Consider the following 288,358-nt stretch of genomic DNA (forward strand, 5'->3'; position numbering starts at 1 on the left):
TTGTAAGAGGTCTGCTTATGATTAAACAGTATTATAGTCTGTGGGTCATTTAGTGCAAACCTTAGTCTGTACTCATTGTAACAGCCATGGAAGAAATCATTATTATAGCACAAATGTAAATAGTTCTGTCTCCAGAATCATTCAGCCATAGCTAAATTATATTTAGCACACTCTGAGGGAGGGAACGTGATAACATATGAAAAAAAATACTTGAAAAGTTTCAGTGTTTAATAGGTCAAGGTGTATTTATGTGAACATTTCTTCTTTTGCATTTTGTGTGCATGTATGTTGTATTATTTAGAGTGGGCCATATATATTAGCACAAGCAATACCAAAAAGATAGAGTGATGAAGAGGACAGTAGATCATTTTAAATGCCTATTACAAATCTCAGCCCATAGTGACTTCACAGGGAATCACAAGTGTTAAAAAAAAGAGTTACTTTTGTACATCACTGACCACATTTTAGCAGGAGGCACATGTGAATACATGTAAAAGATCTTGATCTGCTTTCTCAAGTGAGACTCAGGCTGGGAACCAGCAGTAAACCTGAAGAAATCCAAGTTTGTGTGCCAACAGCTGCATCGCCGTGCAGAATCCTCACATGGGCAGAAGAGAGCTGCAAGTTCTTGACCACACTAAGTCTTTTTTTCTTTTTTTTAATCTTTATTGGAGTATAATTGCTTCACAATACTGTGTTAGTTTCTGTTGTACAACAAAGTGAATCAGCCATATGCATACATATATCCCCGTATCCCCTCCCTCTTGAGCCTCCCTCCCACCCCTCTAGGTCATGGCAAAGCACGGAGCCAATCTCCCTGTGCTATGTTGCTGCTTCCCACCAGCCAACTATTTTACATACTGTAGTGTATATATGTCCATGCTACCCTCACTTCGCCCCAGCTTCACCGTCCCACCCCATGTCATCAAGTCCATTCTCTATGTCTACCTCTTTATTCCTGCCCTGCAACTAGGTTCATCAGTACCATTTTCTTTGTTTTTTAGATTCCATATATATGCGTTAGCATACGGTATTTGTTTTTCTCTTTCTGACTTACTTCACTCTGTATGACAGACTCTAGGTCCATCCACCTCACTACAAATAACTCAATTTTGTTTCTTTTTATGGCTGAGTAATATTCCATTGTATATATGTGCCACATCTTCTTTATCCATTCATCTGTCAGTGGACATTTAGGTTGGTTCCATGTCCTGGCTATTGTAAAGAGTGCTGCAATGAACATTGTGGTACATATCTCTTTTTGAATTATGGTTTTCTCAGGGTATATGCCCAGTAGTGGGATTGCTGGGTCATATGGTAGTTCTATTTTTAGTTTTTTAAGGAACCTCCATACTGTTTTCCATAGTGGTTGTATCAATTTTCATTCCCACCAGCAGTGCAGGAGGGTTCCCTTTTCACCACACCCTTTCTAGCATTTATTGTTTCTAGATTTTTGATAATGGCCATTCTGACCAGCATGAGGTGATACCTCATTGTAGTTTTGATTTGCATTTCTCTAATAATTAGTGATGTTGAGCATCTTTTCATGTGCCTCTTGGCCATCTGTATGTCTTCCTTGGTGAAATGTCTATTTAGGTCTTCTGCCCATATTTTAACTGGATTATTTGTTTTCTTGATATTGAGCTCCCTGAGCTGTTTGTATATTTTGGAGATTAATCCTTTGTCTGTTGTTTCATTTGCAAATACTTTCTCCCATTCTGAGGGTTGTCTCTTTGTCATGTTTATGATTTCCTTTGCTGTGCAAAAGCTTTTAAGTTTAATTAAGTCCCATTTGTTTGTTTTTGTTTTTACTTCTGTTACTCTAGGAGGTGGGTCAAAAAAGATCTTGATGTGGTTTATGTCAAAGTGTGTTTTTCCTATGTTTTCCTCTAAGAGTTTTATAGTGTCCGGTCTTACATTTAAGTCTTTAATCCATTTGGAGGTTTTTTTGTTTTTGTTTTTTTTGTTTTTTTGCGGTACGCGGGCCTCTCACTGTTGTGGCCTCTCCCGTTGCAGAGCACAGGCTCTGGACGCACAGGCTCAGCGGCCATGGCTCACGGGCCCAGCTGCTCCGTGGCATGTGGGATCCTCCCGGACTGGGGCACGAACCCGCGTCCCCTGCACTGGCAGGCGGACTCTCAACCACTGCGCCACCAGGGAAGCCCTGGAGTTTATTTTTGTGTGTATGGTGTTAGGGAGTGTTCTAATTTCATTCTTTTACATATAGCTGTCCAGTTTTCCCAGCACCACTTATTGAAGAGGCTGTCTTTTCTCCATTGTATGTTCTTGCCTCCTTTGTCATAAATTAGGTGCCCATATGTGTGTGCATTTATCTCTGGGCTTTCTATCCTGTACTGTTGATCTATATTTCTGTTTTTGTGCCAGTACCATACTGTCTTGATTACTGTAGCTTTGTGGTATAGTTTGAAGTCAGGGAGCCTGATTCCTCCGGCTCTGTTTTTCTTTCTCAAGATTGCTTTGGCTATTCGGGGTCTTTTGTGTTTCCATATGAATTGTAAAATTTTTTGTTCTAATTCTGTGAAGAATGCCATTGGTAGTTTGATAGGGATTGCATTGAATCTGTAGATTGCTTTGGGTAGTATAGTCATTTTCACAATACTGATTCTTCCAATCCAAGAACATGGTATATTTCTCCATCTGTTTATGTCATCTTTGATTTCTTTCATCAGTGTTTTATAGTTTTCTGAGTACAAGTCTTTCGCCTCCGTAGGCAGGTTTATTCCTAGGTATTTTATTTTATTATTATTTTTTTTTGCTGTACGCGGGCCTCTCACTGTTGTGGCCTCTCCCGCTGCGGAGCACAGGCTCCGGACATGCAGGCTCAGCGGCCATGGCTCACGGGCCCAGCCGCTCTGCGGCACGTGGGATCTTCCCAGACCGGGGCACGAACCCGCGTCCCCTGCATCGGCAGGCGGACTCTCAACCACTGCGCCACCAGGGAAGCCCGGTATTTTATTCTTTTTGTTGCAGTGGTAAATGGGAGTGTTTCCTTAATTTCTCTTTCTGATTTTTCGTTGTTGGTATATAGGAATGCCAGAGATTTCTGTGCATTAATTTTGTATCCTGCAACCTTACCAAATTCATTGATTAGTTCTAGTAGTTTTCTGGTGGCATCTTTAGGATTTTCTATGTATAGTATCATTTCATCGGCAAACAGTGACCATTTTACTTCTTCTTTTTCAATTTGTGTTCCTTTTATTTCTTTTTCTTCTCTGATTGCTGTGGCTAGGACTCCAAAACTGTGTTGAATCAGAGTGGCGATAGTGGACATCCTTGTCTTGTTCCTGATCTTAGTGGAAATGCTTTCAGTTTTTCACCATTGAGTATGATGCTTGCAACCACACTAAGTCTTGTGCAGAAAAGATTTCCATTCTGTTTTTGTTTTGTTTAGAACTAACCATGTTTATAGTTGTCTGCAAGAGTGCTGATGACTCCCTTTGGAAGGGAGTGGGGATGTTACTAATTTTTTAGTAGCATCAAATAATTTATGTCCACCTCTACTGTAAGTCCCTGTGCTAGGTGTTGGGAATACAGATTGGTCAATTTTCTTGCTCTTAAGGGGCTTATATTCCACTGTGCAAGGAAAAGATGGGAAATACATGAAAGATTTATTTTTAAACAGTTTGTTAGTTACATTTTCAAATAATATGCTCAACGTATTTTCCTTCAACCTCCAAACATGATTTAGGTGAAGCACTTGTAAATTTAAAGCAACAACTTCAAGGTAATCTTTAAAAAGCAATAAACTATTTTGCCTGTATATCCAAACATGTTGGTATACTAACAGTTTATCCTGTATTTCCTGACCTTTTGTTCCCCACCAGTGAGCAGATAGTAGAGATCTCTGAAATTATTTATAACAGTACAAGGTAGCTTTTATTTAGTGGCAGCTGCCGATAGCAGGTGCTGCCATACCAGGAAGGTTGAGAATCAGAGAACAGCACTGCAGCCAGTACTGCCTGGGCCTCTACACACTGCTGGACTGTGGTCTTGTTATAGATACTTGCACACGGCCCCTAATGAGCCACATGTAATGTTTGACAACAAGAACACTAAAACGAATCCCAGCACACAACCCATGGACCATTTCGAACATTGTCCTATTGTGGATTACGCTTATCTCAGTAGGGCATGGGTGACAGGAGGATTCCAGGTGCAGGTTTCTGCACAGCGAGGTGGGAGGAAAGGACAGGGGAAAAAGCTAACTACAAAGGAGGTCCCGGGTTTGCATGGCTGTGCTATAGTCCGAGAACACCCAGCCTGAGAACTCTCAGGACCCTGACCACACCAGGAGAAGAGCCTGAGGAGTAGCCTGGGGGAGCAGGAAGAAGACTGATGGGCCCCCATGGCCTCTGTGCAGAACACTCCCCTTCCTAACAGATGATCATCAAGGTCGAGGGGGAAGGTGCTGGGTCTTTGGCCTCCCATTCTAGGTTTAGGACTCTAGGTGCAAAGGCTCCTACTTAAGGAGGTGCCTACTCTCTAGACAACTCCCAGGCCATCTCATTTTTGTTTTCCATCTACTATATTCATCCTTCCTCCATGAACACTGTAATGAAATAATCCCTGGCTGAAAAGAAACGTGTCCTGTTTTAAGAAGGGGTGTTCCTCAAAGATGTGACTGCGAACTTTACTCAGGAGGAATGGTGCACTCTGAACTCTGAACTCTCAGAGATCCTACACAGAGAGGTGATGCTGGAGATGCAGGGCCCGGACCCCTCGGGGGAAGACTGCATTCCCCTGTAAATGAGAAAGTAGCCTTTGAAACAACTTGAGGCCCCCATTGACTAAGAACTATGAAATGGGCACCTGAGCCAGATGGATTGTGTTTCTGCTCTTTACTTCCCAGGGAAAAACCTTTATTTTTAAATCAACTTTATTAAGATAATTTACATATAAAAATTGTCCCCATTTTAAGTGTACAGTTTGATGAGTTTTGAAAGATATGTACACATGTGTAACCATCACCACAATCAAGATATGGAACACTGCCTTTATCCCCCAAAGTTCCTTTGGGCCTGTTTCCAGTCACACCTCCTTGCCCACCCCGCACTCAGGCAACCTTTGATTTACTTTCTACGATTATAGATTGGATTTGCATTGCCTAGAATGTCATATAAATTGAACCATGCAATACCTTTTGAGTCTGGCTTCTTCCAGTGAGCATAATGCTTGTGAGATTCATCCATGTCATTGCATGTTTTAGAAGTTCGGTCCTTTTTATCGCTGAGTAGCATTCTGTTGTATGGGTGTACCACTATTGGATCCATTCACCAGCTGATGGGACATTTGTTTCCAGTTTTTGATTATTATGAATGAAGCTGCTGTGCACATTCACATCTAAACAAAAGTCTGGAATTCTAGTAAGTTCAACAGACAGAGCAGCTTGGCAGGTGACAAACTGGCTGCCCCTCTGGGGGGAGAAGGAGTCAAGCAGTTGATGAGGTCAAGTTACAAAGAACAACCGGTTCTGTAAAAAGCAGCTATAGCCAAAAATGGAAAACAAAACAAAACAAAAACCTGTACTGAGCAGAGAAGACGGCTGATTAGACGCCTTTCAACCGCATGGGAAAAATGGATTGCAACATCATTGGCAGGACGGGATAACATGTACACTAGTTTTCTTTGGACATGGTCTAGAATTGAGCCAATAAGACTCAAACCTATTCCTGGCTACTTCTTTAGGATATGTTTGAAGGCCTGTTGAGGCAGCAGAGACAAAGAGCTCCATTTCCGGAGTTAGAAAGACTACTGGCTGTGGGACCTTGAGCAAGGATAAGGAACCTTGGCAAATGAGCATAAAAACACTACCTATCTTCAGGGCTGTCTCTGATGAGAATCTATGTAAATCACTTAGGAAGTCTAGTGCCTAAGGAATTATTACGTTTCAAAACCATGTAATACCTTTGACTCGTAGTGAAAGAGTCCAAATATATTCCTTAGGAGACTGGAATATTTTAATGTATTTTTTCTTAAATTACACAGTGAATTCTTCCTATATTATTTATATAACCACTGAATAATTATTAATCAAAATCTGGTTAAATTTTAGAAGCGTATCAACTCAGTCACAAAAGCTCCCAGTGGCTGCAACGTTCGATTGTCCCTCTCCTCATGCAGCAGCTGTCTGGTTCCAAAGCTCCCACCAGGGGCTTCTCAAGTGCGAAGAATCACCTCTGGAGTTTGTCAGTAAATCTGATTCAGGAGCATTTCCTCAGGAGCCGATTCTGGGGGAAGTGTGGCCTGCAGTCTACTCCTCTGGGCTGACTCTGGCTCAGGGGTGCCCACTGCACTGCCATGTCCTCAGTGGGGAGTTGGGGGTGCTCGGACTGGAAGCTGAGGACCTGGGTTTGGATCCTGACTTTATTGTCCCCACCCCTAACACACCTTAAGTCTCTCTGCTCTGAGCTTTGCTTTCCTTATTTCTGCTGTTGGGTGACAAGCACCTCACGTGGCTGTTGCAGAATGACATGATGTTACAGTGCCAGGACTGTCTCAGTAAATGCTCGTGGACCCTGCTACTTCCATGCTTTATCTTACAGTCTTTCCTATTTCCCACCATCTCCCACGTCCACTGGCTGCATATAATTCAAATGAAATGAAGTCGCTTTAAAGAGTGATTCAGGAACCCCTCCCTCTGTAAGCAGTCAATATTGTAAAAACTGCCCTTCCGAGAAAGGTTGCTCTTGGGTTTTAGGTGGAAGAGGTAATTCTTAAGTTATTGTAGCCACACGTGTGGTCTGGGTTGCCGTGGGCTCCTTACCGGGAATAGGCTTCCCTCCGCTAGGAGCTTGGCTGGACTCGCCGCTCGCGCTCCCTCCTCCCGCAGGCGGGCCTCCTCCTCTTTCTGCCCGCCCGGGCACCTCGCGTACCGGCTCCCGGCGCGCCACGGCGCCCATTGGCCGATTTGCTTTAATTGATTTGTTCTGAGCGCCCTCCTGGCTTCCCGCGCGGGCGCCAGGTGCCGGCCGTTTTGCCGCAGGCTTTGTAACAGGCGCAGGTTTCTCCCCTTACCGGCACCCCAGCTGCTCGTCGCCGGCGGCCAGGGCCCCTCCCATGGGTGGGTCCGCCCCCTGGGGTTCCCCCCCGGCCCTGGGGCTTCCCCCCCGCCCCGGTGCGCAGCCGGAGCCCAGCGGGGTGGTGAGGGGCCGAACCCCGGCCGAGGTCGGCTTGGGAGAGCCCCGCGCCCTTCCGTCAGCCCCGGCCAGATTGGGGTGGGGTCGGGGGGTGGGGACCTGCGAAGGCGGTCGCCCAGCACCTTCGCCCTCCCTCCCGCACGTGCTCGACCTACTGACACTCTCCGGAACTACCCGCGGAGAAGACCCTCTCGGGTGAGCTCGGCAGGGTCAGCTGTGTTCCATGAGGACTAGCGGGCGTTTGATGCCCACGTGCTTCTCCCATTGGACGCGTGCTGCCTGGCGCGCCGAGAACCTCGGGCTTGGTCAAGGGCACGCCCGGGGCTCGAATTCTCGTTTTCTCAAGGTTTTTCGTTTGCAGTCACGTTGAACCCAAGTGGTTTCCTTCAGCTCTGGAGAAGGCTGTTCTTCCTCGTACTCTTTTCCGCCTACAAAAAGAAAAGGCGGCATTTCAGAAAAAATTCCGCCTTTAGTATGTTTACTGCTGCCCTGTAGTCACGCATGGATGTTTTGCAATTGCATCTTTACAGAGGAAGCAGGTAAAAAGCAAAACGTAGAAAGACCTAGGAGTTGTTTATTTTGCTTGAGTGATTATTTGGACCTTCCGAATTTTCTTTAATAATTTTCTTTCTGTAGTTAATGTTACTCTTCAGTAGCGCCAAGCATAGATGGTGTTTGAGAAAAATTCAAAAGATAAAATAAGAGTTTATTTTGTTGGAATGAATTCCCAAACACAAATCTCGTTTTCAGTTAGAAACTCTGGCCTATTATCATTTTGGCTTGTAGTTCCATAATATGCTTAACTACTAAAGGAAAAAACCGGATTCTCAGGTTCTCTCTTTCCCATCCCCTTTTATTTTTCAGTCCAGCGCACAACCACCAGAAGAGAACAAAAGGAAACCAGTTTTGGGAAAACTCGGCACTCTGTTCACGGCAGGAAGGAGAAGGAACACCAGAAACGGGTTAGAGAGTCCCACCAGCTCAAATGCCGTATCAGTCTCTCCCAAAGAAGTAACCTCTTCCAAACTCCCCGAAACAGAGACTGAGAAGGGTCAACTTCAGGGCAGCCAACGAAAGCAGACAGACACGTGCGAGGAGGGCTCCCCCCAGGAAAAGTGCCAGGAGCCGGAGGGCCAGCGCCCCGAGGGCTGCGTCCAGGCGGCCCCCCCGGACGCCGAGCGGTCACCTGGCTCGGGCAGCCGTGCAGCGGAGGCGGCTGTGCAGCAGGGCCATGAAAGTGATTCACCCCAATTAGAACCTCTGGAGGCAGAGGGAGAGACTTTCCCAGATGCCACCACCGCTGCCAAGCAGCTGCATTCCTCACTAGGGAATTCCTCCGGACAGGAGGACGCTTCGCCCGGCGCTGGCCGTGAGCAGGAGCCAGCTCGGGGAGCGAGGGGCGTGCCGGGCTCGCCCGCCGGGGAGCAGCCGGCCGACAGGGCCGCCCGCTTGTGTGCCCAAGGAGGCTCTCCGGAGCACCAAGACGCGCCGAGCCAGCCCCACGAGGACGCATCGGCTCCTGCGGGCCACCGTCCCGCTGAGGGCGCAGAGAACCAAACGGGTTCGGCGCCGGGAAACAGCAAAGCCGACCCCCCGGGGCGAGACTGTCGGCCCCGCGAGCGCGCCCACCCCGCCAAAGTGTTGACTCTGGACATCTACTTGAGTAAGACTGAGGTGGCGCGGGTGGACGAGCCGGTCGTGATCAGTCCCGGGGCTGAAGATTGCGGCGATTGCGAATATATGGAGAAGAGGTCGAGTGGCCGAAGGTCGGGGAGGCGGAGGAGGTCGCAGAAATCCACCGACTCCCCCGGTGCTGACCCGCTGCTGCCAGACTTTGAGCCCCGGAATGACGCGGTCTTCGACAACGAGGTGGCGCCAAACGCGGCCGCCGAAAACGGCTCTGCTGAAAAGAAAGTGAAATCTCCCCCGGCGGCCCCCGACGGGGGCGTTGCCTCTGTTTCCGGCCTGGAGTCCAAGCCCAGCCCCTACCCCAAAGGGCAGCCGCTAGGGGAGTCCGAGCGGAGCAAACAGCCGCCGCCCGCCTCGTCCCCCACCAAGAGGAGGGGCCGGAGCCACGTTCCGGAGGCCGTGCCCACCTCACCCGCCGGCGGCCCGCGGGCTCCGGCCAAGGACTCTCTTCCCAGGAGGGCGTCCGGCCCCGGCCCCGGCCCGGCCGCCAAGGAGAGCGGGGAGGAGGCGGCCTGGGTCATCCACCGCAAGCTTATGGTCAAGAGCAGCTCGCTGCCGCCCGAGATCAAGCCCGAGCCCAAGAGGGGGCCGCTCCCCAACCTCTTCGACGGCCGGGGAGAGGGAAGTCGAAGCAAAGAGCTGGGCAGATCGGTCGGAGGTTCTGACGCCGACAGCTTGAAGCCCAGGAACCATTTCGGTGTGGGCAGGTGGACAGTGACCACTACAGTGACCATGTAAGTAACTGTGGGGTTGGGCTGGCGAGCCGCGGTCGCCGCACACGGGCTGGGCGGCCGCTCCAAGGGGCGCAGGTTCTTTGCATTTGTGGAAGAACTGTGTGCACCGGGTTTTCTCCTCGGTGGTGAAATTAAGATCGTGAAGGGCTAGTTAGCACAGTTAAGGTTTAAGAAGATGACCCATTCGGGACCTTAGTTGGTTGTTAATTCCTGTTAATATAAGCCTTTTAAGTTCAATGAATGTGAAAGTGAGATATCTCTGGAGGTTCAGTGCTTACATAAATAATAGAAGACTGCATGGCTTGACGAACTAATTCTATTCTTTATTCAGAATAGGCACCAGCATTCCTGGGTGGGTCATTTTTAAAACACAAATGAATTTGAAAACGGAGCAAACACTAGTATGTACAGTATACCCAGTAGCTTTGACGTGTCTGAGTTTAAGAGAATTCACAGAACCTTTTATGGAACTTGGTGCGTTATTGGCCTAAAGCTTTACAAAAAAATCTCTAATACGAGTATCTTGGTTCCCCTTTATAATGTTAGGTAGTTTTGTGATATCTTTGCCACCAGGTCGAAAAGTAATTTTCAATTATTGAAATGAAGAAAGATCAGTGTTTTTACTGGAAGACTATTTGATAAATGAAAGGACATGTTAGAAGGATCAAGCTCAACAGCAGACTGTGACCACTTGCTGTTAAGTTTATTGATTTCTCAAATATTTATTGAGTACCTTCTTTCTGTGCATGGTAGTGTGCTAGGAACAATGGGAAAAATGCCACAACTGTGATTCAGTATATATTGCCTTTGAAAAGTTTATGGCACGTTCTGGCACCCAAGATGCTGACAAATCAGATAACTGTAAGAGGTGATAATCTGATTAAACTGCCAAATGGATGTTACCATCCCCAAGGCTGGGGATGTGCACAGGAGGAAGAAATCACTGTTGGTGTTTTGGAGGAAATGGGATTGTGCCTTGATGGTGAGTGTGATCTGTATAGGTAGACAGGATGGGGAGGGCACCCTGGTAAACTCTTAAGACCATCCCGCTTCCCACACTCATCCTCCTCCGTCTCTCAGCACATGTGAAAAGTGAGTATCTAAACTTTTTCCAGCATTCACACATTTATTAAAAGAGCTGAGATTTTCACAGTGTTATCATTCTTTATATATATATATATATATATATAAATTTATTTTATTTCTGGCTGCATTGGGTCTTCGTTGCTGTGTGTGGGCTCTCTCCAGCTGTGGAGAGCGGGGGCCTCCCACTGCAGTGGCCTCATCCGTTGTAGAGCAACGGGCTCCAGGCACGCGGGCTTCAGTAGCTGTGCACGTGGGCTCAGCAGTTGTGGCGCATGGGCCCAGTTGCTCCGCAGCATGTGGGATCCTCCCGGACCAGGGCTCGAACCCCTGTCCCCTGCATTGGCAGGCGGATTCTCAACCACTGCGCCACCAGGGAAGTCCACAGCATTACCATTTTTAAACTGAATGGATTCATTCTATTTGAATTCTTGGATAAGTAAGCTTAAGAGTAGGCAGTCCGCTTGGTAAACACCGGGGAGGAAATCCTGCTTAATGAATAATTTGAGCTACCTCACCGGCTGCCAACCTGGAGAACTTTGATAGAGTCAGCAATTTATTCTGTAACAGCAGCATCGGGGAAATAACCTGAGTGAATGATGCCCATTATTTGTAGAAGGCCAGTGTGACTGAACATTCAGACCTCCTAAGTGTGAGCCTTAGAGAAACTATGCTGTGGACCTGATTAAGGGTGCTTCCCCGGTCTTCCAGTCAGAATACACCAATGGAAAACCAGAAATGTTACACCGTTAAGGGATAGGGTAAACAAACCAAGCAGTCTTGCAATGAGACTTCTTCATGTGCTGTTTCCTGTGACAGAGCTAAACCAAATGTCTTTTTCTAAGGAGTGATTATTTCCTACCTAAAATTTTCCTTTGCCAGAGGCTCAGTTTAATTCTGTTTTGCACACGGCCTTGCACTTGGTGAATCGGCAAATTATTGGAATGGAGAATTAATAATTGTTTCTCATCCTTTGACCCATTTATGTTTGACTGATGGATTTTTTTTCAGACCCTTTAGTTTTTCCTCATTGTTTTCAACTGGAGATGTTACGTGGATTATTTCTAAAAACAACTTGAATCTAAAATTTTATAGTTAAAACCATTTTATATTCCCCGAAAAATAATCACTGTGAAGCAGCATGTTTCTTGATGCTGTTAGAGAAATTATGTCTTCAGTTCTACCAAGTATTGAATGTTGAGATTCTTAAAATGGTATGTTTAGAATAAGGAGAATTTTCTTCTCATATTATAGCCGTGGCTTCTTAGACTCCAGGATATTTTCCCTTCTCACATCTTAATGAAGGCATTACAACGTGAATTATAGGAGTCTTCCTTTTAATCAGTTTGAACCAGGTTAATTGTAGTGACTCTCTGTAGCAGAAGTTAATAGTACAGAAAGTTTGGTTGTAAAATGTATTTTGATCTTGGTGTAAATCTTTAACATGCAGATGTGTGTGTCCTGTCCTTAACGTAGCTTATTGGCTAACCTGGAGCATTTTCCATTTACATCATAAGATCTACTTTGATATTTGACTCTTCCTTGAGCTGATTAGTGAGAATTTTTTAAATGTATATTCCCTGCTTATGTGAACATCCCTCATTAACTGATAGCATTTGTAAGTTCTCTTATTTCTAATCTCACTGGTTTTAGAATTTAATCTTTAAGGAAGTGCTTGTAAGTTAATTTTGCTTTTAAATTTCAGGTAAGGGCCCACCGTGAGGGAGCTTAGATATCTTAAGGAGATATTGGGGAAAGCAATGCCAAGGAGAAATTCATGAGAATATATCAAATATAGTATTTAAATAAAAAATTTTAAAATGAACATCGAATTCTTAATGCTGTATTTAGGAAGGACATCTCAAGTCTTCTCAGTCTAATCATTTTCTCCAGAAGAATAAAGTGTCTTCTTCCAAGGTCCTACTGCCTGTTCCTTCAAAAGGCTCCTCAGGCCCAGCCTTCTTGAAGGCCAGTGAGTCCATGCAGGAGACGGTGTGAGATGTTAATGCTTCCCCACTTTGTGTTCTCATTATCGAGGTGGCCTCTAAGGTATGATTATCTTATAGCTCTCTTGATAATTTATTGACTCCTTGGATCATAAAGCTGGACAGAACCAGAGGAGGTCATTGAGGCGAAGCTAGTCTGATCCTATCTGGGGAAGCAGAATAGTAGAGCTGTTGGGAGCATGGCATCTGAAACCAGAACACCTGGCTTCTGTCACTTACTAGCTGTGTGACTTCAGGCAAAGTACTTACCTTCTCTAGATGCCAACTTCCTCATCTTCAAAGAGAATGTGGGGCTTCCCTGGTGGCGCAGTGGTTGAGAGTCCGCCTGCCGATGCAGGAGACATGGGTTCGTGCCTCGGTCTGGGAAGATCCCACATGCCGCGGAGCAGCTGGGCCCGTGAGCCATGGCCACTGAGCCTGCGCATCCGGAGCCTGTGCTCCGCAACGGGAGAGGCCACAACAGTGAGAGAGGCCCGCGTACCGCAAAAAAAAAAAAAAAAAAAAAAAGAGAATGTGTAAAATTGAACATGAGGCAAGCCATAGAAAGTGCTTGACGATCAGTGAATATCAGTGGGTGTTATCTCTTACATTTTATAAACCACTAGACTAATGATTTAGACATTTTTGTTTTTAGCTTTAGAGTCTGTTTTTCTTGGAAAGCTTATATAAAAGTGATATATAAAACATAAGTAGGAGTGATTCTGGTTGAAAGGAGGGTGGTTGGCCAACAGTTCCATCCCCCAGTTTCTACTGTCCCCTGTTGCAGCCCTTGAAGGAACCACAGGATATCTTCAATGATAACATGTATGTGTGTGAACCAGTACACACACACGTTCTAAACCATCTAGTTTTTTGTTTATTTTTACAGGTAGAGAAGGTAGAGTTTAGAGAGTTAAGGTGGCTTGACCAAGTTCACACAGATAATTGGTATAAGAGCCAGGACCAGAGCCAGAGGACATTTTTTTCCTCAGAAAGAAAACAGTGTGTACATTCAAAGACTTAAAATTTCCATTAGGGGGCAGTTACGCCCAAGAAATGTGAGAAAGAAGGGAGACTCTCTTTGCCCCCAGAATGGTGGCAAAACCAACAACTGAGTAATTGATAAGTAAATTGTGGTACATCTATATGATGGATTTTTATGCAGACATTATGAAGACTTTTCATATTTTTTCAGTAACTTGAAAAATGTTAAAAATGTTAAATCTCTTCTTTTTTTTAAGGCAAGATACCAGACTCTATGAACAGACTAATCTCAATTCTATTGAAAATATTTCCCTATGCTTACAAAAAAGACGGGAAGTATACAGAATGTTGACAGGGATAGTGTTTGAGTGGTAAGATTATGAGTGGTTTTTTGTCTTTATATTTTCTAAATGTTCTATAGTGAACACACTTGTATAGTCAGAGAAAATTTTTATGGGGGAAGGATGAAGGGAATAAACTATCCAAAGAGGTAAATAATAGATAAATATTTTTTATAATCTCACTTTTGAGATAATGTAAAAAAAAGTTATAATAAAATACACAATTGATTTTTGGGGAAATCATTTACATATTTAAAGTATGGGAGTGCAGGAAGTATTTAAATTGGTTCTAATGTTCTTCAGTCCCAACTCTAGTGCCAAGCACTGTACTTATCTACTAGGTACATGATAAACTTATTAGAAAACTTGTTACCCTGTCACCTCTAGCCTTTCTTAGCTATATAATTTTTCATCCCTCATACGGAAGCGCAACATCCATTAAAGGTAATTGATAGTATATTTAGAATTGTTTAAAAATTGTTTCATCAAAAATGTTACCTATCAGAAAGATACTGGCTTTTCACAGTTTTGTAATAAATTGGTATGTTCACTTTAAAACCCAGGTTAATAACTTTATCTTGCTGCTTTATTCTTGCAGCCCTGCCAAGCCCAAACATGTGGAACTAAATCTTAAAACCCCTAAGAATCTTGGCGGTTTGGGAAATGGCCATAATCCATTTAGCCAGCCAGTTCACAAAGGAAACACTGCCACCAAAATCTCCTTATTTGAAAACAAGCAGGCAAATAGCCCAAGACGCACTGACCTTCGAGGTGTGAGGAACACTCCTGCCTCTAATAAAACATTTGTCGAGAGGGCACAGCTGAATTTAGCCAAAAAATCCAAGGAAATGGAGCAGCCTGAAAAGAAGTTGATGCCAAATAGTCACCAGAATGGTGTGCTGGGGAAGGAAACCTTGGCAGAAGCCAAAGTTACTGTTCCTGAAGAGGAGACTCCTGGTTCTTGGCTTAACCAAGGTGATAAGGTAGATGGGCAAACAGATGCTGGCTGCCCTTCTGAACCAGTGGTTGCTGCTCTGATTCCTGTTAAGGACCACGAGCTCTTAGGAGAGGACGACTCAAAGGCTGCTGATAGCAAAAGACTTGAACGTGAAAATATGACTGATACAGCACAAGAGAGCCCTGCCGTTCTTGAGGCCAAAGATTCACCTCCAACAACCATACCAAAGCCACAGGATGGATTTTCTGACTCACAGCACCCAGCTGGGTCATCTAATGGGCCTTCTCTTTCACTGGCTGCCCCCATTCCTGTGGATGATCCCAAAGACACATGTGCTCAAGCTCCTGTAAGCAGTTTTCTGTGCACTGATCTAAAAGTGTCAGAAAACCATAATGGATGTACTCTGCCCGTGTCTCATCAGAATAATGAGAAGATGTCCCCCTCCAGACTTGCAGGAGGAGGAGGGGGAGAAAGAAGCCCTCCTTTGTCCCCAGAGCACAGCCTGGCAGCTATGGGAAATGAGTGTCCATCCAAGGTCCTTGTCCAGGTCAGGTCCTTCATGCTCCCTGTGGAGAACACCAAGGATGTCCCCTCTGGGATCATCTCAGATAGCTCTGAAGTTAGAGAAGCACAGTTGCCAAGCTGTCACAATAATGAACTTGAAGTGGTTTCCGTTGCAAGTCGTACTCCCCAGAAAGAGGAAGTACAGGGCAATAAGAGCACATCACCCAAACACATTCATTGCACAGAGGAACATGTAGCAAAATCTGGCCCACAAGTCATGCTGCCCGAATCAGAAAAAACTCTGCCTATTCAGGGCAACAGAAAACCCCTGAAGACTGAATCCAGCACCACCAACTACCCTGGCAACAGAAATCATTTAGAAACCCCTCAAAGACCCAATCAAAATGTTGTAAATGGCCAGGACAGTCCTGCAAGCCTTTTGAACATTTCTGCTGGTAGTGATGATAGTGTATTCGATTCTTCTTCTGATATGGAAAAATTCACTGAGATTATAAAAAAGATGGACAGCGCAGTTTGTGTGCCCCAGAAGAAAAAGAAGGTCAGGATGCCAAACTCCCCTGCCCCTCACTTCGCCATGCCTCCTATTCATGAGGACAATTTAGAAAAGGTGTTTGATCCCAACGTGTTTACTTTTGGTTTGGGTAAGAAAAAGGAAGGCCAGCCAGAAATGTCACTGGCTTTACACTGGATGCAGAATCTTGACACCAAATCCAAACTGAGACCCAAATGTTCATCCACTGAACAGAGTGTCCTTTTCAAGTCCTCGCAAAGTCGCACTAATGGGAAAGGCGAGCCTCTGGCGGCTCCAGGAGTAAATGACAAGGAGAACAGGGATGTCACAAACGGTGGAGTCAAGAGATCGAGGCTAGAAAAAAGTGCACTTTTCTCAAGCATCTTATCTTCTTTACCACAAGACAGAATCTTTTCTCCCTCTGTAACATCAGTCAATACCATGACCACATCTTTCGACACCACTCACAACAGTTCTCTTTCTCGGCCTTCCGTGTTACAGCCCGTGGCTGAGGGTGCCCCACCCTGTGGTTCAGAAAAAGAACAGCCAAGTCTGCCACCCAGCAACGTAAAGGTCTTCAATTTCAACTCGTCAGATACGTCTCATTCGGGATTGGAAAGTCTGAGCTCCGTGGAAAAGTACTTGCAAAAAGAGGAAACCGGAAAAGATCTGGATTCACGAAGCAACCTACCCGTGCCAAAAACTACATTTTCTGAATTTTCAAAACTGAAGAACAGTGGTGATATGGAAAAGGCTAATCATATTGAAAGTGTTCTTAAATCGAACTTGCCGAGCTATGGAAGCAGTGACACAGACTTCCCCGGTCTTTTCAAATCCACCCTGTTTGACCCAAGCATTTCTTTTTCTGAAATGTCATTATCAGATACAACAGTAAGTAGAAACATAGTATTATTTATGTGGGGTATTTTTAAGTCAGAGGAGAAGGGGACGATGAACAATTCATGTTATTTGTTTAAAAATGGTTATGCTTGTGTCTGATAGTTTTTTATTCATTCATCACATATTTGAAAACCTACTATGTACAAGCGTTTTTAGAGTCCAAGAGAAAAGGTACTTGGATTCTGTTCTCAAGGCATTTGTAGTCCAGCAAGGAAAATAAGCTACAAATATTTTAGGGCACTTGTGAATTTATGTGTTGTATTGTGAAAGGTGTAGTTAAGGTACCTTGAGAGCTCAGAGACAGGGTGTTTTTTCTTCCCTAGTTCTGTGTAAAAATGCTCAATACTATACCTAGAATTTTGAGCATTTATGAAGCAAGCTTCCTTTATCTGGAAAAGCCTCCACCGAGGAATCTTGTTCCTAACCGTTTCTCTTGTACTTTGAGATTCACTCTTTCTTCCCCTTAGTAGCAATAAATGTTTATCCCACATGGTTGCTAAAGTATTTTCTCTTTATCTGGAATTAGTTTTCATTAGGGAAATATTATTTTCCTGCAAAGCTGTTGGGGAGTAAAGAATTTGGTCTACATTGGCACTTTCCTGTAACAGAGTAGAAAGGATGGCAAAATACCATTTTGAGAAACAGTTAAGATTTCTCCATCTTCTTTTATCTGACTGCTGGAAGTTGTTTTTACTCGGTTTTTGATGTGAATTTGTGGCTTTCCGTTACCAAGCTTGATACTCAAGTTGAAAGAGGGAGGCAGATAAAATTTAGAGCTCAGCTCTGCTAAGCCCAGAAACAGGAGTGGGCCTCTGTATTCCTGTGGCCCACCCTGTGAACCAGGCTACCTGGCAAGTGTAGATCAACATCCAACACAGTTTATCCAGGCAGAAAATATCTTGCCCACTTCCTCATTTGTACAGGGCACTGCCCCATGTTTGAATTTGTTGTATTAGCTTTTGCTACAAGCCTATCATGGAATACAATTCTGGAAGCTCTTTCAAAATGTATAGTTGGATTTCCAGCAGAGGCTCAGATCCCTCTGCTCAAAAGTTTTCATATTTTTTACTCTTAGGATGCCATACACACACACACACACATATATATAGATGTAGATATAAAGTAAAAATTATTGAGGACCCCAAAGAGTTTTTGTTGATATGGGTTATGCCTATTGGCATCTATTATATTAGAAATTAATACTGAGAAAAAATTAGAACATACAAATGTACATTCCTGTAGCCATCAGAGCAATGATGTCATCACATGTCATGGACCCTCTGGAAAATTCCGCACTACACCTGTGAGAGAAAGAAAGTGAAAAAGACAAATAACCTTCTTATTATGAAAATGGTTTTGACCTAATGGACTCCCTGCAGAATTATTGGGGACCCTCCAGGGACCCCTGGATTTCACTTTGAGAACCACTACTGTAAACAGATAAAACTGAATCAGCCTATAGCACTTAGAAATCCTAAGATTTTTGAGTATTTCTCTGAAGCACAAAATTGACACTGGTCCACTTCCCGTTCATTACAGCATTATTCTGTCTTTTTAATCATTCTTAGATTACCTCTCTTTGACAACGAGTCTGACAACAGAATATACAGTTTCCCTATGGAGTCCCTTGAAAAACCCAATCAAATGGAGTAAAAAGGAGAAACAAAGTACTTTATTTTTTTTTTGTTTTTTTTACACCTTGGGCTTTGTTGGCTATATAACTATTCTCCCTTTAATGTCTTAACTGAATTTTATTTAAATATCAGGCTTTTTCTTTAGCTTATCTTCTTGAAATGTGCATATATAAATAAGCATATGGCATTTTAATCTGTAATAATGCTCTACTGAGGCCCTTCCTATGGTCTTTCAGGCATATTCCACCCTGGTGTGGTGCAAGAGCGATCAGATCAAAGGCTGTCCTTAGAATAGGCATCCTGTTCAGTGAAAGTAGTCCATGTTTTATAATATTTTTACATGTGTAATTACTATTTTTATTATCTTAGGCATTTCTGGTTTTACTGGTCAGATGGTCTTGAAAATGATTAGTTTTGGAGCCATATAAAAATATATTTTGTTCATCAAAAAGGAGGGATTAAAGTAACCATGTACAATGTACATTGTGAAATATACCATAAACACTTTATTTAGACTAGTTATGTGATGAAAAAACAGTAATTATAGATTCAGATAAGGTATGTATATGAACACATAAAATGGATTCAGCTCATTCTAGATATGTGATTAATCCATTAGAATTTTTCTGTTTATTTGAAATTATACTGAGATTGTTTGAATTATAATCTCTTAGCTGAGTTCTTGTTCTGTGAACTGATGTAAAACATAGGTCTGACTCTTACGCCCTGAACTTTCCAGATTGGTGGAAGTATCCTAGGCATTTAAATGAAAAGAAATTGAAATGTCAAATACAGTTAGAGGGGGGGAAAAGCCCTTATTTTAATAGAGTCAAAGAGAGTTTGTTTTGTTTTTAAAATTTTTATTTATTTTTATTTTTGGCTGCCTTGGGTCTTTGTTGCTGTGCGCAGGCTATTCTTCGTTGAGGTTCCCAGGCTTCTCACTGCGGTGGCTTCTCTTGTTGCAGAGCATGGGCTCTAGGCGCGCAGGCTTCAGTAGTTGTGGCACTCGGGCTCAGTAGTTGTGGCTCGCGGGCTCTAGAGTGCAGGCTCAGTAGTTGTGGCACACGGGCTTAGTTGCTCCGTGGCACGTGGGATCTTCCCGGACCAGGGCTCGAACCCATGTCCCCTGCACTGGCAGGCGGATTCTTAACCACTGTGCCACCAGCGAAGTCCTGTCAAAGCGAGTTTTAAGACAACTTTGGCATAGATCAAGGTAGACATGTTTCCAAATTGACAAATATGAGGCAAATACGATCTTAAAGGATCATGAGAGGAGAAAAGAGGACTTTACATAAAGTTTAATTATTTGTTGTGTTTTTGTTCATCTGATTACAGACACTTAAAGGAAGTGTCCAGAATAAAATCAATCCCCGACCTGGAAAGGTAAGATTATTTTCTATTCCGAGTCTAGATTTCATTTTGATCTGTTAAAGTGCAGTAAAACGTGCTACCACTCTCACTTTCTTTAGGTGGTGATATATGGTGAACCTGACGTCTCAGAGGAGTGCATTGAAGTGTTCAGTGACATTGAGGATTGCAGCTCTTGGAGCCTCTCTCCCGTGATACTCATAAAAGTTGTTAGAGGATGGTAAGAGTGACACTTTGTGTTTCTGACTTGGAGGGTGTGTGTTTCACATTTTTAATTACCCTTTTGGTCATTAGTACTTATTTTAAATTATGCCCTTAGCAATGTAAAGGGCAGACAATACTAGTCATAGTGAATACTAAAAGAAATTCATGTCTAAGAAATATGGTTTATAATGTTATTTCTGATGATAGGAATGATGCATGTTGTTGTTAGAAAAATCAGAAAAGTGCAGCAGTATAAGTTTCTTTTTCCCACATAATGTTGGTTTGGACTAATGAGCACCAGAGTCCATAATATACTTTTGGTTATTGAATTTTCAATGAGGTTGATAAGAATTGCACTACTCATGTCGATAGGTCATAGCCATGTTGATAGAATTTTTTAAATTCTATAAGAAAAAACATCTTTGCTAACTTTTTTTAATGACAGTTCAGTGAAGGACTAATCTAAATTTTATTTTCTAACTTTTTGACAGCAGATCGTTTTTATTAAGTAAAGAAACCGTGAAACAATTATATTACCAGCTTAAATGCTTCGAGGAAATACACAGGAAATTGAATAAAGAAAAGCAGTTTTTAAAAAAAAAATCACTTACCTGGCATGAATACTTATCTTTAGTGCCTATTTATAAGCTTGTTTAAAAGAAAGAGTGTAGGGCTCTTTATGGTTTACAAAATTATTAAGCTTTTCTTTAGGTCTCCATTTGATTAAATATGCAGCATCTTTCCTCTTAGGTTTTAGATATTTTAATATATTTTTCTGTATATTCACCATATTCGTTAGAAAAATACAATTAGCTTTTGTTCTTAAATTTGAAAACTGAAAGTTATAATTTTGTTTTTAATGAATAGTGATTCTTCAACTTTTGTTGACTTCTCTTAAGACCAGCACTGTCATATGTTGTCATGAGGTTTTTCTTTAGTGTTCAGATGTTGTTGGGAAGAATACTGTAAAAATGCTTTCTGGGTCACTGAAGTTAAAGTATTACATAGTATATCTGAAAGTTGCTAAGACAGTAGATCTCAAAAGCTCTCATCACTAGGAAAAAAATTGTAACTGTGAGGTGGTGGATGTTAACTAAACTTATTATGGTGATCATTTCGTAATATACACAGATATCAAATCATCATGTTGTACAACTTAAACTAATACAATGTTATATGTCAATTAGATCTCAATAAAACTGCAAAAAATGCTTTCCATTATCACGCATGTAGTAGTCCTTTGTATCAATATTTCCATTGATATGGTTCTAATATATAAGTTAAAATCCCGCAAGAGAAGTGTTTTTTACATACATAAAGAGAAAAAATTGCAATAAACGTCCATTTATCTGACATATTACTAAGTCTCCACCAACTGGCAATTCTATAAAACTTTAGTAGCTCTATAATGTTCATATTGATAGTCAAAAGTCCTCTAAAATCCTGATAAAATTCTTCAGTTATCAGAGCTTAATTATGCCCACTGAAGTTTTAGTTTTAGGGAGAGTTTATGCTGTTTTAATTGCTAGAGAATTGGCCACTAATATATGGTATATATATAGTGGCTATTGGCCAGAATATTTGCGTATTCAAAATCTCTCTCACCAAGACTGGCTAATAGTTTTGCTATGTTTTATTCTTAGCTGGATTTTTTATGAGAAACCAAATTTTGAAGGACACTCCATCCCCTTAGAAGAGGGAGAATTGGAACTGTCTGGTCTCTGGGGTATAGAAGATATTTTGGAAAGAAACGATGACGAGGCAGAGTCGGCTAAGCCTGTGGTGATTGGTTCAATCAGACTTGTGGTCCAGGTAGGTAAAATTCGTAAGGTTTTAATAAAGGCAAACTGAATTTCATCCATTCTTTCAGCAAATATTTATTGAATGCTGGGTACAATTCTTTTGAGAGAGAGTTTCATTTTATGATAAAAGTGGGACAAATATTTGGTGTTTTATGGATGTATTTTCTGTATTTTAAACATTTGTACATGTTAAATGAATTAGAACTAAGAAACATTCTAATTGGTTAGTCATCTTTTTCACAATAAATCCTGGAGGTAAATTTCTCATTCCGGCCCCCCATTCCCATCTGCAACTGTATTTTACTTAATAACCTAGTTTTGATGAGTTCTGTATGTACAGATTTTTGTTTTTTTAAAAATTTATGTATTTATTTTTGGCTACGTTGGGTCTTCGTTGCTGCGTGCAGACTTTCTCTAGTTGCAGAGAGCGGGGGCTACTCTTTGTTGCGGTGAACGGGCTTCTCATTGCGGTGGCTTCTCATGTTGCACGTGTTGCGGAGCACGGGCTCTAGGTGCGCGGGCTTCAGTAGTTGTGGCACGTGCGTACAGTAGTTGTGGCTTGCGGGCTCTAGAGCACAGGCTCAGTAGTTGTGGTGCACGGGCTTAGTTGTTCCGTGCATGTGGGATCTTCCCGGGTTCCCTGCATTGGCAGGTGGATTCTTAACCACTGTGCCACCAGGGAAGTCCTGAACAGATTTTTCTTTTTTTTTAAATTAATTTATTATTTATTTATTTTTGGCTGCGTTCAGTCTTCGTTGCTGTGTGCGGGCTTTCTTTTTTAGTTGAGGCGAGCGGGGGTTACTCTTCATTGTGGTACACAGGCCTCTCATTGCGGTGGCTTCTCTTGTTGCGGAGCATGGGCCAGATTTTTCTTTTACTTAGTTTGTTTTTTGGTTGCTGTGCGAGTTCTTATTACCTTGAGTGGCTTACAGGAGTTATGTTTTGGAAAAATAAATAATCCAAAGATAATTCAGTTGATCAACTCTGGCATTTCATGTGCGTTTTTAGAAAAATAGGTATTTAAGGCCACTTTATGGATTGGGTAAAAATTTCTTGGTCCCTCATTCGTTGTTGAGGAACTTGTATCAGTTCTTCACGGTTCTTGGCATTTGATGATTCTTTACCTTTAAAAATGTAAAAGGTTATCTTCCAAGTGAAAAAACTCCATTTGTGTACTAGACATGGGTGTTGGGGTACAATAGGGAAAAAAGCCATGTTCCAAAGTGAGAATGAGTAAGAGTGACTAACAGCTTTTGGCGGAGGAAAATGTCACCTGTTTCCTGGGTCAACATTTCTGAGTGACTTAGGTGGTAATATTGGTATTCTAAACGATTTATCTCTTACTAGTTTTAAGTACATAATGTGATGAACCTTATGTAAGACACGAGAAACACCATTTTAAAATGTCATAGTGGGATAATTTACCTGCAGTTTTTATTTATTACTCAAATAGTATTGGTAGTGAAACAATATTTAAAACTGTCATCCAAAATTCCATCTCTCATGAAGTGTCCTCCCTTCATTTTTCTGAATTCTCTACTCTGTCTTGGCCATATTATAATCTGCTTTTTCTATAGTTGTAATCATAATACAGGTACAGTGTTGTTTTCCTTTAAAACTGTGATTCTCAATCCTTTTTTTCTCTCTCCATACCACTTTCCTGAAGGTTACACTCCCGTTTGTAACATCTCTCAATGATTTGCCACTGGGGGAGGTATTAGGATCTGGTGGGATGGGGATTTAGGGATCCCGGAAGGTGGGCTAAGGGAAATGAAGCACATTGGTAAAGAGGCCTCCTATTTCCCCTGATAATAGCAGACCTAAGGTGAATTAATGCTTTTCATGTTATTACATGGTTTGGGGTTTAACTGAGCATCATATTCCATTGATATGATGCGCTATCATTTATTTTACCTTTCTTCTTACTGTGGGACTTAGGGAAAAACTTACCTTAAATAATACTGCATGAACATTTTTGTGCATTTACTAATGTATACATTTTCTGATTTATTTCCTTGGGGTAAGTTTTTCTGAATGGTGTCATGTTAAAGAGAAGGAATACTTTTATGGCTCCTAATATGTGACGAATTGTAACTTTTTACAGATTTGTGTTTATGGTTTCTTGACACATAAACATAAGTCACAACGTATATTCAAGGGGGTCACCTTTTCAGTTCACTAGATTTGTTCCTTTTGTTAATGTTTGAAAGAGCTGCCCCTAAACTGACCCAAGTGTTAACCATTTTTGCTGTACCTCAGTTCACCTCGCTCTGCAACACAGAAGAGGTTCAAAAAACATTCGATCAGGGCTCAGGCACTCAGCCAAGAGAGGCCTTTTGTAGAGTGTTTGATGGACATGCAGTGCATGGAATAGTGACTAAAGTGTAGAGATTTAAATCACCATAAACGTGTGCCTTTGCCTTTTATGACTTAGACCAAGCCGACATCATAGTCAAGGAGAGTTACCACAGGGGGCTTATGGGCACAAAACAGCTGAGGAAGATTCCAAGTGCAACCACTCTATAAACCAGTATCCCTGGACATGGACGGTCACAGGAGAGCAAAGGAACTAAAACTCATGTTACCAAGGAAAGCGAAGCAGTTTTTTGTTTGTTTGTTTGTTTGTTTGTGAGGATGAGAGAAATAACTATGTTCCCAAACTCTAAAATACATTTCTGGTGCTCTTTGCTTGAATGTAACACTGAGATATATGACTAAACCAATGTGTCTGCCCCGAAAGATCATATATTATTAGGTCATGGGTGAAAACAGGAAAGGGATAAAGTGGTAGGTGATCTGTGCAACGTATTGTATATTTAAAGCTTCTTTTAATTATTTGAAAAGAAGAATAACGAGCTTACTGTAGAGTTTAATACATGGTGTACTATTTGTATTCGTGTATTCGTGTATTCATTTTTCTTTTCTTTTTTTTTTTTAGGATTACAGAGTTAGTCACATTGACTTATTTACTGAACCAGAAGGGTTAGGACTTCTAAATTCCTACTTTGATGATATTGAAGAAATGCAGGGGTTTGGTATGATGCAGAAGACTTGTTCCATTAAAGTACATTGGGGCATGTGAGTATTTTATTTCCAATACAATTTTAATGAAGCCCTTTTTTGAGTGTAAAAGGAGGACTTAAGATACTCTGTCTCTGATTTGTTGTCCTGTCAAGTAATTATTGACTACAAGGTTTTATTGTTTTTTCGATAAGGCACGAAAAATCTGATATTTTTGGTTACTGTGTTACTTATGTTCTTATGATTCAGCTCTCTTATAAACAATGATGATTTCTTGGAGGAAGTGCAGGGAGAAAACTGCATTTTTTTAAAAAATTAATTTATTTATTTTTGGCTGTGTTGGGTCTTCGTTGCTGCACACAGGCTTTCTCTAGCTGCCGCGAGTAGGGGCTACTCTTTGTTGTGGTGTGCAGGCTTCTCCTTGTGGTGGCTTCTCTTGTTACGGAGCACAGGCTCTAGGCACGCAGGCTTCAGTAGTTGTGGCTCATGGGCTCTAGAGCGCAGGCTCAGTAGTTGTGGCACACGGGCTTTGTTGCTCTGCGGCATGTGGGATCTTCCTGGACCAGGGATCAAACCCGTGTCCCCTGCATTGGCAGGTGGATTCTTAACCACTGCACCACCAGGGAAGTCCAAAAACTGCACTTTTAATGTGGGAATTTCCTTTTTGCAAAGGAACCTGATTCATTCAAAGTTGAGTTGCAGATTATACCTTCAGGGTAATTCAAAGGAGGTAATTAAAACATGTGTGCCCCTGACATTTCAGGTGGGATGGAGGCCAACATGCATGCTACTTCCTTTAACATTTTCACACAATGCTTTCCAAAGCCCCTAGAATGTTGGTTTCAAAAATCACAGGAAATTGCAAGGGTATTTTGAAGGAAATGGGAATATCTCAGAGGAGAAATAAGGCTAGAAAGTTCAGGCTGCAGAACTGAAGCTTGTGGCTTCTGCAGTGGAGCGCACAGCCCAGGGCATGTGACAGACATCCACTGAGATGCAGGAAAAAACACTAAAGCTTCTTTATATATTATTTAAAATCTTCTTTTCAAATTTTGTCTTTGTGTATATTTTCTAATCAATTCATAATATATTCAGTGGTTATATATATATGTTATATATTCAGAGACTGCTCAAGAGATTTTATTAATGGAATATGCATAAGATAATACATAAGTAATGAGTCCGAAGGTAAATACTACAAGAAACATAAATTATGGAGAGGGACAAGTGGAAGTGCTACTTTAGAGTGTGGTCGGGAAGGTCCCTGGTGACCTTTAAGCAGAGACCTGAGGAAGTGAGGGAGTCAGCTGAGGGACATCTGAGGGAGGTGGAGCAGGGGAGTGTCCTAGGCAGGAAGCCCAGCATTTGCAAAGCCCTCCAGGGGATGTTTGGGCAACAGGTGGGAGGTCTGGCTGCAGTAGAGTGAGCTAGGAGGACCAGTGATGGGAGAGGGGCCTCCTGTCGTGTCAGACCTTGAAGGACTTGGGAGGGATTTTAGATGGCTCCAAGTGACGTGAGAACTCATTGGAGGATTTTGATCTAACTTGTGTTTTAGGAGGATCACTCTAGCTGCTGTGTAAAAGCAGATTGTAAAGAGGTAAGAATGGAAGCAAAGAAACCAGTTAGGAGGTCACTGCAGTTACATAGGCAAGAGGTTTTGGTGACTTGGCATCATAGTAGTGGTGAAAAATGGTCAGATTCTGGATACATTTTGAAGACAGAACCAACATGTGCTGACAGATTTTATGTGGGGTGTGAGGGGCTGAGAAATGTCCAGGGTTTGGGACCCCAGCATTTACCAGAATGGAGAAAACTAGGAGGGGGAATGAAATCCAGGAGTTGAGTTTGTGAGGTTAAGTTGGAGATGTCAACTGCACATAAGAGGTCAGGAAGGTGACTGGATGCATGACACTGGAATTCGGGCTTGGGGTGAGGCTGGAGATCAAATCAGGAGTCATCAGCATGGAGAATGTATCTAAACCCCGGTGCTAGATAAGATCTCATCGGGGAGTGAGTGTAAAGAGCAGAAAAGGCATCTGAGCTTCGGGCACTTTCGTGTTTAGTGATTGGTAAGAAAAGGAGGAATCTAAACAAAAAAAGTGTCTTCATCTCTTGCTGCCTTTTATTTTTTTCACATCAAAGAGATCTCTACATCTTTTTTCTCAAAGCATTTAACGTTGAGAAATATCACTTTCCTTAGAAGAATGAAATAGGTGTCTGCCATAATATTTTAATCTCCATGTCTGGAAGGTTTCATGACTCAGGCTTGGGCTATGTGGAAGCATAATGAGCTACACTTAAATAAAGTTTCTTACCTTGACAGTAAGTTTAACCTAGTTTTATAGGTGGTAGTTACAAACCAGTAATGTTTTACAAGTTTTGATGGGCTTGCATGGCAGTAGACTTTTTTGTTTTTTTTCCTGGTTCTTCATTTCCATTAGGATAATAGGAAGCTGCCTTGGATGTCAGCTCAAAGTTTGGGGTCATTGAACTTGGTCATCTTGGGACCAGGTCAGTAGTACTTTTACAGATCTCCAAGGAGAATCTCAATGGGTTGGGAGCATTCAGCAGATAACAGGTACCCGAACTCATGTTGCTTCTGTTGGTGCAGCAGTCCCCTGAACTGGTGTAAGAGAAGATTTTGCTGGGGGTGGTGTAGGGGGCGTGGTACTTGTTTAGATTCCATTAGGAGATTTATTTCAGGGCCTATTCATTCTGGATTAGGTTTTGCTACACATACACAAATTAAGAGTATTACTTGTCAGTTTCTTATTTGGGAAAGTGAGACATTTCTAACTCACATTTCCTTTCAGATTCTGTTGACTGTGATTTGTTTTTAAACCTTTGTTTAAAGCAGCTGGCTAATCCTAGTACCCATCCTTGTAGAGGTGAGGGCGCATCTTTTTTTGAGTATATTTCTAATAAACAAAGCTAAAGGATTTTAGAACTTCAAAGGGAGCATTATGAGCATCTGTTCCAACACCATCATTTAACCAAGGAAGACAGGTTTTGGTCACTTTCTCAAGTTGGATTAGTTGTTAGGATTAGTCGTCAGCAGAACAGGTACTGGAATGCAGGTGTTCTGAAGTCAAGGGACTTTTGTTTTGTTTTGTTTTGTTTTGTTTTTGCGGTACGCGGGCCTCTCACTGTTGTGGCCTCTCCCGTTGCGGAGCACAGGCTCCGGACGCGCAGGCTCAGCGGCCATGGCTCACGAGCCCAGCCGCTCCGCAACCGGGGCACGAACCCGTGTCCCCTGCATTGGCAGGCGGACTCTCAACCACTGCGCCACCAGGGAAGCCCAAGGGACATTTTTTAATAGCCACATATTCTTTTGATCAGTGCTGTTATGAAATATCTGATATATAAGAATATATGTATATGTGAATTACGAAGTCTAGTAGTCAAGCCCCCACGTGCCCATCACCCGACAGAGAACCTCACTGTTACCAATGCTGCCGCAGGACCTGGCATAGCCCGCCTGCTCCCATCCCCCTGACTCCTCTACGTGTGTGACCCCTCTCTGAAACTTTGCGGTTTTCTCATTCCCTTATTTTATAGTTTCATCCTATGGTATCTGTCCCTGCACTGTTTTAGTTGTGCTTGCTTTTGAACTTCATAAAAATGTTATCAAACGTCCGTGTGGCTTGTTCCTTTTTCTTTACGTTGTTTCTAAGATTACCCATATTGATGAGTATATCTGTACTTACTCTTTTTGTTTGTTTTAAATTTATTTTTTGGCTACATTGGGTCTTTTTTTTTTTTTAAATAGGACTCTATTCACAGGAGTCTTAGCCTCTAGAAATGTTTTGCATTGAAAGAAAGCTATAAAGAATTGATCTTTTCTTTAGATCAATTCTTTAGAATTGTTTAAAAGTTTTCTATGTTATATAACCACATGTAAAAATTATGACTAATGAATTCAATCAAACTCCAAATTTTAATCCTCTGAAAGTAGCTTTTAGGTTAAGATATTAAGTGTGGCTCAATGTTGTACCTTCAGTTGACTTGTCATCTATTGAAAGAAGGCCCACTTGGGTGGGAGCCCCATCTTCCTCTCTGCCTTGACTCAGGTGGGCCTGTGCTCATACATATCCCTACTTGGAGGCATGACCTATTCTTAGATTTCAGCTCTCTGATGGGTTCAAGAAATTTTGTAATCTTCTACTTTATCCAGCTTTTTCTTCTTGTTAGAATAACACTCTTCACAGCTTTCTCCATCTTAAGTGGAAACTAGCAGTCCCATTGTGATGATTTTTTAAAATTAATTATTTTATACAGCAGGTTCTTATTAGTCATCCATTTTACACATATCGGTGTATATATGTCAATCCCAATCTCCCAATTCATCCCACCACCACCCCCCGCCACTTCCCCCTCTTGGTGTCCATACGTTTGTTCTCTACATCTGTGTCTCTATTTCTGCCCTGCAAACCAGTTCATCTGTACCATTTTTCTAGGTTCCACGTATATGTGTTAATATACGATATTTGTTTTTCTCTTTCTGCCTTACTTCACTCTGTATGACAGTCTCATCCATCCACATATCCACAAATGACCCAATTTTGTTCCGTTTTATGGCTGAGTAATACTCCATTGTATATATGTACCACATCTTTATCCATTCGTCTGTCGATGGGCATTTAGGCTGCTTCCATGACCTGGCTATTGTAAATAGTGCTGCAGTGAACATTGGGGTGCATGTGTCTTTTTGAATTATGGCTTTCTCTGGGTATATGCCCAGTAGTGGGATTGCTGGGTCATATGGTAATTCTATTTTTAGTTTTTCAAGGAACCTCCATACTCTTCTCCATAGTGGCTGTATCAATTTACATTCCCACCAGCAGTGCAAGAGGGTTCCCTTTCCTCCACACCCTCTCCAGCATTTGTTGTTTGTAGACTTTCTGATGAAGCCCATTCTAACTGGTGTGAGGTGATACCTCATTGTAGTTTTGATTTGCATTTCTCTAATGATTAGTGATGTTGAGCAGCTTTTCATGTGCTTCTTGGCCATCTGTATGTCTTCTTTGGAGAAATGTCTATTTAGTCTTCTGCCCATTTTTGGATTGGGTTTTTTTTTTAATATTGAGCTGCATGAGCTGTTTATATATTTTGGAGATTAATCCTTTGTCCATTGATTCGTTTGCAAATATTTTCTCCCATTCTGAGGGTTGTCTTTTCGTCTTGTTTATGGTTTCCTTTGCTGTGCAAAAGCTTTTAAGTTTCATTAGGTCTCATTTGTTTATTTTTGTTTTTATTTCCATTACTTTAGGAGGTGGATCAAAAAAAGATCTTGCTTTGATTTATGTCAAAGAGTGTTCTTCCTATGTTTTCCTCTAATAGTTTTATAGTGTCCGATCTTACATTTAGGTCTCTAATCCATTTTGAATTTATTTTTGTGTATGGTGTTAGGGAGTGTTCTAATTTTACTCTTTTACATGTAGCTGTCCAGTTTTCCAGCACCACTTATTGAAGCGACTGTCCTTTCTCCATTGTATATACTTGCCTCCTTTGTCATAGATTAGTTGACCATACCTGCGCGGGTTTATCTCAGGGCTTCCTGTCTTGTTCCATTGATCTGTATTTCTGTTTCTGTGCCAGTACCATATTGTCTTGATTACTGTAGCTTTGTAGTGTAGTCTGAAGTCAGGGAGTCTGATTCCTCCAGCTCCGTTTTTTTCCCTGAAGACCGCTTTGGCTATTCGGGGTCTTTGGTGTCGCCATACAAATTTTAAGATGTTTTGTTCTCGTTCTGTAAAAAATGCCATTGATAATGGCATCGAATCTGTACGTTACTTTGGGTAGTATAGTCATTTTCGCAGTATTGATTCTTTCAATCCAAGAACATGGTATATCTCTCCATCTGTTGGTATCATCTTTAATTCCTTTCATCAGTGTCTTATAGTTTTCTGCATACAGGTCTTTTGTCTCCCTAGGTAGGTTTATTCCTAGGTATTTTATTCTTTTTGTTGCAGTGGTAAATGGGAGTGTTTCCTTAATTTCTCATTCAGATTTTCCATTATTACTGTATAGGAATGCAAGAGGTTTCTGTGCATTAATTTTGTATCCTGCAACTTTACCAAATTCATTGATCAGCTCTAGTAGTTTTCTGGTGGCATCTTTAGGATTCTCTATGTATAGTATCATGTCATCTGCAAACAGTGACAGTTTTACTACTTCTTTTCCAATTTGTATTCCTTTTATTTCTTTTTCTTCTCTGATTGCCGTGGCTAGGACTTCCAAAACTATGTTGAATAATAGTGGTGAGAGTGGACATCCTTGTCTTGTTCGTGATCTTAGAGGAAATGCTTTCAGTTTTTCACCATTGAGAATGATGTTTGCTGTGGGTTTGTCGTATATGGCCTTTATTACGTTGAGGTAGTTTCCCTCTCTGACCACTTTCTGAAGAGTTTTTATCATAAATTGGTGTTGAATTTTGTAAGAAGCTTCTTCTGCATCTATTGAGATGATCATATGGTTTTTATTCTTCAATCCGTTAATATGGTGCATCACATTGATTGATTTGCGTATATTGAAGAATCCTTGCATCCCTGGGATAAATCCCACTTGATCATGGTGTATGATCCTTTTAATGTGTTGTTGGATTCTGTTTGCTAGTATTTTGTTGAGGATTTTTGCATCTATATTCATCAGTGATATTGGTCTGTAATTTCCTTTTTTTGTAGTATATTTGTCTGGTTTTGGTATCAGGGTGATGGTGGCCTCATAGAATGAGTTTGGGAGTGTTCCTTCCTCTGCAGTTTTTTGGAAGAGTTTGCAAAGGATGGGTGTTAGCTATTCTCTAAATGTTTGATAGAATTCACCTGTGAAGCCATCTGGTCCTGGACTTTTGTTTGTTGGAAGATTTTTAATCACTGTTTCAAGTTCATTACTTGTGATTGGTCTGTTCATATTTTCTATTTCTTCCTGGTTCAGTCTTGGAAGGTTATACCTCTCTAAGAATTTGTCCATTTCTTCCAGGTTGTCCATTTTATTGGCATAGAGTTGCTTGTAGTAGTCTCTTTTGATGCTTTGTATTTCTGTAGTGTCTGTTGTAACTTCTCCTTTTTCATTTCTAATTTTATTGATTTGAGTCCTCTCCCTCTTTTTGTTGATGAGTCTGGCTAATGGTTTATCAATTTTGTTTATCTTCTCAAAGAACCAGCTTTTAGATTTATTGATCTTTGCTGTTGTTTTCTTTGTTTCTATTTCATTTATTTCTGCTCTGATCTTTATGATTTCTTTCCTTCTGCTAACTTTGGGTTTTGTTTGTTCTTCTTTCTCTAATTCCTTTAGGTGTAAGGTTAGGTTGTTTATTTGAGATTTTTCTTGTTTCTTGAGGTAGGCTTGTATAGCTATAAACTTCCCTCTTAGAACTGCTTTTGCTGCATCCCATAGGTTTTGGATTGTTGTGTTTTCATTGTCATTTGTCTCTAGGTATTTTTTATTTCCTCTTTAATTTCTTCAGTGATCTCTTGGTTATTTAGTAATGTATTGTTTATCCTCCATGTGTTTGTGTTTTTTACATTTTTTTCCCCTGTAATTGATTTCTTATCTCATAGCATTGTGGTCAGAAAAGATGCTTGATATGATTTCAGTTTTCTTAAATTTACTGAGGCTTGATTTGTGACCCAAGATGTGATCTATCCTGAAGAATGTTCCTTGTGCACTTGAGATGAAAGTGTAATCTGCCGTTTTTGGATGGAATGTCCTATAAATATCAATTAAATATATCTGGTTTATTGTGTCTTTTAAAGCTTCTGTTTTCTTATTTATTTTCATTTTGGATGATCTGTCCATTGGTGTAAGTGAGGCGTTAAAGTCCCCCAGTATTATTGTGTTACTGTCGATTTTCTCTTTTACAGCTGTTAGCAGTTGCCTTTTGTGTTGAGGTGCTTCTATGTTGGGTGCATATATATTTATAATCGTTATATCTTCTTCTTGGATTGATCCCTTGATCATTATGTAGTGTCCTTCCTTATCTCTTGTAACATTCTTTATTTTAAAGTCTAATTTATCTGATATGAGTATTGCTACTCCAGCTTCCTTTTGATATCCATTTGCATGGAATATCTTTTTCTATCCCCTCACTTTCAGTCTGTATGTGTCCCTAGGTCTGAAGTGGGTCTCTTGTAGACAGCATATGTATGGGTCTTGTTTTTGTATCCATTCAGCAAGCCTTTGTCTTTTGGTTGGAACATTTAATCCATTCACGTTTAAGGTAATTATCGATATGTATGTTCCTGTGACCATTTTCTGAATTGTTTTGGGTTTGTTTTTGTAGGTCCTTTTCTTCTCTTGTGTTTCCCACTTAGAGAAGTTCCTTTAGCATTTGTTGTAGAGCTGGTTTGGTGGTGCTGAATTCTCTCAGCTTTTGCTTGTCTGTAAAGCTTTTGATTTCTCCATTGAATCTGAATGAGATCCTTGCTGGTAGAGTAATCTTGGTTATAGGTTCTTCCCTTTTATCACTTTAAGTATATAATGCCACTCCCTTCTGTCTTGTAGAGTTTCTGCTGAGAAATCAGCTGTTAACCTTATGGGAGTTCCCTTGTATGTTATTTGTCGTTTTTCCCTTGCTGCTTTCAATAATTTTTCTTGGTCTTTAATTTTTGCCAATTTGATTACTATGTGTCTTGGTGTGTTTCTCCTTGGGTTTATCCTGTATGGGACTTGCTGCGCTTCCTGGACCTGGGTGGCTATTTCCTTTCCCATGTTATGGAAGTTTTCGACTATAATCTCTGCAAATATTTTCTCTGGTCTTTCCTCTCTCTCTCCTCCTTCTGGGACCCCTATAATGCAAATGTTGTTGCGTGTAATGTTGTCCCAGAGGTCTCTTAGGTTGTCTTCATTTCTTTTCATTCTTTTTTCTTTATTCTGTTCCGCAGCAGAATTCCACCGTTCTATCTTCCAGGTCATTTCATTTAGTTGCTTTTCTGGGGTTTTATCTTGTTCTTTCATCTGGTACATAGCCCTCTGCCTTTTCATCTTGTCTTTCTGTGAATGTGTTTTTTGTTCTACAGGCTGCAGTATTGTAGTTCTTCTTGCTTCTGCTGTCTGCCCTCTGGTGGATGGGGCTATCTAAGAGGCTTGTGCAAGTTTCCTGATGGGAGGGACCAGTGGTGGGTAGAGCTGGCTGTTGCTCTGGTGGGCAGAGCTCAGTAAAACTTTAATCCACTTATTTGCTGATAGGTGGGGCTTAGTTCCCTCCCTGTTGGTTGTTTGCCCTGAGGTGACCCAACACTGGAGCCTACCCAGCCAGGCTCTTTGGTGGGGCTAATGGTGGACTCTGGGAGGGCTCTCGCCAAGGGGTACTTCCCAAAACTTCTGCTGCTGGTGTCCTTGTCCCTTGTTGAGCCACAGCTGCCCCCCACCTCTGCAGGAGACCCTCCAACACTACCAGGTAGGTCTGGTTTAGTCTCCTATGGGGTCACTGCTCCTTCCCCTGGGTCCCAATGTGCACACTACTTTGTGTGTGCCCTCCAAGAGTGGAGTCTCTGTTTCCCCCAGTCCTGCCAAAGTCCTGCAATCAAATCCTGCTAGCCTCCAAAGTCTGATTTTCTAGGAATTCCTCCTCCCTTTTCCGGACCCCCTGGTTTGGAAGTCTGACATGGGGCCCAGAACCTTTACTCCAGTGGGTGGACTTTTGTGGTATAAGTGTTCTCCAGCCAGTTTGTGAGTCACCCACCCAGCAGTTACGGGATTTGATTTTATTGTGATTGCGTCCCTCCTACCGTCTCATTGTGGCTTCTCCTTTGTCTTTGGATGTGGGGTATCTTTTTTGGTGAGTTCCCTTGTCTTTCTGTCGATGATTGTTCAGCAGTTAGTTGTGATTCTGGTGGTTTTGCAAGAGGGAGTGCGAGCACGTCCTTCTACTCCGCCATCTTGAACGAATCTCCCGCGTTGGGTCGAACCAATCTCCTGCATTGGGTCTTTGTTGCTACATGCAGGCTTTCTCTGGTTGCGGTGAGTGGGGGCTACTCTTCCTTGCGGTGTGCGGGCTTCTCATTGCGATGGTTTGTCTTGTTGCGGAGCATGGGCTCTAGGTGCGCAGGCTTCAGTAGTTGCAGCACATGGGCTCAGTAGTTGTGGTGTGTGGGCTTCAGTAATTGTGGCTTGTGGGCTCAGTAGTTGTGGCTCACGGGCTGTAGAGCGCAGGCTCAGTAGTTGTGGTGTATGGGCCTAGCTGGTCCGCCACGTGTGGGATCTTCCCGGACCAAGGATCAAACCCGTGTCCCCTGAATTGGCAGGAGGATTCTTAACCACTGAGCCACCAGGGAAGTCCCAGCCACTGACTTTTTGAAGAATTTAGATTAGCTGCTTAGAGAATGTGCTACATTCTGGATTTTCTGAGTGTTTCCTTCATGATATCATTTAACTCGTTCTTCTGTCACCTGAATTTTCTGTATACAGGTGGTTGAGTCTGCAGGTATGATCAGATGCAGACTGAGGAGTTTTGACAAGGTTGCTACTTCCTGTAGATAGTGGTGTATATTCATGCTGTATCACAACTTGTGGTACATGCCAGCCTGCTTCTCATTAATGATCCCAAGTTTGATTGCTTGGTTAAATTGGTGCTTCCCACATCTCCCCATTGTAAAGGCACATTTCCCCGCTTGAGATTCAGAGCTCACCCTCCTCTGAATAACCTCAAAGTTGGCACGTTCATACTTAATCTTTTGAGTACCCCGCTGGTTTCTGTACGTAGCCAACATTCATGTGCAGCCATGTCTGGAGAATAAGACTGAGGATCCAGCCGGAAATACTGTTCCTTTGTTTGTTTAAGAACAGTGTTTGTTTAAGATAAGACCAGTTTTTCTTGTCTGACTCAAAGGGTATTTCTGAAAGAGTAATTATGCAAATGTTTTTAATGAATGGATGGCCATTGTTATTAGTTCAACAATATTCATTTGTATGTATACTTCTGTTATTTTTTTAAAAGTTCTTTATAGTCATACTGTTTTTTCATAATGTAGGCAAAAGATCATTACCTGAGTACATGGGAAAATAAAAGACTACCTTTAGAAAATGAAATAACACTGCCTGAAGGTAGTTTTCTCCTCTCTTGAGCGCCTCGTGAATAATGTATCTTGTTGGAATAGAATTTAGGGGAAAAGGATCACACTCTGTATATGAGTTTTCAAATTCCAGAGTCCACCGAACATTCATAAATGTCTGAGTTACCCAGGAGGCCCTTAGCACTCACTCACTGAGGAGGGACCCTCAGAACAGCAGTCTTTTCAAGTGTGGCAGTTTATGTGTTCAGTTTTTTGAGAAATTACCCTTTACCCCAAATTACCTTCCTTCTATGAATGTTATTGTGACTAAACCATGTGCCTCAAGGAAAGTGAGATATTTAGTATCAGATGAATACATACCCTCGGAACTCAAACTATAGAAGGAAAGACTGAATGAAAGGGTACTTCAGTTAGCATCATGTCAGAATCTCAGAATCACTGGTTTATGAGATGTCCGTTGTGTTTATGAAAAATTCACCCTGTTTACTTGTGAAGAGTCAGACTTCAAGGCCCTTGGCTAGTTAGCCAGATACCACAGTGTATGACAAGCTGCCATTATTTAGCTAGGGCATCAGTGTGCGGTGTGCCTGTGAGAGCTTTGAGCTCCAAAAAAGACGTAATGCATCCTTAACTGTCATGCTTTAAACAAAAGGAGGTTTAGAGGGCCCCACTCCTAGCCTCTGCTTTCTCGTGGTTTAGGGATATTGCAGTGATATTTAAAAGATGTCTCCTTTTTCCCTTAATTTTTTACTGAAGTCTATATAACATTTGTATTAAAAGGTACACAACAAATCATACATGTGTAAACTGAGTGAATTTTCAAAATGTAGCCATCATTCAGATCAAGAAATAGTGCACAACCAGTGTCTTAGAAGCTCCCCCTCATTCCTGCCTTCTCCTGGTTGTCCTTGTAGCTATTATCCTGACTTCTAACCCTGTGGATTAGTTTTGATCCCGCACCCATACACCACACACAGCCTCTCAGCATTCGTGTGTGTGTGTGTGTGTGTGTTGACAGGTCTTCAGTGGGATTTTGATTATAAAACTCTGTATAACTAGTCGAACGAAGTTGCTGATTCATCCAGGGGAATCTTTAACAAAAACCATCACCAAAAATATGCCCTTGGGCCAAAATTGTGAACAAGAGAAAAACAAAGAGGGGAGAATCAGAACCATTTTGCTGGTAAAAGATTGCCTTTACAGCCATCCTCTTCTTGGTTCGGTATTCCGGGAAACATGGTCACGTTACCCCATCTAGGATGCTTTAGCAAGACTAATAAAGAATTGTCGGGTATGAGTGATCACCAAGAATTCCTTATTAGTTTACGAAGAGGAGGGTGAGGCTTCTGATTTCCTGACTGCAGCAGACGTGACAGCTGACAAGTCTGATAGAAGGGTGTGCTACTGAAAAGCCATAAAAATCACGCCCAAGAACTCAACAAGCTTTGGGCCTGGGAACATGCAGCCTTAGACTTTCAAAAGCCCCACAGACATCACTGTGCATTGAGTCATGCTCACAGCGATGATCTTGAGTCATTGTGAAATTACATTCAGTGCACTCTCTGGAAAGAGAAGCATTGCTGTCAAAGAATGATTGGGAGCTTGGCTTTGAGGTCAGCTAGGATCAGCCCTGCATTTGGTACTTGTAGCTGTGTGACCCTGGGCAATTTACTTAGCCTCATCTGTAAAATGGGGGCAATAGTACTTTTTCCCAATAGCATTGTTGTGAGGATTACGTAGAATTCTGAGTGGCATTCCTTGTAAGCTCTTTTGCTAGATGTTATTAATTTTTGATTTTGAAAAATTATTAGGTGGAACATCCTATTCTTTGGTTACAAATGGGATGTAACCTTTTAAAACATTTGAGATCTCCTGGGTAGAGCCTCTCTAAACACATATAGTGCAAAAGATAACTACTTTTATTGCTTGGAAGTAATAGAGACATTTACACTTTGAAGCAATTCATAGTAGAAAGTAAAATAAGTGGACAAAGACAGCCAAGCCAAGGAGATCAGTAAAAGCTCAAGAAGAGGCGCATATAATGGCTTGTTCCTCCTTGAGTTTAATGTTGCTCTATTACCTAAGTGTAACCGTACATCGTCCAGATCCACATCCTCTCCTGCCCTGTTCCTCTCTCATTAGTGGGGTGCTGTGTCCCACTGACAGAAATGATTAATTGTCTCTATTTCTTCCTTCCTTGGTACTTATTTAGATGGCTGATTTACGAAGAGCCTGGATTTCAGGGTGTCCCTTTTATCCTGGAACCTGGTGAATACCCTGACTTATCCTTCTGGGATACAGAGGAGGCGTACATTGGATCCATGCGGCCTCTGAAAATGGTAAAGATGGAATCCAACGATGTGTTCTTAGAATCAGTAATTCTTTGCTTAACTTTGATAATTCATGGGATGTGACTTTAAAGCAATAAAGCAGACTTTTTAAAAAACAAATATGTAGAAGATGGGACCTATTGCTAGATAGAAATAATAGAAAGGTTAACTTGCTAGATGCTACAGATGGAAAAATGTGGATAAGCCTATGGCCTTGGCCTTCAAGGTGTTCTCGGCCTTGCAGAGCCACTGATGTGTGTGCAGAGCTCAGCCCAGAGCAGAAATGAGAAAGTGAAGAATTAAACCTTTGGGGAAGAACAGGAGGACGGGCAGATAAAGTCCAACTTGTAGGTGTTAGAAAAGAGAAGGGGGATAATTAGGAGAGCTTCACGATAATTCAAGAGGGTCTTACAAACCAAGCAGGATTAATTTAGGTGAAGGTTTCAGAGTACACTGCATGACCCAGGGTGGAGCTGGGCAAGGACGGGGCTTGCTGCGGACCAGCCAGTTTTAGTGACAGGAGGCCAGGCAGGTGGCAGCTTTGGGGGCCCTGGAGCTGGATGTCGGAATGAGTGTTCTCCAAAGCTTTTGCCTTAGAAAGGGCCTGTGCTTCCTTCCCCTGTATTTTGCCTTGTTCTTTGTCTGTTTCATCTGCAAGACTCTAAGCCTTGGGAGGATCCAGTCTGCAGCTCAACCCATGTTGAGCTGCATTGTAGTAGGTGCTCACTAAAAACCTACCGCATGAGTGAGGCTCCTGTTACAAATGTGTTCTTGAAATTCCACTTCGTGATTGTCTTCTGAGCCAGTTTGAGACAAATTAGAAAGGCAGGAAGATAATTTTTTTATCTTAATTTTACCCCTCCTGCCAAAGCTTGTAGTTTAATTACCTAGATGTCTGCTGGTCTTCATGCAAATAATGTTGGGCTTTTTTCTAAAGTTAAATCCATTTTCAAAGAACAAAGTTTTGTTAGTTTTATGAATGTATGAAAGAATCAGCTCAGGTTTTGAAGCCAGGTTTTTTTATACATCTTATTGGAGTATAATTGCTTCCCAATGTTGTTAGTTTCTGCCGTACAACAAAATGAATCAGCCGTATGCACATGCATATCCCCATATCCCCTCCCTCTTGAGCCTCCCTCCCCCCCTCCCTATCCCTCCCCTCTAGGTGGTCACAAAGCACAGAGCTGACCTCCCCGTGCTATGCAGCATCTTCCCACCAGCCGTCCATTTTACATTTGGTAGTGTATATATATGTCAGTGCTACTCTCTAAGTTGGTCCCAGCTTACCCTTCCCCCCTGTGTCCTCAAGTCCATTCTCAACGTCTGCATCTTTATTCCTGCCCTACCACTAGGTTCATCAGTACCATTTTTTTAGATTCCATATATATGTGTTAGCATACGGTATTTGTTTTTCTCTTTCTGACTTACTTCACTCTGTATGACAGACTCTAGGTCCATCCACCTCACTACAAATAACTGTTTCGTTCCTTTTTATGGCTGAGTAACACTCCATTGTACATATGTGCCACGTCCTCTTTATCCATTTGTCTGTTGATGGACATTTAGGTTGTTTTCTTGTCCTGGCTATTGTAAATAGTGCTGCAATGAACATTTGTGGTACGTGTATCTTTTTTTTTTTTTTTACGTAAGTAAATTTTATTGTACAGCAGGTTCTTATTAGTTATCTATTTTATACAAATTAGTGTATATATGTCAATCCCAATCTCCCAGTTCATCCCACCACCACCACCCCATACTACATGTATCTTTCTGAGTTATGGTTTTCTCAGGGTACATGCCCAGTAGTGGGTTGGTGGCAGTTTTTAATGATAAGCAGCAGAACTGTGAAGTTCACAGCATTCCAAAAGGATTACTTTTGAAAAGCGTACTTACTTGGCTGTATGAGCCCTGGTTTGTTGATAAAATCAGCCACATTCCTTTATAATTACAGTTCATTTGCTGTATTTGAGTATCTTTGGCTGTACTTTTTTTTAAGGCTTTTAAACATAGAGGTGAAAAATACCCTTCTTACTTTCCCACTGCTGACTTTTACCCTATTTAATATTTGTATGAGATACCTCTTCTGTGGTTGATTTTTAGTGAGATTTTTGGATTAAAAAAACATTTTTATTATAAAAATAGAGGAACCCCCATAGACCCATCCTTCGGGATGTTTTAAATTTATCTAACAGTTTACCTGGTTATTTCAAAAGTCCTTCAGATCATATTGTGAACTTGAGGGAACTTCAACAGTTTTGTAAGCCAGCGGTTGCAAAATCAAATGCCTCCGGGGCCAGGCAGCAAATGGGCGTGAGTAGGCTGGCAGGGAGTTGAACTGCGGAAGAGGTGGAGACAGGCAAACCGCAGCCTGTATCCTGGCTGGAGGGTGAGCCCAATTAATAAGCGCAGATGGTGGAGGTTGCTGCCTGTGAGAATTTGGGTCCAGAGATGTCTGATTTTAGGACTCCTTTTTAAGGTAAGTGAGAAATACGCATTTTTTTTTTGAGAAGTTTACTGAGTTAAAAAAAAAACCCCAAAAACCCTAACACTCATTTGGTTAAAAAGCACAGCTACTGTACAGATTCAGCTTATAGACCGCCTCTGTGAGACTCTGCTTTAAGTCTTCCTATATCTTCCCTGCATTTTTGGTAATTTTAGAACTGTCTCAGCATTGATTAAACAAACAGGAATGTGGTTGCTCTGCAGTTCCATGGCTTACCGCAGACTGCTGTGGGTAATAGAAAATGGTAACGTATCAGTGACAAACCACTTTTCTTATTATGTTATTTTTCTTTTCAGGGTGGCCGTAAAGTTGAATTCCCTATAGATCCAAAGGTAATCTATATATTTTTAAAATTTTATTCCCGTTCCATCTCCACGAAGGTAATACTTGTGTGATTTTACGTATCAGCTTCCATAAAACATAATTGCAGCCGAAGGAAGTTGTCCAACTTACACGGCATCCTTCAGGCTGGAAGGTGATGCTGACGGCACCAGTTGTCACTAACAGTATGCATAGCCGTGGCTCAAAGCGTTCGCTGCTGTATTAAGTTTGTAGTTTGTGGTTGTATTTACTAACGGCAGGACCTGTTGCTACTTGCCAGTTAGCAAGGAAAAACCTCACTTTTCAGGACAAGTTCTCCCTACTCCCAAATGCTCTTTCTGTTAGTTCTACTTCACACATCTATGACACATAGTTTGATCTATAGTTTGTTTCATTTTTAAAGCAACTTAGAATACTTTGGCTCCTTTAGTTTGGCCTGAGCAAAATTCTAAATATCAGTTCTAGACATTGAACAAAAACCAATTATGCATAAACTGTCTTCTGAACCTTGACTTCAGGCTACACCACAGCAGAAAAAAAATTCTGATTTTTAAAATTACATTTCATGGGGCTTCCCTGGTTGCACAGTGGTTAAGAATCCACCTGCCAAGGCAGGGGACACGGGTTCGAGCCCTGGTCCGGGAAGATCCCACGTGCCGCGGAGCAACTAAGCCCGTGCGCCACAACTACTGAGCCCGTGCGCCACAACTACTGCGCCCGCATGCCACAACTACTGAAGCCTGTGCACCTAGAGCCCATGCTTCACAACAAGAGAAGCCACCGCAATGAGAAGCCTGCACACCACAACAAAGAGTAGCCCCTGCTTGCTGCAACTAAAGAAAGCCTGCGCACAGCCAACAAAGACCTAATGCAGCCAAAAATGAATAAATTTATTAAAAAATTACAAGATACTGTTATTTAATTTAAAAAATATTAGAACATTTTTTTTTCTTTTTCTTTTTTTCTTTTTTATTTTTTTTTGCGCAGTATGTGGGCCTCTCACTGTTGTGGCCTCTCCCGTTGCGGAGCACAGGCTCCGGACGTGCAGGCTCAGCAGCCATGGCTCATGGGCCCAGCCGCTCTGCGGCATGTGGGATCCTCCCGGACCGGGGCACGAACCCGTGTCCCCTGCATCAGCAGGCGGACTCTCAACCACTGCGCCACCAGGGAAGCCCTAAGAAATATTAGAACATTTTAATTTGTGTTCCAGGACTTAGTGATGTCAAGTGACTAATTTAATGCTTGGCTATTGAGATATTTAACTTTCAACAAATTACTAACATATCTCATTTATGTTATAGGTAGTTATTTATGAAAAGCCTTTCTTTGAAGGAAAATGTATGGAACTAGAAAAAGAGGTGTGTAATTTTATCATGGAAGGAGGTGAAACAACTGGAAATGAACATTTGCCCCTTACATCAGTGGGATCTATGAAAGTTCTAAGAGGCATGTAAGTAGACAGGAGTGACCTGTAAGGATTTCTTTTTATTCCCTTTAATAAAGTAAAAATACATGTTCTCTCTCTCCCAAAGATAGCATTCCAGATTGTATGGTAGAGTGAATTTCAAACATGTTTTCTTCAGCTGGTTGTGACCTGGATCTGACACTGCAGTTTGATGGGCTGTTTTGGGGTCAGTCAGCTGAGCAAGGCTGATAAAGTGGCCCATCCAGATTGATCAAATCTACAGTCTTGTTTATTAATATTATGCTCCAAACTATTGAACTGTTAGTTTGCTTTCTATTTTTTAGGATCATATTTTGCACTTTATAGATCTTAACATATTTCCTTTAGAATTGTACACTGAAAATGGCTTGTAAATAGCCCAAAATATACGATATTTTAATTACTATTGGAAGAAAGTTCATTCAGGTTTATTTGCTGAAGTTCTTTTGAGTCAGTTCTTAGACATACACGTTCAGACACACATGTGCGCATGCACACTTACCACACCATACCCCTTTTCGGAACGCTGGTGGGTGCATTTTAGGTTGATTTCTTGGGGCCATTCTGTTAGTCTCTTAAATGCTAGGGAAGCATTCCAGTAGTCGCAATGCATGAGTCCATGTCTAGCTTTATAGCTATTTATATTTGTCAATGAAACGGATACTTTAACACTACTGAAAATTTCTCCTCCTTCATGTTCTTTTGTTGTAGTTGGGTTGCTTATGAGAAGCCTGGCTTTACTGGTCATCAGTATTTGCTTGAAGAAGGCGAATATAAGGACTGGAATGACTGGGGAGGCTACAGTGGAGAACTTCAGTCTTTACGACCTGTATTAGGTGTAAGTCAAAGAAAAGCTAATGGCTAATACTAGGGCGTTTTGGGATAATAAACGGCTAGCCTTTGAATTTTGAATTTTTTTTTCTCAATAGGATTTTTCAAATGCTCACATGATAATGTACAATGAAAAAAACTTCGGATCCAAAGGTTCCAGTATTGATGTATTAGGAATTGTTGCTAATTTAAAGGAGACTGGATATGGAGTGAAGACACAGTCTGTTAATGTACTGAGTGGAGTGTAAGTGCAATAACCCAATTGGGATTTTAAATATGGGTTTCACTTTGGTTTGTGTTAAGGTAATGGAGTCTCTGACCCAGAGTAGCACTCAATAAGTACATATCTCAAAAACTAAAACATTAAGTCAGCCATTTAATACTTACTGCCACTATATTTTAATAGCTGCTTTTTAAAATCTTTCTCATATAGTATTTTTTTTATGTGTAATATAACATTGGAGCAGGCTTTTGAGTTTCATGATAGAAATCTGCAGATCCACTTCCCTTGTCATTCTTCATGGAAAGAACTCATGAATTTCTTATGATGGGAAACAAATAATAATACTATAACTAATCTAACATTTCTAATCTAACATTAGAAACCTGAGGTTGGGACAAAGTCCCATTTCATTTTCCTATGGTCCTACACCTGCTCCATTATATTTCCTCACTTTCATGTATAATGTACAGCAGAGTTAATTATATTAATCATATTCTAGATTATATCCCCAGTATTTATCTTATAACTGGAAGTTTGTACCTTTTGACCCCCTTCCTCCAACTCCCCCTCCCCCCCGACTCCCACCTCTGGTAACCACAAATTTGATCTCTTTTTCTATGAGTTTGTTTGTTTTTTAAGTATAATTGGACTTTCAACAGCATGTTAGTTTGTGGTATACAGCATAGTGATTCAGTATTTCTATGCATTTCAAAATGATCACCATGATAAGTCTAGTTACCTTCTGTCACCACACAAAGATATAACATAATTACTGATAATATTCCTCATGCTGTACATTTCACTCCCGTGACTCATTTATTTTGTAACTGAAGTTTGTACCTCTTAATTTCCCTCACCTATTTTACTAAGCCTCCCACACCCCTCCACTCTGGCAACCACCTGTTCTCTGTATCTGTGACTGTTTCCTGTTTTGTTATGTTTGTTCATTTGTTTTGTTTTTTAGATTCCACATATAAATGAAATCGTATGGTGTTTGTCTTCGTCTGACTTATTTCACTTAGCATAATACTCTCTAGGTCCACCCATGTTGTCACAAATGGCAAAATTTCATTCTTTTTCATGGCTAATATAATTTTTATATATATATATATATATATATATATATATATAGACACAGACCACATCTAGCTATCCATATAGATAAATAGGTTGCTTCCATATCTTGGTTATTGTCAATAATGCTGCAGTGAACATAGAGGTGCACATATCCTTTCGAATTAGTATATTTGGTTTTTGGTGGGTTTTTTTGTTTTTTTGTTTTTTTAATGGTACGTGGGCCTCTCACTGCTGTGGCCTCTCCCGTTGCGGAGCACAGGCTCCGGACGCGCAGGCCCAGTGGCCATGGCTCACGGGCCCAGCCGCTCCGCGGCATGTGGGATCTTCCCAGACCGGGGCACGAACCCGTGTCCCCTGCATCGGCAGGCGGACTCTCAACCACTGCGCCACCAGGGAAGCCCTTGGTGGTTTTTTTTTTTTGGAAAAATACCCAGAAGTGAAATTGCTGGATTGTATAGTAGTTCTATTTTTAACGTTTTGAGGAACCTCCATACTGTTTTCCACAGTGTCTGCACCAGTTTACATTCCCACCCAGTTCACAAGGATTACCTTTTCTCTACATCCTCACCAACAATTGTTGTTTGTTGCCTTTTTGATAATAGCCGTTCTCACAGGTGTGAGGCAATATCTCATTGTAGTTTTGATTTGCATTTTCCCGATGATTAGTTATATTGAGCATCTTTTCATGTGCCTCTGGGCCATGCGTAGGTCTTTTTTGGAAAAATGTCTCTTTAGGTCCTCTGCCCATTTTGTAATTGGGTTGCTTGCTTTTTTGATGTTGGGTTGTATGAGTCCTTTGTATATGTGGGATATTAAGCCCTTACCAGATACATTGTTTGCAAATATCTTTTCCCATTCAGTAGGCAGCCTTTTCGTTTGGTTGATAGTTCTCTTTGTTGTGCAGTAGCTTTGTAGTTTGATGTGGTCCCTTTTGTTTATTTTTGTTCTTATTTCCCTTGCCTGCGGAGACACATCCAAAAAAATATTGCTAAGACTGATGTCAAAGAGCCTACTGCCTGTGTTTTCTTCTAGGAGTTTTATGGTTTCAGGTCTTCCGTGTAAGTCTTTAATGCATTTTGGGTTTATTTTTTTATATGGTGTGAGAAAGTAGTCCAATTTGATTCTTTTGCATGTAGCTGTTGAGTTTTCCCAAAATGATTTATTGAAGAATTTGTCTTCCCCTTTGTATATTCTTGCCTCCTCTATGGTAGATTAATTGACCATGTAGGTGGATTCATTTCTGGGCTCTATGTTATTTTAATATAAAAATAATTGTTTCAGTGTACCTGGAATCAGCAGTTGAATGTTTTACTAATGCTAAAGTAAGTTTTTATTGAAAGATGGTTAGTCAAGACTCTTTGGGACGCAAGTGACTGCAGGTCAGTCTAAACTGGCGTAAATGATAAAAATGCAATATATTGATGTGCATAACTGAAAAGTCCTGGGAGAGATTTTGTTTGCGTCATGGCAAACGCAGGGATTCAGACACTGTCGTTAGGACTTGGTCTCTCTCTGTCTCTTGACCGCGCTTTTGCTATGCTGGCTGCACTTTAGGCGGGTACTTTTGTTGCCGAGGTGAAGCTCCTACTGCTCGCCACACAACAGGCCAATAAATCGAGAGATGAGGTTTTGAGACAAGGAATAGCAACTTTATTTGAAAAGCCAGGAGACTGAGAAGGTGGCAGACTAGTGTCCAAAAGAGCCATCTTGCTGGGGTTTGGATGCTAGTTTCTTTTTTTTTTTTTTTTTTTTGCAGTATGTGGGCCTCTCACTGTTGTGGCTTCTCCCGCTGCGGAGCACAGGCTCCGGACGCGCAGGCTCAGCGGCCATGGCTCACGGGCCCAGCCGCTCCACGTCGTGTGGGATCTTCCCAGACCGGGGCACAAACCCGGGTCCCCCGTCTCAACCACTGTGCCACCAGGGAAGCCCTGGATGCTAGTTTCTTTTATAGAACAAACAGGGGGAGGTGAGGAGGTAAAGTTAAAAAGGTGATACATTGTTGCAAATACTTCTTGGTTCTGACCAGCCTCCCCAGAGGATGTGCTAATTTCTTCTTTCCTGCAGCCAGGTTTGTGGAGATGTTTCCTGTGAACTCAAACAAAAGTATTTTAGCTTAACACTTGGGCATGGGAGGCAGGGTTCCCAGAGGTGGGCTATTTTGTTGACTTTAAGCTATGGCAACATCCCTTTAGGGATTAACTTGTAGCAAAAGCAATAAGGTTAAAGTAAAGAAAAGGATCCAGTATGGAGTCAGATTTGTTCTTCCCTCTTCCGCTTTCTATCTGGGACCTGTGGCAGGAACATCTTGCTTTTGTTCTCAAATCTCACTGCTTCTAGGGGAAAGCTTCTCTTTCCCACAGAAGTTCCAGGTTTGACTTTGATTCTGTATGCTTAAGTCATGCGCACCTGTCTGAACCAATTACTGTAGCCAGGGAGATGGCTGTGCCTGTGTTACATGCCCAGCCCTGCAGCTGAGATATAGGGTCAGTCCCATGGGGAGTTCTAGTGTATATAGGGCTGAGGAGTTCCCCACGCACATCAGAAAGAGTGGGTACAGATACTGGATTGGCAAAAGCAGATGTCTGTTAAAGTGAGTTATACAATTATTTTGATGGTCCAGGCTGATGTCAGTTATAATTTGTTATAAGTGAGAGTATTCTTAAATGGTCATATGAAATCATTTGACACTGATTCTGTTAAAAATGTTTGGTGTTAGGCTCTTATGTTATGAGTAACATAGACTATGCGTCATTCTAACCTCAACTCTACTGTATTTCAAGGGGCGTCCCACAATAGCCCTGGATATTTGAGATGTGTCTACAATGTAATATGCTTTTAGTGTTAGTCACGTTCACTAAATTCTTGTGTTGGTTTAGAGGGAAAATACAGTGACCAACTCAATGTGGGGAAACAGTTGCACATTTTCATACTCACCAGGTGTGTTGGTTTCATGAGTCAGAGCCCAGTCATGTACCCTAGCAGAGGAAGCAAAAGGATGCTGGGTGGAATTCCCTTAGGGCATTTATGTAGATTATGCTGTTAGCACCTGTAGAATTATTGTGCCTGGAGCCAGTCTCTCTTTTTAATACAACCCTTATTTACTTAAAATCCCTTTCCTTTATAAAATGTTGCTTTTATATGTTTCTATTTTTAGTTATTTCTAGTTAAATTTCCTGGCTTAGGCTTTTTTTTTTTTTGGGGGGGGGTGTTGTAGCAGTTGAGTTCTGTTGTTGGGAGGAAGTTGAAAGGAGGCATGCATGTGTGCGCGCACACACACACACAACTTCCTTTTAAATTCTGTGGTTGTAGAAGCGCTTCTGTACTTACCAGGGCCAGCTGCTTCCTCATATTTCATTCAGTCCATCGTTTGCTAAATATTTATTGAAGTCTGTTATGTGCAAAGCATTGTATTACAGCCTCAAAGAAGTTACAGTATTTATATGAAACCTAATTATTGCTACAAAATACGCAAAGATTAAGTGCTTTGGGGATCCACGGCAGGGAGAGATTAATTTCCAGTTTGGACACAGGGAAGACTTTGGAGGAGGTAGCATTGGAGTTCAGCCCTGCAGGATAGGAAGGTTGAGATGTGCCACTATCACATGTGTAATAAATTCCCTGGGTGGTAAACTCATTATTAGCTCTGAAACTGAGAACAGCCTTCAGGAAGCATCCTTACAAATCTAGCAAATGAGGTTTTAGGAACCGCATTTTGTTTCTTGTTGAAACATCAAAAGAGATGCCTTTAGACATCCCTCCTAATCATTTTCTAGTTCTGTGCTGTCCTCTTGTTCAAATAGTGGAAACTGGGCTAATTTTTTTAAAACTCAGAGCAAAATGAAATATTTCTAGAGTCCAGATTTTTTTTTAAAGTGTTGGTTTTGAGTTTTTTCCTTTTCCCTCCACAGAAGGGCAGGGTTGCCCTGCTGCCCTTAAACTCTGAGCAGTGACCCCAGGAGGCTAAGACCTGTTTGTACTTATACTTGGCAATCTTATAGACAGAGAAGCGTTGATTCACATGTACGGAATATGCTTAAACAAGGACAGGAAGGAGTTTTTTTCTTAAGAGTTTCAGGTATAAGTTATAAGTAGACTCTAGATCATAGATATACCAGAGAATCTCAGAAATGAATTTTGGATTGGGGGCTGCATCTTGGAAGGAAAACAACACTATTGTCAATTCAAGTGACATTTTAATAAATGGTTTTCCTTTTTCAACTTCAATGGGTTAGATAGGCATACTTGGGTGTTGGGTATTTTCTTACAGGTAATTTATTTTAGTTTTATAGGGAAATAGAGTACTCACAGTTGTTTGTTTTTTTTTTTTAAAAAGCACTGGCTAAAGTGTCATCCAAGGTTTGCTCAGTTGTCACCTTCTCTCCTGCATATTCAGTCTTTCCCTCCTCACTGGCTGTTTTCTCTCCAAACCTTAAAATCAAACAATCAAGCAAAAAGGACTTTACCCCCTCTGTTTCCCTCTAACTTGCTATAGACCCAGAGCCTTGCCAGGAATACTTTTCTGTGACATGTCTTATCCTCTTTAATTTTTTTTTTTTAGGTCTTGGCTTTTGCAAAGTAGATTTACTTGCTCTGCAGAAATTCCTCCCCACATAGCAGTGTTCTGGGCTCCCGCCTTGTTTTCTCTTCATGACTCGTGATAAGCCAAAGGCTGTGTGAACAGAGGCCACACACAGAGGCACCTGTGAGCTGTACAGCCTCCCACCCTGTCAACACTGGGATCTTGGTCAATGCCCTTACTTAAAAATGAAAATGCGGACTTTGACAAAGGTTAAATGACCTCGTTAAAGTTATCTGAAAGTTAATGTCATGACCACACCTAGAACCAGGCCTCCTAATTCCTCACTTCACAATGTTGAAGAATAGGATTTTAAAGTTGCTAATGAGGTTCTGAAGTGGGAAAGCGGCATTTTCTGAAATAGACTGTGATTGGTGCTTATAGCAGTTTCTCCATTCAGCTGGCCAGAAATGAGTCCACAGATATTAGCTGTCCTAGCTAATTATCACTTGAGATTTTTACAGTGTTCTTGATGGCTGCTCATTTCCAAGTAATAACTGCACTTGAGTTTTTAAGTCAAACCCTTTAGATAGTAAAATTGTAATCTGTTTTAATTGTGAAGCATGTGGGCTGTTTTAGGTATGGCTTAATGGAATGGTAAATGAAAAAACTACAAGGGTAGGTAGCAGTTCGGGTCACGAGCTGAAGAGACCTGGTGAGCCTCAGGAGACTTGGTCAAGGGTTCATTCATCCCTGGCCACTAACTGACAGGTCACTTCCCATTCAGAACAAACACCAACAAATAATACCATGTGATGCTTCGTACCCATCTCTGAACTTTCGAGGGCAAGGATTTTGTCTGATTTTTCATCTTGCATTCCTAGTGCCAGTCTAGTTCCCAGCACATGGTAAATGGCCAATCAGTTTGTTGAATGAATAAATGAATTACTTTTTCTGTCTTCAGGTTTTCTTTTCAGTAAAATGTGAAAACCAGTACCTCCCTGTTACCGAGTCCAAGCGCGTACTGCTCGCTGCACAACAGGCTAGTAAATCGAGAGACAAGGTGTTAGGGCGAGGAATAGTGACTTTATTTAGAAAGCCAGCAGACGGAGAAGATAGTGGGCTAGTGGCCCAAAGAACCATCCTCCCGGGCTTAGAATTCAGGCTTCGTTTATACTAAAAGGCGAGGGGCTGTGGTAGGTTGTTGCCAACTTCTTGGTGCTGGAATCCTTTGCTCTTGCAGCTGTCCACGTAGGTTTGGTCACAGTGTTCCTAGAAACCTCCACAAGACAGTTGTTATTTTCTGTTCTGCAACTTGATTTATCTCTATGGGAATGGAAAAGTTTTACACTAAAGCTTTCAAGGTCAGAGCCTTGAGAATGGACCATCATGTATATTTCAGGCAATTGGCAGCATTCCTTTACAAAGGTGCAGAGCCAGCATGACTAAGCACAGGCAACAGAGCACAAAGGTTGGAGCTAAAGCACTAGATCTGATACGAAGTCAGGTTTGTTATTCTGTGTTACATCCCTAAAAGATTAAATGTGATAATAGATGTGAATGCATTTTGGAAAGTTCTGAGCATATATATGGGCATAAAGGTATTATTCCTTTAAGCTGTGAGAGGATCAATATAGGGCTATGAATTAACTGAGGAGAAAACAGTATCTCCTGAATATAACAGAATTGAAAAACTCTTTTCCCTTCAAAGACTTTATCTTTGTATAAGAAATAGCATCAGTAATTTGTTGATTTTCCTCTCTGAGTGTGGATCATTTAAAAGATAAATATGAAAACATTCCAAAAGAGATTCATTCTTAGTATTCTCAAGAGTTTGTTCAATTTTGCTTATTACATAGTTGTGTCATGTTGGAAATCCTGATTGAAACAAAATTTTCATTATTTAGCTCTTTTATTATCTTTTTTTTTAAGCATTTTTTTATGTCAGCTTTTTTTTTTTCCAGTGTGGTTTGTTGTGTAATAGAGACATAGCTTCCTGTAGTATCTTTCTGGAAAAATACTTTAATATTGATAAAAAAAAGAATTCTTACTTGTTGATTAAAAGAACTTTTACAGCTACTTCTTTAAAGTCCAAATTGTTTCCTTAGAATAGAATTAGAAAGAAATATAGAGAAATGGGCTTATTGGAGTTTTCTCAGGGAATAAGATTTGATAAGCGAGAACACCAAAAGGTTCACATAAAGATACTCTTTCACTTGCCACTTTGATTTGACCTACAGACAAATCTATCTGCTCCTAAAAGATTAATGGAGAACCAGAAAAATTATTCAGATTACTTATTAGTAAAACAAATGAAAGTTGCTATACAATGTATATTTATCCAAATGGGTGTGATAGTTTTTCTTTTTTTTTCTTTTTAATTTTTTAAAATTAATTTATTTATTTATGGCTGTGTTGGGTCTTCATTTCTGTGCAAGGGCTTTCTCTAGTTGTGGCAGGCGGGGGCCTCTCACTATCGCGGCCTCTCTTGTTCTCTGTGGGGCACAGGCTCCAGAGGCGCAGGCTCAGTAATTGTGGCTCACGGGCCCAGTTGCTCCACGGCATGTGGGATCTTCCCAGACCAGGGCTCGAACCCGTGTCCCCTGCATCGGCAGGCAGATTCTCAACCACTGCGCCACCAGGGAAGCCCTGGGTGTGATAGTTTTATTGTGAATGTAAACTGTGAACTGTAACAAGTCAGCGTTTTCTGTTTCTTTAGATGGGCAGCCTATGAAAATCCCGACTTCACAGGGGAACAGTATATACTGGAGAAAGGCTTTTATACCAGCTTTGAGGACTGGGGAGGCAAAAATTGTAAGATCTCTTCTGTTCAACCCATATGTTTGGTAAGGAGTTGCATTTTTCTCTGAGAATATTTAACTGAATTTTGGATTCCCTTAATGTGTGCTTCTGGTTCATGTAATACTTAACTATAGAAACTATCCTGAGATTATTTTTAATGGTAATTGTTAATGATCCACAGAAAAAATTTTCAAGATGTCTGCTCTACTCATTTCCTTTTCTCTTCTCTCTAAAAATTCTTAGGATTCTTTCACCAGACCAGGGAGACAAAATCAGGTAACTTAACAAACATTCTATCATTCATAATTAGAAACCTTCTGTTAAAAAGCTGAATTTATGTGTAAAGCATCATACATTTGGGAACATATTGTTAGTTTTACGCATTTTTGTGCCTGAAAGCATAACTATATTTTAAAATTAATTTAAGTTTACAGTAAGGCTTAATTGATAGCACTGACCCATATCTAAATATTTCTTATAAAATGTTCTTATGTAAAGTTAAATTTTTATATCATTACAGTGGATCAGAGTTTTACATTAATACACTAGGATTAGTATTTCAAATAGCGTATAGTTATTGTGGAAAACAGTAAAATGAATTTTCGTATTTGCTGTGTCTGCATTAGGCTTTTTATATAGTGTCTTTTATATGGTGTGTCACTTAAGCCTTTTGAATGCTGACTCTCTCTATCAACTGAAGTGTTAAATTTGTTAAAGACTTTTTAATGGAAGTGTTCAGAGAGCCATAATTACAGAGGCACAAACACCACTGTAGCCTCCTTTATTGGCATACAAAAGAGTCTAATAAGTCAGCAGGTAGCTTCCATTGAGAGGGAGGAAAACTGCACTACATGTTTCCAAAATATAGTTTCTTGTAAATGTTAGAACTGTGAACAATTACTTTTGGCCACAGTAAAGCTTTAAAATGCCTGGCAGCTTGTTACAAGAGGGTGTTCTGTAGAAAGCTGCCTCTATTGTTGGACTATCCTTTGATGTCTCTGAATGAAATTAAACAATCATAAATGGTGCAGCCAAAGTATTTCTAATTGATCATTAATGTAGAAGTAAAAAATTAAAGGTTTTATAAAATTCATACCAGTTTACGGTAGCAAAAGTTAGCAGGTCATGTTTGGTTATCATTTCAGAGGCTGAATGAGTTAATGTGTGCAGGAAAAGAATTTGATGTTATTTCCGTTTACTTTTTCAAAGATTCACTTCTTTTCGGAACCACAGTTTCAAGGTCGCAGTCAGTGTTTTGAAGAAACAACAAGTCAAATTGATGAGTCATTTTCTGCCAAGTCTTGCAGAGTTTTAGGAGGCAGGTAAGCAAAACAGTGGACTGGCAGAGCCCAACCCGTGGGGGAAAACAGGATTCACATATCAGCAAGTAAATACACTTGTAGGAGCTTGGTACCTTGTGAGACCACCACATAGTACAAGACCATGTGAGTACTGAAGTGGACTTTAGAGCACTGAGTGCTGGGCGTCAGAGGACATGGACATCAGTGTGGGTGGGAGAAGTTGAAGATCACCACCTCGCTGTGCAATGGGACTCAGACCAGGTTCTCTGCTCTCTAGGCCTCTCCCGTCATCTGTAAAGGGACTTTAGATCATCTCTAAGGACCTCCCAAGATAGATTTTTTTTTTACAGGTGGGTAGGAGTAGGGCAGGCATTCTGCACGATAGGCAAGTGCATGGTGGGGGTGGAGATGCTGATGAGGGGCACACCACCCTCTCTAGCTGGGAGGGCTTTGTACAGGGGGGAGGGGAAGTGAGTTTGGACAGGGAGGCTGGGCTCAGGTGATGACTCTTGGATGGATGCCAAAGGAAAACACAAGATGGGCAAAGCAAGGAGCTCAAAGTCAGGGAAACGGATCAGGAAACCCTTGGAGCAATCTGTGCAAAAGGTGATGAATTAAGTTGAATAATAGTAAGTAGTAGTAGTAGCAGTAGTAGTAGTAGTAATGCCTTCAATCATATAGTTCTTCATGGTCTAAACAGCACCATCATGTCATTTGGCAATGCAAAGTGGAAAGAGCACCGGCTTTGCATTCAAATGCATAGATTTATATAAAGCTTCACTGTTCATTAGCACATACCTGCACCTCTGTCGTAGTTTCTCTTTGTCCCATATGCTGCTTCATTTATTACTACCAGGCATGGACTTTTTTGTTATTCATTTATTGTCCGTCTCAGCTCACTAGGGTATAAACTTCAAGATACCAGGGACTTTGTCTTGTTATATCCCCAGCAATGGAAAAATACCTGACACACAGTTATTCCTCAATAAGTATGTGTTGGGTTAAACAAAAACAAAAAACAAAAAGACCCCCAACTCCTCTAGGGAAGCATGATAAATCACCATTTTGTCAATAATGCTGAATGCTAGAGAGACTAAGTGACTTGTCTAAGTCACTGTGGTATCTTGACTCCTGGCCCAGTGCAGAGGTGTTGGAAATGAGGATAAAGGGGTGAGGGAGAAATCTGGGGAGGAAACAGTAGACCCAGGTGACTGACTAGCTATGAGTTGAAGGAGTATTCAGAAAAGACTCGAAGACTCAAGGGCTTGACAGAACCACCTTGGCTGGGAGAATGGTGGCACCATGAGAGGTGCAAGGAATGCTGGTAGGTGGAGAGGTGAAAGCATTAATCATTTCACGGAGAAAAAAGTTGTATTTCCCAAATGACTTATGAATATTAACTTGCCACAAGATGAAATGCAGTAAATATATCCAGACGTTTTTGCAGAGAGAACACTGTTAGCCATAGGCATTGTGTTTATTGTATGGCAGCTACCTCTAAAAATCAGACTTCTTGACTAGGAAGACTCAAATTACATTTTATACATGTGTGTGTGGTTTTTCCTCTATAGCTGGGTTGCATATGACGGAGAAAATTTCTCAGGTAATCAGTACGTGTTGGAGGAAGGCCACTATCCTTCGCTGTCTGCAATGGGATGCCTGCCTGAAGCAACTTTCAAGTCTCTTCGTTTTATAGATGTCGTAAGTATCTCAGGGTGAATATAGCATTACAGAGATGTATGGTCACACAGCTGACAGACAGAGCAAGGGAACCAGTAGGCAGGCTTACTCGGGACAAAGTTGGAGGCAGAAAAAATAGTTTCGTGGACAACTTTCTACCCTGGTCTCTTTCCAGATCTTTAAAATGTAAACTGTTTGCTGTTTTCTCAGACTTCAGGGGCAGTGTTGGGTCAGTCATGGTGCACAGTGCACAATCATGGGCTAGTTCAAGGCCCTTCCGTCTTGTTTTTTCCGTTTCACACCTGAGCCCTATATCCTTTTTTTAAGATTTATTTATTATTAATTTATTTATTTATTATTAATTAATTAATTTATTTATGGCTGCACCGGGTCTTAGTTGCAGGATCTTTGTTGAGGCATGCGGGATCTTTTGTTGTGGCGTGCAGGCTCCAGGGCGCATGGGCTCTGTAGTTTGCGGCACTTGGGCTGTCTCATCGAGGCGCCCGAGCTCAGTAGTTGCAGGGCGCTGGCTTAGCTGCCCCGTGCCATGTGGGATCTTAGTTCCCCGACCAGGGATTGAACCCGTGTCCTCTGCATTGTAAGGCAGATTCTTTACCACTGGACCACCAGGGAAGTCCCCCTGAGCCCTATTTCTATACCTCTACCTTTAGAGGTACCCATTCTAATGTGTTTGGAGTACAGCTTGGATATTCCTATAAAATATGTTTTTAAAAATATGTATACAGCCTTTTAATTTATATACAGTATTATGCTATAGTTCTCATCATGTTATAAAAACTCTCCTTACATTTTTTGGGAGCCATCCATTATGCTGTATGTACATCTAGTTATTGATTCTAATGGGTGCACATGATGTAATATGTATATACAATATGGAATCATTAACTAGATGTACATACAGCATAATGGATTACCCTGGGATCTTTTGGGGATACGTATTAAAAAGTGGATTGGGACTTCCCTGGTGGCGCAGTGGTTAAGAATCTGCCTGCCAGTGCAGGGGACACGGGTTCGAGCCCTGGTCCGGGAAGATCCCACATGCCGCAGAGCAACTAAGCCCGTGCGCCACAACTACTAAGCCTGCGCTCTAGAGCCCGCGCGCCTAGAGCCTGTGCTCTGCAACAAGAGAAGACACCGCGATGAGAAACCCGCCCACCACAATGAAGAGTGGCCCCCGCTTGCCGCAACTAGAGAAAGCCTGTGGGCAGCAACGAAGACCCAGTGCAGCCAAAAACAAAGAGCGGATTTACCGGATCTCACATGCATGAATATGCAACCTTCAGTAAGTACTGCCGAATTCCACCACTTTACACTGTTGCTGGCAGTGCATGTGGATTCCAGTTTTCAGCACCATGGCCATTATTGAGTATCCTCTGACATTCTAACTTTTGTCAGTTTGAAAGAATGGGGTAGAAGTTGTGTTAGTTTGCATTTCACTGTTGGTGAGATCTCATATACGTACTAGTCATTTAGGTTTTCTGTTCAGTGAATTGCCTATTTATATCCTTTGCCCAGCTCTTTAGTTTCCCGTCATTGTTGTTACTGATTTGCAGAAATTCCTTATAGTTTTTAAATCTATTCCTCTGTTGTTTTAGAGATTTGCAATGAAATGACTTTTCTCAGTTTCTCATGTATGTGCCAATCCAGATTATAGTGCTCCTTTTTGACCAGAAATCTTTAATTTTAATGCAGACAAAGCAATATTCGATAGAACAGTACTGCAAGATAATGTTCAGATGTTAAAGTCTGGGTGTATCTGACAGTTTGGGAAGTATTTGTTAGTTTTTGGTAGCTGATATCTCATAAAAAGCTTTAAACATATGTAGTTGGTGATTTTAGCTTTGAAGGTAGAAGGAACATATGTGAGTTGGCTTTTTCTCATCCCCTCCTGCCCGTTCAAATAACGAAAATGTTGACCTTCCTTGAGATGTGAAAATAGTAGCAGTGAAACATAAAATGATGTGGTAAGATTCATTAGCTTACAAATAATAAAATATCTAAAAATTTGATATTTAACCTGCTTAGAATTCTAAAAGCAACCTACAAGTATTTAAAAAAAAACAAACCCACTTTAGCTTTAAAGCTTTCCAGTGCCTTCCTTCAAGCAGAACTTAGCATATATGCTCACATCACTTTTGACATTTACAGATGATGTTCTTTTAAGTTTTGATTATGATGAAATGAATATTTTACCCATATTAAGAATGTATATTTTAATTGTGACTTAGTACTTCAAAATCGGTTGGTTGTTGTCGCTAGATTAGAGTGCTTGGAACGTTTTAGCATGCCATCTCAGAAAAGTGCAGTGAACGTGCAAAGTAGTGATACTACTACAGTTTCTGTCTTTCCTTCTTGTATGGTTTATATAACCTAATTTCTAGACCATACAGAACACGTCTCCACACTGATCTGCTCTGTTTATTGGTCAAGATCTTTCTACACATCAGAGCACATCCACATAAATGAAGCAGTAAGGTGTCACACCGTTGCCACAAAACTTTAAGCAAGTTAGGGAATTTTTCATGTATCATTTATGATTTTAGGACTATTATCATCAGAGCTCAGTCTAGGGTCATAAGGGTCTGTAATCTGAAAAACAAGCATAAGCTGCCAACTTTTCATTTTTCTGAAAATCAGTGGACTTGAACTTGGGGCTTCCATGCTACTTTTTCTCTCCTAACAATTATTCCTACAGGAAAGTTTGGGAATACACAGAATCATTGTCTTATTGACAGTTAAAAACAACAACAAAAAGACATCTGAAAATGCATACAAGGGGAAGCTTCCTTTATTAGGCAGATTACCACTAGACCCCCCAAAGATCACCACAGCCCCCGACCCTCGCCATTTATGTCTTTGACTTTCCAGCCCCTTCTTATCTCAAGAGAAAACAGAAAAGTTGAAAATAAATTCCATTAGAATTGATATTCCAGGCATATATACCTGTTCCTTTATGCCTGGGATATTTTCCCCGTTTTATAATACTTTACATTTACCTGCCTTTCTACGTAAGGGAAAAACTTTCTGCCCTCCATCCTTCCTTGCTTTAGCTTTGGAGTATATAACCACCCAGACGTTCTGGAAAAGGGAGTTTATGAGCAGGCCAAGTCCGGCCAGATCTTCTGCTTTGTCCTTGTAACAAGATGATTTTCACGTTAAGTTTGAATTACTATCAAGGATGAGTAACAGAACATTATTTTTGTTCCTAAACAGGAATTGTCTGAACCAACAATTATTCTTTTTGAAAGAGAAGACTTCAAAGGAAAAAAGATTGAATTTAGTACAGAAATCGTTAATCTCCAGTCCCTAGGATTCAACACGCACATACGCTCGGTTCAGGTGACTGGTGGCATGTAAGTGAGTTACCTACTTGTTTATTCAATAAAATAGATTTTAAAATTTGTTTGATCATATTTCTCTTCTCTGTTACCTTAACCAAATTGACGTATAACCCCTTTTCTTCTGTAAGGGTTAATATTTATGTTCCCTCACAGTATACTTTTCCTATTGGGAAAAGCCATGTGTGGGACATCATCTCTTCATCCAGAATTTTAGTTTACTTAAGATAAGGACTCTCAAAGTTCCTAGGCGAACGCTTTGCAATAAATTGAGCACTTCCTTAGCAAGTAGGAAAGAGAACTGATTTTGCTTATCCTTTTGAAAGACCAAGTCCTTTGATTTTGGAGTAAGGGTTGGGATTTTCCTTCAGCTAGGAGTGACTAGCAGATGTTATAGGCAAAATGACTTAATGTCAACATGGGAAGATTTTTCTCAACTTCGAATGATTTTGAAATTAAGATGTAAAAATGAATAAGGACTATCAATGTAATGTGTTTTTACAAAAGTATTTTTCTTTCACTCACCAAAACAACAGGTATAGTTTGAAGGCATCAAATGGTGGAGAGGACTACAGCTATTTAAAAAACAAATTCGGATTATTAGGGTGATAGAATTTTATGCATGACTTTTTTTTTCCAACAGGTTTAAACTAATATTTTGTTTTTATGATAAAATGACTATGATGATAACATTTTAGAGTTCCAGGGTTAAAAACAGAGAACCTTCTTCCTTGATCTAATACATCAACCAGAGAGAAAGATTGTTGTGTTGGTTGCATGCTGGTCTGCACTGGAACCCAGACTTCAGGTGTGGGTACCAGCATCTCTGTGTGGAAGAGACCTGAGTATCTTTAGTAGTTTTCTGGATTGAGGAAGATTACTCTCATTTTAAATAAAACTTTATTATTTATTTTTATCTAACCCTTATATAGCACTTACCCTGTGTAAGAACTTTACAAGTATTAACCATTTAAATAAAGGTCCATTATTACAACTGAAGATGTTTTGTGTAAAGTTCACAGGAAGTACTGGGCTGTCCTGCTAAAAGACTATCTCTAGTTCATTTGCCTTATTGAAGAAAAAAACTTACCTATTTCTCTTCAAGAGTGGAACTTTTGGGCATAAATACTCATGTACCATGAATTTGCTACTTGTCAAGACATGGGTGCTGTAGCTGTTTTTAATAATAAGGTAGTTTCCTTTTTTTATCCTCCAACATATATTTAAAGTATAAAAAGCTCAGTCTAGGTACTCCCCTGGTGGTGCAGTGGTTAAGAATCTGCCTGCCAATGCAGGGGATACGGGTTCGATCCCTGGTCCAGGAAGATCCCACGTGCCATGGAGCAACTAAGCCCGTGTGCCACAACTACTGAGCCTGCGCTCTAGAGCCCATGAGCCACAACTGCTGAAGCCCATGTGCCACAACTACTGAGCCCGCATGCTGCAACAAGAGAAGCCACCACAATGAGAAGCCCGTGCACCACAATGAAGAGTAGCCCCCGCTCACCGCAACTAGAGAAAGCCCAAGTACAGCAGTGAAGACCCAACGCAGCCAAAAATAAATTAAAAATAAATAAATAAAAAGCTCAGTGTAAAAATCAAAGTGTTCTGAAAATATAATTGGTGCCCACTGTGAAATGGATATTGCTACTTACTGTGGTTATCTCCTTTTTGTTTTCCAGATGGGTTACTTATGAATATGGCAATTACAGGGGTCAACAGTTCCTACTGTCACCAGCAGAAGTATCTAATTGGTATGAATTCAGTGGCTGTCGCCAAATAGGTTCTCTACGACCTTTTGTTCAGGTACTTTCTTTTTCTACATGCTTTGAATAGACTCTTCTCTGAAATCTTTTTTGTAAATGTAATTAACTTTTTAGTTTCAATTTTAAGTGTGAAATTGGCCTCTCCCCCACCCCACCCCCGAGAATTTCTGAATTTTGGCTGTGTTTCTGGTGCCAGAAGGTTGTGACTGCTTTCAGAAATGTTATTACACCTGACATCAAAACCTGGTATGGGGCTTCCCTGGTGGCGCAGTGGTTGAGAGTCCGCCTGCCGATGCAGGGGACACGGGTTCGTGCCCCGGTCCGGGAAGATCCCACATGCCGCGGAGCGGCTGGGCCCGTGAGCCATGGCCGCTGAGCCTGCGTGTCCGGAGCCTGTGCTCCACAATGGGAGAGGCCACAACGGGGAGAGGCCCGCGTACTGTAAAAAAAAAACAAAACAAAACAAACAAACAAAAAACCTGGTATGTCCCAAGCCCTGGGTTGTCCATAGGCAGGCTCCCAGCCCCAGGCACTTTGAAATTCTGTCAACCTCTCCTCATTGAGAAAATCCTAAAGCCTCTGAAACTCTCAGATATAGCAGTTTTCCCTTATCCAGCCTCATTTGGGATTCTGCCCCTGCTACTGATGCTTGTTCAGTGCTTCTAAAGTACAGCTTGTATATGACTATTGCTGGGGTTTTGTCTTCTAGAAACGAATTTGTTTCAGACTTCGAAACAAAGCAACAGGGTTATTCATGTCAACCAATGGAAACTTAGAGGATCTGAAGCTTCTCAGAATACAGGTCATGGAGGATGTCGGTGCTGATGATCAGATTTGGATTTATCAAGAAGGATGCTTCAAATGCAGGGTGAGCTTTTTGGATTAGACAAGGGTCTATAATAGCATCTCTCTTCAAGTAGATGCTACTTCATGATTCCTGGAGCATTTTCAGAAATAAGTTAGAAGGTTTTTCATGAAACTATTTCTTAGTTCTGATAGAACCTGTCTAGGAACCAAATGGGAGGTAAATCTAGCACTGATCCAAGATAGAATCTTTATATCTATACTTGATTTTTATACAGTAATAGAAAAAGCAAGTGTCTGTGTTACCCTCCCCTTTTTCCTTAACCTACTTGTTATAGAAATAAACTTATAAGCCCCATCATTATCAACACAGATCACTTGGTTTGTTTCCATTTTGGAGGACCCCACAGATTAGGTTGAAGCGTGAAGAGATAACTACCCTGTGTACAACACAGTCCCTTTCCTAATTGTCACACGTTGTAAAATGGAAAATTGCCCATCTCCCTCCTATCACTCCCGCCACAATGCACATTTAAAAGCTGAGTGCTGTAAGGTTTTATGAGAGATGCTCACACTTCTATTGTACATACTCATTTTAACTCCTTGATTTTATGGTCTTGACTGTTTGCTCCTGATTTTTTTAATCCTGGTGCCCTGTGAGTCAGCAGAAGGCATTACGGCCTGCTGAAAGGAAGTACAACTTGTTAATTGGGTCTCTTGTGCTTGAGGGAGAATCATCCTTTCAGTAAACAGAAGTACTATTTAGACATGCATAGAAGAAATAGCATGAGAAACAGAAGTAACTAATATAGAGGCATAGAAAAAGCAAACTTCTGCCTTTGAATTATCTTAATTCAAGAAAATGGCATCTTTCAACAATTAGTTCTAATGAACATTACAGTGATATTATTTTAACAGCTTTGAATTTGGTAGGTCAGTGAGAAAAAGGAAAGTGTCCTAGATTATCACAATCCTTTTATCTCAATATATTGTAGAACAGCACACTTTTCATAAGCATTTTCTATAGCAATATGTGTGAATGCCATGTGAACATGACTACCATACCTTATTTATATTATATTAAGGGTAGATTCCCTTCATAGAAGGACCCATAAGATCTTTGCATTAGAACACACTCTACTGCATTTATGTTTTCTCTTTTTATACTTGGATAGCATGCCTTTTTAGAAAATTTTAGACATTTCTCATGAAGGAAGACAAATCAGTAAATGGAATTCCAAGTTTTAAAATGATAAAATGCCCTTTTAGCAACTTCAGTGCTACAGCAGGCTTCAAAATTAGAGATGCAGTCATATTCCGGAAGGGTCAGGCTGAGTGGAGTGGATACATCGGGGAGATTAGCTACAGACCCAGCCTCAGATCATGATTTCTGGGGGGAAATATCATGATGGGCATTTTTAGTGTTCTAAGGAGGCTTCCCTTACTTATAAGACAGAGGGCCTCACAAAGGGCATAAATCTCTTAACAATGGACAAGAATTGAGAACTTTCTATCACATGTTATCTGAAATGAAGGGCATAAATATTTGTTTGATCCCAGTTACCATGGCTAAAAGCTGAAATTCCTCATGTGGGGTATAAATGAAGCTAGGAACTAAGATAACTTTAAAAACCAGCTCACACAGGAAATTGCTTACAATGGTAGCTGAATGTATATCCACCCATGTCTACGATACCTTGTCTTTTCCACTGAGCAGATAGCAGAAGACTGCTGCCTGACCATCGTGGGGAACCTAGTAACCTCTGGCTCTAAACTGGGCCTGGCACTCGAACAGAACATCGACAGTCAGTTCTGGAGCATGAAGTCTGACGGCAGGATCTATAGCAAGCTGAAGCCAAATTTAGTTTTAGATATCAAAGGTAAGGATCGTTTCCTTTATTTTCTTTGTTGTGTCTTCTTTAGTTAACTAAAAAGCTCTTCTTTACTTTTGAAAATGATGCATGTACTATTATTAATAGTAAGTGATCCCTTACTACGTGCCAGCCTCAATGCTATACACTGTACATACGTTATCTCACGTGATCTTCACAGCAGCCCCAAGAGGCCTGTGTTATCCCTCCTCCCCCCACTTTACAGCCTCCAAACTGAAGCTCAGAGGAGTTAGTCAGTTTGGCCACAATCTCACACCCATTAAGTGCTGAGGTGGAATCCGGACATGGGCCGACTTTAAACCATTTATTATAACAATGTTAGACTAAAATTCACAAGTTAAAAAGGCCATGACCTCAGTCTGTAGAGTTGATGATTCTCATGTACACGCATGTAAACTTTCATCGTAAAGATCTAAGACTGAAAAGGAATTAAAACAAACAACATAGCCAAAAAGATTTCAACTGAACATTTGTTCAGTGAAGTGAATCCAGAGCAAACCGATTGATGGTGCTTGGGGAAGAACAAATACATTTAGGCCAGGGGTTTCCAAACTTTATCTGCAGGAGAATCCCCTGGAGGGCTTGTTAAAAACCACAGATTGCTGGGTTCCACCCTCAGAGGTTCTGATTCAGGAGGTCTGGGGTAGGGCCCAAGAATCTGCATGTCTAACAAGTTCCCAGGTGATGCCCATGCTGCCTGTCTACGAGAACTACTGATGATAATTTTACAACAACATAAAGCAAAAAAAAACTGACCTCAAGTAGACATGGGAATTCAGCGAAGCCTCGTTGCTGCAGACAAGCAAATGATGATGGTGTGTTTTATTCATGTCATAGGGGGTAACTTTGCTTCAAATTATTAATGGAGACTTTCTGTCCCCTATCGGGAAACCAGTGTGGTTATGTTCGTCAATTTTGTGGAACCATACTATACCACACACCACTTTGAATCATGGCTAGAAAGTTGGCTCAATTTTACCCGACTCAGGGTTCTAGGCCAAAGCTGTCATTAAGATAGAGTGGTAAAGAAACAGCTGCAACCTGGTTTTAAAATAAATTTTGTGGAAGATGGAGAATAAGCCTGAACATTTCCATCAGGGGCTTTGGGGACTGCCCCTGGAGAAAAGTGGCTGTCACTTCTGATCTGCAGGTGGGGAGAGTGGCCAAGCCACCTAACAATGGGATTCGAATTTACAAAGAATCTGAGGAACAGAAAGGTGCTCAGAGGCAAACTAAGTTTAATGAGGCAAAGGCAGGGCACTACATTTAGGGAGCACCACTAAGCAATATCTAACTCCAGGCTGGATGGGGCCCAAAGTCGTACAGTGTATAAAGTACAAGCAGGAGACAAATGCATTGTAGGCTGGCACGACAGATCTGTCAATATGTACACAAGTAAGATACCCATTTTATAGATGATCAACCGGAGGTTCAAACTGTTAAGAGTCACTATCATTTTATTCTTATTTTGAACAACTTGTTAAACTGGAGCTCCTCAGTCTATACAAGATAGAGTTTCAGAACCTCCAGAGAAGCCAAAGGAATGTGACTAGACTGAATTGGAAACATGGATTTTGGGGAAAATACGGACTCATGTTTCTTACAGATGTGATCAGCTTCCTATGTCCAGGGTTAAGGTCACTGTAATCTTTACGAGCTAGTCTCTTAGAGCATTCCTTTTATTCTTTCAACATGTATTTATTGGGTACCCAATATGTGACAGGCTCTGTGCCACACACTGGGGGTATCAAAGTGAAAGGAAAAAAAAAAAGGACAGTACCTTGGCTTCAGAGCGCTTACATTCTGGAAGCTCCAAGGATATGGGATTTTCCCCCACTTGCTACCCTGGCAGTTGACCAGGAGTAAGGATTAGTCTTCGACTCTGAAAAGGACTGTGGGACTTCAGGAGCCTCCTCCTTAGGGCTTCGCTTGAAAGCTCCAAGATCACTTCCTAAAATGCAATATAAATTAGTCCAGTGCCTTTGGAATAAGGCTACTGTTCTGTATGTTTGTGAACTCTTCAGTATATCGAGTATGGTAGCTACAGTAATCGATTGTTAAACTAGTTTAAATGTCTCAGAATGTGGGACAATGATGCCATCTTGTGGACAAGAGGGAGTAGGGCCACACATCCCACATACTGTGCAAGGGGGATAGAAATACATCTCTCAATAGGAGACTGACTTTCACTGGCTACAACTGTTGACCATTTGTTACCTACTGCTATTACCGTAAGATTTATTTCTTTTAACCTATCTCCTGGTGTTTTGGTAGACATCCGTGTATTATTCCAGACCAAAGACATTATAACAACAGTGTAAGCTGATTCACACTCACTTTAAAAAAGTCTGTGAGGATTTTAATCCTCCCCAAAGGCAAAGAATGAATCAGATTATTTCTCAGGAACTTTCTAGTCGTCATGACTCTAATTAGAATTATAATGTAATATACACAGAAAGTATGTTTAAGATACTATAATCTTGAAGAATGAAAAAAGACATTGTGACCTTAAGATAATATTTGCTGAAATCTCAGTGGAGTGGAGTGTGTTGTGTCTCAGTGGAGATGGTGGGGTTTGTGGTGGTGGTGACTTTTTTTTCCAAACTTAAGCATAAAATGCCCAGGGCACCTTGCCTTTGTATTCTATACCTAGCTGTGCAGAGGCTCTCAGTTATCATGATGATTAACCAATTTCTTAGAAGAGGGGCATGCATAAGAGATGATTTCATCCCTATCAAAATCTACTGTGTAAGTTTTCAGACCTTTTGGATGTTTTGTAAATGGTTTCAAAGAGAATAAGAACGTTTAATTCCTCTTGGCCTGAGGCTGCAGTATGATTTCAATACCAGTCGCACTTACCCTGCAGCGAGATGAACAGATTTTAATTTTGATGGAGTCCTTGGTGCTATGACGTTGGTACAGAGGCTTATGCTGAAAAGGATAAGGTATCTGTTTACTCCACACTGGAAAAAAATATCACATGACCCTTTCTTTTGTTAATGATACTTCTCCATTGAAAGAAGAGGCCATGAGGCTAAAGAATCTGAAATATCTAGTAGGCACCCTTGGAAAAAAATATTCTGGTGAAAGGCAAACCATACTAGTTTTTACAGTCTGATGGAACTCAGCATGTTAAATGCTATGAATTTTTATACACCACAGCCTGTGGGTTCCCAGAAGTGGGAGTGCTGCCCTGCCTAGACTTCTGGGTGTCACTCAGACCTCCCCTTTGACCTAATACAACTATTCTTCATTGTTCATGCAAGATTTGTTCCGATGACTATTCTACTCAGGCCTGCCTGCTTATTTTGCTGGTATCTCAAATCCACAATCCCACCACTGAATATTTGTCACAATCTCTTTACTCCTTTTCCCATTTCTAGATTCTGCCCCCGCCCCCCGCCGGTGCCATATGATGGGGCTTTAACACATCACCCCCCGCCCCCCCAGAGGCTGGAACCTCTCAGCCCTCAGTGCGTTTCTGGGCTTTCCTCCCTGCTTTGTCTCCTCGAGGCACATAGTTCTACACTTTGCTTACTCTTGTTACATTGGTGTTGTGATAAACTGTGTCTGCTACAGCCTCTTCATGTGGGCATGTTTCCTTCTATCATTTTCCTCTTCTGTCTTTCAGGGGGTACACAGTATGATCAAAATCACCTTATCCTCAACAGTGTCAGCAAAGAGAAGTTAACACAAGTGTGGGAAGCCATGGTCCTATAGACCTGAATTAAAGAATGCAGGAGGAATATTTCTGGAGGTCTTTCAGCTACCTTATTTAAACAAACAAAAAAAAGAAAAAACAAGGGCTGCAGACAGAAGCGCCAAGAAGAAAGTGGACCTGCTCCTTCAACAGCTCTAAATTCTCTCTTGAATCACACCACCGTGACCAGGACAACCACTCATCTTCTCAAAAGACTGTAATCGTTTTAAACCAGTCATTTATCCTCCTCTTGTTTTATCCCTTTCATTTCTTTTCAGTAGCTGCTTAAACAGGTTGCCTCATTAGCAGCAAGACTATGTACATTTTAAATTATAGCCAAAGATAGAGAACAAGAACAAACTTACCGACCTTGCAGACCTACAAGTCCTGTACACTTTAAAGGGAAGGACAGAAGCTCAAGTTTGTAAGGTAGGAGACTGTTCAGCATCTGAGAAGAAATAATTTATTAGGCCTGTAATTTTGGTCCTTGATCTTCTGATTTCTGGACTTACTAATCAAAGTGGGGAAAGCCTTATCTAGTCAGACCTACCTTAAGCAACTAAGTATAAACAAAATGTTTCTGTTAATATTAAAAATTAGGGGACTTCCCTGGGGGCACAGTGGTTAAGAACCTGCCTGCCAATGCAGGGGACACGGGTTCGAGCCCTGGTCCAGGAAGATCCCACGTGATGCAGACTGGCTGGGCCCATGAGCCACAACTACTGAGCCCGCGTGACACAACTCCTGAAGCCCGTGTGCCTAGAGCCCGTGCTCCGCAACTAGAGAAGCCACTGCAATGAGAAGCCCACGCACCGCAACGAAGAGTAGCCCCTGCTCGCCGCAGCTAGAGCAAGCCTATGCACAGCAGCAAAGACCCAATGCAGCCAAAAATATATTTTTTTAAAAAAATTAGTAAATTTACAAAGATAGATAGCATGTCCATGTCTGCTAACATTTATTAGCAGGATCTGGATTATTTTAACCCACTCTAGAATGTCACATGTGAGTGTTGTTTAGTGCTTTTCTTGCAGATGCTACTGAAACAGTATTACCATGACCTAATTTATGAGCCCATCCTCATCTACAGGTAGTTCTGAAGCAGCGTTACGCAGGCCTTTGCTAAACTCAGGTCTTTTAGCCCAATTTCCGGCCCTCCTGTCCAGCTGCACTGGCACGAGGGCTGCACGGGGCTGCCTTCCCTGTGAGGCTCCATGGCCCCGCACCTGCTATGACTGCTGGGGGACAGCCTCAGGTCATGTACTTCTGGGAGCAGAAACGAGAGGTGTGGAAGGCTCAAGAGGATGACCAGCAATTCTCTCCAGAAAGCGAAAGAAAGGAGACTAAAGCAATCCTAGTTGGCCAGATCTCAGATCTGAGAACCCTAAGACACAGCAAGTATTTCAGTGGAAACTGAAAATATTTAGCTGCTGATTGTACACTCCCTGGCCTCAGTGCTGTTCACAGTTTGAACAAAACTGCGAAACATTCCTTGAATACACGTTTCCTCTTTTTGTCCTCATGCCGTTGTCCTCGTCAAACAGCAGCTGCCATGCGTCTTGTTCTTAGGTGCACAGCTCTGGCCTTAGGCCTTTGTGTGTCTCACTACACAGTAAGGTGGGGTAAGACTGTCTAGTCTGTGTTGGATTTATCTCTTGAATAAACTTGTTTCTGGTTAACCGTATTGATGCAATCTGAGAGAGTCCATTCTAGCCCTCGTAACACTTCAAAGAGGGTCAGCAGGCAGATTAGAAACAAATGTCTGATCTGGACAAGGTGGGTTTCAGAGCTGCTAGAATAACAGCAGGGGGAGATTTTTGACTACCCTCTTTCCAGACTCAGTGGTGAAGGGGCACACTCCACTTTTCTGAGTGGACATGAGGGTAAGTGAGGTCGTCCCTCGAGAGATGCCCCTCACTACCACTGGGAGGCCTCAAAGAGAAAGAGCTGAGGTTGAATTCAGAGAAGTCAAAAGTGGCTTATTCACACCTGGAAAAACATCTTGCTTTTGAGGTAAATTTGTACCGGTGAGAACAGCAATTCTAGAGAAAAACCCTCATGCAACACTACAAATGAGTGTCTATCAGGAAGAAACCAAGTAGAAGGCTACTCAGACAGGTCTACGTCAGAAGCCAAATGATAGCAGCTGAGCTGCAGTAATGAGGGGATCGTGGCGGGAACTGGACACTTACCGTCAATGATCAGAGGGCACAGACTAGAGACTCAAAAGCCGCAACGGGTTTATTGGCGAGATACCTAAATGCAAGCATTTCAGGTCAAACTGGAGAACTCTGGCCCCCAATGGAATGGTGGTAATTTCCACGGAAAAGTCCCCAGAGAAGCACATTTCAGTTGCCGAAAGAGGACTAGCCTTATGCAAAAAAGTGTTTTCAAAAGTTACAAACGTTACATCACATTTCATTTTCTAAAAGCGTAAACAACCAAATCGCTGGCGAGATTTTTACATATGACCCTAAGAGATTCAGAACTCTGAGGGCTGTTATGACCGCACACTGGAGCAGATGGAATAAAAATCAAAGGAAACTTTGGCCAGTGGGAAAAGTGCTCACTATGACCCTAAGAAGGAATTAGCTTTAAGGAAGCTCTTCATGCTGCCATCCCTCCACATGCTGAAAGTTCTAATCTCTCACAATTATTAAGATGATAAAACAAACAGAGTTTGAGCTACTAGAACAGAAGATGCCGCCACAATTTGCAAATCTGCTGTGAAAGAACAGCTTGAAAAAAACAATAGGCAATTTTCAGCAACTTTATAGACAAGTCCAAGTGCAGAAATGTTCATATCTTGTCCCTGCTTACGTGTGTATCCCCTGCGCTTGGCATGGAGGAGCTCGGCAGACAGGAGTGCGCGGCCGCGTCGGGGCAGGTGACATGAGAACGCTCTGGGCAGAGCAAGGTGATGACAGAGGGTGGGGCTGTGGCTGTAAAATCAGTCTCTGCTCAGCTCAGCAGACAGGAAATGACTGGCAGAAACGTGTGTGTGCTAAATTTATTTCATGGAACTTCTAGTCTAAGCTGGAAAGGGACGGCTGGAAAAGAGTCCGGGCCTACAGGCACTCACCAAATAAGAGCCCACAGGCACCGAACTGAGTGTTTATTTAAACGACACTGACGACGGTCTTTCCTCGTGCGTGTCCTCTTTCTACCTTCAGGAAGGCTTCTGGAACTTTAGAAAACGGAAAGGTTTTCTCAATAACTGGCTGAATCTGTAAAACAAGAAAGGTTGACGAGCAGGTGAGAAGAGCCACGTGGGTCAAGTCGGGTGATGTCGGTAGTTGGTTGTGTCGCGTGCCCAGCCCGGGCGGGCCTCTCTCCGGTCTGCGTGGTGCCCCCGGGTCAGGAACCCAAGGCGGGTCGGCAAGACGGCTGCCCCCCAGCTTCTCCTGCCTCTTCGCGTCTCCGGTGTAAGGGAGCCCAGCCGGACCAGTAACCCTCCTCCGGCTCCATGCCAGGCGCCTCGCTCCCCTGCTCAGGGCCCTTCCATGGCGCCCGAGGCCAGCATCCCAAGGCCACTACCGTTCCAACCTCCACCCTCCGTGGACCCCGCGTTACCAAAATGGGCTAGCTGCCATTGTCTGAGCGTGGGGTGTGTGCCCCTCTGCGACGTCTGCTGGGCGCCCGGCCCCAACCCGAGCCTGCGGCACGTCCTCTCCTTGAACCATCGCAGAGCCCGTGTGGCCCTCCTCACAGACGGCCTGCTACAGCCCAGTGCCCGTCTCAGGCACGCTGTCCTGCGTGGTAAACGCCAAAGAAGGCGTCCCAGGGTTCTCGCTGCGTGTGTCCCCGTGGCCCCTCACAGGCAGTGCACAGAAGAGGGACAGATTGTTTCCATTTGTTGAATGTCTGGCCCGTCTACTCAAAGCTTAGCGCACCTGTGGGCTAGTCACCTCTTGTATCCGCCCCCCAACACCCAGCACAATGCTAGGCACACAGCAGGAGCTTAATAAGTGTCACTTAGGTGAAAACCAGTAAGATAACTGGGAAGCGAGAGTCTTGCGTGGGCTCTGTGGCCCTTCCCTGGCTGCAGCTGCCCTAGGGGCTTTGCTAAGCCACGCAGCAGCTGGGTGGAACTTACAGGAACGCCAGCTCAGCCAAGCGCATAAAGGCTTGAGTGCTGCCGGTTCTTTTTACTGTAGCGTTAGTACTGCCAGCAACCTCCTTTGAAACTAGGACCAGTTAGCGCCCTCTCCCTATGCACGAATCCAACTGAACTCATCCTTTTCAAAACTTCAAGCAAAAATCAATAACTATCCACCGGCTCTTTCAGTGAACTACCTGCCGCTGCCCCACAGGCAGGTGTAAGTTGTCAGAAGGCATAAGCCTACGTCTTGCAACCCTTTCCCTTTTACAAGAGGAAGAAGTACGTGCTTTTGTGTTCGCATGCACCCGAGAGACCTTGCTCTTGTGTGAATTTCACAGCCCTGCCACCAGAGAGCATCTCGGACTCCAAAAGTTCCCTTCTCCAGAGCTGAAAATTCTTTTGTGCCCACAAACCACGATAAGCTCATAAAGTCACAGCACATACTGTCCTCCCTGTGTGCCAGGCACTCTTCTAAGTGCTCTGTATCTTTTACTTCCTTTAATCCCTACAACCACCTTATGAGGTAGGTACTATTATTCCCCTTGTACAGATGAATAAATTAAGGCGCAGAGTTAAATAAGTTGCCCAAGGGCCCATAACTGCTAAGTGGTAGAGCAGGATTCAAGCTGGTGCCGGAGTCTGCGCGCTCCGCTCTCCTCTACGCACTAAGCCTGTCATTAGCAGCAGCCACTTTCTACATCTACTCCTGAAATCTTAAGGGGAGGGGAAGGTAGCCAAGGGTTATGGTGATTCATCACAGCCTGCATCTTGGCTGGCCTGCCTCATGCTAACAGGCTGCGCCACCTGAGGATCCAGTCTCCAGGCCACCAGGAGAGCAGCTGCATGGCCCACAGGCCACCACTCCCATCTGCACCTGTGGAGGACATCACTGATGAATAATCGTGGCACTCTCCAGCAAGCTGAGGGCGACCTCAACCTCCCCCAGCACGGTGGCCGCTGTGAACAGAACAGATCTGAGCTGGCTTGTTAGAGGAAACCTGCTCGCCTTGTCTGGTAAAAGAGTGGAATGCATCCAAGTTGTTCCCTGCATGTCCCACCCAGAACCTCCCGAACCCATCCCTCTCCTTCAGGCTGCTGGGACACTGCTTTCTGGATGCTGATTACTTGAAAAGGAATCCCCTGAATGCATGCTTAAAATGCAGAGTCCTCGGTCTGCAGTTAGAACAACTAAATCAGAATCTCTAGGGGTGGAGGTGAGTTTTCTGCACATCAGGGAGGGAATCACTGCAGCCTTCTGCCTTATGCTTAGGGTTCCTGACTTGTGTCATGCACATTCACCCACTCCACAGAGACTGTCTGCCCTCTAAGTGCCAGGCACTGACGCAGAGCAGGCACACAAAGCAGGCACCAGAGAGAGACATCGAGAAAAGAAAGGAGGCAGGAACACCCATTCGTTGTCACTGAGCACCGGACACCGGCAGCGGCATTACGAGAGGTCACAAGGGAACGGGAATCCACCTGCTCCACTCCAGGATGAGCGGCCGCCCACCTAGCTCTGCCCACTCTAGAACCTGACCGGAGAGACAGACCCTGAACTGATGACCCAGGCAGCCCACAGCGACGGGCACACTTTAATCTGGTTGGTCAGGCCTATTGTGGCGGATAATCCCACAGGGCTGACTGTAGCATAACGGGCATTCAGTTCTTCCCGTAAGTGACAATGAAAAAAGAGGCTTTCAATTAACAGGCAGGCAAAAGCCACTGTTGGCTGAATATATGACAGCAAACAGAGATTAACGGGATAATGAGGCAGTGTCTACACACAGCCTCACGTCAGACCTGGAATGCTTGTTTGCTATGGACAAAGGGATCAGAGCAAAAATCCAGAGAGGGGAAAGAAAGGTTACTCACGGTGAGGTGGGGACATTTATGTGATGACACTGCTGTAGTCTGGCCGGCTCAGGGAGCCCTGGTATAAAGCGGCGGGCTTGATACCACACTCGAGGGCAATGCAGACGCGCGGGGCGCACAGCTGACAGGGAGTCCACGGCTGCAGCATTCATCCCAGTCTCAGACCCAAATTCAGGCTCTCTGATTGTCCTTTCCCTTCCTAAACAAAGGCTGCACAAAACCAGGCCCCGGGGTTTGGCACCTGCTGCCTGACATCCCTTCCATGAGAACAGGGACCATGGGAACCTCAACCTCCCTGGTGTGGCCTCAGAACACTGTTGCTCATCAGCCACTGGGCAAGCCTCCCTGCTTCTCAGGCAGAAACCCTCGCAGCACAGGAGCTTCGGAGAGCTGGTGGAGAGAGGATGGCACCCAGGCAGGCACGGTGGCCTGCAGAGAGGCTCTCCCTCCATCCCCACTTCCCTGCACAAATCACAGAACGGTAGAGCTTAAAGCAGGGGAGCCTCTGAGCCAGCCTGTTGGATAGATTAGGAAACTGAAGCGCAGGTGTTTACGTGCTAAGTGCAGGGTCAGAGCTCTTAGCAGAGGAGCAGACTTAGGGTCCCAGACACCCGATGTCATCACTGCATGGCATGGGGGTGTTTTGGGGAGGGAAGCCCAAGTCTGTCACCTCTTCCTCAGACCCTCGGCCGCAGCCTCCACGGGGCACAGAAACTGATCTCAGAGCGGGGGAGTGCGAGGAGACAGAGGCCGATGACAGAGATCCAGGGAGACCTAAAGGCCCCTGGCAATCCCTGTCCTCACGCCTGTGGACGGGCCCCGGCGCAGGGCGGCAGGACACAGCGCCAGCACCCCCTCTCGGATAGGCGTGGCCCTGAGCTCTGCCACAGGATCAGTATTTCCTGGGGCGGGATAAAGGGAAAGAAGGGGGCTTAAACTAAGCAGATATGAAGAAGGAAAAGGTGGGCTTTGCTCAGACTTGCCATTTCTGAACTTCCTGGCCCCAGATGGAAAACTCAAGGCTGGAAGATAGGAGGTGAGACTGGGCGGGGGGAGGATACTCTCCAAGGCAGTAAATGTGCATCCCAGGACTTGTCCCTAGGCCCCCCTAAAAACAGGCACTCCTTCTAGCCAGAAGGTGAGGGGAGAAACTCGGCCTATGTTTCCCCATAGAAACAATTTTCAGTGGCATCTGAAAACTTCAGTAGCATCACGGCTGTGAGGTACCTACCACATCTGGCAAGATAACACTCTCGTAGTGGTCCCAGGGATTCAGTCCCTAGCCGTTACATTCTTTCTATGGGAGAAAAAATCCAGCTGCAAATAAGGAGTTCAAAGTTTTGGAATACAGTTCATTGCAAAACTAGGGCCTGGCCACCCCAAAGCGGGTCTGGGAAATCATTTGCCTCAGAACTTATTACACTGTGTCTAAAGCTGCACTGTCCAAAATTGTTAACCTCAAGCCACATGGGGCTACTTAAATTTAAATTAATCAAAAGTAAATAAAATGAAAAATTTAGTCCCTCAGTTGCACTAGCCACATTTCAAGTGGTCAACAGCCACATACGGCTAGTGGCTACCACACTAGACAATACAGACAGAGAACATTTCCATCACTGCAGAAAGTTCTAGTGGACAGCACTGCTCAGGATGTAATTCAGCGTGACCAACGCATCTCTCCACACACTACTGGGTGAGGCCCTCAGTAACTTCTGAATTAGATTCAAATAACTTCCACAGGAACTATTCTGATGCTGGCTAAAATAAATAAACCGAGATACATCATCGTTCAACCAAGAAGCTTGGCTGGTCACCTAGGATCTTGAATGGGCCTGTGGACTCCAATGGCCTTAATAAGTACACGAACCACAGGTGCGTACACATGCTCAACAAGATGAAAGGGTATGAAGGAACATCTCCCTCCCATACTTGATCCTCAGCCAACTAGTTCCCCTCTTCAGGTGCAGCAACCAGTATTTCAAGTTTCTTTCATGTCTTTTTTTTTCTAAGTGTTTTTTTTAATAAAACTTTATTAGAGTATAATTGCTTCACAGTACCGTGTTAGTTTCTGTTGCACAACAAAGCGAATCAGCCATATGCATACACGTGTCCCCTTATCCCCTCCCTCTTGAGCCTCCCTCCCACCCTCCCTATCCCACCCCTCCCACCCACCCCTCTAGGTCATCACGAAGCACCGAGCTGATCTCCCTGTGCTGTGTTGCTGCTTCCCACCAGCCAGCTATTTTACATTCAGTAGTGTATATATGTCCATGCTACTCTCACTTCACCCCAGCTTTGCCCTCCCACCCCATGTCCTCAAGTCCACTCTCTATGTCTACCTCTTTATTCCTGCCCTGCAGCTAAGTTCATCAGCACCTTTTTTTTTTTTAGATTCCACATATATGCGTTAGCATATGGTATTTGTTTCTCTCTCTTACTTCACTCTGTATGACAGACTCTAGGTCCATCCACCTCACTACAAATAACTCAATTTCATTTCTTTTTATGGCTGAGTAATATTCCATTGTATATGTGTGCCCCATGCATTGTGGTAGGCACCCCACCAAAAACAGTTTGCTGAATAGTATAAAAACAGGAAATGTTTATTGTGCTTAGGAGAAGATGCCAATAAACTTCAGGCATAAGGCACAGTTTCAGTAGCAGCCCATTAACCTCACTGTGCTAATTATAAATCATTCTTTTGTTACACCCTACTGAATCACAAAACATCTTTGGAATGCCCAAAAAACTGATAATGTTGGGGCCCTGACAAGGAGAATCTCCATGACTGAGGGACAGGAGTCAAAGGAAGAGTCTATGAAATAACTTTTCCTACCTTTTGGATTTTGAATATTACAAATGTATTATTCATTCCAAAGCTTAAAGTATTTTAAGAGTAGCCTCATTCTGGTTCATGGCCTCACACTGTCAAAAAACAACTCCAGCCCCTCTATCGGATACCTGCTAATTAGATTCATTAAGCAGTCAGCCAAAGGTTGGAAGGATTTCAGTGTCCTCGTCCAACTTTACAGTCTTTACTAACCACACAATGGGTAAGCAGATCTGTTCTGTTATCCTTTCCAACTTCCCAGTGTAGACAGGCAACAACCTCTCACACCCACAAAGCAGCAGGATGGCCTCTTCGTGGATCCGGTGTCACATATCAACCGCCATAGTCCCAGAGCCCTTCACTGTCAGAAATGACTCCTGAGCCCAAATAACCCTGGTGAGAAGAGAATCAAAGGCCAGAGGAACATCTCCTCACTCACCCTTCGAGGAGGACACTTGAAGGGCATCATTATTTCTACCATGTCCTCTTTTAGCCATTCCACCAGTTATCTACCAAATTCAATAGGGACATGTACACAAACACCTCTCTTTGTTGCATAAATAGTAATTTCTAGGTAGAGAGAGCGTCACAATATTTTGAACACAAAAGAGCAATGATAAGCATGTGGACAGTCTGGAGCCGACGTCAGGACAAGTGTGGTGACTTCTGGAGGACAGGGACCTCTCTAATGATGAGGCTCCATCCCCATTCAGCACTATGCAGAACTATGGGCAGTATTATCTGATGATGGCTCATTTCCTTCTTCCTAGAAATAAAATAAGCACCCCTGTGGGATATGGGGAGATCCCTACAGAGAGGCACATTGCAGCCACAACAAGGCTGAGCTCCTGTCTACCCAGTACACATCAAGACTTAGAAGTCTGAGAAGAGGCAAGCAAACTTGGAACCAAAATATTTGGGAAACAGTAGTGGGCCATTTTCTATCATAAGTTCCTTGGCTGAAATAGAATAAAAAAACTAAATGCACAAAAAGCAGCCAGTAGTTCCTAGAAACATTTCTTTCCCAAACCAAAATGGAAAGATGAGATGGGCCAGCAAGGGGCAGGTGCCAACACAAGAAAATCCATTTCAAGGGGCTCTTTCCATATGGCTTAGCAAGGATCACGTGGTGTGATGCTAGACTTTCTCCAGACCCTTTCCCTGCCCAGTGTAAAATGACAAGTCAATTTAAGCTGAAGTCCTAGATCAGCTTCAAGCACGAAGAACGCAGCTTAATGGTGAGGAGGGAAAAGCACAGGACTGGGGTCAGAGGTATGAGTCCTGGTCCCACGTCTACAAATTTGAGCATGTCCCTTTATCCCTTTGAGCCAGTCTTCTCATCTATAAAATGAGAATCATTTTACCTATGACTTCATGCAACCCTCTAGGGTACATAAGCCTCTCCAATCATTTGTTTATTATTTATTTAATTTTTTAATTTTTTTTTACTTTTGGCTGAGTTGGGTCTTCGTTGCTGCCCGCGGGCTTTCTCTAGTTGCGGTGAGCGGGGGCTACTCTTTGTTGCGGTGCGCGGGCTTCTCATTGTGGTGACTTCTGTTGTTGCGGAGCACAGGCTCTAGGCGCGTGGGCTCAGTAGTTGTGGCTCGCGGGCTCTAGAGCGCTGGCTCAGTAGTTGTGGCGCATGGACTTAGTTGCTCCGCGGCATGTGGGATCTTCCCGGACCAGGGCTCGAACCCATGTCCCCCGCACTGACTGGCAGGCAGATTCTTAACCACTGCGCCACCAGGGAAGCGCTCCCTTCATTTATAATTCCATATGATTTCTCAATAAAATCACGAATATCAGTACCAGAATATGAGTTTGCCTTCTGGGTTATTCTTCCAGAGGTGGCATGTCTGAGCCGTTAAAACCACGTAAGAAGTTAAATAGGCAGGTGGTAGCTAAGGAGTCTTTCAACTGCCATCAGCCCTAAGAGCCCTTTCGACACCCAAAAAGGGCTGACCAGGCTCCAAGCAGTAGTCCCTCCCCACCAAGTCCGCTGCAGGACAGACTCGAATAGACAGAAACACCAACCAGCTGTCTCTACCAAAATCGCCATCAATCCTGAATCACATCCTGACCACTGACCCTCTCAGACATACCATTTATTTGCCGACTTTATTACACTGACCTGGGAACAGGAGACCCAGGGACCTAACTTCTAGTCCAGTTCTGTTTAGATTCCACAGTGTTTGATCTCCTTGCTCATCTGGAAATCTGCTTGCCTCCAAAGCAGCCTCACCCTCGGACTAAAGAAGCTCAAGAAGCAATTCAGCTGTAAACTCACAAGTGTGTCCCCACCTTTGTGCAACAATTGCCTTCACGGTGCCTTCTTATCAGGACCATTATCAAAATAGCAGCAGCCCAGCTGTAGATCCCAGCTCTGCTACCATGTAACCAAGCGTCTTTGGGAAAATCACATAAGCTCTCTGGGCCTGCCTCTCATCTGCAAACCAAGGGGGCTGCACTAGACGGTGTACGCTCTGTCTCAAATGCAGCAGTCTATGGCTATGATGCCCACGGAGACAGAACCCAAAACACAGCACTTAAACTCGGCGTGTAAGGCAGCGTGGACATTGGCCGAGCCTACCTCTGCGGAGTTCCCATTGACTAGGCTTGCTGGGCAGGTCACCAAGGTGACAAGGGACGCCCTGGCAATACACTTACCTTTCCCGCATCCACCAGTTCTGCAATGTCATCTAGATATGGACCACTGGCCATGAAAAAAGCCCAGCGATAATGGACTCCTTGCCAGAAATGCTAAAAAGAAAACAAAACGTGTCAAATATAGGAAAGGATGAAATCTGACAAAATGCAAATTTTGGGAAAAGTATTGCCTGCATGACTAAGACAGACAAACTGCTTTCCCATTTCATGCTGCCACAATGAGCTGTACACCCGGCACCTCAGCACAGTGACTGACAGACAGTGGATGCTCCATAAATGTTTCATAAATAAGTGAATGAACAGAGATATACCCATGTGAACTCGGGCTTCTCCCCCAGGTTGTGACTGACAAGCAAGTAAGCACAGGAAAGCCCTTCTTAAAATGACAGTCTAATCTTACACACTCAGTTTCTTCCCTAGAACATATGAGGGGCTGAGACCTCTAGACTTTCCCTACCAAGGTTTGAATAAAGCCCTGAGGCACCAGAAAAGAGCTTTCACCTAATCCAAGAATGCTTTAAGGGCAATAAGGCACCAACATATGATCTTAAACAAGAAATCTAATCAAAACATTTTTTTCTGGCTCTGAGAGGAATTAAGACAGCTTTAAGGACAAAACAAAGCATAAAGTTCCTCATGCATCATGGCTGGATCTTCCCCTATAGTTATAGCAAGTCCCAAGCCACCTAATCTACTGTGGGGCAAAATGCCCCCTGGTGAAGACAGGCAAAAATCTTACACCAAGAGGGTTCATGACCACTCTACTGCCATAGCCACTTTGATTATTATTCTTTATGTCGGAGGTCGGGTAGGCCATTATCAAAACAGCAAGTGAGCTGAGGTTCTCAGTGATACCTCAACGACCTGCCCAACTAAACTTCATCAGACGGGAGTGACCCAGAAGCAGGAGGGGGGCCAGCCAGTATCTCCCCGCCGCCACCCTCCCTGCACCTGCCCCAACTGCTGGGCGAGCTCAGACTTTGTCCACTGAGCTCACCGCACAATCTCAGCGTGATGATCAGCTACCATCACGGCATGAAGCCGGCAGGTGCAGTGGAACTCCCCTGCTACTCTACCTCAGGCCTTGAGAGTTGTGTTATTTGGGGCAAGCTACCACTTTCAGCCTGTTTCCCGGCCTGCAGAATGGAGGTACCACCACCTAGCTGACAGGGGGGCTGGAGGAACTAAATGAGAATGTATGTAAGGTGCCTGACACATCGAAAATATTTGATAAATATTTACCTAGTGCTGAAAGTAAAGCTTACTGAGGAAAGACTGGGGCAATGCAAATAGAGTTTAAGATTGCGGAGAGACAGACAAACCCAAGCTGTGGTCTAGGCAGAGCTTCGCAATGAGTGCGCCAGGAACAGCTTACTGGTTTGGCTGAGTGACCCTTATTGTCTAACCTGGAACAACTTGTAAGAGTTAAAGGGGTCACCACTGATCATTATCTCAGGACCACAGATGTAAATAGAGCCAAGCTCACCCTAGAATAGGTATGACAAGCCCTCGGAGTAGCAGGGCAGAGCCTGGGCTAACGCAAGCCTCCAGGTAGTTTGCTCTTGGCCCAGAGTGGTCTCGATATGCTATTCAAATACGATCATTTTCTCTGCATGTCAGAGCATGAAAGAGGTCAGGAAGCATTGGTCTAGACAACTAACTTAAAAACAAACAAAAAAAACATTTCAAGGCTTAGGTGGCTAGACACCAGAGGCACTGGGACTGTCCCAAGCTTAGAGCAGGTCCAGTTAATTACAATCACAGAAGACCTGTTCATGTACTTCTCCATAGGACCGGTTTTACAGACTATAATTAAAACCTTCTGATCACTGTTCAGAGTTTTAAAGAGGAACAGCGGTGGTCATAACTGCCATATCTGTAATTCCTTTACAGCAGGCTGCCCTGTAAAGTGAAACGTTTGGTCTGCAACAGCAGAATTTTTATATTCTGCTCTAAGAGGTCTGTGTAGGTTTTCCAGGCCATTACAGGAGAGAGTAAACCAAAGCAGGCAGGCATTACAATGAGGCTTTAACTGTGCACATTCTCAGAAAGACATCAGAAACTACTTAAAAGGTTTTCACGTGAGATTACCACTATCATCTTTCAAGACGGGGGAAAGGGAAACGAAGAGAGCTATGCCTGTCTTACTCTCGGAGGATAGCTCTGAAGCTTAACTTGTAAGAGGTCTCACTGCAATTCAAACTGTGAAATTTTATGGAAAACTTAAACTTATATCTTAAAGCAGTTGGGAAGCCCGAGTTTCATGAAAAGAGAAAGAAGAGACAAAGGACAGCTAAGATTCCTCCCTCCACCACAAAGCGCCCCGTGGACACTGCTGCTGGCTGCCGTCTGAACCAAGTGAAACTAAAGAACCCGGAGCACAGCGCCCGGTTTGTTCACTCCTATCACCCAGACCCAGCTCCTAAGGACTGAGCAGCAGTCTCCTCCATCACAGCTCTTCTTCACCACCTCTAAGGACTTAGTACACAGCATTCAAGAGACCAAAGTCCTAAACTTCAGCCCCCAAAAGGTTCCAAATTAATTTCGAGAATCAAGAAGAAGCTGAAGAGAATTATCAAGCCAGTCATCTTGCAAATACATGGCAGCGCTGGCTAGGTCGACGTGACTCACAACCTTTTCACCCTTGAGGAACCTTCTACTGCCTTTTTCCTGAGCCTGAAGTATTTTGTCTAATTAAAAAAAAACAAAACAGAATGTATATTTTCTTGTCACTTATTTCATTTCAACACTAATTCACATTTTAAACCAATAAGCTATAATTACCAACAGTGCATAACATGAAATTATAAGCCTCTGTCACCACTGTCATGTCGGGTAGAGAGCAGACTCTGGAGCTCTCCTATCAGTCCTGTACTAGGGCTGATCTGCACTAGTCTTGAAGGCCCACCATGCACGGGATGTGTTCAGTTGGGTGACATAGCTCCTTACGGCCCTGTTAACAAAATCAGGCTGACTAATCAAATCTTTGAAACCCCCAGAATGCCATCAATAGTTAGAGTTTCTGATTCACATGGGACATGTACTGTCAAGACAAGTTGATACAATTCCAGAAGAAGCATGATGGTTCCATTAGTCTTTGTAGGCTCACTGATGGAAGAATACAATTTCCTTCAGCTTTTTTTTAAAATTGATTAATTAATTTTTGGGGGGGGCTGAGTCAGGTCTTTGTTGTTGCACGTGGGCTTTCTCTAGTTGCGGTGAGCGGGGGCTACTCTTCATTGCAGTGCACGGGCTTCTCATTGCTGTGGCTTCTCTTGTTGCGGAGCACAGGCTCTAGAGCACAGGCTCAGTAGTTGTGGCGCACAGGCTTAGTTGCTTCACGGCATGTGGAATCTTCCCGGACCAGGGCTCGAACCCGTGTCCCCTGCATTGGCAGGTGGATTCTTAACCACTGTGCTACCAGGGAAGCCCCTTCCTTCAGGCTTTTGAAATTCAAAAAAATTCCCATGGACCTCTAAAGGTCCAAAATCCCAGTCTGGGAGTCACTGGCATATCCCAGTGTTACTACCATGAAAACAGCCAGCTCTACGCTGTCTTAATGAAGCTTCTGCCATCATATACAAGAAACTGTATGCATTAAGACAGTGAAACAGAGAGCCATCAGGTGCAGAAAAGAAAAAAGCGGAAGGTGTATCAGATGGAATCAGGAGCGGTAATAATAGCTAGTAATAAAGGCTAACATTTAACGGGACTTCCCTGGTGGCACAGTGGTTAAGAATCCGCCTGCCAATGCAGGGGACACGGGTTCGAGCCCTGGTCCGGGAAGATCCCACGTGCCGCGAGCAACTAAGCCCATGCGCCACAATACTGAGCCTGCGCTCTAGAGCCCACGAGCCACAACTACTGAGCCCGTGTGCCACAAGTACTGAAGCCCGCGCACCTAGAGCCCGTGCTCCACAACAAGAGAAGCCACCGCAATGAGAAGCCCACACGCCGCAACGAAGAGTAGCCCCCGCTCACCGCAACTAGAGAAAGCCCTCACGCAGCAAAGACCCAACGCACCAAAAATAAATAAATAAATTTTAAAAATAAACAAATAAAGGCTAACATTTAATAAGAGTGTCTTGGGTACCAGGCATTGTGCCAAGTTCTTCACATGGGTAGATTATCTAATTTAATCCTTACAACATACAGTAAGGGAGATACACCATTAGCCTCATTTCTCAGGTGAAGGTGTTGAGGCTTAGTGACGCTAAGTAACTTGCACGGGGCTACACAGCTACCAAGTGGAGGCTAGAATTTGTACCCCGTCAGTACGTGACTCCAGAGCCCTGCTTGCAGCCACTGTGCTGTGCTGGCTCCATGAGCGAAGAAACTGGCTAGGAGGAAACCAAATTCCAGAAGCCCCAGGTGCCTGCTTGCTCTCACCAACCAAGACTCTCCCCCTACCTTCAATGTCTTAGAGCCCACGGTGACGCCTGTCTGCAACATGCCATCCGCTATGCCCAACCGGTCCATGTTCAGGAGGAAAGGAGTCACCAAAGTCACATACGTGGCTCCTGACCACTTCTTGAGAAAATTTAGAGCCCATGTTTCGGTGGATCCACCAACACTGTCGAGAATAAAATCAAACCTGGAGAGAAAGAATCAAATCAAAACATCCTGGTCAGCCTTTATCCAGGGCTCCAAGCCGCCTTCACTCCCAGCGCCAGTTAGCTACAGGGTTTGTTTCCGTGACAGCTCGCAGACAGCAGGGGGTGGATGCCCGGACAAAGGAGAAAAGGGCACACCCACTTACTGGATCTCTGGGTTTTCTCCACCGTAAGTCAATGTCATTTTTTTAAATCATAAAATCATATTATTTTCAAATACTTTAAGAATGACTTAAACAAGTGGTTTTCAACCGAGGGTGATTTTGGCCCCCAGGAGACATATAAGGCAATGTCTAGAGACATTTTTAGTTGTGACCATTGGGGGAGGCGGTGGGAAGGGGGTACTGGCATCTAGAGGCCAGGGATGATGATAAACATCCTACAACGCACAGAACAGCCCCTCACAACAAAAAATTATCCAGCCCAAAATGTCAGTAGTTGAGAAACTAAGGTTGCCAAGGCTGAGAAACCCTGACTCAAGCTTTATAGAAAACTGCAAAGCTATTCATCCAATGTGAAGTCAAAGTACTCTTTCGTTCACTTGAGAGAAAAGTGTATTAGGTTTTGACCCGCACAAGTCATTTGCTTGTATCCCCTCCGCAATCAGAACTGCTTGTAGAAGCATCCTCTTCACCTTATGGAATTTTCTTCTTTTGGTTTCATGCACATCAGCACAAAGCAAAAGAGAAATCAACAGCCTGCTCTCAGTCTTCAGCTCTGCTCTAACATGCCAAAAAAATGCAGTCATAATGGAATGCACAGGAACTGACAGATATTCAGCTCCTGAAATCTAACCTAAAATTGCTATAATCGCTACATTCTACTTAAAGGGGATAGAACCCAATGAAGCTTTAAAATACTTTAAAAAATAAAGATCTGTTTAGAGAATGCATGCTTATATATTAAGCAAATTAACAGGAATTCCTTTTTGGTAAGTCCTTTTTCCCTCCTAAATTCATCTGGATGAACGTCAAAGCTTCTAAAACCAGCTTTGGCCAACTTTGTGGCTCTTGAGTTCTTTCATGGGACTAAAGAAGGGCAAATAGAAATTAAAAGATATGAAGTGCAGGAGAATGACCTTACTAGATGACTATTCTCATTAGACAAGAACAGAAAAATTCTTCTTTATGAGTTTACGTTTCTGCTTAAGTTTCTACTTTTAAGTTCCTATTTCATTCCCAAATTTTGGATAAACAAACACGATGGCACTTAATTTAGATAAAACTTAAGGGCAGCCTGGTATTACAGAACTGGCACTGCCTGCAAAAAGAAGTCCAGAGACCAGGCTCTAGACCCAGCTCTCCCACTAATGATTAAGTGGCATGACCCTGAGCATGAAAAAAACTCCTAAATCCTCTGCCCCTTATTTTCTCGACTATAATGCCATAGAGAAGGACTGAAGGATTTCAAAGCCCTTTCCTGCTGTAAAATCCTAGGATTCAAATCCAAAAGGCTGCTATTTGGAAGGAGGAACACATTAATTCTAGGTGGATTAAGAGGCCAACCTCCAGGCAGAAGTTACAAAGATCAATTTTAACTAAAGCGATCATTAAAAAAACAACAGCCTGCATTTGCGAGCTGGTGAGGTCCCCGACTGGACAAGAGCAAGCAGAAGGGGCAAGGCCGCCGGGCGGAGACTCGGAGGAAGAGAGTGAGGTGCAGGGTGGGAGGCTAGCCTGGGTGCGCTCTCGCCTTCACCCGTCAGGGTCTCTATTCTCTGGCAAAAGGTTCCAGACATGCAAAAAACTCAAGGTGGATGGGGGTAAAGGGTGGGCCTTGGCCTCTCTCTGCTGCTATTCCTAGAAGCAGCGGAAGAGAGGTGATTGACCGAAACTACCACTATCTGGAAGCCTCGGTCCTGCCACGCAGGCAGGGATCTCCTCAAGGGACAGCGTTAGTCCTCAAATGTGCCATAGAGCGTGTTCCTGCCACAGGGGTTTACATTGGGTGTTATCCCACCTGGAACAAGTGTTCCTCTCCTAGATTCCCTCAACAAGTCATTAAACAAATATTGACTGTAGGTCACTACACCATCCCGGGGTGGAGGGGGACACAGCAGGGAACAAGACCCCTGCCCCCAACAAAAAGAAGTCCTATCCTCCTGGCTTGCTCCTGAAGCCTCTGCCCAAATGCCTCACTCAGAGGCATTCTTCAACCACACCATGGCAACCAGCCTCCTCCTTCTAAAACAGCCTTTCTTTCCCCCTTTCGCTGCATCAGTGTTCTTGAGAGCACTAACCACTAGAATACAAGCCCACGAAAGGGGGCAATGTGTCTTGTTCGCCACTGTGTCTTAGCCTGTGCTTAGAACACTGCCGAGCAGGAAGGGACATTCCATAAAGAGCTCCAGGACGATGAGTGGCCAGCTGCTCCCGGCTGTACAGCCAAACATCTACTGTTGGGAGTTGGGGTGCTGGCTGAGAGTCTGGGCTGTGTCAGATAGGGGCTCCCTTGGTCTCCTTTTTTTTTTAACCCATGAAAATATACTTCTACTTAAAGTGGGCAAGAATAATTAGCTTCTGAAAACTAATTTAAAAAAGGAAAAATCTTTGAAATAGAAGCAGTAAACAGCTTTCCAAATACTCCTCAGGCACGCTGTCCGCTGCAGCTTTGCCTGGGCTGGGTGAAGACCAGATTCCTAAGCACCCCCGTCCCTGCCCGAGCCACAGTCAGGATGGACAGGGCCTGAGAGAATTCCTGAATCCGCTCTCACTTGGTACACTCCGTCAGACCACAGCCTGGCATTCACCAGGACGCACCGAGAACATCCACGGAGTCCCATTACTGATATCTATACTGCCTTTGCTTCTCTGAAACCCTCATTATGAAGCCAAAACACTAATCATGTATTTCACGTACTGCTCTATGTTCTTCTTGTGGTGTCAAATGCCCCGGAGGGAATACACTTCCAATTTTGCCTTCGGACCTATTACACACGAGCAATAAAAGGAAGTTAACTTAAAAATTAGCAAAAGGGGGCTTCCCTAGTGGCGCAGTGGTTGGGAGTCCGCCTGCCGATGCAGGGGACGCGGGTTCGTGCCCCGGTCTGGGGGGAATCCCGCATGCCGCGAAGCGGCTGGGCCAGTGGGCCGTGGCCGCTGGGCCTGCGCGTCCAGAGCCTGTGCTCCACGGCAGGGGAGGCCACAGCAGTGGGAGGCCCGCGTGCCGCAAAAAAAAAAAATTAGCAAAAGGCTAGGTAGGCAAAATGTCTTCCTCGGTACAAATTACATTCCACGATCGTGCTGTATTAACATCTGGAGTTAAAACAGAAACCAACCCAAATAACCTCTGGAGACATGGAGTGTTTTCATAGATTCTTGTCTAAGACTCACCCAACCATCTCAGGCTTGCATTATCAGCTGTCTTTGTTCCCACCTTCCCAGTATGAACATTGCTTGAATACATACGGCTTTAAATGTTTCAACTGCTCTTCCATATTTCCGGATTTGTAATCAATTACATCATCTGCCCCGAGCTTCCTTACAAGTCCACTGGCGTCCTGAGAGCAGACTGCTGTCACGTGAGCATCCCACGCTTTCATTACCTGCCCAAAAAAGGAAAGAAAAGGGGGGAGGGGAGTAGAAAAACTGAATTAAATAAAAAATAGTTGGCACCATGTATACATATATCAGGTTAATCTCTAGACAATTCTAAGTGCTCTGTCTTAACAAGAGCTACAGGAAGCTATCTGCCAGAGACTAGTAAAATGATTAAACTTTTGTTCACTAAGAAAAATCCAAGAGATAGATCTCATTTTCCCTGGACGAGACAGTTAGTCGCCTTGCTGTCATGAAGTTATAACCAATCCAATTACAGAAGGGCTCAGTGCCTCACCAGCATCAGAAAAGACAGGAGTTGATGGCCTTAAGCTCAGCATTTTCAATGATGACAAAGGAAAATGGGAAAAAAAAAAATCATGTCCTCAGAAGATGAATATTTAAAATGCGCCCAAAACATAAAAACGCAACATCTCTTCATTTGCATCTCCGGTAAGTGTTAGTATAATCTTGAGTCAGACAACTGGGTAATCAGGTACTGGGTAATAAATGAAAGGTGCTCTTAAAAAGAGGGGAAGAAGGGACTTCCCTGGTAGTCCAGTGGTAAAGAATCCATCTTGCAGTGCAGGGGACACGGGTTTGATCCCTGGTCGGAGAACTAGCAATCCATGTGCTGCGGGGTAACTAGGCCCGTGCACAACTGCTGAGTTCGCACACCTCAACAAGAGAGCCTGTGAGCCGCAAACTGCGGAACACACGCGCCACGACTAGAGAGAGAAAACCCACAAGCCACAACTAGAGAGAGGCCCACACGCCACAACTAGAGAGAAGCCCACGCTCTGCAAGTAAGACCCACCACAGCCAAAAAAAAAAAAAAAAAAAAAAGGGGGGGAAAAAAAACAGGGCCTTTTTACTTTTTTTTTTTTTTTTTTTTTTTGCGGTACACGGGCCTCTCACTGTTGTGGCCTCTCCCGTTGTGGAGCACAGGCTCCGGACGCGCAGGCTCAGCGGCCATGGCTCACGGGCCCAGCCGCTCCGCGGCATGTGGGATCTTCCCGGACCGGGGCACGAACTCGTGTCCCCTGCATCAGCAGGCAGACTCTCAACCACTGCGCCACCAGGGAAGCCCCATTTTACTTTTAAAACATGCATCAGGTCCTCTCCTTTGGAGTAAAAAGACCTAAATAAATGGTTTGGAGGATTTAAAATGCAGATACCTTATATTTTAAAAATAATATATTTTAAAATAACTAGACTTAAAAAAAAAGGATTCAGGATTAAGTATCCAGAAAGCATCATGCTCCAAAATTACTACAGTTGCTTTCTATAATGACAATTTGATAGAATTAAAAGGGAGCCATCATCAGCAAAATTTGAGAACAGTTACTTGAAGTCCACTGAGAAATTTTCAAATGGGCAGTTATAGGTCATAACAAATCAGCTGTTTTCTCACTCCTGTCCTCAATACCAATTTCCTGAACTTCCCTAATATAAGTTGCAGAGGTTCACTAGAATATACGAGGTCTGTGTTTGTTCTGTTCACTACTGAATCCCCATTCTGTGGTACACACAGATGCTGGAGATCTGCTAAAAACAAAAAACAATAAAGGATTTAAAAACTACTCACAATCTTATCTCTCACTTTTAAAAAGTAATACTGACCAAGGAATATGCCCTGGAAATCTGAGGGGAATTAAAACATTTAGGGACTGACATGATATATGATAGTTTAAGTTTATGGGCCACAAACAGAGACACTTGAGTATAATGACATGTTGCTTTCAACAGCAAGTCCCAAACTAAATTCAAATATGTGAAGAATACAATCCAAGATAACCATCCAGTATCTGTATAAAAAAAGAAACTGTCAAGGAAAAAGGAAATTGTGTTCTAAGCACCTACATTTGTGTTTTCCTTAAACAGTATTAAATCCTCAGGAAGAATCTGTCATATCTTGAAACAGTTCAATGAATTTTTTCCCAAATTTCTAGAGTTTCCTCTCCCACTTAGAACTATCTAATATCTTTGCACACTACTAAAAGGTTTTAAAACAGCTTTAGTTGTTTTACTATTTTATGTAAACTAAAACACAAGTATAAGAGACGTCTGTAAGGCAGAGACACTCAGACAGAGACAGCAAGCTGGCTGCCACTCCAAAAGCTCTTCCCTGTGCCCGGTCCCCACACAAGTCACCATTACCCTGATATTTATAGTAATCACCTCCTTGCATTAAAAAAAAAAAGGTTTTATCACCCATATATGCATTCCCTAGATACCACAGTTTAGTCTTACCTACCTACCTATCGATTTATTTGACTGTGCTGGGTCTTAGTTGCAGCACTCAGGATCTTCATTGCAACATGTGGGATCTAGTTCCCTGACCAGGGATCAAACCAGGCCCCCTGCATTGGGAGTGTGGAGTCTTAGCCACGGGACCACCAGGGAAGTCCCTATCCCCTTCACTTTCTTAAAATTTATCTGTGAAAGAATCTAGGCCATGTGACCTGCAGAGTTTTTCCCACTGGAAACTCTGGAGTTTCTGATTGCACACCTGGGACAGTTCTACCTGTTACTCTGTCCTCTGTATCTTCTGTTTCAATCCATTTAGCAAGACTATGAATAGTGTCTGGCAAAATTATAGGATGCATAGCATATCTGGTTGTTGCCCTTTTTATTATCTCAGTGGCTGTCTACTGGTGGTTGCAAAATGGTGATATTCTCTCTCCCTTTTTCATTTAGTAGTTGGAATACTTTTATAAAGAAACACCTCTCCTCATATATTAGTTTACTCAGGTGTACAGTTCATATAGAAAAGGCCAATAATTTTTTCCTTTTTTCAGTTTATAAAATAATAAATTCGTTTCCTATCATCTTCCAAAAGTGACCACTTTTTTAAAAATATCATCATGAACTCATGGATTTAAACATAGTTGAAGGATTTCAATTCACTGTAATTATCATTATGATTACTGAATCTCAAATTGTCTTCTTTGACGATCTTTGGGAGTTTCTTCAAGTTGGCTCCCAAGTCTTTTTGACATGGCTCAACTAGTCTTTACTAACTTCCTTGCTATTAATATATTTTAGGCTCATTCTCGTACATTTTGCGCCCTAGATCTGGAATCTGCCATTTCTCCAAGGCGCTGCATTTTTTTCTGCGTGTAAGCAATGATATTTCAAGAGACAGCTTTACATACATACATATACAAAATATCTCTTGAGTTCAGATTGATACTTCCAATTCAAATTCCAGACTGTCAAGCTTTTACTTAACCTCTTTTCTGTTACATCTGTATCTCCTTTCCTCCACTCCTAAAACCCTGGTTGTCAAAGACAAAGGGGATGACAGAATTAAAATATGCCATAAATACCCAACTGTTCCACTGTATATTACAACATAACAGTCTCTGAATAATAGTACTAATATCACTACCAATATGATTAATGAAAGGATTAAAATAATTTTAATATATGCTCTCTGTTCCTCCACTTTTTAAAAACAGTTGTACTGTTTACCTTGTCAGAGCATATGGCTGTTACACACTATACTCTCTTTTTCTAAGCCCTCATTTAGTTTTAGTTCTACAGATAACTTTATATTTAACATTTACCACCAGTCCTTGGTTCGATGTCTCTCTAGCTATTTTAGTTTTCAGAAGCTCATTTTCTAGTAGATTTCTCAGAAAGGGATCAGAAGAACATATTCCCCAAGTTGTTGCATGTTATTAACAGTTCGTATGTGCCCTTTAGTGTTTGGAGCCCAGTTTTGCTGTATATAAAATTCTTAGCATATTCCTTCTCAAGTGTCTTAAATATGTTACTTCATCCCTGCTGCCTCCACTAGCATTAAGAGCACTGTTGTCAAAAAGTCTGCTGATAATTGAATTTTACTTACATGTCACATGCTCTTTTTTTTAAAAAATAACACCTTTTTTTTCTTAAAAAAAAAAACTGGTGTATAAAGCAGAAACTAACACACTATTGTAAAGCAATTATACTCCAATAAAGATGTTTAAAAAAAAAAAAAAGAAGAAAAAGAATCAGTCCCAAAAGGGAAACGTGAAGGCAGTACTATGGAGAAACTTCCTCTACTTAACCACTTGACTCAATTCTAGATCATAAAGACCAAGTTTGACTTTAATTATCTTTCTTTCCAAGTTCCTTTCATTATATCCTCTGTCAGCCTTGGTTTTCTCATTTGTGAAATAAGAATAGTAATGCCCACCTTATAGTTTTGTCAGAGGATTAGACATTAAAATAATTAAATGCAACCAGGATATTGTATCTAGCATCTAGTGTGTACTCAATAAAACTACTTTCCTCCCCTTGTAAAACAAAAAAAACAAGCAAAAAACCTGGTGGCGCAGCAGTTAAGAATCCGCCTGCCAATGCAGGGGACACGGGTTCGAGCCCTGGTCTGGGAAGATCCCACATGCCGCTGAGCAACTAAGCCCGCGAGCCACAACTACTGAGCCCACACACCACAACTACTGAAGCCCACGCACCCTAGAGCCCGTGCTCTGCAACAAGAGAAGCCACCGCAATGAGAAGCCCGTGCAACAAAGAGTAGCCCCGGCTCGCCGCAACTAGAGAGAGCCCGCACGCAGCAATGAAGACCCAACACAGCCAAAAACAAAAACAAAAACAAAAAATGTCCCAAGGTTTTTTTTGTTTCTGCTTTTTCTTTAAGTGCCAGTAATTTTACTAGAGTTCCCCTGGATATTGCTCATTCTGGGTCCATGTTCTTAGATAAGTGCTTTGGTTATTTAATACGTAGTTTCAAATCATTTAACTTCAGGAAAGCAGGGAAGTTTCTTGAATTACTGATTTTAGTATTTGTTCTATCCCCTTGTTTAGGTTTTCTTCTTCAGAAACTCCTATTATCCATATAGCAATCTTTGTTCCTGTCTTCAATATGTGACACTTTCTCTGAATCTGTCTTTATCGCTTCCTTTCTTTCGTAATTTACAATTTTTCCTGTTTACACATTCTATCAGGCCAGCATTATGTGTTGTGTTTGTTATTGAGTTCCTTCTAGTTTAGTCTTCATTGCTAATTTTTTTTTACTTTTTTCCTGAGTTTTCCAATTACGATTTATTTCGTTCTTTCATGCTCTCTATCGTATTTTTTTAGATATATTAATTTATTTTTAATTAATTAATTTATTTATTTTTGGCTGCATTGGGTCTTTGTTGCTGTGCAGGCTTTCTCTAGTTGCAACGAGCGGGGGCTACTCTTCATTGCCATGCGCAGGCCTCTCATTGCGGTGGCTTCTCTTGTTGTGGAGCACAGGCACTAGGCGCACAGGCTTCGGTAGTTGTGGCGCACGGACTCGGTAGTTGTGGCACACGGGCTTAGTTGCTCCGTGGCATATGGGATCTTCCTGGACCAGGGCTCGAACCTTCTTAACCACTGCAATACCAGGGAAGCCCTCTATCGTATTTTTAATTGTTTTTTTAGCTTGTTTTTGAAACTGCAGGTTTCATTTTGATGTTTTCCAATGTGTTTTAATTGTCTGTAGGTATGTTATTCTACCTTGATATTTATCTACTACTCAACTGTTTAATCTTATTAAAATATGTTCATTGTGAAACATAACACACAAAGTGCATGGAATATAAATGTACAGCTTAACAAATTATTGTAAAGCAAATACTATTTTAAGCATCACTCAAGATTAAGAACTAGAACATCTCCTCACTTCCCCCTCCCAGTCAAAACCCCCCCTCACTCCCTTAGAAGTAATAACAACTATCAGGAGTTCTACATGAGCCTCCCCTCGCCTTTTTGTAAAGAGATTTACTATCTAGATAAGCAGCCTTAAACACTATTGTATAGTTTCACCAGTTCCTGAGTGTCATTAAATGGAACCATATAAGGTGTACTCTTGTTTCTGACTTCTTCCTACTTGTAAGATTCATCTACTTCATTGCACACAACTATAGTTTGTTTCCATGGCTGTGTAACGTTCCAGTGTAAGAATATACTGCAATTTACTTCCCCATTTTACTGTTGATGGCCATCTGAGTTGTTTCCAGTTGGGGGATAATACATGTAACTCTGGTACACATCTTTTGGTGAACATGCATGTACAGTTGACCTTCTGTATCCAAGAACTCCACATTGTTGAATTCAACCAACCAACCAGGGATTGAAAATATTTGGGAAAAAAATTTGAAAGTTCCGAAAAGCAAAACCTGAATTAACAGTATACTTGCAACTATTTACAGAGCATTTACATTGTGTTTAGGTATTACAAGTAATCTAAAGAATATTTAAATTATACAGGAGGATGTGTGTAGGTTATATACAGATACTATGCCATTTTATATAAGGGATTTGAGCACCCGTGGATTTTGGTATCCAAGGGGATCCTGGAACCAATCTGAGGTTGGTTCTGAGGTTGGTATACTGAGGGATGACCATATGCCTATCTACAGAGTACATTGGTAAAACTGTTAGGTCGTCATAGAGCAATGTATATTCAGAGTTACCAGATGGTGCCAAATTATTTTCCAAACTGGTTGTACCAATTACATTCTAATCAGCAGGGCATGATATTTCTCTTTTTCTCCCTCCCTTCCTCCCTCTTTTCCTTTCTTCCATTTACTTATTCATTAACCCACATTTACTGACAATCTGTGGACTAGGCCCTGGGTATCTGTCTTAGTCCATTTGGGCTGCTATAACAACATACCACGGACTGGGTACTTTATAAACAACAGAAACGTATTTCTCACAGTTCTGGAGGCTGGAAGTCCGAGATCAAGGTGTCAACACCTTGATGTGTTCAGAGCCCTCTTCCTGGTTTATAGCCAGTGCCCTCTCTGTGTCCTCACATGGTAGAAGGGCTAAGGAGCTCTGCTGGGCCTCTTTCATAAGGGCATTAATCTCATTCACGAATGCTCTGCCCTCATGACCTAATCACTTCCCAAAGACCCCCATACCATCACTTTGGGCATCAGGACTTCAACATATGAAGTTTGGAGGGACATAAACATTCAGACCATAGCAGTATCTAATGGTGAATTAGAAAGAAGGCAAGGTGTGAATCTCCTGGGAGTGCTTTCCCCTCTCTCCCAATTCAGTGAGCAGGTGGATGAGAAACTCCAGCACTATCCTGGTCCTCAAAAGGTCTGAGGCGGGGTCTGGGGAGGAGGATAGCACCCAAATTCTCCCTCCCCTAAAGCCATGTGGCAGAGCCTCTGAGTGCGCTCACTAGCCCCTATTGGGGAAAGGGCCTCTCCCCTCATCCTGAGCGAGGCTCAATCACGCCTGCTCTCCCAGCAGCCGGCCAGTTAAACATGTGACCACAATGGGAACAGCCACTAGATGCCATCCCGTTCCTAGAGGCTTGGGGCACTTTGCTTTGTTTGTTTTGTCTGAGGTAAAATTTACACAAAATTTATAATTTTAACAATTTTAGAGTGTATAATTCAGTGGCTTTTAGTACAATGTTGTGCAACTATCACCACTATCTAATTCCAGAACATTTTCCTTACCCCAAACATAAACCCACACCCATCAAGCAGTCATTCCCCATTCCCTCTTCCCCCAGCCCCTGGCAACCACTAATCCGCTTTCTGTCTCTATGGATTTGCCTCTTCTGGACATGACATAAATGGAATCATACAAAAATGTGACCTTCTGTGTCTGAATTCTTTCACTGAGCATAATGTTTTGAAGGTTTATCCATGTTGTATCATGTGTCAGGATTTCACTCCTTTTGATGGCTAAATAACACTCCATTGTGTATATATACCACATTTTGTTTTTCTATTCATCAGTTGGTACATTAGGGTTGCTGCCATTTCTTTGTCCATTATGAATATTGATGCTGCTATGAACATTTGTATGTAAGTTCTTGTTTGAACATAGGTTTTCATTTCTCTCGGGTATATACCTAGAAATGGAATCGCTGGGTCATAGGGTAATTCTATGTTCAACGTAGAATTAAGAATTTTAAGAAACTGCCCAATTGTTTCCCACTGTAGCTGCACCATTTTACATTCCCACTAGCAATATATGAGGGTTTCAATTTCTCTACATCCTTGCCAACACTGTTATTTTCCATTTTTTTAATAGCCATCCTAGTAGGTGTGAAGTGATATCTCACTGGGTTTTCTTTTAACTGAAGTGTAGTTGATTTACAATATTGTGTTAATTTCAGGTATTCAGGGGTTTTTTGCATATTATATTCCATTATAAGTTATTAGAAGATATTGGGTATAATTCCCTGTGCTACACAGTAAATCCTTGTTGCTTATCTATTTTATGGATAGTAGTTTGTATCTATTGATCCCATACTCCTAATTTGTCCCTTCCCCCCTCCCCTTTGGTAACCATATGTTTGTTTTCTATGTCTGTGAGTCTGTTTCTGTTTTGTATATAGATTCATTTGTATTACTTTTTTTTAGATTCCACATATATGTGATATCATATAGTATTTATCTTTCTCTGACTTATTTCACTAAGCATAATATTCTCTAGGTCCATCCGTGTTGCTACAGATGGCAATATTTCATATTTTATGGCTGAATAATATTACTTTGTGTATACATACATACACATACATACACACACACACACACACACACACACACACACACATCTCCTTAAGCCAATCATTCAATTGTGGCTTTGATTTGCATTTCCCTAATGACTAATGATGTTGAACATCTTTCCATCGACTTACTACCCATTTTTATATCTTCTTTGAAGAAATGTCTATTCAAGTCCTTTGTTGATTTTTTAACTGGATTGTCTTTTTGTTGTTGAGTTGTGAGAGTTCTTTACATATTCCGGATACCATACCTTTATTAGATAAGTGATTTGTAAATATCTGCTCCTATTCTGTGTGTTGTCTTTTTACTTTCTTGATAGTATCCTTTGATGCACAAAAGTTTTGAATTTAATCAAGTCCAATTCATCTAATTTTTTCTTCTTTTGCTTGTGCTTTTGCTGTCATCTCTAAGAATCTATTGCCAAACCCAATGTATGAAGATTTACTCCTATGTTTCCTTCTAAGAGTTTTATGGTTTTAGCTCTTACATTTAGGTCTTTAACCCAGTTTGAATTAGTTTTCACATATGACGTGAGGTAGAGGTCCAACTTCATCCTTTTGCGTGTGCATCTAGTTGCCCCAGTACCATTCACTGAAAAGACTATTCTTTCCCCTGTTTAATGGTCTTGCCACCCAGGTAAAAAATCAATTGGCCACTGGGACTTCCCTGGTGGTCCAGTGGTTAAGAATCTGTGCTTCCACTGCAGGGGGGCACGTGTTGGATCCCTGGTTGGGGAACTAAGATCCTACATGCCGCATGGTGTGGCTAAAAGTAAAATAAAATAAACCTTTAAAAAGTAAATCAACTGACCATAGGTTTATTTCTGGATGCTCTATTCTGTTCCATTGATCTATATATCTATCTTTATGCCAGTACCACTGTTTTGATTACTGTAGTTTTGTAAGTAAGTTTTAAATTAGAGAAGTGTGAGTCCTCCGATTTTGTTCTTTTTCAAGATGGTTTGGAAATTTGGGGTCCCTTGCAATTCCATATGCATTTTAGGTTCAGCTTGCTCATTTATGCAAAAAAAAAGGCAGCTGCCATTTTGATAAGACTGCACTGAATCTGTAGATCACTTTGGGGGAGTATTGTCATTTTTATACAGCATTTTGGCTATTGCATTTCTATATATATTTTAGAACCAGCTTATCAATTTCTACAGAATTGCAAACTTCCATCCACTTTCACTGCCCATGGTCTTCCTCCTTAAAAGCTTTCCTACATTTGTTATATAGGTCAGCCACAAACTCACTCATATATTAAACCACTGGAAAGGTTAACACTTCCTTCTACATTAGAAAATTTCCTTCTTAGAAGAGCAAGCTGAAATCACAATGAATGTAATTTCTCTCACCTTTCAAGGAAAAATAGTTCACAATATATAAATTTATAAATTCATGAAAATAATAATCTTCCTATTCACAAGATAAAGAAATTGTCTTACCTGTATAGCAAAAGTACCAACTCCGCCTGAAGCACCCAAGATTAAAACACTGCAATGCAAAAATACTATAACTAGTGAAAATATTAAGCCAACATAACTGGATAAACAAACAAGACGTTTTCAACATGTAACTGGCTCAAAGATAATCCCCAAAGCAAACAAAATCATTCAGCTTCCCAAGATTCTACTACACAAGGATTTTTTAGGTTCACCAAGAACCTATAAGTGCTTAAAGTTAGACATACTATGAACTCTTTGCCAAGAATACAATATACCAAAAATACCAATGATTTGTATTTTTTAAAGTAGCTCAGATGCTGCTTGGTAACATCTGTCTTACAATTTTTCTAGGCTTAAATTACCATAGCTTTCTCTATAAGAGGGAGCTTTGGGATCCTTTTTAGTGTGTTACAGTATATTCAGTTGCTCTCTAAGAAAAATCACATTCCTGACCACATTCTTGCCAAAGTGGAATAAACGTCTTTTGTTCAGACATGTCCCATCACATTCACCAGCTTTCATAAATGGAAACCAATCTTATCTTCAATTTGGCTTCTTGTTAAGCAGATGAATCTGTTCTGTCAGCACAAACATGCTTGTGCTCCAGGTTTTTACCATGTTTCCTTACTGTATGTAGTCTTCCTGCCACTCTAGACCAAGGATGTGCAGCCTGGAGTTTGTGGATGAGTGCTGGTGAGAGCTGTGACGGTGTGAACCCTGTGAAATTGTGAACTGACTGAAATAACATGCAAAACTTGGTGAGATCATGCATATGTGCATCGGGGAGAAGAAGGATCCAGACTTATCATCAATTTCCCAAAGGAGGCATGATTCAAAAGAAAATCACTAGTCAAGAATCACTGCTTTACATATTCTCACATTTTATTCTGAATTAAGCTAGAGCTCCAGTGAACTGCCTTCCCCAGACTGCATAGATTCAGGTCCTCAGAAAATTGTTTGTACTGAACTGCACTTTGGTGTTCTGTTACCAGTCTAGGCTGAGAGACATTATAAAAAGTGTCCGTTTGATATTTGACACTACATTAGCTAAGGAGATACTGTTGAGAGAATTCTTCCTGAGAATTCTCTTTATGAGTGCCCACAGGAAAAAAACATTTTTCTGAAGACTAAGTTGGTGGCAGTAGCTATGCTTCTATTTATCTGTCACTGCAAATTGTGTAACTGCAGGCTGTGGGCCTCTCTTTGACTTGGCTGCTGGAAAGCGCAAGGAATTTTGTCACCTATCTCAATCAGGTACACCTGGAACATACATTCTGCCTACAATCTTACCCCTAGTTTCATTTTATTTTTTTTTTCTCTCTTACCCAAATCACAGAAGGCTGGTTGTCACCCTTTAGATCTTAGAAGTTATTAGTAATATCTGTAAGCCAGCTATTCCCTTTGAAATTACCACCAAATTACCATCAAATGTAATTAAGACAGGTCTTTTTGAAAATGATGTTCCTTTTAGAAGTTACTTTTAATTTCATGGAATTATAAATTGTGAAGAATAAAAGAAACTTTAAAGATCAACTCCTCCAAAATCCTTCAATTCACACATTTAATAGCTTTAATGCTTCCTAAATGGGGGCCTGGTGGGGGAGGGGAGAAGCACTAAGACTGCTTCACAGATACATCCCAAAATTAGTTCATCCATGGGATACTGTACCCTCTTATTTTGGTACCTTCTTACAGAAATGTAACTAGTCAAACTCTCAGTTAAGTTCTTCACAATCTAATCTTTTTTGCAACTCCAACTTCCTCTATTTCTGGAACAGAACTCTCCACCTGAGCCTCCCTAGTCCCCTCACTCGGAACCCCAAGTCCCATGCACGCTGGCCCACGCCTCAGGCTCTCAAATGCCTTTCACTGCCTGCTGAGGTCTCCCTTCCCTCAAAGGCTCAAATCCCAGTTTGCCTGTGCAATACCCTAGAGATAGCCCTGAGCCTGATATCCATGTCCGCATTTGGCATTGGACACATTGTTAACTTTCATTCACATGCTTGCTGCCCAGGCCATTCTTCAAGACTCTGAGGACAGAGACCTCATATTACACCCAGCACCAGCCATACTACCCTGGGTGCAGCAGATGCCTGATCAATGTTGCTTGACTTTAAAAATCATCTAGGGACTTCCGTGGTGGCACAGCGGTTGAGAATCCCCCTGCCAATGCAGGGGACACGGGTTTGATCCCTGGTCCGGGAAGATCCCCCATGCCACAGAGCAACTAAGCCCATGCGCCACAACTACTGAGCCCGAGTGCTGCAACTACTGAAGCCCATGTGCCTAGAGCCCGTGCTCCGCGACAAAGAGAAGCCACCGCAATGAGAAGCCTGCGCACCGCAACAAAGAGTAGCCCCCGCTCGCCGCAACTGGAGAAAGCCCGCACACAGCAACAAAGACCCAACGCAGCAAAAAAAAAAATAATTAAATAAATAAAAATAATCGAAATCAGCATTATATCCCACAATTAACAACAATTGCTACTACCCCAAATGAGGGAATCACCTGGCTATTTGAAAGACTGCATTAAAATTTCTTCCAATAAAGAAAAGCTTGCAATGAATTTCTAATTCTCACCCTGAGAATTAAGAGGATACCAAACACAATGGCTGCTTAAGGATCCAATGGCCAGACACATCTCCAACTCATTATTGTCAATTCATAGCTTCCCCATAACTCTTGATTCAAAGCAGTCTCACTCCTCCATATGAAAAAGCAAAAATGTGTTTCTTAGCAGTTCTTGGTGGAAGAGGGAGTGGTTCTGCATTAGCAGCTTCAGTTCCTGATGGTGCCCACTTGATGGCGCCCGCGAGTGCAAAACAGGCAAGGAGCAAGCCCAAAGAAGTACTACAAACAGGTCAGTTTGTGAAGCAGCCCTGGGGGCACACCATTCATTCTCTGGTCATGCAAACTCCATGTTTTGTGCAGGTTCAACCAGGGCCTGTACTTTTCTTTAAACAAAGAAAGTCCCCAAAACGGACAGCAGGCAAATATATTTTTCAAGCCAGCAATAAGTCAGCTGGTCCTCCATGGTTTGAAGCCCTATGGCTGAAGGAACTATTCTTATACTCTTCAAAGCACTTTCAATACAACGGGAAAATGCTGCTCTTGCTTACCCCCTGTGGCCCTTCATTTCATAGTGGGAATACTTTCTACCCAGCTTGCTATAATGGTCGTGAAATAATTCAAACTTCACCGAAGTAGTAGCCTATTTGTAGAGTGAAGAAAGGTGTACTGCTGTATCTTCTACGTATTGCTTATCGGTTTATAAAGAGTAAGGGCCCAGGAAATACTCTCTTTACAGAAAGCACTATAATTCAAAATTGCCAAGAATTTTAGTCACATTCTTCTCTTACTTCCTAAGTCCACACGCACAGCTTCTTTGGCAGTCAGTGGGAACTGCACTGTGGCAGATGTAAAAATATGAGAGAGGGCTTTCCTGGTGGTGCAGTGGTTAAGAATCCACCTGCCAATGCAGGGGACGTGGGTTCGAGCCCTGGTCTGGGAAGATCCCACGTGCTGCGGAGCAACTAGTTTCCTTTCCATGACTGAGTCACTTTGTGTTTAGTATCTGGGCACCTAAGTCCTCTACAATCACATTTTTCAGTATCACAATCTTACGAGACAAGGCATCAACACCCTAATTGCCTTACGCATAAAAAATATATGAAACATACTACAAAACAGCAGGCGATCCAGAAGTAGGGAATTGCCTTTCAAATTTCTACATTCTGGCTAAGGCCCCGAAATCTCTGAATGCCAGGGCCAGATATCTAGAGACCTGGGATCTAGTCACAACTCTCTCATTAACTGAATCTCTAGGCCTCAGATTCATCAGCTATGAAATGATAATCACAGAGGTGTACTCTAGGTGTTAGTGAATGAGAATTGGCATTTTCAATCTAATTTAAGCTTATATTTAGTTTCTCCACCTTTCTAACGTAGACGTACACGACCTTCACGATTCCCCCCAGGCCACATACTTGTAATGGGGAAAAAAAAGTCACAAGAGTAGAGTGCCCTTCATTAAGTCCTAATGGCTCCGAAACAAAGCTGATTTAAATGTGGCTAAATCTTCCATCAGTCGAAATAAATGGTCTTTAAAAGATAAGGATGATGCTGAAAATGTATAAACTCATCTTTTAGTTTCACACACTACTTTTAAATCTGGAGGAAAAATGGGTGAAAGATAGCAAAGCATATCATAATATGCTAAATTTATTCCCTTAAGTGAGAAACTTAATCTGAATAAGGGGAATAGAATTACAAAATAAATCAACCAAACATGACTAAGACAGCCTGGGTTTGTGTGTCCCCTTCTTCTACTCCTCCGTAATTCATGCAGACATTCCCCAATTTACAGAAGAGTTCATGTGTAAATTAGTTGTTCAGAACTTTAAACACATTTTCCCATGAAAACAAAGCTATTTATACATCTTGGCAAGATGCCCAGGGTAGCCCTTTAAAAAGGTTTAGTTAACCCATAATGGACCAAGAACCTTATACACAGTATAACGATGGTTCTGGGGGACATGTACTCAGAATTTCAACCTGGGGTACTGGGAACACATATCCCCAAATGGGACAGGCAGTGGGAACCATTCCAAGACACTGGTTCCTTCCATCTGGTGCAAAACAGAGGAAGGAAGACAGAGGGAAGGCTCATTTATGATGGCAACACGAGAATGGATGAGAGAAGTAGCATGGTCAGAGGAGGTTTACCATGGAAGTGACAGGATTCAGGAAGTGCCACCTGAACATGAGGCACATTAGCAGACTGAATATTTTAAGCTGAAGGAATTCGAGAAACAGCATGTGAGGGAAGGACTCTCTGATCTTCTCCCATGAAGCTGGTCATAAGACCCTCGTGTGAGAGGTGTATGCCCTATACCTGGAGGAAAAGAGCACCTTATCTCCAAGATGGGACACAGTGAGGACTCGGAACTAACAGGCCTTGCTAAGTTTTCTCAATGTACTACACTTGGCGCATATGTTTGTCCTATCACGTTTTTTTTCACGACTCTCCACTCTTCATCAAAGCTGGCATAAAAATGTTCAGGTTTAAATATGGAAACAGGGACTTCCTTGGCGGTCCAGTGGTTAAGACTCTGTGTTTCCAGTGCAGGGGGCACGGGTTCCATCCCTGGTTGGAGAAGTAGGATCCCACATGCGGCGCGGCCAAAATATTAAAAAAAAAAAAAGGAAACAGACTTACAGATACAGAGAGCAAATAGGTGGTTGCCAGAAGGGAAGGAGACTTGGGCAAAATAGGTGAAGGGGATTAAGAGATAAAAACTTACAGTGAGGGCTTCCCTGGTGGCGCAGTGGTTGAGAGTCTGCCTGCCAATGCAGGGGACACATGCCGTGGAGCGGCTGGGCCCGTGAGCCATGGCCGCTGAGCCTGCGCGTCCGGAGCCTGTGCTCCGCAACAGGAGAGGCCACAACAGTGAGAGGCCCGCGTACCAAAAAAAAAAAAATTTACAGTGATAAAATAAGTCATGGGGATGTAATATACAGCATAAGGAATACAGTCGATAATACTGTAATAAGTTTGTATGGTGAAAGATGGTTACTGGACTTGTGGTGACCGTTTTGTAATACATTTGACTGTCGGATCATGTGTCGTACACTTGAAACTAACATAATACTATATGCCAACTGTACTTCAATTAAAAAAAAAATGCTCAGGTTTAACCACTTCTTTGGGTCTTCATTTCCTTATAAAGGCTCCCATGTTGCATAAAACTTACAAACAAATAAATGTGTATGCTTTTCTCTTGTTAATTTATCTGCCTTTTGTTACCGGGGCCCCAGCCAAGACTTAAAAGAGCAGAGGAAAGATATTTTTCCTCCCCTACAGAGCCAGTGAAGCTTAAGCTTCAGTCCCTCCCACTTACACAAGGCCTGGAGAAGAGCCCCACCAATGTATCTGAATGGACATGTAAGCAGATAGGGTAGGGGATCCCCAGAGAAAGAGAACCAGGCCGGGCTTTCTTGACAGAAGAGAAGCCATTTTTTGGCCTAAACCATTTTGTGATATAAGCCTGGCCACAAGGCTTGCCCTTGAACAGGTCTCAGTAATTAACGATCTTAAGGGAACAAAAGAATGCAGAAATAACTCTTATCAGGCAAGAAAGTAACAATAGCAAGGATAGTATGTCAGTTGTAATGACTCCCAGTTCTGTCAATGATAAAGATTAGCCTGAAGCGCTCAACCACCAGACGAACTGGAACCTAAGGGATGATGATGTTGCCCTTTTCTGACCCTTGTGACTTCAATCAACTAAAGGCCAAGCCCCTTCATGAATATTCATGTTCTCTTAGCTTAAAACTTACCCAATTTTGCTGTTTGGAGAGAGACTGCTTTGGGAAAGAGCCCCACCGTTCTCCTTACTTGCTGCAAGTGATAATATTACAAGTCCTTCCTTCTCCTTATCTTTGGCGTGGTTGTGTCTTTTGGCTTGACACCCACCAAGAGGCGAACCGAGTTTTAGGGTAACAGACGTACGCTTTTGTAAAACTTGCAAAAGTAAGATATGCTAATGAAGGCTAGAAGAATACGGCACGCCAAAATATGCCACTTACGCATAAGAATTATTCAGAGCTGAAGGCAACTGAGAAGAAGTTGGCGTAAGAAATCTCTGTACTCCCCCTATTTGCCTAAAAGCAGGACAGAAGTTTACAAAGGTGCTTGCTTTACTCTTTACCAAGGACAAAGGTTAATCCCTGGAGATAACTGTAGACCCTTATCAATGGAGGAGGCACCAATTTAAATCTGCATAACTAACTTTATTCTTGCTTTTCCTGGTAAACTTTCCACAACTGGCCTTCCCTACGCTCCTCTATCTTTTGTCTTGAACTAAAAGGTGGCATTTTGGCCTGAATTCTAAGCTAACTCTTTGAGTTACTCATTTTTCCTGGGTATCTCTCGTGTATACGTGAGGTGCACATGTTAAGAAACTTCTGTTTGTTTTTCTCTTGTTTCCCTGTCTTCTGTTACAGAGGTCTCGGCAGAGAACTCAGAAGGGTAGACGGAAAATTATCTTTCCTCCCTACTTAACCACAATCAGTAAAACTGCTGCCTCTTTCCACTCCTACTTTCCTCTCCACTATAGTTCCTCTCTTGTCAGGTGACACTAGATTTGATTCGGAAATACATCTGCTTTGGGCTTAGTGGGAAATACTGCTGTGGTTCATAGTAATTTCTGAGTACAGTTAAGTTATTACAGGCTGTCCTGGTTTAAGAATGCCTTCCAGGAATATTCCTATTTCCCACTAAGTCAACACAAGGTATCATAACATTTTATTACGATAAGACTGAATATCATGGTAACTAGCATTGGATTATATGAGCAGGGAAAGAGAAGTGAAGCCTGAAATGTACAGAACCAGAAGGTGGTCTGTAGAAAATTCTTCCAATTAAAAGACATGTAAAAACGTACAACACATCACTGATAAAGGTAATTTGTGATGCAGGACCCACAAAATGGAGGCCGCCCCAGTGGCCCAGCCCATGTCCCAGCCTGCCTCACTGCCAAGGAAACCTAGCACTAATCACCATCCTTCAACTCAGCTTTAGCTCACCTCACCCTAGAAACCAGCACCTGCTAGCCTTATAGGGAAATCAGACCTCCTAGCCAATCACGCCTTGTTTCTGTGTTGCCACTTCTAACAGTCTTGCCCAAAATCCCTTGGGAAGAGAGCTCCGCCACTTGTGGACGGTTTTCCATTGAATAAAGGATATTAAACTGGTTATTAAATTGTATTATTTTTGTCATTTGATACCACTATAGGGAAGATATCAATAACAAGCTAGTAAATGAAGGCTGTCAATTAAAATGCAAAAGTATTTTGGGCTTATTCACTGCACAAGGAAACATGAGATGCCCTGGAATCTTGCAACTCATAAAGAAACTTGGAAGACATTTTTCCAAATCTGACAAGAATCCTAAATTTCACATGACATGGACAATAACGAGTTGCACAGAAGGGGAGGGAGCAGGGTTTGGGAACAATACCATATGTTGGCTTATGGAAAATCACAGTTAACTGACAGTAGGAATATAGAGAAAGCATCAGGGTGGTCATCAGTAAGTCTTGTTTTGCACAAGTTGAGTTTCAGCTGCAAAGGGGACACCTAACTGGATGGAACTGAGTAGAGAGGATGGGGTCAGAAATAGGATCTGCAAGTTACCAAAATATAAAAAGAGGGCTTCCCTGGTGGCATGGTGGTTGAGAGTCCGCTTGCTGATGCAGGGAACACGGGTTCGTGCCCCGGTCTGGGAAGATCCCACATGCCGCGGAGCGGCTGGGCCCGTGAGCCATGGCCACTGAGCCTGCGCGTCCGGAGCCTGTGCTCCGCAAGGGGAGAGGCCACAACAGTGAGAGAGGCCCGCATACCACAAAAAAAAAAAATTATATATGTATATATATATATATATAAAGAAACTGGGAGCAGATGAGATAACCCTGGGAGACAGGAAAGACGGAGGGAGACAACGGGAAAGCAGGTACAGTGCAAGGGCTGGGGGAGGAAAGGGAACCTTTAAAAATGATAAGAATTGGTTCAAAAGGCAAGAAGAAAACTAAAGGAGTTTAGTGTCCCTGAAACCATGGAAAAAGTGAGCATAACAAAAGTGGGCAACAGTGCCAGAGACTTCAGAGGTCAAATTGTAAGAACTGAAAAGTATCGTTGGGTTGGCAACTCGGTCAGCTATGACCCCGGTGAGAACACCTGCACCTGACTGGCAAAGCCGGAAGTGAGGTTACGGTGCACTGAAGAGTGAACGACTCCTAAACGTCACAAGATAGTTTTCTAGGTGACAGGGGCAACTATCTGTAAAACACAAAGGGCCAGGAAAGAGTTTGCTACTAATTCCTTTAACAGATCCCTCCCGGAGCTCCCTGGAAAACAGGCCTGGGGTGGAGACGATTCATAGGCAGCACACCAGCCAGGCCAGAGCCAGCACCCTTCCTCCCAACCCCAGGATTTCTCCAAGCAAGTAGACCACAGGGGTTTCTTTCTCTTTCCCCTTTCCCGTCTCCCCGTACAACCTAGTTAAAGTGCAAATGAAAACCCAAAGTCCCCAGGGGTGGTGGGCGTGGAGAGGGCGGAGGAACAGGTGGGTCGAGTGGGGGAAAGACAGGCAGGCGAAGGCAGCTGAAAGAAGGAAGCTGTTGTAATTACCGGTGTAAGCATATGGGGTGGCGGGCGATACAATGTTTTATGTTTGAGCCTGTCTAATTCTATAAACAGAATTAATCAGACACCTAATTTACAATTACATGACTAAGTGTTACTGTCGTAAAGCCTAATCTCAAAAAAGAAAAAGGGAAAAGCGTTCCTAAATCCACTTCATTGAGTTTCAAGTATACACAATTTAAAAGTGAAATTTATTTTGCGGGGGAGGAATGGTTCAATTTCTAACACTTTCTAATACCTCTGTCAAACAGTGAAGTACAACCTCGCAGCAAGAGATGAATTTCAGGCAGAGCATGACACTACCAATAAATATAACCATCAAATAGAACCCCTTTCCAAAAATATCTGGTGTAACCACTTTTTTAAAAAGTTCTATTCATCTTGAGAACCCTAAGTTATCTATGTGTTCCTACGGAATAAATCACGAAGAAACTATGGATGGGCTGATAACAGGGAAATCATTTCGTCTGACTTTTCTAGTGATACCAAAGCATGGGCAAAAAAGACACATGACGTCAATATTAAATTATCCCCTTGGTTAACTGATGCTCAGTTGTTACAGAAATATAATTATAGAACAAAGAAGGAAAAGCAAAACACCATCGAGGCCTTAGAAAGCTTTGTCTTACTTTCAAAAAGCTGTTTGTTACAAAGAAATCCTGTAAAATCTTTCAAGGTGGGTGTTTTTGTCATTGTTAGTTTTAGGGTTTTTTAATTAACTGGCTAGAAAAACACTGTTGGTCCTTGATGACAAACACTGATTTGCTTTGTGCAGACTAAAGACTACCTTAATGCCGACACCTAACAGTAAAAGAATAATTAATGCTTAGAGAAGCCAAAATATGCTCCACCAATCACAAAGGATAGTCAAACTGAAAAAAGCCACTTTGGACACTGGAACCTCTGCATTTAAGTTAGTAAAGTCCCCCTATAATAGTAATTTCTTCATGTAAAATTATTTTTACAGTATTTTAAGGTGCTCACATCTCTCATGTGATTCTCACAAATAAGGAGTTGGAGGGACTTCCCTGGTGGTACAGTGGTTAGGAATCCGCCTGCCAATGCAGGGGACACAGGTTCGAGCCCTGGTCCGGGAAGATCCCACATGCCACGGAGCAACTAAGCCCATGTGCCACAACTACCGAGCCTGCGCTCTAAAGCCCGCGAGCCACAACTACTGAGCCCACGCGCCTAGAGCCTGTGCTCCACAAGAGAAGCCACCAAAACAAGAAGCCCGTGCACCACAACGAAGAGTAGCCCCTGCTCACTGCAACTAGAGAAAGCCTGCGCGCAGCAACGAAGACCCAACGCAGCCCCAAAAAATTAATTATTAAAATTTCTAAAAAAAAATAAAAATAAGGAGTTGGAGAGGAAGGCCATTATTACTACCCATGTGTAATAATTTCAGTAAACAAATTTCCTAGAGCAGCAAGGGACAAGCTCTCACTGCCACTCGGAACAAAGGCATCCTGAGTCACCACACATGTGGGAATGTGACACAAGTCCATGATATGAGCCAGTGAGGCTCTTTACAGTGGATTTCATTCCAGTGTGGTTAACATGTGGCTAAATCAATGAACTGACGCAACTCAATATAATATATAAATCACTTCTATAAGTATAAAACTTTCCACTTCTCAAAGCTCGCCTAACAACCTACATTGTCCTACACTCAGTAACTTGGTGGAAACAGCAAAGAGACCATAAAAAGCATGCATGTGGTCAGCTGATTAGTTAGTAGCAGTGTAGAGAGAGGAACCCAGGTCTCTACTTCCCCAGCTCCCAGCCATTACTGCTTAAACAGAAGATAACATAGTACCTACAAAGCCAACGATAAACTGGGAAGACAAGAGATAGATCAGTTTCTAACTCATTTTCTACAGAATACTAAAAAATGTATGCCTGGAGGGCCTGAACCAGCAAAAGGAATGAGAGCTCTCTATCTGGAGTGGTCATGGGGGCACAGAAAGCTGAATGCTTTTAAGGAAAAGCAAAACAAAGCATCAATGTCACTGCAGAGCCTACAATAATAATAAACGTCTAAAAATCCTGAACACGAGTTTTGCAAGGTTATTATTAACTAAGACAAACCATTAGAAAAATCTACATGATCAAACTGATTTAATTTAAACAAAGTGTTGGACCAAAATGGCAACTTCACGAATGATAAGGCCCAAAAGCTTAAAAATTAAACTGCGCTGACCTTTAGAATACTTACCTTGAATTCTATGATGAAGGGTAGCACCTCATTAGATGAATAGCCTTTATACTGCTTTCAGAAATACAGCTATTAAGCATTCACTAAATTCAATGTCTATAATCCAACACATTAAAGGTAAAGTGCAATGTTTCATAACAACAGGAGTATAGACTGACACAGACTTGTTATTTTTCCGGCACAGTCTTTAGCAATCAGAAAACAAAATTTGACCTACAGCTCTCTCCTTCATCACAATCACTGAATGGTTCTGAAGACCTAGTTTTCTCACCAAATAATAAAATCATCCGTTTTCTCTATGATGCCAACTTTCTAAAACACAAAGAACACAGTAGTTGCATTGCTAAGAACAGTAGCCAGCATGTACTGAGTGCCTTCTGTGTGCCACAGCCTGTGCCACCGATTTTATATGTGTTATCTCATTTCACCCCTAAAACAAAACTCACAAAAGAGAAGTGTCCAAGTGGGCCACCCAGCTAGAAAGCAGCAGAATCTGAATATGAACTCAAGAACATCTAACACTCACTGTGTTTTTGCAAACTCAGCAAGCACACCCGCAAGTCCTGGAAGCACCAGAACTGCCTAAAGGAGCCTGAGAGAGCACAGAGCCTAAGAGAACTCAACAATATTCAAACCCTTTATATCTGTTTTTCATAGAAACCTTCAAGTGTGAGAGCAACTCCATCATTCTTTAAAATCTGTAAGGAAGTCATTCTTAACCTTTTTAGGAATCTGATGAAAGCTATGGATCTTCTTCCCAGAGACTGACATATAAAAATTTTGCATCATTTTAGAAGGTTCAGACTCCTAACATCCATCTATATATTTTTAAAATTCTCAATTGATTTAGCTAAGAATCAACAGAATGAGGTTAAAAAAGTACAAACTGGCACAAGAGTTCTTTGGAAATTGTTTTAACTGTTAGCACAACTCTGCTCATGTAAGTGAGCCTAGTTTTCATGCTTCTGACAAATGTACTGCAAAGACGTCACCAAATGAAAGAAGGGAGTTTTAGATGCCACCACTGATACTCACCGTTTTCCTGTGCAATTCTTATCATTCAGGCCACCAATCTTGTTTATGGCAGACCAGGCTGTGAGGGCCACATATGGCAGAGAGGCAGCTTGAGCATGAGTGAGTGATTTGGGCTTGTGAGAGACCTAGATTTGAAGATAACAGTCAAAAATAAGCAATGACTTGCAAACCTATGAACACAATTAAGTACATCTATCTTCACAGGAATCCGACTATTTTCAGAGGTATAACATTCGGCCAGGTTCAGTGGTTATTGCAAACCCTACTCCAAGATTATCCCTAAGGAATTTCTCCAAATGACTCAACCTGCCTCGCAGAGGTTCAGAAAGGTTTTATAGGTTACATTATCAGATACCGCTGCATAATGCTTCATAAAAAGACCACATTCAACAATACCATTAGTCCTAACTATACCCAGAAATAAACCCAAATAAACCTTGAACCCTCGTAAATACATTCTAATTTGTTTTTGTGATCAGCTGTTTCCTTCACCCCCATTTACTGGAAGGTAATCTTTCCAGACTTTTTCTAATCTTATCTTTTTTCTAATCCTTTTTCCCTTCCTGCCCTCCCTTCTGTAGGCAATTTCCTTAATATTAACCCCCTTCTTTCTAATTAAATTGTTAGGCCTCCTGACTGGATTTGATTAGACTCCTGTTTTGAAAGTTATCTGAAACAGCTTGATACTTCCATGCTTCTGTTTATGATGAATCGGAATGCTCCACTTGGTATATTTGGTTTCAACTATTTATACTAGATAAAACCAAGAAACACAGCAGGGTTTCTAGATCTTGCTCCAAATCCCTGTTCCACAAGACAAAGATAAAAACGCTTTGGCAGGCAGTGTTATTTAAACGACATCCAATACTTTTTTAGATCTTTTAAAAATTCCTATTCTCTATCTCGGTTCTTTCAAAACTACCCATAAAACTTGAACCTGATCTCAAAAAAAAAAAAACAAAAAACTCCAATTATTTCAGAGATATTTGTCAGTCTTTGTTTCTACTTTCCAGTGGCATTTCAGCACAGAACTGGTGAGTTACCTCATTCCCACTGACTACAACAAACTCTGAGAGAGTGCCTTGCTTCCAGGGAGGAACTGCAGCCCAGACCTGAAACACACACAACTTCGTTAGAAACAGATCTTTTTAAGCCAAAGCTAAGCATGAGAGTGTTCCCCAATACATACGCCACCCTGTGATAAAAAGCACAAGTCAGCAATCCAGCAAATAATAGAGTTATTTTCACATGATATCAATGTATTATTTAGTATGATTCTAGATTTACCAAGTCAAACCACTTTGGAGGTAGATAACCAGTAAATCCTGCTGTATTTACTGGCTACTTAGAGTACCAGTAAGAACACAGTCTCTGGGGCCTGAATCCTGGCTCTACCACTTATTAGCTGTGGGACCTCTTTATAGCTTGACTTTCCTCACCTGTAAACTGGGCCTAGCTGTACTTACTTCATAGGGATTAAATGAGTTATTTTATGAAAAACAACTAGAACAGTGCTAGCTATTATTATAAGCTGACTTTAATTTCTTGGTATAAAAGTTCAAAGTGACAAGGGACAGGTGATTATATCAACCTTTAGCTATTTTAAAACCATCTAACCAGTAAGGTAGAAACTGTCATTTAAAGACTTAAAAAGTCCCAATCATATACATCTTAAAGTCTTGCAATTCTTGAGCACTAGATTTAGAAAAGTTCAAGCACCGCAAGCTATTGTGACAGAACTAGAAAAAACAGAAAGAAGAACTGAACCAAGAAAATGAGGGCTCCAGCCAAAGCTCACTGTATTTGTTGAAAAGAAGAAAAAAGGTCAATGATATGGAATATATTTCCAAAAGCGGCAGAATTAAATCTGCAAATTTTGAGAAGGAATAGTGGAATGTGATAACTCACCTCATCGCCAGGCTTGAAGTACCTCACATCAAGTCCACACTCCATCACCACACCAGACACATCCCGGCCCAGAGTCAGGGGAAATTCTTCTCCTTTGATTTTAATATGTAAAGGATCACGTTTCATATTTAAAGCTGTAGCTCCGTAGCCACCTATGAAATACAATTTATTTGTTTCTTCCAAAAGAATGGGATGATTTCAAAACTACTGCAGGGTTACAGGCCAGGTACAATTCTAGATCTTCAAGATGCAGATTATAAGGTAATCAACCTTATAAATTTTTTACCATCACACAAGAAAGCATAAAAACAATGAATGTTGTTCCTTTCAAAGAAAATTATTTGGAAAGTCATAATCAAATCAAATGTTTTTAATTTTTATTTTATACTGGAGTATAGTTGAGTCATAATCACTGTTTTTTGAAATTCCAATTTTGAAACTGTCTTCAGAGCTTTAAGTATTTCCTTTTATAGGTTTTACTTTGTTCTTTGAAGATGGTTTCTTTGTTAATTTATTCATTCATGGACTTTTTAAATAACAAAGTCATCTGAAGCCAAGTCTGGTGAAGAAGATAATGTTGAAGTTGTCTGGTTAATAAACAAATAAATAAGGCATGGATATAGTATTTGACACTGACACTGGTCTATGAGTAATCGTCCCTGCCTCACAAAAAATGTTTCTAGAACATCTCTGGGTTAAGTGCAAGGTTCCCAAATGGAAAAGAACCACTTGGCTGCATCAGTTCTGATATGTTAAATCAGGTTGACTGCTTTATTACACATCATTTTATTCTTAAGAACGTTTACATAAACATCAGCTAAACAGAGCTGAAAACATTCCTCTGATCAGTATTTTTTTGGTTCAAATAAATTGGCTATAATATCTATAATAATCCAAAGTAGTTTATTTTTTATTTTTATTTTTGCAGTACGCGGGCCTCTCACTGTTGTGGCCTCTCCCATTGCGGAGCACAGGCTCCGGACGCGCAGGCTCAGCGGCCATGGCTCACGGGCCCAGCCTCTCTGCGGCATGTGGGATCTTCCCGGACCGGGGCATGAACCCGCGTCCCCTGCATCGGCAGGCGGACTCTCAACCACTGCGCCACCAGGGAAGCCCCCAAAGTAGTTTATTACACAGCTTCAACATCTAAAATGGCTTTTCTAAGACACAAAAGTACTGTTGTCATCTCTTCTGCTCGACATCCTTCTAAGAACATTTCTGCTATGTAAGGCTCTCCAAGATAAGCACCCTGCTTACCTTTCTAGTGTCATGTACCACAATTTATGCTCCAGAATCACTAAACCACTCAGTAAGTCTCCCCTTTTCTCCCACTCATCCTCATTAAATCCTAAGGATGGGGAGAAACCAGCAAAGGAGCCCGAGAAGGCTTGGCCAGTGAAAAGGTGTTCAGAAAGCCAAGAGAAGAGGGTCATTTAAAGAAGTCAAATGCTGCTGATGGGGAAGATAGCTTTTCAAATAAGGTCAAAAGCTGCCAATAGGCTTTTAAAAAACAAAACCCCCCAAACAAAACAAAATACTGGATCCAACAACACAGCAGTCTTTCGTGACCTTCATAGGAGCGGTTGCCGTGGCATGGGATGACAGAGAGAATGGGAGTGAGGAATTGGAGACCATGAGAACATTCAACTCTTTCAAATAGTTTTGCTTACAGAAGAGAGGAGAGAAATGGGGCAGTGGCTGGAGGGGGACTAGTGCGATAGAGGAAGGATGTTTAAGTCTCTTTTTTTTCCTCTTTAAGAATGGAGAAATTAACAGCAAGTTTGTATGCCAAAGGGAATGATCCAGTGGAAAGGAAAAGACTGAAGATGCAGGAGAGAACTGCTGAAACAATGCTCCTGTGTGGGTGAGAGGGCATGGGGCCTAGAGCCCAGGTGGAGAGCTGGGCTTAGACGAGAGCAATGACAGTTAATCCGCGCAGCAGGAGGTAGAGGATACAGGGAGAGAGGCTGACAGGAGGGTAGCTTGCAGAAGTTGTTTTTAATAAAAATCAAGACACATGGAAGAAAGTGTTTGAAAGTTGGGAAAGTCCCAGAAAATCTAAGCTGATGGCCACCATGCCAATATTACATACTTGCCAGCTGGCTGGTTACGAGTGCATTCTATCAGGGGAAAGAAAAACTTCACATGTAATACTCACAAAAGTCACATTTTACTTTCCTGTCTTACATTCCTTTTCCACTCTCAAACACAATTAAACAATTATTCACTGAAATTCCTATGTGGTTTGATGAACAGAAGCGGGCATTTAGCTATGTCAAATTTTAGCTGCTGTTTCAGAGCTGCAAAAAAAAAAAATCCTCAGTCCTCTCTAAGCTACACAGCCTGCAGGGCAAGGTTGCTTTCTTGGTCACCTCGATATCACCTGCGTTAACTCTGGCTCATTGGTACCAGCTAAACTAGCCCCAAATCCAGAAACAGCTGGTAGTGAGGAACTGAGAACCTGCTTGGTGACACAATGAATGGGAACCCTTAGGAGTTCTGTCCCATTCTTAGAGGTGACCAGTTTGGTTCAGAGTTGGAGTGGTTTGGAAAATCCTAAATCTGCCCTCCGTTTCAAAAGCTTTAATTCCATCTAAAGAAACCAAACTTTGTTGGTATGATGCTGTTGGCTGTATTTTTTTTCTATTTTAAGATTATTCATTAGCCATTTACATGATTTATGATTTTATGTCCAACAATAGTGGACATCTCCAGAAAAACAGCTGGCTTTCATCTTTCAAAACAGACACGTCCTTGCTTTCTCGTCAAGGGAAATAACTGCTCCCTACACTTTACGATCTTATACTCATTATTTTATTTCCCCATATTTCAGGTATCTTCCGCAACGATAATCACACATTCTCCAAAAAGAATTCATGAGCAGGAAATAAAGAGGGTAACTTGCAAATAATATTACCCACTCAAGTCATAAAAAACTAAGATGTCTCAAGAATACTATATAAAAGTAAAATGTGTTATAATATTACATTAAATAGCAGCCAAGAAAGTCCAGATCCAGCCATTCTACTGAAGTTAAAATGTACACAATACAAATTGTGCACGTGCATTCAAAGAAATGGGCTTCCCTGGTGGCGCAGTGGTTGAGAGTCCGCCTGCCGATGCAGGGGACGCGGGTTAGTGCCCTGGTCTGGGAGGATCCCACATGCCGCGGAGCGGCTGGGCCCATGAGCCATGGCCGCTGAGCCTGCGCGTCCGGAGCCTGTGCTCCACAACGGGAGAGGTCACAACGTACCACAAAAAAAAAAAAAAAAAAAGACTGAATGACAACTACACATGTGAAGCATAGAAACAGGCTACAGTTGACAGGGCATGGGATCTACCTTCAAAGAGCTTATAATCAAGGAAATGAAAAAAACATAATGGTCACTGGGTATAAATCTACCACTTAAAGATAATTCTGATAAAAACTACATTATCTTCATGCACAATGTAAATGGAATACACTGAAACAATATGCCCAACTAGTAATAGCAATTATTACTTTAAAGCGAACAAAAAGAATACAAACGTGTATTTCATGAGGCAATCATCATAAAGTCATTTCAATTAATTCTTAATAGAGCTCTCCAGCTACATTTTGAGTCCAAGTCTTTCCCCAAACTCCCTCCCCACAAAGAAATACGTAACAGTTATTCCTCACATGTCTGGATCAGCACTGTCCAATAGAGATATAATGCAAGCCACATATCTAACTTAAAATTTTCTAGTAGCCACTATAAAAAGAAAGAAGTGAAATTAATGTTAATATTTTACTTAATATATCCAAAATATTATCAGGTTAATATGTAATGAACATAAAATTATTAACAAGATATTTTACATTCATTTTTTTCTTACTAAGCCTTTGAAATCTAGTGTATATTTTACACTAACTGTACATCCCACACTAGCCACATTTCGATTGCTCATTTTTTTGTCATTATTTTCCAAAGTAATTCACAAATGGTAATCAATCTTTTCAGCACTATAATAATTGCATAAGGAATACAGTACTCTCCAAGCTTTGTCAATATCCACCAGCAGAAATTAAGATAACATTATTCCCAGTGAGGATGGCGCAAAACAGAAAAGTGTATTTTAACTTTGCAGAATGCAACAGCAAAAATGAGGAAAGTACTGTGTCCATATCCTGGCATCCTGTTCTGCTGCTTTGTCCACTGGACCATTAAACAAAGCTGTGATTAGTGGGAGGGAAATAAAAATTACTATGGAAATGCAAATTCTGAACTGATATGAAAACATAAGCATACCTCGAAAACCTGTGATGGACCTCAGAATATCACAAAGTTCCCAGGAGAATGTACCACAAAGTTAGCTGTGGATACAATTCTCAAGTCCCAATTTACATTTTTAGGTAGTATTGGAAGCAATTCAAACTTATATTTTGTGAAAGATTAAAGCATACCGTGGACATTGCAATTTCAAAAATTTTGGAAATAATATCTACTGAGATACTGTCAAAACCCTAAACAATTCCTTTGTGTTAACCAAAAAAGTGTAGTCAATAACAACTGACCTTTTAAAACTAATCCCTGATGAGACTGTCTAAAGAAAAAAAAAAGGTAATTGAGGAATGTCTTTTGAAACTTACTTCTCATATTAACATCTATAGGATTTATACTCGCAGCGTGAACTTTGATAATGACTTCATTTGGATAGTGTATCATTGGTATCATCATGTCCTGAGTAAATCGAAGCACTTCATTACTCCCATATTTATCTATCACCCAAGCGGGCATGACAGTGCTCCTTGGAGAGGTAGTACTAATCTTTCTAACCGAAGGCTTTTGTACAACTTGTCTTCTCCAGAAGCAAACCGCAGTGCATGCATTTCTTCTAAGTACACAGGTCTTCAGAAATCCCATCGTAAACAGTGGTTGAATTGCGTGCCCTAATTAAAAGGCACTTATACTGGCTCAAACCCTCACACCTGAATTCGGTCAAATTCTGCCAAACACTCTGGCCGGTTTCAAAGTTGAGAATTCAAAACTGAAGTTAGACTGATGGAGCAACTGAAGAAAGAAGAGTACGGAACTACTCTACTCTTCACATCTGAAATGCTCCAATTAACGTTCCAGTCAGTATTCTGTCCATTCTCCTCCTCCCTTACACCCCCTCCCCTTAAAAACAAAAACAAAACCGCTAGAATCCTGCCCTGTCCCGGGAGCTCTCTGCGGGACAAGTCGAGTCCGCTCGCGATCCGGATGTCAGAGAAATTCACACACTTCCAGGCTCCCGCCGCGACCCCCGGAGTCTCCTTGCCACCAGCTCTACTTCCCGCAGGACTTCCTTAGAGGCGCCAGCCAATCGCGTGCAAAGATCATTTTCCTCGGGCTGCAATTCGACCAATCTGAGTACTCGGTGCTGACAGGTTCGCTGGCAAATGGCTGCGCCCATGTAATACCGGCAGCGGCAGCTGACCTTTCTTCTTCCTCCTTGACACCAAGCCCCTGTGGTGGCGGGTGGGACACGAGGACCATGTTGGGCCGGACCCTCCGAGAAGTGAGTGGAATTGTCTGCTGAGGGCCCAGGGAGGTCGGGAAGATTCGCGGAGTCCTTGTTCACGTGGACGTGGCGTCCCCCGGCCGGCGCGCATCGTGGTCAGCCTCGCCGCTTCCTTCCCTGGAACTTGGTGGGGGATTCGGACCGCCGGGTCCTTAGGCTGTGCTCCTTATATCCGTTCAGGAGTTAGGATCTCCGCGGGGGAGGCTTCTGCACCGCCGCGCTGTGGGGTGGAAGGGAACAGTGGCTTCTCTCGATTATTCGTTCGCCCTGGCTGCGTGGGGCCCTGGCCGGTCTCAGCCAGATAAGGGGGATTTGGCTGGTCCACGTCAGTCTCTCTTGTCCGCTACACACATCTGATGCAGTCCTCACTAAGAAGCCCGCAAATCTGTCCCTTGCAAAAGCCAAACTAGTGATTCTTAGCTTTTTTCCCTCCTGGACATATTCATTCTTCAAGCTTCAACTACCACCAAGATACTAGTGATTCTCTTACCCGTGTCTCCATTAATTGGACATCGTTTTTGAGCTCTAGGCTATATTTGTGAATGTCTAATGGACATCGCTTCCAAAACTCCCACAGGAGTTTGATGAATCTAACCAAAGCTGACTTCATCCTTGTAACAGAATCACCTCTTGCGTCTCAATCTCCATCATAAAAAACAAACAAAAACCTAATTATGGAATTCTTAATATTCTGTTTTTAGCGGCACAACTGTTATCCCAGGTGCCCTTAGATTCTTCTTCATAGGTCATATCCAGGAAGTCACTAAACCGTGTTAGTTCTCTTTTGAACTTATGTCTGGGATCTGTTCTCTCACTTTATCCCTGCTGTTAGGGCTTTAGTTCCGATCTCCTTGCTTTCTGATCTCTCAACCTGCAGAGCTGTCTGCGGGCCCACTGCTATCAGAATCACCTCGGCCCGCCTTAAAGCTACAGCTGTGTCCCACTCAGGAAGGTTAGTATGGTAAGGCCCAGAGTGTATGGTTTAACTTGGGTTCCAGGTGATTCTGCTGATAAGTAGCAATTGAGGACCTACCCCGTCTTCCATCTTCATTTGTATCTTCACCTGGGAAGTCTTTTTTTTTCTTTTTCCAGCTGGCAGCCTTTTAGAAAGCTGTAAATTATGAGAACTTTAAATCCACAGGTTTTAAATAATAGTTATTCCCCTAAATACATTTTTGCTTTACTATCCTAAATTGTACCTTGCCTATACTGTCAGTGAAGAATCCAATTTGTTTTTAAAAATTAAAAACTTTTTAACTCCAAACTTGTTTTAAAATGAAATATAACCTAAAAAATGCGGTACTTTCTTTCTCTGCCCTTTCCCCCAGCACTACCTTTTTTGTGCCACCCCTTCCTAATGTCCAGTGAGCCACTGTCAGAAACAACTTTTACCTCAAGGGGGAAAAGGGAAGCTGACCCAAGAGTAGTCAGGAAATTGCCTTGGCATGATTACTTTCACTTAATCACTCTTTTAACAAATACTTATTGATGCCTATTGTGTGGAAAACATTATTTACTTATTTTCCCAGCCCATAATATATCTTCTGTCCACTCTGTTCTTTCCATATCATTGTACCAATGCCCTAAATTCTACCAATTAGAGATTAATTAATTTAGTACACATTCTATTTTAAATATGTAAAGATGCTTGGGAAGGTTGAATGATTTATTTATCCACTGTTGTGAATTATTAGAGTTCAATCAGATTTCTCTCCATCACACCCTGGCTGAGATAATCAGTTAAGGAAAGGGAAAATTTTGCGGGGGAGGGGACTGAGGGAGGGGCTGGAAACTATGGCATTTTGAGACAATTTGGGGGGCCTAAGTGGAGGCTTAGGGCAGTAGAGGAGCCCTAGGAGGAAGCACTAAAATGAGGTAAAATGCCAAATAGGAGGTATAACTGCTACTTGTAAATTTTACCCAGGTACACTCAGTAAGGGGAAGAGTCTTACTTTCACCTTCCTTTCTTGTGGCATGATCCCAGTATTTCTAGGAACCAGATGCCAGGCTAATATTATTAACCCTAAAGTTATGTTAAATGATTACTGTTATGTTAAAGAAAGTTAATTATATATCCAGTAGGCTTCTTGGGGGTCTAGCCCAAGAATATTTAATTACTGTTCTATGGGAAAATAGACTCCAAATTTTAAACAACTCAGTTATTCATTCAATTAACATTTATTGAGCACCTCTGTGTTCCAGACACTGGGGATTAGCAGTGAAGACAGAAATTCCTGCCCTCATGAAGCCTACATTTTTGTGGGGAAGCAGGCATTAAATAAGTTTCTTTGTTTAAGTAAATAATAGAATTTCAGGTAGTGTAGGTGCTATGAAAAAAGGTTAAGCAGGCTATAGTGTGCGAATTAGTTGGAGAGATGGATGTTTTAGATAGAGTGGTTAGGGAAGGTTTCGCTGACTGAGTGGGTGATATTTAGTAGAGACCTGAAGGGTGAGAAGGGTGAGCCCTGGGAAGATCTGGGAGAAGGGTGTTCCAGGCAGAGGAAAGAATAAAAGTGCAATGTCTCTGAAGCAAGAGCAAACTTGATGTGGTCAAGGAATAGCAGGAAGGCCAGCAGACCCAAGAGAACTGAACGAGAAGAGTAGTGGGAGATGAGGTTATAGATAAGCAGGAACTGGATTACCTTTCCGGCCATGTTAAGGAGTGTGGATTTTATTCTAAATGTAATGCAAATCCTCTGGGAAGTTGTGAGTCTTTGGACATGATCTGACTTAAAAATTAAAAAGCTCCTTCAGGTTATTCAGGATTATGGTCTATAGGAAAGCAAGTAGGGAAGCAGGAAGACCAGTTAGAAGGTCGTTGCATTGTCAAGAGCTGATGGCAGCATGGATAAGGTGATGGGAGGAGAGGTAATGCAAAGTGGGTGTTCGTTTTTTGTTGTTGTTGTTTTGGGGTTTTAAAATTTTATTTAGTTATTTATTTTTGGCTGTGCTGGGTCTTCGTTGCTGCGCGCGGGTTTTCTCTAGTTGCGAGCAGGGGCTACTCTTCGTTGTGGTGCACGGGCTTCTCATTGCGGTGGCTTTTCTTGTTGCAGAGCACAGGCTCTAGGCATGCGGGCTTCAGTAGTTGTGGCACGTGGGCTCAGTAGTTGTGGCTCACAGGCTTAGTTGCTCCGTGGCATGTGGGATCTTCCTGGACCAGGGCTCGAACCTGTGTCATCTGCATTGGCAGGCGGATTCTTAACCACTGCACCACCAGGGAAACCCGGGTGTTAGTTTTTTAAGGTATGGCTTTCTGATGGATTGGATATGGAATTTGAGGGAAAAGAGATGAATCAAGGAGGATGCTTAGGTTTGGGGCCTGGGCAATTGAAGAAATGGTAACATTTATCAAGATGGGAAAGACTCTACAGGGAGCATGTTGTGAGGAGAAAGTTATCAAGACATGTTAATTTTGAGATGCTTCTAAAGATATGCAAGTGAAGATGTCAGTTAAGCAGGTAGATATAGGAACGTGGAGATCAAGAAAGAAGCTAGGTATGAGGATATAAATTGTCCAGAGTAGAGGACATAATTGAAGTTATATGGTCAGATGAGATCTCAGTGTAAATATAGAACAAGGCCTAAAACTTTCCAACATTTAGGGGTCAGCAGTAGGAAGCAGAGCCCACAAAGGAGACTTGAAGGAGTGGCCAGTAAGGCAAGAGGAAAACCAGGATGGCTTGGTGTCCCGAAGTACAAGTGAAAAAGAAGTGCTTCAAGGAGGGAGTGATGTCTTGTGTTGAATGCTGAGTGCTGCTGGACTGGGCCATGACTGCTGGATTTAGGAATGTGGAGGTTACTGGTGATCTTGATGTGCTATTTCTTGGAACAATGGAGACAAAAAGCATGAATGTTAAATGAGTGTGTTAAAGAGAGTACCAGTCAACCAGACACTCAGCTTTCAAGCGCTCTTCTATACCTTCAGCATTTATCAAGACAGTTTTTCTTTTGAAAGACAGTTCTTTTCCTAAGTGAAGCTTTGATGTTATCTGTAAAGTTAACAAAATGTTCTCTATTTGCTACAGAGGAGTAAATGCTGTAACAGCCTGCATAGAGAAGTAGTAGAATATAGTGGTCCAGAGCATGGGCTTTGGAAACAAGATCAGGCCTTGGTTGAATCCCAGCTCTGCTACTTTCTAGCTATGTGATTTTAAGCAGGAACTTCAGTAATTTATCTGTAAAATGGAAATAATATCAGCCTCTTAGTGTGGATATGAAGATTAAATGAAATATAAAACATCTAGGATAATGCCTAGAACCAAGTGCCATTATTAACACTAATTTTGTTACAGTGACAAAATTACTAGATTATATGTATTTACAGTTTTCTCTTCCCCTGTTTTCTAAGAAGAATGGTTCCTGAGGGAGATTTCTTAATTTTTCTAAGAAGGTATATTACTTTTCTACTGCTGTGTAACAAATTAGTATAAACTTTTCAGCTTAAAATAACACATTCTTAAAACACACACACAATCTTATCATCTCACTGTTTTGTGGGTCAGGAATCCAGGAATGGAGTAGCTGGGTTCTCTACTCAGAGTCTCGCAAGGCTGAAATCAAGGTGACAGCCAGAGCCGCAGTCTCTTTGGATGCCTTGGGATCCTCTTTCCACCTCACTGCTTGGCAGAATCCATTTCTTTGTGGTTGTAGGACTGAGGTCCCCGTATTCTTTCTTTCTTTTTTTAAAAAATATTTATTTCTTTCTTTTTGGCTGTGTTGGGTCTTCATTGCCGCACGTGGGCTTTTCCCTAGTTGCGGTGAGCAGGGGCTACTCTCTGTTGCAGCACGAGGGCTTCTCATCGTGGTGGCCTCTCTTGTTGCAGAGCACGGGCTCTAGGCACACGGGCTTCAGTAGTTGTGGCACATGGGCTCAGTAGTTGTGGCTCGCAGGCTCTAGAGCGCGGGCTCAGTAGTTGTGGCGCACGGGCTTAGTTGCTCCATGGCATGTGGGATCTTCCTGGACCAGGGATCAAACCCATGTCCTCTGCATTGGCAGGCGGATTCTTAACCACTGCGCCACCAGGGAAGTCCCTGTTCCCCGTTTTCTTGCTGACCATGTGGGTAGTAGAGTAAATGAGCTCAGGGGACAAGAGATGTGGGTTAATTAGAACTGAGGTTTGGGAGATGATACAGATGTTGGTAATGATATAGTCTGGGCTAATGACCATGTGAGCTGGTAACTGGGGTGAGGTGAAGGAAGAGTTTGTGTGAAGTGAGGTCAGGAACGGAGAGGCCAGGTGTCCGTGTACCTGACTTGAAGTTTGAAGTAACAAAAAGAGCAACAGGAGCCATAGAAAAGAAGATTACAGCAAACCAGCTGCTAAAAACTTCAGTGAATGAAAAGGAGTATCAGGGAGACTGTAGATTAACACACCAGGGAGAGTAATATAATCTCCTTCAAGGCCTGTGCTTCAGATGAGCTGGGGGTTTTGAGAAAAGAGGGAAGAGAAAACTTTTCTAGTTGATTTCATCTTATATTCAGATATGATACCTTTAGTTTTGCTCCAGGAGAGCTGTACTATTTTTATGTCATAATCCTTACATCTAATCCATTCTAGCTAATTAGCATCTTTGTTTTCATTTCTCTTCTCCAATACCCTTATTGAGTTTGTCAAATCTAAATTTCCTAAAAATGATCCTAACAAAGATTACCATTTAAAATGAGTACTCCCAAGGACTTCCCTGGTGGTCCAGGGTAAAGAATCTGCCTTCCAATGCAGGGGATGCAGGTTCCATCCCTGGTCGGGAAACTAAGATCCCACATGCCACGGGGCAACTAAGCCCACGCGCCACAACTACTGAGCTCACGTGCCCCAACGAGAGAATCTGCATGCCACAAACTATAGAGCCCATGTGCTCTGGACCCTGTGCATGTCACAACTAGAGAGAAGCCCGCACACCACAACTAGAGAGAAACATGTGCACCACAAGGAAGAGCCCACGCTGCAACGAAAGATCCTGCACGCCTCGACAAAGACCCAGCATGCTGCAACTAAGACCCAACACAGCCCAAAAAAATAAATAAATAAAATTTTTTAAAAATAAATAAAAAATAAAATGAGTACTCCCAGAACAGTATGGTGCAGCCTTAAAAAACTAAAAATAGAGCTACCATATGATCTGCAGTCCCACTCCTGGGCATATATCTGGAGAAAACCATAATTCGAAAAAATACACACCCCTCAATGTTCATTGCAGGACTATTTACAATAGCCAAGACATGGAAACAACCTAAATGTCCATCAACAGATGAAAGGATAAAGAAGATGTGGTACATATATACAATGGAATATTACTCAGCCATTAAAAAATGAAATAATGCCATTTGCAGCAACATGGATGGACCTAGATATTATCATACTAAGTGAAGTAAGCCAGACAGAGAAAGACAAATATATGATATTGCTTATATGTAGAAACTACAAAAAAAGAAAATTATACAAATGAACTTATATACAAAACTGAAATAGACCCACAGACAAAACAAATTTATGGTTACCAAAGGGGAGGGGCGTGGGGGAGATGGATAAATTAGGAGCTTGAGATTAACATATACACACTACTATATATAAGATAGGTAACTATATACTTTATAGCACAGGGAACTATATTCAATACTACGTCATAACCTATAAGGGAAAAGAATCTGGAAAAAATAGATATATTTGTATGTATCACTGAATCACTGTGCTTTGCACCTGAAACCAACACAACATTATAAATCAACTATACATCAATAAATAAATAAAAAGAATGCTCCCAGACAGTCTCATTTCTTGCCCTTGTAACCATAACTGCAGTTCCTTACCTCTTATTCTCATATCACTTGGCAAGTCAGAAGGCAACTTGAGGATAATGGGCATTAGGGGACTTGAAGGGAGGCAAAGAAGAAGAGAAAATGGCAGGCATAATTTTCCTCATTTTTATAATTTTGCTCCGGGGTAGGCCTGTCTATATACCTCTCTGTGTCTCCAGCTTTCCGTTTTTGCTAGTTCTGACGCTTGCACTCAGCCTATTTACATAAGCCCACTCCATGTTTACAACATTACAATACACTGCTGTCGTTTCTTTTTCTCCAGTTTCTCTCTTCTAAAGAGTTTACATCTCATACAAACCGTTCAACAGAAACGTCTCTTCTTGTTGCTAGGTTACCTCCTTTAAGTTGAGCCCAGCTGCCCCTCCCCATCCTGAACCCCTCCCGCAGCATCCCCATGGCAGCCCTTTCCTCCTCTTGTGCATCAGCATTAGGGGTCCTCTCAGTGGCCTATTTGCACTGCTTTTCTGGCTTAAAACCCTCAGACCTAAGAATACCACCACTTTGATGATTTATTCAACAGCCTAGAGCAGATCATTTGCAGATTTTCCCCTAAATGCAAATTCCTATTGCTTGATGTATATAGGACATGTGGAAATACAGTCAGCATACAGGACAAGCTAAGCTTCCACTGGTGCAGAGAGAAATGAAGGAGCAGTTAGTTACCTGTTAACTTTTACTATTACTACCTGTTAAGTTACCCTTTACTATTTCTGTGACTTTGGACACATCACTTAACCTCTCTTAGCTTCAGTTTCTTTATCTATAAAATGAGGTTAATAATACCTAACTTAAGTGGTTGGGGTTTTTTTGTTTTTTTAATAAATTTATTTATTTGTTTATTTTTTGGCTGCATTGAGTCTTCGTTGCTATGCACGGTCTTTCTCTAGTTGCAGCGAGCGGGGGCTACTGTTCGTTGCAGTGCGCGGGCTTCTCATTGTGGTGGCTTCTGTTGCTCTAGGTGCACGGGCTTCACTAGTTGTGGCTCAAGTGCTCAGTAGTTGTGGCTCGCTGGCTCTAGAGCGCAGGCTCAGTAGTTGTGGCGCACGGGCTTAGTTGCTCCATGGCATGTGGGATCTTCCCGGACCAGGGCTCGAACCCGTGTCCCCTGCATTGGCAGGCGGATTCTTAACCACTGTGCCACCAGGGAAGCCCTAAGTGGTTGTTTTAAGGGCTAAATAAAGTAATAATGAATCTAAAGCCACAACAGTGCCTGGCTCTTGGTAAATATTCAGAAAATGTTACTTTTCCCCCCATTCCCCTTGTCTGAGCTACCATCTTATCCAACTCTTTTCAGATGGTCTCTAAAGACTTGGTATCATCTTTGACTTCTTGTTATTCATTCCTTTTATTCAATTAGTAAGTATTTCTTATTACTTCCTACAGGAAGTATTACAAGTCATCACTTCACCTTAGGCTTTACTTACCGTCAATATGCAAGTTCTGGTCACTTGAAGTGCAGTTTATTTTAACGCGTTCTTTACTAGCCTTCCTAATGCATCAAAGACAGAGTTTTAGAAAAGCTTGTTTTTAGTTGGCTTTTGAACCCATATTTTACAAGGATTTCTCTCAATTTGTAGTGGCTCTTGCTTGAATTCTCCAATAGATAAAAAGGTCTGTTTAATAAAGATCACTTATTTGGGGCCATAAGGTCCTGTAATGCCTTGTCTAGTTCATTCTGTTTTTTGCACTGTGGATGGCCTGTGTTGCAGCTAAGCTTCTCTCTGTACACTACCTACCCTAACCCATGATTCACCCACACTGGGCCTCTACTTCTCATAGACAGGGCGGCTTACCTAAACCAGTGATCTTGTTTGTTCAAGCCTGATGTTGAGTTCCTCAGCTAGGAACTCCAACATGGGTTGGAGGACAACTGTGGTGTCCTCCAACCCATCTTTTAGCTGACCAATATGTTACCCTTATTCACCACCCTAAGTAAATGTAGACTTGATAGGTTCTCTTGGTTTTGAATCCAAGCCTCACTTTAAATTTTTATACTTAACCACTCTATCTGCATGCCTCAGTGTAACATTTGAAACTTCTGCGGACTTGGCAAAGGGTTTTTGAATTGTGTATACTCTAGGTTTCTGAGGCACTGAAACAAGGCCTAGTTACTCCAACTGAGCTCTGTCAAAGATGTCTCTCCCTTATCAAGAAGACCAAGATTCTAAATGCTTACATTACTGTATCAGAAGAGGTGGCCTTAAAGCAAGCTGAAGAATCAGAGAAAAGATATAAGAAAGGTAAATTACTTTGAATTATACTTAATTGTGACATCCCAAGAGAAAGAGTTTAATTGGATGTAGCAGTCTCCATTTGGCAAGTGGAGCTTTAAACATAAAAAATTCCCTTATTTAAAGAACTGGGGAATTCCCTGGCGATCCAGTGGTTAGAACTCCAAGCTTCCACTGCTGGGGGCCCACGTTCAGTCCCTGGTCGGGGAGCTAAGATCCTGCAAGCCAGCCGGCATGGCCAAAAAATTTTAAAATATAAATAAATATATACATACATACTTTTTTTTTTTCAAAAAAAGAACTGGCCATGAGGTATAATAAAAATGAGGCTAACGGGTATAATGTCCAACTGTAATAATTTCTAACACAAATTTGATTTCTGAAGACGTATCTTTAGCAAAAACTAGTAGTTATTTTAATAACTGTTATTAATGTCTGTATTTTGAATTAGATACTGGGTTGGCCAAAAAGTTCATTTGGCTTTTCCCATAAGATGCTATGAAAAAACCCAAACAAACCTTTTGGCCAATCCAGTATTTCTTCTATTCTTTTGGCTTTTTAATGCAGGTCACTCACTTGGGGATTTAGATGGAATTCCTGTTGCGGTAAAAGACAACTTTAGCACGGCCGGCATTGAGACAACATGTGCCTCAAACATGCTGAAAGGTAAAGTTTAACTGACCAGAGCATTGTTTTATAAAACTAGGTATTTTTCAGTTTAAATTAAAGATAAGACACTAAAGCACAAAGATATTCTCAGACTGATTATATTTGCAAAGGAAATAACTTAGGGTAGAATATTACCTTTTTACTATTTGCTCTTTCAGAATGCAAAATTATTCTTCAGGGGTAGGCCTGCTTAATGGATGCATCCTACTTAGGAAGACTTGATAACTGATCACAAACATGCTAAGTGACCTCTAACACCCACTCGTTGGTAACACAGAAATAAGTATAAAGTGGCTGTCATTCCCCCTCTTTTGCAAATGGTATGAGGATTTATTAGCATCTACTGTCTGGTTTTTTTTTTTGCGGTACGCGGGCCTCTCACTGTTGTGGCCTCTCCCGTTGCGGAGCACAGGCTCCAGACGCGCAGGCTCAGCGACCATGGCTCACAGGCCCAGCCGCTCCGCGGCATGTGGGATCTTCCCGGACCCGGGCACGAATCCATGTCCCCTGCATCAGCAGGCGGACTCTCAACCACTGCGCCACCAGGGAAGCCCTGTCTGGTTATTTTTATCTCCTGACTCCTCCATCTATCACTATACTTAGTATAGTGAAGCTTAGTTTTATTTTTTAAAGTTTAGTAGGTCAAAAAGGAATCATATTTATCAAGATATTTGGATCCAAGGAGGAAAAAGAAATGGAAAAAGCATATTTAGGGTACTATGCACTAAAACTAACATTCTATGAGGTGTATACCCCAAGTTCCTCTGATAGGTAAACTTGTTAATTGTCTGGGAATATACACTAGATACAGGAAATTTTAATTGACAATGAAGATCTATTCCTGCTGGAAATAGATAAAAATTACCATGGTATTTGCACATCTGAGAGGAGAAAGTCAAGTACAATGAGCAAAATAATGATTTGTGATTAGTTTCAAATGAATTGGGTACATCTCATTCAATACTTTGTGGTACTAACTGTTAAAAGTCAATAGTTTTAGGATGTAAAGACAGAATATATAGACTTTCTTTGGAAAACATATAGCAATTAGCAGTAGAAAAAATTAACTTTCAGAAGAAAGTACAACCTACTACTTAAATTAGGAATAATTAACATGTCAATATGAATTGCTTAATTGCAGTTTAAAATTTTGTTTCTTGTATATGATTTACATGTTCCCTGTTTTCTTTCCTATGATAAAAATTACTGAATTTTTAAGAGGACAGGGGCAAGGTAGGGGAGGGGATTAAGAGGTACAAACTACTGTGTATAAAATAAGCTACAAGAATATATTATACAGCACAGGGAATTTTATAATAAAATTCCAACATTTTATAATAACTTTAAATGGAGTATAATCTATAAAATTTTTGAATCACTATGTTGTACACCTGTAATATAACATTGTAAATCAATTATACCTCAATTTTTTAAAAAAAAGAAGAAAATAACTGAATTTTTTTCAGGTTATGTACCACCTTACAATGCTACAGTAGTTCAGAAGTTGTTGGATCAGGGAGCTCTACTAATGGGAAAAACAAACTTAGATGAGTTTGCTATGGGGTAAGTAAAATTGAAATTTTCTCTTCTTGTATTTCTTTCATCTGTATCTTTAATTTCATTAAGTGTAGGTACCTAAAAGTAGTGAGGTGATTTCTTGAGGACTCTAATGCCAGTTTCTCTGACCCTCCATGAAATTATGTTCTGCTAATAGGTCATATCTCATTTTAGTTTTAATTTGCATTTCCCTGATGACTAACGATGTTAAACACCATGTGTTTATTTTGCTCCCATATATCTTCAGTGAAGTTTCTATTCAAATCTTTTGCCCTTTTTTAAAAGTTGGGTTGTCTTCTTACTGAGTTATAATAGTTTTTTCCATATATTCTGGATTCAGGTCTATTATCAGATAGGTGATTTGAAAATATGTTCTCTGAATCTCTGGCTTGTCTTTGCATTCTCTGAACATGCCTTTCAAAGAGTGAAAGTTTCTAATTTTGATGAAGTCCAGTTCATCATTTAATGACTTGTGTTTTTGTCTTTTCAAAGAAATTGTTACCTTTCCCAAGGTCATAAAGGTTTTTATCCTATGTTTTCTCCTAGAAGTTTTATAGTTTCAGTTCTTACATTTAAACTTGTGATCCAGTTGAGTTAATTATTTTGTACATGATATGAAGAAAGCCAGAGTTCAGTTTTTTTTTACATATGTCTGTCCTATAGATCTGGGACTATTTGTATAAGAATTCAAATTAAATTACTTTGATTCCTTTGTCAAAAATCAGTTGAACAGGGGCTTCCCTGGTGGCGCAGTGGTTAAGAATCCGCCTGCCAATGCAGCGGTCCCGGGTTTGAGCCCTGGTCCCGGAAGATCCCATGTGCCCCAGAGCAACTAAGCCTGTGCGCCACAACTACTGAGCCTGCGAGCCACAACTACTAAAGCCCGTGTGCCTAGAGCCTGTGCTCCCCAACAAGAGAAGCCACCGGAATGAGAAGCCTGTGCACTGCAATGAAGAGTAGCTCCCGCTCGCTGCAACTAGAGAAAGCCCGCGCACAGCAACAAAGACCCAATGCAGCCAAAAATAAATAAATTAATTTTTAAAAAATCAGTTGAACACATATATAGGTTCATTTCTGGATTCTGTTTTGATCTGTGTATCCAGTATCATGCTATCTTGATTATTGTAGCTTTATAGTAAGCCTTGAAATTAGGTAATAAGAGTTCTTCAACTTTGTTGTTCCTCTTCAAAATTATTTTACGTATGCTAGATCCTTTGCGTTTCCATATAAGGTTTAGAATTGGCTTACTAATTTCTACAGAGAAGCTTGATAGGATTTTGATTGTGGTGGTATTGAATTTATAGATCAAGTTGTAGAAAATTGACATCTTAATATGTGCCTTCTGACCTATGAATTCTGTATATCTTTCCATTTATTTAGAGTTTAATTTTTCTCAGCAATGTTTTTATGATTTCTGTATATAAATCTTGCACATTTGATATATCTCCAAGTATTTCATGTTTTTTTTGTTTGTTTTTTGCGGTACGCGGGCCTCTCACTGTTGTGGCCTCTCCCGTTGCGGAGCACAGGCTCCGGATGCGCAGGCTCAGTGGCCATGGCTCACGGGCCTAGCCGCTCTGCGGCATGTGGGATCCTCCCAGACTGGGGCACGAACCCATGTCCCCTGCATCGGCAGGTGGACTCTCAATCACTGCGCCACCAGGGAAGCCCTATTTCATGTTTTTTTAATGTTATAGAAAATGGTGCTTTCTTTTCAATTTCTAATTGTTTAACATTGTTCGTTTATAGAAATGTAATTGACTTTTTAAATTTATTTTTATTAAAAAAAAAATTTTTTTGGCTTCCCCACGCGGCATGTGGGATCCTAGTTCCCCGACCAGGGGTGGATCCTAGTTGCCCCTTGCAGTGGAAGTGCAGAGTCCTAACCACTGGACCACCGGAGAATTTGCCTCTTAAAACTTCTGATTAACAGAGAAATTCCTTCAAAAGACTACTTGTTAACTGTTTGGATGTTTTGTGACACTCTTCAACTGGAAGACCTTAATTTACGAAGGAAATCATCCTAAGCTGAATTAGATGATCAATTGGGATAAAAATTTTCTTTTCTTAGCAGACTAGTTTTTTCCTACTTTCCACCACAAATGCTTTTACTTCCCTTCCTTCACCTCCTCAACTGTCTAATTAAAGAAAGGTACATCTAAGCAGGCTTCCTACCTTTTCTAATTCAAGTTATAGTGGATTATACAGTGTCAGAAGCAAATAATACAATCAGGAGATGAAAATTTTACATAAAATGAATTGTATTAAGATATCTTGCTTCACTTCTTCATCTCAGATCTGGAAGCACAGATGGCATATTTGGACCAGTTAAAAACCCCTGGAGTTATTCAAAACAATATAGAGAAAAGAGGAAGCAGAAGTCTCATGGTGAGAATGAGGATTCACATTGGCTCATAACTGGAGGAAGCTCAGGAGGGAGCGCGGCGGCTGTGTCAGCGTTCACGTGCTTTGCGTAAGATGTTTTTTACTATCTGTACTTTAAAAACCCAACCTAATACAAATAGTCATAAACCATACACAAAATTCAACAATAGAGTCGTTCATACCTTGGTATTTTTATTTCCCTTTACTGAGCTATTTGTGCTCAATGGTGTATCAAAATTATATCTTAAATACACTCAACTTTATGGTACACTTATGTGTATTCTATACATTTAACTTCAATTTAAGACAGCATTTAAACTCTTCCTCTACAGTATATGGTCCTCTTAAAAACATGATTTTACAGAATAAACCAGTTAGCTTAAATAGACTTCATTGAATTTCATTTTTAAATAATTTATTTGGGTATCTGCTCACTGATTGTACAGATATTTAGAGACTAACATACCTTGGCTTTAGTCGAGTGCTGCTGAACTAAATTGTTAGCTATGGTTTTTCCTTCAGCTAAATCTGACTTAAGAAAAAAAAAAGGAAGGAAAGAAAGAAGGGAGGGAGGGAGGGAGGAAGAAAATATTCCTAATATGTATCAATAGAATATATTAAATAGTGTTTTTCTAAACCTACAACTAAAAATGTATATAAGTACATAAAATTTTTTCAAATTTGTAGGGAGGTTATTTGTTCAACTGTCATAGCTTGTATTTGGAAAGAATCCATCAATCACTGCTTTTGTCTTAAGTCCCATTTGTAAAGCATTTATTAACCATCTAAAGAGTAAATAAATATTGCTGTTATTATATTTATTTTATTGGTCTCAATTTAACCAAATAGAATGTTTTCTTTAGCAGTACTATGTGTATTTTATCTCTCCTTAATTATCCACTGAAACTAAGCTCTTTCTGAGGCATTGCAATCAATAAATGATTTATATTTTTTAGAGCTATGGAGATTTAGATTCTACAGGTTTTTAAGTTTCCCTGAAATCTTGTTAACAAGTAAAAGCATTTCATTTTATCTCTGTGGAATTTTATAGCACCACATTAATATTAATGAGAGTTCTGACAAGCAAGGGTTGCAAGATTAGGGGCTTTTTTCTATCCTCCTCACCCCACTTAGTGTTCATCTTTCTGAATGTGCTTTGAGAAGATGGCATTTTGACACATAATTCCTATGGAAATGTAGGTTTTACTTTTACCCAGACATCAGGGAATCCTAATAAGAAAATGTGTCCTTTTAGAAATTGTGAAAGCAGCAGTCTGATTTTGTGGCTCAAGTGGACTTGGTAAGAAAGACAATCTAATTTGCATTTTCTGTAGAGCACAAGGGCCATGTGACACGTAGGAGCCTTGTTCAGTCCAAAGCTTCACTCTGGGTGTACTCAAGAGAGGCACAGACCCAAAGTAACTCCAGGTTGAATGGGTCCCAAACCATCAGGTGTTCTGATTTGTTTTCCCCCCTATTGATTTGTTTCTTTTATAATAGTTTTTAAAACAGGAAGATTCTAGGAGTGTTGATACTATGCAACCACTAAAAAGAATGATTTAGAGTGCTATGTGGTGACATGGGAAGAAATCCAAAATACACTGTTAAGTGGAGAACAAGTTGCAGAACAGTATGTACAGTATGACCTTATTTCTGTTAAAAGTAATAATTATACATAACAAGTTGCAGAACAGTATGTATAGTATGCCTTATTTCTGTTAAAAATAATAATTACATATGTATATATGTTAGTTGCATGGAAGTGTCTGGATAAATATATATAAAAAGTGATAACAGATTATGGGGGCAGTGATTATAAGAGAAATTTCACTTTATAGATCATATAGTTATAAAATATTTTAATTTTTACAGTAGACATTACACTTTTCTAATCAGAAAAACCTTTTTTCCTGAAATAGTTAAAATTTTTAAATTTTTAATTGTGGTAAAATATACATAACAAAATTTCTCATCTTAACTATTTTTAAGTGTACAATTCTGTAGTGTTAAGTACATCCACATTATCACACAGCCAGTCTCCAGAACTTGTTTCATTTGCAAAACTTAAACTCTATACCACTTAAACAATAGCCTCCCATTTGCCCTCCCCCCACCTCTCCAGCCCCTGGCCACCACTCTTTTACTTTCTGTCACTGTGAATCTGACCACTCTAGGTACCTCATACACGTGAAATTGTACAGTATTTGTGCTTTTGTGACTCACTTATTTCACTTAGCATAATGTCCTCAAGGTTTTTTTTTTTTTAATAAGAAAAACATAGCCTATATAGATAACTAAGCAAAGAAATGAACAGACACTTCATAGTTGGGTAATGCAAATACAAATAGATGTGAAAAATTATTCAAAAATGCACATTAGCAAAGCTTTTGGTTATCAAATTAACCAAATTTTAAGAGCTGCTAGTATTCAGTGATAATGAAACATAAAAAAATCCAATTCACTAAAATTGGGAATATAAATTGGCATAACCTTTCTGACAAGTAATTTGACAAAATATATTAAGAACTCATAATGACAGGTAGACCTTTTGATCCATTAACTCTACTTCTTGGAAGCTAGCCTAAAATTTAATCAGATATATGGACAAAGATTTATGTTTAAAGGTGTTTATTACAAAGTACTTTATTGATTGATTGATTGCTGCACTGCATGGCTTGTGGGATCCCCAACCACGGATCAAACCCAGGCCCTCGGCAGTGAAAGCACAAAGTCCTAACTACTGGACCACCAGGGAATTCCCTACAAGTACTTTATTATGCAGTTATTCTAGCTGGCAACAACATAAATGTTTAAATAGCTTAAAATACATTTCTAGCCGTGATTCTAAATAAGGTAGTAGAATGGCTGTATCTGAATTTCTGGGAGGGGTGTGTTTAGTTTGTAAAAGCATATTATAAAATTGCCATTAAAAGAAGATATAAGATTTGTATGTGTATAAATTGTACCAGTGTTTTCTTAGGTCAGTCTCCCAAGGCAATAGAAATAAAAACAAAAATAAACAAGTGGGACCTAATCAAACTTACAAGCTTTTGCACAGCAAAGGAAACCATAAGACAAAAAGAAAACCTTTGGAATAAGAGAAAATATTTGCAAACGATGCAACCAAAAGGGGCTTAATATCCAAAATGTACAAACAGCTCATACAGCTCTATATCAAAAAAACAAACAACCCAATCAAAAAACTGGCAGGAGACCTAAATAGACATTTCTCTAAAGAAGACATACAGATGGCCAATAGGCACATGAAAAGATACTCAACATCACTAATTATTAGAGAAACACAAATCAAAACTACAGTGAGGTACCACACCACCTCACACTGGTCAGAATGGCCATCATTAAAAAGTCTACAAATAACAAATGCTGGAGAGGGTGTGGAGAAAAGGGAACCCTCCTACACTGTTAGTAGGAATGTAAGGTGGTGCAGCCACTGTGGAAAACAGTATGGAAGTTTCTCCGAAAACTAAAAATAGAATTACTATATGATCCAGCAATCCCACTCTTGGGCATATATTCAGACAAAACTATAATTCAAAAGGTTACATGCACCCCTGTGTTCACTGCAACACTATTCACAATAGCCAAGACATGGAAACAACCTAAATGTCCATCAACAGATGAATGGATAAAGAAAATTCATGTATATAATGGAATACTACTCAGCTATAAAAAAGAATGAAGTAATACCATTTGTAGCAACATGGATACAACTAGAGATTATCATACTAAGTGAAGTAAGTCAGAAAGACAAATACCATATGATATCACTTATATGTGGAATCTAAAATATGGCACAAATGAACCTAACTACGAAACAGAAAGACTCACACACAAAGAGAGCAGACTTGTGGTTGCCAGGGGGGAGGTGGGGAGGGGAAGGGATCGATTGGGAGTTTGGGGTTAGTAGATGCAAACTATTACATATAGAATGGATAAACAATAAGGTCCTACTGTATAGCACAGGGAACTATATCCAATATCCTGGAATAAACCATAATGGAAAAGAATAAAAAACAGAATGTATATATGTGTATAATCGAGGCACTTTGCTGTACAGCAGAAATTAACACAACACTGTAAATCAACTATACTTCAATTTAGAAAATAAAGAACTTAAAAGAAAGATTTGTATGTATATGGATAAGAGAATGGACTTTAAAAATGGGAATCAGTTGGGAATTGCCAATTGATATGATAGAGTATTATACATATTTTAAATTTTCAGTAATTTTAATGACATAGTAAAAGTCTCATGATAAGCAAAAAAGAGATGGAAACTTATGATTATAGAATGACCTGAACGGTGAAAGAAAAATTCATTAAAAAAAAGACTTGAAGATCAGATCAGAAATAAATGAAAAAGAAATGAAGGAAATGATAGCAAAGATCAATAAAACTAAAAGCTGGTTCTTTGAGAAGATAAACAAAATTGATAAACCATTAGCCAGACTCATCAAGACAAAAAGGGAGAAGACTCAAATCAATAGAATTAGAAATGAAAAAGGAGAAGTAACAACTGACACTGCACAAATACAAAGGATCATGAGATTACTACAAGCAACTCTATGCCAATAAAATGGACAACCTGGAAGAAATGGACAAATTCTTACAAATGCACAACATGCCGAGACTGAACCAGGAAGAAATAGAAAATATGAACAGACCAATCACAAGCACTGAAATTGAAACTGTGATTAAAAATCTTGCAACAAACAAAAGCCCAGGACCTGATGGCTTCACAGGCGAATTCTATCAAACATTTAGAGAATAGCTAACACCTATCCTTCTCAAACTCTTCCAAAATATAGCAGAGGGAGGAACACTCCCAAACTCATTCTACAAGGCCACCATCACCCTGATACCAAAACCAGACAAAGATGTCACAAAGAAAGAAAACTACAGGCCAATATCACTGATGAACATAGATGCAAAAATCCTGAACAAAATACTAGCAAACAGAATCCAACAGCACATTAAAAGGATCATACACCATGATCAAGTGGGGTTTATTCCAGGAATGGAAGGATTCTTTAATATACGCAAATCAATCAACGTGATACACCATATTAACAAATTGAAGGAGAAAAACCATATGATCATCTCAATAGATGCAGAGAAAGCTTTCGACAAAATTCAACACCCATTTATGATAAAAACCCTGCAGAAAGTAGGCATAGAGGGAACTTTCCTCAACATAATAAAGGCCATATATGACAAACCCACAGCCAACATCATCCTCAATGGTGAAAAACTGAAAGCATTTCCACTAAGATCAGGAAGAAGACAAGGTTGCCCACTCTCACCACTATTATTCAACATAGTTTGGAAGTTTTAGCCACAGCAATTAGAGAAGAAAAAGAAATAAAAGGAATCCAAATTGGAAAAGAAGAAGTAAAGCTGTCACTGTTTGCAGATGACATGATACTATACATAGAGAATCCTAAAGATGCTACCAGAAAACTACTAGAGCTAATCAATGAATTTGGTAAAGTAGCAGGATACAAAATTAATGCACAGAAATCTCTGGCATTCCTATACACTAGTGATGAAAAATCTGAAAGTGAAATTAAGAAAACACTCCCATTTACCACTGCAACAAAAAGAATAAAATATCTAGGAATGAACCTACCTAAGGAGGGCTTCCCTGATGGCGCAGTGGTTGAGAATCTGCCTGCCAATGCAGGGGACACAGGTTCGAGCCCTGGTCGGGAAAATCCCACATGCCGCGGAGCAACTAGGCCCGTGAGCCACAACTACTGAGCCTGCGCGTCTGGAGCCTGTGCTCCGCAACAAGGCCGCAATAGTGAGAGGCCCACACACCGCGATGAAGAGTGGCCCCCGCCTGCCACAACTGGAGAAAGCCCTCGCACAGAAACAAAAACCCAACACAGCCATAAATAAATAAATAAATAAATAAGAAAAAATAAAAATAAAAACCTACCTAAGGAGACAAAAGACCTGTATGCAGAAAATTATAAGACACTGATGAAAGAAATTAAAGATGATACAAACAGATGGAGAGATATACCATGTTCTTGGATTGGAAGAATCAACATTGTGAAAATGACTCTACTACCCAAAGCAATCTACAGATTCAATGCAATCCCTATCAAACTACCACTGGCATTTTTCACAGAACTAGAACAAAAATTTTCACAATTTTTATGGAAACACAAAAGACCCCGAATAGCCAAAGCAATCTTGAGAACGAAAAATGGAGCTGGAGGAATCAGGCTCCCTGACTTCAGACTATACTACAAAGCTACAGTAATCAAGACAGTATGGTACTGGCTCAAAAACAGAAATATAGATCAATGGAACAGGATAGAAAGCCCAGAGGTAAACACACGCACATATGGTCACCTTATCTTTGATAAAGGAGGCAAGAATATACAGGGGAGAAAAGACAGCCTCTTCAATAAGTGGTGCTGGGAAAACTGGACAGGTACATGTAAAAGTATGAAATTAGAACACTCCCTAACACCATACACAAAAATAAGCTCTAAATGGATTAAAGACCTAAATGTAAGGCCAGACACTATCAAACTCTTAGAGGAAAACATAGGCAGAACACTCTATGACATAAATCACAGCAAGATCCATTTTGACCCACCTCCTAGAGAAATGGAAATAAAAATAAACAAATGGGACCTAATGAAACTTAAAAGCTTTTGCACAGCAAAGGAAACCATAAACAAGACGAAAAGACAACTGTCAGAATGGGAGAGAATATTTGCAAATGAAGCAACTAACAAAGGATTAATCTCCAAAATTTACAAGCAGCTCATGCAGCTCAATATCAAAAAAACAAACAACCCAATCCAAAAATGGGCAGAAGACCTACATAGACATTTCTCCAAAGAAGGTATACAGATTGCCAACAAACACATGAAAGAATGCTCAACATCATTAATCATTAGAAAAATGCAAATCAAAACTACAAGGAGATACCATCTCACACCCGTCAGAATGGCCATCATCAAAAAATCTAGAAAGAGTAAATGCTGGAGAGGGTGTGGAGAAAAGGGAACCCTCTTGCACTGTTGGTGGGAATGTAAATTGATACACCCACTATGGAGAACAGTATGGAGGTTCCTTAAAAACTAGAAATAGAACTACCAAACGACCCAGCAATCCCACTACTGGGCATATACCCTGAGAAAACCACAATTCAAAGAGTCATATACCAAAATGTTCATTGCAGCTCTATTTACAATAGCCAGGACAGGGAAGCAACCTAAGTGTCCATCAACAGATGAATGGATAAAGAAGATGTGGCACATATATACAATGGAATATTACTCAGCCATAAGAAGAAACGAAATTGAGTTATTTGTAGTGAGGTAGATGGACCTAGAGCCTGTCATACAGAGTGAAGTAAGTCAGAAAGAGAAAAACAAATACCGTATGCTAACACATATATATGGAATCTAAAAAAAAAATGGTTCTGAAGAACCTAGGGTCAGGAGAGGAATAAAGACGCAGACATAGAGAATGGACTTGAGGACACGGGGAGGGAAAGGGGTAAGCTGGGATGAAGTGAGAGAGTGGCATGGACTTATATATACTACCAAATGTAAAATAGATAGCTAGTGGGAAGCAGCTGCATAGCACAGGGAGATCAGCTCGGTGGTTTGTGACCACCTAGAGGGGTGGGATAGGGAGGGTGGGAGGGAGACGCAAGAGGGAAGAGGTATGGGAACATATGTATATGTATAACTGATTCACTTTGTTATGAAGCAGAAATTAACACACCAGTGTAAAGCAATTATACTCCAATAAAGATGTTAAAAAAAAAAAAAAAGACGAAGTTACTATGCCAAAATGTTAACAGTGTTTGCCTCAGGGTGGTGGAATATTTTGTTACATCTTTACAGTTCTCTGTATTTTAAGAATTCTCTGGGGCTTCCCTGGTGGCACAGTGGTAGAGAGTCCGCCTGCCAATGCAGGGGACACGGGTTCGTGCCCCAGTCCGGGAAGATCCCACATGCCATGGAGCGGCTGGGCCCGTGAGCCATGGCCGCTGAGCCTGCGCGTCCGGAGCCTGTGCTCCACAACGGGAGAGGCCACAACAGTGAGAGGCCCGCGTATCACAAAAAAAAAAAAAAAAAAAATTCTCTGAGATGAGCACGTTTTATTTTTTGTAAAATCAGGAGGAAATACATTTTTTCAATATACATTTTAAAAGATAGATTTCAAATATAATTAGAGATATATTATCCTGCTAAAGAGAATTTCATTTAAATTTCAGGGCTTTAGGATCAGATACAGGAGGATCAACCAGAAATCCAGCTGCCCACTGTGGGGTTGTTGGTTTGAAACCTAGCTACGGCTTAGTTTCTCGTCATGGCCTCATTCCCCTGGTGAATTCAATGGATGTGCCAGGAATCTTAACCAGATGTGTGGATGATGCAGCCATTGTGTTGGGTATTTAAACGATTCCATATAGTTTCAAAACATTATTTCACTTCAGTACTGTGTCTGTCACTCATAAATATTCCTACTTACAGGTATACTAGCTGGGCATGATCCCAAAGATTCTACCACAATTCAAGATCCTGTTAAACCATTTACGCTTCCCAGTTTGACAGATATGAGCAAACTATGTATAGGAATTCCGAAGGTAAGTCTCTCTTTACAAAAGTACTGTCAAGTCAAATACAGAGCACAGACTTGGGAAACAGACTGGTTGGGTTTGAAGCCCTGCTCTGCCACTTTTATTAGATATGTGACCTGAGCACATGAAAATAGATATGTTAAATTACTAACCTTTTAAAATTTTAACTTTGAGCTTAGCAATAATTTTTTGTTCTGGGAGACTGTGCTGTGCATTGTAAGATGTTGAGCAGCATCGCTGGCCTCTAACCCTAGAGGTAGCATCCCCACCACCACCACTGCCCCACTAGCAAAACTGTCTACAGATGTTACCGGATATGCCCTGGTTGAGAGGAAGAGGAGAGGAAACTGCCCCCATTTGAGACCACTGCTGTAGAGAAATACTGTAAAATCTTTAAATCTTTAACATCTTCAATTAAGGTAATAGGTGTGCCTACTTTTAAGGATTTAGAGAGAAACAGACTTAGTTGAGAATCCTGGATCCTCTACTTACCTGCTATGTAACGTTAGGAAAGTTAGTTAACTTCTCTAGTCTCAATATTTTTCATTAATAAAAAGAAGGATGATAATACCTACATCGTAAGACTGTTAAAAGCATTAAATGAGAGAACCTTTGGATAGTATCTAGCAGAGTGCCTGATATATAATGAACATTTAACAAATATAAGTTCTCCAACCAGATCTCCAATCTTTAATATTATTATATCGAGCTCACAGTATCTTGTCATGCCATAAGCACTGTTAAATTAGTTCAGTCTTTCTAGCTACCTGCTAGCAATTTAATCAGATGTTCTAATGTAGTGCCAAAGTTTCTAGAGTACAAATTTTTATAACACCATCTATACAGATATTCTAATTTCTGTATTTTGACTTTTTCCAATAAGGAATATCTTACACCAGAATTGTCGAGTGAAGTACAATCTCTTTGGTCCAAAGCTGCTAATCTCTTTGAGTCTGAGGGGGCCAAAGTAATTGAAGTGTCCCTGCCCCACACCAGTTACTCAATTGTCTGCTACCACGTATTGTGTACATCGGAAGTGGCGTCGAATATGGCAAGATTTGATGGGCTAGAATATGGTAAGTTGCCTGTGTTTTGGATTTTTAAGGAAGTTGTCTCAAACATTTGAAAGGTTCGTTTATTAGTAGCAAAATATATTATTGCCAGGGATAATGTTAAGATTTAGAGAAGTAAATCAGTGAATCCTTTTACCTTTGTCATTTTAGCATTATAGTCACACTATTCATCATATCTCTGTATCTTCAGCTCACCCTCTGGACTGTGAGTATCTTGAAGGTAGAGTATTTTAGCTTTGTATTATCAGTCCATACAGTGTGGTACCTGGCACAGAGTAGGAGCTCAGTAAACATCTGAATAAAATGAATGAATGAATGAGGGAGTGAACAACTGAAGTTTCCCTCTTCATTATCGTTTTCTCCTTGCTTCCTGACAAGTCAGTCAGTCCAAAGGCAGATAAAAAAGAGAAACCATTAAGGTCAATCGTATGAAATTTTAGTATTGGTCACAAATGTGAATCTAGACCTGCTTTTCAGCCAAAACTTTACTTCCTTTTCAATTAATGTTTTGTGGGTTTTTGTCTGTTTTTTGTTATCAGGTCACAGATGTGACACTGATGTGTCTACTGAAGCCATGTATGCTGCCACCAGACGAGAAGGCTTCAATGATGTGGTGAGAGGAAGAATCCTCTCAGGAAACTTTTTCTTATTAAAAGAGTAAGATAATCAGCTTAGGAATTTTCCCCATTCTTGAAAACTCCATAGTAAAGTAGTAGCATGTCTGTCAAGTCTTATAAGTTGAGATATTTGCTAAGGAAGCAAAATCCTTATGATTTAAATTAGAAATCATAATTAAAGGCCCATTTATGGTACTTTTGGCTCCTGGTTATTCAAAAACAAACCAAATCATTGATGCTCTAGCTGAATGATTAGTACAGGCTAAGTAGGAAGCCCTGAAGGATTTTAGCCTCATTAAATGTCCCTTATTATTGCCACATTGTCTTACTGCTCTGAGAGCCTTAAGCAGGAAGTTACACTGGTGTCTCTTAAAAAACATAGTGAATCAACTTAGTTTTCCCTTGCATCATGTATCTGTTTGCTCCAAAAAAGAATTTTAAATTACTATGACTTTGGTATAAGTTTGTTCACCATCTTGTGAATAGGATTCATCTTCCATACTACCAGGTCTGTCTAAGAGGACGTGAGAAGTGTGAAAAAGCAAGAGTGGTTGTACCGATAGCTTCCTGGGGTTTTGCTCTATATCCCATAGATAGATAGATACATACATACATACATAGCATTTTATTCATCTGTGCATCTCCTCAGGGCCAATAGTTAGGATTACTTTTTCCAAAGATACTATTTGAACAGCTACTATGAAAAACAGTATGGAGATTCCCCCCAAAATTAAAAATAGAATTACCATGTGATCCAGAAATCCCACTTCTGGGTATATATCTGAAGGAAAGAAATCACTGCCTCAAAGCATTATTCACAGTAGCCAAGACATGGAAACAACCTAAGTGTCCGTCAACAGATGAATGGACAAAGAAAATATGGTGTGTGTGTGTGTATATATATATGTAATAGTGAATAATATTCCATTGTATGTGTGTGTGCATGTGTGTATATATATATATATATATATATATATATGTATTTACACACAGCAATTTTATAGTCAATTATTTCAATAAAGCTGGAAAACAAAAACTAAAATTATTATTTGATTAATGGGGAAATCAAAGGGCTTTATTTGCTTCCCTTCTAATGTTTTCTAATGTCTGAAAATGGTGGTTTCATTTTGTCTAGTTTTCGGTTGTTTAAAATGGCAGAGTAAATCCATCCCTAATATTCCCATCATTGATGGAAGTAGAAGTTGGGCTTTCGAACCATATTTAAAGTAGGAAGAAGTTTAATAGAAGTATTTGTTCTTTTATAAAAAGGTATTGTTAGTACATTATTTAAGCCATCAGCTGTTGGGTAAATTATACGTGATGCCTGCATTCATCTCCCTATAGATCCTGTGGTCAAATGATAATGAGGACATCTGATATTTCTATAGCATTTTTCAGGATAAAAAAATTTCACATTTTTATCTCATTGTATTTGGTCCTCAGAAAGATTGGAGTTGTTATATCCATTTTTCAGGTGAGGAAACTGAAGTTAGAATGATTAATACTTTTGCCACCTTCATTAACAGCTTCAGGAGGATCTAAGAAGTATTTTCTTTTTCCCTTTTTTTGCATCATTGACTTATAGTCACGCCTATGTCTGGCTAATTCCTTAATCTTTTCAGTAAAGTAAGCATTTTTTCTTTTGGGGGCGGGTGGGGAGTAACCATATCCTTTATTATTATTTTTTATTACCACAGTTAGTTTAGTGAACATCTGTCATCTCATATAGACACACCGTTAAAGAAATAGGAAGAAAAAATTTTTTTCTTATGATGAGAACTCTTAGGATTTACTCTCTTATCAACGTTCATGTATAACATACAACAGTGTTAATTATATTTATCATGTTGTGCATTACATCCCTAGTACTTATTTATTTTATAACTGGAAGTTTGTACCTTTTGACCACCTTCATCCAATTCCCCCTCCCTCCACACCCCGCCTCTGGTAACAACAAATCTGATCTCTCTTTCTGCGAGTTTGTTTTTGAAGTACAATTGACCTACAACACTATTTTAGTTCCTGGTGCATAACATAAGTGATTTGATATTTCTCTGCATTTCAAAATGATCACCATTATACATCTAGTTGTCATCTGTCACCATACAAAGCTATTACATAATTACTGACTGTAGTCCCCAAACTGTACATTTCATACCTGAAAGTTTATAACTCTTAATCTCCTTCACCTATGTCTCTCCTTGCCCCTCACCCCCCTCTTCTCTGGCAACCACCTGTTTGTTTATCTATGACTCTCTTTCTGTTAGTTATGTTTGTTCATTTGTTTTTTGGATTCCACAGATAAGTGAAATCATACAGTATCTTTCTCTGACTTATTTCACTTAGCATAATACCCTCTAGGTCTATCCATGTTGTCACAGATGGCAAGATTTCATTCTTTTTTATGGCTAATTTTCCATTTTTTATATGTATTGATACTACATCTTTATCCATTCATCTACTGATGGACACTTTAGGTGGTTTCCAAATCTTAACTACTGTAAATAATGCTGCAATGAACATAAGGGTGCATATATCTTTTCAAATTAGTGTTTCTGTTTTCTTTGGATAAATACCCAGGAGTGGAATCACTGCACTGTGTGGTAATTCTATTTTTAATTTTTTGAGGAATCGCCATACCATTTTCCATAGTGGCTGCACCACTTTACATTCCCACCAACAGTGCACGAAGGTTCCCTTTTTCCTGCATCCTTGCCAGTATTTGTTATCTTTTTTTTTTTTTTTTTTTTTGCGGTATGTGGGCCTCTCACTGTTGTGGCCTCTCCCGTTGCGGAGCACAGGCTCCGGACGCGCAGGCTCAGCGGCCATGGCTCACAGGCCCAGCCGCTCCGCGGCATGTGGGATCTTCCCAGACCGGGGCACGAATCCGTGTCCCCTGCATCGGCAGGTGGACTCTCAACCACTGCGCCACCAGGGAAGCCCTGTTGTCTTTGATAATATCCATTCTGAAAGGTGTGAGGTGATACTTCACTGTACTTTTGAATTGCATTTCTCTGATGATTAGAGAGGTTGAGCATCTTTTCATGTGCCTGTTGGCACATCTGTATGTCTTCTTCGGAAAAATGTCTGTTCTGGGCCTCTGCCCATTTTTTAATTGGTTTATTTTTTTGATGTTGAATTGTATGAGTTCTTTGCATGTTTTGGATATTAACCCCTTATCAGATATAGCATTTGCAAATATCTTCTCCCATTCAGCAGGCAGGCCTGAAACATCTTTTCATGAATTTCACATTTCCATTCCTGGGCTATACCTGTCTGTAAAGTACAAAATTGCAAACACTGCATACTTTCCCCAGTTACTGTGTCCAGAGCTTGCTAGTTTCTAGTGTCTAATTCTGATGGCATGTTAGAATTTTCCAAAACTTCAGAGTCCTTATAATAATTATAACTATAGATGAAATAGGACATTACAATAATAGAAAGGATTGGAATGAGCCTCCAGAGACCTAAGTTCTAGTCCTTCCTCTACCCCTGTCAATCTTTGCAGCCTTTAGAAAGTCATTTAGTTGCTATGCACTTGATTTTCCTCACCTGAAAATGAATGTTCTGGTTTAATGATGTCCCTGGAAGTGTTAATATTTTGTGATTATATGTACAGAATTGCATCTACTGGTGATTTTTAATTAATTCCAGATATACAAACTTTTAGAGTAACAGTGCGGTTGAGCAAAATTCATTTTTATGTGTTGTTAGGAATCTTACTGGTGCCTGCTCCAACAGGCCAAGAATCCAGTGATTCTTTAACAAGCCTTATGCATAAGAATTGATTCAAAGAAATAACAAAAAGCCCTTAAAGTGTCATCTATTTTTTTTTAACAAGCCTTATGCATGAGAATTGATTCAAAGAAATAACAAAAAGCCCTTAAAGTGTCATCTACTTTTTTCCACAGAAACTATGAGAATTATTTTGTCAAAGCACAGAAGGTGAGACGACTCATTGCTCGTGATTTTGTGAATGTTTTTAACTCTGGAGTGGATGTCTTGCTAACTCCTACCACCTTGAGTGAGGCAGTGCCACACACAGAGTTCATCAGAGAAGACAACAGAACACGAAGTGCCCAGGATGATCTTTTTACACAGGCTGTAAATATGGCAGGTGAGGATCCCTCAAGAACATTCTGGTTTTCTTCAATTTTTAGGTAGACACCCTGGTCTTCGACTTAGGTTCTAGCTAGATTGCTCCCTAAACGCAATAGCTTGTCCTTCTGGAATGCTTGGTAATGTGTGTTTGTGTGTGCGTGCGTCTGTCTATAGGCTTGCACTTACCACACACACATACATTAATTTTCAAACCTACAGAAAAGTTGAAGTCGTATAATGAATACCCATATGTCCTTTGCTTGGATTCATCCTTGTTAACATTTTGCCTCACTTGCTTTCTCCTTCCTCTCTCTCTGTCTCTTTCACACACACACACACACACACACACACACACTTTTAGCTTTTATTTGAATTAGTTTGAAAGTTTCAACATCGTGTTACTTCACCCCTAAATACTTTAGCATGAATCGTCTAAGAATAAAGACATTCTCCTACATAACCACAATTCCATCATCACACCTAAGAAAACTAACACAAATACAATAATATTCCAAATACAGTTCATATTTAACTTTCCTCAGTTGTACCAAAAATGCCTTTTATAGGGTGTTTTCCCCGATATATCTGTTTATGATATCTCTTAAAGTCTAGAACAGTTCCCCAGCTCTGTATGTTATATAACAGTCTGAACCACATCAGACTGTTACAATTTTTGTTTTAATCATCAAACATAATGAAGGAAACTCAAGGGCAGAGGGAAAAGTCTGTTGTATTTATCTATCTATACTTTTATTTACTGTGTTCATTTCTCCCTGATGTATCAGATCCTTTGTTTTACCATATCCTTTCTGTTTGGAGAACAGTTAGCCATTCTTTTAGAATAGGTCTGCTGGCAACCAGTTCTCTTAGCTTTCTTCTGAGAATGTCTTGATTTTCCTTTCATTTTTAAAGGTTATTTTTGCTGGATATATGATTCTGATTTGACAGTTCTTTTCTTTAGCACTTAAAAAATGCCCTGCCACTTTCTTCTGGCCTGCATAGTTACTGATAAGAAATACCCAACCTTTTAAAATTTTTGTTTTAAGTGACATTGACTCTTTTGAGGAGTCTAGTCCACTTGACCTGTAGGATATCCCATCTGTAATCTGAATTTGTCAGACTGCTTCCTCATGATTAGGTTGAGTTAAACATTTTTGGTACAAATACTACATATGCTTCATGTCAAGGAACAGTTAAATATCAGTTTGTCCCACTTTTGGAAGCTACGTTAATCCCTTGGTTAAGGAAGTAACTACCAGATATTTTCCTTATAAAGGCACATTTTCCTTTTGTCAGTTGTAAGCAGTTGGTGATGTGATACTTTGAGACAGTGTTTCCCAATAAACTTGAACCCACTTTTAGCATCTATTGATGATCCTTGCCTGAATTAAGTATTACTTAGAGAATTACAAAATGCTGACTTTTCTAATTCTACCATTCCTTCTACATATGTTAGCTAGCAGCCTTCTCTAAAGAACAGCTTTCCTGGGACTTCCCTGGTGGCGCAGTGGTTAAGAATCCGCCCGCCAGTGCAGGGGACATGGGTTCGAGCCCTGGTCTGGGAAGATCCCACATACCACAGAGCAACTAAGCCCGTGCATCACAATAACCGAGCCTGCGCTCTAGAGCCCGCAAGCCACAACTACTGAGCCCACGTGCCACAACTACTGAGCCCGCGTGCCACAACTGCCCATGTGCCACTACTGAAGTCCACACGGCTAGAGCCCGTGCTCTGCAACAAGAGAAGCCACCGCAATGAGAAGCCTGTGTACCACAACAAAGAGTAGTCCCTGCTCGCCGCAACTAGAGAAAGCCCGCAAGCAGCAACGAAGACCCAACGCAGCCAAAAAATACATAATTTTAAAAAAGAAAACATGATTTTTAAAAAAGCTTTCTTTTTTTTAAAAGAATTCAATGTATTATAAGTAATTAACTGTCATTATTTTTGATGCTCAAATTTAACCAACAGTTGCGTATCCTTTAGACCAGCCCCCATTAATTTTTGAAAACTTCCTTATTTTATGGCATAACAAGATGTCCCAGGCTGTCCTACTTTCTCTTCCCAAAACTAAAATTAAAACTACCCTGAATTACTATTTTTCATCTAACAAATTGGCAAAAATTCAAAACCTGAACAACACACTCTATAGGTGAGGCTGTAGGAAAACACTCATTTTGCTGATAGGAGTTGAAAAGGTACAACTTTTTTGGAGGGAAAGTTGGCAAAATATCTAATTACATATGCATTTATCTTTTGATGAAACAGTTCCTCTTCAGCTGAGAAACGTTCTGGAATACCAGAAAAATACACAAGGTAATTCACTGGGACTTGGCATGAAATAGCTAAATACCGAAAACAACCAAAATCTCCAACCACAGAAGAACGGTTGAATAAATTATGGTAAAAGCACATGATGGAATACTATGCAGCTATAAAAAAGGAATGAAGAAGGTCTCTGTGAACAGATATACAGTGATTTCTAAGATATTAAATGAACAAAGGAAGATACAGAAGCATACATATAATTTTTGTGATTCTTTTTCATTAACCTTGTCTTGTACCTACTGGCACTGGAAAGTGGAAGAGGTCTCTGCATCTTAGGGTGGAGAATTAATCAACATTTAATGGGTCTCTTTCTTTTCCTCAGGGTTGCCAGCAGTGAGTGTCCCTATGGCCCTCTCAAGCCAAGGGTTGCCAATCGGACTACAGTTTATTGGACGTGCATTTTGTGACCAGCAGCTTCTTACAGTTGCCAAATGGTTTGAAAAACAAGTACAGTTTCCTGTTATTCAGCTTCAGGAGCTAATGGATGATTGTTCATCAATCTTTGAAAATGAAAAGTTAGCTTCTGCTTCTCTAAAATAGTAGTGATAACTATATCATGCAAATTATGACTTTTAAAGATTTTATATTCTAGAAAAGTCAAGTGATCTTGCAATTTGGTTCACTGTCAACACAGTCATTCCTTGGAATCGCTTTTTAAAATTCTTGTGATATAGTTAATTACTTATGAATAATCTGTCAGCATTTCTTAAGCATCCACTAAGTATAAACGAAGTACAGGATTTCTATTATAATACAAGACCCATGTTCCTGAAAAATGATGCATTCTGTAAAAATGTTCATTAAAAAGAACATTGCTTACAGTACTAGTACTGTACTGTACGCAGTGTAAGTACTAGTAAACCTCTCAAAACTTGTACATCTTTGTAGCCAAAGCACTAACACAAACAGGAAGTGGTACCTCCAGAGATAACCTGGACAGCCCAGCTGACAGGCAACTCATCATGCGGTGGAGGCCGCATCAGCGGATGTTAAAAATGCACAAAAACAGTAAAATGGGAATATCCACTCCTAAGTCTGAGCAGAGCAGGTAGAGGAGGAGCTCTGAGCACAGGAGGAAGTGCAACCTGCTGGGGCCCAGAGTCCTGCAAGACAAGGGTGTGCCTCTCTCTCTGGGGAGAGCCCCAGGTGCAGACACTTCTCTAAGAATAGAGCTGCAGTGACTGAGAACTTTTTTCCTTTCCTGCTAACAGTTAAAATCTTACTTCTGCCATTCCAGAGCCCCATGCCAAGGAGCCAGAGTAACTCCATGTTACACTGAATTCATTCTAGTTCGATCACAAACAAGCTCAGTGATGCCATAGAGACATTTGTTGTGACCTAACCACACTGGACTCGAAACTTGGTAGCTAGTGGAGCATGGTTTTAGTGAGAAAGTTTCAAGATACACAAGTAAGATCCCATATGAAAAACTTGTATATAATTTGGTGAGGATGCCAAAGAGAAGAAGCCCGTGGACCTCCTCCCTTACCCCAGATTCTCTATTCCTTATGGTTTTCTTACCCTCTTGACTTTCTTTACAAGTGCTCTCTCTTTGGGCTCCTTGAGCACAAAGAAGCATTAACGGGAATATGTATTCAGAATCTGACAAAAAAATCTGATGAAAATCATACGTTTACCCGCTATAAAGTTTCATCGTTGGATTTGTCTTTGCCAGAACACCATTGTCATCTCATATTTATCATGTGTTCTAATTTGACACTTGTTTATTGTTGATAAGTATAAGTGGGGAGCTGAATTATTATTTAACAGATTCACTTTGTTTAGTAAGAAAAAAGTACTTTCTAAATATGAAAGACCTGAAGGAAAAACATAGGCAGAACCTTCCCAGAACCACTAGGATGTTGAGTGGTGGTAGTTTAACCTGCCTGGTACTTTTCATTAATAATTTTCTCTCCCCCTGGGATCCTCCCGCTCCCAAATACTCTATCTGATAAACTTTACATAAAAGTTTTCTGTGCCAGGCCCGTAGGCCCACTAGCATTCTTAAATATTTTGACGTGAGTCCCTGAAAAAGGAAGAAATTCATGACAGAGAATTGCTTTACTTTATAACACGAGAAAACTCTTAGTTGGGGGAGCTAGTATAATGCAAATGGCAAGCAGATGAATCTTTGCCCCAGTCTTTCTGTGTGTGTATAATTCAAAATAAAAAATTTTCAAAGAATATTTATGTAATTTCTCTTATTCCTGTATCTCTGCTTGAGTTGCACTAACGATTTGAACTGGAAATAACGAAGTGAAACATTTACTGTTCTCACGTAATAACACCCAACTAGCATGAAATGATACCTAATCTGTTCTCTCTTTTCCATCTTTACCCTAAATCTAGTAGATCTCATTTTGCCAAATCACTGTCTGGGAATTTAAGGGGAAAATGGTTTCTATGTCTCAGCTAATTAAACCCTGAAATTGTTAGCAACAGGGCTGCCACAGCAGAGCACGTCAGAAAGGCGAAGGTGGCTGCAAGTGTAAGATGAGTTCCTTGATAAGACAGCGAAACAAAGCACTGCTAGAGTGAAAAAATGTGATGCGTTCACAAATCTTTGCACCCTGACACCACACAGCCAAATCCAAGCCAGATCCGTGTTGACCAACACTTAGCGTTACCAAGAAAATCGCTTGAAACCAGGGAGGCAGAATGTTCTATTCGAATGGCTATTTGACACCAGGTTGTTGGGAACACAGGACTGTGGGCCATCTAGAAAAGACAGCATGGTACAGAAGAGGAGCTTCTAAAAATGACAAAGGATGGTGATTCCTATGAGGAAATCACCTGCACCTTCTACAGTGGACAAGAAATTTCTTTAGGATTTTAGAACAGGATCTAAAGAACAGTGAAAAGAGATCTGGTTACAGGGCACCAAAAAGTAGACCTCGGGGATTCTGTAAACTGTGTCATACCCTGTTCCAGTTTAAGTAAGGGAACAAACTAATGGGATTTTCACAATAGTTTCTGTTACGAACTTTCATTTATTAACTACTTTTACTCTCCCTCCCTTTCCTCAAATATCTGATTATGCTGAGGCTAAATATGTGTTGCCTGTGCGAGCCTAGGGTAAAATTTACTCATTGCGTTTAGAAGCACCAGAGGACAGTTTAAAGTAGAAGGCTTTCCTCAGTTATTTCATAACTTAAGCAGTGTGTACACTAGAACAAAAACCTGAAAATTTAATGAAAGCAAATAACACGAGAAAACCCCAGCCAACATTAAATAAAAGTAATTACGGGATTTCAGAGGGGCTTTCATTTCTTTTTCTTTGTACCTCAATGGAATATAAATCCAAAAGGATTTTAGGCACTTTATTAAAAATATATTATTACAATGGTATAAAAGTAAATAGTTGAGGAAATCACTGAATTGATAAAAATAGGGGAAAAGGTTAAAACCAAGAATAAGATTAAAAGTTAACAATGCTTGTCAAGGTATTTATTATACAGATGCTAAGGCTGTGTAGTGTGATATGGTGGGAAATTTCCCAATTGCTTCCCTAGTGGGTAAGGCCACCAGATTTAAAAATCAGATATACCTGGGTTTGAATCCTATTACTGCCATTTACAAGCTGTGTAACCTGTCTGAGCTTCAGTATCCTGACCTGTAAAACGGAGGTAATATTTACTCCAAGGGAGGGTTGGGAGGATTAAATTTAAATGATGCACTTAAAGCACCCAGCATAACAACACAGAATAAGTATTCAAAAGTTTGGAGCTATAAATATATGCATACAATCATGAAATTATCATTTTCCTGTGGATGCTATAGATACACATTAAACTAATATGACCAAATTGCAATTTACTGAAAACTTACGCTAGAGACCAGCTATATAGCTCTCTGATGATCTGGCTTCCTCTGAAGATAAAGTTTAAAATATCTGGAAGAACTGATGGACTGCGCATTTTTAAAGCAATTTCCGTGAGCCTATAATAAAGAATTGGCTAACACAGGGTTCAAAGACCTGGAGGTCTTTTTTTGTTTTTTTAACATCTTTATTGGAGTATAATTGCTTTACAATGGTGTGTTAGTTTCTGATGTATCACAAAGTGAATCAGCTATATGTATACATATATCCCCATATCTCCTCCCTCTTGTGTCTCCCTCCCACCCTCCCTATCCCACCCCTCTAGGTGGTCACAAAGCACCGAGCTGATCTCCCTGTGCTATGTGGCTGCTTCCCACTAACTATTTTACATTTGGTAGTGTATATATGTCCATGCCACTCTCTCACTTCGTCCCAGCTTACCCTTCCCCCTCCCCATATCCTCAACTGTGTTTAACTTTTCGAGGAACAGCCAAACTTTTCCAAAGTGGCTGCACCGTTTTACATTCCCACCAGCAATATATGACGGTTCCAGTTTCTCCATATTCTTGCTAACCCTTGTTATTGTCTGTCTTTGTTATTTTAGCAATCCCAGTGAGAGTGAAGTGATATCTCACTGTGGGTTTGATTTGCATTTTTCTAATAAGTAATGATATTGAGTATCTTTTCACGTGCTGAGTGGACAATTATATATATATATTTTTTTTTTTGGTGGGGGGAAGAAATGTGTATTTAAATCCTCTGCTTATTTTAAAATTGGGTTGTCTTTTTATCGTTGAGTTTAAGAGGTTTTTTAAAAGATATATTTGGGACACAAGTCCCTTATCAGATATATGATTTGCAAATATTTTCTCCCATTCTGTGAATTGTCTTTTCATGTTCTTGATAGTTTTCTTAAAAGCAGTAAAGTTTTTTATTTTATCGAAGGCTAATGTACATAATTTTGATTTTGTGTCTTTTGCCTTTGGTGTCACATATCAAATGTACCTGTAATGAGGCAGAGTCAAGATGGCAGGTGGGAAGATGCCGAGTTAGCGTCTCCCCACAACTAGGGAGCCTAACGGCTGCTGGTGGGGGACTCTGACGCCCAAGGAGATGGGAGGAACCCCAAAGTGAACCGGTAGGACATAGCGGGACTGAGGGGGAGGAGAAATGGAGGCCAGACAGGATTGGCGCCTCTGAGGCTGGGGAGATCAGGAGAGGCAGGCGGGAGGGACTCTCTGGGAAGACTAGGAGAGGAGCAGAGGGCAATCGCCAGCGCCACTCAGGCCGGGGAGCCTGCTGAGCTCCCAGGCTGATCCGCTGCCCTCAGAGCCCCCTCCAGGCCGCGTAGGTCCTTGGGGGCATAGGAGGGAGGCCAGGGAGACCAGGAGAGGCAGGCGGGAGAGGCCCTCCAAGACTGGAGAAGGAGGAGAGGAGAGGAGAGGAGAGAAGGGCCTTTGCCCCGCCCACTCGAGCCCAGGAAGCCTGCTGGGCTCCCAGGTGAGGTCCTCCACCGTCCGAGACCAGGGGTGTGGGGCATGCCTGGGCCCTTCTGTTCCTTGAGCCTAAGCCCCACCCACAACAGCCCCCAGGGCGTTTTCCAGCCCTGTGGGTCTGAGCATAGGCCCTGCCCACTGCCCAAACTCCACCCTTGCTTAGGCCCCGCCCTCCACAGCCAAGGCCTCCCCCCTCCTTTTTTTTCTTTTCCCTCCTCTTTTTTACTGTTGTGGTACTGATGTACCTTCATTCATCTATATTTTAATTAAAAATTCTTCCTAACATATGTGTTAGTTTCCTAGTCTGATTTTATTTTTTACTTCGTTATTGTTTTGTTTGGGTTTTTCCCGCCCCAGGCAGATTGCGGGATCTTGGTTCATGAACTCAGGGTCGGGTCAAAGCTCCTATGGTGGGAGCTCTGAGTCTGAAGCACTGGACCAACAGAGAACCTCAGACCCCAGGGAATATTCAATGGAGTGAGGTCTCACAGAGTTCCTTATCTCAGCACCAAGACACAGCTCTACCCAAGAGCTGTTGGGTAGCCTCCACTGTTGGAAGCCTCAGGCCGAACAACCAGTAAGAAAGGAACACCAACCATTTAAAAAAAAAAAATGAGATGGGAAAAAAATGTCACAGATGAAGGAGCAAGGTAAAAACCTACAAGACCACATAAATGAAGAGAAAATAGACAATCTACCTGAAAAAGAATTCAGAATAATGTTAGTAATGATGATCCAGAATCTCGGAAATAGAATGAAGGTATGGATTGAGAAAACAAAAGAAATGCTTAACAAAGATCTAGAAGAACTAAAGAACAAACAAACAAAGATGAACAGCACAATAACTGAAATGAAAAATACACTAGAAGGAATCAATAGCAGAATAACTGAGGCAGAAGAACGAATAAGTGAGCTGAAAGACGAAATGGTGGAAATAACTACCGAGGAGCAGAATAAAGAAGAGAGAACAAAAAGAACTGAAGACGGGCTTCCCTGGTGGTGCAGTGGTCGAGAGTCCACCTGCTGATGCAGAGGACATGGGTTCATGCCCCGGTCCGGGAAGATCCCACATGCCGCGGAGCAGCTAGGCCCATGAGCCATGGCCACTGAGCCTGCGTGTCTGGAGCCTGTGCTCTGCAACGGGAGAGGCCACAACAGTGAGAGGCCCGTGTACCACAAAAAAAAAAAAAGAAAAAAAGAATTGAAGACAATCTCAGAGACCTCTGGGACAACACTAAATGCACCAACATTAGAATTACAGGGGTCCCAGAAGAAGAAGAGAAAAAGAAAGGGTCTGAAAAATATTTGAAGAGATTATACAGTCAAAAACTTCCCTAACATGGGAAAGGAAATAGTCACCCAAGTCCAGGAAGCACAGAGTCCCATACAAGATAAACCCTAGGAAAAACACAGCAAGACACATATTAATCAAAGTAACAAAAATTAAATTCAAAGAAAAAATATTAAAAGCAGCAAGGGAAAAACAAAAAATAACATACATAAGGAATCCCCATAAAGTGATCAGCTGATTTTTCAGCAGACACGCTGCAGGCTAGAAGGGAGTGGCAGAATATACTTAAAGTGATGAAAGAGAAAAACCTACAACCAAGATTACTCTACCCAGCAAGGATCTCATTCAGATTCGATGGAGAAGTCAAAAGCTTTTCAGACAAGCAAAAGATAAGAGAATTCAGCACCAACAAACCAACTTTAAAACAAATGCTAAAGAAACTTCTCTAAGCAGGAAACACAAGAGAAGAAAAAGACCTACAAAAACAAACCCAAAACAATTCAGAAAATGGTAACAGGAACATACATATTGATAATAACCTTGAATGTAAATGGATTAAATGCCCCAGCCAAAAGACACAGACTGGCTGAATAGATACAAAAACAAGACCCATACATATGCTGTCTACAAGAGACCCACTTCAGAACTAGGGACACATACAGACTGAAAGTGAAGGGATGGAGAAAGATATTCCATGCAAATGGAAATCAAAAGAAATCTGGAATAACAATACTTGTATCAAATAAAATAGACTTTAAAATAAAGACTGTTACAAGAGATAGGAGGGACACTACATAATGATCAAAGGATCAACCCAAGAAGAAGATATAACACTTATAAATGTATATGCACCCAACACAGGAACACCTCAATACATAAGGCAAATGCTAACAACCATGAAAGGAGAAACTGACAGTAACACAATAATAGTAGGGGACTTTAACACCCCACTTACACCAATGGACAGATCATCCAAACAGAAAATAAATAAGGAAACACAAGTTTAAATTATACATTAAACAAGATGGACTTAATTGATATTTATAGGACATTCCATCCAAAAGTGGCAGAATACACTTTCTTCTCAAGTGCACACGGAACATTCTCCAGGATAGATCACATCTTGGGTCACAAATCAACCTCGGAAAATTTAAGAAAATTGAAATCATATCAAGAATCTTTTCTGACCACAACGCTATGAGATTGGAAATCAATTATAGGAAAAAACTAAAAAACACAAATACATGGAGACTAAACAGTGCGCTACTAAATAACCAAGAGATGACTGAAGAAATCAAAGAAGAAATTTAAAAATACATAGACACAAATGACAATGAAAACACGATGACCCAAAACCTATGGGATGCGGCGAAAGCAGTTCTAAGAGGGAAGTTTATAGCAATACAATCTCACCTCAAGAAACAAGAAAAATCTCAAGTAAACAATCTAACCCTACACTTAAAGCAACTAGAGAAAGATGAAAAAAGAAAACCCAAAGTTAGTAGAAGGAAAGAAATCATAAAGATCAGAGCAGAAATAAATGAAATAGAAACAAAGAAAACAATAGCAAAGATCAATACAACTAAAAGCTGGTTCTTTGAGAAGATAAACAAAATTGATAAACCATTAGCCAGACTCATCAAGAAAAAGAGGGAGAGGACTCAAATCAATAAAATTAGAAATGAAAAAGGAGAAGTTACAACAGACACCACAGAAATACAAAGCATCCTAAGAGACTACTACAAACAAGTCTATGCCAATAAAATGGACAACCTGGAAGAAATGGACAAATTCTTGTAAAGCTACAGTTTTCCAAGACTGAACCAGGAAGAATTAGAAAATATAAACAGACATATCACAAGTAATGAAATTGAAACCGTGATTAAAAATATTCCAACGAACAGGGCTTCCCTGGTGGCACAGTGGTTAAGAATCCGCCTGCCAATGCAGGGGACACAGGTTCAAGCCCTGGTCCAGGAAGATCCCACATGCTGCGCGGCAACTAAGCCCGTGCACCACAACTACTGAGCCTGAACTCTGGAGCCCGCGAGCCACAACTACTGAAACCGGCATGCCTAGAGCCCAGGCTCTGCAACAAGAGAAGCCACTGCAGTGAGAAGCCCGTGCACCACAATGAAGCGTAGCCCCCACTCTCTGCAACTAGAGAAAGCCTGCATGCATCAACAAAGACCCAATGCAGCAAAAAAAAAAAAATATATATATATATATATATATATATATATATATATTCCAACAAACAAAAGTCCAGGACCAGATGGCTTCACAGGCAAATTCTATCAAACATTTAGAGAAGAGATAACACCCATCCTTCTCAAACTCTTCCAAAAAACCCCAGATGGAGAAACACTCCCAAATTCATTCTACAAAGCCACCATCACCCTGATACCAAAACCAGAAAAAGATATCACAAAAAAAGAAAATTATAGACCAATATCACTGATGAACAGAAATGCAAAAATCCTGAACAAAATACTAGCAAACAGAATCCAACAGCACTTTAAAAGGCTCATACACCATGATCAAGTGGGATTTATCCCAGGGATGCAAGAATTCTTCAATATATGCAAATCGATCAATGTGATACACCACATTAACAAATTAAGGAATAAAAGCCATATGATCATCTCAATAGATGAAGAAAAACCTTTTGACAAAATTCAACACCCATTTATGATAAAAACTCTCCAGAAAATAGGCACAGAGGGAACTTACCTCAACATAATAAAGGCCATATATGACAAACCCACAGCAAGCATCATACTCAATTGTGAAAAACTGAAAGCATTTCCAGTAAGATCAGGAACAAGACAAGGATGTCCACTCTCGCCACTCTTATTCAACATCGTTTTGGAAGTCCTAGTCACAGCAATCAGAGAAGAAAAAGAAATAAAAGGAATACAAATTGGAAAATAAGTAGTAAAACGGTCACTGTTTGCAGATGACATGATACTACACACAGAAAATCCTAAAGACTCTACCAGAAAACTACTAGAGGTAATCAATGAATTTGGTAAGGTTGCAGGATACAAAATTAATGCGCAGAAATCTCTGGCATCGCTATACACTAATGATGAAACATCTGAAAAAGAAATTAAGGAAACACTCCCATTTACCATTGCAACAAAAAGAATAAAATACCTAGGAATAAATCTACCTAAGGCGACAAAAGACCTGTATGCAGAAAACTATAAGACACTGATGAAAGAAATTAAAGATGATACAAACAGATGGAGAGATATACCATGTTCTTGGATTGGAAGAATCAACATTGTGAAAATGACTATACTACCCAAAGCAATCTACAGAGTCAGTGCAATCCCTATCAAGCTACCAATGGCATTCTTCACAGAATTAGAACAAAAAATTTTACAATTCGTATGGAAACATAAAACACCCCAAAGAGCCAAAGCAATCTTGAGAAAGAAAAACGGAGTTGGAGGAATCAGGCTCCCCAACTTCAAACTATACCACAAAGCTACAGTAATCAAGACAGTATGGTACTGGCACAAAAACAGAAATATAGATCAATGGTACAGGATAGAATGCCCAGAGATAAACCCACACACATATGGGCACCTAATTTACAACAAAGGGGGCAAGAACATACAATGGAGAAAAGACAGCCTCTTCAATAAGTACTGCTGGTTAAACTGGACAGCTATATGTAAAAGAATGAAATTAGAATACTCCCTAACACCATACACAAAAATAAACTTGAAATGGATTAAAGACTTAAATGTAAGACCAGACACTATAAAACTCTTAGAGGAAAACATAGGAAAAACACTCTTTGACATAAATAACAGAAAGTTGTTTTTTGACCCACCTCCTAGAGTAACAGAAATAAAAACAAAAATAAACAGATGGGACCTAATGAAACTTAAAAGCTTTTGCACAGCAAAGGAAACCATAAACAAGACAAAAAGACAACCCTCAGAATGGGAGAAAATATTTGCAAATGAAACAACAGACAAAGGATTAATCTCCAAAATATACAAACAGCTCATGGAGCTCAATATCAAAAAAAAACAATCCAGTTAAAAAATGGACGGAAGACCTAAACAGACATTTCACCAAGGAAGACATACAGATGGCCAAGAGGCACATGAAAAGATGCTCAATATCACTAATTACTAGAGAAATGCAAATCAAAGCTACAGTGAGGTATCACCTCACACCAGTCAGAATGGCCATTATCAAAAAATCTAGAAAGAATAAATGCTGGAGAGGGTGTGGAGAAAAGGGAACCCTCCTGCACTGTTGGTGGGAATGGAAATTGATACAACCACTATGGAAAACAGTATGGAGGTTCCCTAAAAATTCTAAAAATAAAACTACCATATGACCTAGCAATCCCACTACTGGGCACATACCCTGAGAAAACCAAAATTCAAAAAGAGACATGTACCACAATGTTCATTGCAGCACTATTTACAATAGCCAGGACATGGAAGCAACTTAAATGTCCATCGACAGATGAATGGATAAAGAAGATGTGGCACATATATACAATGGAATATTACTCAGCCATAAAAAGAAACGAAATTGAGTTATTTGTAGTGAGGTGGATGGACCTAGAGTCTGTCACACAGAGTGAAGTTAAGTCAGAAAGAGAAAAACAAATACCATATGCTAACACAGATATGGAATCTAAAAAAAAAAGGTTACGAAGAACCTAGGGGCAGGACAGGAATAAAGACGCAGACGTAGATAATGGACTTGAGGACACGGGGAGGGGGAAGGGTAAGCTGGGACGAAGTGAGAGAGTGGCATGGACATATATACACTACCAGATGTAAAATAGATAGCTAGTGGGAAGCAGCCACATAGCACAGGGAGATCAGCTCGGTGCTTTGTGACCACCTAGAGGGGTGGGATAGGGAGGGTGGGAGGGAAACGCAAGAGGGAGGAGATCTGGGGATATATGTATATGTATAGCTGACTCACTTTGTTATATAGCAGAAACTAATACACCACTGTAAAGCAATTATACTCCAAAAAAGATGTTAAAATAATAAAATAAAATAAACAGAAGTTATATTCATTGGAAGTAAAGAGATAAAATGATCACTTTTAGATTATACTAATTGCATACTTAGAAAATTCAAGAGAATCAAATGAAAAAATATTCTAAATAATGTAAAAATTGAATAAAGTGGCTGAACACAAAATTAATGTTCAGAAATAACCTTTCTATATACAAATAAGAATCTGTTAGAACAACTTTGTCCAACACAGCAGCCACTAGCCACATGTAACTATTTAAATTTTAATAACAAAGAAAATTTTAAATTCGGTTGATTAGTAACATTAGTCATAGCCCAAGTCCTCAATAGTCACTTGAAATTTGGAGGGAAAGAGCCAATTTGGAATTATTTTCCATAGGCCCTATGAAAAAATAAACAAGCAATAAAGGCCAGAAAAATTCTGAAGAATAGTAATAACGGGAACAGTCCTATAAGATATTAAAACACATTACAAGGCTATAATAATTAAAGTGTTTGAATAGACTGCTCTATAATAAATAAAACAATAGGAATTCTAGAAACTTACTCCAACACCTATAAAAATTTTGCATGTGATAAAGGAGGCATTTCAAATCAGTGGTAAAGAGGAATTATTCAATAAATCATGTTAGGACTAGACTTCTAGAAAAAAAACTGTATCCCTACTTCACTTCTTACTCCAAAATAAATTCCAAATGTAGCAAAGATATAAACATAAAAGAAAGCCCTATTACGGGTTTGCTTATAGTAGCAAAGGATTGGAAACAACCTGAAGGCCCTTTAATGATTAAATAATCATGGTATATACATTCAATTTAATACTATTTAGTTAATGGGAAAGAATATTTGTATTATGTTCAGATAATATAAGTGGGCCACATAAGTGGCCCATTATCATTCCTTGTTAACAAAGAGGCAACCAATCCCTTCTAAATATATCAGATTTGTTTAATTCTTTTTGTCTTCATCTGCACTAAGGTTGCCAAGTGTCCAGCACTGAATTGTGGTTTAGCTTTCTGTCCAGCAAAAGGAAAATTTTAAAACTAGATACAAGATGCCTTTATCATTAAAAAATTACTGGAAAATTTTTTTAGAAATAACAGTATCCTGGTGGGTAGACAAAGCAGTGTTTTTAATAAGGGGAAAAGAGGAATACCTGAATAAATGACACCATTTGTGGAGTCTCTGTCGTAACAGATACTTCTGTTTTAATTTTTTGAACAAAATTTGAGATCTAAACTATTGGCTTCCTACCATGTAAAGGGAGGTTTTTAAATTTACAGTCTTCCACCTCATACACACACACAAAACACATGTTTCTTCTCTCAATTACAGCATAATTTTTGGTTAGATAAAAATTTAGCATTTATATTATTACAAGTAAGCTGCAGTGGATGCTGTGATGAGCCACCCAGCTCCCTCCTTAGTACAGAATATAACCCCCAGCTGCTGGAGGCACTGCTGGCAGACGCCTCTCCACCGGCAGCCTTGGAATTAGCTTCTGAGAGTCGGCTCACGGATGTCAAGACCCCTTCCCAGACATGGTGAGTGGCTATCATTCAACGACTGCTCAGCATGGAGGTAAAAGGCCCTCACTGCAACTTGGGACAATCCTCAAGGGCCAGCCCAGCTTTAGAGCTCCCTATGGGTTCAGCTAAGGCCTTTATCAAGGCCAAATTTTTCATCTGCCCAATCCTGCTTCCTTGCTTTTCTTCCTTCCCACAGGTATTGATCTCAAGAGCTCTCCCTAATAAACCTCCTGCCTGCCAATCTCTGTCTCCGAGGCTCCTTTCAAGGAACGCAACCTGTGACAGTGGGTACCAGAAATGGTCTGAGAAAGCAGTTGCTAGGATGGGATTTTGGAGCTGGATCTGCCGTCTGGTTGGCAGAGCCCCAGTGTTGGTGGAAGGGGAAGCAGACAGCACAAGGCAACAGTGCAATTGTTAAACATTCACTGGTGGTAGCAAAAGCACTAGCTGATGCATTGTATCAGGCACCTGAACAATAGGGGGAGAATGATAATATTGGTAAAAGGACAGTGAAAGTGGCTATTGCTAAACTCAATTCATGCTTTGGAAAAAGATAACAGACTAAGAGTGATTAATTGACTTTATCAAGTGTGCAAATGTGAAAGCCAGAAGGCCTCCTTGGTAGCATGTAAAAAATCTTTTTTCTCCTGCAGCAAAGATGTAGAGAAAGCTGAGGACCAGGCTCAGGACTTAATCATAAGGGTAGCAGAGCTCCAAAAAAGTTAATCTGTCAGACAAGGCAGGCTTGCTCTGCCAAGGTCAGGGCCCTGGTTAAACACACAATAGGAGCCTGAGGATAGGATGGAGACCTCTGGATTGAGGCACCTGCAGAACTGCTCCATCCCCCACCTATTACGGGCTAGCGCTCCCCTCTTCTAGAAGACAATTTGAAGGCCACACCCCTATGAAACAGCACGACCCCCTCAGATCTGCCCCAACCTCCCAGCCTGGCCACCAGACCAATCACTAGATTTAAGTCACAACACAACTCAGCCGAGGAGTGCGGGACTCAGCAAACAGGTCCTGGTAGGGCCGGGAGAGAATCCATGGGACAAGATTCAAAGGGTCTTGGATCAAAGCAGGCAAACTTTACTTTGGATTCAACACCCTGGCAGGAACCCCAGGAGACGGTGCAAGCATGCTGTCAGGATGACCCCAGGAAGTAAGGAAAAAGCAATGATCCACATTAAGTGAGGTTTAAATGCCAGCATTGCCCTGTCAGATGGTGGAAGAAGGGGTAAAAGGCTCAGAGAAGTGGGCGTGTCAGAGTGGATGTACTCTATAAGGCCTAGATGACTGTGCTGGGGGGCGGCACCAGAGTATACACGACTTACCAAAGCAGTAAGCGATGTGCTGGCGAGAGGGGTGCCAATGTCTCTAAGACTTCAGTGGTAGCTCTCCTCCACAGACCAGGGATGAAGTGCTGTCTTTACAGAACTCGGCTCACTGACAGCAGTGAGAGGGATAGGACAACTCCCACCTTTGCCCCAACCCCGTCCTCAGAGAGGCCAGTGGTGGTACTTAGCCGTCAGAAGCCAGGTGGATGCAATTATTGTAATGAGCGGTAGGGTTGAAGTGGCAGCCAAGTGGCCTGACCTACATAGAGTTATGGAGATGGTAAATAAGCATAGTGTTCCCAGAAGCAAACGCACGAGTAGCCAAAGAAGGTACTACTTAACCTGTACAAACAAAAGAAATCAAGGATGGAGGATGAAGGCAGTCATCCCAATGAAAAGTCAGGATGCCTTTTGCCCATTTTACAGAACGGAGCCAGCTTTGGGGCCCGGAACCCATCAATTAAAAGAGGCCAGGGCTTCCCTGGTGGCGCAGTGGTTGAGAGTCCGCCTGCCGATGCAGGGGACACGGGTTCCTGCCCCGGTCCGGGAAGATCCCACATGCCGCGGGGCGGCTGGGCCCGTGAGCCATGGCTGCTGAGCCTGCGTGTCTGGAGCCTGTGCTCCACAACGGGAGAGGCCACAGCAGTGAGAGGCCCGCGTACTGCAAAAAAAAAAAAAAAAAGAAGAGGCCATGTGCCCAGGAAGGCACAACAAGTGTTCATAGTAATGATTTCCTAGTCCTTCTCCAATGGGATCCATGGCCATTTACTTGGGTAACTCTACACTGGGGGAAGTGTAAGACCGAAATACTATAAGGACAGTTGGACACAGGGTCCAGGTTGACATTAATGCCCAGAGCCCTGAAACAGCAGTATGGAACCCTGTTAGAGTGGGGGCCAGTGTCATGGATGTGTGTGTGACCTGTGAGGTTCTAAGTGTGGTTTAGTTCTTGGGTTAATGCTCCGATATTGCCCTTTTGAAATTCTTAATAGCTTTCGAACAAGGGACCCTGCATGTTCAGCTTGTGCTGGGCCCTGCAAAGTATGTAGTTGGCCCTAGTGGGAATATATGAGTGGCCTGGAAATGAATGGAGCTCTAGCCCAGGTGTGGCTTGCTGTGCATCTGTTGGGTCTGCAGACCCATCTGTAATACTTTCCTGGTCTCTGACTGTATACTTGGGGTAGACATTCCCAGTAACTGACAGCAAGCACCATTCTGCCTCCTTGGCCTGTGGGATAAGAGCTATCACAGTGAAGACGGCCAAGTGGAGAGCGCTGAAACCGCCAATCTCTTACACTTACACACACACACACACACACACACAGCCAAGACAGTAAATAAAAAACAATATTGCATCACAGAGGATCTGGCAGAAATTAATGCCACTCTTTAAAACTTAAAGAATGCAGGGGTGGTGTGTGGACCCCATAATACCTCCATTTAAATTGACCAATCTTTCCTCTGCAAAAAACAATAAAACAAAACCAGAATTTGAAGGGTAACAGTGGACTATTTAAATGTAAACAAGAACTAGCCCTGATTACAGAGGCTGTATCAGATGTGGTATATTTCCTAGACCCCATTTAAATTCCACCAACTGTCCAAACCACCCCTCTTTTTCTTTTAAGGTCTAGAATCTCATATGGAATCATATTTATGTGTCAGTTTAAGACAGTTCCACAGTCTTTCCCTGTCTCTCAAGTCATCAACCGTCTTAAGAGGCTTCCCTGGTGGCGCAGTGGTTAAGAATCTGCCTGCCAATGCAGGGGACAAGGGTTCGAGCCCTGGACCAGAAAAGAAGCTTCACTTATAATGTTTTTGAAATCGTCAACTGCTCCCTATAATATTTCTGTTTTCTCCAAGTCCCTTCTTTCTTCTTGTTTCTTCTCTTTCATACTGGAGGCTTTCTTAAAATACCTGGCCTCCCTCGGCTGTCTGTTTCATGAGAATGGGGCACTGAAAACCTATGTTTAGAAGCTATGGGGAAGGAGAGGAGGGAGAGATTATTGACTGATAGATTCTGCTGTAGGGCTTAGGGTGATCTGGACAGGCTTGGTCAGTTTCTCATAATAATCCTCCAGTCACATGCCTGGATAATGCAGTTGTGGATGTCTATGTTCTCAGAGCTGAGTTGAGCAAGAGGCTAGAATCCCACTGGCTTTATTAGATTCTTACATAATACCCACATTCAGTATGAAACCTTTACTTCACCTTCTCAGAATCAGCCTCTCTAAAGAATGAATTGCTGGCAGCCAGAGGATAGGGTTTTCTGCCTGGTGCCTCTTGCTCCTAGCCTTTGGGGAATTCTCTGGCGAGAATAAACCTGCTTCTGGACTCTCCCTTAGAGATACTTTTGGTTTTTTTCTGATTCCCTAAATCAATGGTTATGAACCAGGGACAGCTTTGCACTCAGGAGACATTTGACAATACTGGAGATATTTTTGGTTGTCACAGTTGGGAAGGAGATGCTACCAGCATCTAGTGGGTTGAAGCTAGGGATGCCGCCAAACATCCTACAAGGCCCAGAACAGCTTTTTACAATAAACAATTAGCTGGCCCCAAATGTCAACAGTACCCTGTTGAGAAACTCTTACCTAATTCATTCAGCGTAAATATTTCTTCTAGCTTCTAGTTTTTGGATGCCACCTCATTTTTTCTTCCACTCTCAGGTTTTGTACCTTTATGCCTTTTAAAAATCCTTTACTGACATTTAAGAGTTGTTCCTAGTAAACATAATTGTTTAACTAGCACATTTGACCTAAACTCATATGGTGGAATTTGAATTTGGATTTGTTGAAAATATTTCAATTCCTGTCTCAAATGCTGGCTTAGATGAATGGTTAGTGTCAGGAAGAATGTGTGAACCAAAGAGTGAAACAGGATGCATGTGGAATCAGTAAGAAATGGACTTTGGGTCTTATGGAACATTCCATACAGTTGTTCTGAAGGTAAGCTGTCCTTTTTTTTTTTAATAAATTTATTTATTTATTTTTGGCTGTGTTGGGTCTTCGTTGCTACATGTGGGCTTTCTCTATTTGCAGCGAGCGGGGGATACTCTTCATTGTGGTGTGTGGGCTTCTCATTGCGGTAACTTCTCTTTGTTGCGGAGCACAGGCTCTAGGTGCACGGGCTTCAGTAGTTGTGGCTTGTAGGCTCTAGAGCACAGGCTCAGTAGTTGTGGCTCACAGGCTCTAGAGGACAGGCTCAGTAGTTGTGGCGCACAGGCTTGGTTACTCTGCAGCATGTGGGATCTTCCCAGACCAGGGCTCGAACCCATGTCTCCTGCATTGGCAGGCAGATTCTTAACCACTGCGCCACCAGGGAAGTCCCAAGCTGCCATTTTTTTTAAAAATAAGAAATGAATAAATGAAAGCTACAGAGAGCAAAAACTACATTATCACTTGAAATGTATAAAATACTTTTTAATCTTCACAGGGGCTGACCAGAATGTTTTTGTTTTTGTTTTTTGTTTTTTTTCCAGTACGCGGGCCTCTCACTGCTGTGGCCTCTCCTGTTGCGGAGCACAGGCTCTGGATGCGCAGGCTCAGCGGCCATGGCTCACAGGCCCAGCTGCTCCTGTGGCATGTGGGATCTTCCCGGACCGGGGCACGAACCCATGTCCCCTGCATTGGCAGGCGGACTCTCAACCACTGCGCCACCAGGGAAGCCCAAGAGTTAAGTCTTTGGTTGAAAATCATACACATACTCCTCCAACATTTCTGGTTGTGTCTTTTTCCATGAAAAACCTCCATGGTTCTCAAAAACACAAGAGAAATAGCTCAATAAGTAAATCTTGATTAAATTTGTATATTCATTACTAAATAATTGCTTCAATTGTGTAATTCCATTTACTATAATTTGAAGAGAAAGGTATTTGTGTGGCCTAGAAAGAACATGTAAGACTCAGTCATCATAGTTTTTTTTATAGATAAAATGATTCTGAAGCTAAATTATTTTAGCAATTCTTGACATAAAGGCAAAAACATACACATTTTTCTCTGATGCCCTTTTCCATTCTTATAAGAAAAAAATAAACAACTGCATTTCAAAGAAAGTATATTAGTTGCCTAAGATTTGATCGGTTTTTAAACTATCAGGGGATTTCTTCCTTTTGAGAAATGAGAAAGCCTAGCTATGACCTGGAAGTGAAATATAGAGCTCTCATAACCACAGCAAGACCAAAAATCAATCTCCCAGATCTATGCCAAAGTCAACCCTTCCAGTCCCTCCCACCTGAGACACAGATAGTTCATTGAATTCTACTCCATGGCATTGAGGAATGAAGCCTGTCAGGCGGTTTCTGCATGTCAGTAAGGGCAGCCTTTCTGCTGGAGGTCAGCCTGGGCGGGAACTCCTAGGCATCAGGGTCAAGGCCGCAAGTTGTGACACAGCAAGTTGGTAGCATCGCGTGACAGCTCGCTCTAGACTCTCCTTCGTGCGTGGCTTCAGTTTCTAACGCCACACAAAGCACTTCAAGACAAAAGGCTAGAAATGCTACCCCTCCTGAGACTTGCAGAGAAACTGTAGCTATAAGCCAATTCCCTGCCCTACACTCAGTGAAAATACTGTCACGCAACCTCCCACAGGGTTTCCACAGAGGTAAACCTACAGAACTTCTGAAAATATTATTAATAATCCAGTAATTGTTTCCTGCACCTCCTCCACTCCCATCAAATGACTCTGAAGTCTAATTTCTTTTGCTCTGACAAACAGAGCAAGGGAAGAATCCATGATCTCAAGGGAGATAAAGGCAAAGCAGAGATAAGGCCAGGGACCCTGGAATGGTGTCCATATTCACACATCCCCTCTTGGATGTCCCCTGTACCATCCTCCCCCCCCACCCCGGTTTACAACCCATTTCTGTTTCAGTAATCCTAGGAATCGTCAGAAAGGGGGTGGGGCGGGGTGGGGGGGAAGGGTGTTGTTTTTCATCCAACACAAAGTATTCAGCTGGGACTTCCCTGGTGGCACAGTGGTTAAGAATCCATCTGCCAATGCAGGGGACACGGGTTCGAGCCCTAGTCCGGGAAGATCCCACATGCCACGGAGCAACTAAGCCCGTGCGCCACAACTACTGAGCCTGCGCTCTAGAGCCAGCGAGCCGCAACTACTGAGCCCGTGAGCCACAACTACTGAGCCCATGTGCCACAACTACTGAAGCCCGTGTGCCTAGAGCCCACGCTTGGCAACAAGAGAAGCCACCGCAATGAGAAGCCCACACACCGCAACAAAGAGTAGACCCTGAGAAAGCCCATGCACAGCAATGAAGACCCAATGCAGCCATAAACAAACAAACAAACAAAGTATTCAGCAAGCCTCCCCAGAGAGGCAAAACTTTTTCTCTACCCTCTTACAGCCTCTGGCTGGGCCTGAGGATTAAGTTGATAGAAGACAGATTAACAGGAGGAAAGCACGCAAATTCTACTTAGTATTTTTACATGCACATAGGAGCCTTCCCAGAAAAATGAAGACCCAAAATGCAGTTAGGCCTGAGTGCTTAGATACTAGGTTGAACAAAAAGTAGTGACTGTGGAAAAGTAACTAAAATGTCTGTGGAGGCTAAAGGAAGATGAAGGTTATCCTAACAAGGCCTGTTTGTACAGATCTCTCTTAGCCTCAACTTTCCATCTCTGCGTTTCTTTCCTCCTGGTACGGGGAGGGCATCGTTCACATGGGAGTTTTATCTCCTGCTTTTAGGAAGAAAGGTGAGGTCAGCACACCTTTCTTGCATGTGCTGTTTTTCAAGTGCCTTTATCTCAAGATCATCCTTATGACAAAGTGGTATGTTTGGGGGTGGCCATGCGGCTTATAGGATCTTAGTTCCCTGACCAGGGATTGAACCTAGGCCCCAGCAGTGAAAGTGCCAAGTCCTAACCACTGGACCACCAGGGAATTCCAAACAAGGTGTTATAGACTGAATTGTGTCCCCCTCAAAATTCATACGTTAAAAAAAAAAATTTATAGGTTGAAGTCTTAACCCCTAGTACCTTAGAATGTGACTGTATTTGGAGATAGGACCATTTAATTAAGGTTAAATGAGGTCATATGGGTGGGCCCTAATCCAACATAACCCATGTCCTTATAAAAAGAGATACTGGGGCACAAGTACAGAGGATCCACCATGTGAGGACACAGCAAGAGGGCAACCATCTGCAAGCCAAGGAGAGACACCACAGAAGGAGCCAACCCTGCAGAAACCTTGACCTCAGATTTCTGGCCTCCAGAACTGTGAGAAAATGCATTTCTGTTGTTTGAGCCACCCGGTCGTGATATTTTGTTATGGCGGCCTGAGCAGGTTAATATACAAGGTAAAAGAGTATCACATAAAATGTTTTCCTGAGGAACTATGTAGACTTTCCCCTTGATAAATTCCAGCAGTCTTAAAGCACAAGAAGATATATCTAAAGGAGTTCTGTAGCTAGTGAATGATTAAACGTAGAACCTGACTATTTACAATCAGCGCTGTCTTCCGAAAGGTTACATCTTACAGGCTCTCGTCCGATGTGTGTGTTCTCCCTCCTGGCTCTGTGATGACACTTTGCTGCATCATTTGGCAGTTCCCTAATTGGTTTTCTATTTTCCAAGGGCCAGTTTTCTGATGAAAGCTCTTTACAGCCTCACCACTTTGGACAGCGGAGGGGGTGGGAGGGAGACTGCCTGTTGACAGAAGCTGTTTCTAAGAAACTCATCTCTTGTTTTCTCTTGATACAGTCTGTGATGGGAGAAGAGACTGAAGGGACAAACTTAGGAAACAAAGTACCAAATCTCAAGCAGGGATGCGATTCCCTGCAGGGTGCTAGCCGTGAGCCATTCAGCCACTACGGCTTGCGCTCCAATCCTGAGCCAGGCACTGAGGACATACACAGCCAAGAATGAGTTAACGTTCTAGTTAAGTGTGATGTCTTTTTTTTTATGATGCTTTTAATTTTTTTTAATATTTATTATTCATTTTGGCTGTGCCGGGTCTTAGTTGCAGCACATGGGATCTTCGCTGCGGCATGCAGGATCTTTTGGTTGCGGCATGCATGTGGGATCTAGCTCCCCAACGCAGGGATAGAACCTGGGCTCCCTGCATTGGGAGCTCGGACTCTTACCCACTGGACCACCAGTGAAGTCCCAAGTGTAATGTCTTAATTAATGAACCCTGAGACTAGTGCTCCTCTAAAATGAAGTTGTGTGCATTAAAAAAAAAAAAAAAAAAAAAGAACTCCCATTCTGAAGGCACCACAGAGACGTTTGGAGCTCAGAATGAAGAAAGTGGGGGAGAGGGTCTCACTTCCAGAGAGCTAAGTGGCAGAATCAGAATGAAGAGGCAGAGACATGGCAGATGGGGGGTCGGGGCTAAGGAAGAGGCAGCCTCGGTGAATGGAATAGGCCTTGACCTTCTCCCACCTGTAACCTCAGGGCACCTCCCACCCCCCAGCACAAATGCTGACACCTTCTCTGTGGTGGGAACCTGTTCGCAGGGCTCCGCCAGCCCTCTAGGCAAGAGGCGGACGTTTAGAAGGAAGGTGGGACCTTGCCACTTTTGGAGCAGGAGAGCAAGCCTCAGTCAGCTAAGCAACCAGACTGAGAACCGTCACAGTCTCCCTCAACCAACCTGAGACTCTCCCTCTATCAATCGCACCCCACCCCAGCCATGGGGTCAGAAAGCAGATCCCCAAACAACACCCAGGATCAACCAAACCAAAAGCTGGTTCGTTGGGAAAATTTCCAGATCTACCCACATGGAAAATAAGCAGCCCACAGAAAATTATGGGTTTTACTGCTTCAGGAAATAGAGGAAAAAATTGAGAGGAAAAAATGCTAACAGTGTGGGCTTCCCCGGTGGCGCAGTGGTTGAGGGTCCACCTGCCGATGCAGGGGACCCGGGTTCGTGCCCCGGTCCAGGAAGATCCCACATGCCGCGGAGCGGCTGGGCCCGTGAGCCGTGGCCGCTGAGCCTGCGCGTCCGGAGCCTGTGCTCCGCAACGGGAGAGGCCACAACAGTGAGAGGCCTGCGTACCGCAAAAAAAAAAAAATGCTAACAGTGAGTGATAAAAAGAGTGACCAAGGGAATGAACTTAGAGGCCCAACCCCCAGCCCTCGTCAATGCTGAGCTCCACCTGCATGCAAGCCAGTTTAAAAGATGAGTTCAGTGCATTTGACCTGGAGTTGGAAATTATTGAAATTCCCAAAAGATGACAGCCTCCGGGGACACCTGGAGGGGGTGGGAGGTGGTGTTGCTACCTCCTAGTTTGAACCTTTGAATCAGCATAGGTGATGGAACTACCTTACATCTAAACAAACCCTTAGATTCTATTCCTACCCTTCAAACAACAGGTCATGTAGACTTGAGGGTATTGGCTGGGCCACATTTGTAGTGTGTGGGTTTGTGATATATAGAATAGAAAAACGAGCCATGAAGCCGTCTAGAAACAGAAAAGCACCACTTTGATTTTGGAGGTTTCCCAAACCCAGTTGCATGAGGAATAGGTCAACTTTGACCGGAATGCATGTGAGATGGTCCGCTGTTGTTCTACTTTCGTTTTTGTAACAAGCTCTCTCTTTTTTGAACTGACTTGGATGTGTTTCTGTCTCCTGTAATAAAAAGCTCTCTAAGACCCTCTCCAGAAGACCACATCTAGATGACCGTAAAATAAGACATTTTAAAATATATCTACTGGCTATGCAATTTTCTATTCAGTGAAACAGAGGTTTCCTGACAAATTTTATATTAGGAGAGGAATGAAAGACCATGCCAGGAAACATGAAGTTCTTAGGAAATAATTTGGTAATAAACATATTTCCTTAATAGGATACAATTGGATTCTCTCATTACCTTTTGATAAGAACATAAGACATGCGTTGTTTAGTCAACGATTCATGACGCTTTCTCAAATGTTTGCAGCCCAGTAGAGTACACAGCAGATGCCAGCATCCATCTTCATTTTACTGATGGGGCTGAACTCTATGGCTGGAGAATATGTGAGATCGCAAGAGCAGTACATAAGAAGCTGGCCCGTCTTTGGGTTCTTGGTCCAGTGCTCTTTTTACTACCATGCATTATTCCATGGTGCCTTTTTCACCCTTGTAAGCATCAAGGAAACTTTTTTCTGACCAAACAGACCTCCAGGTTCCATTAGAGCCTTTCCAGAGCTTACTGTTCCATAGAGGTCGTTATCATATCATGGTCAGTTAGGGAGCTCTTCAAAATATAATGCTTGTCATAAAGTCATCTGCTTGCAGATGTGTCCTTCTATGACCAGAAATTTCAGTGCTCTGAGGACATCCTAGCTTTGAAATATTTTATTGAACCCACTTCTATCAATGTTATGAAAATCACTCAAAGTCCCATTCTTGTAACAAAGGTGACCATATAATCAAACTTTTGGGCACTGTTCACAGTGGCACAGCATTCAAATGGGACAACAGAGTAATCTTTATTCACTTCCTGTGGAGATTCTGAAACATTATTTTGAAAGCTCACACCTGCCTTCTGCTCATAAAGTAGCAAGGTCAGTGTGCCCCTGATGCTGCCATGACCCCCTCCCAAACCAAGAAGCTTATTCAGTTTTTGCATCCTTTTGAAATGTTCTCAACCTTAAGTTGCCATTGGAGATTTTGGTTAAGCTCCAACAGAAGTTTAAATGCAAGAAACATTTCAGGGGCTTCCCTGGTGGCGCAGTGGTTGAGAGTCCGCCTGCCGATGCAGGGGACACGGGTTCGTGCCCCGGTCCGCGAGGATCCCACATGCCGCGGAGCGGCTGGGCCCGTGAGCCATGGCCGCTGGGCCTGCGCATCTGGAGCCTGTGCTCCGCAACGAGAGAGGCCACAACAGTGAGGCCCGCGTACCGAAAAAAATAAAAAATAAATAAATAAAAAGCAACATTTCAGGAGGATTTCGGAAAAAGGAATAAGCTATAACGGTAGTTGAAGTGGTGCACTGACATTCCAAGTTTAACATGGGAAGGTCATGTACCATTTGGTAGGTTTTGTTTGACTCTCCTTTCCCTGTCAGGCATGCCATCCTTGACCCTCCTTTCTGCTAGTCCTGAGATTGGCCTTTATGCAACTCAGGCAAAGGCCAAAGGGGCTATGGCCTGAAGGGCTGCTAGGCCTGTCAACCTGCACCCTAGAATGTTTCTGCCTGGTCATCTCTCTGCTAGGCAAGAGCAAGGATGAACTCTGACGTGCACAGGTTTGCATCTCCCCAAGACAGAACAGTCCACTGTCCATTAACCTGCTTCTCGCAAGATGACTAGGGGTAAGGCTCACACCCTGACAGTCAGTGACAACACACAGCGTCAGATCATTTCTCAGCCGTTTCTCTGCTTCGTCTTATGTTTTGATCTCAAGTTGAAGAGGGTAGGAGGTTGTCTAGACATAAAGATACAGCTCCCTTTTTGGGGCTATTGTCAACAGCAGTCTAGAAAGTCTTTGGATCTGATCTGTGCAAATCTGAGAGAATCACACACAACTTAGTGCAGTTGTCCCTTGGTATCCGTGGACTCCTGCAGATACCAAAATCCTGTTGATGCTCAAGTCCCTTATATAATGTTGTAGTATTTGCATATAACCTATGTACATCTTCTCATATACTTTAATTCATCTTTAGGTTACTTACAATACCTACTACAATGTAAATGTTATGTAAATACAATGTAAATGTTGTGTGAATAGTTGCTGGAGCACGACAAATTCAAGTACTTTTTGGAACGTTCTGGAATTTTTTCCTCGAATATTTTTTCAATTGAAGTAAGTTGATTTACAATATTGTCTTAGTATCAGGTGTACGGCAGAGTGGTTCAGTTATATATATAATTATTTTCTAGATTATTTTCCATTATAGGTTATTATAAGATATTAAATATATTTCCCAGTGCTATACAGTAAACCCTTGTTGCTTATCTATTTTATGTATAGTAGTTTATATTTGTTAATCCCTTACTCCTAATTTATCCCTCCTCCACCTCCCTTTCCCCTTTAGTGACCATAACTTTGTTTTCTGTGTCTGTTTGTTTCCATTTTGTATATAATTAGATTCATGTGCATTATTTTTTAGATTCCACATAAGTGATATTATAGGATATTTGTCTTTGTCTGACTTACTTCACTTAGTGTGATAATCTATAGGTCCATCCATGTTGCAGCAATATTTCATTCTTTTTTATGGCTGAGTAATATTCCATTGTATACATGGACCACATCTTCTTAAACTAATCATCTACTGATAGGCACTTGGGTTTTTCATGTCTTGGCTACTGTAAACAGTGCTACTATGAACATTGGGGTGCATGTATCTTTTCAAATTAGAATTTATCTTTTCCAGATATATGCCCAGGATATGGTAGCTCTATTTTTAGTTTCTTAAGGAACCTCCAGACTGTTTTCCATAGTGGCTGTATCAATTTACATTCCCAACAACAGTGTACAAGGGTTCCCTTTCCTCCACACCCTCTCCAACATTTATTATTTGTAGACTTTTTGATTATACCCATTCTGACCAGTATGAAGTAACCTCATTGTGGTTTTGATTTGCATTTCTCTAAAAATTAGCAATGTCAAGCATCTTTTCATGTTGGGCATCTGTATGTCTTCTTTGGAGAAATGTCTATTTAGGTCTTCTGCCCATTTTTTGATTGGGTTGTTTGCTTTTTTATTTTTTTGGCTGCACTGGGTCTTCGTTGCTGTGCACGGGCTCTCTCTAATTGTGGCAAGTGGGGGCTACACCTCATTGTGGTGCACGTGCTTCTCATTGCAGTGGCTTCTGTTGTTGTAGAGTACAGGCTCTAGGCATGCGGGCTTCAGTAGTTGTGGCACATGGGCTCAGTAGTTGTTGTTCGTGGGCTCTAGAGCACAGGCTCTGCAGTTGTGGTGCACGGGCTTAGTTGCTCCACGGCATGTGGGATCTTTCCGGACCAGGGATCAAACCCATGTCCTCTGCATTGGCAGGCAGATTCTTAACTACTGCACCACTAGGGAAGTCCCCTGTTTGCTTTTTTTGATTATGAGTTGTATGAGCAGCAAATTGAACAATGTAGAAGAAATGGACAAGTTTCTAGAAATATACAGCCTGCCAAAATTGAGTCAAGAAGAAACAGATAATTTGAATGGACTGATCGCTGGAAGTGAAAAAGAATCTAAATAAATAAATAAAAACCACCTCCCTGCAAATAAAAGTCCAGGACCAGAAGGCTTCACTGGGGAATCCTACTAAACATACAGAGAAGATTTTGTACCAACCCTTCTCAAACTATTCCAAAAGATTGAAGAGGAGGGAACACTCCCAAGTTCATTCTATGAGGCCACCATCACCCGGGTGCCAAAACCAAAGACACTACAAAAAAAGAAAATTACAGGCCAATATATCTGATGAATATAGGTGCAAAATCCTCAACAAAATATTAGCAAACTGAATCCAGCAATACATAAAACGGATCATACACTATGATTAAGTTAGATTCATTCCAGGGTCACAAGGATGGTTCAACATATGCAAATCAATCAACGTGATACACCACGTTAACACAAGAAAAGACAAAAAACACACAATCATCTTAATAGACACAGAAAAAGCATTTGATAAAATTCAACATCCAGTCATAATAAAAACTGTCACCAAAGTGGGTATAGAGGGAACATATCTCAACATAATAAAAGCCATTTACGACAACCCACAACAAACATAATACTCAACAGTGAAAAGTTGAATGCCTTCCTGCTTAAATTCAGGAAAAAAACAGGGATGCCCACTCTCACCACTTCTATTCAACATATTTTTACCGAATATTTGCAATCCCCAATTGGTTGAATTCTCGAATGCAGAACCCACAAACATGAAGGGCCAGCTGTAAATTTGTTTGAATCAAAACAAGTCTTCCTGAAAGGAGCTACCCTGATTTATATTAATTTTTAAGTAGGCCTGAGGAATTATCAACCAAGATACTCCCCTTAGATTGAACCTATCTGTGCTTTAATCTCAGGCCCCAAGTTAACATCACAAATTTCTCTTCCCACTAAATTCTTCAAAGTGAGCCCATGCTTTCATTGGTCTAACCTACCTCCACAGGCCTCTGTGATTCCATCAATTCACCTCAACATTGAAAGCCTGGAACAGCTGTGGATAAATACCAGGGTTGTATCTCGGGTGATACGAAAATCTGCATTTCCTAATTTTGCCACATCTCTTCTTTGCCAGTGGGGTTTGGCCCTTAGGGAATTGAGAATTTTAGTCTCTTGAGACTTCATTTACAACTTTTTTTTTGGGCTGAGTCATAAAGGAAAGTATAACCCCTAGACCTGAGATGTTAACGGGACAGTTCTAGGTCAATTTTTTTTTTAACCTCACATGATTGACATTTGGGGCCAGATAATTCTTTGTCATGGGGGCTGTCCTGTGCAATGTAGGATGTTGAGCAGCATCCCCAGTCTCTACCCACTAGACGCCAGTAGCTCTCCCCACCCCCACCAGTATGACAAACCAAAAGTATCTCAGACAGAAAATGTCTCTTGAAGGGCAAATGGCTCCTGGTTGAAACCTGCTGTGCTTATACGAAGCAAAAGGCCTACAAGGACTTTTCCCCTTGCCGGCCTTCTCTCACATAGCTCTCAATGAAACTCTGCCAAAAACTAAATCTTGGTTTACTTGCAGTAGCTCTATTCATTTAGCATTTCATAACAAAATTTATTCAGCATTCACCATATGACAGCCTTTGTAGTAAGTGCTTTCCATACATTACTTCATTAAATCCTGACAACAATCCTAAATGGTAGGTACAATTGTGAGTAACGCCCACTTAAAAAGGAAGAAACGGAGGCTTGACAAGGTCAAGTGACTTGCCCAAGGTCACACAGTGAGTCAGTGCAGAGACACCTCCCCCGCCCCTTGACCACCAGGCTTTACTGTCTCATTTCTACAGGACAACAGAATTGATGAGATTCACAACAATGGGCAAAACTACGGCAGACCTTGTGGGTATACTCATGGTTTCCGAAAACTCTTCAAGTTTGTGTGAATCTGTCTCCATTCATTTCACATGTTTTTATAAACACCAGGGGAACAATAATCATTTGAACAGTTAACTGATTTAGCACGGTAAAATCCACTTTTTTTCAGTCTTGAAATTACAGTGGATTTTGCCATTCTAACTGGGCTACTGCTTCTCCTTAGCCCCCAACACCACCCCATTTCTCTCCCGCTGCTCCTCAGGCCCCAGTACCTACACTTTTATTTTTCTTTTTATTTTTCCAAACAAGAAGATTGTATTTTATAGTCCAGATATCGCTCCAAGGGACAATCATGGGGAACGCTGCAGCCAAAATGCTCAGAAGGAAATCAAACGAATCGAGAACGGAAGAGAGTGGAAAAGGAAAACTGAGAACACAAATATTTTCTAGACCCCTCGAAGTTAAAGCTTGAAAAACCCCAGTGCTTTGCAAAATATCACATTCAATTGGTAGTTAAAAAAAACTTTTGTTGAACGCGCCCTTTGTGCACCAAATGGTTGGGAGAAGGCGCTGTCTGACCTGGGGAACCGCACCCTGGGGGTCCAGGCCTTTCTGATATGCTAGAAAGGTATGAACAGAATCTTTTAAAATCACGAATCTTTCTTACCTTTCTCGAGGCACCAGGAGGCCTTTGGGGGTCCAGAGTTAGGTCAGGTTGGTTAGGTCCTCTCTCCCTCAGACTGAGCCTGGCTCGGGGTCCAGGAAGTGGCATTCAGACACGAATTACAAGGTGAAGGGAGGAGTGTCTTTAGGTAAGACTGCCCGGGAAACTCCTGACGCCATAGTCCGAACTGGCATCATCCCCTTATATGGGTTCTCAGCTGTGATCTCAATTAGAACAAATCTCGAGAACAGCTGTGAATCGTTTATAGCTTAAGACGACAGAATCACACTTAAAATTTGAAAGCCTCATCTTAATAACAGTTTTAACCACAGTTTTCCCTGTTCTTTTCCAAAAGCAGGGCCTAGTCAAGATCTTTTATTGCACGAAGAAGGTATTTGGTACTACTTTTCCTGAAGGAAAAACCCAGCCCTAAGGCCTCTCCTGCCTATTCTACCCCAGGAGGTAATTAGCATGGAATTCTTTGGAGGAAGAGGTCTAAGACTTTTAACATGCTTAAGTTTAGATTGAATTTGGTATTTTTCAAATTGCAACCCTTTAGAGATTGATAAAATCAATTTGGTAAGTTGCAAACAGCACTTTAAAAGAAAGAAAAAGATTCGACTCCCATGGCATGGTTTGAAGCTTTGCCTGGTGAGAGCGTATCCAGGAAAGGCCTAGCTTGAGTTCTCCCACCTGCAGGGAGGCATCCTCTCCAGGTCACTGTTTATCACAGTCAGGTTTAGAGGCTTGAGGAAGTTTAATAGCCCTTTCAAGAACTCACTAACGCAGTGGTAACAAGTCCTTCCCTACCAATCTAGTAGAATCTGCTTATAAACTGCACACTTAGTCCACAGCCTTCTTCCCAAGCCCAGGTGCAGAGGTATACCTAGGCTTTGAGCAGTTTTATTTTCTAATGTAGGTTTTTTGAAAAAAGGTTTCTAGGGTCAAATATTTGAGAAACACTCTATACTGGGATCTTCTCGTAGATTCCCAGGGCACCTTAGCCTATGGAAGAATACAGTAAAGAGACCCATTTACCTGTTTCACCTGATGTGTTCCCTGCATGTTTGACCTGGGCGCCCTTTAGTAAACAACCTCTATCAACAGTTCCGCTCCCCCAGACCAAGCCCTTAGCCTCGTAGCTCCTCCCTCAGCTTACCACATCGCAGCATTGCCCTTTATCACGCTGGGACCCGTGCAGTCTCTACTCTGCAGTCTCCAGTAGGTCGTCTGTGTTCTCTTGATGGACTCAGGAAGTAAGATTTGCCAAATTACCTCCTCGACAATTCAAGAACCTTTAACACTGGGGACCCGAGCATCACTATCACACTTTGGATTTTATTTAGAAAAGGACTTTCCACCCTGAGTTGATTTCTACCGTGACTGTGGAATTAAATCGAATTGAATCTAGCTGTTGGTCAGTTGATCACTGTGGGTGAAGTCTGTTTTTCTTGGCTTTCACATTATTTTATATATTTTTTCCCTGGGGTGCTGTGCTGTGCAGCGTGACCTGAGCACCTGCCGGTGCGCACAGCGCCAGGAACTCAACTGTTCAGCCACTTTCTTTCTTTTTGTATCATGTTCACACAGGAGAAAAGGCTCGCTGGCCTGGAGTTCATTAAGGAACTGAATATATATATTGTTACAAAGCAGTCAACACTGCAGCCTGTCCTTTAGAAACAGGTGCCAAGCAAGGAAATGTTTCATTTTTTCCGAGTGGCACGGACGCCATCAGAGAGTGTTTCCAATCAGAGTCTGTTTGCGCAGTTAAATCATAGGTCTCGATTCTTCCTTTTGCCTCAGGGGTACGGTTGCTGGCTCACGGCCGGCCTCTCTCTGACCCTGCGTCTTTCCTGCCATCATGCTGCTGTACTAGCTGCCACTTCTGGGTGAAAACCTAGCTCCGGTCCCCTCCAGTGTCAGCTGGCTGGGATATGTGAAAGCTACTCTTTTCAACTAACCCTTCTTTGTCATTTCAGAAACCAATCCTGCTTTCCAGCAACTAGGCTGACCAGGGTGTTCCATGCTTGCCGACTGCAGCAGCTGTTTTCTGCCCCCAGTAGGAGCCCGGGGGATGTACCCACCCACTGAGAGCCACCCTTGGCAGGCGCGACTTGAGGGGCAACTCCCCTCAGGGCCGAAGTGAGCTGTGCCACTGCCCGGGCTTCTACTCAGCCCAGCCTGCTCCCACCCCGAACCCCCAGTTTCCATCCTCTCTTTGTTCTAATTTCTACTTATTTTCCTCCCTCGCATTTAAACAGCACCAGTGAAATAATGCCAGATGTGAAGGCTTTTTAGTTGACGGGCTCTAATCATCATGTTACCAAATTCTGCATGTCCCTGCAAAGTAGGGCTTAGCGGTCTGAAGGTTTCATTTGTTCATTTTACCAGCAAGTATGGACTGTGAACTGTGTACCAGACAGTTCTAGGCCGTAGAGAAACAACAATGACACAATGCCTGCCCTGGTGCCTACGTACTAATGAGGGAAGCAGAAAATAAACAAAGCAAGCCAGATATGTAGAACACTAGTGATAAGTGCTCAGAAGAGAAAATAAGGCTGTGAAGGTGGGGAATGGAAGTTTGGGGGCAGGGGTGGGGGGGTGAGATTCTAGCAGGGGTGACCAGGGAAGCCCTCTCTGACAAGACGGTGTTTGTACAAAGACCCGAAAGGACAGTGGGAGAGAGCTGTGTGAGGGAAGCACATTTCAGACCAAGGGGCCCACCGGTGCCAAGGCCCTGGGGTGGGATATGCCTTGGTAGGGTCAGTGTGCACCGAGCCACAGGGCTGCTGTGAAGATTAAATGTCTGTGGAGTGCCTGGCATACAGACAGTGCTCAATAAATGGGAGCTATAGTTATGATAGTCACTGATCAGATATTTGTGGTTTGATTGTTGTAAAAAGGTACATAGGTCCAAGTAGGTCCAAGTCTGTCCCTTGGCCTCGAGAGGAGTGTTTTATTACAACCCTGCAGACCTCTGAGTGTGACCCCAACATGCCTCCCATTGGCATCCCTAGTTTTCCCTTTCAGTAGGGGCATAAAGCCATTGCCCAGCAGGAAAATGTTGCTGAGCAGATTGCTTTTGCCTACTACGGGGCAGTCATTCCTGAAGTCTCGGTAACACGTGGGAACTTGTTAGAAATGCCAAATCTCAAGCTGCACCCAGATCTACTGAATCAGAAGCTCTGGGACGGTGCTCAGCGAGCAGTGTTTATCAAGCCCTCCAGGTCATTCTGACATAGGCTAAGTTTCAGAACCACTGCCTAGAGTTTCTGTTCAAAAAGTCTCCCAGGGCTGGAAAAGTCTTCACTAAGTCCCCTTGGTTGAACCAACTGATCAGAAAGAAGGTTTGTTTTCATTGTTGCTATTTAAGTTTCCTGAGATGCCCTGTGGCTTCTAGGATGGTTGCTCCCCAGATCTCTAGAGATGGCACATCTGCTTTTCCTATGTCACCGAATTCTGAATGAAAACAGCTGCAGCTGGGCTCTGAGACCCACTTGGAGGATTCCCTCTGCCCTGATTACCTCCTCCAGCACTTGCAAAAATGACACTGACCACCTCTGAGAGCTATTTTAAGTTTTGTTATTATGGAATTTAAAAAAAAACAAAACTTTCAATACCAAGATAGACCAGCTCAGATCTTCAGACAGGACTCAGCATTTATTTCTCTCCCTGTCCCAGGAAGATGTTATCTTGCTGTTTACTGTGAATGAGATGAAACCTGATGCTCCAGGAACCAAGGCCACTTCCAGTAACTTTTCTGGCATTGAATGGCAACATGACCCAACTTTTCCATAGGAAATGGTGTAGTTAGAGTAACAGCCCTACTGGTCCTCCACGTGGGGATGGGTGCGCTGGGGGGAGAAAAGGAAGGAGGAGGTCTTTGAAAATCCGATTTTGTTGCTCCTCAGTTTGAACCCTCTGGTAACTTCTGTTGTAATAAGTAGCGGTTCTCAAAGTTAATCCAAAACCTCAGAAGTGTGCTCAGTGAAAGAAGCCAGACACAAAATAACACCTATTGTATGATTCTACTTAGGTGAAATATCCTAAAAGGAAAATATATAGAGAAGGAAAGAAAGAAGATTAGTAGCTGCCTAGGGCTAGAGGTGGGAATAGGGAGTGACTAGATGGGCACAAACTTCTTTTTAGAGTAATGGAGTTGTTCTAAAATTAGATTCTGGTAGATGATTGTATAACTTTGTAAATATACTAAAATTCATTGTATTGTACACTTAAAATGGGTAAATTCTATGCTACGTAAAATATCTCAATAAAACTTTTTTTAAAAGCAAAAAAAAAAAGTAGTATTAAAAAAAAAGTTAATCCAAAACAGACTTACCTGGGTCTCTTGTTTGAAATGTAGACTCCTGGGGCCCTAAAACAAGTGCTTCTCATACAGGTGGTCCTTCACATTTTGGGGACTCTAGGAAAGAAATAGCTTAACATTCTTAATTTCACAGGCACAAAAAAGTTCTTTATGATGTAGGAGTTGCTACCTCTCAAGACCAAATCTCCTGCCATTCTCCTTTTGCCATTTAGGATAATATTTGTTCTTATTGTTTGTAGTCTTTAGTATGTTTTATCATTTTTATAAATTTTATCATTTTTCTTCTGTTTCTAATTCACCTTATTAGGAATGTCTGCTAAATTTTATTTTAAAATATTTTTAGGACCAGAATGTCCATCAACAGATGAATATATAACAAAGATGTGGTGTATATATTTACAATGGAATAGTATTCAGCCATAAAAAAGAATGACATAATGCCATTTGCAGCAACATGGACAGACCTAGAGATTATTATACTAAGTGAAGTAAGTCAGACAGAGAAAGACAAATATAATATGATATCACTTATATGTGGAATCTAAAAAAAAATGATACAAATGAACTTATTTACAAAACAAAAATAGACTCGCAGACATAGAAAAAATTTATGGTTACCAAAGGGAGAAAGGGGAGGGGGAGGGATAAATTAGGAGTTTGGGATTAGCAGGTACAGACTATTATATATAAAATAGATACACAACAAGGACCTACTCTGTAGCACAGGGAACTATATTCAATATCTTGTAATAACCTATAATGGAAAAGAATCTGAAAAAGAATATATATATATATATATATATATTCAGTTAGTTTCCTAAAATCTCCATCTTTTATCATTTTAGGGATTGCCTGACTCTCTCTCCTGCAGTCCTTATCTTCTTTCTTGGTTAACTCTCACATTGTGAGGGAGCACATCCTCCAATAGCTTTCTGAGAAAGGGTACATATAAGTTAAGTTTTTTGAAAGATTCCTGAAAAAATTTTTTATTCTGCTTTCAGATCTGATGGTCTGTTTAGCTGGGGTATAGAATTCTAGACCAGAAATAAATTTTCTCTGAGAATTCAGAAGGCATTGCTCCCTTGTTTTCTGTAGAAAATTTTTGCCGTTCTCATTCCTAATCCTCTGTATGTGGCTTGATCTTTCACTGTTTTGTCCTTAGTGCTATGCAACTTCATAATGATTTTTTTTAATTAAATTAAATTTATTTATTTATTTTATTTTTGGCTGCATTGGGTCTTCGTTGCTGAGAGCAGGCTTTCTCTAGTTGCGGCAAGCAGGGGCTACTCTTCCTTGCAGTGCATGGGCTTCTCATTGCGGTGGCTTCTCTTTGTTGTGGAGCATGGGCTCTAGGCACATGGGCTCCATAGTTGTGGCTTGTGGGCTCTAGAGCACAGGCTCAGCAGTTGTGGCGCATGGGTTTAGTTGCTCTGAGGCATGTGGGATCCTCCCGGACCAGGGCTCGAACCTGTGTCCCCTGCATTGGTAGGTGGATTCTTAACCACTGTGCTAATAGGGAAGTCCCATAATGATGTGTTTTGTCAGAGATTTTTTTATCCTTGTGCTTGGCTCTGGGTAGACTCTCTCAATCAGTTCTGGGAAACTTCCTTGATAAATTTTTGTGTCTGTTTTCTCTGTTCTCTTTTTCTAGAACTCCTTATCATTCAAATACTGGACTTCCTCAAATGATCTTTGAATTTTATTATGCCTCTCTCTCTGGTTATATTTTCTTGGAGATTTCATCAAATTTGTCTTGGAACTAGGGTTACTAGATAAAATATAGGATACTTAGGTAAATATTAATTTCAGACAAACGAAGTATTGCCTGGGACATATTTATACTAAAAAAATTTGTTGTTTTCTGAAATTCAGATTAAACTGAGAGTCCTGTATTTCTGTTTGCTAAAATTGACAATACTTCATCTAATTATTCTCTTGAATTTTTCCTTTCTGCTATCCTATTTTTAATCTCCAATTAAAAATATATCTCTAAAAAAAGTATATATATATATATATATATATATTAGAACAGACTTCTGGTTGCCAAGCACGAGGGGTTTGGGGGAAGGATGGAGTGGGAGATTGGGGTTAGTAGATGTAAACTATTATATATGGAATGGATAAACAACAAGGTCCTACTGTATAGCTCAGAGAGGTATATTCCGTATCCTATGATAAACCATAAGGGAAAAGAATATTTAAAAAAAGAATGTATAGGGGCTTCCCTGGTGGCGCAGTGGTTGAGAGTCCGCCTGCCGATGCAGGGGACACGGGTTCGTGCCCCGGTTCGGGAAGATCCCACATGCCGCGGAGCAGCTGGGCCCGTGAGCCGTGGCCGCTGAGCCTGCACGTCCAGAGCCTGTGCTCCGCAACGGGAGAGGCCACAACAGTGAGAGGCCCGCGTACTGCAAAAAAAAAAAAAAAAAATGTATATATATGTATAACTGAACCACTTTGCAGTACAGCAGAAATTAGCACAACATTGTAAATCAACTTGACTTATATATATATATAAATTGTTCTCTAAATGTTACTTTTTAATTGCTTCTTTTGTTTCTTGAATACAATACCTTTTCTCTCCAGGAGATACTGAGGACTTTTTAAGTTTTCTTCTGTTGCCTATACTTTTTCCTTTTTTCCAAATTTTTTTATCTTTCTTTCTGGTCTCTGCCTTTCATGTTAGATTTTTCTCACGTATCTGGTGATCCTTGATCATTTGCTCATATTTAAGAGTGATGTACTACAGACATAAAAAACAAACTCATGGTTACCAAAGGGGAAAGCGGAGGAGGGAAAAATTAAAAATTGGGGATTAACAGATATACTCTACTGTATATAAAATAAATAAACAACAAGTACTTACAGTACAGCACTAGGAACTGTATTCAATATCTTGAATATTAATAACCTATAATGGGAAAGAATCTGAAAAAGAATATATAATATGTATATGTGTGTGTGTGTGTGTGTATAACTGAATCACTTTGCTGTACACCTGAAACTTTATAAATCAATTATACTTCAATTTTTAAAAAAAAAGAATGCTGTACTAGATGGCAGTTTAGGAGTTCAGTGTGTGGGTGGAATCTGTTGACCGGTGGGCTTCCCTGCAGCACTGTTTCATTGAGTGTTTCTAACTATCAATGTCTTTAGGTCTTCTCCCCGGAGCTGGTCAGGTCCTCCAAGGGGAAACCTCCAGTTCCCTTCTGAGAGGGATAAGCATGGCTACTAGTGACTGAGAGGTGCGGCACAGAAGAAGACCAGGGCCCAGGGATCCCACCTTTCTGTAACTTATCTTCCACCTCGTCCCCATTTTCACTGTGGTTTCCTTGCCTCAGTGTGCCTGGTGGCCTTTAGTCCAGAATCCCTCTGGTTCAGCCTCTAGGAGAGTCTTTGGCCAGGAGGCATTGGAGGGCCACTCATCCTGGGTGAGGCAAGAGAGGTGACCTGGGAGCCTAACTCCTTCTTATACAGATTTTTTAAAATTTTATATATTTCTTTTTCTGAGAACAAGATATTATTTTCCTCACCAATTTGCATCATTTCCCCACAGAGATGCTTCAGCTCTCTTCTGATTCCCCCTCATTCCAATAAGATGAGAGGTTTAGAATCATTTTACTTTCCCTTTTCCTCCCTTAGACTTTTGGAATTTTATCTTTTTCTCCCTCTCTTTCCACCCACCAGCAGTTGCTATTTTGTCATGGAAGCTCATATCCCTGTCCCTCCCCCCTCAGACACGCCTCTCACAGCTTCATCTTGCTGGGAATGTATTTTGCTTTTTCTCTCTGGCTGCTGGCCGCTTTTAGATGGCATGGTATTTTTCTGTGTGAGCTCTTCACGTCTTAGGACATGGTGGTTTATGAGTCCCAAGTGATGAGAATCCCACAGATGGCAGAAGCAATCTCTGTCCCCACGGGCTGACTTACAGAAGCTGCAGGAAACCCTTCCCTCCAGACTTCTCACACTGGCTCAGCTACAGGGTAGAGGACCCAGTCCCCATTCAGTTCCTCCTTCGCCTCTTGGGGTGGGAAGCCCAGCACAGACACACTGAGCCTGTGTTGACTTTATCCCCAACAGCCCAACTCTTTCCAGGGTTTGCTGCTCCCACTCCTGGCCTTTGACATTATTCTCTAGGCACCTGCCCAACCCACTGGGAGAAGCAGGAAGCTCACAATTCTCTCTACTTGGAACCCACGAAAGCCCAAGGCCTCACTCGTACCCAGCCACCCACAGGAGTTAGCAGCTTATCTGGTTCCAGAGAGGAAGAAATTGGGGGTTTGGGAGTAGGAAAGATGAAAGTTCCATCTCGGTTGTTATATTCCCAGACTCCCCTTCAGCCACCATAATTTAATTTCATAGCCATTCATCACACAAGGGGAGCCCTGATTAAAAGAGCAGAGTTGGAATGAATAGCTATAGTCCTGGTTTGAAACCTGAATACAAGCTCACCCTACTCTTGAACTTCAGATTGGTCCAACTGGGAGACAAATGCCAACTCCTGTGTCCTACACCATGATTTTAGCACCAATGCATTCAGAGATGAGAGAGAGTTACTGCACTTTCACCATGAAAGAAAAAAAAAAAATCAAAATGACTCAGAGTAAAAATGTAAGCCTTTCCTAGCCCTGCTTTATCTGATGAGTTATCTACCTGCAATGAGGAATCACTGCCAGTCTCCCCTCAGAAAGTTTAAAGATCAGGCTAGTTCTGGAAAGGAAGATTGAGTGGGCACGTTATTAACCTAAATGGAATTAGGTTTCTGTTTCAATACAGATTCCCATGAAAGCTGAAAGCAATACAGCTACAGCAGTGCAGCCATAACACCCCACTGCCTGTAGGAAGATGTGCTTAAATTACACCTGGCTGTGCACCCCATTATCACTTTGCAAAAGGCAGTAACTTGAGGTGGACCTCCGTGGTCACAGTGTCCTTCAGGTGACAGCCTCAAAGGAATTCTAGCTTGGATGCAATCAATACTCCGAACATACGTTACTCATGTATCAGCATACGACAAGAGGCTGACAATGATTAATCAACTAATTATGACAGGCTCTCCTCATCCCATTGTATGTGACTTATTGAATGTTTTGTATTTTTGGTTTAGTTGCAGTGAGAAGGGTGTGACAGCCATATTTCATTCAAATTGTGTCCATCTGGAAAGGTAAATCAACATCTTCACCCTCATCAGGTAGGCATCGCCAGGGCCTACCACACTGGGGCAAACAGCGATGCAAGAGAATTTGTCTCGTTTGCCTATTTCCACTCTGGTGAAAATTTCAATTCTCCTCTCTTACGAGACTCAGGAAGGATGTCACACACTGGCAGCTTGTGGCTGCGTCCAGCCCTCAAATGTGTTTTGTATGAGCAACAGGGTTTTAAAAATGAATTCACTGTCAGCCTTTAAAATCAGAAAATTTAACATGAAAGTCTGAACTTCTAGCTTTTCTTGGAAGAAAGATCATCCGGGGGACTTCCCTGGTGGCGCAGTGGTTGGGAATCCGCCTGCCAATGCAGGGGACACAGGTCCGAGCCCTGGTCCGGGAGGATCCCATGTGCTGCGGAGCAACTGGGCATGTGCACCACAGCTACTGAGCCTGCACTCTAGAGCCCGCGAGCTGCGGCTGCTGAGCCCGTGTGCCACAACTACTGAGCCCACGTGCCACAGCTACTGAGGCCTGCACGTCTAGAGCCCATGCTCCGCAACAAGAGAAACCACCACAATGAGAAGTCCGTGCACCGCAACAAAGAGCAGCCTCTGCTCGCCGCAACTAGAGAAAGCCCGTGCGCAGCAGCAAAGACCCAACACAGCCATAAATTAATTTAAAAAACAAGGTTTAAAAAAAAAAAGATCATCTGACCACTCTGGCCCTGACAGCTGGCAGGTCTGAGTGGAGGCCAGCACTGTTTTGACACGTCAAATGCTCTCCTGTTGACCCCAGACCCAACATTTTCTTTTTTTTTTATATCCAGCAACTCCTCTCATTTTCACCACATGCCTGACTGCTGACTTAGGGGTACAATCCAGTAGAACAGTCTCCAGAGGCCACAGTTCCAGTCCCCACTGCACTGGGAAACCCTGGGCATCTCACATCACAATATTAAGGTTTTATTATATGTCAGGGAACAGGGAACAGGGAACAGGGAAGTGGTTGCCCGAGGGCATGAGTCTAGTATTCTTTCCCATGCACCTGTGATGAAGACCCTCCATGCAGGGCACAGACAAAAACGCTTCCATTGTTCAGGGGCAAGAAAGGGCAGCAGGAGCTGAAGGGACATGTGGCAGCATGCATGTCAGGCAGGGTGCCTCCCTGGGTGACCAGACATGTCTAAAGGACAGTCCTAACTCTCCATAGAGAAAGAATGTTAACCACGCCTTAGTTCCTCCACGCCTGTTACTTTGGATCCAGATGAGAAGTTCTAAGAATCCCTCAGAGCCTCCAGCCTGACTCTGGCTTGGGGCACCTCTGTCCAGGTCAGAGTGCCAAGGGGAGTGACACATCCTGGATCTTGGACCCCACCTGTTTAATTGGGACAACTTCCTGGTAAATTCAGAGATCACACAAAGCCCCAGGGGCCTTCCTGTTGATTTGAATCTGTTTAACCCCCAGCAGAGGAAAACAACATCAACAGATTAGTGGACACAGGAATCACCTGAGATCTTGTTAAAACGTGAACTCTGATTCAGAAGGTCTGGGGAGGGGCCCGAAACTCTGCATTTCTAACAAATTCCTGGGTGAGGTCAATGCTGCCAGTCCAAGGACACTTTCAGTAGAAAGGGGCTATGAAAACACCTTCTGTACCTGCTCATGGACATTTTTTGCCCTTCCTTCTGGGGCTCTTGTCTGTTTTCTCCACCCTATCCTTCTTTTTTCCTATCCTGCTTTTCCTTTCTTCATCCATCCTTCTTCTTGCCAACTCATTATTCCTACCAGGCATCCCTACCATCTCCCAACCTTCCCCCTTTCAAAGGATAAAGAAATTCCTGCCCCTTTCCCCCCCGGACATTCATCTCCCTCCCTCCTCTCCTCAGTAGTGCCAGAAAAACAAAAGTCACCATTTATCAACAATTGTGTGCCAAGCACTGTCTCAGTGTGTTACTGTTAGGTTGCACCCCGCAGGCCTGCAAGCCATGTAATTGCCCAGCTGCAAGACCCGAGAAAGAGCCCAGAGATAGAGATATCAACCATTTATTGGATAGGGAATCTTATAAGTCTGAAGCAAAGTCCTGGAGCAATACTCTACCATGTATGGCTGCAGTCAGGAACCTTCACCACTCAGGGGAAAAGGAGGCTACCATTTATAGGGGAAACTGTTGTCAGGTTGGCTTATCGTGTACCAGGAAAACCAGTGGCTGGGGCAGGGGGCAAGCGCATAGGTAGTTCATGATTAAGCCCTATGATTAAGAGGATTGGATAGTCATGTGAGTAGGGTATAGGTGAAGCAGGGACTGGTCCAGCAGGGGATGTGTAAAGAGCAAGAGAACGGCCATCCTGAGTGGCCTGACCATACAGTTACCCATATTATTTAATTCTCACAACAACCCTACAGAGTATATATCAATACTGTCATTTTGGAAATGAAAAAATTGGGATTTGGGTAGTTAAAGAAACTTTGTCCTCAACTAGGAATTAATAAGTAGAGATTAGAATTTGGATCTGTCCAATGCCAAAAGCTACAACCTTTATACTACATTATGCTCATATAAGGTGAAATGGCCTAGAATTCAGCAGGTAAGGGTGGATTGAGAAAAAAAAAAAAAAGAAGTGCCCCAAGCATCACTCTAGTTATGCATCCTGTATAGTCCTCTGCACCCTCCTTAAGCAAGTGCCCTATGGGACAGCTTGACATAGCAATAATAAGAGCTATTTTAGGAAAGCCCAGATTAGCTGCAGTGGTACAGGGTTCTAAATAGCAGAGTAGAAGTATTAAAACCCAAACTTACCAATATGCCTAAATTTTCAAGGTAACTCTTAAATTGGGCTCATAACTGTACACATAGAGCCTACTACCAAAAAAAGAGTCCCACCATTAGCCAATCACCCAATCATATGGAGTCTAAAGGATGGTTCCAAATCTCTCCTATCAATCCACACAGGGTCCTCCATGGATGGGAAGTCAATTCCCTTCTCTCTTTCTAGCTGCTCTTCCATAACCGCACCTCTAGCATCCCCTTGGTCTGTTATTATTCTCTGCCTGTTCTCAAGATTCTACCTAAGCGTCCTGGTTTCCAACCAGGGAGCCTTAGCTGATCTTAAAAACCTTTGTTTCTTTCAACAGAAACAGAATCACAGACATAGAGAACAGACTGGTGGTTGCCAAGGGAGAGGGGGTTGGAGGAGGGATGGAGTGGGAGATTGGGGTGAGCAGCTGTAAGCTTTTATATATAGAATGGATAAACAACAAGGTCCTAGCACAGAGAACTATATTCAATATAGTTGAATATAGCACAGAGAAATATATTCAATATCCTATGATAAACCATAATGGAAAAGAACATTAAAAAAAAGAATGTATATATATGTATTGCTGAATCACTTTGCTGTATAGCAGAAATTAACACAGCATTGTAAATCAAGAGTACTTCAATTTAAATAAATAAATAAATACCTTTGTGTCTTTCAGATTCTTCAAACTGCAGCATTTACAAGACAAGCAAGTCTTGCTTATGTTGGCTATCTCCCTCCCCTGACTTTTTTTAGGTGTAGCAAAATTTTTTAAAATCTCCTTTTAATTTCTCCCAAAGATCCCACAAGGTATGAAAAGAGAAAAGGCAAGAGGTACAGATGAGGAAAATTCCATCTTGACACAAAAATTTTTTAAAGGTCTAAATTCACTCAAAGGAGAAGAGTCAGAATTTTAAAATATGGAATGGACAGGGAAATTGGGAGCAGTATCATTTGGGGGAAGGAGCCCTGGCCCAGTAGTCATGAGATTTAGGTTCTAAATCCATCTTTGCCACAAACCAGCTGTGCAACCTTGGATAAGCTGTGTCAGTTTTTTTGACACTGGTTTCTTCACCTTTGGAGTGAGGGGATTGAATTGAATGATTACCAAGATTCCTTTGATCTCTACTTTTCAGTGTCTTCCCTAGCACCTAAAATAAAATGAACCAGAAAGCTGTTGTGAAATAATGCGGCATTTCACCAGAAATTTAGACATAAACTAGGTTGAGTCAATGCATGAAAACAAGAGGGTAAAAAAAACAGTGATTAATAATGATAAGTGAATAAAAATGATAAAAATGAAAGACCAAGAAATTAAAGACAAAAAATGGCTGATTCTATAGTTTTTCTTTTTAAAAAGATTTTTAAATTCTCTACCAAGTGGCCACCCACTGTCCATAATTATCAGTTACTTATAAAATATGTAATTGGGGCAAGGCATGTTCCATTCTGTAATATAGTGTCATTGAAAAAATGTTTTCTGATAGAAGTATTGAATTATAAGGTCAACCACCAACATTTTTATCTAAACAATGGTAGGTAGATCAGAAATAAAATTAGGTCAATGTGAATAATTTCCTTCCTGGCAGGTTATGTAATTTTGCATACATGGTATTTTCCATCTTTGAAGTCAACATGTAATTATGTTTGTTTTATACCAACTCATCTGCCCCCAAATGTTTCAAACTGAAAAAGAGAAAAAGCGGCCTGTAGCTACCATTCCCTCCATGCACATACCAGGCCGGAAAAGAGAATTGCTGGGACACACCAGCACTGGACTCTTTTGGGGAGTGTGCTTGGGGGAAGGCCCACCCCCCAATACTATAATGGCAAAGATAATATCTCTCTGTGTTTTCTAATCATCTGGATCAGTAAAAATGTATCACTCAGTCTGTATGGACACCACCTTCCTCAGTCTGTAATTAAGGATGCCCTCCCACATCTGGCCCTTGAAGACCTGATCTCTCCTGAAGGGTCATCACTTGTCTTCTGTGAATCACACTTCATCAGCCCAAACCATGTGTGTAGGAGGATGCCTCAGCCACTCTACTCGGGGGGGGGGGGTGCCTTGGTGGAACATTTTCTGTGATGATGCTACAGTTGAAGATTCATCTCATTATCTTCCTTCTGTAGCTCCATCCTGGTCTCAGGTACCAATGCCCTCTATGCCAAAAATCACATTTGAAAATAATATTTTGATCCTTTGTCCTGAACTCCCCAGGCTGACTTAACATTTACCATTGAGAGAATTCTTCTTTATGAAATAGCAGTTATTAGCTTGGAGAACCCAAGTCCCATCATTTTGTGTCCACCACATTCCCAGATGAGGGAAATGAAAGGCACCAAGAAGCCTGGAGTGTCGGAATCCTTACCTAGATCGAAAGACAAATTTCGAACAACCTCCTGCTCTTCTCCACTAGTCACTAGGACCTACTTACTTCTTACCTTCATCAAGAACAATTGGAAAACATGGCTGAAGATGTGGATTGCAAATTGACCCAAGCCGTTTGACAATTTGGTAATTATGGCACCCCTGTGGTAAATAGTGCTAGTACCTGGGGTTAGAAGAGGGTGGAGCCTCTGTATCCCTTTCCCCCACCATCTCACCCCCAAGCAGGTCATCATGGTGAAAGTCATTCTTAGGCCAGTTTCTGCCACACATACAAACCTTCATTAAGATACGAATACCGAATCACTATGTTGCACACCTGAAACTAATATAATGTCAATTCTCTCTCAATTTTTTTTTAACTTACTTTACAGCACTTCCCAGGTGGCGCAGTGGTTGAGCGTCCGCCTGCAGATGCAGGGGACACGGGTTCGTGTCCCGGTCCGGGAAGATCCTATATGCCGCAGAGTGGCTGGGCCCGTAAGCCATAGCCGCTGAGCCTGCACGTCCAGAGTCTGTGCTCCACAGCGGGAGAGGCCACAGCAGTGAGAGGCCCGCGTACCGCAAAAAAATAAAAATAAAAAAATAAAATAAATAAAAATTACTTTACACATGAAGGGATAAATATTTAAATGTACTTAAAAAAATCTTCGTTAGCAAGCAGGCACAAAACCCATCATCGTATCCTTCCTTTAATCTTGGTCAAGGCCACACACTCAGATACTAACACTCACCTTAATGAGAAGGAGCAGACATCCCAATATTCTGACAGCTGCTCAGCTGGGCTTCTGGAGAAATCAGGCAGTGGAAGGAGGCAGGGTCAGATGGATTTCTGGACCTGGAGCACTGCCCCAACGTGTAAGGCTCGTGGGCTTGCTGGAAAGGTATACTCTTTCCATGTAAGGTGGGCGGGACCTATCAGTTTTCTATCAAACCTCAGAGCTTGAACACTCTTCATTTAGCCAATGAAAAAGTCTTTTTTACACCACCTAGGCTAGTTGACATACCCTCTGGAATAGAATTTTATAACAATATTTAGAATGCTTACATAACCACTTCTGGATGGTGATTTTCTTATTAGTTTCCTTCACGTGCTATCCGTAACTCCTAGAGTGAAAATTAGAGTTAATTTACACATATGTGCATCACAGTGTTTATAATGAATTATTTTCAATTACCAAAGAGACAACTTTCTGACACGTCCTATCTGCAGATTTGACGTCTGAAACCCTTCCACTACTCTCATCCATTATATTGCTGGAGAAATTATGGAAACTTGCAAATAAAAATAGTAGCATTCTTTTTTGAGTTTACATCCCAGTTCCATGTTTAGCCATTACAGAAAATGTATTTGAATAGAGTACAGAGGAAGAAAGGCATGTGAAGACAAGGTGGAGAAAGAAATGACCTGGGGACCTAGGAAGTTGTTTTAGCTTAATTAAATTGTCTTAGCAAAGCAGACTTTGCTAGAAAGGATGGTGAGAATGGGACAGTGGAAGGGACTGGAGAGAGATGGGTGGGGGGCATCCCCACAGGCATCCTCCCTGCAAAAGGAGCCCAAGCCACTTCGTAGAGGAGGGATTCCCTTTCTGGGCTTTGCGTGGTGTACACTGAGCTTATTAATAGCAGCTCGTGGAGTCACTGGTCAGATAAAAACACAGTGAAAAGGGCCATTGATCAGATCCTTCCGTCACCTGTTCATTGAAGGAACAAACCAAGGTCTTTACCAGAGTCATTTACCTTTGCAGACAACTCAGACCATTGTTCCCTGGGGTAGGACAATGACTCACTTGATCAGTAACCTGCTGCTTTATCAGTTATAATAACTCATGCCTCGCCCCTTTCCACTCACTGTTGACATTTGCTTTGGACAATAAGTTAGTAGATTAAAAGAATAGCATAGTTTTATTTGGCAAAATGTTCAGGAACACGTTCGGTACTATCCCCTATTATTTTTCTTAATTATCAGTTATCAGTATTGAACTTCCATGGATGACTAAAAAGTCATAGAATAAGAAGAGCAATGAAAAAGAGACCTGGGTTCTTGTCCCAGCTCTACCACTCACTAAACATGTAGCAGCCTGGTCCCTTCTCTGAATTGAGACCAGACCAGATGACCTACCTCTAAGGTCCCAACATTCATTCCTTTAACCATTATTATTATTTTTTTAAAAAATATATTTATTTATTTTTGACTGCATTGGATCTTCTTTGCTGCACGTGGGCTTTCTCTAGTTGTGGCGAGCGGGGGCTACTCTTTGTTGCAGTGCGCGGACTTGTCATTGTGGTGGCTTCTTTTGTTGTCTAGCATGGGTTCTAGGCACGCGGGCTTCAGTAGCTGCAGCACACAGGCTCAGTAGTTATGGCTCGCAGGCTTAGTTGCTCCATGGTATGTGGGATCTTCCTGGACCAGGGCTCAAACCCATGTCCCCTGCCTTGGCAGGCAGATTCTTAACCACTGCACCACTAGGGAAGTCCTCCTTTAACCATTATTTATTGAGCATCTCCTACATGTGAAACATTGTTCTAGGCTGTGTCTAGAGGATACGATAATGAATTAGAAAGACAGTCCTAACCTAATGGAACTGACATTTTAATGGGGGGTGAAAAATAATAAATAAAATAAGAAAATAAACACACAATATGTCACATTATGTGATAACTGCTATGGAGGAAAATGAAGTGGAGTAAGGGGGATAGGGTGTTGTTTTATGTCGCGTGGTAAGAGAAGGCCTCACTAGCATTTAAGCAGAGACCCCCTGTCTCTGTGTTTATCGGGGTGAGGAGTGTTCTAGCAGAAGGAACAGTAAATACAAAGCCTCTGAGGTAGGAATGTGCTCAGAGTGAACAAGGAACAGCAAGGCAGCCAGTGTGACTGGAGCAGAGTTAAGAGAAGACGACAGTGGGGAAGAGGCAAGGGGGCAGTAGGGTGTGTAGGCATATGAGGTCTTTGGCTTGTACTCTGGGAAATTTGGGTGACCACTAAGGGATTTTTGACCTGAGAACTGCAAAGTTCTGACTTACACTGGAACGGGATCCCTCTAGCCGCTGACTACAGGGGTTAAAGCGTAGAAACAGGCCAGAGACCATGGTGGCTTGGACCATGATGAAAGCTGTAGAGGTGGTAAAAAAGTGGTCAGGTTCTGGATATATCTTGAGGACAGAACCAACAGTTTATAAGAAAAAGAGAAAAATCAAAGACACCTCTAGGATTTTTTTTTTTTTTTTTAATTTTTTGGCCGCACCACGCAGCATGCGGGATCTTAGTTCCCCGCCCAGGGATCAAACCCACGCCCCCTGCAGTGGAAGCACAGAGTCTTAACCACTGGGCCACCAGGGAAGTCCCCTAGGATTTTTGCAAATGGAAGAATGCAAGGGTTTTTTTCTATTTGTTAACTGGTGGTGTGAAAAAGTAGAATTAAGTTTGGCTTGGGACGTGTTAAGGACGAGTTGCCTATTAGATGTCCAAGAGGAGATATTAAGTAGCCTGTTGTATATACTTCTGAAATTCAGGAAGGTTTAGGATATAGATATAGAGTAGGTCCTGAAATTGTCTTGCCAATATCTATTTGGCACACGCTGGAGGTCACCTTCAGCTTGGTAGATAGTTTCCATACCTTCTGTGGCAGATAGACTCCTAAGGTGGCCCTATGATTCCTGCCTCTTGGTGTTCTTCCTCTTGTGGGATGTCCCTCCCTGTAAGTGTGGGTGGGACCTGTGACTTGAATGGAGCAAAGGTGGCAGGATATATGTGATTATGTGTACATGATTATGTGATTATGTTCCACAGAACTGCGGTGCCCATCGTACTGGAGTTTTCCTTTCCCTGTGAAGAAGTAAGTGGCCAAGTTGGGCAATCCCAAGTAATGAAGAACCATGAGCATCCTCTAAAAGCCAAGGGTGGCCTCTGGCCAACAGCCAACCCAAGACTAAAGCTCTCAGTTCTATAACCACAAGGAGATATATGTTGCTACCACCACCATGTGAGTGGGGAAGTGAACCCTAAGGGCTTTCCTTGGAGCAGGGTAGCAGTATTAGAGAGTCAATGTCCCCAGGGGCAACCTTTAAGCAATGAGTAAGAGGAGTGGGGGAATAAATACTCCAGATTCCTCAGCCCTTGGTGAGATAAATCTGGAATGTGAAGTCAAGCCCCAAGGACAAATAGACCAAAGGAAAGGAAGGAGAGAATCCAGAAACAGATGCTCACTTGGATGAACACTTGATTGTGACAAAGGTGGCACTGAAGAGTAGGAAAAGAACGGCCATTTCAATACATAGTGCTAGATCAATAAGATGGGAAGAATTGAAACTCGACCCCTGTCTCACACCATACTAAAAATCAATTCCAGGGGGACTTCCCTGGTGGCACAGTGGTTGAGAGTCTGCCTGCCGATGCAGGGGACACGGGTTTGTGCCCCGGTCCGGGAAGATCCCACATGCCGCGGAGCGGCTGGGCCCGTGAGCCATGGCCGCTGAGCCTGCGCGTCCGGAGCCTGTGCTCCACAATGGGAGAGGCCACAACAGTGAGAGGCCCACGTACTGCAAAAAAAAAAAAAATCAATTCCAAGTAGACTGTCGATATAAATTTGAAAAGTAAAACAATCAAGATTCTAGACAATAACATAAGAGAATAATTTTATATCCTCTGAGGTAGGCAAAGATTTCTTAATCAGGAATTGTAAAGCACTAACTATAAAGGAAAAGACTGACAAATTGAACACCCAAAATTAGGAATGTCTGTTCATCCAAGGACACCATTAAGAGAACCACAAAGAGGGTGAAATTATTTGTGACACGTATAACAAAGAGCTTGTATCCAAGCTCTCTAAAGACCTACAAATTAGCAAGTAGAAACTGACAACATGATAGAAAAATGGGCAAAACACTTGAACAGTCACTTCACAAGAGAGGAAATTCAAATGACTGAAAATATGTGAAAAGGAGCTTAACCTCATTAGTCATCACAGTGGTACAAATGAGATATTACTATATACCCACTAAAAGGCTAAAACTTAGTAAAGTAAAATACTGAGTATTGGTGACAATGTACCTACTTAGTTTAGAAAACTGGCAACATCTACGAAAGTTGAATAGATGTGTACACCATGAGGCTGCATTTTCACTCCAATGTATATACCCAAGAGAACCGAGTGCATTTGGGCATCAAAAGATGTATACAAGAATGTTCACAGCAGGATTATTTGCAATAGCCAATAAATGGAAACAACTTACATGGCCATCAATAGCAGAATGAATAAAGGTGTTCTAGTCACACAATGGACAATTACTCAGCACTGAAAATCAACAGAAGCCCCATTGATGAACCCCACAGGTGCAATGCTGGGGAGTGCAACAAGGAATGCCAACTTTAAGAAATGTTCTTCGTTTCATATAAAACAGTGTCTGAAACAAAAGTGAAAATTTGCCAACATTTGTTAATTCTGGGTAACGGGAACACAGGTGTTTATTACACTATTCTTTGTACTTTCTAGAATTAAAAAAAAATGTGCCCTCCTCAAAAGGCAAAAGCAAGGCAACGTGTGGTGTGTGAGCAGAGGTAGTGAGGATGCCCATGCTAAGGCCTATTTTCCTCTCTGCTAACTTTTCTTTTTTTTAATACCACACAGTTTAACACCTAATTACTGATTATTTTGCCTCACTGGCTAATTGCTTCATGTATATTATTTTTGCAACCTGAACTAGATTGTAAATTCAGGCCACAGACTGAGTAACATTTCTCCAATATTCCTCACTGGTTCTTTGTATCATGAAAGGCACATCTTGAAATAATCAATAAACACTTGAGTGATTTATGAATTGATTGGCAGAAGTAAATTTGGTAATCTCAGGCAAGACATTTACTTAACTTTCCAGGCCCCATTTTCCCCATTTGTGTGAATTCTTTCCTGTGTACTTTTATATCCATCCCCATATTTCACTAAGGCTTTGCTGTAATAGACTTCAATAACTATGTATTAAATAAATACATTAATTTTAGGGGGATTCACACACAAGCGCACATATTTTCCCCATCTGGAAGACGCAAGAAATTTTAAGCTGCATCTCTTCCACTGGCTGTTGAGCCTGGCAAAATGCCAGTATCTCCATAGAAATAACATTTTCAATTGTTATTAGTCATTTACACTTTAGCATAAACCGAGCCCACCATTTTAATGTTTTTAAAAGTTCAAAACCTATTTTAATTTGATTCCTCTTTCCAGCAAGCCTGGAGCACAGAACCCGGAGATGAAGCAGTTTCTCTTTAAACGTGTTATTGCCAAGTGAGGCTGGCCTGCCGCGGAATGCGACTTGCAATATAGAAGAAGCTAGTAAATTCATTCTAGATTGTTCTGGTGGAATGTGGAGCCTACTTGAAATTTGCTAAAGCAATGCCAAGGTTTTTTCCCTTTCACTGAGTTTGAGTTTCTTATGGGCTAAAAAAAAAGAAAAAAAAAATTAGTTTTTCGACTCCTATGTATAATACGGAACTGGTAGGAAATAGGCCTCATCTCTCCCATTCCTCTCACTTTTCTGCTTTTCCACAATTTGCCCCAGCAGGACCCTTTGAATTCTGAGCAGCTCAGAGAGAGCCTAGACCCAAGTTGGAGCAGCACGGCCCCAAACCTCTTCCCAGAGCCCTTCGTCAAGGCAGGAGCCACCTCCCTGCTCAGCCTCGGCCTGTGGCTCAGTAGCCCACCCGGGCCTTAGTTCACGGTCAAATTCAGCAGATCCTGAGACCCTCTGGGGGTGGGGCTGCCAGGATAGAAACGAAGTTTGAAGGTTGTTCTATGCAAGCAATTTCCTCCACAGAACAGGTTAATTTCAAACTGGCAAAAATTATACACTTAGTAATTATCTAGACTGGGGGCAAAGTACCAGTAAGTTGATTGCCGCATAAAAGAGAATTTAAAGAAAAGAGCACAGAGAGAAGAAATCTGGGAGTTTGCCTCTAGCTATTCTAAGCAGATATGTGCTTACAATGACCCTCCTCTCGGTATCTTCTGCCATAACCTGACTTGTCAGCTCCACACCCAAATTTCAACCCTGTGACCTTCAGTGACTCCTACTTGCCCTCAGTGAGCCATGTGAGGTGCGTGCAATCCCTTTCTGAACCAGCCCCACTGACATTCCCGGCTCACACCCATACGCCAGCCACACACAGCAGCTCCCTTGCAGTTCCCCCGGAGGCCCCGTGCTCTAGGGGACTTCCTGTGCTGTACCTCCTGCCCGGAACGCTTTCTGCTCAGCCTTCCTGCCTGGCTCACTCCCGATCATCCTCCAGAATGCAGCTTATGCCCCATCTCTTTACAATATTCCGGAGCTCCCTGCTCAGGGAGGTGCTTGTCTGTGCTTCACCATAGTCCCCATGGCTCTGTCTGATGACTGATTATATTGATCTGTTTTCTCATCTTTTCCACACCAGGTTTAGTGGGGATCTGGGCCTTCCATCCTTGTGCCCCCAGCTCAGGTCCTGGGTACCTCTCCCAGGGACTTCTGTAGACACCTTCATAACAGGCCTTGCTGCTTTCAATCAGCTTCTCCCCTCCCCCATTCTCCCTCTTCCCCACTCCAGACTTATAGCTCTAAAACATTTAATTCCCCCCCTTCTTTTCTTTCAAAATCTTCTGTTGCTTCTCATTGCCCAAATTCTGGGGCCCGCAAGTATTCAAGGACCTTGCCAACCTGACCCCAAATTCCTCTTCCGTGTTCTTGCACCATTTGGGCCCTACAGCCCATCACCCACCCATCCAGGATTCCCCAATGGGATCACAAAATAGCTCTCTTCCACTTTGGCTCCTGGGGTTCCCTCCTTCTCCGTACCTGATAGGCAAGTCCCAGGTGAAATAGTACCAGTTAATGCCGTCAACTCCTAAGCCAGTGTCCAGCCCTTCTCTGGGCTCTGGTAACTCTGGCCAGCTCTACTCAGCTTCTTCTCAGCAGGCTGAGCTCCTGACCAGATACTTCAGCTGCACCAGCAGGTGGCAGCTGGATTTGGTTGTCTGACCTTGTGCTCTGAGCCTGAGGTGAATCTTCAGGAGCTGAAGCAGCAACGGCTACCTCCCAACACATCACACAGACACACACACGACACAGACTCGCAACACACCGTGACAGCCCTTCAACAAGAGTGCGCCATCTGTCCTGAGCACCACCCAGGATGGCCAGGGGTGCTCTGTTACATGCACTATCACAGACCCTACTAGCCCCAGGGCATGGGTGACCACTGGGTCCACTGCAGGCAGCTGTCAGGGAGAAAAAAATGTCCTCTACCCTTCTAGGCTCTACTGACTGGTCTAAGAGTTGAACTGACATGAGACAGATGAACAGAAAGTCACATGAATTTTAATGACATGCATACATGAGGGAGACCCAGGAAAACTGAGTAACTTGCCAAAATGGCTGAAGCCACACTTTAAACCCCATCTTCAGCTAAAAACAAAAAAGGAAGTTGGGGGTAGTGGTTCGGGATTCAAAGGGAGGTAGGCAATTCACATGGAGATGGCAGAGCAAATGTTGGGTAAACAAATGTTTTCTGGGCCAGGCAGAGGCGATGGGACACAGAGAGGAATGATAATAAACAGACATTACTAGGTTCCTTCCTGTCTACACATCTAGCTCATAATGTAGTTATCTACATTATGATGTAGCTAGAGGACCAGGTCCTCTGTCTACATTCTTTTAGGCAGTTAAGAGGAAGGGCAAAGGTTCCTTCTGAATCTTTTGGGCCTTACATATTTTCAGCTTGAAAGAATCCACGTGCCAAAGAGACACGTTTTGGGGTGGCAAGTTATGCTCCCCTGCACCGCCTTCATGAATGCTCGTTTCTTCAGTGCTGTCCTAGTCCATTCAGGCTACTGTCACAAAGTACCACAGACTGGGCGGCTTTTCATCAGCAGAATAATACTGCTCACAGCTCCGGTGGCTGGAAGTCCCAGCTCAAGGTGCCAGCACGGTTGGGCTCTGGTGGGAGCCCTCTTCCGGTTTGCAGACGGCTGTCTCCTTGTTGTGTCCTCACATGGTAGCAGGGGCCCTAATCCCATTCATGAGGGCTCTGTCCTCATGACCTAATCACCTCGTAATCAGAGGCCCCATCTCCTAATACCATTAGGATGTCAACATATAAATTTTGTGGGGAAACAAACATTCAAGCCATAACAAGTGGGATCCTCTTAAATCTTTCTGAAGAGACTAAGAACAGGCTCTAAAAACCTAGCATGTACCGTCTCACCAACCTTGACACAATCTGGTGCTTGGTTTTCTCAGGCAGCCCCTGTAGGGTGGATAAAAGTGTGGGGATGTGTACATTCTACTCCTTCCAGTGGGGCCTCCCAAGACACACCTTCTCAAGCCCCAGGCTGAACAGGCTAGAAAGACAGTGCAGTGCCTGCCCTTGAAGTGAGTACTGACAAAACTGTATCTGTTCTGGGTGTCGAATAAGCCAGGTACACACCAACCACAGCCACAGAAATGTAGCCTGTTCCCTGCTGGGTCATTTAGTCTTATCTTGGCTGCCCCTGCTTCTGCAGTTACTCTTACTCACATAACTGCACCATTTCCTACTCACTCTTTATTTGTATGTGTGTAGTGTAGGTTAGAGAAAGTTTTTTCCTCTACCCTCCTAGGTTTTCCAGCTGGGGCCCTGCAAACTAGACTAACAAAAGACAGATTAACAAGGGAAAAACAAACAGAGCTTATTAACATGTGCATCTCACACACACACACACACACACACACACACACACACACACACACACGAGAGAAATTCATAGCTCAAAGGGGTGGTTAGAACTTGGGCTTATATAGCATCTTAACAAAGATCAATAAATGTGTAGAGAAGCGGCAAGACAAAGAAAATAGGTTTTAGGCTTCGAAGGGCAGCAAACTTGTGGGAAGGTGAATACATGGGGGAAACTAATGGAAGATAAGGGTTGCTTTAGTAAGTCGATTCCTCTCCTGTTGTCTCTGGACTGATAAGAGTCCCTGGTGGTAAGGAGTCTAAGCCTGCTTTTAGGCAAATAGGAGAGGGCAGAGAGCTTTTTTTGGCATCTGCTGTTTCTCAATTTTCTTCAGCTCAAAATAATCCTTATGCCAAAGTGGTATATTTTGGAATGGCACATTCTGGTCCCCTAAGTAGTGACCTCTAGAGCCAGCTCCTCTTAGGGGAAGCCAACGCCATCTAGCTTCTTCCTGTTCTCTGGGTACCTTGCTTCTCAGAGGACTCCAGTGTTTCCAGCTTTCACTGTCCCTCCAAGAAAACTGGGGCAGATGAACTCAGCATGCTGTCCAGGGCCACGTCCCAGACCCTCAGCCTGCAGGGTGGAGCAAGCCCCAGCACACCCCGGGGAATCTCAGAGAGCCCCTTCTTCCAAGCACTCTCCTTACTAGAAAGGCATTTCTAAAAAAGAAATAAGCTGGGAAGTATTGCAAAATATTGTCGCTCTACAAGTATGACTGAATATTCCTGCCATGCCACGGGCATGGGGACTTCCTGACTATATCTCTATGGGTCTGTTTGCATATTTACACCCAGCAGCCCTCAGGCTTAAGTGATAGGAGATTATCTGAGCCTTTTGCGGGATCGGGATCTCCATTACCGGAGGATTGCATTCTTTTTTAAAGTTTAGGTAGATGTCTTTATATTAAAGAGAATGCTGAGATCATATCACCTGTTACTCACCCCAAGGAGCCCACAGGTGTGATAACACAATTGGCTAAGAAGATTTCAACTCCCCACTGTGCCCGTACCATTGCAGTGAACCTGCTCATATACAGAGGCAAGTTCACAGAGAGGTTGATGAAGCCTCAGGTTTGAGACTTCTCACCTGCACTAAAAAGCTCTGTCCCCAGTTTTTATGCTTATAATCTGTACTCTTCTTCTCAAATAGTGTTCCCCAATTATATAAACTTCAAGCCCCACAAACCCTGATTGACTCCTGCTTCTACGTGTCCCTTTAACGGGCATGTGTGAGAATTGCTAAAGGACCTAGGCCATGAAGGGAATTGCTGGGTTCTAAGGTATCCATACACTTAATTTGATTAGCTACTGACAGATAATTCTCCAACCTGTGCTCCCACCAGCAGCAAGAGGAATCTCTATCCCCACACCCTGCCAGCACTTGGCATTACCTAGCTTTCTAGCTATGCTAGGCTAGTAGCTGCAAGCCTTATAGCATATTACTCCCTTCGAATATCACCTGCACCTATGCATTTCTCTGGTTATCAATGAGCAATTTCTTTCATATACTTGTAAAGCCTTTGGTTTTCCGCTTTCATAAGTCGTCTGTTTATATATTTAACCCATTTTTCTTTTGGTGTATTCTCCTTTCTAATTGAATTGCAGGAGTTCTTTGTGTGTTCTAGATGTCTATCCTTTGTCACTTCTAGACATCATAAACCTCATAAATCTCCCAATCTGTCACCAATCTCTTAAATTCAACTGTGGTGCCACTCGTTAACAGAAACCCTTAATTTTGATGTAATCGGATCTATCATTTTGCCTTGTGGTTTGTACTTTCTAAGTCTGGTTTAAGAAATTTTTACCTGTCCCAGGTTACGCTTTTCACCTGTTTAACTTTATAGTTTTACCTTTTGTATTTAGGTCTCTAATCCACTGGAAATCTCCTTTGTATGTGGGGTTAGATAGAGACCCAACTTTACTTCTCTCCATTCTTTCTTTCACTGCCTGTTTTCCCACCACCACCTACCAAACAATCCATCTTCCCCCTATTGATCTGTGGTGCCACCTCTATGTTAGATGAAGTTTACAGATAAACACAGGACTACCAGTGCACTCTCGATTCTACTCCACTGCCACATTAAAAACAACTTTGTAAGTGTCTCAATATCTGGTGGGCAATTTCCCCCTCTTTATACATCTGTTTCTAGATTGATTTTGCTATCTGTGAAACTTATTTTTCCTTATACATTTTAGGATAAGTATATTAAGTTTCTAAAAAAAACTACAACTAGAATTTTGATTGGGATTGCACTGAATTTATAAATTCATTTGGAGATAGTTGATATCTTTATAATTTAAGTTGTGCAATCCAAGACGTGATATGTCTGAAATGACAGAATCGTGAGAAGAAATTAAGATAGCTATGAATGAATATCTTTGAACGGGCCCCAAACCCTGTTCTCACTATGCCTCCTTATTTGGGTCTGGGGAGGTGGGGCAATAAAAAATTCCCATGCTGATCAAGGAGGAACCAAGTGTGCAGGGAACTGTGCTTCACTTCGCGGGGTGTGGGCCAGGAGCTCTGCAAGCATATAAGAGATGGCTCTGACTGGCATGGCACCAGCAGTGACTGGGCAAGGGGGCAAGGGAGTGTTTCAGAGATGCCCACTCCCCAGCAAGGGCAAGAGGAAGCAACCACGTGTGCCCAAGTGGCCAAGCACTTCCAGCTTGCAGAGCCAAAGGAATCTGAGATGTAGATCAAGAGAATGTGAATGTGGAGGCCTGCTGGTTGGAGGTCGTGGTGGGATTGGGGGCATGAATGGTGGATCCCAGCCCACGAGGACAAGACATGATGAGTTCTGGCTGAGTTCATGCCAGTGGGGGGGCAGAGGATGCCAGTAAACCAGAAACTCCCTCTCACCAATGCCTGGGGGCTGCAGTGCCCTCTCTCCCTCTGCACAGGGACTGGGATGGCCTCCAGGGAGAAGGTGGACCAGGCGGAGGGAAAAAATCCAGAAACTGACATTTATTCAGAGGAGTCTGAGTTTTAAAGCAGAAGTTATCTTGAATTAGTAAGTTCAGTTCTGTAGAAATAAATACTTGCCTTTTTTTTCTTTTAAAGCATCTGAGATGTCAAACTACAGTGGTTCTATAAATTTCATATCCACTCTACAGCTTTTAGTTTCTGCGGACTGGATTTCAGGAGTAGAAGAAAAATCTCGTAAGGAGGGGCTGGGAGAATTAAATAAATATGACATAACCGTAAGGCAGGTAAAGGAACTGAGGCATAAAGAAACCAAAAGCTTTGCTTCTCAGCATAGTGAATGAATGGCAGGCAATCGCATCATTTCCGGTTCTCATTCTGGCTCTGAATTTCAACAAGTACCTTGAGGGGATTCTGGAATAACCCCCTTGAGACCACAGCCCTGCTCACAAGAGCTCTGCTCAGTCTAGGATGTTGAATTGCAGAACGGGGAGCTTTTCCCTGAGGCCCCCTGTCTCCAGGGTGATGTGACTGCCCCACAGGAAGCGTCCAGCACACCAGGGCTGGCTGGGCTTCCTGCCACTGCCAGGTGAACCCTTTCTCAGACAGAATGTGCAGCCCCTTGGGTGGCCAGGCATCCTGCAGCTGATCTGGGAAGCCCTCCTTGTCCTCTGGTAAGAGATGGCTGTGGCTTTTCAACATCCCTCCTTTTGTGTGTGGATAAAAATGTTCTCAGCAGATAATGCTGCTAAGAGGACACACCGGATCCTAGCTCAGTTTCAGTTCTGGCATTGGCAAGCTCAGAACATGCAGTCCCCCAGGTTCCTCTAGCACAAGTAGATGAAAAGCCCTTCTCCCCTGACCCTCATCAGCTCCGGGGAACCCGGAGGAGCGGAAGCAGGCTGCTTCTCCTCCGAGGAGAGCCTCGTGCCACAAAGGCTTTGGGTGTCAACCACTGCCTCTGCCGTCCCTGCTGAGGTCCCCCGTCCTGCCATGGCCTCCGGCTGTGGGCCCGGGCAGGTCGCTCCTCTCAGCCCAGCCTTCTCTGAATTGGCTGGCTGCCAGACAGCATCCCCCAACACTCTCTCTGAACGGGGCCCCGGGAGCTCTGATGCTTTGCTCTCACCGCTCTGGCCGCTTATCACAGAGCTGGAGCCAGGCCCTTCTGTCCGTGCCTCTCCCTCAGCCACTGTTGCTCTGATGCTCCTGTGCCGAGGGGCACATGGCGTTTCCACAGGGGGCTCACAGCGTCCCCAGGGCTCACCCTGGGAGGAAAGCCCAAGCCTTCTCCACCCTGAGTGCCCCTACCCGTACGTTTATCTGAGGCACCCATTCTATACCCCAAACCCCCAGCACTCAGGCGGGGCAGAAAGCAGGTGCTTCAAACCTGCACCTATGCTCTCATATTGTTTTGGTACAGCCTGCAAGGTAAGGACGGCGCTTACATTTCTAAATGGCTGAAAATACATCAAAAGGATATTTTGTGGCACATGAAAATTTATAAAATTCAGATGTCAGGGACCAGAAATAAACTTTTATAGGAGCACAGCAGTACCCACTCGTTTACGTGTTGTCTGTGGCTGCTTTTGTGCTCCAAGGGCAGATTGGAGTAGTTGTGATGGAGACTGTAAGGCCCACAGAGCCTAAAATATCTGGCCCTTTGCAGTAAACATTTGCTGACTCTTGTCAGGCACGAACCCTCCCTGTCCCCTCTCTCCTGAAGCCCACTGGCCATGTGTAGTGAAAGCTACCACTGCTCCGGGAATGGTGGGGAAAAGCAGAGAGAACAGCCTCCACCAGTAGACTGACAGCCACTGGAGGGGATCATGGCTTTCATCATCATATTAGGGGATCGCTACATGTTCCTCCTATAGTAAATAATTTTCCATAGCTCCAAGTTATAAGCTCTCCTTATAACCAAACTAATTTTTATTTCTGCGGAAAAAAATGGTTACTGCTTTCTTATAATAAATTAACTGTCCTTCAAAGTTACAATAGAGTGAGTTGACAAATAACTTCCAAAGGGGAAGATGATCTCAAACCAGTTCTGGTTAATTTTTAGATGAATCAGTTGGAACCACAAAATTGGGTACTAAAAGTATTGAGTACCATCTAACATCAAAACAATTCCTCTGGGTGTGTGTGTTTATCCGTGTCTGTTTCCGTGTGTCTCTGTGTGTTGTTTAGTTCAACAAACTAGATTGAGAATAGGATAGGAGAATTTACCTTCTCAAGGGAGATTTTTAAATCTGATTAAGGATTTATATTTTAAAAAATTAGCAGTGTTTCTCTAATCTCATGGAATAGGAAAGCCTTGGGGAAGGGGAGTGGGTGCTAGGAAACATGACCATCCTTTGTTCAACTTTGAGAGAGCCAAAATGAAGGTATTGCAACCTAAGACAATAATTGCATAAACCTGTCTGTTCATTTGGGCTTTCAAAAATTCTCTTAATCAGCATTCGTTTCCTGAGAACCCATTATTTACTATGCGTTGTATTAGGGGAAAAGAGCTACAAAGATACATGCCGCCATCTTTGCCTACAGAGAGAACACAGTAAAGGCTGCGGGGGGTGGAGGTGTTCTCGGTCCTCAGGGGCAGATCCAGGCCGGCTAGCTCAGGAGGAGGATTTTTTTTTTGTAAAACTACATGTGAAGCATTAATGGGGCTGGTCTTTCACGGACGGCCAGGGACAGGCATTGGAGGGGGCAAGTTCCTGGCACTGGTAAGCCACTCCAGTTTCAGGAGACCGCTGGGCTGTGGCAGGAGTCATGCCTATTGACCTATAGCTCAGTCTCTGCTGGGCTTGAAACTCTTCTCTCCTCCATCATTTCTGCTTGCTCATAGTTTCAATATTTTGTAATTTGGGCTCATCGTGACTCACTGTGGCCTCAACTCTTATTTTCTTGTTTCTAAACATCCTACCAAGTCTTTTTCTCTTGACAGTTCCCTGTTTAAATTTCTAAGGAAGAAATGGGGTTGAACCCAGCTTTCATACGTGTGTGTGCCAGGTTATGAAATGAGCTGCCGACCAGCCTACTGAGTGGCTGCCTGTTGGTTGGGTGTCCACCCTGCACCGATCAGCTCTAGGGGTGGGGTCATACGGGACAAAGCATAACCACTTACAGCAGCTCCTTTGGGTTTCCCCTAGCAGGGTTAGTGAGAATGACAGATAATGTGAATAAGTTGTTCACCATGGAGAGACACACATATAAAATTAACCCTCTGCTGTGATAACACTACAAGCCAAATTCACTGGGCAAGCTTGGCAGCACAGGTGGTGGTGGGGAAAACGAACCCATAACCAGGTAGGACGGGGAGCCTTGTCAGCAGGGCTCCCTTCCCCAGGGGCAGCCAGGAGGGCGATATCCAGAGGAGTTAGCAGCTTCAGGCTGTGTATTGTACCCAAACGGGCTCATGGCAGCCAGTCAGGCAGGATAACGCGGTTCTGGGTGATGGGCCTGCTGACAGCCGGCGATTGGTTATATCATAACCAGGGTAGGTTCTAGGCCTACAGGAGGAGCGACAAGATCAAGGCAGGATCTCCATGTTGTCTAAGTTCAGAGCGAACCACTAATCCCAGTGAGGAAATGGAGTGCTAAGCAGACACACAAGATTGAGGCCCACTCTCACGGAATTTGCGTGGGGCACGCAGGTGTACGTGTAGGGGAGAGCACTGAGACAACTCTGGGGACACGTACCAGCTGCAGTAACACCAAGGGTCAGTAGTGGCACAAACAGCTTGAGACCTCTACCTGCGACAGGGCTCGGGCTCCCGGCCAGCATGGAGGGTCAGCAGTGCATCCGTGTCCAGGGCTCAGAGGCTAGAGGAGGAGGGAGCAGCAGAAGTTTGTACAGAACCGGGGCAGCCATGACAGATGACTTTTCAGCTGACGTTTGCTGTAAGTACTTATCAGGAAAAAGGGAGGAAGGTGAGGAACCTTCCAAGTGGTCAATAGAACCAAAAGATTCTGGGGCCCCTCTGATATCTTCCTCTGGGACTCAAAATTACCTACTTAGCTAAGGAGGTTGTAAGGGAACTCAGAAGGTAAATTACTCCCAGTTACAACCCCCAGACTGAGAGCCACCTGGGGAAGCCAGCGAGTAGACCAAATCCCCCAGAGCGTTGGTAGGCACACTAAGAACGGTGGTGGGAGGGGGGGAGCTCCAGGGCCCAGCTGCTCTTCTCTTCATTTTCAAAGAGCAGGGTCTCATGGACCTTTCTTTCTTTCTTTCCCTTCCCTTTCCTTTCCCTTCCTTCCTTCCTTCCTTCCTTTCTTTCATGGCTGCATTGGGTCTTTGTTGCTGTGCGCAGGCTTCTCATTGCAGTGGCTTCTCCTGTCGTGGAGCACGGGCTCTAGGCGCTCCAGCTTCAGTAGTTGTGGCATGCAGGCTCAGCAGTTGTGGCTTGCGGGCTTAGTTGCTCGGCGGCATGTGGGATCTTCCCGGACCAGGGCTCAAACCCGTGTCCCCTGCATTGGCAGGCAGATTCTTAACCGCTGCGCCACCAGGGAAGTCCTCATGGACCTTTTTAATTGCTCTTTAAAAGTCTCAGCGACTTCTGTTGTGTCCATTAGTTCACCATAAAAAACGTACTCAGGTTGTTGCCCCAAGTGCTTTAACTATCTTTATCTGGAATCAGAAGCTTGGCTAATTAGCAGAATGAATGATAGAAATGGCTTCTGTTGGCAAAATTAGAGATCTGTTAATTAACATAAAGGATATTATACATGGGCTTTTACCGTTAAACCTTAATGGTGTTCAAGACATGAGCTTGGCTAGAACATCAGGGCTATACTCTCTGTCTACTCTATGTAAGCTGAGAATAAGATTCTAGCCAGAACTTTACCAGTCACCTTTCAGAATGGCGTCAGAGGCATGATTTGGAACGTGTCCTGTGTTCAGCCATGAATTCAGACAATTCTGGTTGCCTGATGCTAACTAAAATCTGGTCTTTAGAATAGTGCCCTGTCACTCTCAAGAGAACCTTTCATGTAAAGTGTGGATGGAGCACCTAAAAGGTCAGAGGGCTGGGACTTCTCTGAGCTTACAGAACCAGCTGCTTGAACATTTTTAGATCTTCTTACTGACAAATATGTACGTGTGTGTCACAGCACTTGGTCTGAGACCTACTTTCATTATTACATCACAGCGGGGCTGTGGGGAGATGGGGTTAATCAGATCCCACCACATCTTGGCTAGGAATGGGCAACCTCAGTGATGCAGAAGTGGGATACTCTGTTGCGGTTGAATTCATCCCTTCAGCAAGTATTTCTGGCATAACGTCTATTTGCCAGGCATGTGCTTGATACTGAGGGTACAATGTTGCATGAGGCAGACATGATCCCCTCCCTCGAGAAGCTTCCAGTCCAGGAAGCAAGTGATCAAGCAAATAGCAACAATCAGTAGTGAGCATCACGGCGGGGGAAGTAGAGAGGCGTGGGGACACGAGTAGACAGGATATACAAACTGGGAGGTTAAAGCAGTTCCTTCTTTTTTCTGGAAAAATACAAGTGCTAGAATTGACCCCACAGGCCACTGGACAAATGCCCAAGGGCACTGATGTGGCCTGACCCTGTTGCAGAGTTTGCAGCTCAAGGACATTTTTGAGGTCCTGTGGTCATTCTCCTCCCATCAGTTTGAGCCCACATGGACACCTGGCTCCCTTGTATTTTTATCCCGGAGGCCACTAAGGTTCAAATCCACATGATGCAGTTGGCAGATTTCATCCCCAGAGACCGCAGCACGAAGAGGCTTAGTGACTTGCCCAAGGGCATGTATTGAGTCAAGTGTAGAACTGGGAACAAAACTCAGTCACCTGACGCTGGGGCCAGCTCCCCTTCCCTTAGACACATCACCTAACAGGGAAAATAATCTTCTGAAATATCAAATAGCATTGGTCTTTTGATGAGTAAGCAAGCTGATGAGCAAATAATGAGAAAAGTGGGTATTGAATTTCCTTTGACATACCCCTTTGGAAAACGCAGCAACAGATGCAAGAAGAATGTGACTTATAAATGAAAGCAAAAATCTTTTAAGATAGCCTCAGACAGCTGATAAACAGCCACGAGGCCTGAGTGTCAGTGCAAAGGAGAGAAAGAACCAAACATGTAAGACAACTAGAGTTCTCAGGCAGGCAAGAGAGTCACGGTCTCAGAAGTCACGGTGTTTGTATAGGGACTGAGTTGCCCTTTCTCGTCCTCTTGGTTATGGAGGGAGAGGGGAGAGGTACTTTTGAAACACAGATCACTTAAGGGTAGTCCCATGTGAGACTTTGATAAGCTGACTAATGACGCATGCCTGATAAAATCACAGTTGCCCGAGTTCTTGTTGAGATGAGAGAAAATACTACCTGCTTCTGAGAAACAAACTTATGGTTACCAAAGGGAAGGGTGAGGGAGGGATAAATTAGGAGCTTGGGATTAACAGATACACACCACTATATATAAAATAAACAGCAAGGACCTACCGTATAGCACAGGAACTATATTGAATATCTTGTAATAACCTATAACCTCTGCCCCGCACCAAAATAGTGCTGTGTCATTGCCTCAAAGGCAGCACCTAGGATTAGGTTTCTCCAGCCTTCCTTTAACAAAACAGAACAAACAACAACAAAACTGAATTTCCTTAATGTCTTTCAGTTTGAGAGAGAAAAGGAAGTTGGAAGAGAAAAGGGTTTCCTTTGACCCTCTAATCCACTCAGTTTATTGAAACATGTCTGTGGGCTTCATTTTGTAGATACAACCAAATACTGTCAACATCATGGAACATATAACATCCAGGTCCCTGGGTAATTTAGGATCAGAAAGTTCAGGTATGATTGGCCTCGGTGTGCTCACTGCACTCCGTTTCTGCTTCCTCATCTAAAAGATACTCAAGTGTTGACTCCCGGGTCGTATTGGGAAAGGGGAGGGGGCAAAGGTCATTGGAAGTTGGTAATACTTTGACAGGCTTTATAAGTTTCCTAACGTGGGAACAAATCTCCCTAGACCTAACTACACAAGAAAAAAATTCTATTCCTATGAACAAATGTTCCACTTGACAGGATGAAACCTTTAGTCTTTCTTTTGTAGGTCAATTCTATGGAAGAACCCAGAAGCTAGTTTACAGAGAAATCTCTCTCCTGAGCTCTACACACATATCCAACTGTGGAAGTCATTTTCCTAGATGCCCCCAAACTCGACGCTTCCCGAGCAGAGCCCGTCGCCTCCTCTCCCCGCCCCTCCAGCCCTGCGCCACTGACCGTGCTCTGCCTCAGCGAATGCCACCATCTTCCTCACGGGCATCCAATCTAGAAGCCACGGAGTCCTCTTGGATGCCTTTCTCTCTCACTCGCTCCACTTCCAGTAAGTTACCCAGTCTGGTTACTGCTGCCTCCTAAATCTCTCCCATATTTACCTGCTTCTCTTCATTCCCACCACCTGCCACTGCCCCAGCCCAGTCTGCTAGCACCTCTCACCTGGATCACTGCATCAGCCGCTAATCAGGCTCCGCCTCCTGCCTTGCCTGCCATGCTTCCTACATGCGGGGAGAGTGATACTTCTAAAATACAACTCTGACCCGCTCACTTTCCTGCTTAAGACCCTGCAATGGCTCCCCACCATCAGGGAATAAGGACCAAATAAGACCTTCTCTGTTTGAAGGTTTATCTCTTCGGATTCTTGACTTGCCACTCCTACCCCCTCATACTCCAACCTTGAGCTATGAAAACTTTTAGGTGCCGGACGAACCTGCCTTGCACTCTGCCTCCTCTTGGCCTCAGGTATCCCTATTCCCACAGCTTGGAACACTTCTTACTCTCACTCCTCCTCACCTGATTAACTGCTATTAGCCTTCAGCACTCAGCTTGGAAGTCCCTTCTTGACATCACTGATGTGCTCCAATAGCACAGTCTGTGTGTCCCATTTCAAAACTCTTGCCTCATTTGGGAGTGCACATGCCTATTTATTGATTTAGCTGTATTTGCTATTGGAAAGTATGTTCCTTATATGATGCTAGAAAAGGCAAACTATAGGGACAGAAAGCAGATCGGTGGTTGCCAGGTGCTGAGGGTGGGGGGAGGGGATTGACTGCAAAGCAGCCAAGCAAACTTTTTGAGGTGATGGAAGTGCTCTATATCTTGACTGTGGTGGTGGTTATATCAGAAGGAGAAAGGGGGAAAAAATCCCATTTAAAAACACCTCAAAAAACAAAAACAAAAACAAACCTAGGAATAAACTTAACCAAGGAGGTGAAAGACTTATACACTGAAAACTATAAAACACTGATAAAGTAAACTGAAGATGATTCAAAGAAATGGAAAGATGTCCTATGCTCTTGGATTGGAAAAATTAATATTGTCATACTACCCAAAGCAATCTACAGATTTAATGCAGTTTCTATCAAAATACCTATGTCATTTTTCACAGAACTAGAAAAAATAATCCTAAAATTTATATGGAATCATAAAAGACCCCAAATTGCCAAGCCAATCCTGAGAAAAAAGAACAAAGCTGGAGATATATCCCTTCCAGATTTCAGATTTTACTACAAAGCTATAGTAATCAAAACAGTGAGGTATTGGCACAAAAACAGACACTTGGATCAATGGAACAGAATAGAGAGCCCAGAAATAAACCCACACACTTATGGTCAATTAATCTACAACAAAGGAGGGAAGAATATACAATGGAGAAAAGACAGTCTCTTCAACAAGTGGTGCTAGGAAAGCTGGACAGCTACATGTAAATCAATGAAATTAGAACATTCCCTCACAGGACTTCCCTGGTGGCACAGTGGTTAAGAATCCGCCTTCTCATCTGCAATAAGAAGTCCATGCACCACAATGGAGAGTAGCCCCTGCTCGCTGCAACTAGAGAAAGCCCGCATGCAGCCAAACGCAGCCAAAAAACAAATAATTATTTTTAAAAAAGAACATTTCCTCACACCATATACAAAAATAAACTCAAAATGGTTTAAAGACCTAAATGCAAGACATGACACCATAAAACTCCTAGAAGAGAACATAGGGAAAACTCTTTGACATAAATCAGAGCAATATTTTCTTAGATCAATCCCCCAAGGCAAAAGAAATAAAAGCAAAATTAAATAGATCCTAATCAAATATAAAAGCATTTGCACAGCAAAGGAAGCCATCAACAAAACAAAAAGATAACCTACGGAATGGGAGAAAATATTTGCAAATGATGTGACCTACAAGGAGTTAATATCCAAAATATACAAACAGGTCATACAACTCAATATCAAAAAAACAAACAACCCAATCAAAAAATGGGCAGAAGACCTGAATAGACATTTCTCCAAAGAAGACATACAGATGACTAACAGGCACATAAAATGATGCTCAACATCACTAATTATTAGAGAAATATAAATCAGAATCACAATGAGGTATCATCTCACTCCAGTCAGAATAGCTATCATCAAAAAGTCTACAAACAGTAAATACGAGAGGGGATGTGGAGAAAAGGGACCCTCGTACACTATTGGTAGGAATGTAAATTGGTGCAGCCACTATGGAAAACAGTATGAAGGTTCCTCAAAAGACTAAAAATAGAACTACCATATGATCCAGCAATTCCACTCCTGAGTATATTATATAGTCAAAGAAAACAAAAACACTAATTCAAAAAGATACATGCCCCACAATGTTCACAGCATCATTATTTACAATAACCAAGACATGGAAGCAACCCAAGTGCCCATCAACAGACAACTGGCTTGCGAATACACACACACACACACACACACACACACACACACACACACACACACACAGGAATATTACTCAGCCATAAAAAAGAACGAAATACTACTGTTTGCAGCAACATGGATGGACCTAGAGAATATTATGCTTAGTGAAATAAGTCAGACAGAGCAACACAAATACTACATGATATCACTTACATGTGGAATCTAAAAAATAATACAAACTACTATACATAAAATAGATAAGCAACAAGGATTTACCTATAGCACAGAGAATTATACCCAATATCTTATAACAATTTATAATGGAATATAATCTGCAAAAACACCCAAAAAACAAAAAACTGAATCACAATGCTATACACCTGAAACTAACACAATATTATAAATCAACTGTACTTCAATTTACAAATTTAAAAATGCATCAAACTTTACACTTAAAATGGGTGAATTTATTGTATAGAAATTACATGTCAATAAAGCCGGTTTTAAGAAAAATAAATGTATCCCCCTTGAGGGCAAGTTTGTACTTAGAACAGTGCCTGGCCCATAGTAAGTGCCTACAATAAGTCATTGTTAAATGAATGGATGGATGAATGAATGCATATTATTCCCTTTCCCTACTGTTTTATACAATTGGCATAAAAAATTTTTAAATCAATGTGTAAAAAATGTGTTATGACTTGCCCTGGCATCCCGTGAATGGGATTCGAATTTCTCTCAGTGAAACATGTAAACATAAGCCCCATGCATGTCCTTTGGAGAAACATGGTTCCAGCAAGAGCTCAGGAGAAGGCATTTCATTGACATGAGACAGCAGTTCTGCTCACCTTACGAATGGAGAGGGTGAGAGATAAAAGCTTCAGTGGGGTGGCTACTGGCGCTTCTGAGGCCTGTCTGCCCAGAGGCTTCCTTCCTGGAGCTCCAGGCAGATCTGTGCTCTGAAGGCACTGACAACACCCACCTCCATTCCTTAGCTGCAAACTCTTTGTTCCCACGGACCAGGCAGCTCAGGAGAAGCGGGGTGGAAGCTGCTGCCTAGACTGCCACATAAATGCCTGGCCATCGCTGCAGAGAGACTAGAAACAAGCACCTGCCCTGGCCTGAGATCCCCTTGACCAGAGGCACGGGTTGTCCTTGGTTCACAGGGACCTAGACCCAGAGTTAACCCTTGCTCAGCTGTCCAAGGTTAAGAGCCCTTTCTCTTTATGGAGACCTACACTTACAATCCCTACCAAGAACAAAAGAAAATTTAGAACTGGAAAGGATCAGCTTGCTCATTAGTTCATTTTCAGATGAGGAAACTGAGGTCAGAAAGGATGAGACACTTGGCTGGATTCTGACCAGACAGCTGGGCTAGATCTTTGTTTCTAGCCATAAGGACCAGCTACCAGCTGCCTCTTCTCTGAGCACTCAGCCTCCCTGGTCAGTTTGTTCATCTTAAAGTGCTGCAGTGGGGACCGTGCTGCTCCTTTACAACCAAGCAGGGGTTAACCCAGTTTGCTTTGCCGGTTTTAGAGAATACTTGGTGAATCAAAATAATGGATCTCGGAATTCAAATTTTCTCTCAGATTTTATCATTGAACGAATGAAAAGAAGAAAAAGCGAAAGCAAATGGACTGATTTTCTGATCACACAACTCCTTTGGCTGGGAGACGGGAGACTCCCCATCTCTCTTCGAATGTATCGTCTCCCTGGGAAGGTGCCCGCTTCTCTCCCATCTGTCCAGGCACACACAGAACACAACAAGTCTGCTCTCTGTATCTCTCAACACCACCTCTTTTCTTCTCACACACCTGGTGCAGACTGTTGAATGAATAAACAGACAAGCTCATTGGAAAGTAGGTGGCATGGAATCCAGGATACGTTTTCCAAAGGAAACGACGTCATGAGAGGGTTTGGGTTTCCTGAGCCTGCCCACAAAGCCGAATCAATCTATCACACCATTGAAAGGCTACATATTTTAGTAGGAAATAAGGGGGAAAAGAAGTACAGTTACCATATTAATCATAAAATAAACAAACAAAAAACCTGAACAAGAAATGTTTGCTGGGGCAGATCTTACCCACACTGCTCAGCTTCACTTGGAAGATGAAGGGGGGCCATCTCCCTCTTGAGTGATTATGCCTTGAAATTAGCGACTTTCTTTGCTAACAGCCGAATCTCTCTCTGACAGCTGCTCAGATCAACCAGGCATGCATTACTTTCATCTTTAATAAACAGGCACTCTGAAGTCAGTGGCTGGTCTCCATGGCAACCAGATCAAGTTTTTCCACTGATGTTAGAGGCAGAAAGGAAGAAGGAATAGATCACTTCTGCTGAGGCGCTGAACCCTGAGATGGCAGAGGAAAGCGGGTGTGGGGTACACGTACTGTCCTCCACTTCTGTATGGGTCCCAGGAGAATGGGAAGTGACTGTCCTGATCAGCAATATAAGACACAAGGGAAAGGGTTCCTTGAGACAGCATAGCCTACATCAAGGCCTGCACCACCAAGCACCTAAATGCAATTCAGTCCAACTTAACTCAATTCACTGTGTGTGCCTGGCCCTCTGCTACATGCTGCAGGGCTTACTTACAGTAGGAGGATATAGAAAAAGTGACCAGCAACTATGTTGAGGGGTGTGAGGTGCGTGGGGCAGGTTCCCAGAGAAGGTTCAGCCCCTGCCTCTCCCAGCCCAGAATGGCTGCAGCTCACAGCACCCCTCCCCATCAAACTCAGCCATACCTAGTCCTTGAGCTGGAGCTGGGATGACTAGCAGCTGGTCAGGCTGGAATGAATAGTTTGTTGATAGTTCACTGCTGCAGTGTCCATGGGCCTTTACCACCTGGGGCCCATGGAATTTCCACCTTCTCTGAGCTCTCCCTGGTGGGTCCACTTGGTCTGCATGACTGGGATCTGAGTCACTCTCCTGATCCAGGCTGGGGCCCTGACATTTTGCCTCGCTCTTGCCTGCCTCTTCTCTCGGGCTTTGGAATCGGAATTGTAGTTCCATATCCCCAGGTGGGGTCCTGCTCCAAGGAAGCTGGTTACCTGGAGCCACACTGAGAGACTTGTCCCTTCACTTCAGCTGTCGCCCCCTGCTGCAACCGTCTGCCTCTCTGCCCCAGCAGGAAGCTGGACCCTCCAGGTTACTGACTGATGCTTACGGGAACTAAGCTGTTAGTCTGCTGTTGGCCCCTGGAAACTGGACCTTGGGCCACTAGCACCCACTCACGTTACCACCCCAAGGCCTGTCAGCTTCTGGTCCTAAGATCCTCCTTTCCGCCCCCAGACCAGGGCTGCTGCCAAAATACCAGAAAGCCTTACTCCTGAGCCTGAGTGGGCTTTAATGGACGTGGTATTTGAGGTGAGTCTTGAAGGGCAGCCAGGATTTGGAAGGTAGAAGAGAGAACTTTCTGTCAGAACAAGGGTCCTGGATGAGAGTCGGAGGGTGAGGAGGCATGCCTTTATCCAAACCTCAACTAGGCAATCCCAACTTCCTGCGCCCACTCAGCAGGGAAGGGTGCGGGTCATCCCGGCTGGAGGGGTCAAGTCCTGCAGGGCACCTGTTTCAGGAACTCTCTCACAGCTTCTCCTGGAGTTGGGCCAGGTAAATACAGTCGATACCCTCCTAGGATTCTTCAAGTGGAACTAGACAGCCAGATTCTGTGAACAGGATTGTAACTAAAATTTACTAACACATTAACTCATTATTCACAAAATAGATGAGGGTGGAGGAACGAGCAGGGATGTGTCAAGAAAGGCGCTTGTAAGCCATATTAAGAAGCTTGGACTTTTTAAAGAGATAATGTCAAGCTATTAGATAATTTTAATCTGGGGATTAATGTGATCAGATGAGGTTTTATGTTGTAGGCACAGTGGAGGGAGAGGCGAGCTCAGAGTCTGAGAGGAAGAAGCCAGGAGACAGCTCGCCCACCCAGCTGCTTCCCGAGGGGCACAGATTCACAGGCTGCAGGTGCCAAGGGCACAGTGGCCCTGGCTTCGGGGTCTCGTCCACTCACACCGTCTACGTTTTCATTGCACTCTCCGCTGGGTTCCCTTCCCCTCTCCTTGCTCCTGCTGTGTCTTCTGTTTGTTCCGCATGGTGCTGCCTGTACTCACTTTCTCCCGTGCTTTTTCACTTTCACCCTCACTTCAGCATCCTCTATCCTGGCCTCTCTTTTTCCTGCTTTCTGTCTGCGTTCTCAATGCAGATGGAAAGCTGCTCGAGAGACCCACCCTCCCCACCAGCTTTAAAGGAAAAGACTGACCCCAGGAGACAAACGCTTCCTCTGGGCTGTTGGAAACAAGCCAGTTGATTTTTCCATTACAGAAGCGGAACACCAAAGGCTGTTGACCACCCCAGTAGATCAGCAGAAATGGCTATTAGGAGTTTATTGCTCACTTCTACCCATTCAGTGTGGAATATGCTAGGAGCTTCCCTTGACCCTCCCTTGACCTGAAATACCTCCTCTACTGATGCCTGAAAGCCCACCATTGAACCGGTCATTCCTTTGTGTTAATCATTACTTTCTCCCAATGGTTTTCCTTTGAACATATAAATCCTCCTGGAAGGGGAAACATATTAGCTTCCTAATGCTTTGATGTAACAAAGCACAGAGGGGAAAAGTACAAAAGGTTTCCATTCTCTCCTGAACATCATACATGCGACTGGGGATACATCTAATTTGACTGGATGCAGAATTAACAAAACATTTAAATTATAGAACTGCTGATGTCCATGTGATCATTTTCTTCTTTTACCTTTTCTTTTTATCTTTTTCGCTGAAGTATAACACATACAATAAAGCATACAAGTCTTAAGTGTACAGCTTAATGGATTTTTACATATTTATACACCCATGTAACTACCACCTAGATTAAATATATTTCCAGTACTCCAGAAGGCTCCCTGTGCCTCTTCCTAGTCAATATTCCCACAAAGATAATCACTGTTCTGACTTCTATTACCATAGATTAGTTCTGCCTGTCTTCAACTTTATGTAAATTGAGTCATGTGAATTCTTAGCTTTTGGCTCAATACAATTTTTCTGAGATTCATACACATTGTTACATGTATGAGTCATCCGTCTTTTCTATTGGTGCTTAGTATTCCATTGTATGAATATACTACAATTTCTTTATTTTTCTGTTAATGAACACTTAGGTTGTTTCTAGTTTCTGGCTATTATGAATAAAGTAGCTATGAACTTTTTTTTTTTTTTTTTTTTTTTTTTTGCAGTACGCGGGCCTCTCAGTGCTGTGGCCTCTCCCGTCACGGAGCACAGGCTCCGGACGCGCAGGCTCAGCGGCCATGGCTCACGGGCCCAGCCGCCCCGCGGCATGTGGGATCTTCCCGGACCAGGTCACGAACCCGCGTCCCTTGCATCGGCAGGCGGACTCTCAACCACTGCGCCACCAGGGAAGCCCCTATGAACATTCTTATACAAGTTTCTTTGTAAACATATGCACTAATTTTTCTTCGATATATATCTAGAAGTGGGATTGTTAGGTCAAAGAGTAGGCATATATTTAACATTATTAGAAACTGTCAAACAGATTTCCAAAAGTGACTATCATTTTGCATTCCCACCAGCAAATATATTAGAGCTGCAGTTGCTCTGCATCCTTGCAGACACTGGGTGTTGTCAGTCTTTTTAATTTTAGCTATTCTGGTAGAGAAATATTTGTGATATGTTTGCCTGAGACAGGTGGATTCCTGAGCTGGGAGTTCTGAGCAGGAGAATGGAGCCCTCGTATCAGTGATAGCTATGGGAGCGGAGTCCTGATGAGTTTTGTTGTTTGTTTGAATAACAAGAAACTGTAAGGGCTAGAAGGCTAGAGGAATATTTTCTATTAGTACCAGCTTTAAAAAACCAATCCTGGAGGCTGTGTCACCAGTGGAAGAAAGAGCTCATTTAGGCTAATTCTAGAATACTCTAGACAGGGTAGATGTGAAGATAACACTGCAGACCCACCTGTGATGGTCTAGCCAGAAAGGGATCTTGTACCAGAATTCTTGGTTGCAAGCAACAGAAACCAGTTCAAGCTAAGATAACCAAATGGGAATGGATTAAAAGCCATCCGGGTACTCACAGAATGGATAGGAGTGTCAAGGGCCAGGCTTGAGATGGGCAGGAATCGAGGAGGGTCTAAGAGGTCAGGAGCAGACACTTCAGCCTACTCAGCCTGGCTTCCTGCCAACTATTCCTGAGTTCCAGGTTAAAGTTCCAGAAGAGCTCATCAGATTTGTTGGCTTAGACCATATGTCCACCCTCAGGGCTGGGAGAGGCAGAATCAGGTCTCTCCTAGAGTTTCCATAGTGGGGTAGGCACCTGGTTTATACCCCACTACGACTGCATGCGTGGGGAGGAGGTGATTCCCTAAAAGGAATCAGATGCCGTCAGGGACGGGGAAAGGATGTCATGTAGCCCAAGAAATACTACACGTTCACCACAGCCCTGACTTCAACAGCATTCCTTTCACACCAGGATGTTAATTAGGAAAGAAGTGGTGAAAGAACACTGGCCTGGGCCTACAGGGTGGGGAGGGAAAGGGAATTTGACAGGACAATAAAACCTGATTTGCTAACCTGTTTTCCAATGGACTTGAATAAGATGAGATCAAGTGACTCAACGTTTGCTAAACTGTCTGTCATTTTCAGCAAGTCAGAGTCACTCCATGATCCCTTTACCGTGCAGTCAACCCTGACTGAGGGAGTCCTGGGTGGATGTGAAGGGTGGGGACTGCAGAAACTAAGAAGAGAAGATCACCCGGACGGCACTCCTTTTCAAGTCCTCATCTCACAGGCTCTACAAACATAGTGTCTAGGGCCCGTGAGCTTCTCAGGGCCTTAGGAAATATCTGAGAGTCGGGGGGAAATTACAGATGCCAAAATACATAAAGAAAAATCGCAAATTAAAAAATTTTTAAGTGCTCAATCAGCATTCAGCTACCCTTTTCCCCCTCTTTTGTGACACTCCTACCCCCAGCTCAGAGTTCCCCAACCTTCAGCCTATGGTGCGTTGTTCCTAATTACAAAGCCACCAGCAAATGAGAGCAAGCAAGAGAGAGCAGAGGCAGGTGACGTGGCTTCTCCACAACAGGTGACCACATCTTGGTCTTCATCTGAAACGAAGAGTCCAAGTCAGCTCCAAAAAGAAGGAAAAATGACTAAAGCTTTAACCTTAAGTTCAGAGACCTAGTTTCTGGATCCCTTTGCTCAATGGAATTAACTCAACATGGCTTTACATCCAGGAAAGATTTTGAAAATGTCTTTGAGTTACCTGAAATTGGGCCAGAGGTCACACCCAGCCTGGGCTTTTGGAGCGTGCATTTTCTTACAATGGTAAGAACACAGGTCTGGGCATCAGAAGACCCAAGTATCATCCAGGCTGTCATGAACTCGCTATATGACCTCAGACAAGTCACAGCCTTTTTTCTCCTCTTTCCTCTTTTGTAAAATGAAAGGAGTTGACTGAATGAGCACTGACGTTTGTTCAAGTCCTGTGATCACTTAAACTCTTAAGTGGATTCCTAAAGCAAAGAAAGAAACCACATTAGCCTCGCTGACACGTCTTCCGTTATGCTCCACAAAAGACCAAACGATATAATAAAAAGCATCTCTGTCCCCCAAACCATGCTTAATCTCCAAGTTATGCAGCCTGTGATTAGTAGAACCTATTTCGCCGTAACTGAGTGGGGTAGTTCTAGGAAAAGATTATACCGAATTTCACTAAATGTGCATTCATTGGTTAACCAGACCACTAGGGCTAACATACTGTGCCGATTACCTAATATGAGTACCATCAACGTTCTTCCATTTTCGGTGAATTGGCTTTTTAGCCATCAGGCTAGAGCTCACTATAATTTATTTTCCTTGTGGTAGCAGCAAGCATGTCTAAATTAGTTAAATTACTTAAATATGTGGTTGCTTTAAGGCTCAAAAATTCCTGACCGCTCCTTCCAAGGAAACATCAACCCACAACATGTGGAATAAATCTCCATTTTCATGTCTTTGTTTCATTTGGGGTTCTTCTGAATGACTTCATTTTTGTTGCTGTTGCTAAATCAACTTAAATTGGGGACCTGACTAAACACTCCGAGAGTTGTGCTTTTGACCAAACACCTTCCTTCATTTTCCCCCCCTGACCCCCAATGGGCAACATAACTGTGATCAACTACAGATTGCTGGATGGCGAGCTCTTCATTGTATCCACAGCAAGATAAATGACTTCCTTGCCTAAACAACCTCTCGTGGATTAAGATTCTGACCTCCTCTCATTCTCCATCCTTCTCAGAGGAGGCCAGTCCAAGCCAGGCTGCCCATCCACGTGGACATAATTAGAGCAGTTTGAAAAATGTGCAAACACGGTATTAGCAACGTGTTTAAACAGCACTATTCCCTGAGGTGTTCATAATCCTTTAAAGTTATGACATAATTACTCCTTCCGGCATCACTCTAACATGTATACAGCACAGCAAGAATTATATTTGTCAAGGAACATGACAGTTATGAATAAATAAAAATTATTTCTCAGATCACACACAGCATTTGTCTTTATTTATGGGATCTATGTATCTCCTGTCTCTTTCAAAAGGATCTGAGGCATCTTACAAACTAATGTTATAGCATAACTCTAACAAAATAGGAATGAAACCACGATGGGAGGTAGGAAAGCTCTACCCAAACAAGACAAGAAGCCTTAAAGGGAAGTGTGACAGATTTGATCTCACAGAAATCTAAAAGTTTTAGGTTGCAAAGGTCAAGCAGCAGGGCAACAGGTAAGGGGTTAACACCACAATATCAACTGTATAAAAATGCCTAAAAATCAATAAAAGAACAATCACTCAAGTGTGTATTTTGGTAAAGAACATGAAGATTAGGCCAGAAGAAGAAATACAAATAATCAAAAATCTTGGGGAAAAAAGTGCTTAAACTCTAGTTCCTACAGAAGGAGTTTCAAATTAAAACAAGATGACAGTTTGCACCTACTCAATGGCAAAAATAAAAATAGAAAGAGGTATAGCATACAGTATTATATGGCCATTTTGGTTGTTTTAAATTTTTTCCCAGTGCAAACAGTGCTGTAATGAACATCCTGGTACATATATCTTTTAGCAAGTACACAAATATTTCTATAAGATAGGTTCCTAGAAGCAAAATTGAGTTAAAATGTATATGCATTTTAAAAAATGACAAACACTGCCATTTACTCTCCTAAAGTATTGTTCTGCTTTACACTTATATCTGTAGCATGAGTGTGCCCATTTCCCCTAAACATGCAATTACCATACAACCCAGCAATTATACTTATGGACATTTATCCCACAGAAATATAAACTCATGTTCACACAAAAATTGTCATGAATGTTCAAAACCACTTTATTCATAACAGTCAAAAACTGGAAACAATCCAGCTGTCCTTCTGCGGTTGAGTGGTTAAACCAACTGGTACATCCACATCATGGATACTACTCAGCAAGAAAAAATTGATACACACAACAACTTGGATGAATCCCCAGGGAGTTATGCTAAACGAAAAAGCCAATTCCCAAAGGTTATAAACTATATGATTACATTTATAGAACATTTCTGAAATGACCAAAGGATATAAATGGAGAACAGATGAGTGCTTGTCAGGAGTTAGGAGTGAGGGAAGGTGCGGGAGGGCAGGGGGGTGGGTATAAAAGGGCAACACAAGGATCCTCATGGTGATGGAACTGCTCTGTACCTTGACTGTGATGGTTCACACAGGAAACTGCACATGTGATAAAACTGCATAGCACACACACACACACACACATACACACACCCAAATGAGTACAAGTAAATCTAGGGAAGGCCGAATAAGATTGATGAATTGTATCAATATCAATATCCTAGTTGTGATACTGTACTATAATTTTGCAAGATGTTACATCGGAGGAAGCTTGCTAGAGGGTATATGGGATCTCCCTGTACTATTTCTTACAACTGCCTGTGAATCTACCATTATCTCAAAACATAAAGTTTAATTTTAAAAAGCTATAAGGTGGATCTATATGATGTAATATGAGGTCTGTGATATACTGTTGAGTGAGAAAAGCGTGTCACAAAATAATGGGTACGGTATTATCCTATTTGTGATAAACAAACAAAGCCATATATTGGCTTGTGTGTGCATGTGAGTAAATAGAACATTTAACACTGTTTACCTCTGAGGAAGGAAGGGAAAAAGGGAGTCCATTTTTAGTCCGTATTGGCGCAGTGCTTTACAGCCAACATGTCTGACTTTTGTGATTTAAGTTTTTTTTTTTTTTTTTTTTTTTTTGCGGTACGCATGCCTCTCACTGTTGTGGCCTCTCCCGTTGCGGAGCACAGGCTCTGGACGCGCAGGCTCAGCGGCCATGGCCCACGGGCCCAGCCACTTCGCGGCATGTGGGATCTTCCTGGACCGGGGCACGAACCCGCATCCCCTGCATCGGCAGGCGGACTCTCAACCACTGCGCCACCAGGGAAGCCCTGATTTAAGCATTTTTTAATTGTACGGAGAGATTAAATATACCAACATGAGGGTTAACCAACTGCTCTAGAGTATAAGCTGTATCTCCTCAAGCAAACTGGGCCCAAGGGGGTGCTCAGTGGAAGGGCAAGTTTCAGTGAAGGCAACAAAGCACAGGAGCCTGAGAGAGGAACGGAAGGATGTAGAAAGGGGAGTGGTCTGCAGCGGAACAGGCATTGAGCGAAGGGTTGAGTGAGGGAGGAGTATCCTGAGAAGAAACGCAGAGTCGAGAGTAAGAGGGAAGCTGGAGAGGGATGCTTTCGGGGTTTCCCAGTGGGGACAGGAATAAAATATTGCTTTTGGTTTGCTATTTGGGGTAGGGCATTTATCATTTATCAGGGAGGTGGTGGCACTGCCATCATAACCCTCAGGGAACCACCATGGGGAGCATTCCATTTCCTGAGGACATCTCCTCGAACGATCCATTCTGGGACAGGGGATCACGTTGGACTGTGGTCTCACTGGACCCCTTGTTAGTTCAGGTCAAGGCTCTATCATCTGATCTCAGTAGCCATTCCTCTAGCGAACCCAGATGGCATTTCTGATCTAGGGATCAGCATAAGCTCAATAACAACCCCCCAAGGAGATGGATAGTACCCTTTCCCCAGTACTCAGTCATCCTGATAAATGGTCACTTGTCCCTCTAGGCTTGAGGTAAGTTGCAGGGTCCTTTCTCAAAAGGTTCTTGGTCTGCAAACTGGCTTAGGTCTGGGAACTGGATAAGAAGCTATATATTCCCAATATGATGATGCAAGTTTGGTCTCTGCCCAGCAGAGCTAGAATTTTTCTCCCTACATTTGTAAGGAAGTAACTTAGTACATTGCCCATCCAGTTCATTTTAGGTGATCAATTAGCCATTGATTGCCACAGATCCCTGCATATAAAATTCTATTTCTCCATCCCTGTGGCTTATTAAGGTAATTGCATTTACCTTCTCTCTGATGGAAACCAGAGACCACAGAAACCAATTTCATTGCCACATCAGCACTGTAATTTCTTTTTTTTTTAACATTTTTTTGATGTGGACCATTTTTAAAGTCTTTGTTGAATTTGTTACAATTTTGCTTCTGTTCTATGTTTTGGTTTTTTGGCCACGAGGCATCTGGGATCTTAACTCCCCAACCAGGGATCGAACCCGCACCCCCTGCATTGGAAGGCAAAGGCTTAACCACTGGACTGTCAGGGAAGTCCTCTGTTATTTTCGATCTTCAGAGAGCCACCTCAGAACTCTTCAATGATTCTGGTGCCCTTTACCAATGCATTTTTTCCTTCCTCGGTGGGTCCTCCCAGGGCATTTTTTAAAAATTAACTAATTTATTTATTTTTGGCTGCATTGGGTCTTCGCTGCTGCACGTGGGCTTTCTCTAGTTGCGGTGAGCAGGGGCCACTCCTCGCTGCAGTGTGTGGGCCTCTCCCACTGGGGAGCATGGGCTCTAGGTGTGCGGGCCCCAGCAGCTGTGGTGCATGGGCTCAGCAGTTGTGGCTCGCAGGCTCTAGAGCGCAGGGTCAGTAGTGGTGGCGCATGGGCTTAGTTGCTCCGCAGCATGTGGGATCCTCCCGGACCGGGGCACGAACCCATGTCCCCTGCACCGGCAGGCGGACTCTCAACCACTGCGCCACCAGGGAAGCCCCTGATTCATTTTTGAAAGTGCAAATGCCCAAGCCTCAGCTCCAGAGTTTCTAATTCTGTAAATCTGGGGTAAGATTAAAGAATTTCCATTTCTGTAATACATTCCCAGTCGATGTTGATGGTCCCAGGTGATGTGGTCACCACTCTGTTTGAACCACTGTTCTACATTATGCCAGAGAATTTACAGAACTTGGACCTAAAGAACCACAGACCATCATAGACTCCAGGCTCTAATATCCAATCCAACATACTATTCACGCCACTCCCTGGCACTTGAGCCAACCCTGAGTCCTAGGTGATGTCCCATGTCAATACATTCAGCCTGATGGAGCCTCATTATCTTCCCCCAACACCCTTACAATCGCCTCCCACATATGATCTTCCCACTCCTCCAGATACCATGTGTCAAGATCTTGTAACTCTCTTGGTGGGTAGACTGTTTTACCCTGGAGCAGGACTTTTCTATTTCTCCTTATGGGCTATATTGAGCTCTAACTCTTCTTACAGAGCTGGAGGCAGAGAAGAGAGAGTGTGGGCCCGAGAATAAGCAGCAGCTCTCAAGGCAACTGCTCCATGTATAGTCACTGAAAACACTGTTTTGCAGAAAGAAGGCTCAGGGACACTTAGAGCTCAAAGTTTTCAGCCTTATCCATGTCCCACCAGTGCCTTACACTAGCATTAGAGACCTAGAAAGGCTGAACTTTTCATTGGCACTTTAACTCTGCAACCCTTGCAATGAGACCCAGGGCTTGGCTGTTCACGGTAAGAACTTCAGGACAAGAGATTTCTTCAAGTTTGCCATGGAGGTTCGATTCTCCACAAGTGTTTTTAAATATATTATATATATATATGTACATATATATATTCATACTCTTATCTTTTTTGCCTATATATGCACTTTGGAGCTGTAAGAAAAACCTAGGTGACTGTATAATCTGTAAAATCACTTCCTTCAACAGAGCAGCTAAGTGCCACAGCCTCTCGATCTCCCCATGGCTTGCACTCCACTTACTCTTCATGCCATGCTATGACCGCTGATCATCTGAATGATTGTGATACTACTGCATGCATGGATGATGAGCGTCCATTTCCATCCTTTAAACCTCCGCATTCTCCCAAGGTTATCGTTCAGCTCCTCGAACATGACCAACCCAATCCCAGAAGCACATTGTGAGGATCTATTTCTTGGTGCAACTTCTAATATCAATTACTCTATCAGCCGAGTACCAGAAAGAAACAGCAGGTGTTCAAATGAGGATAATTTCAAGAGGGAACTATTTACAATGGCGTAGACAGAATATAGGGAAATCACAAGAGAGAAAGCAATAACCAGGAGCTGGTAGCAGCTGAGCAGAACTGCCCTAGACTTGAGGAGGAGGGTCATGCAGAGATGCCCCATTAAGAGAAGCAGCGACCTTCAGTTAAGGGAATCAGGCAGCTCCTGGCAACCTCACAGACAGGGAGCTAAGGGAGTGAACACCTTGACCTCACTCTCTCCCCAGTTTCCAACCTCTCCCCAGGGATCCCCAGTGGCCAAACCCAAGTGGAAGTCAGAGGTAAGGGAGCCAGTGGATATAGTCAACTAAATCAGCCTCCTGGGCTGTGAAAGCGGATCTGGAGAGGAAAATGCAAGATCTCTGGCATGATGGGAAAGGCCATGAGTTTAGTTCTAAACAAATATGTTTGTGTCATCTAAGCATAGATGTAAAGCAGGTAGTCAAGAAGCTCTGGAGATTGGAGAAAAGTCTGAGCTGTTGTACAAATTTGAGAGGATAGAGATGAGGCCGTGAAGGTGGGTGAGATGACTTAGGCAGACAGTGTAGAGTGAGAAAAGTAGAGGATCCAGGGTTGAACCTGAGCAGTTCCAATGTTTAAAGGTCAATTAGAAGAGGAAAATCTGCAAAGGGACAGAGAGATAGAGCCATAGAAGTGGGAGAAAAACCAGGAGAGTATATGGCAGCTTAGATACCAAGAAGAATAGTTTTTCCCAAAGAAGGAAGGTTAAATTGGCTAAAGTCTACTGAGAGGTCAAATACTGTGAAAATTCCGCAGTGTCCATGAGATTTAGGGGTGTGGAGGCCACTGGATACTGTGATAAAAATAGTTTTAACACAGAAGTAGGGGAGGATGCCAGCTGGATGGGGCTGATGGGTAAACAGGTGCTGAATGAGGGCAAACAATTACTATGCACATCTCTCCCAAGCAGTTTGGGTGTGAAGGTGAGGAGAGGAAAAGAGTAGAACCAGGAAGGAAATTTGGGGTCTGGGAGCGGGATTTTTTAAGAATAGGAGTGACTAGAGCACGTTTAGATGCTGATGAAAAGAATCCATTAGAGGGGAACAGATCAAGGCTAGAAAAGGTGAGATGGTTGGTAACACACATTTTCTGAGAAGGTTAGAATCCATGGCCTTGGGAAGGGAACTGACCTTTCAAGGAGGAGGGACATCACTTCCATTTTGTCAGGAGGGAGGTGCAGAGAATGGGCTCAGGAGCTAGTACAGGTGCAGGCTGGGTTATGGGTGTAGGTGGCAGGAAGTGAGATAATTCCCACCTGAGGGCCTCTATTTCTTCTGTGAAGTAGGACCAAAGACACCTGGCACTAGAGAGGGATGAGATGGGGACTAAAGACTTGAAGAGGAAAGTTTGAAATGTTTGTTCAGAGACTGAAAGGTGAGTGGACAAGAGGACAGTGGGATTCCTCAGGGGTGGAGGTGATAATGAAGAAGACTCTGCTAGGCTGGGGGGTTCTTCTCCAGTCGTGCTTTGCTGCCTAGGCAGAGATGTGAAAAGTGCTATGGTTGAGTTCTTCCAGGACTGACTTTTTCCCCAGGTAAAAGTGATAAAAGGACAAAATAGACCAGTAAGTTTTGGGTGTTGGTGAGATAGTGATTGACATAGTGGACCATGTATCTAACGTGGCTTCAAAGGGAAACAGATAGAGTGGGTTGATGGATAAGGAAAAGTAGAGGGGCCAGGAGGCTAAGGGCCTCAGTAAGGTTGGGGCACAGACTAGGTGAGCAAGCAGACTAGACTAGAATGAGAGGGGATTGTGAACAGAGGGGAGTTTTGACAGATGACAAAGTCCACAGTGTGACAGAGAAGTAGGTGCTAGAGGTGGCAGGGTAGATTAAGGAACTGGGAGGCCAGAGTACAGACTGGGTCATCCGTGGGTACCCTCACGTCTTCCAGGAATATGGCAGAGTTGAGGTGTGAGGGAATAGTGTGAGTTAGGAGGCAAAGTTCTCAGGGAAGCAGAGGGAGTGTTCCAGCGGCCAGTGGCTGTCAACAACACAGCACTTCAGAGAGCAGCCATTTTTACAGGAATGTTTGGACTCTGCTCCAGGGAATGAGGAGCGGGCTATTCCCACCCTTCATCCTGGGGGTGTGGGCTGCGGAAGAATACTTAAGAGAGCTGCAAAAGAAGTGATACCCTCTGGGTAGAGCTGAGTTTCAACTCAGGCCAGGAGACAGAGGTTCTCCAGGGGGCCGATGCAAGCAGAGACAGCAGAAGTGACCAGGGATGAAGGGGGAGGCTTCAACTTGAGTATGTTTGGGTCACGGATTGTAAAAAAAAAAAAAAAAAAAAAAAAGGTGCCATTAGGAAGATTCGAAATAAGTATAGAATCTATAATAAGTCCAGAAAGCATTATACTGCTTTTCAAAGACAGACACATATGCCAGCCCCAGTTGTCCTTCACTTTCAACAGTGACCCGCTGTGTGTGTGGTCTGACTCGGGAACAATGCCTAACCAGCAGTATTTTCTCCATGCTCAGGGCTGTCCTTGGGCTTCCTTGTTTCCAGCTGTTTTTTGCTGAGTCTGGCATGAGTTTTACCTTTGTCTCCATATTGCCTAGTTTACCAAACTCCTTGGTTAGGAGATTCTTAAAAAGAATCCTCCCACCAAGGACTGTTTAGGCCAATTTTCTCTAGGGTTTCTGTCTGCCTCTCACCACATCTTTTGGCCTTGTCACATCCTTTGCTCTTGTCCTCCAAAGATTTCTCTGTGCTGTTCTACCCCCACTTCACTTCTGCGTGGGTATCCATCCTCTGTCTTTACCCATTTTCAGCACATCTAGGGCAATGAATGGGGTTACGGGGCAGCCAGGGTGCCTCTAAGATCACCAGGTGGATGACAGTGTAACTGATGTCTGTTCTCAATAAAAAAGATGACATGAAAGTAAACTTTCAGGATTTTTTAGTTGCACCATAGATGGCTAAACAAACGCTACAGGTATCACTAAGCAAAATAAAAGTCAATGTGTAAACAGTGAAACTGAACTTACCAATTTTCCCCTTGACTTTCCCAATAAGCTTTTTTCCTTTCCGTTTGACTTCGTTGCTAATTCTTAGTATGCAGGCTGTGACCTCCTCTTGACAAACAGGTCGCCAGTGTATGCTGTTGTTTTTTTCTCATTCCTAAGGATACTCACGCACCACAGTGAACACGCCGACTCAGTATCTAATCACATGTGAAAGACGCACTTAACAAACTGGTTTCTTTATGCAACAGGATGACTTAGAGTAGTCACATAACAAGTTATTGCCCTTTGGGTACTCTCAGTCAAAACTCTTCACATAATTTTCAATTCAGTGTTCTCTCGTCCATGTTGTCTTGTGATTATTGTTGGGAATTTTGTTGCCATTGTTGTGCGAGCCCTCAATATTTCCTGGATGACGCTGTGAGCAGACTGGCTCTATTATCGGCACTATGATTATTATCATCTATTACCTAAAACGCTCTAAAACTGTCTCAAACACCGTACCTTTGCTGGCTATCAGAGGTCGTCTCGAGGGGCAGGAGAGATGGCTGATCCTAAGGAAAGCCCCACGGTGCTGGCCATCAGACAGAGTTTCCACAGCAACTCCATGGGCTTGTCAGTTTACTCTTTAGGAACATAAACGAAAAATGTAATTTACTCTTGCTACAGGAAATTTACTTCTAAGTAATAGAGATAGGTAACTGCAACACCCTCTTGATATCAGAGGCCCCTCCTAGGAACCTGAGTTGGCTTAAAGTTACCCCACACATCTCTGTTCTAAAATCTTATTGTTAGCATTTAAGATAAATACCTTTTTCATTATAGGCACAACTTAAGTTAGCTGAATCAGACTAAAAGGAAGGATTTATATTCCTTGCTCCAAGGAGGAGTTTTCTTGCTTTTTCTTCCTCATGCTAGATGTGAACAAATCTACACACGTAGCCCCGTGCCCCAGCAGATTTCTTAAAACCTGAAGGGAATCAATCTTAAGGTGAAGGCTTTGCAGAGAAGAGCAGAACAGGGAAGGAGAAAACATGGGTCCTTGCTGACATGGTGGAGTTGCTGAATCAACCAGCCCTGGAGCCCACCCTACCTCTGGAAATTTCAGTTTTGTGAGATAATGAATTTCTTTATATTTAAGTCAGTTTGGTACAGTTTGTTTTTTAATTTTTTAAAATTGTTATTATTTGCCATGGAAAGCCTCCCAGGTATCACAGGTACTCACAAGTGTCTGAGCTGTGTAGCAGAGGAGAACCCAGCAGGAATGTGAGTGATGAGGCGTAATTCCTGCCAATCTTTTCTCTATTTCCCCTCCCTCAACCTGATTCCTGATATGAGGTTATTTGTGCTTTGAGTTAGCTTTCCGTTGTTTCTTCCCCACCCCACCCCATTTTTTCTACCTCTCAGAAATCAGTTATTCTCCATCTAAATATAATACGACCTTCAAGTTGAATTTAAGCTGGAGTCAAATCAAGGTAAAATGTTTGGAGGCCCCATCTCAGCGTGGCCTGAAAGAGGAATGTGAGAAAAGTGTACCCTAGAGTTGCTTTCTGGAGTCAGCCAAATTCTGGGATGAGATCTTTGGAATTCTGTCAGCATCACCACTGCCTCTCAGTATTTGCATCCTACCCCAGAAGTTTTATATCTTGTCAGTGAGTGGGTGGGGCTGGGTTTTGGGTCAAAGATATCTAAATGCCTGAAATTATCCTGTTTGAGGTTTGCTGACATTACTATTTTTCATCAAATTAAAAAAAATTCCAGTATTTCTTCAAATACTTTTTCTTCTTCATCTGCTCTCTCCCCTCCTTCTGGGACTCTAATTACATGTACATTAGATTGCTTGATACTATCCCACAGGTTATTAAGGCCCTATTCTTTTTCTTTTAATCTTTTCTTTCCTCTTTGTTTAGATAATATCCATTGACTTTTCTATAGATTCACTGATAATTTCATGTGTTGTGTTCATTGTGCCTAACCAATGAGTCTTCAATTTCATATATTGTATTTTTCAGTTCTAGGATTTCCATTTGACTCTTTTTTCAAGTTTACATATCTTTTCTGAAATTTCCCATCTCTTCACCTACTATTTGCATATTTCCAACAGATTCCTTAACATATTTATCATAATTATTAAGACTTAGTTAATTCTAACATCTGGGTCCTATGTGGGTCTGTGTTTATTGACTATTGTTTCTCTTCATTATGGAGTACATTTTCCTGCTTCTTTGCACATTGAGTAATGTTTTTATTGTATACTGAGCCTTATGGACAGTAAATTAAAGAGACTTTAGATTCTGCTATCTTTCTTTAAAGAAAGTTGAGATTTGTTGTAAGCAGTTAAATTACTAGCATACCACCTTGGGCCCCTAGAGCTATGGCATTCAAATGCCATATAGAAATCTTCTATACTCTGTGCAGTCCACTATAATGGACATTAACCACAAGTGGCTATAAGCCTTTAAAATGTAGCTAGTGACTAAGGAACTGCAATTTAAGTTTTATTTAATTTTAATCAAATTTCAAATGTACATGGAGGTTATTGTATTGAATAGTGTAGCTGTGAATAATTGGTTTTAAGATCTGTTAGGGTGGGTCTATTTGGGTTTTGCCTTTATTCCTAGGGCATAGCCTTCAGTCCTGGGAAGTAGTCCTTACTCCTAAGGTGTGCCCTCTGTGGTCTCCGTGGAAAGTCTTGGGTATTTGCCACACCACTCTAACTGGGGAGGAACTGAACTCTAAGCTCCATCTTCCAACACAAGGCAGCCATAATTTCAGCCTTCCAGCTTTCGCTCTTCCCTGGGCTCCCTGCACCTCACTTTGCACATGCACCATGCAGGAGTCAGCTGAGGAGCTGAGGGAAGTTTGTACATAGATTTTGGAGCTCCCCCTCTGAGGCTCCCTCCTTTCTGGGGAAGCCCCAAACCCCAGCTTCTGCCTCCTCAGCTCATAGGGCTGCCACTTTCCACTTGAGCTCTGTCTCCTGCCATCCTGGGAAGAGGAGAGTACTGCCAGAGGAAACGCCTGATCAACATGGACCTCGCCCAGTGGGATCCCCCCCCCACTTTTTTCAAGGGTCATATCTTCTCCAGTTTTTGTCTTCAGAACCAAACCATTTTGGTTGTCCTCCAGGACCTTAGAACAGGTTTTGTTATTGTCTTGTTTTAGGTCCAGAACTTATCATTGTTTTTGGCAGAAGGATTAGTCAGATACTATTTACTCAGCCTTTATCAAAAGCTGGAACTGATCTGAATGGCCAAAACTAGACACTAAAATACTGAGTTCAGTGGGAAAGCTTGGCTCTCCTTTCCTCCTAACATACTCTCCTGCGTCTCTTTGCACCAGAAGGGGCTCAATATTTGCTAAGGAAAATTTGCTGAAAACTGGAAATTCTCTTGAAGGAGCCATACTTCGAAGCATTATCAGTTGTTCATAATTTAGAATGGACAATCCTTTCCTGAAAGAAGATTTTGATATGGGTTAATGAGAAGGAACAAGAGGTTCTTGGGTGTATCTGAATTCTGATTACAAGTGGTAGAAAACCTGACACAATTTTGGTGTAAGCAAAAGGAGAATTTATTGAAAAGCCTAGCTTAACACTCCATGGTAGGGCTGGCTCTAGGCATAGCAGTTTTTAGGCCTCATATAGTATCATCAGAATGCAGGTTTTTCTTTTTTTTAATAAATTTATTTATTTTATTTTATTTATTTTTGGCTGTGTTGGGTCTTCATTGCTGTGCATGGGCTTTGTCTAGTTGCGGCGAGCGGGGGTACTCTTCGTTGCAGTGCGCGGGCTTCTCGTTGCGGTGGCTTCTGTTGTTGTGGAGCACGGGCTCTAGGCATGTGGGCTTCAGTAGTTGTGGCCCATGGGCTCAGTAGTTGTGGCTCACGGGTTCTAGAGTGCACGCTCAGTAGTTGTGGTGCATGGGCTTAGCTGCTCTGCGGCATGTGGGATCTTCCTGGACCAGGGCTCGAACCTGTGTACCCTGCATTGGCAGGCAGATTCTTAACCACTGCGCCACCAGGGAAGCCCAGAATGGAGGGATTTGGGTTTTGTTTTTTTGTTTCTGTTCCCAGCTTTCAGACCTGCCTGTTGCATTGATAGAATTAATCTCAGCTTCCTGTGACTACAAGAGGATGGCAGCAGCTTCAGCCCTGCATCCTCTCAAGTGTCCAGTCCAGAGGAGAAAGTGCAAGTCTATTTTCCAGAAATACCCATGAAAATCTCACTGCCTCTCATAGGTTCTGCCTGGGTCATAGGCCCATCCGGAAGCAATCACGTGGCCATGAAACAGGATGAAATGATTGGCCTAAACACGCCTCATATGCTGCACTCCCCAGTCAGAGGGGTGTCAGTTTCATCAGACCCCCATGGACTGAGAGGGGGGAAGGGGCACTTCCCCTGATAAATATCTGGATTCTTATTCACTGGAAGGGCAGACACACGCTGGGGCAGAAACAACGGAAGCCCACTAAGGTTGTTATTGGAGGAGACTGGAGCCAAGGTACCTGGAAGGGGTTAAAAGGCTACAAAGTAGAGAAGCAGGGGGCCTAAAGGAAAAAGCTGCCTCTTTTTCCACTTAGCCCCTTGGCTTAGGGCCGCTGGAGGCTGGTGCTATGCTGTGTCATTGCTTCATGGTGATTGTGCTTGGGCACCTGCCATGAGTAAAATCCATGAAATTTAGATACCACAGCGGTATCTTTAAAAGGTATCAGGTGGAGAATGGCTTTTAATGTGGAATCCAGGCCTCCAATGAGAGGCTTGTTCCACTTGCTAAATTTGGTTTGGGTTAAATGCCCACTGACCTCTTGTCCCTATAGCATTTCATCACTGTGATGAATGCTCGAGAACAAATCCTTCTCTCCCCCGCCCTTCCTAATGGTACACACTCTCTATACCGTTAGAGTTCTGAATTCTTTTCCCAGATAAATTGCCCCCCTCTCCATCTCTTCCATGAGTGAGGAAGCAATCCAAGGAAAAAAGACAACTGCGCCAAATGCAGCCGTGCTTCCGAACGTTCGCTTGGCTTGGCCAGTGCCTGACCAGCACCTGCCACGGCTCCAAACCATCCAGCAGCATTTGGGGGGGGGGGGGGGGGGGGGGGCGGGCTGGGGAAGTGGAGGCTTCCTTTTCTCTCCCCCTCCAGGAAACCAGAGAAAACATAGCCGACCTCAGAGACCAGTGAAAAATACCTCTGGAGTCTCTCAATCCACTCAGTCCCCACTGACTGCTCCTAAGCACGTTCTAACTTGAACCTAATGGTTCTAAGAAAGCCCAGTGAAAGGGGCTTAATTGCTTCCCTAAGCAATTAAGAGAACTCTCCCCAATTTTTCAAAAACGTCTGTGCTTTTTAGGATCTCACTTTTTTTTTTTTTTTTACAATAAGCATGCCTCACTTTTGCCACAAAAAAAATAAGTACGGATATTCAAAGTTTCAGAATTTCCACAACGCTTTGCCCCCTTCAAAGCTCCCTCTGTAACCAGTGGCTGACTTGAAAGTCGCTGCTCGCAGCTTTTCAGGCTTTTTCTGTCACTGCAATTACATCTAATCATAAAAAGAGAAATATACTTCTGACGAATTTAAAAATGCAACATGGAAAATGCCTCTGGAAAAAATTCCTGTCAGCTCTTTTCATACCCGGGTGCCCTTGGTGATAAATTCCTAGTCTTTTCAGGAAATCAGTTCCTCCTTGCTTGCTTGATGAAACAACTCAGCTCACTCACCTCAGCCTCACCTTCCTGATGAGCTTGTCTTCTGAAGCATGGAGATATTCTGGTAGTTTCCCCCTCTTTCCTGCCCCCCCACCGCCCACCCAGCTTCTTCACTTGCTCTGCATCCCACCGTGCCGAGGACACCTGCCGCTGACCTCGTTCTCAGCTTTGTTTCCCCGATAAGTTTATTGGCCAGGTGCTGTAATCTTTGGTTTGCTGGGCAATTGCCTCGGTGCAGTTCCTGTGACCTACTTGGACTATGGAGCAGACTTCTTCATTATTCACGATGAGCTAGAGATGCAGTTACCAGTAGGGTCCACCTCCGAAACTTGTTTAGCCAGTTTCCTTCTTTCACTGAGCCGTTCCAAGACCGGCACATGCAGATTGACAAAAACACCGAGAGTTTCTGTGTTCCCAGAAACAAATCCCACCAGAACAAACCTCCGTCTGTTGCTAAACTATGATTCTCGTTTCCTCTCCCCACACTGTCTTCCCCCTCTGCCTCCACCTCCCTTTCCTACAAAGCTAAGGACCATCAGGTTTAAATGCGGTGTTGAGTTGTTGATGAAAACAGGGTGTCTTTTTCTGAATGTCAAACAACATATGAACATAAAGCAGGCATAAAAATATCAGGAAAATAAGTGTGCACTGCTTCTGCCCGGGATGCAAGTGCACAACTGGCTGAGCTTAAAAAGCTTCCATGCTCACGAGAAGTTCTGGAGCATTAAAATTGACGATGGGGATTAGGTTGTCTTTCAGAGCAGCAGAATCTGTATAACTGAATCCTCCTGGATGGAACCATTTTCAGCCCAGGCATATTAAGTTGGCTGGCTCTGAGTCGACTTTTGTACACACACGCACAGTATTTAACCACGAGTGCGGTGGGCCCCAAATTGAAACCATATTTTGTTAGCACCACGTGTTCCAGCCTTGACAGTATTTATCAAAGGGGAAGCTGCTGGATTTATTGAAAGAAATGAACTTAACCAGAGTCTGGCAGACCCAACCCCAATAGGGAGTTGTTATTTTTACCCCGCCTGGTGAGCAGTACTGTGGCTGTCAGCGCAACGCTGTTAACTGGCTTCGGGCACTGTTTGCTACTGGACCTCTCCAGGGCCTGCCTCCCAGCTGCCTGGGCCGCATGGGACGTCATCAGCTCCACAGCCGTTTGTTCTTCAAGCCCCGTTTGTGTTCCTTTCTCTTCTGTGAGGTCCTTGCTCCTTGAGCCAAAGGTCGTTTCTTCCTCCTCTGATCTCTCCAGCATCAGCTGGGGCTGTGGTGGAAATGCAGAGTCCCAGGCTCCACCGCAGACCTCCTGCATCTGCATCTTAGCAAGAATCCCAGGAGACTCCGGAGCACACTGAAGTTTGAGAAACACTGCTCTACCCGCACTGACCTTCTCTACCAGTGGCTCTCAGTGGGAGTTGTTACCCCCTACAGGTGCTTTGGAAATGTATAGGGGGATTTGGGCATTGTCACAATGGTGGGTGCTGGGCGGGAGAATGCTGGACGGGAGAATGCTGGGCAGCCTGCAGTGTAGAGCACAGCTCCACATAAGGAAGACTTGGTTCATACATCACATAACTTTCTAAAGTGCCGCCAGGCAGGCAGGTTGGTGAAAAACCTATTTTTAATTATCTGAACCCGGTACTGAATTCCTTTTCCCACACAGACACAAAGTATTGTTTGCACAGTTTTAATATACACTCAATTTTCTAGGAATTCAACTTCTGAGAATTCAGGGAAGACTGTGCTTTGTTTTGTTCAGAATTTTACCTTCGTTCTTCTTTTTTTTTTTTAGCGGTACGTGGGCCTCTCACTGCTGTGGCCTCTCCCGTTGCGGAGCACAGGCTCCGGACGCGCAGGCTCAGCGGCCATGGCTCACGGGCCCAGCCGCTCCACCGCATGTGGGATCTTCCCGGACCGGGGCACGAACCCAAGTCCCCTGCATCGGCAGGTGGATTCTCAACCACTGCGCCACCAGGGAAGCCCCGAATTAGAAGCTTTTTGAGAGCCGGTCTCAAGTTCTCTAATTCCTTCGTATTACTGCCAAGCTTCAGTGTTGTGTCCGACAAAATCCCTTCTATTTCTTGGGACAAGGACCACAGACGTACAGTCTTTTCAATCTCATGTGATAATGTGACATTTTTTGTGTAGGCTAGATTGGCCTGGTGGTCAGGGTCTGGATTTTAAGCTGTTGATAATTTGGATAGGTCATTTCACCACCCCGGTGGTCATTTTCCTCATCAGAAAAGATGGACCAGATTGATGGTTCCCAAACTTGACTGTTCCTGAGAAGATTTTTAAAAATACAGAATTCACTGGGCTCTACTCCCAACATGTTGAAAAGACTTTGGAGGTGGAGTCCAAGTAGCTGTAGATTTTAAAGGCTATGTTTAAAGGCTATTTTTTTTTTTTTTGGCCACACTGCGTGACACGTGGGATCTTAGTTCCCTGACCAGGGATCAAACCCATGCACCCTGCAGTGGAAGCACAGAGCCTTAACCACTGGACCACCAGGGAAGTCCCTGCCCGGTTTTTCTTTTCAAACTTTAATATGAATACAAATCACCTGAAAGATCTTAAGATGCAGATTTGATGCATCAGCTCCGGAGTGTAGCCTGGGAGACTGCATCCCAACAAGCTCTCAGGTGACATGAATGCTGCTGATCAATGAATCCTACTCTACTAGCCAAGAAAAAAAGACTTAAGTCTTTTTCAGCTGAATACTCTCCATCTACATCAATTACTAGTGAGTAATGTTATATAAGATACCATTAAAAATCATCCACATTTAGCCAAGTTAAATTGTCGTGGTAGAGTATAGAATGATTACCCTCATTTATAAATTTTAAGTGATACTTTCAAATAATCTATGGAGGATTTTTTTCCCTCTTAAGTTAGCATCCCATAGTACAACATTGAAAGAGTTTTCAAAAATTCTTAAGACTAGAAAAAAATTTTCAACCAAGCAGCAGACTTCAAACTGACCTTTTTGTGGCACAGGGAGCTCAATGCCAGTGTGATCTGAACATCATAGAAGGTACTATCTCTTCCCGAATCCTCCCATGGGCTGGCATATGCCTGAAATTCCTTTAGCAGAGGACAGAGACTCTCGCTCACTCCGTAATTAGTGATGAGGCTTAAAAGACAAATATCTCTCAGGAGGGTAAAGCACTGACTTTACATCTTAGCAGAATAAAGATGTGATGGGGGAGATTTTCACAGAAAGACGTTTTCATAGGAAAGAGTTGGATTGGGGGATGCGGGCTGGAGCAGAGAGTGAAAAAGATGTTTCAGAAAGGGAAGCCAGGAGCTGAAGTACACTTAACCTTCTTCATAACCTTGTCCAAAGGAGGCTGACCTAATGGTTTTCAGAGAACTGCAACTAGCCAGGAGAGCCGCCACGCTCTCTGGGGAGGCAGCAGGGGGAAGGGAGGAGAGTGGGTCTCCTCCTGAGAAACAGACACACCCCCAATTCCTTTGCTCATTTCTTAGGTTCGTATGAGAGGCCCTTAGGCCTCTTTTTCTTACAGTCCTGCAAACGAGCAAAGGAGTGGGTCCCAGGGAGGAGAAGAGTCAGGATGAGGGACACTTGTGGGGCCTGAGCTGACCAAGGAGGCTGAGGGAGGGAGAGGGTCAGCAGGAGAACTGAGGTGGACACTAGAAGAGGGAGGTGGGTGTGACCCGCAAGACAAGGGGCCCCATAAAGCTAGGTTTGCTTCCAGCACTACACAGCTGCTCAAGGTCTTGGCAATGCAACCTCTTTCCAGTCTCCTGTAACTCACCTGGAGGTCATGACTGCCAGTTTGCGACACGTAAACAAGGCCGAGGAAGTTGATCTTTCTTCCAGGAATTAAGACACTCAGTCTCCACCACAAACTCGTGATACTCAAGGGCGCCCACTCTCAAGGGAGGCAGCGAGGCAGCTGGAAGATCTATGAGTCTGGCTGCTGCCCAGGCTAGATTCATCTCTGGGCATAGCGGCCGAGTATCTAAGATCTGGAACAACCTCTAAGAGCAGGGACAGACTGGGCACCTGACAGGACGTTAAAGCCGGGAAGAGCTTTTGCTCCAGCAAACCTCCCTCTCGAGGTGTATTCTTTTACCTCTTAATCACTTTTTTTTCCTGAAAAGGAAAGGAGCTGAAGAGAGGCATACAGATCACCTGGGCTGTTGAGGCCAAGAGGAAAGATATTCCAGGTTCATATGACATCTCTACATCTATAAACCACATGATTCACTGAGTATCAACTGACATGCAGACCCACAAGTGAATGCTCAACTCAACTAACATGAGGGGAAAGAAATTGTGCAGTGAAGCCTGCAGGAGCACGGCAGTCCAGGCCTGCCAAAAAGATGAGAGGAAGGTCTCTGGTCCCTGTTGACTCAGGGCAAATGGACAGGGTCTCTTTCCAGGGCCCCCAGAACACAGGCTGCCCACCACGTCTTCAGAGTGAAGTCCATTTGTGCTGAAGGAGAAGAGAGGAGTGTTACCTTCACCTACGTTAGAAGTCACCTTAGAACCCTCCTACACTGTTGGTGCAAATGTAAATTGGTACAACCATTATGAAGAACAGTATGCAGGCTCCTTAAAAAACTAAAAATAGGGCTTCCCTGGTGGAACAGTTGTTGAGAGTCCACCTGCCGATGCAGGGGACACGGGTTCGTGCCCCGGTCCGGGAGGATCCCACATGCCGTGGAGCAGCTGGGCCCGTGAGCCATGGCCGCTGAGCCTGCGCATCCGGAGCCTGTGCTCCGCAACGGGAGAGGCCACAACAGTGAGAGGCCCGCGAACCGCAAAAAAAACCAAAAACAAAAACAAAAAACTAAGAATAGAACTACCATATGATCCAGCAATCCCACTCCTGGGCATATATCCGGAGAAAACCATAATTCGAAAAAATACACACCCCGCAATGTTCATTGCAGTACTATTTACAATAGCCAAGACATGGAAGCAACCTTAAATGTCCACTGACAGAGGAATGGATAAAGAAGATGTGGTACAGATATACAACGGAATATTACTCAGCCATAAAAAGAATGAAATAATGCCATTTGCAGCAACATGGATGGACATAGAGATTATCAAACTAAGTGAAGTAAATGAGACAGAGAAAGACAAATATCATATGACATCACTCATATGGGGAATCTAAGTTAAAAAATGATATAAATGAACTCATTTATAAAACAGAAACAGACTCACAGATTTCAAAAACAAACTTATGGTTACCAAAGGCAAACGTCGGGGGGAGGAATAAATTAGGAGCTTGGGATTAACATACACTCACTACTATATATAAAATAGATAACCAACAAGGACCTACTGTATAGCACAGGGAACTCTACTCAATATTCTATAATAACCTATATGGGAAAAGAATCTGAAAAAGAATGAATACATGTATAACTGAATTACTATGCTGTACACCTGAAACACAACATTGTAAATCAACTATACTCCAATAAAATTTAAAAAAGAAGGAGTCACCTTACCCAATGAGAGCAAGGTAGCCTAAGGATTTTGGCACTTGGAGGGATTTTAGATCATTTAATTCACACTCATTTTATAGGTAGGGAAACAGAGGCCCAGCAAGGGAAAGAAGTTTGTACAAGTTCACTGGTAAATTCTTGGCAATGTTGAGTCTAGAATCCAGCTGACTCCCAGAGCCACTCTCCTCCCTTCCCCTCTGCTGCCTCCCAGAGAGCCCAGTGGCCCTCCTGGCTTACTGCAGTTTTCTGAAACCTCTGGAGTTATCAGAGCTTGCATTCCCATACCCTTATTTCCTCAGCTCTCTAGGTGGTGCTGGATGAGGCTGCCCTCCAAGCTGCCCCAGCTCCAAGCTTGAAGACCAGTGCGAAAGGGGTCCTTGGCAAAGGCCCATGATGGGCTTGAAGAGACAAAACTTAGGTTCATGAACTTATACCACCCCTTTCAGAACTCCATTTTCAAGTTTAGGGGGAGAAATGAAAGCTCTTACCAGACCCAACAGTTGGGCTGCATCGCACAGGCCTGTAAGCCTCGTAGTTGCCCAGCCCAGAGACTGAAGAAAGAGCCCAGAGACAGCAACAGAGATGCCAGCAAAAGGTCCGAGAGCAACACCCCACTGTAGATAGCAGGCAGCACATGGCGGCAACCTCCGCTACTTAGCGGGAAAAGGAGGCTACCACTTACAGGAGGAATTGATGTCAGGTTGGCTCATCAGTTACCAGGGAAACCAGCAGCTGGGGCAGGGGGCAAGCACGCAGGCAGTTACTTATTAAGCCTTATAATTAAGAGAATTGGATAGTCATGTGAGTGAAGCAGGGCATGATCCAGCAGGGGGACGTACAGGGAGCAAGAGAAAAGCCATCTTGAATGACCGGATCATACACGAACTCATTCAGCACACGCTAAATCCAGTGTGGGCGTGAGCAGGTGCAAACGGGACTCTCAGGCCATGGTTGGTTCTGCATCTGGAAGTTAGGATCCCATAACCATAGAAAATATCAGTAGCCTGCTACGGTCGGACGCAAGTGGGGCCTGCACATCTCTACCCCAGCAAGCTTGCTGCCAAATGGGGTTGTTGCAATAAATGCGAGTCTCCGCTCACACCAAATTGCATCAAATGCAGGGAACTTTGTCAGCTAGCAGACAAAATTAATCTAACAAGTCTCATTTGTAGTTCAGAAGATATTTCTCTCTTTTCTTCCTGCACTCCTCTCACTCCCACAAAAAAATCAGCAGAAACACCCAGGCAAGAAGGCTTGCTGTTCTCAGCCTTGTCCTTCAAGGGGTAACTCTCTGGCCCTCCTCAGGCACCCTCTCCACACAGGGCAATGAGTCACAGGGCCCAGGGAGTGTGTCTACCCAGAGCTCATACCTCACCTTCTAGACCACCCTTTGGTACCTGGGATCCCAGAGTTCCCTGCCCAAGGGTCCTGAAATCATCTCCAAAGCCTGCATAGGCCTCTCCTCGGGCACTGAGTTCTGAGGATGGACTGGCCCATGGCTGTGCTTTACCCCTAGGCCTGAGGAAAGGCCGGGAGACAGCTCTTCACAGAGACATGGGGTGTGGGATAGAGCTGGGGGTAGGCAGAGAAGGGGCAGCCAGGGAGGAGCAGGCGGAACTCTGAGGGGTCTGAGGATTCTACGTTCAGACTCTGCATTCCAGGTCCCTCTGAAGACAAAAGGATAGAACATATTCTATAATATAGTTTCTAGGCTAGATTTTCTGCTTTTCAATATTTGGACATATGGTATGTGGGTCTCCATCTGCCGTCTTGCCCCGGTCTGTAAACCTCTGTTGGAGGCATGTTTTTTGAAGCAAACACAAAGACTGGGCTCCTGTGGTTAGACGGTGGGGGGAGGGTGAGAGTCATCCTATCCCTGGAGACACCACACCAGTGGGCCCTAAGCTCAAGGCTTGCTGATTTTTAACCCTTATGCACACAAGACAATTAGTCCTATTATACACACATACCAAACACATACCAAAAAATTGAGGGGTTCTACTAAATCAAGAATTACTTCTCTAAAAAAAAGAATTACTTAGAACACTTTTATGCAAATAAGGCAACTTAAATTGTTGACAGAGACTAGAACTGATTTGCTTGCTTTACCCACGAATTAACCCACCCTGAAGAGCTAAAACAGATTAAGATTTACTTGTTCATGTACATGTCACGTTACTCATGCCAGGGTATTTAAAAATAAATGACCACATATACAACACAACAGCCAGCCTCCCAGGGTCCCCCTTTGTTCCTCAGATGGATAAGCCTAGGATGGTGCTGGGAGCGCAGCCCCTGGGGTGAGGAGTGGGGCTGGCCCCAGCAGCCCAGGACTAAGGGGTTCTCTGGCTCCCCCCCGCATCCCCCCAAAGGGGCATGCCAGCCCCCAGAGATGATTTGTATCAAGCAATAATTCTGCCACTCCACAAGCCACATACCCCAGGTCTATGTCCAGGTTTGGGATTATAAAATATTTACTCTACAATATATAAAAAATCTCTCTTTTTTCCTGTGCCAGCGCTCCATGTTAAGCAACTTCCCTTTACCTGCACTTATTCTACAGGACCTAAGAATTTTCTATTTACATCCACTTAGGGGCTTATGAGCCGGCCTGGCCAGGACCTACTACGTGCTGATTTTCCAACTCTCTGCTGTGGTTACTCTTCACATAAGCTTGGGCTACTCTAACAATTGCTTTTCAACATTCTCAGGAGTTATAAGAAGGCAACGTTGAGCCCAAAACACAGGATCAGAACGAAAAGCTGTGACATTAAAAATTCTCTCCAAACTTCTCCAGAAAGTCGATTAGAACCCTAGGTAAATTAACTGGAAGAAAATCTTTATCATTTAATAGCAGACAGTAGCAGGTATCAACTTTAGTCTACAGATACGTATATGTTTCTTTACTTTTCTATAACCCAACTTAATCTCTAACCCTCATGTCACGAGAGGAGTGAAAACGTTATCAGTTTGGGGTTATATCTTTGTTCTAGGGCACAAAGGGCTGTGGGAGGGTGGTGAGGCCGGGCATCTAGTCTTCAGTCATCTGTCCACAAGGGCATCTGCTGAGACCATCATCACCTCATCTGACCTTGGCCATCATCCATGCAGATGGCTGCTGAGCTACCCCTCATCCTACCCACTAAGCCCTTTCAAAGCCAGCCACTCTGCCCTGCCCTGCCCCTCTCAGCAGCATGGGGTCATTCCCTTGCTCTCAATCCATGCTGTGGCATGGGGAACTTTGTGAGGCTGTTTCTACAGCCCTGTCTGCCTAGACATACCCCAAATCCATTTCTTTAGGGTCTTGCCACTTTCCTAGGGCTCTACCCTAGAAGTAAGAAACGGGTCCCTCTCTCTCCAGTCTCACAACCTAATCAGTGGGTTCTATCATGAGGTTCCATTTCCACCCACCTGGGACACACAATCCTGCTTTCAAACATCTCTTAATGACTATACAGTTCTTGCTTTCCCTCTGTGCCCCCTCTTCCCCCAGAGTCCTCAGGGACTGAGGACAGGGACCTTCAAGTGGGGTATCATGTCCTCTCTCAAACCTCTGGTATATGTCAGAGTCCTTCCTTCACACACATGGGCTTAGACTTGAGAAACTCAAAAGCCAGCAAACAGGCCCTTCTATCTGTTGAGAATCCTTCACTGAGGTGATGAACACAGACTAACCTTGCTCAGAGGAGCAAGATGAGAGGTAGGTGAGACGGTGAAGAAAGATATTAGGAGAAGAAAGCCTGCTGGTATTTCAAAATTATACCCAAGCATAATACTAACTGACGATAGAATGATCTTTCTGAGATACAGATATGATTATCTAACTGCTCTGCTTCAAATCCTCCAGTGCGTCCACGTTGCCCACAAAGGCAGTCCAAGATCCTCGCCTTCAGAGAAGTGAAGGGCTTACTGAGCTATTCGTCTGGGAGACCTACAATTTGCACGAGCAGACAAAGCAAATATTCACGTGGCCTATCCAACCACTAAAGCATCAGGTCCTGGGACCAAAACGAACAATTTCCCAAACAGTTCCAAAACCTGGCTCCGACCTCTTCTTGGGCAAAAACTCTGACCTAATTTTAGAAGATCCTGTTTGATTTCTTAAATCAAATATCCTTATCCTTCATGTACTATGGCTGCTCTGAATCAACCAATAAGAACAAGAGCAACATTAAAAAATACCATAAGGGCAGTTTCAATGCTCGTTTTCTCTCCTCCTTTCTCCCTGCCTGACCCTAGTTTCTCTTTTCCAAAACATGGCTGGAGCACCTCCTTCAAGAAGTCTTCCTCCCTGTCTTGACCTTATTTTAATCACACCACGGCTTGTGTGAGAGGCACAGATCCTGTCTGTTGCAGCTGTGTGTATTGTGTTGTTTTCTCTGTCTTCTTTCTCTGATTACCCTATAAACTCTCCTGGATGAGGTCTGTACCCCTACTTCTTTTGCAGCACCCCAAGCATTTAGTCTGCACACAGAGGGAACTTAATAATTTCTGCAGTTTGATATCTGGGTCCCTGCCCCAGCTCCTGGGTAATCACTGTCAGCAAACAAGTTAGTTATCAGTACAACAGCCAAGGTTTCCAGAGTGAATCACTTGTATTTCCACTGCTGGAAAAAACAACACATGCCACTCTCCTTGCAAAGAGGAATTTCAGTAGAGGAATGTGGTCATGACGCCACGGGCAGATCTCTCCTGAGAGTTTTGACACTTGTAACTCTTTGACCTGAAAAGATGAATCAACTTTTATTTTGAATCCTGTGATCCCCTAGGTTCTTTTAACCTAAAGGCGTAAAAGTCAGAGAAGGTGAGCCACGTCCTACTGGTAACAACAACAAGTAAATACACATATGGTCTTGGCTGAGCACCCACTAATAAAATTCCTGGGAGCCAAGCACCGCCTCAGCCCCTGCAGCATTCGGGACCGGCTAAGAGATGGCTCAGAGGCTGCACCTGCCTTGGTTCATCCCAGGCGCGGTCCCACCCACGTGCTGAGGCTGCTTCTCTCTTGCAGGGGCTGATCCTCCTACTGATGCCCAGAGCCTGCCTCTTCGGCCTGCCTCACAGCTCTAAGCCTGTCCAGGGGAGGAAGGTCCTGCCCTGGCCTCTCCTGGTCCCCTACTCCCAGGTGGGCAGCTTCATGAGTCAGCCCAGCCCCAGGGGAGCTTTTTGAGGAAGGGTTCTTTCCCTCCACCTCCTGTCTCCACCTCCCTCTTCCCCTCTTCCTTCTTTTTTTTCTCCCTCCTCCCTTCCTAACTCAAGTAGGGCTTGAGGGTGCAGCGTCTGGTCCCGAATGGGGTTTTGTTCTCCCTGCAGCATCTTTTCTTCTTCCACCAGCAGCGTGAGAGAACCCAGACGCCCCAGACACTCCACCCACCAGAAAAGGGAATCTCTTCCCTCTCCTGTCCAAGTCCCCTGCACAACAGGGCAGCTCCATTTCAGTTCCCAGCCAGGTTTCCAAGCTCCATCCCCACACGGGGCCTCCAGACCTGCTACCCTGTTTCTTCAGGGAACGTAGTGGCCATTAGCTAGAGACAGGGCCGGCTCTGTGTTCTTCTGGACCACAGGAGGTGCCCCTGAGAGCCCTTTTCTTCCACCACGGCACACAGGCAGGCCCTCTGTGCCAGGCACACTGCAAAACACTTGTTGAGCCCAGATAACCAATGCCCAAGGAGTGCAGTCTACAATGGAGCAGAAGGGCGGGAACCGGCCGGGTCCAACCAACACCCATCAGGATGCAGCCAAGAGAAAGGGGCTCTGGGAGGAGAGGGGGCTGCACCCCAGCGTCAGGGAGCGGGTGGGCAGGACAACAGGAGTGGGCCAGACTTCAAGTGGACAACCTACTGTGGAGTTTGTAGATCTCCGAGGAACCTCCAAAAGATTCCTCTGCCCTTTGCCCTGCCTCGGGTGAACGTGCAGGGTCTCAGCAAGGCGGCTGGACTTTCCTCTTCCTCTATCCATTCCTGCTTCTATGGAGGTCCTGCCCGACACCTGTATGTTCACTCCTAAGCACCAAATCTCACGCACAACACACTTCAGTGGCTATAGACTCTTTAAATGTTACTGCTGAAATTCTGTTCCCCTCCTTTACCGCCATCCCATTCCCTTCCACCCACTCTCCCAGTATTTTCCCAAGGAAATCACGAATTGAACATTTGAGTCACCCTCAATTAGCCCTTTCTGCAAGTGTCAGGGCCTTGTGACCATCTGTGATCTCCTGTGAGGTCATTGTAAATCCAAACACTTGAACTGCAGTGGACCACGGTGATCGTGCCTTTCACTTTCTCCCTGTCATCCTGGACAGGGGCAGATCTGGCTGGTTTCAGGGCACACAGATTCTTTCTTGCCTCCACAGTAAAAAAAAAAAAAGGGCCAGTCACAGCAGAGGTAAAGGCCCCATGGACAGTCCTCACTCCCTCTGACCAGGAGGAGGTGGGCAGCAAGACTCAATACTTGGCAGGGGAGGAGACAAGACTGAATGTCTCCGGAAGCTATAAAGTCAGAGAAATGATACTGACGAGCAGGCACTGGCCTCTGATGCCTGTGCTGGGTGAATTATGTTCCCTGAATCTTTACAAGAATCTTGGGGGTTAAGTTCTATTACTATCCCCCCCACCCCCATGCAGACAAGTAAATTAAGACTCAGAATGGCTCCATAACTCACCCATGGTCACACAGGCCAAAGTGAAGAGAAAATGGCTTGATGCATCTCCCTTTGTCCCCAGGAACTGGGCAAGAAGGAGCTGGACCCAGCTGGCAAAATAAGGTGATGGAGATTTGCTGAATTGGCCCCAGAGCTTCAAGAAAGAACACGGCTGAGGAAGAGAGAAGGGGCTTCCTGGGGAAGAGACAAGGAGGATTGTTAGAAACTTGTAAAAACTTGTCTGGTGCTGACTTATTGGCATGTTCTCATGCTGGGTTGGGAAGACCTGTAATTCCCTTCTGCTACTCCCAAATCTCCCGTAAAAGGCAGCCAGATGTACTCACACCACCTACCCACATTAATTAGCAGAGGTATGTGTTGCTTGGAGAACAAAATGGGGGAGCAAGGTCTGGCCTGGAGGGAAGCAATGGAGAGAGAGGATGGTGGCTTGGACTAGCCAGACAGCACTGGGCCACTTGAGGGCTTGTTCTGAGCAGGACCCAGAGGGAGAGGGAGGCCATAGGAATGTACGTGCCCTGGGAATCTTCAAACATGCTGGGAGGAAACTAGATTCCGCGTGTAATTGGGGATGCAGGCTTGAGCCATTTGATGTGGATATTAAAGAAAAATGATTTCCAGAAAGTTGAAGGATTTGGAAACCTGTTTTACCTCATGCAATTCTAAAAGCCACCCTATGAGGTAAATAATTTACTCTCTCCTTTGTGCAGATAAGTAAACCCACGTCGTTTAGGAGGTGGAACTTGTCTGGAACCAAAAGCTAGGGCCCTAACACAGGCCCCGTCCACCCGCTCTGCTCCAAGAGCTGCTCCCCCACAGAGAACTTCAACCTGCCTCAAGCTCCATCCATTCCTCACAGGCCTTGGTCGGAAGCCTTTCTTCGTGAAGAATTCATATTCTACCTTACTCCCCAAGCCAGTGTAGCCTAAGTCTCTTTCCTTGAGGACTGCAGTGTTAGCAGTCCTGACTCTAAAGTCAGGCAGCCTAACTGTGTGACCCTGACTTCACTGAGACTCAGTTTCTTTATCTGTAAAACAAATAATAATAACATCTATTTTGTAGGACTGGTGTCAGGATTAAATGGGAAAAAAAAAGAAAAGAAAAGAAAAAAAAAGGAAGTACCTAGCATATAGTTAGCTTGCAATAAAAATTAATTGTATTACTATTATGGTTTTGCCTCGGCTAAGGGACACAGATTGTTTTCCTTAAGTTCTAGAAACATTGAAAAAAAACAAAACTTCAAATTAAGTTGTACTCTGCAACATATGGATATTAAAGTTATCACAAGAAAAGTATTCTGGAAGGACTAATTTTGGAAGGACTAATAAATCCTGATTGGTTACTTTCCCTATTGCTATCATTTCAATGCAGATTTACATTAAGTAGTGTTCCCAAGAACTTTTTTTTTTTTTCCAAGAACTTTTATAACCTATTAATTAAATACTTTGATAGCCTCAGGCAGAACTTAGAAAATCACCAACTATAATTTCGCTATCTGCATATTTTGATACACTAACATTTCTTGGCATACTTTAAAACTAACAACATTCCTTTTACTTCTAATGATAAAAGTCAAATATTGTAGAACATTTAAAAATAAATGTATAAAAAGTATAAAATAGGAAATAAAAATTGTACACTCACCATCCATAGATATCACTATTAACAAAGATTTATTGCTATCTTGTCGGCTTAAAAATTACACTTATCAGGCTTCCCTGGTGGCGCAGTGGCTGAGAGTCCACCTGCCAATGCAGGGGACACGGGTTCATGCCCCGGTCTGGAAAGATCCCACATGCTGCGGAGTGGCTGGACCCGTGAGCCATGGCCGCTGAGCCTGCGCGTCTGGAGCCTGTGCGCAACCGGAGAGGCCACAACAGTGAGAGGCCCGCGTACCGCAAAAAAAAAGAATCTGCCTGCCAATGAAGGGGACATGGGTTCAAGCCCTGGTCCGGGAAGATCCCACATGGTGCAGAGCAACTAAGCCCATGTGCCACCACTATCGAGCCTGTGCTCTAGAGCCAGCGAGCCGCAACTACTGAAGCCTGCGTGCCTAGAGCCCGTGCTCCGCAACAAGAGAAGCCACCGCAGTGAGAAGCCCGCGCACCGCAACGAAGAGTAGCCCCTGCTCTCAGCAACTAGAGGAAACCCGTGTGCAGCAGCGAAGACCCAATGCAGCCAAAAATCAAATAAATGAATAAATGAATTAAAAAATATATTCAGGATATGCACCAGATGTCCTTACTAAAATCCAAAAATCTGACCCACAGGGTTTCCACAATAAAGTGATGATTCTCAATCTTGCTTCAATTGGAATAATCTGGTAAGCTTTTAAAACAAAAAACACTAATGCCCAGGCCCAGTCCTAAATATTCTGGTTCAATTATATCTCCCAGTTTTTGTAATATACTTTTTAAAAATTAATTAATCTATTTATTTATTTATTTTTGGCTGCGTTGGGTCTTCCTTGCTGCACGTGGGCTTTCTCTAGTTGCGGCGAGCGAGGGCTACTCTTCGTTTTGGTGCACGGACTTCTCATTGCGGTGGCTTCTCTTGTTGCCAGGCACAGGTTCCAGGCACTCAGGCTTCAGTAGTTGTGGCACGTGGGCTCACTTGTTGTGGCTTGTGGGCTCTAGAGCACAGATTCAGTAGTTGTGGCTCACGGGCTCTAGAGCGCAGGCTCAGTAGTCGTGATGCACGGGCTTAGTTGCTCTGTGGCATGTGGGATCTTCCCAGACCAGGGCTCGAACCTGTGTCCCCTGCATTGGCAGGTGGATTCTTAACCACTTGCGCCACCAGGGAAGTCCCAGCTTTTTATTTTGAAACAATTATAGATTCATAGGAAGTTGCAAAAATAGCTCAGAAAGCTCCTGTGTACCCTTAGTTTTCCTCAGTGGTAACATCTTGTATAAAACCCGGACATTGATATTGCTACAATCCACAGATTTCATCAATTTTACATGTACTCATGTGTGTGTGTGTGTGTGTGTAGTTCTGTGCAATTTTATCACCTGTGTAGATTCGTGTAACAACCACCAGAATCAAGATATAGAACTGTTCTATCTCCACAAAGATCCCTGTGCTACTCCATCTCCCTCCTTGCCCCATTCTTAACCTCTGGCCCCATTTATTTTTGAGTCCCAAGGAGATGTCTCACAGAGAAACCTCACATGTTTCCCCACACCAGCATGCTTGATACCGTCACTTCCTACAGGCCCTCTGGAGGAGGCCCAGTGCTGTCCCTTCTACCATTGCTGTCTCCAAGTCCATGCCCTCCTGTTTCCAGGAATACCCAAATCCTACAAACCTTAGATATGCCAAATGGGGCCATGATATGTGTCATTTACCCAGGATGATCTCTAAGAAATGGAAAGACTGCCCATTCTCCAGCTGTGTCACAGTTTGCCAGCAGGGTACCGGAGCAAGATTGCCTCTGCCAGAATGATACACCCTCTAACCCTTCTGACTGCCGTTCCCTTGTCTTTGGAGGTCAGCTCTAAGCCCCAGTGCTGGGCTGGGCAGGCACTGCCTTTCCTCCCTATGTCTCCACCTCTGTCCCGCAGGAGCCTCTGTTCAAAGCTCCTTCATCACAGTGTCCAGATCCTCTAGGTAAACAGATGCCTGGGGGGTTCATTGCACACAAGTTCATCAGTTACCACTAGGCTAAATTGCAGAATCACAAGTTTAGGCTTGGCTGGGAGTCCCACTCATCTCAGGATAAATTCAACAGCATTAAAAAGGGATGGATAGGGCTTCCCTGGTGGCGCAGTGGTTGAGAGTCCCCCTGCCGATGCGGGGGATACAGGTTCGTGCCCCGGTCCGGGAGGGTCCCACATGCCGCAGAGTGGCTGGGCCCGTGAGCCGTGGCCGCTGAGCCTGCGCTTCCGGAGCTTGTGCTCCGCAGCGGGCGGGGCCGCGTACCGCCAAAAAAAAAAAAGGGATGGATATAGCCAACTTAAGCTCAGGGACTATGTCATCAGTTTAGCACATCCATAATCTCACTCAAAATATACAGGTTTTACTGAATCTAGCTTTGGTCAAAAATGTTTGATTGTCTAAAGAAGATCCTCTCTCATTCCCCTCCTGTGTAACATAAGATGTGTTCCTGGTAATTAACTGTATACTCTAGTATTCAAGTCACAGAATAGCAACAAGGGAGTGTGACTTTGCTAGGACAGGAATTAACGTCACCCAAAGAGAGATACAAGGACTCTAGAACCTCTTTACAGGAGAGGGTAGCATGTTTTAGGTGGTCCAAGAATAATTACACCATGTTAGGCAAAAACACAACGTTGCTATTGTCTTTATTTGGAAGCAAAACAGGAATAAAAGAAGGGTATGTGAATGCCAAGTTGACAAGGCCTAGACTGTAGCGGCTTTGTACCATGGGAACTGAGCTGCAGTAGAACTACGTTTCCACGAATTCCCTTGTCTGTAGAGTTCCAGGTTTGCATTGGCCACAGGCGATGTTTTGCATCAGATTTGGAAGGTGGCAGTAAAGCAGTAGCCGTGTTCTCACTTCCTGGAGGTACCTGCAGAGCAGCGGCACCGTGGTCGCCTGTGAATATTGTCACTGACTTGCTGGCTGGGCTGGTCAGTGGGAGGCAACACCCAGTCCAAGGTTCCTCCAGCTCCTGCCAGATCTCCTCTGTCAGTTTCTCTGAGTCCTAGGCCAGGTACGAGTGCAGATCTGTCGCAAAGAGAGCAAGCTTCTCCTTCAGGTCACCTTGTAATGAAGGTTGGGGATGATGAGAGACAGATGGAGGTCCCAGTGTGTCTTTGCTGTGTCTGTCTGTTCTTATCCACCCCCAGCTCCCTTCTCAACTGCCCATCTCGTTGACCCATAGCAACTTCAGCCTTAACCCTAGATGCGGGGCCAAAGGTACACACAGGCAGCTCCCTCAGCTCATCCAAATGCAAAGACAGGACCCCTGTCCTCGCTATTCCACATTCCTCCAGTGCTTCTGCATCTTTGATCAACCCCTGACGGACACAGATTTCTGTACCGATTACCTCTCAGAGAAGCTCTAACTGACGGAACTTGGAATTTGTTGATTGAACAGAAGATCAAGTGTTAACTGTATACTGATTGGAGTGGTGGAAAATGAGCAGGAAATAAAAACGCCCTGTGGAGATGCATGAAAATGCATATTCTCTACCCTGAACAACAAATCCTACGTAACACTGGGCCCTTCTACTCTGACACTCAAATATCCTGCCTGTTCCTCAAATGGGAAGCGTCTTTACGAATGCTTAATCATTCATTTACTGGACAAATGATGTATGGTTAACCTCTGAGGTATGTCTGCCCCACCTGCTATGTCCCACCTGGACTCAAGCACGCATTAGCTATGGTTCAACAAATTTGCTTAGACATTTTCCTTCCTCACACCCTAGCCTTGACCCCAGACCTCTTTCACTTCCACTTGCTCTCTCAAACTTGCAGCTCTAGATTCTGAGGCCCTGACTCACATCCCGGCCTTAGGAGGGGTCCCAAGATGGCACATTCATCTGTGTGCACCCTGGTACCTGGACCTCAGTCTGCCTATGGACCCTGGCACCTCCTGGGATCTTGACAGGAACCCATAGCCCCAGCTCCTACCGAAGTCAGTTTCAACTTTGACGACCTCGATGGTGCTTCCCAGTGGGACCCCACATGAAGGTCCCAACACACTGGAAGTGGAATTAAGCCACATAAGAAATACAATGTAAGCATCTAAACAGTTTTGAGGAAAGCCCACTCCATTCCACCCAACCCAAGGTAATCAGGGAAGTCCTCCCGGATTAGGTGACCTTTGTAGGACTGGTACAAATTTAAGCATAACCCCAGCTATATTTCATGGTCCAAGAGATGAGCTGGGCAGGTTGGAAGGGAAAAAATGCTTTGGATAATGGGGGAAGCCAGAGAATTGGAGCATGAGGCCTTGTGTACATAAAAATCAGTTAAATGATTAAAATGGTGTAGAGAAAAATGTAGGAAATACAGGCAAGTTCTAATTTTCTGTTCTAAAAAGAAACAAGGAAACTCTAACCACCAAAAATCAGCCTTTAGTTTGTTGATCACTTAAAACTTGTCTTTCACAAACTTCTTGCTGGGGTAACAAACGCCTGAACAGTGAAAAAGAGGAAAAACCAGATGAACATAAATTGTTAGTTGGTTGCCCCCAGATTAAGAGTGCACCATTCCATAACGATGAGAGACAAGTCCCAGTTCTGAGGCTTTCGGCAGTTCAGGGAAGCACACACCTCTCCTGGACGCCATGAGCGCTATTTACAGGCTGCGTTGGTTGAACACGGCCTAAGAATGCATTTTTGAACCTGATAAATCATATTAACAACTGCTCTAGTAAAAATACATAGGGAAAAAAATGGCTGAAGGTATTTGTTATAAATATAGCACCACACCTTTCTGACGGCTTATGGAAGTAGAGATTTCTCTCATAATAAGTTTTTTAAAAAAACAAGTTGGAAGGACACCAGAGGGACACTGTTCCCTCTAAAAAAATTGTTTTGACTACATTTCTGCAAAACAGGTGTGATCCTCAGAGGACTCTCCAGACAAGAGGATGGAACAAACCTGGAATATTTTGAAACTTATCTAACAAATATTCCAGTCAATACATTTGGAATAAGTTCCACAGATCCTCACTATTTAAATAAACTCTGATTAGAAAGTTTCTCACCAGGGAATTCCCTGGTGGTCCAGTGGTTAGGACTCTGCGCTTCTACTGCAGGCAGCCTGGATTCAATCCCTGGTAGGGTAACTAGGATCCCATAAGCTTCACCTCATGGCCAAAAAAAAAAAAAAAAAGAAAGTTTCTCACCCATGGTAATAAAATAGTTCTTCTCAGATTCATCAGATTAGTTAGAGATGAACTATGTCTACAGTTACTGTAGACACATCCAGGGGACTGTGATCTACCTCAGGATAGCCAAATCATGAAGCTGTGTGATCATAATATTGTGTCCCTGAATTGGCGCTAAGTAGTAGATAGGCTTAGAAAAGGAGGGGACACAGGAATATTTTTCATGGATAACCTGTACAAAGCCAGAATCCACATGGTTCAGTCTCAGAGTGGTGTGGTGGTCAAAGAAATACAGTCCACTAGAGATTATCATATGAAGTGAAGAACACCAGACAGAGAAAGACAAACATCATATGACATTGTTTATACATGGAATCTAAAAAAAAAGAAAGAAAGAAAAAGAACTTATTCACAAAACAGAAATAGACCCACAGACATAGAAAAGAAACTATGGTTACCAAAGGGGAAAGGTGGGGAGAGATAAATTAGGAGTTTGGGATTAACATATACACATAGCTATATATAAAATAGATAACCAACAAGGACCTGCTATAAAGCACAGGGAACTCCGTTCAGTATTTTGTAATAACCTATAATGGAAAAGAATCTGAAAAAGAATATACATATATACACCTGAAACTAACACAACAATGTAAATCAACTATACTTCAATTAAAAAAATTTTTTTTTTACATAAGAGAATACAGAAAAAAAAACCCTCCATCTCAACACATTAGTTTGTTGGTAGTGATGACGTGGAACAGACACCTTCAGACATTGCTGATGGCTGTGTTTGTTAGCAGAACTTTTTGGGGAAGCAATTTGCAATATGTATCAAGAGTCATTAGTATATTCATGCTCTGAGCCTGTAATTCAACTTGTAGAAACTAAAGAAAAAATTAAGATATAGAAAATGCATTACAATGGTATATATTATGGATTTATTAATACCATTGAAATTATAAACAAACAGAAATATGATTAATATATTTTAGTAATCTCCTGAATGAAAAACTATCCATGCATTAAAATGTGTTCTTAAAAAAAAGAAAGAAAGAAATACAGTCCAGCACAAAAAGGAATTTCAAAGACTCACATTCTTTAGTTGAGATTCTTGGAAACCATGAAGGCCAATATGGCGCACAGCAACATTTACGAATTTTCCTTTCTTCTCTGCCCATCTCACTCATAGCTGCTGCATTTGCTCTAAAGAATCTCTTTCCACAATTTCCCCATTCCTTTCTCCAAACCCAGCCCCTGTCTTTCCTTTCTTTCCTTTCTCTCCTTTTCTATCTCTTGATTGTGTATGTTGATACAGCCCCTCTCCCAGCAATTAAAAAAGGAATAAAACCACTCCCTTTTTAGGGAGGGAAGGGGGGAGGAAATTGGGCAGGCCAGGACAGCATTATTTTTTGTTATCTGGGAAAGGGAGGAAGGCTGCAGACATTCCCACATAACAATCTTTATCCCATTGAACACCGTCCCTGCCAGAGAGAGATAAGAGGACTTCATTTATAGTGAGATCAGGATGGGGAACCCAATTCAGAGACAGAAATGAATCCAGGGCCACACACTCATAAAAAGCATATCTTTCAACCATCCTTGTTGGTTGATGTATTATTTCTTTATTGTAAGAGAGTAAATATGTCAAAGAGCTCATGCTTTGAAAATCATGAAGAGGCAACAAAACTTGACTTAATAAATGTCACAAATAAATATAACAATAATAAATTATAAATGCTGATATGTATCCAATTATCTCTCTTACCTTTAATAGAGTTGTAATGTTAGATAATTTGAAGGGGTGTGGGTTCAGATAAAACAAGGTTCTTCCTCACATAAAAGCTACACCCTAACTCCAGCATGAGAAAACATCATAGAATTCATCCCTCATAAATTCCAGGTACTATGCCAGCCCGTAGAGCCACACCAATATTCCAGTGTCTGTGAAGCCCATTTTACAATTTTTTAAAGCAAAATTTTAAGTAGAATCTTATTATGGTATACACACTCTGGGGCAGGATTTTACTTCCCTGACCAACATCGGGGCTGGGGTGGGGCGGGGCCCCTTGAGGAATGAGGGCTGCTGAGCTCAACTGCTCAGCTTGGCGGGAGCATCGAAACTGGCAGAGGAGAGAGGTCTGGTAGGGAACTGGGGGTTGGAGCTCCTGCAAATTCCTTGAAGCCAAAAAGGTGTGGAGAGAGAGAACAGCAGGAACCTCACAGCCTGAAGTGGCATTTCTGGTGTGCAGCCAGGCAGCTTTTTTCATCTGAGTTTTGGTAAAGTCCTCCCTTACATAGAACTGGTACATCCCTCTGTGAACTGCTTAAGCCAGGGCAAGATGTGCACAGCCTCTGGGAACAAACATGATGCCCCCCTCCGACCTACCCCCAAAACAACTCAGCGCAGCACTGTGCTTCAAATAAACTGACGAGCCCTGCGGCCCACAATCAGTGACTTCACCCTCAAGCCACCAAGGACTTCATCCTGGCAAGAAAATGATGATGGTACATAATGTAGAATTAGTCTGCTTGAGCTGTTATAACAAATCACCATAGATCAGGTATCTCAAACAATAGAAACATTTATTTCTCACAGTTCTAGAGGGTAGAAGTTCAAGATCAAGGTGCCAGCATGATCAGGTTCTGATGAAAACCCTCCTCCTGTTTCATGGCCACCTTCTCCTTGTGTCCTCACATGGTGGAGAGAGAGAAAGCAGCAAGCTCTGATGTCTCTTTTTATATGGGCACTAACTGCATTCATGAGGGCTCCACCCTCATGACCTTAACACCCTCCAAAGCCCCCACCTCCTAATACTGTTACATTGGGGTTAGGATTTCAACATATGGATTTTGGGAGTCCACAAACATTTGGTCCGTCACACACACGCGCGTGCACACACACACAATTTACAGGCATAGGATTCTAAAATTACACAGCGTGAATTCTCTTAAAAGTCACCAACATTCACTGATCATCTATCTAAGCAGAATTCTATACTAAGGTCAAGAGATTTTTGGTTTTATTTTTAATTATAGGATACTGCACTTTGCTAAAGAGGCATCATGGATGGAATAAAGGCAGTCCCAATGATACTGCTATTTATTTACCTGAGGAAGCCACTTACCTGCTCAGAGCCTCAGTTTCCTCATCCAAAAATTTGGGGATGATAAAAACCCGCCTTATAGAATTTGCAAGAATACTAAATGAACGAATTACTCTATGAAAAGCAACTGGCCAGAAGTAGTAACAAGCAACAGTAGAATTTAGAAAAAGGATTTGTTTGGCTCTAACAGATGCTCTCCAAAGGTGAAAAAACGAGGTTGGTGAGAAAGGCGGTGGCTGGTTGGTAACGAGGCTTTGAGAGCCGCCCACCCGCCCGCCTGCCTGTCTGCCTGCCTGCCATGTTTGATTGTGAAATCTCGGGCTCTTAGAAGCTTCTATAAGGGAACGAGCAGTCACAATGCCGCACCTTGTAGCGCCGGTTGCAAGGATGCTTGTAAAACACTCAAAGCCTATTAAAAATTCCCAGCAGATCTCTTCTCCCAGATCCTTCCCCACTCCCCACCAATGAGCCACTACACATCCAAGGGAAACAAAGAAGCAATTCTAAAGCACAAAGGAGCTGCCCAACTATTCCAGTAGTTTCCCCGGGGGGGGGGGGGGAAATGTGCGTCCTGACATGCTTGGCTGCAACTGATTGGGAACCAGACTGCGTTCACTGAGCAAGCTGAGAAAGATTTGCCTCTAGCTTTGGCACATTATGACATCATCTTTTGGCATTTTAAATATTCAATTGTTTACCTTGAAAAGCCTCTTGCATTCATTTCTTGTCTGGGTTGAATAAAATAGGCCTACTTCCAGCTTGTGTTAATTTAAATTCTTAAGGAAAGAAGCTTTATCTAACCCACTTGAGAAAAAACAGTTCCTGGTCTGATGGGAAGAAAGCACTGGAACGGAAGACTGCAGAACTGGGTTCCCGGTCACTCCCTCATGGTTACCAGAAACAATCCAGAAACACGTTCCAGCCTCCATTTCCTCACCTGTAAGATGGACTGAGACATCTTTAAGGTTCCTTTCAGCTCTGAGAGCTACATGACTTGGGGACAAATGAACCAAAGAGCGAAGGGCTTGACTCTCACCTGCGGCTTCTGCTCCTTGAAGGAGTGAGGATTAGCTGCCATTTAGACACAGGAATGCAGTGCTTTGATTATTTTGGTGTCTGTTTTCACAGGCATTGAAGCTGAACCCACTGCCAGCCGTGAGACCTGACCGGACCTCTCCTCCCCTTTGAAAGTCAGCAGGCCTGGCTGATACGTGACACCACAGAGGTGCGGCCCCCCACCAGCCCCACTACGATTACACCCCATCTTGTTGCTTGCTGGGTGTGTGGCCTTGGTAAACCACAAACCCACCTACCTGCCTCCCTGGCGGGCCAGCTGAATGCCGCTGCTTCTTACCCAGCCCCTTAGGGATATGATTAGAAGAGTTACTTAAAATGTTAAGATGTTACATTCCTAAGGCCCTGGCTGTAACCCAGAGGGGCTCCAGGCAAGATGACTGTCCCAACCACTTCACTCCTAGATGAAACTGAAGTCACCTGGTGTCCTTGGGGTGGCATGGTGTAGAGAATGGTGAGTGAAACTAAAGCTTTTTCAGCAGTTAACTGAGGTTCTCTGAGCAGGTGGCAAAGGAAGAAAGCTCTGGCTTTATTTAAAAGGGCAATTAAAGTTCAGGCAGGAAAGGAAGTGTTGTTCTTCTTAATTTTTCACACTCTCCCTGACCCCAACTTCCATTCCACAAATAGCCCAGGGTACCAGTTTGCTGCCAGCAGAAGTATATGGATACCTCTGGAAAGCTATGAATGATTTACAAGCTGGGTCAATAATTAAGTTGCTAGGGAATGTGTACAAGACATAACAAACCTTAACTCCTTAAATTCCAGGAGAAATGCTCCCGGGGCTGGCAAGAGAATAATGGTTGCAAACAAAACACAATCCCCACAGATTTGAAATGCTCTGAGGTAGTAAAATGTGTCAATCTGTTACTTGGGACCCAAACCCACAACTTCTGTTCTATCTGTGCTCTGGGAGGCTGGGTGGGCTTGAATGGACCCTTTTCCTGGACCCTGCTGGGGCTCCCTCAAGGACCTCCCCAACAAAGATTTTAATCATGGCAGATCCAGGTCACTCCTAAGGGAAAATCACCCACACATTCATGTGGGGGAAGGGAGTCTGTTTTAGCGTAGCTTATGTGTGCCTGATCCATGGGAGGCACAGTCCCAGTCACCCATTCTAAGTAAGGGGTCAAGGATAACACCCCAGAAAGAGTCAGCAACAGGAGCCTGTGCAAAGTGCAGAGAAGTCAGCCAGGTGTGGGAAGGCCTCTCAGGTGAAGCAGGGCTGGACCCAGGCCTCAAATGATGTGTGGATGAGGGACAGACACTTCAGGGACAGACAGTAGCTTCTTTCATACAGTCATTCCAGCCATAGGCCTATGCTGAGTGCTGCCTTCCACGAGCCAGACACGGGGATGGGTGCTGGGGACACACAAGTGACAGAGAAGGATAATGCCCGTTATGGGCAGAGCTGTGTTCCCCCAAATTCACATGTTGAAGCCATAACTGCCAGTACCTCAGAATGTGACTGTGTTTGGAGACAGAGCCTTTAAAGAGGTGATTACATTAAAACGAGGCCATTGGGTAGGTCCTAAGCCAATCTGACTGGTGTCCTTATAAGAAGAGGAAACATGGATACGCAAGGAGACGGCAGGGATGCAGGTGCACAGAGGGAAGACCGCGTGAGGACACAGTGAGGAGGAACCATCTGCAAGCCAAGGAGAGCGGCCACAGGAGAAAGCAAACTGGCAGACACCTTGGCCTTGGACTTCCAGCCTCCAGAAGTGTGAGGAAATACACAGCTGTGTAAGCCTACCAGTCTGCGGTACTTTGTCACGGCAGCCCTGACAGACTAACACGGTGCCCCCAGCGCCCATAGGGCTTGAGTCTGTTGAGACAGACAGACAATAAACAAAAATTACACAGTCGATACTTCAGTGACCACTGTGCCAGGTACTAGGAAGGCGAGGACAAGGCATTTGAAAGCACCCAAAGAACAAAATTGGGCAGAGGGAGTCCCGAAGCCTAGACTCAAAGGGGCAGGGATCGCGGGGAGGAGCTGGACCGGAGCGGCCGCAGGGAGTGTTGGCAAGACAGGCTGACGAGCCTGGGAAGTCCAGAGCGCAAAGCTCCTTGATATGGGCAGAGGGATTCACGCTCCATCTCCAAGGCGATGCGGAGCTATTTCAGGTTACCAAGTGGAGAAACAGCTCAAGGAGAGCAAGACTTTGCAGAGATTTGTCTTTTGGCATATGCTGAGGGGCTGCAGGCCTCAAGGCAAGGGTGGGGCGGGGGAAGAGGGGGGGCAGGGAGGAGGGCTGAACCAAGGTGGAGGAGAAGGGGGGGATGGAGGGGAGAGGCTGCGTGCGGAAAACCTTGTGAAGAAGTGACAGGCCTTGGTGACGGACGGGAAGCCCTTTGTTAATTATCTTGTCCCTGCAATGGCCCATTGCTACTGATTCAGGAAGGCCTTCCATAGACCCATCTCCAGGGTCAGTGGTTGCTATGGCACCCGGCTTTGGGCTTAAAGACCAAATGGAGAGTTTACCTGACGCCTTACTTCTCCATCCCCGAGGTTGTGCACTCCTGAGACCCAGAGAGCTTCTTTAATCTGCACAATGGGTATCATCCGGACAGTGGCCGGAAGGCATTTCATCATGGCTTTGAGACTCAGGAAGAAAGTAATACCTGGATAATGTCCATAAAGCCATACTGCAGATTTCTTTCTGAGGGTGTCCAACTTCTTGCTGCATTTTCAGCTGTTCACAGCCAGAGTGGGGTGGCAGCGGAGGGGATGGGGGTAAAAAAAAATTACTGAAATAATCAAACATCCCATCCCACCCCCTTAAGGGATGTTCGTGTCTGACTGACAGGAGCAGGCCAGCAGTTGCTTAGATCTGCTGGGAAAGAGATGAAAATGTGAAAAATACTGGGGCTAACGTTCCAGAGCGCCTGCGCAGCCAAAGCCCATTGACTTGCAGAAACAACCAGATGGAGAGAGCTGTAAGGAAGTGGATCCTGGGCTGTCAAGTGCTGGGTGAAGCTTGTCACCAGTGTCAAGGAGAGGGGATGCCAAGCCATGTCAGGAAACCATGGCTCTACAAGCCAAACTTCACAACTGCAGACAGCTGCCAAGGCCAGAGCCCACCGCAAGGCGCAGACGGGAGAATGTCAGCCTCATCTGCCATGCGTCAGCAGCCGACGGTTAACTTAGAGATCAAATTAGAGGCACTGCTCTCTGCGAGGCCCACATCTGAAGTACTAGGTAAAGGCTAATATAAGCACATGTGGATAAAACACAGGGAAAGAGAGTCTAGCAAAACATCTTAGCATGACAGCTGACTCTAAATGCATTCTCAGGATACTGGTGGGGGGCAGGGGGAGTATTTTTAAGGAGTAGACCATTTAAGAAACTATTTGTGCATGGTTGGCAGCTTTCATTATTTTACCATTACTTTTTAAAATCTCTTAAACTACTTGGCTTCAAGATGCTCCATTTTGCCCTGGCCAGAAAAGCTAGTAAATGTTATTTGTAATTTGGGTCTGAAGACCAGCTGCACTGAGACTAGCCAGGAGCCCAATACAATCAGAGAATCTCAGACCCCAGCCCAGACCTACTGAACCAGAATCTGCATTTGAACAAGATCCCTGGAAGCTTCGAGTTCAACTTATAGTGTTAAAAGCACCGCTTTAGAGCAAGTTAGGCAAAAAGAAGAGCTGAGACAGGTTGATAGCTAAGGGCTGGCTGGCTTTAAACATGGAGTAATGCCATAGCCAGTTCAGTGCCCACTTCCACTCACTGGGCAGGAGAACTAGAAACAGCCCCTGGGGCCACAGCGAGATGGTGTAGATGGCAATGAAGAGGCAGAGGAAGAGGGCCCAGCTTTAGGTTCTTCCACCAAAAGGACAGCACAGGTGCCTCTCCCTCTACATACTATCATATGTTCTCAGCCTTTAACCACAGAAGGCCAAGGACCCGAGGAATACAGTTCATTCAAAGGAAGCCTAAGCAATGTAAAAGAAAAGAGATTTGTTTTCCCAATTAACAAAGGGTAATGGACCTCTTTGAAAAATTGTGCTTGGTGGTATAGGCCACATAAGTAATTTTCCTTTATTTTACTTTTCCAAAGAGGTTATACCAGGACTAGCCCAGATAATTGCTTTCAGTCTGGTTGAGCAGCAACTCTTTGTGGTACCTATGCTTCCCACCTGAAAGATCAGTGAGAAAGGGATTCTGTTCATCAAAGCTGTGCTTACTTAAATCCTGGCTGTTCTAGTTACCACGTGACCCAGGACAAGTCTTTTATTTCCTGAAATGGAGAGAGTAAACTATAAAATGCCAAGTGTTAATTACAATTATTACTCATCATGGAGTGGAAGCATAGCAGCACAGCTTAGCGTGGCCTAATAACAGCCACTATTGTCCCTGTGTTACAGTCTAGGAGACCAAAGCTTTGAGAGGTATGGCCCAATGTCCTCCAGCTAGAAAGTGACAGAGCCCCGAACTGGTAGAAGCCAGGACTGTCTCTCTCAAGAGCCCAGAGATGGTTAAAACTGATTCCATAGTCTCCATGCACGGAAGGCACAGTCTCCCTCCCAGCCCCTTTCACCCTGCCCCATAATTGATGCTCCCACACTTTAAGATGAAATTACAAGTGAACCAGATTTACAAAGGGTACTCATCGACAATTTATGTTAGGAGAGTAATCAATGCTCACATCATTTATCTTACTACCCTTATGACTGCAAAAGTAATTCTCGATATTTTAAATTGTGACCTGTTCAATCTTCGCTCTCCTTTGCTCCTGAATCATTTCATTTTTCACCCCGGAAAAGTCTTAACTCTTCATGTCAACAAGAAAAATCTCAAAACAAGCTGGTAAAACAAACACCCTATCGACTCTCCTACTGTAAAATAACTAGCCTTCTCCCTCTTTCTCCCCACCCCGTCTTCCCCCTCCTCTTTTCTTTTTTTTTTTTTCTTTTTTTTAGTGCAAATGAAACTGAGCTTTGAGCTCTCTCCCAGGCCGGAGAGTAAGTATACCCTTAGCCTGAGTGAAACAGAGAAGGTTGAAACTGAAAGATTGAGTAGACTTGAATTAAAACAACTTTCTCTCAAACAATAGCATTTAAGAGAATTTGGCAAAGGTTAGGCATGCCGAGAATGCTGCGTTTCCTGGTATCATCTGATTAGCTTTTAAGATAATTAGTGGCAATGAGTGTATTACTTGAGCAACAAGCACATTCCTGGAGAGAAGCAGGAAGGGGAGAGCTGAGAATCCTGAGCAGTAGCCTCGCTGGCTCACCAGCTTCTTTTGCATCTGTAAATTCTCTCCCTGGCTTCAGTGCCATGTGGGTGACCCTAGGGGCAAGACTTTGATGTGTGGGTTTGGTGGCATTCAAACTCCCAGTACTTTGCATACATTACCCTTAGCTATGCGTCCTACCACTTTTCTGGGGGAAATATTTGCTATCCCCATCGCAGGAAGAAGGAATTGCTGCACGCACACTGACAGTCCTCATAACAATCCAGTGTGGCACCTACAGTTATTATTCCCATTTTGCAGATGAAGCAACCGAGGTCTAGACAGATTTAGTAACTTTCTCAATACAGTTCAATAAATATTGAAGCTGGAATTAAACCCAACTTTCTCTGACTCCAGAGCCCGGGCTACAACAAGTAACGTTTCTGCCTTATCTCGCGTCCTTGTTTTACGTCTACATGTCCACAACTGCAAGATAAAGAGAGAAATAAAAATGTCATGAATGTTTCCAATAAGTACTAGGCTTTTTTTTTTTTTTTTTTTTTTTTTTACCATCTGGCTGGCCAAGCAGCCAGGCGGGTGCCACCAGAATAGATATTCAACCAACTCTGGCTTCTATCTTTTCTCAGACACGAATTACTTCTGAGTAATGTTCATAGTTTCTTTCTTTCTTTCTTTCTTCTTTCCTTCCTTTCCTTCTCTTCTTCCTTCCTTCCTTTCCTTCTCTTCTTCCTTCCTTCCTTCCTCACTCCCTCCCTTCCTCCCTCCCTCCCTTCCTTCCTTTCTCCGCCAACCAGGGATCAAACCCATGCCCCCTCAGTGGAAGCACAGGGTCTTAGCCACTGGACCGCCAGGGAAGTTTTTCATTTTTGAAAAATCTCTCCCAACATTGCCACATTTTAAGAGAAAACCTTGGCAGCTGCTGCGTATTTAGTGTGGGCTATGTTAACAGACAGACTGCCACTCAACTCCTCCCACACCTCAACAGTCATCATTAATCAGTCATACTACTCTTCCCTAGTAAGGCTGAAAAGAGCTTCAGAGTCCTTCTCAACACAATGCTTTAGACAACTGTATACTAGAAATCAACTAGAGCTGGCCCACAGGGTGACACCTATTTGTGCTTCCTTGTCTAAGTATGTAGCTGGGTACTTTCCCATAGTTGTTAAGCTACCCAAGTTTCAGATGTGAGGTTGCGCAGAAAAAGCAAAAGTCATCATAACACAAAAATATTCACTAAAGGAACTGACCACTCTTCTATGTCAGACCTCCTCAGCCATCTGTCCCATTTTTACACAAGCCAGTTCCCCTGAAGTAAGAATGTTATGCTCTTTGTTGACTGTTTTGCAAGTATATATTCAAACATGCAAAGAGATGGCAAACGTTGGGAAATATAAACTTTTGTGAAGTGGGTAAAAGTGATATTGGCAAACTGCTCAAATCAGACACATGAAGCCATCAACAAATGAGAATCTGGAAAAACTATACCAGCTAACAATTGAAGAAGAGAAAATCCAAGGGTGATGACAAGACAGGTGCTTCAAAAGAGATTATTTATATATCAAAGCGTTGGGCTGAAGCTCCTGGGAAAAACTGATAAAGCCTTGGAATACTTTTGCAAAAAACAGCGATCTTGCTTATGCATGTACTGTGAAATCCGAACAAAAAGTGGAGGATTATGCCTTGCCCCTGCACAAGTTTTTCAGAAAACAATTATGCTGAGAAAAAAATCAACACTCCACTAATTGAATTCTTAATGAAGTATTTTTTGCAGGTAATTCTATGCAAAATGAATCAGACCCAGTCCCACCATTCATATTGTTTTGGAATTTAATATGGAGCTTGGAATTAGCTGGGGGAATTATGTGGTTGTTGTTTTGTTTAAAAAGAAAAAACCCTTAGTCCAAACCTCTTTACAGATGAACTGACTAAAGGTCACCGAGAGAATCAGTGATTTGCTGAAGTCACACAGCAACCTAGAACCTAGACATAGTGCCAGAGACCCTGAGGAGCCATCGATTTAACATCTTCTCAGTCACGTCTCTGACCTGAACCTAAATTCCTTAGTTCCCCAGAGGTGATAAAGAGAGTGGTGAGACTAGGTCTGATTCATTTTGTATAGAATTACCTGCAAATAAAACTTCATCAAGATTTCAAAGAAAGGCACATGTCCCATCTCCTGCCCCATCACATTTTTTACCTGTCATATCTTCCAAGAGATAAGGTGTTTCTGGATGGTTCCTCCCAAAATCAGGTAGGGCAAAGATGTAAAGCTCCAAGGGAACCGGGGCTTACTGGTGGTGCAGTGGTTGAGAATCTGCCTGCCAATGCAGGGGACACGGGTTCGAGCCCTGGTCTGGGAAGATCCCACGTGCCACGGAGCAACTAGGCCCGTGAGCCACAACTACTGAGCCTGCGCGTCTGGATCCTGTGCTCCACAACAAGAGAGGCCGCGATAGTGAGGGGCCCGCGCGCCGTGATGAAGAGTGGACCCTGCTTGCCGCAACTAGAGAAAACCCTCGCACAGAAACGAAGACCCAACACGGCCAAAAAATAAATTAATTTTTTAAAAAAAGCTTAAAAAAATTTTAATTAATTAATTTTTTAAAAAGCTCAAAGGGAACCTTCTAGGTGAGGGCTCCTGGGTAGTATGTTCAAGTGGTTAAGGCCACGGACATTGAGTCCAACAGTATAGAGTGTGGCTCCACAATGTACTAGCTGCGTGACCATGGGCAGGTGAACTAACCTCTCTGAGCCTCAGTTACCTCATCTGTAAAGTGGAGATAATAATAGCCACCTCACAGTGTGGTTATGAGGTTCAAGTCAGCAAATGCCTGCTAAGTACCCAGAGTAAGATTCAGTCAAAGATAGACTTCTTCCTATCCCCCTTCTCCTTCCTATCCCAGTCTTGGTCCAGCCCTTTAGGAATGCCTCCTCCTCCCCTGTCCCAGGTACAAATGCATAGACAATGAAAATCACATCTTCCCTTTCTACCCTGTTCTGCAGACACCATGGCCCTCTCCCCCAGAGGCAGGCAGGTCATCACCTTCCTGTGATTACTTCCTGAGATGGTCAAAGCACATACAAATATGTATATGTCCCTGTGATTACCACACTAATAGCACAGCTCTGTACACCTGCTCTCACCTGTCTCCCAAGTCATCTTGATAATGGCTTCCCATCACTATAGGTCTGTACCACAATCTACTCAACCAGGCCCCTGTTGAAAGACACCTGGGGTGTCCCTTCCATCTTTTGCAACTTACAAACAATGCTGAGATGACTATGTCTTTACAAATGTCCTCTCACTTACATATCTATATCCTGCATAGTATTCCATCCTGGGAAGGTACATAATTTATTTAGTCAACTCACTATTGAAAATCATTTAGGTGATTTTCAACTTTTGGTGTAACAAACAGTTCTGTGATGAACATCTTTCTACATAAATTTCTTAAAATAATTCCTTACAAAGAAATTGCTAGGTCAAAATGTGTTCAAATTTAAAATTTTTGTCAATATTGTCAATTTTCCCTCCAAAGAGGTTGTACCAACCTACCTGTCTCCCAACTGTGTTTGAGTGTTCCTTTCCCTGAAGTCTCACCTAAACTTTGTTATAAAAACTTTTTGATTTTTAACAATCTAATAGGTGAAAAATGTCATCTTGCTGTTGTTTTTGTTAGCATTTATTTAATTATTCATGCACTTGGCATTCTCCTTTATGTTTATAAAGCAGTTGTATTTCTTTTTTCGGCCTCTAGCTGGTCTTTGCCCATTCTTCTACCGAGTTGTAGCTCCTTTTCTTACTGAGTTGTAAAACTTTTGAAATATATATTCAGTAAATTATCTCTTTGCCATATATATATATATATATATATATAGGAGGCAAAATATTCAAAATACAAATAGCTTAGGAAAATGTCTCAAATATTTTCCTGTTTTTATTTGTATTTTGAATGTCTTTATGGTAATTCTTTGCTATGTAGAAATTTAAAACTTTTTTATAAATTTATTTTATTTATTTATTTTTGGCTGTGTTAGGTCTTTGTTGCTGCATGTGGGCTTTCTCTAGTTGTGGTGAGCGGGGGCTACTCTTCGTTGCGGTGCGCGGGCTTCCCATTGCGGTGGCTTCTCTTGTTGTAGAGCATGGGCTCTAGGCATGCGGGCTTCAGTAGTTGTGGCTCACAGGCTCTAGAGCTCAGGCTCAGTAGTTGCGGCGCATGGGCTTTGTTGCTCCACAGCATGTGGGATCTTCCTGGTCCAGGGCTCGAACCCATGTCCCCTGCATTGGCAGGCGGATTCTTAACCACTGAGCCGCCAGAGAAATCCCTTAAATTCTTGATGTAGTCAAACTTGCTAGTCTTTTCTTTTATGGCTTCTAGGTTCTGTATCTTAGCCTCAGAAAGTCTGGACTCATTTAAAATTCTTTCATGTTTATTTCTAACATTTTTATGATTTTACTTTCTTATACTTAAATTTGTGATCCATCTGGAATTTATTTTGGTATAAGGAATAAGGTACAAGGGGTGTCCCGTGCCCCTCCTCCTGGGGTCTGCAGCACCAGCCTAAAGTGTCTCAGGTCCTATTTGGCAGCCACAAATAGAACTCCTAATGAAAACATCATTTCAAAAATGAGCATAGTAAATGATGTAGGAAAAACAATATATACAACTTCATTCACAATTTTGAAGCAAAAACTTAAAGGAAAAGGAATTTGGAGAAGTCATCAGCAGAGGGGCACCCGGACGTAATACAAAGTGCCCTGGGTGAAAAGCCAGAGCCTTGGCCTCTTGTTCCAGCCATGGAGCACCTACACGTCTCCTCTCCTCTTCACCTCTAAAATATGGAGCTTGTGCTAGAAAAAGCCTGAGTTTCTTTCAGCAGTAATACTTGAGATTCCAGAACTGCCTCGGAGACCCTTTCCAAGGTTTTTTCTCAAGCCCCATAGGCTCCATGGTGAGAGTCCCCTGAAGCTACTCTCATGCTCTGAAGCTTCCTTGACTTAGCCTTGCCCGGGAAGTCTCAGATCATGACCCTAGAAGGAAGCCCCTCCTTTACGTTATTATTTTCAAAAATTTCTCATGAAACTAGCAGAGTCTCTCACCTTCCTGGGTCTCATTCTTTGAAAGAAACAGTAAAGTAGGACGGTCACCTGGACTTTAACAAGCTGCTCTTTTCAGCTAAGATACTAGAACTCAGAGACGTGAGCCTGTGTGGTCCCTGGAGAGCATTTGACCCTTGGAAAAGAGGAAATGCTGAGTCCATCTCTTGATAAGGAAAAAAGGCCACTTCTGGGGAGCCTTCAATGCACGCTGCATGACCCAGCAAAGCGCACAGAACCCAGGTTACCGTCATTTCCACCCTGAAGCAACCAAATCGGGAAGTTCTCAAAGCAGTTATTTTACAAGAAGTTTTGAGGATTTGGAGCATGGGAAAGATTACTGTCTTTTCCTCCTTCCCCTCCCCCTCCCCCTCCCCTCTCCCTCCCCTCCCCCTCCTCCCTCCTCCTCCTCCTCCTTCTTCTTTTTTTTTAATAGTTAAGATTGTTTTCTAGGCATCACATATAAGGCAGGCTGAAACTAGAAGCCCAGAGCCTTCCATGAATGAGTCTAGCTAAGAGTTCATTTCAACCGTGGGCTGCACAGATCCAGATGGGATTGAGGAGAAGGAATGGGGAGCATTAAATACTATGAATTTTGATATGTGTGAGTTTCGGGGCAAGTGAAGGTTCTCTCAGGCGTATTCGTTAGGACTTTACATTTTTAGATAGGATAGAGAAGTAAAAGAAAAAAATGAAAAGAACTGAGCCTTCAATGTCGACAGGGCTTGGGATTGATGACCCGATGGCATATTCTGGTTGTCCAAGAAGCTTCTAGATTCCATGTTTGTGGATACAATGATTCAGCACTCAGAGGCTTAAATGCTCTTTGTTCTTATTGCAGAGAAAAGGGCCTGGAAGGATTCATTTCCAATGCCAGCAGTGTCTCTATTGAGGGGTCAAGGATGGGGGTGAGGGAGAAGGTGAATGGAAACTTTCACTTTTCACTTTATCTGCTTCCATGCATTTTATTTTTTATAACAGATATTTATTCCACTGAATGTTGCAAACACATTTTTAAAGACCTGATTGAGATCATTCAATCCCATGAAGCAAAAGGGTGCCTGGACATTGCATTGCGGAGGAGGGTTTGGCCAGAACTTACGGTATTCGGTTCCCCAACCAGAGCTTTGGGTGTCAGCTGAAGCCACCCTGGGCGTTTGTGTCACCTGCTCCTGTCCCCGCTTCCACAGAGATGATTTGCAAATGAAGTTCCTTTGCCGACCTGCCCTTGGGGTTGAGGCGTGAGTGGGAGGCTGGAAGAGCAGTGTGGAAGGTGGTCCTGGTGGGCTGGGAAGGGAGCCTGGAGGTGAGGGAGTCAAGGTTAGCCAGCAAGGTCAGAGCTGGAGACACCACACCTCTGATGGGATTCTCCTCCTCTGTCTTTGCCAGACTCCAGTCTAGCACTTTCAAGGCAGAGATCCCCACCTATAGAACAAGGCAGGTCCTGAGCTTTCTAATCTGGCAGGAGGAGAGTGGGAGGGGCAATGAGGAGAGCTTCTCCTGCCAGGAGGTTGGAGAAGCTCAAAGGTGCCCCAGATTTCTTGCTAAGAAAAACGAGAAAGTGGTCTTGACCCCAGTCCTAGCCCAGAGCACTGAGAAAGGCCCAGGGGGAAGAGAACAAGATAAATCTCCGACTCCAGCCCCCAGTCACTAGGAGACTGAGCAGTTTTCTCAGGGGCCCCGCTGCCCAGCTAATGGATGTTTTTTGGGGGTTGGGTTTTTTTTTTCCAGTTCATTAAATCTCTCTTCAAAATGCTGGGTTAAAGTGTGCCCTCCATGTAATTTTTCACCTGGTGGGGGGACCAGGGTAGAGAGGAGTGGGATTTACGTGGTTTGAATCCTGTGTAATTAATCTGTGTCCTTCTTCCCTCCCCCCAATAAAAGTTACATGATCTTTGGATGTTTTCTCCATGTATATTTTGCATATACAAATACACAGTGTTCTCCTCTGGGTTAGACTTTCCTATGTTTCTAAAGCATTGACAACCCTTCTCCTTGTCTGAGTTCATTTCTGATGCCTTTCCACTGCTTCTACCATATTTAGCCTCAAATCCTGTACCCAAATACTGAGCCTGGTTCTTTTTTTTTTTTTTTTTTTTTTTTGCATTACGTGGGCTTCTCACTGTTTTGGCCTCTGCCGTTGCGGAGCACAGGCTCCGACGCACAGGCTCAGCGGCCATGGCTCACGGGCCCAGCCGCTCCGCGGCATGTGGGATCTTCCTGGACCGGGACACGAACTCGTGTCCCCTGCATCGGCAGGCAGACTCTCAACCACTGCGCCACCAGGGAAGCCCGAACCTGGTTCTTTTAGATAGCTCTGTAACTTGATATAATCCCTCAGTTCTGAAACAGACTAGAGCAGTGAGCACGTGGCTGTTGACCTCATCACTGACATCAGATTGGTGACGATGACTGTCCTTTCTCATGGGTTTGGGCGATCTTGGATTTTTAGATAGTCTCTAATATAAATGCATAGAGTCCTTCCATAGAATACCTACCTCTGACTTATGCCTGTTTCAGGAGAAAAACAAAAGTTGAACTAGTGTTTCATGTCTGGCATCACCCTGGTAGAACCCTCACGGGACTGGAGGATCCTGAGGACCAAGGCCCTCACCAGACAGACTTTCAGCCCAAGGAGGAAGGGAGGGATTTAACCTTGGTGAAAAGCCTAATAGTTGCCACTCAGACCTATTCCATTCTGCAAATTCTCAGGCCCATTTCTGCTCTGCTTCTCTGCCACACCCCATACAAGCAATAATTTAACGAAAAGCAGGCTTGAAAATTGACTACAAAACATCAGAATCAACAAGGTCTTCAGTGCCTCCCCCCTCAATTCAGCATCACTGTAGCATCTTACCCTGGACAAATAGGTAATAAAGACTCTCTTTTTTTTTGGCCTCCTTTTGCATCTCTCTCAGGAAAGCTGAGCTAATTAAAAAATAAAAGTAACCAGCTGGTAGAGATCTTGGATCTGTGCTTTGAATCCAAGGTAATAAGCCTTTTGAACAAACGGCAAAATAAAGGACAAGGGGAAAATTCAGGCGGACTTTTGCACAGATTCTTTCTTATCATTTCGTGACATGGTTTTCACATCAGATATTTAACAGCCCATCAATCTGATTATGGTACAATTAGTCCCACTTCCAAACCTGATTAGCCACTCTGGTCTTGTTTCTTACTAAGATTAATTTTAGATTTTTCTCAATTAGGATTAAATGTCAACCAAAATGTAATACATGAAAAGTGTTATTAAAATTATCATAATAACAACTTATGTTCCCTCCACATTAAAGCATGTAACACATTTGCCTACAATGTGTGGTTGAAACCATTTTCTTCCCAAACTTAAAAGAAAAGCAAAAGATACTGGAACTGAATATGAATGAAACATCTGTCAAGAGCTTTGCAAATCCTGCCACTTCATGCAAAATCAAATTTATCTCCATTGGATTAAGTTTAACTGGTTCAGGTCCACACAGTTGCCAAAGATAAGGTGTTAAACTCCTTTAAGGAACAATAACTTAGGAAATATCCATTGGATTCTTGCACTTTTCTATTTGAACACTCAAATGCCCTTCATGAATTATCAATGAGATTGGACAGCACTGACTTTCCTTGGGAATTATGTGAGATACTCTATTTTTAACCAGAAGCTTAAAAAGTGTGATGAAATCAATGCTTTAAATTAAGTCTGCATAATACCTCAAGAAAAGTTCTCATTAAAGGAACCAACGAGATTGCAAAAAATGAGGAGCAGATTGAAGTAATCCTGGCTAAAATTCTTGATAGACAATAGTTGTTGCTATTCCTTGTTGCCATGGAAGTCTGGTGTCTGAATGATGGCTTAAGAAAAGAAACAAAACGAGAAACACAACTTGCACACTATCAGCCAGAAACTAGCAGAAATCCCCAGTTGCTGGCACTGAAGCTAACCTTGGCATTTATATTCCAAACCAGTTCTAGAGATGAAATTGCAAAGGCAAGGCCTGGGGTTTTAGCTGACAGAAAAATGAATTAGAAACATCTTCAATTTAGATTTTGAAAATGAAGGCAAGTATCAAGAAAAACATTAAAACCATGCTTTTTGGGCTTCCCTGGTGGCACAGTGGTTAAGAATCTGCCTGCCAATGCAGGGGACACGGGTTGAAGCCCCGGTCCGGGAAGATCGCACGTGCCGCGGAGCAACTAAGCCAGTGCGTCACAACTACTGAGCCTGCACTCTAAAGCCCACGTGCCACAACTACTGAGCCTATGTACTGCAACTACTGAAGCCCGCGCTCCTAGAGCCCGTGCTCTGCAACAAGAGAAGCCACCGCAATGAGAAGCCTGCGCACCACAACGAAGAGTAGTCCCTGCTCGCCACAACTAGAGAAAGCCCGCGCGCAGCAACGAAGATCCAATGCAGCCAAAAATAAATAAATTTAAAAAAAAAGAAACCATGCTTTATTCAACAGCCCTAGAATGTAGATATAATAACTACTATTTCTAATATTTCAGAATATTTCAACCAATATTCTAATATTGGTTTCCAACCAATATTTTTGAGAAAGAGAACTAGATCAGTTGTGCATGTTTGTGAGTGTATATGTGTGTGTGTGTGTGTGTAATCTTTTACAAACGAAATTGGGATCCTACTACATATAAATTTTACCATCGTTATTCACCAAAGGGCTATCCCTACAGGCCAAGCTCTGAGAGGCTGTCCCTTCCTCTCTAACACATGGATGCCAGCAACCACCATAATGGTGCGGGTATAAAAAGGTCTCTGTGTTTCTCTTCACAGCACAAAGCCTAATAGAATGAAGTAGGTGTAAGAGTTAGTGTCCAAAGGTGGAAATTCAAGGTGATACGGAGCCCATCATCTCATAGCAGAAAATCATCAGGTTTGCTATGTTCAGTTAAGGAAATCCTACCCTTAAAAAGCATGGTAAGGCCTAGCCCTAGAAGGATGTGATGTGTTCAGGAACCTAAGTGACTGATGCAGGAGGAAATGGACCCACAGAGGAAAGCCTTCCTGCCTCTACTGTGAGTCTTAGGACCATGAACGGGGGAGAAAGGGAACGATACTGAGCACCACCCCTCCGGTGCTCAGCCAGCCACCTGCAGCCCTTATGACAACCTTGGAAAGTAAAAACTTATTTTGCTGTTAACAAAACTGAGGTTCCGAGCCCAAAGTCACCAGCTAATAAGTGGCAGAGCCATGACTTAAATCTAGATCTCTCCATCACTGAACCTCCCCGCTATACAACTCTGTATCACCAGAACTGGGATCCTTTTGTCTGCTCAGTTACACACAGGATGAAAAAGTAACTCCAAGTGTCTACAGAGCCTCAGAATCCAACAGGTCATCCATCTATTCATTCAGTAACCACCAAGCATCTTCTGTGTCCTGGGCATTGTTCTAGATGCTGGCGATACAAAGACAAAGCCCTTGGTTTGCATTCAAGATAAAGAATAAACAAATTTAGATAGATAGATAGAGATATAACATGTCAGGTGCTGGTAAGGGTACACCTTGTTGAAAGGAAGGGTAAAGGGAACAGAGAGTGGCAAGGGTGGGGCTGCATATTAGTTTCCTGTGGCTGCCATTAGTTAGTGGTAACAAATTACCACTAACTTGATGGCTTAAAATAACAGAAACTTATTCTCTCAGAGTTCTGGAGGCCAAAAATCCAACATCAACATTATCAGTAAGGCCTTGCTTCCTCCAGAAGCTCTCAGGGAGGGTCCCTTTTCAGCCTCTGGGAGCTGTCAGCATTCCTTGTGGCCACATCACTCCACTCTCTGCCTCTGTCTGCATGTTTGTCCTTCTTACTGTTTGTCTGTCTCAAATCTCCCTCTGATTTCTCTTACAGGGACACTTAGCATTGGATTTAGGGCCCACCCAAATAATCCAGGATGATGCACCCTCATCTCAACATCCTTAACTTAATTACATCTGCAAGGACCTATTTTCCAAATAAGGTCACCTTCACAAGTTCTGGGGTTAGGATGTAGACATAACTTTTGGGAGGCCACCACTCAACCCACTACAGGCTGCTGTCACTGTTTCTCACGAGGTGGTCAGGAAAGCCCTCCCGATTAAAAGGACATTTGATGGGCCTTCCCTGGTGGTGCAGTGCTTAAGAACCCACCTGCCAATGCAGGGGACACAGGTTCGAGCCCTGGTCCGGGAAGATCCCACATGTCTCAGGGCAACTAAGCCCGTGAGCCACAACTATTGAAGGCCACACACCTAGAGCCCGTGCTCTGCAACAAGAGAAGCCACAGCAATGAGAAGCCCGCGCACCATAATGAAGAGTAGCCCCCGCTCGCTGCAACTAGAGAACAGCCCGCGCACAGCAATAAAGACCCAACGCAGCCAGAAACAAATAAAATAAATAAATAAAATTTTAAGAAAAGGACATTTGAGGGCTTCACTGGTGGCGCAGTGGTTGAGAGTCTGCCTGCCGATGCAGGGGACACGGGTTCGTGCCCCGATCCGGGAGGATCCCACATGCCTCGGAGCGGCTGGGCCCGTAAGCCATGGCCGCTGAGCCTGCGCGTCCGGAGCCTGAGGAACATATGGGGATACGTGGGCAAGTGATCAGAGCGGGGAGTCAACCCAAAGGTCTGGGGTGGGAGTGTGCTTGCGGTGCCTGAGTCACAGCGAGGAGGGTGAACAAGAGGTGAGGGCCTTGAGGGGATGAATCGTGAAGAAGGATCTTGGTGCCACGTATGATCGCATAATGTCAGAAGGTTACAAGCTGTTTCCATCGAGTGGCCCACAGAGGCCAACAAATCCAAACAGTTGGTGAGATGAACATACAAGGACGGCTCACTGCCATGTTTCTTCAAAATAGTTCAAGAACTCTGGCGGAGTAAACTGTACTGTCGAAAGGTAAATTCCAGTCTAGCAACCATATCCTTACTATTTTATAAATTGACACACCTGAAAGGATTTCCCTGACCCACATCTGACTGCGTTAGATAACCTCCTTTTTTTATTTCCTTAGAACCCTCTCCATGGCTGTCCCACACGCGTCGTGATGTGCCATGATGGGCTGTCACCAACCCCCTTAGGCTGCTGTGTCTCCCATTCTAATCTTCACACTTCTTGAGGAGGGGAAATAATCCATCTTTATTCCCCACACCTATACATGTCTGGCATACAACAGGCAAACAATTAATGCCTGTTGAATGAGTGAATGAATGAATGAATAGTGAAGATCTCATTTCATCCATGATTGGAATGCCACACAATCACACTTCAAAGAAAGTTTTAGCCCTGAAGGTTTTATTTCATCTAGGTATAAATGTAACTAAGAATATATTTATCCTCGTACCTGGAGCCGAGTAAAATAAGAGACAGAGCTTTGCTTCCTATTATCACAATTAGGGCACTAGGAGGCTGGAGACCTTGGTTCTAGTTCTATCTCTGCCAATAGCTGTGTGACCTCAGACAAATCACTTCACTTCTCAGGGCTCTGGGTCCTCACCAGCAATAAGACCCAAAGTCAGTAATCTCAGCCAGCTGCCCTCAACAATCCAAGCCCTTTATGGACATCCAGACTGGGCTTGAGAACCTCCTTCTCCGTGATTCTCACTGCCTGATTATGTCATTTGGTTCTGCTAAAGCCTGTTCCAAACTTCTCTGCTGAAATAACCCCAAAAGCAGAAGACCGTGAATGACTTACTATTCCAAGAAAGCCAGGAGAGTAGGTCTATGGCTGTCCTCAGAGGCTAGAAATTTAAATATTTTACTTTCTTACAAGAAATTTATTTTAAAATCTGTGCTGACTGTTTAAAATTCATGTGGATTTTATACTCTACAATCTATCTGCTTATTTAAAAAAATAATGTAGCTTTTCTGCCAAACCTTTGAGGGAAATCATTGCACAAAGGCGCTCTGCAAGGTGGGATAGCCCTTTCTTTATGGATTCTCTTTCAGGAATTAAGGAGCTTCTTAGGAATTAGAAAAAGACTACTTCTCTGTGCGCACACAATCCACCAGCAAAGATTCCCTCCCTGCTGTTGCTGGAAGCGCTCTTGGAGCATGCTTGGTTTCTGCTCCACTTGCCCCCCAGCCTCAGGCCTTGTGCAGGTCACCAAAAATAACTGCAGTCGGGACTTCCCTGGTGGCGCAGTGGTTAAGAATTCACCTGCCAGTGCAGGGGACACGGGTTTGAGCTCCGGTCGGGGAAGATCCCATATGCCGCAGAGCAACTAAGCCCGTGCACCACAACTACTGAGCCTGCGCTCTAGAGCCTGTGAGCCACAACCACTGAGCCCACGTGCCACAACTACTGAAGCCCGTGTGCCTAGAGCCCGTGCTCCACAACAAGAGAAGCCACTGCAACGAGAAGCCCGTGCACCGCAAGGAAGAGTAGCCCCCGCTCGCCACAACTACAGAAAGCCCACGCACAGCAACAAAGACCCAATGCGGCCATAAATAAATAAATTTTATTTTAAAAAAATAAAAAATAACTGAAGTTTTAGGAGTAAGGGAGCTTCCCTGGTGCCTCTGAAATCCCCCCACAGGGGCAGCTGTCTTCTCTGGCACCCACAGTAGACCTTGTTCTGGGCATTCCTAGCCCAATATCATGGATTACTTTTGGGTCTTCCCTCATTGTTACGAAACACTCTACCACAGAAGTTAAGTCTCTTTTTGCCCAGCTGGTTTTAGCCCTGACCCTAAAGCAATCTTACTTTTATTTTCTTCACTTTTCACTTGTTGGCAGAAAACGCTTTTCTCATTTACCTCTTAACTGAAGTCCTTTATCCCCTCACTGTCCCCCCTTTTATTCTTTTCTTCCTAGAAACTTATCTCTTGCCATCCCCCAATGCCCCCTCCAAGGGAAGAGAGCCGGCTTTCACCTTTAAGCATTTACCAGAAGTCTCTGTGTCAGGTGCCTTGGGAGGGGGCTGGCTCTTTCAGGCGGCTGTGGAAGCCTCGGGCCTTTTCCTGGGTAAAGGTCACAAGGAAGGCCAACCAAGAGTAACTGGGTTTCTGGGGAAAGCCTAGAGGCCCTAGAAAGCCCTTCCAGACAGTTCTACCCACTGTTGCCATAGATATCAGAAATAATTTCTTTAGCACTGATATGCATAAGACTCTGTCGAATACTGTTTTGAATTACAAATGAAGAGTGTTCCAGTATACCTCACCAAACACATGTTAAAAATGGCAAAGAGTAGAGTTAATTCAGAAATTTTTGTGACAATTTTGCAAACAAATTGTTAGTACAGGTTTGGGGGGGCGTGTAGAAAGAGTTCCAGAATACATCACTGTGGCAGAAAAATTATTTTGAGCAGAAGCCATTTGAGTTCCTGAAATCCCTTATCTGCCTCAAAGCAGAGCCAAAGAAGTAAAGAAATGCAATTGTCATAAATCCCTTCCCCCAGGAGCAAGTGGAGATGAGAAGTCTCACAACACACTTAAACAGACATTGTCACAAAATGATCACATCTCCCATCTACTCTCCTGAGGGCTCATTTTACCTTTGCAGAAAGTCAGGTTTTCCTGTAAATGTTGCTCTCCCTCTCCCCTTCCTCTACTAAGAGGGTATATAAGCCCCAATTTTTTTAACTGTCCCTTAGAGTCACATTTTTCTGTAAGCTCCTGTACATACATTAAAATAATATGTGATTAACAGGGAACTATACTCAATATTCTGTGATAAATCATAATAGAAAAGAATATGGGGGCTTCCTTGGTGGCGAAGTGGTTAAGAATCCGCCTGCCAGTGCAGGGGACACAGGTTCAAGCCCTGGTCTGGGAAGATCCCACATGCCGTGGAGCAGCTAAGCCCATGAGCCACAACTACTGAGCCCAGGTGCCACAGCTAATGAAGCCTGCCCATGCTCAGCAACAAGAGAAGCCACCGCAATGAGAAGCACCCTCACCGCAATGAAGAGTAGCCCTCGCTCGCAGCAACTAGAGAAAGCCCGCGTGCAGCAACGAAGACCCAACGCAGACAAAAATAAATAAAATAAAATTTAAAAATACATATAAAAAATAAAAGAATATGAAAAAGAATGTGTATATATGTATAACCGAATCACTTGGCTGTACAGTAGAAATTAACACATTGTAAATCAACTATATATCAATAAAACAAATTTTAAAAAAATAATATGTGATTAAATTTTGCCTTACCTCTTGCTATCTGTCTTTTGTCAGTTTCATTTGCAGGCCTCCAAGAACTAAACCTAAGAGTTTAGAGGAAAAGTGTTTCCTCCCGGACAAGGGTTCGGAGTAGATTAAGGAGAGAGAAAATGCTGGCTGCTTAGTTACTCTAAGATATATAATATTTTGCAAAGCATAAACAAGTATAAAGTTGAAAGATTCCTTGGTATCTTTAAAACAAAAACTTTATACAAATCATGCAAATCGTGATGTCTTTATACTGTCCTCAAGTTATTTCTGGTATGTTACATTTCGCATAACACCTCCATTAAGCTTGACTTCTTGATGAGAAAGCAGAACGAGAGAAAAAGGAGTGTATTAAGGTGTAAAGACTGGACCTCAAAAATCCAGGATCTGAAACTGGAGAAGAGCAATATTACTGCCCACTGAAAGATTATATAAATACTATTGTCTAATCTTTTAACACACATAATATTTCTTTTGATAATTATATTAACTTTTTAAAAATTTAAACTAGTTATTGTTAAAAATGTGCAAAATACTCTTGGTAAAACATTTAGACAGGGCTTCCCTGGTGGCGCAGTGGTTGAGAGTCCGCCTGCCGATGCAGGGGACATGGGTTCGTGCCCTGGTCCGGGAAGATCCCACATGCCGCAGAGTGGCTGGGCCCGTGAGCCATGGCCGCTGAGCCTGCGCGTCCGGAGCCTGTGCTCCGCAGCGGGAGAGGCCACAGCAGTGAGAGGCCCACATACAGCAAAAAAAGAAATCAAAAAAACATTTAGACAGCAAGCAAAATGAATGAACCAAACAACTGGATGAATCTCAACAATTCAGTAAATAGTAACTAGCAAACACAAATGCCAAAATTTTACATGAAATATTATTCCTCTTTCATAAAATTTAAGACAATGACAATAAAGATACATAATTTTTAGGAATCCATTTGCTGCAATAAAACTCTATAAAAAGGAAAGCAAGAGAAAGATTAATTCCCAGCAAAGATGATAATGGCTGGGGCCGTGGCAGGGGGATAAGATGGAATGAGAGAACCATATGGTTACATGTAAATTATTAGAAATATCATAGCTTTTTTGTTTGCGATGGTGGCTTCACAGGTACTTACTGCAGTATTTAATAATAAAAGGGAAAAGAGAAATTGAAAACGTTCAGAAATGGATAAGTATATAAAGCATATTGGATCTCCAGTCCAATACCCCAGAAGTATCCACTGAATCAGTTTCTTATACATCCTTCGAAATTTTTTCACATTAGTATTTGAAAGCATATTCTGATTCCCTAATATAAAAGCAAGAAATAGCCTGCAAGCTTACTCCCAGAGAAAACAAGTGAGGTCATGAGTGAAGTTGCTGGTGTTAATAGTGACTGCAAGAAGGGCCTCTTGGGTAACTATGTACAGTACAGTAAAGGCTTTGAAAAAGCAGAGTAAAGTCTTATGCAATGGGCCTGAGAACTGTTAGTAATGGAAACCCACAGCTTCCTCCTAGCTCAACCCAGGCTGCTCTCCCCTCAGAGCCGCTGGACAGACAAGTCTTAAAATGTTTTCTGTCTTCCCTGAATTCCTAATATTAGACTAGAGCAATCAGAGGGGCTGGTGAGGGCAGAGGGCTCTGAACAGAGTCCTCCACGTCTCCACTCTCTAGAAAACCACAGATTTCTCAGGGTCCAGAATCCAACAGAGGAGCGTTGGGAGTTTCTCTTTTTTATAAGAGAACTGGGTATAAAAACTTTGTAGGTCTAGACCCCAAACGGGAAAAACATTTTAATCCTTTATTCACAATCTCTTCCTGGGACAAAGGTCAACTTAGTCCTCCCAGATGGAGACCACAGCTCTCAATCTCCAAGCAAACTACCTCTTTAACTCCTCCAAAGAGAAGGTCCCCCAGCCTGTCCCCCAAACCGCCTACTTCCTCAATCTCACCACAGATCTCACACCCCAACTTGACCTGCACATGCAGAAAGTGGGCAGGAAGTAGAGATGAAAGAGGACATTATATCCCTCACAGTTGCATCGAGGGACTTCGTTGTCGTTGCCTGATTCAGGATGGTGGAATTCTGCACCATTGCCACTGTCCCTCTTCACCAATTGGGTTGTCACTGTTTCTTCAATGAGCAATTAGATTTCATTAATATTTCACCCCACATTTGGACTGTAACCAGTAGTGTGCTGGTAAATGCTTAACAACTGGCTCCATGGGGGAAAAGAATCAGTAACATTTATTGATCTCCGTGGTGTAAATACTCCCTCCATGGCCAATATCAGGCTACCAATGTGATGTCACTAAAGGCAGAGCTGGGAAATGATACATGCAATCAGCTCTCATGAGCTGGTTTGAGCGGGCTCCCTTATACCACTAACTCTAATACTTCCATTATAGTTTATTATTATTTGGATAGGTAGCTCTACAAGTGGCCAATATTTTACAGCCATGCCCCGGTTTCTTCAATTTCTAACATGGGAAAATAAGACCCACTTCTCCAGACTATAATGAGAATCCAAATGATGGGCACATAAAGTTTTCAATTCATGTCAGTCTTGCTTCCCTCATCTCTTTTCCTTCTCACATTTCACCTTTATTCCTTTCCCTCATTGTGAAGACACAATACCACCAGGGACCTAAGTTCAAGGAAGGGCCACCTGGAGCCCAGGAGATGGAGAAGGGCTCCAGTTGATGGCCAGCTGGAATGCCAAGAGGACATTTTCTCATAGAAAGATGCTAGTGGACTCTATATAACATTGAGGTCTACGCCATGAATGTGTCTCCCTATAATGGGTTCTGCTTGTGTTTGGCATTCTCCCTAGTGGTGCCCTTGGGGATCCTTGTGGAAATGGGCAATGGGTCCTACCTGGTGACAGATCTTACACAACAGTGAGTTCCACATGGTGGTGTATCCTACAATAGCACTGGCACCATACTGTACCATAGATATGACATAGGTTAATAGGTGTTTGTGGGGTTGCTCCATTTCCTATGGAAGGCATTTCTGTGGGAAAAAGCATTCCCAATTCCAAATTTATTCAACCCATATCGAATTCAAGCTTTAATATTTGGGGGGCTATAGAGCAGAAGCAAGAAGAACTACAATCCTGCAGCCTGTGGAACAAAAACTACATTCACAGAAAGATAGACAAGATGAAAAGGCAGAGGGCTATATACCAGATGAAGGAACAAGATAAAACCCCAGAAAAACAACTAAATGAAGTAGAGATAGGCAACCTTCCAGAAAAAGAAATCAGAATAATGATAGTGAAGATGATCCAGGACCTCGGAAAAACAATGGAGGCAAAGATCGTGAAGATGCAAGAAATGTTTAACAGAGACTTAGAGGAATTAAAGAACAAACAAACAGAGATGAACAATACAATAACTGAAATGAAAACTACACTAGAAGGAATCAATAGCAGAATAACTGAGGCAGAAGAACGGATAAGTGACCTGGAAGACAGAATGGTGGAATTCACTGCTGCAGAACAGAAAAAAGAATAAAAAGAAATGAAGACAGCCTAAGAGACCTCTGGGACAACATTCAACATTAAACAAAACATTAAGCATTATAGGGGTCCCAGAAGGAGAAGAGAGAGAGAAAGGACCCAAGAAAATATTTGAAGAGATTATAGTCAAAAACTTTCCTAACATGGGAAAGGAAATAGCCACCCAAGTCCAGGAAGCTTAGCAAGTCCCAAACAGGGTAAACCCAAGGAGAAACATGCCAAGACACATAGTAATCAAATTGGCAAAAATTAAAGACCAAGAAAAATTATTGAAAGCAACAAGGGAAAAATGACAAATATCATACAAGGGAACTCCCATAAGGTTAACAGTTGATTTCTCAGCAGAAATTCTACAAGCCAGAAGGGAGTGGCATGATATATTTAAAGTTATGAAAGGGAAGAACCTAAAACCAAGATTACTCTACCCAGCAAGGATCTCATTCAGATTTGATGGAGAAATTAAAAGCTATACAGACAAGCAAAAGCTAAGAAAATTAAGCACCACCAAACCAGCTCTACAACAAATGCTAAAGGAATTTCTCTAAGTGGGAAACACAAAAGAAGAAAAATACCCACAAAAACAAACCCAAACAATTAAGAAAATGGTCACAGGAACATACATATTGATAATTACCTTAAACGTGAATGGATTAAATGCTCCAACCAAAAGACACAAGCTTGCTGAATGGATACAAAAACAAGACCCATATATATGCCATCTACAAGAGACCCACTTCAAACCTAGGGACACATACAGACTGAAAGTGACGGGATGGAAAAAGATATTCCATGCAAATGAAAATCAAAAGGAAGCTGGAGTAGCTATACTCATATCAGATAGAATAGACTTTAAAATAAAGAATGTTACAAGAGACAAGGAAGGACACTACATAATGATCAAGGGATCAATCCAAGAAGAAGATATAACAATTATAAATATATATGCACCCAACATAGCAGCACCTCAACACATAAGGCAACTGCTAACAGCTATAAAAGAGGAAATCAACAGTAACACAATAATAGTGCGGACTTTAACACCTCACTTACACCAATGGACAGATCATCCAAAATGAAAATAAATAAGGAAAGCAGAAGCTTTAAATGACACAATAGATGAGATATATTTAATTGATATTTATAGGACATTCCATCCAAAAACAGCAGATTACACTTTCTTCTCAAGTGTGCATGGAACATTCTCCAGGATAGGTCACATCTTGGGTCACAAATCAAGCCTCAGTAAATTTAAGAAAACTGAAATCATATCAAGCATCTTTTCTGACCACAATGCTATGAGATTAGAAATGAATTATAGGGGAAAAAAAGTAAAAAACACAAACACATGGAGGCTAAACAATACGTTACTAAATAACCAAGAGATCACTGAAGAAATCAAAGAGGAAATCAAAAAATACCTAGAGGCAAATGACAATGAAAACACAATATGGGATGCAGCAAAAGCAGTTCTAAGAGGGAAGTTTATAGCTATACAAGCCTACATCAAGAAACAAGAAAAATCTCAAATAAACAATCTAACCTTACACCTAAAGGAACTAGAGAAAGAAGAACAAACAAAACCCAAAGTTAGCAGAAGGAAAGAAATCATAACGATCAGACAGAAATAAATGAAACAGAAACAAAGAAAACAATAGCAAAGATCAATACAACTAAAAGCTGGTTCTTTGAGAAGATAAACAAAATTGATAAACCATTAGCCAGACTCATCAAGAAAAAGAGGGAGAGGACTCAAATCAATAAAATTAGAAATGAAAAAGGAGAAGTTACAACAGACACCGCAGAAATACAAAGCATCAAAAGAGACTACTACAAACAAGTCTATGCCAATAAAATGGACAACCTGGAAGAAATGGACAAATTCTTAGAAAGGTATAACCTTCCAAGACTGAACCAGGAAGAAACAGAAAATATGAACAGACCAATCACAAGCAAAGAAATTGAAACTGTGATTTTAAATCTTCCAAAAAACAAAAGTCCAGGACCAGATGGCTTCACAGGTGAATTCTATCAAACATTTAGAGAAGAGATAACACCCATCCTTCTCAAACTCTTCCAAAACACCCCAGATGGAGAAACACTCCCAAATTCATTCTACAAAGCCACCATCACCCTGATACCAAAACCAGACAAAGATACTACAAAAAAAGAAAATTACAGACCAATATCACTGATGTATATAGACGCAAAAATCCTCAATAAAATACTAGGAAACAGAATCCAACAACACATTAAAAGGATCATACACCACGATCAAGTGGGATTTATCCCAGGGATGCAAGGATTCTTCAATATACACAAATCAATCAATATGATACACCATATTAACAAATTGAAGAATAAAAACCATATGATCATCTCAATAGATGCAGAAAAACCTTTTGACAAAATTCAACACCCATTTATGATAAAAACTCTCCAGAAAGTGGGCATAGAGGGAACCTACCTCAACATAATAAAGGCCACATACGACAAACCCACAGCAAACATTCTCAATGGTAAAAAACTGAAAGCATTTCCTCTAAGATCAGGAACGAGACAAGCATGTCCACTCTCACCACTATTATTCAACATAGTTTTGGAAGTCCTAGCCACGGCAATCAGAGAAGAAAAAGAAATAAAAGGAATACAAATTAGAAAAGAAGAAGTAAAACTGTCACTGTTTGCAGATGACATGATACTATACATAGAGAATCCTAAAAATGCCACCAGAAAACTACTTGAGCTAATCAATGAATTTGGTAAAGTTGCAGGATACAAAATTAATGCACAGAAATCTCTTGCATTCCTATACACTAATGAAGAAAAATCTGAAATAGAAATTATGGAAACACTCTCATTTACCATTGCAACACAAAGAATAAAATACCTAGGAATAAACCTACCTAGGGAGACAAAAGACCTGTATGCAGAAAATTATAAGACACTGTTGAAAGAAATTAAAGATGATACCAACAGATGGGGAGATATACCATGTTCTTGGATTGAAAGAATCAATACTGCGAAAATGACTATACTACCCAAAGCAATCTACAGACTCAATGCAATCCCTATCAAATTACCAATGGCATTTTTTATAGAACTAGAACAAATCATCTTAAAGTTTGTATGGAGACACAAAAGACCCCGAATAGCCAAAGCAGTCTTGAAGGAAAAAAACGGAGCTAGAGGAATCAGACTCCCTGACTTCAGACTATACTACAAAGCTACAGTAATCAAGACAATATGGTACGGGCACAAAAACAGAAACACAGATCAATGGAACAAGATAGAAAGCCCAGAGATAAATCCACTTACCTATAGTCAACTAATCTATGACAAAGGAGGCAAAGATATACAATGGAGTAAAGACAGTCTCTTCAATAAGTGGTGCTGGGAAAACTGGACAGCTACATGTAAAAGAATGAAATTAGAACACTCCCTAACACCATACACAAAAATAAACTCAAAATGGATTAGAGACCTAAATGTAAGACCGGACACTGTAAAACTCTTAGAGGAAAACATAGGAAGAACACTCTTTGACATAAATCACATCAAGATCTTTTTTGATCCACCTCCTAGAGTAATGGAAATAAAAACAAAAATAAACAAATGGGACCTAATGAAACTTCAAAGCTTTTGCACAGCAAAGGAAACCATAAACAAGACCAAAAGACAACCCTCAGAATGGGAGAAAATATTCACAAATGAATCAACGTACAAAGGATTAATCTCCAAAATATATAAACAGCTCATGCAGCTCAATATTAAAGAAACAAACAACCCAATCCAAAAATGGGCAGAAGACCTAAATAGACATTTCTCCAAAGAAGACATACAGATGGCCAAGAAGCACATGAAAAGCTGCTCAACATCACTAATTATTAGAGAAATGCAGATCAAAAGTACAATGAAGTATCACCTCACACCAGTTAGAAGGGGCTTCATCAGAAAATCTACAAACAACAAATGCTGGAGAGGGTGCGGAGAAAAGGGAACCCTCTTGCACTGTTGGTGGGAATGTAAATTGATACAGCCACTATGGAGAACAGTATGGAGGTTCCTTAAAAAACTAAAAATAGAATTACCATATAATCCAGCAATCCCACTACTGGGCATATACCCAGAGAAAAACCACAATTCAAAAAGCCACATGCACCCCAATATTCATTGCAGCACTATTTACAATAGCCAGGCCATGGAAGCAACCTAAATGCCCAATGACAGACAAATGGATAAAGAAGATGTGGTACATATATACAATGGAATATTACTCAGCCATAAAAAGGAACGAAATTGAGTCATTTGTTGAGACCTGGATGGATCTAGAGAGTGTCATACAGAGTGAAGTAAGTCAGAAAGAGAAAAGCAAATATCGTATATTAACGCATATATGTGGAACCTAGAAAAATGGTACAGATGAACCGGTTTGCAGGGCGGCAGTTGAGACACAGATGTAGAGAACAAACATATGGACATCAAGGGGTGAAAACTGCGGTGGGGTGGGGATGGTGGTGTGCTGAAATGGGTGATTGGGATTGACAGGTATACACTGATGTGTATAAAATTGATGACTAATAAGAACCTGCAGTGTAAAAAAACAAACAAGCAAACAAACAAAACAACTAATACTAAACTTTCTTTGGGTTATTTGTATGGATATATGTTAATATAAATGTTTCAGACATTACATGAAATTTCTAAAAATCTTATATGTTCTGGTATAATGTTATAATTCATAATTCTATTTATTACTTTAAAATATATATCTCAGAAATAACTAAATCTCCTTGTCAATTGCATTTTTATGAACTTTCCTCAAATCTTTAACCGTGGTCATTTTTTTTTTCTTTTGCGGTACGTGGGCCTCTCACTGTTGTGGCCTCTCCTGTTGCGGAGCACACGCTCCGGACGCACAGGATCAGCGGCCATGGCTCATGGGCCCAGCCGCTCCGCGGCATGTGGGATCTTCCTGGACCGGGACACGAACCTGTGTCCCCTGCATCGGCAGGCAGACTCTCAACCACTGCGCCACCAGGGAAGCCCCCGTGGTCATTTTTAATTCTTTTGTCATTTACAGATAGTTCTGGGTGCACTCTGATGCTTTTGCAAATATGTTCCTATAAAAGGGTTTCATCTTCAAGGAATTCATGGAAAAGACTCTGACAAGTACAGGTTTCTGGTAACTGACTATACTGCTGAACTGAATGAATAAGCATTTTCAGAACTCTAATGGAAAACTGATGAACTCATAAAAGTGTTAACAAAAGATCAAGATGAAAAAAAAATTAATTACATGGGACTGAGTGAACTGATGAGGATGATTATAATTTTTGTGACTTTCTGTTTGAATTAAAAAAAAAAATCCCACAAAGACTCAGAAGCAAAAAATATACAAATCAATTTTCACTGCAAAGTAAAGGAGCTGTTACAGTGGAGGATTACTGGAGTGAATGTCAATATTATGACATAGTATGAGTGTGTTTCCTGTTTGGTAATTGCAATCATTGTTGCTTTTGTTGTGGTCATCCACTTACAATGCTTGGTGTCAGTCTATTTATCTCTTGTAAAAATAAAATACAGTGTGTGTGTGTGAAAAAAAATATTTGGGGGCTATATAAAAATACAGGCACTGTGCTAACAAATAGATATTATATGAGGTTTAAAACATCTTCCTCCTCTAACAATGAAGTTATACCTCTTTTTCTTTACAGTCAAGTTTCTAGAAAGAGCTGAATTGCCTTCCCCTCACTCAACTGCCCACACAGTCACGTTTCTTTCCACCAAATTTCCTGACACAGCTCTGGTAGAAATCACCCAAGGCTTCTGAAGTGGTTTTCAAAATATAACCACAAATTCTTTGATACTTCTCCCCTAAAGGGGTGGAGTGTAATTCCCTTCTTTTTGAGTGTGGGCTGTACTTAGTGACTTGCTTCAAGTGAACAGAAAATGGCACAAATGGTGGGTTATCACTTCCAAGATTAGGTTGTAAAGAGACTACAGTTCTGTCCTGGATCACTTGCCATGGAGCCATGGAGAAAACTACAGATGTCCCTCAGAGATAATATGAGTTTGGTTTCAGACCACCACGATAAAGCAAACACCAAATAAAGTCACATGAAGTTTTTGGTTTCCCAGTGCATATAAAAGTTATGTTTACACTATACTGTAGTCTATTAAGTGTGAAATAGCATTATGTCTTTAAAAAGTACATACCTTAATTAAAAAATACTTCATTGTGGGCTTCCCTGGTGGCACAGTGGTTGAGAATCTGCCTGTCAATGCAGGGGACACGGGTTTGAGCCCCGGTCTGGGAAGGTCCCACATGCCGCGGAGCAACTAGGCCCGTGAGCCACAACTACTGAGCCTGCGCGTCTGGAGCTTGTGCTCCACAACAAGAGAGGCCACGACAGTGAGAGGCCCACGCACCACAATGAAGAGTGGCCCCCGCTCGCCGCAACTAGAGAAAGCCTTCACACGGAAATGAAGACCCAACACAGCCATAAATTAATTAATTAATTAATTAAATTTAAAAAAATACTTCATTGCTAAATAAAAATTGCTAACCATCATCAGAGCCTTCAGTGAGTCATAATCTTTTTTCTGGCGGAGGATGTTGATGGCTGCTGACTGATCAGGGTGGTGCTTACTGAAGGCTGGGGTAGCTGTGGCAATCTA

General features: G+C 42.6%; 3 protein-coding genes and 1 long non-coding RNA gene across 6 annotated transcripts; 2 read left to right on the plus strand and 2 right to left on the minus strand.

The window, feature by feature from the left end:
- The first annotated feature begins 8,005 nt into the window (after nt 1-8,005).
- CRYBG1 (crystallin beta-gamma domain containing 1) lies at nt 8,006-68,138 on the plus strand. The gene is made up of 20 exons (XM_029224232.1): nt 8,006-9,580; nt 14,572-16,858; nt 19,837-19,884; nt 19,971-20,089; nt 21,717-21,885; nt 24,814-24,953; nt 38,121-38,247; nt 41,038-41,073; nt 42,364-42,512; nt 43,218-43,344; nt 43,436-43,581; nt 51,873-51,999; nt 52,199-52,231; nt 53,165-53,277; nt 54,828-54,957; nt 58,171-58,310; nt 59,978-60,101; nt 60,771-60,929; nt 62,583-62,745; nt 66,389-68,138. Exons 1-20 carry the CDS (start codon nt 8,898-8,900, stop codon nt 66,475-66,477), a joined length of 5,109 nt encoding a protein of 1,702 aa, XP_029080065.1. The 5' UTR covers nt 8,006-8,897; the 3' UTR covers nt 66,478-68,138.
- A 1,414-nt stretch (nt 68,139-69,552) lies between these two features.
- Nucleotides 69,553-115,717, minus strand: RTN4IP1 (reticulon 4 interacting protein 1). Its single transcript, XM_029224233.1, has 9 exons — nt 115,022-115,717; nt 110,410-110,561; nt 109,545-109,613; nt 108,502-108,626; nt 96,044-96,092; nt 85,946-86,082; nt 82,336-82,519; nt 77,926-78,018; nt 69,553-69,681 (listed from the first exon to the last, which is right to left on the minus strand). Exons 1-9 carry the CDS (start codon nt 115,293-115,295, stop codon nt 69,574-69,576), a joined length of 1,191 nt encoding a protein of 396 aa, XP_029080066.1. The 5' UTR covers nt 115,296-115,717; the 3' UTR covers nt 69,553-69,573.
- Nucleotides 115,718-115,813: 96 nt separating this feature from the next.
- Nucleotides 115,814-148,525, plus strand: QRSL1 (glutaminyl-tRNA amidotransferase subunit QRSL1). 3 transcript variants are annotated; one of them, XM_029224294.1, is made up of 11 exons: nt 115,818-115,932; nt 124,833-124,992; nt 125,551-125,649; nt 127,119-127,215; nt 129,506-129,682; nt 137,867-138,042; nt 138,126-138,238; nt 139,116-139,308; nt 139,845-139,962; nt 143,834-144,039; nt 146,672-146,915. In XM_029224294.1, exons 1-11 carry the CDS (start codon nt 115,909-115,911, stop codon nt 146,887-146,889), a joined length of 1,581 nt encoding a protein of 526 aa, XP_029080127.1. In that variant the 5' UTR covers nt 115,818-115,908; the 3' UTR covers nt 146,890-146,915. The 3 variants fall into 3 exon arrangements, with proteins under 3 accessions (XP_029080129.1, XP_029080127.1, XP_029080130.1); XM_029224296.1 differs by lacking the exon at nt 124,833-124,992 and having other exon boundaries at nt 115,814-115,932; nt 146,672-148,525; XM_029224297.1 differs by lacking the exon at nt 146,672-146,915 and having other exon boundaries at nt 115,845-115,932; nt 139,845-139,918; nt 143,834-143,887.
- Nucleotides 148,526-179,078: 30,553 nt separating this feature from the next.
- Nucleotides 179,079-190,522, minus strand: LOC114896269. The gene is made up of 4 exons (XR_003793749.1): nt 190,469-190,522; nt 182,340-182,509; nt 179,782-179,865; nt 179,079-179,296 (listed from the first exon to the last, which is right to left on the minus strand). It is a non-coding gene; the product is annotated as an uncharacterized LOC114896269 (long non-coding RNA).
- Between the last annotated feature and the right edge of the window lie 97,836 nt (nt 190,523-288,358).

The sequence above is a fragment of the Monodon monoceros genome, unplaced genomic scaffold, assembly GCF_005190385.1.
Source record: "Monodon monoceros isolate NGI ecotype Baffin Bay Population unplaced genomic scaffold, NGI_Narwhal_1 Super_Scaffold_15, whole genome shotgun sequence".
NCBI classification, from domain to species: Eukaryota; Metazoa; Chordata; class Mammalia; order Artiodactyla; family Monodontidae; genus Monodon; species Monodon monoceros.

What these genes read in the sequence shown, in the direction of transcription:
- CRYBG1 (XM_029224232.1), top strand. Translation starts at nt 8,898, where the DNA reads ATGGAGAAGAGGTCGAGTGGCCGAAGGTCGGGGAGGCGGAGGAGGTCG. An exon ending in TGCAGAGTTTTAGGAGGCAG is followed by an intron (nt 53,278 to 54,827) that starts GTAAGCAAAACA and finishes TTTCCTCTATAG; the next exon opens with CTGGGTTGCATATGACGGAG. An exon ending in AAGGATGCTTCAAATGCAGG is followed by an intron (nt 60,930 to 62,582) that starts GTGAGCTTTTTG and finishes TCCACTGAGCAG; the next exon opens with ATAGCAGAAGACTGCTGCCT.
- QRSL1 (XM_029224294.1), top strand. Translation starts at nt 115,909, where the DNA reads ATGTTGGGCCGGACCCTCCGAGAA. An exon ending in TGGGCCGGACCCTCCGAGAA is followed by an intron (nt 115,933 to 124,832) that starts GTGAGTGGAATT and finishes TGTATACTCTAG; the next exon opens with GTTTCTGAGGCACTGAAACA. An exon ending in TGATGCAGCCATTGTGTTGG is followed by an intron (nt 138,043 to 138,125) that starts GTATTTAAACGA and finishes TCCTACTTACAG; the next exon opens with GTATACTAGCTGGGCATGAT.
- RTN4IP1 (XM_029224233.1), bottom strand. Translation starts at nt 115,295, where the DNA reads ATGGGATTTCTGAAGACCTGTGTACTTAGAAGAAATGCATGCACTGCG. An exon ending in TTGGTACTTTTGCTATACAG is followed by an intron (nt 86,083 to 96,043) that starts GTAAGACAATTT and finishes TTTTTTGGGCAG; the next exon opens with GTAATGAAAGCGTGGGATGC. An exon ending in AACTGGTGGATGCGGGAAAG is followed by an intron (nt 69,682 to 77,925) that starts GTAAGTGTATTG and finishes CTTGTTTTACAG; the next exon opens with ATTCAGCCAGTTATTGAGAA.